General features: G+C 39.9%; 1 protein-coding gene and 2 pseudogenes across 6 annotated transcripts; 2 read left to right on the plus strand and 1 right to left on the minus strand.

Moving 5' to 3' along the window:
- The first annotated feature begins 16,523 nt into the window (after window positions 1–16,523).
- Window positions 16,524–18,618, plus strand: LOC118660791 (annotated as a pseudogene).
- A 7,939-nt stretch (window positions 18,619–26,557) lies between these two features.
- On the plus strand, window positions 26,558–128,425 carry AKAP7 (A-kinase anchoring protein 7). 6 transcript variants are annotated; one of them, XM_036317857.1, is made up of 9 exons: window positions 26,558–26,678; window positions 32,958–33,089; window positions 41,752–41,885; window positions 50,217–50,350; window positions 53,397–53,557; window positions 64,802–64,914; window positions 83,015–83,162; window positions 101,032–101,088; window positions 117,100–117,962. In XM_036317857.1, exons 1-9 carry the CDS (start codon window positions 26,660–26,662, stop codon window positions 117,291–117,293), a joined length of 1,092 nt encoding a protein of 363 aa, XP_036173750.1. In that variant the 5' UTR covers window positions 26,558–26,659; the 3' UTR covers window positions 117,294–117,962. The 6 variants fall into 6 exon arrangements, with proteins under 6 accessions (XP_036173750.1, XP_036173753.1, XP_036173751.1 ...); XM_036317860.1 differs by lacking the exons at window positions 26,558–26,678; window positions 101,032–101,088; window positions 117,100–117,962 and adding exons at window positions 30,578–30,645; window positions 128,322–128,425; XM_036317858.1 differs by lacking the exons at window positions 26,558–26,678; window positions 101,032–101,088; window positions 117,100–117,962 and adding exons at window positions 30,578–30,645; window positions 117,969–119,109.
- LOC118660897 lies at window positions 109,144–109,243 on the minus strand (annotated as a pseudogene).
- Window positions 128,426–258,551: the final 130,126 nt, after the last annotated feature.

The raw sequence follows: 258,551 nt of genomic DNA on the forward strand, positions 1-258,551 counted from the left end.
AATATTTACAAGATATGCCTCCTTTAAAGTTCTTTAAGCTACACTCTAAGAGCCAGTTTAGTATAAGAGGATTGAAGTCTCAGTTCTCAACTGTTCTTACTGGCTTAGTGTTATTTTGTAAGCCCTTCTGTGTGGAAAAAAAAATATGTGTGTTGATCAATAGATTGGAGACAAGCTGTGCCATAGAGCTTCATCCACAAGTGTGATAATAGTCCAAGTTCACCACATGCCCAATGACAATGGCTACATGTGACACTCTCTGCTGTATTATTACTTGTTTAATTTTCAGCTTTTCTTGTTGCTGTTATTTGCTGCAGCCTTAAGATATTGTCTATCTTTAAAACAAAGAAATCAAACTTCAAAAAATTTCTCTCCCACCTTCAGTCACAACCCTTTTTTATTTATTTATATTTTGTTTGTTTAATTTTATATCAAATCCCTTTATCTAATCCTCAGACTCTTCAGGATTTGGAGTATAACCATTGTATCTGAGCACCTCACTAATATTTCTCCACCCTTTTCTCCATTGGGTCCTTGTCTTTTACTATTTGCCATTCATGTCTCCAACCTACAGATCTAGACTGTTTACTTCCCACTGCACAAATTGACATGATCTCAAGTCCATTTAAATTGTTTAACTCTGTTGCCAGTGGTCTGTCAGTTGACAAGGCACCACACTTGACCCTTTGCACTAGAGAAAGTATTCTTTGATGTCAATAGGACTTTTTAGCATATCAAGTTTGTTGACCAACTGGTAAACATTCAAAGGAAGAGATCCGAACATGAGAAGTCATTTTGTCATTATTTCTGTTTCATTTCCTTTATAATCTTACAGAAAAGTCTATAATCCTGTATTTGTTATGAGACTATAACCATGTAAATTACCGTACTTTGAAGTTATGACTTCAAAAAGGTTTTCAACATCATGAGGTCTAACAGGGCAGAGAAGACTTACTTTATTATAAGTCCTATTTAATCAGCAAAGAACTTTGATAATTTACAAAGTTTCTAAACAAAGTTATCTACACATCTGGAAGCTATTAAAGTACTGAGGAAGTTATGCCACAGTTACACTTAGAAAGGTATTTTTATTATAAATTCTTTAAAAGTAAGTCTGTGAAAAACAAAACTAAATTACCAAACCATTTTCATTCAGATTCCTCATATTATTTAGGCTCCAATTTTTTAAATGTTGTGATTGAAATATAAGATTACTCTTTGGGAGAACAATGACTTAGTACTTACCATATGATAGATATACAAAGGCAGATTTTAATAATAATGTAAGATACTATTTATATATATTTTGTTATGTGTTAAACATATTAAAATATTACAGACAAGAAGTCAGAGTTAGCTTTAAATACCAGTTCCACCACTTACGAATTGCATGAACTTAGGCAAGATTCATCAACTCAGAGCCATGATGTTCTCTGTCTACAACAGAGATGCCCTTACAACAGACGATTAACTGGTGTTATACTTAGAAGTACCTGGCACAGCTCCTGGCATTGAGTATGTGCTCAATAAATGTTTCCTTCCTGCCTGGCAGGTGTGGGTCAGTGGTTGAGCATCGACGTATGAATGAGGAGGTCACGATTCAATTCCCAGTCAGGACTCAGGTTGTGGACTCGATCCCCAGTGGGAAATGTGCAAGAGGCAGCGGGTCAGTGATTCTCTCTCATCATTGATGTTTCTATCTCTCTCTCCCTCTCCCTTCTTCTCTGAAATAAATAAAAATATATTTTTAAAAAATAAAATAAGTTTTTTAAAAAACAAATGTTTCCTTCCTTCTTTTTCTTCTCTTTCATTTTGCCTCCTCTTCCCTTTCACCATTGGTGTCAATATGTTACACTGGCTTTCCACTTCAGGGTCTAAGAGGATGGTGAATAAAATTTTTTAAAAACGTCCCACATACTTTCTGTTTTTCCATTGATGCCAACTGTTTAAAACTAGAAATCCTCAAGAGGGCTATGTGTTTATTTCATGGTCGGGACTGTAGGGGAAAAGCTGTGAGAGTATATTTCCTTTGGCAGTAGGCCATAGATAAACAAAACTCATCTATTGAGCCTTATTCTGAGCCATACAATACTTTAAGATTTATAACATTTGCTCATTTTTATCCTAAAACTAGTCAGGTCTGCTTGACTCTACAGTTCATGTTGTTGCTCAAAATGTTGTCGTATGCCTTTATAGACGTGCTTGAGAAACAAATGATTTTGTATAGTGTTTGGAGGAAAATGCATGTTGAGTGTTAAACCACTGACTTACAAATAGAGGCAGAGGGCTAGAACAGATCTGGGTGGGGGGCTATTTAAAAGCAAAAACTAAAAGGGGGGGAGCCAAGGCATGACAATTGTCTGCTTGCTTAACAATTATCTGTCCGTAGTTTTCCATGTCACTTGGAGAAGAACCAAAGTTTTGCAGTGTTCTACAAAGAATCACAGGATTTGGCCCACCTGTACTTCTCTGTCCTCATCCCCTGATGCTCTGTCATTTTCTTATTCCACTTCAGCCTCACTGGTCCTCTTACTCTTCCTGGAACATACATTCACAACTACTTCAGGTAGATCCTTCCACACTTGCTGAACCCTCAGATATATACAAGACTTGCTCTTTCTCTTCCTTCAGATCTTTATTCAGATGCTACCTCCTCAGACAGGTCTTCTCTCACTATTTTAATATTACTGGTGTACCATCTCTCTCTTTCTCTCACCCATCTATTCCTTCTCTCCTTTATTTTTTCTTTCTTGGCTCTTATCACCATTATAAATTTTACTTGTTTATCTTTATTTTTAATTGTCCTGACTAGACTATGAGTTCCATAAACAGCAACTCTTACTGGTTTTAAACACCTGTAAGATGGTGCTTGCATATAGCAGTCACCTGATGAATAAATAAATATACGTTGAACCAACAAATGGATAATTGGGAAGCCATGGTGTGGCTCAGCCATACACCTATACTCATTATGACTATCAGACACACCTCTTTGGATGGCACTGCTTCTGAGTGAAAACTCATTCTGATGTTTAACTCTAGCCAGTGGGAAAACACCTCCTCATATATTTGGGTGAAGATTCTTCAAGGCCCAAACCAAGTAGGGAAAGAAAGGGAAGCTTCTAGAAGTCCTCAGTTAAGTCAGAAGATAAGGATGAAATACAGGGTGCAAATTAAAAATGCAGGGTGCAGGCCCCACCCCCATATACAAACAGTGGTGCCACGATTGGTAGGCAAAGGGTCAAAAATTAGGGAAAAGAGGCCCCTGATTTGGACAAAGCAAGTATTTTAGGATCAGGAAATTTCTTTCTGAATAGATAGACTGTCGCCCTGGCCAGTTTGGCTCAGTGGATAGAGCGTCAGCCTGCAGACTGAAGGGTCCCAGGTTCGATTCTGGTCAAGGGCATGTACCTTGGTTGCGGGCACATCCCCAGGATGGGGTGTGCAAGAGGCAGCCGATCGATGTTTCTCTCTCGTCGATGTTTCAAATTCTCTATCGCTCTCCCTTCCTCTCTGTAAAAAATCAATAAAATATTTTTTTTTTAAAAAAAAAAAAGACTGTCAATCACACAAACCACTTAACTGAGGCAAACTACCTTGATGTGGGAGAGAAATGTGGAAGGAAATTCCATCACCGGAGGACAGCAACTCCAAGATATTCTGTAAAAGTCATTATAAACCTGAATGTTTTAGACCATTTCTGTCTCTTCTCTTTATTCATTCATTTAACTCTAAAATTTTTACATAGCATAAAATCTGGTCTTCAGGGAGAGTTTAGTAAACAGCCTGGGGAAGAATGTTCCAATGTCCCAATTGTTTACATATACTCCACTGCCTTATACCACTGATCTGTAACTGAAGAGCTGTCTGCAAAGAAAACGTTGAAATCATGAGCTATTTTTTTTCTCATGCACATTCAAAATAATTTTTGAGAAAGTGTTATCATGGAAAAAGATTTTTTGAGAGAGTGGCAGAAAGGTAGAGAGGGGGTGGGGAAAGAGAGAGATGGAGGCATGAGCAAGTGATTAATGAGGTTAATAGCAAGCACAGAAAGAGAGGCATTATCCAAATTTGAAAGGAGTAAGATTTTGGATAAGTTGACAGGAGGAAAAAGGAAGCTGATGACAGTTAATCTACAGGAAATTCTTTTGCCTTAGAATTATCTTACTACATGTACCGCTTACTGCTACTAAAAGAACTAATTATGTGATTTTCTTCAGTTTGAACAAATCCTTTTTTATACTCCGTATGGCAGATGATAGCCTGAGTCAGAAATCCCCAGAGCATAATAATCTCCATCCTTTAAAGCACATACTCCAACATTATGCTAACCATAGGTTGATAATCTTTAAAGCTGAGAACTACTTTTTACATCTAAAAAATCTATAGTTATGATACCAAAGTAAGTTTATGATATCATCATTATTTTATTGTCAAGAATAAATTTTTATTCCAAATTTTCCAGAGAAATAAATTTTAATCAGAGAAAGCCTTAGTTTTCCTTTAAAAGGCTTGAACATGCTTACTGACATTGAAAAAAACTTAAAAATGTCCATTATAGACATCACCTTATAGTGACTTCAGGCTGCTGATACATTCTAAAAACCTTTGTTAAATGGGAGTTTTCTTTCATCATTGCCAATCTACCTATCTACTACTGGTGGTAGGGTTACCCTCACAACTACAGAGCAGCTTAAATCTTCATTCAGAAGCATCACACGGATAAAGAGGAGATTTTGTTTTGTTTTATTGTGGTAAATATACATCACATAAAGTTGACCATTGTCACCATTTTTAAGGGCACAATTCAGTGGCATTACATATATTCGCAATGTTGTGCAACCATCACCACCATCCATTTCCAGAATTTTTCCATCATCCCTAACATAAACATTGTACCCATTAAGTACCAACTCCCCCACTCCACCCTCCCACCCAGTACCTGGTAATCTCTAATCTGCTTTCTGTCTTTATGAATTTGTCTATCCTAGGTACTTCGTAAAAGTGGAACCATACAATATATGATCTTTTGTAATTGGTGCCTTTCACTTAGCATGTTTTTGTGGTTCATCCATATTGTGGATGTATCAGTCTTTTATTCTTTGGTAAGGCTGAATAATATTCTATTGTGTGTATATAGACACCAGAGTCTGTTTAGCTATTCATCTGCTGATAGACTTGTGTCTACCTTTTGGCTATTGTGAAAAATGCTCTGAACACTGGTGTGCATGTTTTGTTTTAAAATATGATGGTGTTTGTTACCTCCTGAGTAAGCTTTTCAAATTAACTCCTGCTTGGCCTGTTGGGAAATACAGCCCCACATTAAACCTTTAGTTAAGATTATTTAGTAAGTCCCTTTTGTAGGTCTCTGTTTATCAAGATAAAAAACTCACAGTGAACTGCAGGCAATTTTGCAGAGGCTCATGTAGGGCTGTAACCGGTACCTCTGAGGCTGCATATTAGAATTTAAAAAATACTGAAGCTTCAATGCCTGCCCCAGAACCAGCAAATGAAGCTCTGGAAGTAGGTTAAGGCATTGGTATTTTTCAATCACCCCCACCACCCCTCCTTTACCACCTCCGCTGTTTCTGTGATTCTGTTGTGCATCCAAGGTTGAGAATCTCTGATCTAGGGCAATCTGGTATCAATTGTCAGAGCTACAAGTCTAAATTAGTTCCCATTGGAGACCTCAGAGAACTAAGAGGGAATCTTGCTTTTTAAATTAAGAAATATATATATTTTTATTGACTTTAGAGAGGAAGGGAGTGAGAGGTAGAAATACCAATGATGAGAGAGAATCACTGATTGGCTGCCTCCTGCACGGCCCACACTGGGGATAGAGCTGCAACCTGGGCACGTGCCCTGACTAGGAATTGAAACCTGACCAGGAATCAAACCCTGACCTCCTGGGTCCATAGATCGACGCTCAACCACCAAGCCACACCAGCCGGACGGGAATCTTATTTTATAGCCCATGTCCTCTACAACAGTATCACTCAGATCCTAAAAAATTGTCAATAAAGGGGATTTTTTCACTAATTATGACTGCCAATCCCAGGCTTGGACCAGAGCACTAGAGGATGAGTGTGGCCTCTGAGGCCAGGATAGTTGTGCCAACAAAAATGAGGCAGTGATTCCCAAGGGGAATGTGAATGTCTTGTCCTGTGTTATAAACTGAATATTTGTGTCCTCCTTAAATTCATATATTGAAGCCCTAACCCCCAGAGTACTGGTATCTGCTGATGGGGCCTTTGGGAGATAATTAGGGTTACATGAGGTTATGAGGATGGGTCCCTAGTGGGAAAGGATCAATGCCCTTGTAAAAAAAAAAAAACCCCGAGTAATCTCCAGTCCCACTCTGCACACACATTTGGGAAAGGCCATGTGAGGACACAGCAAGAAGGTGACCATCTTAAGCCAGGAAGAGAGCTCACACCAGGAATTGATCCTACTAGACTTTGATCTGGGACTTCAGAACTATAAGAAAATAAATTATGCTGTTTAAATCACTCAGCCTATTATATTTTCTTATGGTAGCCCAAGCCGAATAAGACACTCTGAGTATCCTACCCATGCTCAAAGCAGACCCTGAATAAAAGAATAAAGGAGAGAAAGCCAATAAAAGCATATTACCTTGCCAAGACCTTACAAGGAGCCTCAGAGTTGCCCATTAAAGGAAGGAAGAGGGGAGCATTTTAACTCATTGGCTCCTGTCCCACATTAGCTAAAGCTGTCCCATGGGGCATTAATTTCTTCACACTTCCAGTATGTAGTTCCTTGAATGCCAGGTAGGTCCAGACAGAGGTCCCACCCCTATCTTGGAAGCCTCAGGGTAAAAATGGAAGTTAATGCAAGTGAAGCAAGATCCTGTCAGGCAATAACCGGGGAAACTATTTGCTACAGCAGATGGGAGTAAAAAATGAGCAAAAGAATGTGAGGCAGAAAACAAGAGATGTTCAGTGCAGGGAATTTCTGGAAACTCTAGCCAGGCCTGTGAGTTACAGCTCCCACCCCAAGGACCAGCCATAGCTTGAACTTGAAGATCTTCCCTCCATTCCAAGCCCTGGATGGCTAGAATTTGACTTTACTAAGAGACCTGATAGCTTTTCTTACAATACATCATTTATTTATTTCCTATCATACTATCCACAAGTGACACATACTTTTGGAAATACTGATGTGATGGTTAATTTGATGTGTCAACTTGACAGGGCCACAAGATGCCCAGATATTTGATCAAACATTTCTGGGCATGCCCATGGTGGTGTTTCTGGATGAGATGAGCATTTGAATCAGGAGATTGAATAAAGCAGATTGAGCCAGGACATCAGTCTTCTCTTACTCTCAGACTAAGACTTCTATCACTGGCACTCAGGTCTTCAAACATGGACTAAAACTGCACCATGAGCTTTCTCCAGCTTGACAACTTTAGATCAAGGGACTTCTCTGCTTCCATAATTGCATCAGCCAATTCCTTATTAAAAAATAGCATACACACATTATATATGTTTATATACATATAAATCTCATATACTTATCCTATATAATAAAAGGGTAATATGCAAATCAACCAAACAGTGGAATGGCCGGTCGCTATGACACACACTGACCACCAGGGGGCAGATACTCAACGTAGGATCTGTCCCCTGGTGGTCAGTGCACTCCCACAGGGGGAGTGCCGCTCAGCCACAAGCCGGCAGCGCTAAGGATGTCTGACTGACAACTTAGGCCCGGCAGGGAGTGGGCCTAAGCCATCAGTTGGACATCCCCTGAGGCTCCTGGACTGTGCAGGCCAGGCTGAGGGGAACACCCCCACCCAGTGCATGAATGTCATGCACTGGGCCTCTAGTTTTATATATAAATCCATCCTATTTGTTCTGGTTTTCCAAAAACCCTGACTAATACACAAGGCCAATTATTTAAGACACAGAAAACAAAAATAGGAGCCAAGTACACAGAGTTGTATGGGAAGCAATTCAACCTCTAGACAACATAAGGCAAAGAACTGTGACAATACAAAGGTATTAAATCTTTGTTTTAACTCTTTTAGTATGCAGTCATTCATATTCCTTTTCTACCAATTGCTGAAATTACCCATCCAAGAAGAGCTAGTTCTGATCCATCCATATAACACTGTATCATCTTCCCAACTCTTGGTATGAAAATATTTTAAGTATTTATCATTTTGTTTTATATTTATTTTAATATTGTAATATCTTGCCTGAATCCATCATGGCCATCTATAATATATTTTCTTTCATAGATGATAATTTCATTAATCAAGGATTGACAAGTTATAGTCTACCACCTATTTTTGTATGGCCTATAAGCTAAGAGTGGTTTTTGCATTTTAAATGACTTTTAGCAAATCAATAATATTTTGTGACACATTTATGCATTATCTATGGCGGTTTTTGCCAAATGATACAAAGTTAAGTAGCTGCAACAAAGAGCACATGACCCTACAAAGCCTAAAATATTCGCAACAAAAACCATGTGGCCCTGCAAAGCCTAAAATATTTACAATCTGGCTGTTTACAGAAAATGTTTGCTGACCTCTGTAGTAGACGGCAAAAAGATGCTTGCTTAGTTTCCTATGTATATTATCTAGCCTTGCTGATGAAAATAATAATTCATTGCTTTTTAACCAGGCCACTCAAAATCTATTAGATAGATCCCTGGCCAGTGTTGCTTAGTTGGTTGAGCATCATCCCATGTATCAAGAGGTCACCAGTTTGATTCCTGGTCAGGGCACATGCCTGGGGCCTGCAAGAGGCAGCCTGACCTGCAGGAAGCAGCCGATCTATGTTTCTCTCTCTCACCTGATACTTCTCTATCTCTCTCCCCCTCCCTTCCTCTCTCTCTAAAAAAATCAATTAAAAAACATATTTAAAAAAATCTATTAGATAGCAAAAGGTTTTACTAATTTTTTATATTCTTCACAAATCTCATACATGAGGTGTATATAATAAATGTTTATCAGATAAATTATTAAGTGAATAACACTGGTGAATCTGATAGCATGTAGCCTTAGTAAGAAGCAAAAACATATCTATTACTGCTTCTTATTTGCAGAGAGCTTGATCACACATACTTCAGGAAGCATATCCATATCTGATATTATCAACTCTTTCCCTTCAGATTTATAGGATGTTAAAGTGTGTTGGTGTAGAAGACCCTGTAACTAGAGATAGTATCATAGAAAAATAGAACTAGAAGGGAAACATTTCCTACAGCTACTGACTTTAAGCAGTACTGTATTTGAATCATTCCCAAAAGATAAGTTTGCTCTTTAATAATAATTATCCATAGATACTTTATAAATTCCTGTGGTTAGATATTTCAGAATGTCACAACTAAATTCTTAAAAAGTACTTCCTGTTCATCTTAATTCTTTAAGCAGTAATATAAGCATATCTTAATGCCATTCATTCAATAACTATAAACAGCATTGACATTAAAGTTTTATAGTTGTGTTTCCTATCTCCTCCTGTCATCTTATTCTCAGTTTGGGGTCAGTGCTTGTTATATTTTTATGTGTTTAAGAGTTACCAATACCAGTACCAACCCCAGTACTCTCTATGAAGGGGATTAATAAATTGTGATAGTAAGAATATTGGACTTGGAGTCTACAAGGTGTGAGTTCTGGTCCTGGCTTATGATGGTGCCTACAGTATAGTGGATGCTTGGTGAATGTTCTCTTTGGTCCTTATCTCTGTGAAGCTGTATGTTTACTGACTTCTTCTGTGCCTCAGTCTCCTTATCTATGAAATGTGGGAAGAAAATACTTTCTGGATTGATATGGTGATCAAATGAGTTGTTTTTGAAAACACTCACTAATCCTATGAAGCATTATATAATTGCAAATTATTACGGGGAAATGAGAATTCAAAAATACAAGAAAAACTTTTGCAAGTGGCAGTATAAATTAAAAGGTCAGAGAATCAATATTTGCCATTGTGTTCTCCCCACTCACCATGAGATTTTGGAGCAAGAGAGAGAGAGTATATACTTAATAAACACAGACCTCTGGGTCTATACCAGTGATGGCGAACCTTCTGAGCTCGGCGTGTCAGCATTTTGAAAAACCCTAACTTAACTCTGGTGCCGTGTCACATATAGAAATGTTTTGATATTTGCAACCATAGTAAAACCAAGACTTATATTTTTGATATTTATTTTATATATTTAAATGCCATTTAACAAAGAAAAATCAACCAAAAAAAAAAATGAGTTCGCGTGTCACCTCTGACACGCATGTCATAGGTTCGCCATCCCTGGTCTATACTATACGCCAATCTCTTCATTCAGTGGCACTTGAGCCAGTGACTCCCAATGAACTCCAAATGACTTGGGCTAGATTTCTTTTTAGGAACAGGCAAGCCAAGAGTTTATTTTTTTAAGGTGCTTCATTAGATGTAATAATGGATTGCCAATCAAATATTGTAAATTACTTTGCTCGATAGTATAAAGAGTACACATAGATTTTTCTAAACAGGCTTTTTTTTTTTTAAATCAGAAGTTGAGCGACATAAATAGCTCTGGTTATTTTATACTAGACTAAGAAGGTTGAAAGGGAAAATTTCACTTAAATAGGTATTGATTCTTTCAATTCTCAGAGAAAAATATTTGTTTTTAACTGGTATAAATGCATTTTAGTGTTCACTTTCATAAAGGGGCTATAGTTTTATTTTAGAAATAAGTGTAAAACTTTTAATTTCTATTTATCTTTAGTTTGAGAGCAATATTTTGGCTGGTCAGTAAGGTCTTTGTTCCAAATACTCAATTTGTGGTTATTATGTGAAAGCAGCCATAGACAATAAGTAAATGAATGGCCATGGCTGTGATTCAAAAAAAAACCACTATATTTCCAAAACAAATGGCCATGCTACAAGCTCTAGTTTTCTGACTCCTGTTCTATAGTAATAAGTAAAGACCACCAGACACAGCTTACTTTTACCCAGAAAAGTACGTAGTTCACAGTAGTCCTGTCCCATGGCTATATCCAATCCCCAGTTCTCTGTCATAATTTAGTCCACGTGAATTTTATAGTCTTGCCATTCCACGGGACTTCACATTGGTCCGTTAGGTCACAAACTCTTGACATAATGACTGGACCAAGTGCAAAGAATTCACAAGTGTGTTTTTTAAGACATGTGTCAGAGGGTGGAAGATACACTTCTAACAAACTTCAGGGCTTGCCAACTTGGTAAAGTGCCTAGGAGTCCAATATTCAAGACATGTCAAGTTATCTGAGGGAAAGATTAAATTTCTGGGACTTGCATCCCCTGTCATTAAGAAACAATCCCTAACTCATACTATATAAGTCTCAGAAATTACTTTACTACCCTTGAGAGTAATGAGTCATATATTATTTGTTGGTACTTAGAGCTATTTCCATTACCTTTCATATTCTTCCTTTCATTGCAGGGGTTGTATGAATGAAAACTACATTTTCCATAGTCTCTTGCCAGAGGGTTCCAAATACAGTTTAGAGGCTGTCAGTGAGATGTATATTGTGTGAAGTAGAAGGCAGAAGAGAGAAGTCATTTGGCTTTCTCCAGCAGTGGTGGTGGACACGTGAACTTAAGATACAACTTTGTGCAGCAATTTCTATTTCCTCTGCCAGCCTTTCACCCCAGGGATGCAGAGCAACGTGATTATTGATTTCAGTATGTTACAGCTTCCTGACTTCTGCATGACAGCAAGAAGTTTCATATTCAGTTTTAGTGAATCTGAAAGCTGTTGGCAGCTCCCCTGACTTTTACTTCTCAAGCTCTTTTAAAAGTTTTTAAGTACCTACTTCTGTGTATTAAATGCCTTTAGCTTTAAATATTTAAATTGGTTGCTATTTTATATATATATTGATTTCAGAGAGGAAAGGAGAGGGAGAGAGAGATAGAAACATCAATGATGAGAGAAAATCATTGACTGGCTGCAACACAGGCATGTGCCCTCCACCGGAATTGAACCAGGACCTTTCAGTCCACAGGCCAACGCTCTATCCACTGAGCCAAACTGGATAGGGTGGTTTCTATTTTCTTGATTGAGTCTTGACTACAGGCAGAAACAGGATATAATTCTTTTCTTTTTTTATATATATATCAAATTCCAAGTTTTTATGTTGTTTCCCCTCTAATTTTCTTTTTTTTTAAAAAAGATTTTTTTACAGGATCTAATTCATTTTTGCATTTTCTATAATACTCAACAAATGTTTATTGATGGGATATAGCAGAATGCTGTCTAGATCTTTGTATACCGTATTCTAATCATTTTATTTGTCATGAAGCTCTTTTTGCGTTGTTATATTTCTTATAATGGGGCAGATAATTATTGTCTATGTCTAAACCGCAAGCAAACTGGTCCTCCTAAGGGATTAGTACAGAGTATTATCACTCACTGCCATCTGGCTAACTGATGTAAAGAAATAAACAAGGTATTACTTGAGATAAAGAGTCCTTGCTGTTTTAACATTGTCCACAATTTGATCCTATGTTTGGGGGCCACTTGGGTACCATCTCTCAGTAAATAACCTCCAGAGATAGAATGTAGTAGAAGGTTGTAAAAGAATGAGAGTGATGTGTTTTGAATATTTGTCTTATATTTTATTAACAGCTTATGAGATAGAATTCACATGCCATACAATTTACCTACTTAAACTGTACAATTCAATGGTGTTCAGTTTATTTGTAGATCTGTGCAACCATAAACCACAATCTAATTTTAGAACATTTTCATAATTCAAAAAAGAAACCCTGTAACAGCGGTCAATCCACCCTCATGACTTCCACCCCTCCCACCAACCCCAGGTTGCCCAGCTGTAGGCCACCACTAATCAACTTTCTCTTTCTGTGTATATGCCTATTCTGGACATTTCTAATTTCTTCATAGCTTCACCAACATTTTTTTATAGTCTGTTTTTTTTTATTACAGCCATCCTAGTAGGTGTGAAGTGGTATCTCATTGTAGTTTTGATTTGCATTTCTTTAATGTTAATGGTGTTGAGGATATTTTCATGAGGTATCTTTGGTGAAATATCTATTCAAATCATTTATCTTTTAATTGGGTTATTATTTATATTATTGAGTTATGGGAGGTTTTTTTTTATGTATTCTGGATATAAGCTCCTAATCAAATATATGGCCTGCAAATATTTTGTCCCAATGTATGGGTTATATTTTCACTTTCTTTGTAATATCATTTGAAGCTTAAAACTTTGAAATTTTGATGCAGTTTAATTTATTTACCTTTTTTCTTTTGTTACTTGTGCTTTTGGTATCATATTTAAGAAACCCTTGAAAGAAAGAAAGAAAGAAAGAAAGAAAGAAAGAAAGAAAGAAAGAAAGAAAGAAAGAAAGGAAGAAAGAAAGAAGCCATTGCTGCTGCCCTGGGAGAATGGGGGGAAATATCCCCCGAGGCCTCATAACCTCGAGCAAGTGCTTATGTGGGTTTGAAGCCCAATTTAAGCTACGTGTAGGGTTGCCAGATTTAGCAAGTAAAAATAAGGATGCTCTGTTAAACTTGAGTAATTTTTTAGTATATGCCCTAAATATTGCACTAAAATCATTCATTTTTTAAATCTAAAATTTAACTGGGTGTCCTGTATTTTATTTTGAAAACCCTACCTATGACGTATAAAACATTAAGTAGGGAATTTAATTTGTTGTTCCATGTTAATAGTGCCCCCTAGTGACATAGAAACAAGCTTACATCTTTTTTTTTTTTCTTTTTGGAGTAATGTAACCAAATCAGTCTTCAAAGAATTTTCAATACAAGCTTACAATAAAAAAAATTTTTTTTAAATCACAAAATATGTAAGAAATAAAGGAAATGTAAACATGAACCTGGAACAAAATCCAGAACGTATAATCAAATCTACAAGGACTTTAGCTATTAGGATGATCAGATATGCAATATATAGTAATATAGTTAATATGTTTAAAGAAATAAAAAAAGAGAGACTTCAAAACATGAGCAATAGACTAGAAGAAAATATAAGCAGATTTGAAAAAGAACCAAATAGAGGCTCATGAATTAATAAAAAATATACCTGAAATTCAAAACTCAATGGCTGGGTAAACAGCATATTAGACAAAGCTGAAGGAAGGATTAGTGAACTGGATGAAACATTTGAAGAACTTATCCAAAATGAAACTCAGAGAGACCAAGAAATGAAGACTATAGAGTGATTGAAAGAAATTGAGGACAAAGTAAGGATTTATATAGGCAATAACAAACAAACAATGGTTGAGTATTTTCCTGAATTCTTGAGAGATACCAATTCTCAAATTCAGGAAGCCAAATGTTTCTTAGCAGGTAAGTAATATAAATTCATGCCTAGATTCATAAAAGTAAAACTATAGTGCTCCAAAGTATTCCTGCCGACTATCTAGGAGAACCCCTTAAACAATCAACACAGAGACTGTCACTTCCATACCACTAGAGGGAGGCGGGGAGGAATGGAGTGGTTACAGGTTGTAGTGGTGGTGGTGGTGGTGGTGGTGATGGGTTCTCAGTAAATCCAATGTAAGGCTGTGCCACACCAGCAAGTCCAAGGGTAAACCTGAGGGAGGGTGGTGAAGGATTTAGAAAAGACAGACAAAGAGAATACAGCTGGGGCTGGGAGGATCTTCCATGCCTGGATGAGGACACAGAAAGACCCAGCCAGCAAGCTGAAGCTTTATTTTATAGGCAGAGAAAAACAAGGTAGTGGTCACCATAGTTACAACGTTCTGGTGAGTTTCACTTGTTTTGGCAGCACTTGCAGCACCTCCCTCAGCCCATTAGCTACCCAGATAAGATCTAGGGAGCTTCATAAGGTCAAGGTTAATTATGCTAAGAGGGCTGTGCCCTCTAAGCTGGGACTTGTTTGTGGCTTTGCCAACAGGTCAGTCTGAGGCTTAACCCTATAGCTGCACCCTACATAAGGCAAGTAAATTGGAGAGGGTTAACAAACAACTGAGGAGCCCAGTCATTGTAGAGGGTATATGAGAGATGAGGACTGAAGAATATGAAACTCTAAGCGGTTCTCAACTTGTGGGTCGCGAACAATGAAAATACATCCTGCATATCAGATATTTACATTACGATTCATAACAGTAGCAAAATTACAGTTATGAAGCAGCAATGAAAATAAATTTATGGTTAGGGGTCACCACAACATGAGGAACTGTATTAAAGGGTTGTGGCCTTAAGAAGGTTGAGAACCACTGCATGAAGCTGCTGATAAATTTCTTCTGTCAGGATTAGCTCCAGGTCTTTGGGTCAAATAAATTGAGATATAACCTTGGAAATTATGGAAGTCAAATGTGTACCAAAAAAAAAAACACAAAAAAAAAAAAACACAAAGATTGATTTTTTAAAAAGTATAGTAGCCCTAGCCGGTTTTGCTCAGTGGATAGAGTGTCATCCTGCAGACTGAAGGGTCCCAGGTTTGATTCTGGTCAAAGACATGCACCTTGGTTGCAGGCTTCTCCCTGGCCTGGACCCTGGTCAGGGCGCATGCAGGAGGCAACCAATCGATGTGGCAACCAATAGATGTGTTTCTCTCACCTTGATATTTCTCTCTGTCTTTCCCTCTGTCTTCCACTCTCTCTAAAAAATCAATGAAAAAATATTCTTGGATGAGGATTAAAAAAAAAAGTGTAGCGACTCAGAGGCTATGATAAGGAAATTGCTATATCATCAATTTAAAAATATTATTTATAATTATTTGAAAGTTCCCTAGATTTTCCACCTTACTTATATAGCCTAGATGAGATGAGACCTTGGTTTTTCAGTCATTTCATCATTTATTTCAGAAAAAAAAAAATCAAGTCTGTCCTAAGTACTAAGCAGGATGCTAGGTTCCCTTAATACACCAACTAGCCAACAAAAGTATTACCTATAATAAAAGATAGAATATTTTAAATGCCCTAACAGAGGTAAAAGTAAAGCACAGGAGAATTTCAGAATAGAGAAGACTCCCATTTGGTTGGGGAAATCAGATAAAAAAGACATGTGAGATGAATAAAAAAAAAAAAAAGAACTGGATTTTTTTTCTACTGCTAATTAAGAAGACTTTAGGTAAAGTAAAACATCATACCTTAGAATATATCGGTTGGAAGTCTTCCAGGATGTTTAGGGAATAGCAAATTATTAGTTTGCTTCATGTATTTGAAAAGTGTTAGGAAATAATAACAATCCACTCCCTCTCACAAAAGAGTGTGTAGAATTGAATTTGGGGGGGCCTTAAATTCATAGCTGAAGAACTCATACTTAATTTGGTAAGCAATTTTAATTATCTGGGAGGCCTGTCTCTAAAGCTCATTACAGATGGCATTCTGGTTTTCAGAGTCCATGTTCTTAAGCACTCCACTATGCTGCCTATGGACAATGATGCCTATTTGTAAGACCAGTGAATTTTTGGCAATATTTTAAGCACTTGATGGATATTTGACCAATAGAAAAATTTCAGCATTGCTGAGGATTTGAGAAGGACAACCATAGAGCTCTCAGTCAGACAGGCCTGGACTAACATCACAATGGCTGCTCAAGGAGAGCCTCAAGTTCAGTTCAAACCTGTATTGCTTGGTGACAGTGGGACAGGAAAAACTACATTCATGAAACATCTGATTGGTGAATTTGAGAAGTATGTATCTACGTTGGCTGTTGAGGTCCATCCCCTGTGTTCCACACCAACAGAGGACCTATTAAGTTCAATACACGGGATACAGCTGGTCAGGAGAAATTTGGTGGACTGAGAGATGGCTATGACAGGCAAGCTATATGCTATTATAATGAACTAGAGGCCCAGTGCACAAAAATTTGTGCACTTGGGGGGAAAGGGGAGTCCCTCAGCACGGCCTGTGCCCTCTCACAGTCTGGGACCCCTCGGGAGATAACGACCTGCTGGCTTAGGCCTGCTCCCGGGTGGCAGAGGGCAGGCACAATCCCTAGGTGCAGCCCCTGGTCAGGCTCAGAGCAGGGCCGATTGGGGAGTTGGGGCACTGCCCCTGTCATGCACAGAGCAGGGCGGATTGGGAGGTTGCGATGCCACCCTCAGTCACGCTCAGGGTAGGGCCGATTGGGGGGTTGGGGCACCACCCCCTGTCACACTCAAGGCAGGGTCGATGGGCAGGTTGTGGCGCCACCCCTGTCACGCAGGGCCAATCGGGGTTGGGGTGCTGCCCCCTGTCACACACAGAGCAGGGCGGATCAGGGGGTTGGGGCGCCGCACCCTGTCACACTCAGGGCAGGGCCGATGGAGAGGTTATGGCTCTACCCCATCACATACAGAGCAGGGCCCGTGGGGGGGTTGGGGGGGGTTGGGGCGCCGCACCCTGTCACACACAGAGCTGCAGGACAATCAGGAGGTTGGGGAGCTCCCCGCTATGAGGCACAGAGCAGGGCTGATCAGGGGGTTGGGGCGCCTTCCCCTGTCACGAACAGAACAGGGCAGATAGGGAGGTTGTGGCCCTGCCCCCTGTCACACACAGAGCCGAAGGGCGATCAGGGGGTTTGGGCGCTGCCCCCTGTCACGCTGATCCCGGTGCCGGGAGGCCTCGTGGTTCCGCTGATCCCAGTGCTGGGAGGCATATTACCCTTTTACTATATAGGATAGAGGCCTGGTGCATGGGTGGTGGCTGGCTGGTTTGCCCTGAAGGGTGTCCTTGATCAGGGTGGGAGTCCCCACTGGGGTGCCTGGCCTGTCTGGGTGAGGGGATGATGGTTGTTTGCATCTGGTCACACACCCTTCAGGGTGGGGGTCCCCGCTGGGGTGCCTGGCCAGTCTGGGTGAGGGGCTGAGGGCTGTTTTCAGGCTGGCGGGTGACGGAAGCTTCCAACCGCTCCTTTTTTTTTTTTTAATTCTGGGCCAGCTTTAGCTCTGAGGCTCCAGCTCTTAGGCCTCTGCTGCTGAAAGCAGGTTTCTGGCGTTTGTTTACCTTCTGTATTTGAAACAATGTTGCAATCCTGCTGGCTGAAGCCCGGGGACTAAAGCAGGTTTTTGGGGTTTTGTTTAGCTTCTATATTTGTAACATAGTTGCTTAGAGTTGCAGCTCAGAGGCCGGCAGCAGGAGGCGGGGAACGTTGGAGTCCTCCGTCACTGAAGCAAGCAAGCCTCATGTTAGTTTCAAGCTGCCTGGCTGCCGGCCGCCATCTTGGCTGGCAGTTAATATGCATATCGCCCTGATTAGCCAATGGGAAGGGTAGCGGTCATACCCTAATTACCACGTTTCTCTTTTATTAGATAGGATGATGTAACTTCTAGAGTTACTTACGAGAATGTGCCTAACTGGCATAGAGATCTGGTACGAGTGTGTGAAAACATCCCCATCATGTTGTGTGGCAACAAAGTGGATATTAAGAACAACAGGAAAGTTAAGGCAAAATCATTGTTTTCCATTGAAAGAAGAATCTTCAGCACTACAGCATCTCTGCCAAAATTAACTACACCTTTGGAAAGCCCTTCCTCTGGCTTGCTAGAAAACTAATTGGAGACCCTAACTGGGAGTTTGTTGCCATGCCTGCTCTTGCCCCATCTGAGCTTGCCATGGACCCAGCTTTGGCGGCAGAATATGAGCATGACTTGGAGGTTGCTCAGACCACTATTCTCCGGATGAGCATGATGACCTGTGAGAAAGGAAAGCTGGAGCCCAGCGTCAGAAGTCTAGTTTTATAGGTAATTGTCATATGATGTCAATGGTGCAGCTTTTTGGGCACTTTATTATATAGCTAAGCAGTACTTGTGCTTGATCTTTGGGATGCTGAAGGAGATGAATGGGTTTTGGAGTAAATATAGCAGTTAAAAAATATCTTCATTTTTTGGACCTCCATATTTAGCTGTTTCGGAATGCAGTTGTTTCCTTATTGAGGTTCAAATATAAAAATTCTGCAGTCACGTCACAATATTCAGTGCTGAAAACTTGTTTGTTACAGTCATGTCTATTCCTTTTCAATTAGAGTGAGAATAAAGTTTATTTCAAATGTCTAAATTAAATAAATAAATAAGTGCAGCCATAAACAATTAGGAAGTACCAGGTGAATAATAAATCCAGTGTAGTGAGGGCTTTTTGGGAGCAGGTGCCTTTTACACTGTACATTTATTTTTCCTGTAGATCAATCTGGTATACTACTAAAAAAAGCCGTATTATAAAACAAGTTTCTCTTACCCTGGTAAATTTACTTTTGATGTTTGTGTCAAGAAAATAGTATAAAAGAAAGAATGAAAATCCAAAGATATTTGTAAGTATATTCAACTAAAAAGCCAAACATAACCAAAAGTATGAGGATTTAGGAACTGCTTAAATAATGGTGGTATAATAAAACAAAACATATTAACATAGTATAAATGATATCATATAGATAAATACCTATTTTCAATAGCTACTTGAAAAATATTAAATAAGAAGTAGCATAAACTATTATATATTGTTTATTTCTTGTAGAAATTATGTCTATAAAATGTGCTTGCTTTCTGTAGTGATAAAGATTGAAAGACTCAGAGGATCTTGGACAGTTGATACCTTATGGTGATGGAACTTTTGCAGTTTTTTAAAATTATAATTATTTTTTATTTTTTTCATTGTATAACTAGACCAATAGACAATGAAAGATATTTTTTGAATGGATACTACACACTGTTAGGCAGTGAATGTATTCATAGATGACTATCTGAAAAGAAATCCTTTACTGTGTAAGGGAGGATAGACTCAGGTTTCCTTCAATTCTGATTCTATTTCTTTCCAGAAGTTTTAAAATTGTTCTATTTTTTTCATGCCTTATATTGTCAAATAAAACCTCATAATATAGTAATATAAACTCTCAATTATACTCTGATTGGCATGCTAAATAAGGTTAGTCTTGCCTGTGAAGTCTCATGTGATATTGTTTGAAATAGAAATAAAAACAAGGAACCCTTAAGCCAAATACATAATAAAATTACTAAATTTGAAAAGATGTGAAATCTACTAACGCAGATATTAATACTTTATCAATATAAACTATGTGAATATCTCCCTGAAAGAATTATCACACACATTTAAAATGTACAATGAGAAATTTAAAGATAACCTGCACCAATACTTTCTAGCACATCAAAAGGACAATGAAACTGCCTGGCTGGCATGGCTCAATGGTTGAGAGTGGACCTATGAACCAGGAGGTCACGGTTCTATTCCCGTTCAGGGCACATGCCCGGGTTGCAGGCTCCATCCCCAGTGTGAGGTGTGCAGGAGGCAGCCAATCAAATGATTCTCTCTCATCATTGATGTTTCTATGTCTCTCTCCATTCCTCTCTGAAATCAATAAAAATATATTTTTTTAAAAAGGACAATGAAACCAACAAATAACAATATACAGTCCTGATGACATAGTAAGTGGAATTTGACATAGCTCTTAAAACTTTCTTTTCAGTATTCAGAAAATCTTACTAGAGAGTAACAACAACACAACAAATCATTAATGTATAATGGTCTATTTGAAAATATAATGATGGTTTACATGATGTATAGGATACAGAAAATAACCAAGAAAACATATGGTTTTGAGCTTACAAATCTTGTCAGATAAACTCTCAAATGCAAAATTAATCCCCAGTACTAATCAAATTCAGGAAGCCTAATTAGAGCTGTGAAGCCTAATCTTCCAATTTGGCTTTCACCCAAAATGTGGTCAGCAGCACTAACTACATTAGTGTATAAAAACAGAGATTATCCAAAAACAATATAAGAACTTCATGATCTTCTGAGTAATGATACAAACTAGCATATACCTCATAAAAAGTTAATGGTCCCTTTTTCTTTGAAGAAAAAGAATCACATTTCTGATGAAAATGTTGCTATAGTAATTATTTTTCAGTCTTACCCAGAATGGAAGAAATATAGTAAGTATGTATTAGTTCAGGCAGCTATGAAATGTATAAAAATAAAATTCAGATTGCTATCACAAAGATGGTAAAAGTGTTCCATTCACAGTTGTCCTATTTTCTATCTCATTACACACTCCATAGGTGACCTCATCCAAATGCTTAATTTCAATGACTGCTTGTTCATCTATTAAACTTCAAAATTACCAAGTCTATGACTTCACTACCTATTTTCATCAAGAAAACTGCCACCTTTAGAAAGTAGCTCCCTTAATGAAGACCCCATGCAAATGCTTATCAGGCTCCATCTATTCTAACGTGCTTCCTTCCTGTCTCTCCTAAGATTAATGCCTTCTTCTTGTTCTGACCCCCAATATTATTCAATCCATTTTTCTCTTTCACTGTGCCTCTCTCTTTACTAATTCCTTTCCCTGGGCATTTAAATGGAATCCAGTTAAATGCTGCTCCTGCCCCTCAATATCTAGCAAAACTGGCTCAAATTCTGATGGCATGTGAAAGTATAGCCCTCTCTCTAAGATTTCTGTGAATCCTTAGGTGCTTACAATCATAGGCCCCTCCTAGTCCTTTCTGTTCTACAGCCCTGTCTTTGGTTTCCACAACAAAGTCACTCACACTTAAGATTGTTGAATTTAACTATTGACTTGTCTGAGAGATCAAGGAAAGGTCCTATTACCCAGCACACAATTTCTGCCGTCTTCCTCTCTCAACCTGTGTCTGTTTCTCTATCCTCTCACTTCGCATTCTCTTCATTCTGAATGGCTCTAGGAACAGCCAATTCACTTCACTTCTGATGTCTTGGTGCAGCCAACCCATTTTCTTTTTCTACACATTATCAATTGCTAAGTTCCACCAACAGCTGTCTTGAAATCTCTTAAATCTATCACTTTTATTTTATTTCTAGGCCAACACATTAGTTCAGCTTTCTGCCCCTCACACTTGGATCACTACAGTACAGTGAACTAACTAAACTCGGGCCTTCGACTCTGCCCTCTCCAACGAATCCTGTACAGACCTGAAAGATGTGTCTTTCTAAAGCCGTCCTTCACCATGTCAGTTCTAAGGTCAGAATTCTTTAACAAATCCCAATTCTGATGTGATAAAGTCCAATTGCTCTGCCTGGCATTTAAGACCTTCTATAACCTGGTCCCAACCTAATTTTCCAGCCTTATCTTCCAGGCCTCTGCCACCTGAACCAGTCAGACAGTTTTTTGCATCTACTTGCATGGTCCTGCCTCCCCAAACCTGGAATGTGTTACCCCTATGCTCCTGCTCTCTTAATCCGCTCATTTTCACATCTAGTCTCAAATATTATCTAATCTATCAAGGCTTTCCACAGAAACCTTTACCCTTTGGATACAATCTCATTTCTCTCGATCCCTATTAGGATAATAATTATCTCAGCTTGCCAGGGACTGAGGGGGTTTCCCGGGTCATGGGACTTTCAGTGCTAAAACTTAACGGTTCCAGGCAAACTAGGCCAGTTGGTCACCTTATCTATAATATATGTGGTGACAGTCCTAGGGAAGGAAAAGAACGCAATACATTTTGTGGATGCCTACTGTGGAAATTCAGATGGCCACAAAAACTCCACGGAGGGGAAAGAAAGGTGAGGGGGTACACTTGTTGGTCCCAAGGATAAGCTTGGGGCTGGGACCTTCAGATGAATGTGAACACACAGCTAAAGGCAGCCCACTTCTGCAGTTCCCTGCATTTTCCTCCCACCGCCAGCACCAAGGAATTAAGAAAAGCAAGGGCAATAAAAAAAAAAAGTACATTTCAGGTAAGGGACTTTTCTTTTCTTTATTGATTAAGGTATTACATATGTGTCCTTAGCCCCCCATTTCCCCCCTCCAGTCTCCCCCCCCCCGCTCGTGCCCTCCCCCCCTCCCCCTAATGTCTGTGTCCATTGGTTATGCTTATATGCATGCATACAAGTCCTTTGGTTGATCTCTCCCCCTTCCCTCACACCCTCCTCTGTCTTCCTTCTGAGGTTTGATGGTCTGATCAATGCTTCTCTGTCTCTGGGTCTGTTTTTGTTCATCAGTTTATGTTGTTCATTATATTCCCCAAATGAGTGAGATCATGTGATATTTATCTTTCTCTAACTGACTTATTTCGCTTAGCATAATGCTCTCCAGGTCCATCCATGCTGTTGCAAATCAAGTAAAGGACTTTTAATAAGGAGCTAAGTGGGTGGGTAAAGTACAAATCTTAGAACCAAGAGGAAAATCTAGACAGGTAAACAACCGTTTCCTTTTATTGTTACATGGGAAACAATCAGAATCAAAGTTATTTGCCACTGGGAGAATTAAATGAAACCCACAAGTTTATGTCAAACTCTCTGGAGGTTTTCTAATGCCAAGTTGAAATCCAAGGTGAATTATAAAGGTTTGGTAAAATGGAAGCAGACAAACCAGTAAGAGATTGTGTTAGAAATTTATAACATCTTGAGTCACCAAGGGTCCCACTTGGCTTTCTACTGATATTTGACCGTGTCATATAGAACTGTATGACTGCATCTTCCTTAATAAACATTTACATCTGTAGTTCATTTGGAGGACCAAAGAACCTCTGATAAAGTTAATTCGCATATCAAAGTGGAGGCCACTCCAGTGGCCCAACCCAAGTCACAAATCTAAAGCTAAGACAGCTTGCACGTATGGGAAATGCCTCAAGGAAACCCAACACCAATCACAATCCACCAACTCAGTTTTAGAGAATTTACCTTACCCTAGAAAATAGGTCCTTATAAGGAAATACTTGACCTCCAGCAAATCATGCCCTGTTACTGTTGTCTCTTCTATAAAGTTCTATAAAACTCCCTCTTGCCCCAAACTCCTCAGGAAGCATTCTCCACTGCTTCTGAAACTCTGTACTTCCTCAATCCATGGACTGTTTTTCCTTGAACAAAGGACATAAACTGTGGAGAGCAGTTACAGCGTTTGGACAGTTTCAAGCCTCAGACTAATGAGAGGGCACAGTCCTCTTGTGGCAAAGCCACGTGCAGGTCCCAGCTTGGAGGGCAAAGCCCTCCCAACACAATTATAGCCAAAGGCTATGGTTGTAAGGTTGACCTTATGGTCCGAATCTGTGGTCCCAGGTGGCTGAGTGATGTAGGCTGAGGGAGGTGCAGCAAGTGCTGCCAAAACAAAGCTTGATAGAGTTCTCAGGTGCTTGTAATTAAATAGATTTGAAATTCATGAGAACATTGTAAACATCTTGACCACGTCCTTGCTTTGCCTCCTGGGCTCTGACTATAAAATAAAGACTTGGCTTACAGGCTGTGGCACTGTCTCTCCATCTGACAACAGTGTCCCACCTAGCCCAAGCTATATTCTCTTGTCTATTTTCTTTAATCCTTCACCACCTCCTCAGGTTAGCCAGTGACCATGCTGGACGCGGTTCAATAAACTCGTTGCTAAATTGTTTTAGCTTTGTCACTGACACTTCCTAGAACAAGCATCAGCTGTTTGGTAGGAATGCATGGGGACAGAACCCATCACAAGCGAGAAATGAGGGACTTGAGAGAACTCACCATAGAAAATGAAGCGTGGCAGAATGAAAGAGCCAATTTAGCAACAGGCCCTGAAGGTCAAGTAAGGGGTATTGGATATGAAGCAATGTGGTAGTTTGAACTTGAGCCCTTCTGCTAAAAACAAGACAACAGGTCCACAATGAAGTTGCTTCCAGACATGGAATCTTAAACCAATCAATCTACCTGGTAGACCCTTACCATCTCTTAGAGAAAAATGACCTTGCCATACCAATCTGCTTTTTTGCCTAGCATAACTTCTTCTTCTTCTTTTTATACTTCTTTAAAAATATATTTTATTGATTTTTTACAGAGAGGAAGGAAGAGGGAAAGAGAGTTAGAAACATAGATGAGAGAGAAACATCGATCAGCTGCCTCCTGCACATCTCTCACTGGGGATGTGCCTGCAACCAAGGTACATGCCCTTGACCGGAATCAAACCTGGGACCTTTCAGTCTGCAGGCCGACGCTCTATCCACTGAGCCAAACCGGTTAGGGCCTAGCATAACTTCTTTGTTCCTGCTTCCTTCTACCTATGAAACTCTTTCATTTTGTTCAGTTCCTTGGAGCTCCTTTCAATAAGATCTTTAAAATGTCCTCAGTTGAATTTCGTTTTTTAAAACTTTCAATCCAGTTACCTTGGCAGTGTACATTGTCTTTTGGGGAGAAAAAGTGCTGTTGTGTGTAAAGGAACATGCTATCCCAATGAATTCTATTGCTCTCCGAAGTCCGAATAATCTGTGACATCACCTACCCTGCCCTATCCCTTAAGCACAGTATAATTTATAGGGGAGCAAGAGACTGTCACTGGGGACTAAGAGGATCCACCATGGCTGGGTAGACCATCAGTCAGCTGATGTCTGAAGAGGACAGAGGGCTTCCTGGAAAGGAGACTGGACCAGGAGAGCCCAGTGAGGCAAGGACTGGGGCTAAGGGCAGCCTGGAATGATTGAGTAGTGATGTCAGGCATCGTTTGGAACCCCAGAAGCAGCATATTTTGGGGTGGCATATTCTGATCCCCTTCGATATTAGCATGGATTACTTTTTACTTTATTACTTATTGCAGTTACTTGTGTTTCTTCCTCTAGTAGGTAGGTGACCAACGTAAGAAAAAGACCTGTCTTATTCACCTGCTCAACCTCAGGAGGGAGCTCAGGCATTAACTATCGGGGGAACCTGTTGTATGTACCTTTCTAATCAGCCCACAATTTCTTTAGGTGTGCAAACCAAATACTCAACTTGCTAGAATTATTTTAATATGAGAGTAACAAGCTTTATGACTTAATTTGTATGATCTGTTGTTGTACTGAGGTCTTTGCTTCCATCCCCATTTTAGGATACATTCAAAATAAGCCAAGTGTTACGCGAAAAAGGCTAGATTAATTTGTTGAGAGATGTACCTAATTTTCTCAGTGCATGGTTTCATTGTACTTAAAAGAAAAACTCATAATTCTGTACCAAGGCCAAAATAATTTTTAAATAATTAAATTGCTCTTTCTTCCATTTTACTCACACCAGTGCTTTAACCTGCAATAACCCATAGCCAGTTCCCATTTAATTTGTAGGCATAAACCATTGTTAAAAAATTTGATACTTTGCCACAATTTGGTTTTTAAAAAGCAAAATAAAATATCCGACACTACAGATGGTCAAGGCATCGTTCCTATACAGCTTGCTCTTTCCAAATATTTTGTAATCAGAGATCTGTGTTTTGAAAGCTCTTTGCAAAACTAAACACAGGGATCCTCAGGAGACCCTACGCCAGGAAATGCTTTCAGCCGGGTCCCAATGTCACCCCTCAAAGCGTGGGACGGGAAAGGCCGGGCCACGGGAAATGGCTGAGGGCAGCCCAAGGCTGCAGGGGTCCGTTCCGCTCCGGGGGCGAAGGCGGGGACCGAGCCTCGTGGGGCCGAGAGAAGGCCCCGCTCCCCAGCCCCTCCCAACCCGCGCAGCCCGAATCCGGATACCACGGGCGCGTCGGGGCGGCCCCTTCCGCTCCTTCCGGGCGCCCGGCCTGGGCCATGCATCTCCTGCGGGGACTGCGGCTCGCGGGGCTCGGTGCCCACGCAGGCCAGCTCGCCGCGGCCCGAGCTCAGGCCGCCCACGGCGGCCCCCGCCCCGGCGCCCCGCCCCCTGGGTCCCCGCCCCGCCCCGGCCTCGGCCTCGGCCTCCGCCTCCGCTGCGCGCCCAGCCCGGGGCCGCCGAGCCCGGCCACTAAGGCTGCCGCCTGCAGGGACGCTAGACCCGCTCGCGCCGGCACCATGGAGCGCCCCGAAGCGGGTGAGCCGGGGCTGCCCAGCGGCTGAGGGGGGCGATCGGAGCCTGGGGGCGTGGGCCCCGCTCAGCTCGGCCTTGGGGAGGGCCCGCTTCGCCCCGCGACCCCACGCCCGCCCCGCGCGGATGCTCCTCTCCCTCCGCTTAGCTCGGAGGAGCCCAGAGCCGGCGGGATCGGTGCTGTTCGTCGCGAAGCGCTTTAGTGCATGCACTGTGGGTGCGACGGGGGCGATGGGACCACCCCAAGTTTCAATTGCGTTTCCCGTCTGATCTTGTCACCCTAGTACCGACTTCACGGCAACACACACCCTCCGGTGTTTGAGCAGCACTACACTCAGAGACGCTCCTCTTTTATCCTATCTCACACACGTGAAAGACCTGACCACAGAGTGTCGTTGAGGATTTTATCCTAAGTGTTTGAAAAGCACCTTTTTAAACTGGCGCCAAGTCAGTGGTAGGACTCAGAATCTATTTCCAGCTGAAGTGTGCATCCTCTGTGACTAGAACTTGGCGTATAGAGCTCCCAATTAGAGAAAAGGTGCTCTTCTGTGAGCTCTTTGTAAAGGCGTACAGAGAGCTAAAAAGCATTGCAATGTTAATTGTATTATATAATAGCTGTTAACGGGTGTAAGTACTTATGTTTACAATTGTCCTGGGAATGAAATGATTAAGGCCTTGTGGGTGGGTTTAGAGAGTTTGAGTTTTTGAGATAGCTTATCTGGGCTTTTCCATACTCATTTTAAAGTTTAAGATGTTTGGGGAGGTTACTGTTCCCTTACATTTCTCTTCAAATATTATTGTCTTATTTTGTCCATTTCTCTCTAGACACTGGACTGTACTTTTACTTTTATGATGAAGAAACCAAAGCATGGAGGACAAGTCACTTGTTGATTGTTGCATAGTTCTCAGCCTTTATCCAGATGAAAGATGTTACTATTTTTACTAGCTAAGCCAGGACTAGCATGGATGGCTTGGACCCTTTCCATTGGTTCTTGGGGGATATACCCAATGTGTATATCTAGCAGAAAAAATAGAAGTCTGGCTTAATAAAGTCAGGCTTTATTATTTAAACTAGAGGCCTGGTGCATGAAATTCGTGCACAGGGGGTGGTGTCCCTCAGCCCGGCCTGCACCCTCTCCAATCTGGGACCCCTTGGGGGATGTCCTTGCCAGCCTGGTGGCCCCCAACTGCCCTCCCCTGCCGGCCTGATGGCCCCTAACCGCTTCCGCCTCCGTTCCCCACCACTGTGGCTTTGTCCAGAAGAAAAGTCGGATGTCCGGAAGATGGCCAGTCACCCGGTCTAATTAGCATAGTATCCGCATATTACCCTTTTATTAGTATAGATAGGAAGCTTGCATTTGTGTGACAAAGAGCAAACTGTGTGTCCTCCCTACCCCCCATCCCCAATTGGCCTGTCTATGATGAACTCATTTGCTGAAGTGCACATGTATTTGAATATTAGTCTATAGTTAATGTATGGTTTTATAATGTATTTTATGTGTATACATTATTTTCTTACAAAATTAATATTAATTATATTTAAAAACATTTGAATAGCAGAAAGTGGGAAAATACAAATACATTGAAGACAACTATGTCAGCATTTAGATATTTATATCCTTTAGTCCTTTCTTACATAATTGTAATCATAGTATTATATTTGCTTTTTAAAAAGTCAGTATTTGGTATCAACTTTTTTTTTTTTTTTTTTTTTGGTTGTTGCAGTCTTCGTAGCCATTACTCTTAGTTGTCATTAGCGTGAGTATGCTTGGTGTGACCATATTCATATTAGGCATTTAAGCGGTTCCACTTTTTCTTTTTTGTTTAAACAAAGCTGTGGGGAATCTATGGCAGCATACTGTATATGATAGATACCCAGATGTAGCAGTAAGAAGAACATTTTCATGGCTCCTGGTCTGTTGCCAGACTGCTTTCTGAAAGGATTACTTCAATTTACAGCGCTATAAACTGTGTCTGTTAAGAGGCGGCGGTACATGTTGCTGGAAGGAGCAGGTTTGGCAGCAGAATGACTGGACTTAAATTCCAACCCCAGACCTGGCTGTAACCTTGGGCAAGTTACTTAATTGGCTAGTCTGTAAAAATCAGTAAAATAATAGCACCTCCCTGATAGCATGGTTCTGTGGATGAAAGGAGTTACTGTCTGTAAAGTGCTTCTGGCTGTGCTTGGCATATAGTACAGGCTCCATGTTAGCTGTTGTTAGTGGTAGTAGTTTGCCAGTTTGACCTCATCTTTGTGTTATTAGTGCCCTTAGAAGCATTGCTTTTATTTGGACTTGCACAAAAGATGGAATTTTATTTTAAATATGGCTAGAACAAATTTTAAGTACTCAGAGCAATCAATTTATGGTTTAAGTGCTTTACTTAAGGGTCAGTTATTTTAAGGCAGTTTTCCAAAAGCAAAATATTTACACCTTCTGTAAAAGAAAGTGTAGTTATGATGGATGTGTTTAAGTCATGTCTGCTAGCTTTTGCCTAACACTAAAGCTTAGAGAATTGGAGGAAGGCTTCTAGGTTGAGAAAAATTGCTCTATAAATGACCAGCAGTTCTTTCAAGAGTTACTTGGAAGTGGAATGGACTTTTTCCTGAGTTAATAATACATATCTACAAAATGGTTTCAAGTATTCTTTAATTTAATGGAATAAAGTTTATATTTCACATTCTAGACTTGTGTATTTTGACATAACATTGCATTCAAGAGTATGCATTGTTAATATGCTTTATTTAAAAAGATGGAGAATGGCCCTAGCTGGTTTGGCTCAACTCAGTGGATAGAGCATCGGCCTGTGGACTAAAGGGTCCTGTGTTCGATTCTGGTCAAGAGCACATATCTCGGTTGCAGGCTTGATCCCTGGCCCTGGTTAGGCCCCTTCCGGAGGCCACCAATTGATGTGGCTCTCCCACATTGATGTTTCTCTATCTGTCTCTCCTCCTCCCTTCCACTCTCTCTAAAAATCAGTGGAAAAAAGATGGAGAATGATGTTGAGCAAGTCATATTATGCTTCAATATTTTTATGTTGTATAGAATAGTAGTACCTTTCCTTCTCACCCTGTGAAAATGAGAATCTGATGTGCTGGAGCTGCCTTTAAACACCAGGAGTTATTTCCTCATGGGCATTGAGATATCTATATTGCAGGGTATCTTGAGTAATTTATCATCCACTCCCAAATGTGTGCTTACCTTTATTTAGTCATTCAGTACAAATGTATTGATCACCTCCTGTGAACTGAACACTGTTGTAGGCATTGAGGAATCATAGGAGAATAAGACAGGGCACTTAAGGAGCTTAGACTAAGGCGACCATATTGATAGGGGTGTAATTATGAAAAGCTCCCCCTTTCACTTCCAAAAGTGTCTGGGTTTGGGTGGTAAACTATATAGTCCCTTTAGCTTAGAGTCTAAGACAGACCTGTGGACATCTAAAACAGGATGTTTGTGCTGTGACAGGAGGAAGCACTAAGTACCTGGCAGGAGACTGAATTACCTGACTTGGTGCTGAGTTGGGGATCAGGAAAGTTTTCACTGATAGTAAATATCTGATTTGAGTTTTTACCTTTAAATGGATTGTTCTCAACTGTTAACACAGTCTCTTTAGTCTGAGGTGAAACAAAGAATTGAAGAGGTGAAGGGATTTTCTGGGGCAGTGTTTTTCAAACTTTCATTGCACATTAGACTCACCCTGCGAGGCTTTAAAAAAAAAAAAACCACTGGAAGCCAGCCTGATCCCCAGAGATTGTGAGTTAGCTGGCCTGGTGTGGGACCAGACGCTGGTAATTTAAAAAACTTCCTCAGGCAATTCTAATGGGCAGCCAGGATTTAGAGTTTTTCAACTAGGACAACCTTGTGCATATTCAGTTGCACAACTACTACTCTTTGTTGCTTGCTTTGCAGCTGTATGCTACATGGTCAGTGATGATCCGTTATGTGTAGTTGTATGTGCCCAAAGGTAAAAGGTATTCATTTATCTATTAAAACTTTTGTATTGCTCTATTAAAACTTTTATGTTAAGTATAAACTGTAGTGTTCAATGCAAGCATAAAAATAGAAAGGAAACTGTGACTGGTTTTTACAAATTTCAAATAGTTGTGAGCTTATGATTAGACACATAGTAAATTATAAGATCTTTTGCCTTAAAAAAAAAAAAAATTTAGCCCAGCCAGCATGGCTCAGCAGTTGAGCATTGACCTATGAACCAGGAGGTCATGGTTCGATTCCCCGTCAGGGCACATGCCTGGGTTGAGGGCTCAATCCCCAGTGGAGGTGTGTAGGAGGTAGCCAATCAATGATTATCTCTCATCACTGATGTTTCTATCCTCTCTTCCTCTCTGCAATCAATAAAAATATATTAAAACTAGAGGCCCGGTGCACGAAATTCATGGGGGGGGGGGAGTGGGGAGGGTGGCGTCTCCTCACCCCAGCCTGCACCCTTTCCAATCTGGGACTGCTGGCTCCTAACTGCTCACCTGCCTGCCTGCCTGATCATCCCTAACTGCACCCCCTGCTGGCCTGGTCGCCCCCAATTGCCCCCCCACACCCACTGGCCTGGTTGCCCCCAACTGCCCCCCACCCCCTGGCTGGCCTGGTCTCCCCACGCAGCCTGCTGTTCAGTCGTTTGGTTGTCCCTTACCCCCCTGCCGGGCTGATTGCCCCACACAGCCTGCTGTTCAGTCGTTTGGTCGTCCCTCACTAACCCCCCTGCTGGCCTGGTCACCCCACGCAGTCTGCTGCTTGGTCATTACTATTACTGTGATGGTGTCTGGGACAATTTGCATATTCTTCTATTATTAGTATAGATTATTTACTTATTTATTGAATTTAGAGAGAGGAAGGGAGAGAGAGAGTGTGAGAAAGACTGAGAGAGAAACATTGATGTGTTATTCCACTTATTTATGCAGTCACTGGTTGATTATTGTATGTGCTCTGAAAGGGGATGGAACCTGCAATCTTGGGGTATTTGGATGACACTCTAACTGAGCTACCAGGCCAGAGCAAGATCTTTCGCTTTTTAATCATTGAATTTCCAGGAAAGCATATTTAGAGTCAAATATTTTTTACTGAATTTCCAGTGTTAATATAATAATGGAGAGGAAAGATTTAAAAGTCTTTATTAAAGAAAAAAAATAAAGGTCAGAACTTATACAAATGAGAATACATAGTGATAGTTGTTAAAAAGTAAACATGAAAAAGACTGACAAAACCTTGTTGGTTTGTTTTCAAAAGGTATGTGAAAAAGTATAGGTTTAGAATTAAGAAAATATAGCTATAAATGATCTCGAGGATTATTGATTAACTAAGTCTTCATCTTACCCTTATTTGAATACAGTTCTATAGAAAATTATTAACGTTATTTAACATAAAAATGCATTTATAAAAAAATAGACTCTGGGACACATTATATAAGTAGTTTTACAATATATTTGGATACAAGTGGTATCATTTCTTTTTTTATTATTGCTTAAAGTATTACAAAGAGTATTACATATGTCTCCTTTTTTTCCACCCCCCGCCCTTGACATTCGGGGGAATGTCAAGGGTATCATTTCTTAACATGTTAATTTTTTTTTTCAGTTCCAGTGGGCTTTATTGAGATAAATTAACAAAAGTCAAGATTTTATCAACCATCTTTTCTGAGTTTTATAACCTCAGCAGAGACTCTGGTCCACATGTGCACCTACAATGTAATACTCCCCAACAAAAAACGAAGCCCCATTGGAACATTTGCCAATTAACAGAAAGCCAATTGCCCCTTGCCCCAAATGTTTGCAAAATTTTGAGTCCCCACTGTTCATTTCTCAGTGGAACTGGCCCCTTGTGGCTAGGGACAATCAAATTATACCCATTTTCGCTGAACAAAAATTTTCAGGTTTTAGTTTTGTTTCAAAAAGGGAACAGTGACTTGGTTTCCTCCAGGCACCCCTGCCCGACAACCACTGGTTAAAACACAGTAGCCTGTATCATCATAACCCACCCTCCCCTCCCTGCCCAGCATTGTCTACAGAGAATTTAAATACACTTCCTGTTGGAATCTGTCAGCTGTGGACGGGCAGAGTCCAGTGCCAGGCTGGCTCCCTCTGCCCTCATGAACTGTTACAGCCTTTGGACCCTTAATTCTTTACCCCAAAAATGAATTTTTAGATCAGGAGTAGACTTTCTCTGGGAGTTTAACATGTTAACTTTTATTGAATTTAGTTAGTTGAGTTGTTTTAGCTTAGCATATAAGTTTAAAATTAAATAACATGTTTTTCTTTTTTGTGGTATGCTAAAGAAGAAGTGAATTTCATTGAGTGTGAAAATATGGCGGGGAGAAAGAAAATGTCAGAAGATTTTGAAGCCAATACTATGGATTCTCTGGTAGATATGCCACTTGCTACTATAGATATTAAAGATGATTGTGGAAGTAAGTACTTTATTAAATAAATATTCAACTTAGTGATATATATTTTTTCCTTAATAAATTCACCTTATATACCTGTCATGTTTTTGAGTTTGGACTGTTAATTAATGATTATCTAGATTTAAAAGCTTCAGTGGAGAGCCAAAAGGTTAAGAGCTCTGATTTCCTAAGGTGTTTGACATCCAGGATGCTGTGGGAATACATGGGTGAGGATGTGTGTGGGGAGGCGTATAACCTGGATGTGGGCGTAAAGGGTGTCCTGGAAGGCTTCCCAGAGGTTTGGGAACAGTACAGGTCGCCTGGCTGCTGAGTATGAACTATCCAGGGTTCTTTCCTCTATGCTGTCTCGATCTTAACTGATCATCAGAATTTTCTGTGGAGTGATATGAAATTACAGATTCCTCTTTCCCACCTCTGTGTCAGGTGGAACCTCTTTGTTTTATTTTTAAACATCCCATGTGTTTCTGATGCTCAGCCAGTCTCAGAAGCCACACTGTCACAGTCTCTTCCCATACTGGAAACCTGGTTTATATTTTGGGGAGATATAAGGAGTAAGGGATGCTTAGAATGTATGAAATCTCTGGTACCTTATTAGTCAGTGTTTCCTATTCCATAATCCAAAGAAAGGGAAGGAGAAAGAGTTGTTTGCTCAGTCAGGACATGGGATTCCCATCTGTTCCTTTACAGCCGGCCCGTAGGGAACAGTTTTTGTGTTTTCATGGCTGCCGGCCTGTAGGGAACAGCTTTTGTGGTTTTCATGGCTGTCAGAGAAACCTTCGTTTGAAGAATTAGTATGTGTGCCTGGTAAGTAGGAGAAGATACCTTTTGGAAATGAGAGGCAAGAATTGCAATGACTTAATCATGTTTTCCTCTTAATTCCCTACTTTTTGAACAATAAAATGAATATATCTAAAAATTACAATCACTTCTTTCTGATTTCATTATTCTAAGTTAGATACACAATAAAGAAGAAAGCTCCTGAATAATCATGCCTAAGTGCTGTGCCCGTCCACTCTTCTCCCCTCTGATCCCTGTTGCAGTCTCTGAATCACACCCATCAAGTGCTCATAAGTTAGACTGGAACAAGAAGTGAAACTTGTTCACCGTTTCAGCTATCAGTACTTCTTATACAGATCTAATCTATGTGAAACAAACGGCTTCTACTAGAGATTGAGAGTGATAGCTCCAGAATCCCAGAGAGCATCTAGTGTTTCTATAGCTCCACTATATTCTTTTTAAAAAAAATATATATATTTTTATTAATTTTAGAGAGGAAGGAAGAGGGAGAGAGAGATAGAAACATCAATGATGAGAGAGAATCATTGATTGGCTGCCTCCTGCATGCTCCCCACTAGGGATTGAGCCCTCAACCCAGGCATGTGCCCTTGACTGGAATCGAACCTGGGACCCTTTAGTCCGCAGGTCAACACTCTATCCATTGAGCCAAACCGGCAAGAGCTCCACTGTATTCTTATATCTTCACCGGTGAGGAGAAACTGGCCACTGGGGGCAGAAAGAAGGAAATAGATGTGTCAGCGATTCTGCAGTGCATTCCTGCTCTGAGGTACAGCTGCTTCCTCAGAGGATGGGCATTGGGAAGATTGGCCAATGCTTCATCCGAATAGGGGTCTTTTCTATATGGTGTATTTATTACCAAGGAAATGATCTCATCCATGTAAGTTAGGGTCACCCCATGGACGTCCATTTTTAGGCATAGAGTATTATAGCCACTTTTTGATAGCTCAGACTTTGTGAGTTAAAAGTCTTTGTAGGTTAGTCTAGACCCGTGTCGGCAAACTGCGGCTCGCGAGCCACATGCGGCTCTTTGGCCCCTTGAGTGTGGCTCTTCCTAAGCCTTAGGAGTACCCTAATTAAGTTAATAACAATGTACCTACCTATATAGTTTAAGTTTAAAAAATTTGGCTCTCAAAAGAAATTTCAATTGTTGTACTGTTGATATTTGGCTCTGTTGACTAATGAGTTTGCCGACCACTGGGACCAGCAGTCGGCAAACTGCGGCTTGCGAGCCATATGCGGCTCTTTGGCCCCTTGACTGTGGCTCTTCCATAAAATACCATGTGCGGGCGCGCACGTACAGTACGAGTGAAACTTCGTGGCCCATGCGCAGAAGTCGGTTTTCGGCCTGGGCAAGTCTATTTTGAAGAAGTGGCGTTAGAAGAAGTGGGGGTACGTTCGCTGAGGTCGACCCCTCAGATTGAGGATGTTTTTAGCAAAGGCCAGCTTAGGTGTCCCCTAATTAAGTTAATAACAATGTACCCACCTATATAGTTGAAGTTTAAAAAACAATGTACCTACCTATATAGTTTAAGTTCAAAAGAAATTTCAATCGTTGATATTTGGCTCTGTTGACTAATGAGTTTGCCGACCACTGGTCTAGACTCTAGACCACCATGAATAATATTACTTTTGTGGGAAGATTGAGTTCAAACTCCCAACTTACACACAGTCAGTGTGGTATAATGAGAGAGACAGAAAACTTGTGTTTTAGGTTTTGGTTATTTTATTTTCTACTTGCATGACATTGGGTACAATGTCCAGTTTGTGAGCTGGACTTCTTCAACTGTGAGATATAATTTTCGCTTGTTTACCTCACATGGTGTTGCTGTACAGATCAAAAGAGGTAATGTGTGGGAAAAGGCAATTAAAAATATAAAATATGTGTAAATGCTACGTATCAAACCTTTGAGACATATCCTTTATTTGTTTGCTCATTTTTATAATAGCATTTACTAAAACACTAAGGAACAAATAGTAAAATTCTTTGCAAACCAGAAACTAACTCGTTTTTGTGAAGAGAGATTTGTATAGAAATACATAAAAATTGGGATTTTTATTGTCAACCCTTAAACCTTAAGATAGATATAGTTACAGTGTTTGTGTCCAGACACAGAATAATTAGTTGGTAGCTTGAAATGATTTGGGGCTTTCTCTTACATTTAGTAACGTGGACATTGAATCAGTGGAATGGCTCCGTGGTAGACAACAACCTTAAAATTCTCAAGTAGCTGGTTGCTGCCTTTGGTTCATTCCTTTTCCTTTGGTGGGTGGAAATTGTGAATTAACTGCCAAGAAATTCTTGCTGGTTGAAACCTTGGCAGAGCAGTGGGGAAAATAGTGCTACCAAGAACACCGTGGGAAGGCGAATCCTTGCCAGTAAGAAAACTCCTCCCCAAATGTTTGATCTGAGTGTCTCAGTTGTCAACTGCGTTACCTTCAGTGTGGGTGCAGTGTCACTAGGTGAAATGCAGCCTAGTTGGCTGAAATGAGTCTTCACTTCTTTTTTAGTTTTGTTTTGGAGAAGAGACTATTTTACTAGGATTATATGTTAGAATATGAAATGTATTAGAATATTACATTAGAATTAAATGTAAATATATTTGTTATACTTATTAGGATATAAGTATCTATTACAAATAAAATATTCAAATGTATATAGAAAAGAAAATTGTAGAAATATGTAGGAAGCCTTACAACCTGAGCCACACCTCTGGCCTTACCGGGTGGACATGTCCTGGGAGAAAGTGCAGCATTAGTGAGTTGTTGGCCTGGGCCTGGAAGGGTCTGTTTGCTTTACTGGAGGGGTGTCATTGATCAATAGGTTATACCCCCCAGTAAACCACCCAGAAAATGGGGTTGCTGCTGCCCTGCTTCTGAAAGCTGAATGGGAGTATGCAAGGGAGAGTCATTCTGTTGCTGACAAGAATGGCTTAATGTGCTTCCCATAAAGTATAAATTTGTAGAGGCCTTTAGTTTATTGGACTCTATTCCCTTAAGAGAACCGCAGCCTTTAACTCTCAAGCCATATTTAATCAAGATTCAAGATAAAAAATTTGAGTGAGTTTTTTTTGTTTTTGTTTTTTTGCAACATGTCTTTCCTCATTGTGGAATTTAGTTCTCACATTGAAATGATTACAGTCCTTATTTTACCTCACACAGAATTCAAACCTTGTAGTTATTAGAGATTTCAGAGATGTGAGAAATTATCATTGCATTACTTATTATCTAATACTGTTAAGTTGTATTTTTAAAAATACTTCAACTATTAAGTATTTTAATATATCAGTTGAAACTTACTGTACCTGAAAATATTTTTTATAGAAAAATGATGCATCAAATAAAGTTGAATTGCTATCCCGGTATTATCCTGAATCAGTTTTTTAAAAAGGTAAATTATGTTCTGTTTCCTTTCTGTAACTGATTGGGGAAGAAAAGTCCAAATTTTATTTTGAAAGGCTTAAAGTAAATATTTGGCCCAAATGATACTAAGGATTGATATCTTACTCTCCCCCCCTTAAAAAACACACACACACAAGAAAACAAAAATTAAAAAAGCATAATAGGTACACTAATTCATTGAACACATAATTATTGAATGCCTGCTATGTACCAGATACTATTATTGGTGCTGGGCAAAGGTTGTAGAAGATAAAGTTCAGTTAGTAGGCAAATGTATGGAGAGTTATTCAACTTCATAAGTATCAAAGGGTGCACATTAAAATATGATTATAACCTACCAGATTGGCAATTTCTTTTTTTATTTTATTTATTTTATTTTATTTTATTTTATTTTTTTATTTATTGCTTAAAGTATTACAAAGGGTATTACATATGTGTCCATTTTATCCCCCCGCCCTAGACAGTCCCCTAACCTCCCCTATCCCCCAGTGTCTTATGTCCATTGGTTATGCTTATATGCATGCATACAAGTCCTTTAGTTGATCTCTTGGCAATTTCTTTTAAAAATAGTACTCAGTAATTTTAGTGTTGTATCTGCATTGTTTGTGACAATGCATTCTTATAGTTGTTTTATGAGTGTTCTTATCCTATGCATGAACATTGCTAGATATTATATGAGTACTTTGTTCATTGTATTTTCATATGGACTAAATAAAAAGAGTAGTAGCAAATTATATGTTGGAACTTAGATTATGATTTCAAAGTTAGAAATAAAATGAAGTTCAGTAAGGAAAAAGGGGATTTATATTCTGGCCATACAAATAAGCTTTACAGCAAAAAGACAAAGATGGATAAAGAGGAAAAAAAAATAGATACTGGGTTCAGTAGGTAAATCAGCAGGACTCTCTGAATTAAAAATAAAACAGATATATTACAAGGTTAAATAAAGCCACTATAGCAAAAACACTCATAGGATTTATCTCCTTTTTTATCCAGCTGTCATCAGATAATTTCAAATTTTGCCCTGGCTGTGATGCCTACCAAAAGAAAATTTTAGCTAATCCAGTTCAAATGAAAGTTAATTATTGGTAAGATTATAGAAAACTAAGGGAATTTAGAGAAACATTGTACTTATTTTTACCGAGGATTGGGGTTTTTATGCTATGTCATTCTCATGATGCCAGAATTGTTAGAGTTGTGATACATTACAACTAAGAGTATTAACTTCAGATAAAAAAAAGAGTATTATCTTCAGAGATTATGGTTTTTCTTCTCTGTATGTCTGCAAACTGGTCTTATGGAGTGCTTGAAATGCAAAGATTGTTGCTATAGAGAGCAGGACAGTTTAGTTTTAAATAGATAAGGTATAAAACAATTTAAAATGCTGAAAGCTTCAGTGCCCTTTCAAATACCATGTTATTAGGTCTATTTCCCTTCTTAGTATTGTTCATATTGAGTAAAATATAGCAAAAATGTTTCTGTGTCTTATGTTCATAATAAGAAATAAATATATTTTACATTTCTACCCAATACACATGTGCATGCAAAAAGCTCAAATTTCATGAAGTAATACTTAAACTTACCATAAGCAATGCACTATCCTATAGTAATTCTATTCCATTACTTTTCATTCCATTTCAGTTTTTAAAAAGTGCCTTTTTATTATTTCCTAAGATGATTTCATAACCCATGAGTAGGTTTATACTTGGAATTTAAAAAAATAAAAACTAGACTATAGGTTTAGGATCCTCTTTCTACTATGTTAATTTTAGTTTGGACACCAGTCTTTTTTAACTTCACCACCAAATGTGCTAATTGGTACAGCTGTTAACAGTTAGTACCTTTATCACAGATCACAGAATTCTATAACTAACCCTAGATGGAGATTATCTGTCCCTCCCCTGCCTCTGGAGTGTCTGTGTGTGTGTGTGACTTTTAAGTATAGTCAAAAGTAGAATATTATAATAAGTCTCATGTTCATTACTTCTTTCTCACTGGGTTATTTTGAAATAAATTGCAGATATATAATTTTTATCTGTCAAAACTGTAGTGTGCATCTTTATAGATATTCCTTTTTAAAAACTACCCAAAGCATCCTTTCCATACTAACAAATAACAGTAATTCCTTAAGTCATCAAATGTCAGCATTCACATTACTTTGACATAATTTTTTAAAAACTGGTTTGAATTAGGAACCAAAGTCTATGATTATATTTAACTGACACATCTCTTTTATCTCTTTTCATCGATAGGTCTTTGTGTGTGAGTGTGTGTGTGTTTGAGTGTGTGTGTTTATTGGCGAAGAAGTCAGGTTGTGTAGAAGTACCCTATTATGGTCATTTAACATCTTTCTCTGTCCTTTATATTTACAGTTAACTAGTAGTTATATTAGGAGGCTTTTTCAAGTTTTGGAATAAAAATGCTGCAAAAATGTTTTGATTTTACTATTGTGTGACATAAGGAGACACATAATGCTTGGTTGTCTTGCCTTTTTGTGATGCTAGAAGTGATCAGTGGCTTTCTATCTTGTCATCTGATGTATCCATTATGAAAGTTTCCATCAGCTTTCTATCTAATGGATTGTTCATTGATGAACTTTGGGTTGATCCCATTGCTCTATTATGTATTTCAAAATGGTGATATTTTAACTCTATTGTTTTGCATTTATGAGCTGAAAATTTCTATAAAGAAGGACTTTACCTTAATTAACTTACTTCTTTTATAACTCTTTGGTCATAAAGAGTGACTGGATAAATGTGTGATTTATTTTTCCCCTTTATCATCAGATTTTTAGAATAATAGTTCTTTAGACTCCTGCAAAGGTGACCTGTAAGTTTTTGGTTTTAATTTTTCTTTTGTTTATTATCTTGAACTGATGGTTCTAAATTTATTTGATGTTTAAATAACATCATTGAAGTTATTCTATTTGATGCTCAATTTGTTTAATCTTTGGCCAATGTCGGCAACTTTCAAATATGCTCCAGAGACTTCTGACATGGTCCAGGAGTCTTTGATTTGCAGGCTGCTCTGATCCATTTTGTGCCCCAGACTTAGAATCAGCTATATCTCCAAGGACAGGCCAGACTTTCTGGTTCTCAGATAAAGAATTGAAGTGACTTGATAGGAAAATGCTTGTTGGAAGACGAGTTTTGTGTGTAATAGTAACTACTTAGGCAGAACTGCAACGGAGAAGTAGTTTGATCCAATAGAAAGTATTCTAGGAGACTTGAGGTCTAGATTCCAGAATCAACTCTGTGATACTGAGCAGTGTTTGAAGGATTTTCTGCTATTGTTTCATCATATGTGAAATGAGAGGCTTAGTAAGATCCGGGTTGTGTAGACACATGGGGATTATGCTATTGGGTCAGCTCAGACTTTTGCCAGTCTTTCTCAAGGCATTGGGTGCAGGTGGTCACTGTGGTCTATTAGAATTGATCCAAAGATGAAACCAACCCGTGAGATTAAATGTAATTAGGTGGGTCTTCCCTCCCACTCCTTTCCAAAAGCATACCTTAGGAAATAAATTAGTATTTTTTACAAAGTCTCTATGAGACACTCCAGTTTGAACAGTAAGCTACTGTTCAGGAAGACACAGCCTGAAAACTCAATTAATGGTAGTTTTGCATACATATAGAAGCCCCAGGCAGAATCTGTAAAAAAAAAAAAAAAAAAAAAAGAAGACAATTTCACACTGATTTGGTGATTATTTCTGGAGGCATAGCTTCATAATTAGAATTGTTGAATGTTATAAATGAGTCTTTCGAATATGACTTTAAAAAGAAGTGCGTTAAGTGCTTCTGAAATTATGTACAGTCAAGGACCAGTTTTGTTTTGTTTGTAATTCCTATTTGTTGCCCACTGATACTTTTGTAAAAGGCAATAAAAATGAATTATTAGAAAAATGTTTTAAAAATGACCAACAGAATAGAAACCAAAATTCAATAGACAAAATTCTTTCGCCTAAGTGCTATGAGTGTTTCTAAGTAGTCTCTTAATTTTTACAACAAATAGCTTGTAGTGTGACATTGGCTGCAAACCAAACTTTGAGTGGCACTGCTACAAGTAGTCATACATATTGAGTCACACAGGATTGATGAAAAAATAATGTTTTCTGGGGTCATGAATTTTGTGGCACAGAGGTGAGAATGGTGGTTGGCCATGTTTTAGATCAGAGGTTAGTACACTGTGACCCAGTGGCTGGCTGGTTTGTGAAAGTTTTACTGGAACACAGCTATACCTATTCATCTGTGTTCTGTCTACAACAGACGTGGGTAGTTTTGACTGAGACCATATGATATGCAAAGTCTAAAATACTTACTCTGAGGTCCTTTGTGAGAGAGTTTGCCAGCTCCTGCTTTAGATTTGAAAATGACAGTTGTGAACGATTGATACTTATATAGTTTTTGTTTCCTATATTAACTTTGTTTTAATACATTAGGTATATTATTGTTTGATTTTTATCTTCTAGTCACTGATGTACCTCAAGTAAATTTGGAAAGAAGTGAAGAAAATGAATATAAAGATCAAATAAGGAAGAAGAAAAAAAAGTACAAAGACTATCAACCAAACTATTTCCTATCCATTCCAATCACCAACAAAGAGGTGCTATATTTTTACAAACTATTTTTACTATAAAGTTATAAATCATACTTAAAGTACACTAAATAATTACTTGTAAGTCCATTTTCTCTCAGTTTGTAGGAGTCTTTGGTGGCATGTTAGCTGGGCCTTATAGGGAATATTTGTATTTAAATGGAATATATTTAAAAAATAATTTTGAAAAATATTATTTCAACCATCGTATTTAAACAATTTTTCAAAAGCCACTTGAGAAAGTATTGCCAGATGGCATGTCATGGTCCTTTCTAAGCATTTGTTCACCACAACAGAGGAAACTTTCAGGAGCTGAGAGCAGTGACCAGGTAGAAAGAGAGGAATTCTGAAATCTTTGCTGGGAAAGTAAACTGGGCTTTCTTGCTGCTTAGTCCTGTATATGGTAATGATGATTGCAGCATAATTTCTTTTTTAAAAAAAAATATGTTTTATTGATTTTTTACAGAGAGGAAGGGAGAGGGATAGAGAAACAGAAACATCGATGAAAGAGAAGCATTGATCAGCCGCCTCCCGCACACCCCCTATTGGGGATGTGCCCGCAACCAAGGCACACACCCCTGACTGGAATCGAACCTGGGACTCCTCAGTCCCCAGGACGACACTCTATCCACTGAGCCAAACCAGCCAGGGCTGCAGCATAATTTCTTTAAAAATTACTCACTGTCATATCAACTTAATATTACATGACAGACTTGGTAGAAATCTATTAAAAATCTGAAAAATTAATGTGGTATGAATAATAGGAAATCAGATCAGCTAATTAGCCCACATTAAGAAACCCTTCTATATGTGGCTGAGAAAGCAAACTACAGTATCTAATTAAAACTGCTAGAGTAGTGGGCTAGAAGAGATTGTGGGGGCAAAAGAGGACCTATGTAATACTTTCAACAATAAATATTTTAAGTTAAAAAAAATACAACTGCTAGAGCAGTGATGTAGGAATTGAAATGCCGTACAAAACAATGCCTGACTTGGAAGACTGACTGCATTTACATATTGACCCAATTTAAGAGCCAGAACTGAATTTCTCTTTGTGGGTTTTAATCTCTTTTTACTGGGCACTTTTAGGTTGCTTCTCCCCTTACTTAACTAAAATGTTTCTAGGGAATGCTAATGAATCTTTAAAAATAAACAAAATTGAGATCAAAGAAATAAATATCATAAGAAAAAAATTCTCTTGAGACATTCTAGGAAATATCTAGTCTTTTAGATAAGCTTTAGCCGGGGAAAGAAGACAAATGAAAAGATAAATTGTATTCCTAACAGTACAAGATCGTAGAATCATATTCTGATTTCACTGGTACATACTGGGGGATTAATAGTAAAATAGTTCTTAAAAGTATTTAGTTTAATGTAACCAACAGTTATATATTACTAGAGGCCTGATCCATGAAATCCGTGCAAGAGTAGGCCTTCCTTCCCCTGTCTGCAGGCACCGGCTTCCCTCTGGCACCCGGGACCCAGGCTTCCTTGCAGCCCCGGCTTCATCCAGAAGGTTGTCTGGAAGGACATCTGGTCTAATTAGCATATTATGCTTTTATTATTATAGATTTTAAAATACTGCCTGGCTGGTGTGGCTGGGTGGTTGAGCATTGACTTATGAACACGGGAGTCGGGGCACTGCCTGTGTTGTGGGTTTGATACTGAGTGGGGGCATGTAGGAGGAGCCCATCCATGATTCTCTCTCATCACTGATGTTTCTGTATCTCTCTCCCTCTTCCTTCCTCTCTGAAATCAATAAAAAAAATTTTTTAAAATAAAATACTTATGAGTTATTTGGAAAAGTTTTCTTTGAAATAAAGGATCATGTGTACATATGGGAATTAGAGGAGAGTAGGATGTCAAAGGTGTTGCTGCTAACGGAGCAGTCAGACCCAAGCCAGGTCCTCAAGAAACTGATTGTGAAATAGAAGGGTCTTCCCAAGGACCTGTGATTTATGATTGGGAGAGACTTCAGTTTCCTTATTTTGATTTGTTGGTTAGAGAGTGTTCCACTGCAGAGTCAATTAGTATAAAAATTGTTGAAAACTTCATACATTACTTTCATTAGGCCCTTCATTTTATCTTTCTCCACCCCTCTACTCTTGGCTTTCATGGTAGTCTGAATAGCAGTTCTGTATCATCCTTCACTCATGCCTTCCCCCTAACCCTAATCCTAACCCTGATCCTGACCCTAACCCTACTAATTCTGGTTTCTCACCTCTTCCAGGCAAGATTGGTGGGGTGATGTGGTGGGGAAAGGTGGATGGGGAAGGGAACTGAGAGGAAAGCTGGTAGAGAAAGTCTTTCCTTCACCTCTTAGTTCAGGTGATGGGAGGAAAGGGGATGAGAGAACTGTCTGCAAACCTTAGTTTTCACTGAGCAGCCTTTGTTTCTGCTTCTCAACCTCTGGGATGTTGTATAGAAAATGACAGAAGTCCAAGCTTTGGAGTCTGACAGACCTTGTTCAAATACCAGCTGGGTCACAAACTACTGTGGATGTGGGTCAGGTTACTGAATTTCTGTAGTTTCAGTTTCTTCAGGGGTAAAATGGAATTGATTATGATTATTTTTTAAACCCAAATCTGGACATATTACCTCCCTGTCTATACATTTCAGTATTTTCCCAGTGACCTTAGGATAAAGACAAAGTCTTTACCACAGTCTATACGATTCTGCATAGTCTGACCTCCACTTCAGCCCTCCTTCCTTCTGCTGGAGCCCCCTCTGGCCTTCTGTGAACTTGCCGGGGTCCCTCTGCCCTTCTCTGGTGGGGAGTTTTCTTTCCTCTCTGGGTTTGTTAAAGCCAAAAATCTCAGCTCAAGCCTCTCCACTGTGACCGCCCCCCTGACGAGGTCAATCTTCCCCTTCCCCCAAAAGACTTGAAAGTCTTTCCTTTTGTCATTTGTCATCCTTGCAATTTGACACTTGTTAGTCTTCTTACAGAGTTTTTCAGCCCATTCCCAGTACCTACAACAGTGCTTGGCCAAGAGCAAACACAAAATAATGTCATTTCAGGGGCAAAAGATGTGTTTCTGGCATACTAAGTTACAACTAGAACATTACAAATAATAAATACAGTGTTATAAATGTCGATTTTATAATATAGGCTCAACAGTAGTTGTTTGTCTTTGAGGGGCTAAGGAAACTTTTAATAGTGGGGAATACAGACTTCAAGTGACCTCAAAACCAAATATTTTAATAATGTAATAAGTCTCTCAAGAGACTTATTTGTAGGCAACAGAAAGCTTACATATTAAATATGGGGTTTAGAGGTAAGAATGGGACTTTAGGAGGTACATTTTCTATCTTTTTTATGAGCACCTTTTTTGTTTGTTTGTTTTCAAGTATCTAATGTTAATTTTCTTTTTAAACTACTTATGAGCTTTTGTGGGAAGGCCTGGGAAAAGGAGCAGCATTTATAACATTGTTTAAATGGGAGACTGTACTCCAAATTTCAATGAAGTGACCTGCAAACAAGCTTTGGGAAGCTAGCACATTCACAATGAGTTGCTCTACTTTTGGCCTCTACTTGTTGGCATCTAGTTTTAGAGAAAAAAGTTTTCAGACTTACATGGACCTTTGATTTTTAAACATGTTCTTAGATGTTTTTAATTCTTTATTAGTGGAAAATAATGTTTTCATATTTTTAAATAATGGAATTGGAAAATGAATTAGAATGACTGCATCAAAATATCCTAATTTTAAGTATATGAAAGTATGTATTTCTCCATTACCGGCAATTACTTGGCTCAAATATAAAAAGAAAAAAGAAAAAAATTTAATGGAGCTATAATAAATCTTCAATGTTTCTTAACTGACTAGATTTTATATGCTCTCTTATCAGAAGTAGTAATTTAAGGAAAATCAGCATTGAAAATGTAAGGAAACAATCAGAAGTTGATTGAAATTAGGAGTGTATTAATTTCTTTGTAAGACAGTTTTTCTATACTAGTAGAAAAGTATGATTTTTTAGAGGCTTAAAAAGGCATTTGTTACATTTAATTCTGTATTTCATCATTTTGGTCAGGAGAATATGCAAGTAGATTTGCACATTCAGTTTCTGGGAAATGTAATTGCGAAAGTATTTGATATGATCATGTATGTGAAGCACTTGATAGATATTAAAAATTCTCCTATTTGAGGATAATTTCTTAGTTTTACTTCAGTTATTACTAAATCATCAACTTTTGAGTTGTTTTTCATGGTTGTAGACAAGCAAGAAAAATTAGAGTATTTAGCTTTGAAGAAAAGCTATGTAGCAATGTAACATGCGCACACGCCCTCGTGCACACTAACTTTAAGGCCTTTTCTTTGAACTCATAATAGACTTTGATTCAATTAGAAAGCTTAAAAGATATAAAAATTAATTTCCTCATTGTGTTGTTTTCAATGCAATATAGCTTAGCGGTGAGGTTTAGCAGATGGGTGTCTGATTTATTCTCTAAGCAACCAGAAATTACTCAGTGAGTGAAATATTTAAGAATTTAGCCCTGGCTGGTTTGGCTCAGTGGATAGAGCGTCAGCCTGCAGACTGAAGGGTCCCAGGTTTGATTCCAGTCAAGGGCTCGATCCCCAGTAGGGGGCGTGCAGAAGGCAGCCAGTCAATGCTTCTCTCTCATCATTGATGTTTCTATCTCTCTCTCCCTCTCCCTTTCTCCCTGAAATCAATAAAAATATATTAAAAGAAAAAAGAATTTAATAAAGCTGTTTATTTTAAAAGGTTTCTTTCAATGTCACATTTAAATATGACTCTGTAGTACTACATCATTAATATGTGCATTGTGCAGTATTGCCAATGGCTGCAGGTTATGGTAAAAGATAAGCTTTAATGAATTTATGAATTTTAAACAGTAAGTATAAAAATTAATTTCCTTTGGTCTTTAATGACATTAGAACTTGTTTTAATAGCATATAGACAAGACTTCAGAGTCTTGAAGTATTTTTCCTTTTTATCTTTCAAGAATGTAATTAGGAATAGAATGTATTTTAAAAACTGTTAAGATGATATCAAGGAATATATAAATTAATCTGTCCCATCAAAGAGTAATCAGACATATGTAACTTGATTAGATTAACTTTAGAATTTTCATAGGTTTGATGTTAATCCTGCATTGTAAGTACTGTGTGACTTTGGAGAAATAGTCTTCAAAGTGTTTTACAGTTTTTAATTAGTGACTTTACAACCTACTTTATTATTCAAAGATATGAATGGTTTAAAACTATTTTACCATGTACAGTATTGCACTACAATGTAGAATATACAAATGAATGGAATTTGAGTATTGTCCTGAATTTATATATAATTGGTATTTGAGCTTAGAATGAAAACTAAGTTTTTACGACTAAGAAAATACAAATAATGTACTCACTGGATGCAAGTAGCAAACCTTCAGTTGTGACAATCAAAGTGTGGCCAGGCATTGCCAAATGTCCCCTGGGAGGCAAAATTGCATAAGGAAGAGAACCACTGATTTTAATAACATTGCAATGTTGCAAACCTTAGGTTAGGCAAGTGATATAGAGTTTACAAAGTAGTTCATCTACTATGTAGTTTATCTACTGTGATCTTTAACATACTTTGTAAGTTTGGCAATACACATTTTATTATTCCCATTTTGCCAGGGGAGAAACCAAGACTTAGTGAAACTAGGTGACTTGTATGGGGTTACAGCTGTGGCAGGCCTGGGGTTAAAATCCAGGACTTTTGAGCCATGTCCAGCACCCCTCACTTACATCTCTCTGTATTACATAGCAAAGTTCTCATCCTAAATCACCTTTTCGTTATCAGTTAAGCCAGAATTACCTATTGTATCAGCTAAGATTAGAAGATGTAACGATATTGTTTTGAGATCTGACATTGTTGAGCACCTATTTAGGCCCCTTCCATATGAACCTGGACCTTCTTGAGCTGCTTCATTATTCCCAAAAGCCAATTTCAGCACTTCATTGCACCGGGGAAGAACTCTCAAAATTCAAATTTAATATAAACGTACACTAAAGGCTTTGTTTTGAGAGGGATAGTGTGTTGTTCCATTACACAGTATCCAATAAGATTTCCCAAAACCTTCCTTTAAAAGTCTTTTTCCCCTCAGGGTTTCATTTCTTAAGTCAGTACCCACATCTCTGACCCTCTCCTTGCCTTCTTGAAAACTCTTACTCCATTGCTCTCAGCTACATCTCCTCCTCCACACCCTTTCTGGTCTTTCCTGCCAGTGCCTCCCTCATCTTTTCCCACGCACTGCAATTTACCATTTTCTCAAGTTCTTGTGCTGTCTTGGGTATATGATTGTAAAAGGATTAAAAAAAAAAAACTTCTGTGGTTCAAATTCTTTTAGTAGAAATGATACCAGTGTGTGCCTCATAGGATTGTAGAGAGTCTTCAGTGAACTAGTATGTGTAAAGAGCTTACTATACTGTCTAGATACAGGGGTCCTCAAACTTTCTAAACAGGGGGCCAGTTCACTGTCCCTCAGACCATTGGAGGGCCGGACTATAGTTTAAAAAAAAACTATGAACAAATTCCTATGCACACTGCACATATCTTATTTTGAAGTAAAAAAACAAAACGGGAACAAATACAATATTTGTATTTGCATGTGGCCCGCGGGCCGTAGTTTGAGGACCCCTGGTAGAACCTAGTGGCCACACAATACAGGTTAGTGACTGGTGTCATTGGTTAAATGTTTTTGTTATTATTACCAGGCACTGTGGTAAGGTAGTGGGGTAGAAGAAATAGGTATTGCCCTGGAGGAATTTATAACTTAGTTTTATCCGTGTCGTGTAGAGGAAACTGTGGCTCTATAAGATCTTTGTGTACGGTTACATTATGTTATTAACAGGCCATCAATATTCTCTTACTGGGTGTCACACAAGTGACATCTTGCGTAGAAAAATATCATGTTAGGTGTTACTGTGTAAATTCCTACCAGGGAAGCGCTGATTCCTGTGTTTCGGTCCTCCAGATTGCAAGGAATAGAGAAATGCTGAGGTTCTTTTGGGTGGCGTGCATTTATTGTAAAGATACCCGGGCAGTCACATCCCAGGACATATCCCAGGATTTGCCCAGTCACATTCCTCAGATAATGGGAGCATTGTTCAGGATAAAACAGCTCCTCTGGTATCAAGGACAGTCTGCTGTGCTCCTGATTCAGTGTTTTCTTATCTCTGCTGCCTTTTTCCTGACTCTGCTCTTGTTGCCAGCCCGTCTCTCCCCTTCGCCTTTTCTCTCTGACTAATTCTGCTGCCTCAGGGCTTCTGTGTGCTCTCTTTTCTCGTTTGCCGTTTTCTATGTGAACTGTTTTCTAGTACACTCACATTTAGAAGTTGACTAGAGTTGGATCTAACTGGAAAGGAGAGGGTAGGTAGTGAGAGGAAAAGGCTGGTAAAGGACCTGGGGTTTTGTCTGGATGCAAATTGTAAGTAAGGGCTTTTCTAATATACGTGTTTGGACTTCTTTGCCACTCTCCCTCCTCACATGTCTGGAAAAATGACACTAGTCATCCCTATTGAAATTGTTGCTGTTTTAAAAATCTTAAAGCCATGAAGAATGGGTTCTTAGACACATTCACTAGGGCAGTGGCCGGCAAACTGCGGCTCGGCAAACCGCGGCTTGCTAGCCACATGAGGCTCTTTGGCCCCTTCAGTGTGGCTCTTCCACAAAATACCGGCTCTTCCACAAAATACCAACTTTTGCGCATGGGCCACGAAGTTTCAATCACACTGTATGTGCACGCCCGCATGTGGTATTTTGTGGAAGAGCCACACTCAAGGGGCCAAAGAGCCGCATGTGGCTTGTGAGCCATGGTTTGCTGACCATGGCACTAGGGGATTAATAAATATGACTTCCAACAGAAATGGACTGTTGTATGAAGGCTTGATCATTCTGTGCAAAAATAAAACTTTTTAAAGGAAAGATCCTAATTATAGTAAACCATACTGTATATTCAAGGACAAGTTTCTGAAGAGATGCATGGCCATTGAAAGATTTTCTGCTCAACTTAGTGACCCGATTTGTAAAATAACAGTGTTAGGCTTGATGTTCTTAAGATGGATAAGCATTGTATGATTTGACAAACTTATGCATCCTATTAAGCTATCCAAATCACCTATTAGAATATTTGAGAGTTCAAATTCAGTAGACAACTCAGTTTTGTTTGGTTGAAGAATCTTGACGTTTCTAATTTTGGTGGTTGCTTATGTTTCTTCTTCAGTCTATAGGCCGTCGCTCTATCCACTGAGCCAAACCAGCTAGGGAATTTATGTTTCTTCTTGATTTACACTTTGCCATAAGGAAATTTTGCTTACCTAATCTCTATTCTATGTCTGTATGTGGATTAGGTTACAAAAGGAATTAAGATCCTGCAGAATGCAGTAATACAACAAGATAAGCGCCTGGCCAAGGCAATGACCGGTGATGGTTCCTTTCATATTACCCTGTTGGTGATGAAGTTAAATGACGATGAAGTAAACATGTGAGTAATATGTCTTTCTTGAAGATTGTTTATCAAATTATTACTTTAATATGAATAAACATAGCAGAACCCAAAAGGCATTTAAATTCTAAAGAAGTATTCTTTAATTTATTCCAACCAGTAGTCAATGTACTGAATTAGCTGTGTAAATATTCTTTAAAGTCTAATGTAGACTTTAAAACTCTGTTTTTGTTATCTAGTGGTAGCCCTTGACAATGCGGTTTTTTGCCCATGTTAATTATATAAGCCCTCTGGAGTCTGACCATTTAGGTTAGGATTCTAGATAAAAACTCTAGAACACACTATGGCACAAACACCTCTTAAAAGATGTCTGATTTTGGAAAAAGAAATTTACTTTTTAAGTAAATGGAGAAAATAATAGTTCCAATACATGTAAGAGTTCTTAGTATAGGGCCTGTACCTAGTAGGCACTCAATATTATTATCTGTTAGAGCTGTCATTCTGCTTGGTCAGTGTACAAGCACTTCCCCCACCCCCATTCCAGAGTTGTGCCATGAGGCTGAGAATAAGCCACTGACTGTTGCTTTCCACTCTGGAGTGGAGCAGCCTTGCTCTTCCCTTTCCTATTACCTCCTGTATGCCCTCTGGAATAAGCTCAGGCTTAAGCTCGGTGGAAAACCAGTGCCAGGATGGGTGAAGGGTTACTTCTTTTTTCTACCCTGACATAGAGTCTCCTGAGGGACAAAGCTTGAATGGGAAGGGAGTGGAGTAAAGGGAAAGTAAAGGGAGAAAACAATAAATTAGTAACTGAAAATATACAGCTACACTATGATTCTTATAGTTACATCTTTTAGACCAGGGGTGGGCAAACTTTTTGACTCGAGGGCCACAATGGGTTCTTAAACTGGACCGGAAGGCCGGAACAAAAGCATGGATGGAGTGTTTGTGTGAACTAATATAAATTCAAAGTAAACATCATTACATAAAAGGGTACGGTCTTTTTTTTTTTTTTTTTAGTTTTATTCATTTCAAACAGGCCGGATCCTGCCCGCGGGCTGTAGTTTGCCCACGGCTGTTTTAGACAGTAGAACCTCATGTCTTTAGAGATCAGTCTTCTTATTTACCCCAACCTGATCTATCCAAGAGCAAATATTGAGCACCCTGCAATGGCAGAGAGGACTTGAAGATTTTACTTTACTCACTTTAGCTGTTCACTTTGCCAGTCAGAAGGAAAAAAACAAAATCTGATACTCTTATAAGAAAAGAAGCAAAAGATGTGGCACAACAAGACAAAGCCCTGTGTGTGTTAGAGTGGTGTATAAGTCAGCATTCGCTAGAGAAACAGAACCAATAGGATGTATATCTATATGGATATCTAGATATATTGATATACCTCTATCTCTATCTCTAATCTGTATACCTATATCTAGATTTATTTTTAAAATTTAGCTCACATAATTAGCTCCCTGGCAAGTCCAAAATCTGTAGGACAGGCTAGCAGGCTGGAGACCCAGGGAAGAGTTGATGTTGCAGTCTTGAGTTCAATGGCAGGATTCCTTCTTCCTTGGACAATAGCTGTCCTGTTTTAACTTCAAATACAATCTTTGGGTCTGAACTCCCGGTCCAGAATTCTGTTTCCTATATGTGTATACTTTTTACTAATTTTACCATGTAGAAGTCTTTTCATAAACTGCTCTTGAAAAGTTGTTATTTAAAAAAATTTGAAAGTTAGTGATACCATAGATACTATGACTCCTTCTCACTCTGTGATTGATGACATCTCATTAGAACACATTTATTGATTTATGCAACTAGGGACTGAAAATTTGAACTGAGTTTAAATCATCTATATTTATTTAAAGAAAAATGGGATATGTAATTCAGTGTCTCTGAAAAAGCCCTAACGTTCAGCATGATTTGCTTTCATATATAGTTATATTTAAAATGTTTATCTTGAATTCCCTCCATGTATGATAGATGAGCCAGAAGTGGCTGTTCTGTTTTTGAATAGCACACTCTGTCTTTTTGGATGAACATAAATACAGTTGGGAAAGATTGGATTTAGGATGTAGATTTGGAGGTATAATGAGAAAATGTTGACATTTCCAGAGCTATTTTAAGTGTATATTATGTTATGACAGAAATGAGTCTCAGTATGGAAACTACAGATGACACTTAAAAAGTTTATATGAAAACTAATTTAGAGATATGAAAGACCTAGAAAAATACCTAAATTTTGTTAGTATTCACCAAAAGGATGTTTTAAAGCCCTCTTCAACAATGTAAGAATGTACTTATTTCTTTTTTGAGTAATTGCTGCCCTCTAGTGAGATTTTAATTTTTTTCTCATAATAAAGTACCTATACCAAAATCCTCTTCAAAGTGGAAATAATTGATCCTAATTTATAAAATATTCTAAGCCTAATAATGTCTAATTCACTAATATAGTAAATATTTATTTTTATTAGGAAAAATCAAGGACTTGAAATAAAATAACCCTATAATGACATAGGCGAAACAGATGTAACAAACTTGTATAGTTGCATTTGGTGAATATAAACTTACATTTTTGTTAAATGCAAGTACAGTAAATTGTTTTATTATGGAGACTTATATTTTAAGAGATAATGTATATTAAGTTTCAGTAGAGTGCCTTGCAAAGAATATTAGTACTTTAAAAAAGAATCTAGAACTTTCCACACAATCTAATGTAAGCTCTCAAAGGTATTAAGTTTCTTGCAATATATTATCAGCAATTCTTTTCTGAAATTTGCATGCAGTATTTCCTATGTTAAAAAATTTCTGGTGAGCTATAAAATAATATTTTCTTTCATGTCTTTAATATAATACAAATTATAATTAGGTAAAGACTTAATTCACTTCTTCCATAGTTTTTGTTTAAAAATCAACCTTAGTTTTATTTTAATCAGATAGATTAGATTTTGAAGGTATTTTGTGCTTTAAAACAACTAGTACAAGCATCAAAATTAATTTATCTTTCTAAATCTGATTACTTTGTTTCTTGTTTAGTTTTGTATATTTGATCACTTAGTATGTTACTGAAAAATATATTATCTCTTGCCAGTGGTATTGATGCTCTTTTGGAATTAAAACCATTCATAGAAGAAATCCTTCAAGGAAAGCACTTGATTTTGCCCTTTGAAGGGGTTGACACGTTTGGAAATCAGGTTGGATTTGTGAAGCTGGCAGAAGGAGATCACATGAACCCACTTTTGGAAATTGCAGGTAAAACAAGCAGCAACAAACTCATATGAAATGTCATCTGTTGAAGAAGCAATTTTCCCCCCTCAATTCTGGTAATAGAGCTTTGACATCTTTTAACTTTGGGAGGCCAATTTAACCTTACTTGATAAGTGAGCTTCTTCACCATTTTCTTGTGTGGGCAAGAAGCTAACTAAAAGGCCTGAAGAGTTATCTTGATTCTTTGACCTGAGGAATATGTTGATTCTGGAGCTGGATTCAAGTATTTGTTAAGCGTGTCCTATCTTAAATCTGAAGGAACTCAGCATGACACCTGACATGTAGCCGGCATTTAATAAGTATTGAATGAATGAATAAGAATCACCAGTTGCCTATTCAGAGGCTTTTGGTGACTGCCAGACCTAATCCAGAGAGTCACTAGATGACTCAACAGCATTTTCCTCTGTGCTACTTTTTTCTCTCCTGTGTAGATACCACTCCTTGCGCAGAAGGTCTATTGGTGATGGTACAAGGTCTCACATCCATTGGAGAACATGTTACTTTGTGCAGCACAATTGAAAATTGTTAGGGAAATAGAAGCAGAAAATTACACAACCTGGATGAGTGACTTTTGAGTTGATTCAGAGATCGTAGGTTGTGTGTTAGTATACAAACGGTAAACCATTTTTATTTTCATTTTCATTTCCTTTCATATGATGTCAAGTCATTTTATGTCATCTCATTTCAGGTTCAATAATCCTTGGCTCACAACACACTCTCACCATTGGTCTATGCTTAGTCTACTTTCACCTATCTATCTATGTATCTATCTATCTATGTATCTATCTATCTATCTTAAATTAATATCATAATCACCTGGGAATCCCCAACCCAAAATGAAAGCTATATAGTAATCTATGATGTTGTTATTGGTAGAAATCTAACCTTATTGTTTTTTTCATTAATCTGTCTCTTAGCCTTCTCTCATTTAAGCTCACTGTTGTCCTGAAATTGGGGTTTATTTCCTTGTATTCTTCCAAAGTACATGTATTTTTAGTTGATCTTAATCTTATAAAAAAGGTGTCATGTTGTATGTGATCTTTTGAGACATACTTTTTTTTACTTAACATTATATTATCTTTAAGCAGTTTTATAGTTATCCATTCAAAGGTGCATCTCTTTTTGGGGTGAGGTGAGCATGAAGATCAGGTTTCATTTCATTGTTGGTTAAGTTCCTTTTTTATGGAGCAATATCTATCTATCTATCTATCTATCTATCTATCTATCTATCTATCTATCTATCATCTATCTATCTATCATCTACCTACCTACCTACCTACCTACCTACCTACCTACCTACCTACTAGAGGCCCAATGCACGAAATTCATGCAAGAATAGGCCTTTGCAGCCCTGGTACCTGTGGCTGCCTTGATCCCTCACAGCCCCTGCTTCATCCAGATGGTCGTCTGCTATTTGGCCGTTTGGTCGATTTGCATATTACACTTTTATTATTATGGATATACAAACAAACATGCAAACAATTAAATTTATTAGTCAAATAGGACTTAACATCATTAGTTGGACAAGGAGAAAGCAACTCCAACAGTTCCCCCCCCTCTTACTGGGGTGACACTGGTTAGCAAAATTATACGGGTTTCAGATGCATAATTCTACAACACATCATCTGCACACTGTATAGTGTGTTCAGCACCTCGACTCTCACAGTTTTGATGGTAAAGCATTTGGACCCATGCCCACAGTTAACAAACTCAATCTATCCTTCCTGACTGCTCTGGAGAAAATGCTAGATGTAGGTCTTTTCTTTTGTAATTTAAGTATCTCTGAACTCAAGAAACATTTTAAATTAGTCTTTCATTTATTGACCTTTTAAATAATTAAATGGGTGCTTGCAACATTGAGAATGCCATCCATTCTTAACAAATATTCTCACAAAGGCAGTTTCCATTATTGATAAAAGATTGATTGTGTGCTAAGGAATGTGAAATCTTTTCGGCTTAGTATGACTATGAACCCAACAGTTTTGGTTTGTCATTTTAGGACAGGCCACTGCCCCTGTAATTCCTTTTTTGATGCCAGAAACTGCTGCTTAAAAATATATATACTTTTCCATAAATTTAAACAAAATATTACCCCAAATTGGGAAATAGAGGGAGGACAACACTTATATAATCACTGTTTGTTATACTTGTTTTAAATCTTCTATGTATATATTGTACTGTTTCTTTTAATTATTGCTTTGTACTGTTGATTTTATGGAGTTTTATAAGAAATAAAAGTATTTGAGTATGTATATATAAATTTTTCATTGAAGTCTATTTGGAGCCTCCATTTGTACAGTATTCAGGTAGTCAGAATGTTCAATACACAGACTTTTTGTTAGTATTTTACTTCATTAGATTTATTTTTCAAAGACTACCTCAGATTTAGTATTGCTTTAGTTCAGCAGTATTAGTAAAATAATGTCATTTTGTTTTTTTGTGTCATACTTTATAAACTATTCAAATGATATAGTCCAAATTTTGACCATGGTACAAAAATTTGCAATAAACTATGTATATGTATATGCCTATACAGGGATATTAAAATCTTATTTGTTCAAAATAATTGTGGCGGAGCTAGTTTGACTTAATGAAAAAGCAAGATAATTTCTAAATAAAATAAATTTAATTATTAAAGTATTGATAAATAACTTAAGTTTAAATACATATTAAGAAGTAAAACTAACTTGAATAGTTGAAAATTATAATTCATGAGTAGTCTCATTTGTCTGATTTTCTTAGAGTTTTAAAATTTACAAGTTAGAAGAAGCAAATTCTTAAAATATGACCTAGTTGTTTTGAAAAAAGGACTGAATTTCAGGCACTAGTATTTAAACTCATTACTGAAAATTTGCGTGATAATGAGTAACAGAATTTTGTGTGTGTGTGTGTTTGGGAAATGAACTTTATATAAAAATTAAGACATTCATTTTCATATAATAAGTACATGTTTATGCAAAATGTAATATATGGCGGTACTTCTCAATCTTGACTGCATATCAGAATTAGCTGTAAACCTTCCAAAATAGAGATCCGTGAGGTTTTAATTAAGTAGACTTGAGATAGAGCCCAGGCAATTTATTTTAACATCTTCAGACGTGGTTCAAATACATGGCCAAATGAAAAACCACTGATATAGCCCGGCTAGTGTGGCTCAATTGGTTGAGTGTTGTCCCATGCACCAGGAGGCGGCTGGTTCCATTCCCAGTCAGGGCACATGCCCAGGTTGTGGGCTCAACCCCCAGTAGGGGGCGTGCAGGAGGCAGCCCATAGATGATTCTCATCATTCATGTTTCTCTCCCTCCCTCCCTCTCTCTCCCTCCCTGAAATCCTTAAAAATATTTTTTTTAAAAAGAGAGAGAGAGATCAGGAAGCATTCTAAAGTGACATTTCCAGTGTGCCACAGCTTAGTTTGAAAGAGTTTAAAAGGCAATATGATATTGTGGCAAAAGTAAAGGACTACATTTAGATTTCTTAAAATGTAGTTTTAAATCAATATTTAGTCATTTGCTAATAATGTGTCTTTGAGCAAGCCAAGACTGCTATGATCCGCAGACTCCTAACTCTTGTAAAATGGAAACACCTCTCTCACAGGACTGTTGTAAAGACTGAACCAACACAGCAGGGCAAGATGTTAGCCTTTTCCCGATGCTGTGGTAAATCCTACAGGCTGCTGAGGGCTCCAGGGAGAAGTTGGCATTGCCTGAGAGGAGTTTGGGAGTGGATGCTAGCAAAGACTTCAGAGTGGGAGAAGGGGGTATTCTTCGGTAGAGTCCTGAAAGCTGAGTCAGTGCTTGGTACCTGTCTGTGTTGAGGGCGTAAAAACAAACTCCTGGAACTTGAAGGCTGGCAGTAACCCGCTCAAGGTCACAGGAAGGAGGTGAAGTCACAAGGGAAGATCAATGAGGCATCGGTGTACTGTTGGCTCCTGCTTTCTCCTGACAAAGCTGAGAGTCCAAACACACAGAAGGCAAAAGTAAAGACTTTTCTCAGGCCCTAACTGGCTTGGCTCAGTGGATAGAGCGTTGGTCTGTGGACTGAAGGGTCCCAGGTTCGATTCTGGTCAAGGGCATGTTCGATTCTGGTTGCGGGCACATCCCCATAGAGGGTGTGCAGGAAGTAGCTGATCCATGTTTCTAACTCTCTATCCCTCTCTTCCTCTCTTCCACGCTTGCTCAGCTGGACTCGGCTCTTCCTCCTCCTCCTCCTCCTCCTCCTCCTCCTCCTCCTCCTCCTCCTCCTCCTCCAGCCGGGGAGTAACAGAAATTTTAATGTATGAGATAGAAGAAATTATCATACATTTTGAACTAATAGAATCTGAATTCATGAACTTTTACATCAATACTTGAATTATGCATCCAGATATGCTGCTAATAACTTATTTTTGGTAGATGCTGGTGGGAGGAGACCAAGCTCATCTTTGATCCTGTTTTTCCATGGAAGGGGGGCAGGGGCTGGGTGAAGGTGGGCAAAGTGGGAGGTGGGGAAAGGGAGATATCTGTAATAGTGTCAACAATAAAAATAAAGTTAAAAGAAACAAAGCATCATCTTCTCTTTTCTTAGCATTACACAGTAGCTCATAGAGTTAATGACATATTGAAAATTATGCATTTATATGGCATTTCTCCACATTTTACAATGATGAAGTTGCTCTGAAAAGCATTTGGCATAGAAATGAATATGTGATTTCATTCATTGTTTTTAGTGAACTGTAATTTTATTAAGAAGTATATTACATTAAGGAATTGCTAAAAATTTACCCTATTGTATATAGTAGTCATTGCAATTTTTTTTTTAATGAGAAAAGTGTGCTTGGTTTAGCATGATAAAAGATTCCAAGTGCACTTATCTCCTAAAAGGAAAAATAAAAGGTTTTAGGATATTCATTTGAACATTATACTTTGTCTTATTTTGACTGTCATTTTCCTTCAAAAGATGGAGAGAATTTGCCCTGTGTTTCTGCCCTTTATGAAGAATCTGTTTGGTTACTGGTATCTTTGGGCATTTCTAGGCTGCTCTATCAATTAAATTATATTTAAAAATATTTGAGTGTAGTTTATTAGCTTAATATTTATAAATCTTATGGTAAGTTGTATATTTGAAAGCATTCAGAGCTTCTAATATCACTTATTTAAATGTAACGTATTTCTTTTTTCCCCACCTTTAATTTTTTACTTTTTAATTTTTTTAAACATTTTCCAGAAGTTTTAAAATTTAGTCCAATTTATCTGTTTTAACTTTTGTTACCTGTGGTTTTGGTGTCATATATAAAAACTTGTTGTTAAATCCAGTACAATGAAGTTTTCTTCTATGAGTTTTATAGTGTAGCTCTCATGTTTAATTTAGTCTTTGATCAATTTTGATTTAATTTTTGTATATGGTAAAAGGTAAGGGTCTAACTTCATTATTTTGCATGTGAATATCCAGTTTCTCCAACACTGTTTTTTTTTTAAAAGACTGTAACTTTCCCTATTTGGTAGTCTGGCACCCCTTTCTTCCACTGGCCTATATGTTTGTCTTCATGCCAGTACCATACCATTATGATTATTTAGCTTTGTAGTAAATTTTGAAATCGGGAAACGTTAGATATTCAACTTTTTCTTGTTTATAAAGAATTTTTGGCTATTCATGGTCCCTTGAGATTCCAAATGAGTTTTAGGATGATTTTTTTATTTCTGCTAAACACCATTGGAATTTTGATAGAGATTTGCATTAAATCTATAGATTGCTTTGGGTAGTAATGTTGACATCTTAACAGTATTAAGTCTTCCAGTCCTCAAGCGTGAGGTATCTTTCCATTTATTTGTGTTTTCTTTTTTATTTCTTTCAGTACCATTTTTAGTTTTTAGTGTATAAATATTTTGCCTCCTTGTTAAAGTTTAGTTCTAAGTATTTTATTATTTTTGGTAACATTTTATTTATTTGGTAATATTTTAAAGTAATTGTTTTCTTAATTTTTTATGTATTGTATCATTGATCTTTTATAAGACTCATGTCAAGTTTTACTTCTAAAATAAAGGCTTGTTTTGGTTCTTCAAAATAGAAATGACCATCTTCTCCTCTAATCCCCCCATACCCTATAGATGGATATCTACTGTAGAAACTGTAACACCACATGGCATTTGGTTATTTAGAAATTTAACTTTCTCAATTAGAGTGAAAACTCTTTAAGAGAATTTTCCAATTTTGTGCCCCTAGAGACTACTACAAAATAGAGGTTTAATTAATATGTATTTTAACAGATATATAAGCCAAGGAAAATTTTAGATATAAACATAAAAGTCTAATTGAAAGAACACTTAACCTTGGATAGTCTCTCTTCCCTCAATGACATTCCTGTATAAATCTTTGCATCAGAATCAAACCCAGTCCTGGTGTCTAGAAACCCTTCCAAATGTTGTACCAGAGCTCTCTGACAGTTCACTTAGATTAGCTGGTTGTTAGGATAAGAAGGGACCGGACAGAAGGGACCTCATCACTTTTACTCTTAAGGTTAAATGACCTGTCCAAGAACAGAGCTGAATAATAGGAAAACTGGGCCAATGTTATTGGATGCTCAAGCTGGGTTTTTTTTTTGTTTGTTTTTTTTTTTGTCAATTGCAATGGAATGAATGTGATTCCTCTGGCATCAAGGTATAATTTTTAAGAGTTGCTTGTAATGTTTTAAAGTTCTATTTGACATTTTTACACAGCAATCAATTGGACATATCTATTTTAAATGATGAATATAAAATATTTAAATTGAAGTTGGTTTCAACATTATGTCAGCCTTTATGTTGAAGCATATAGTTCAAATGACTCACTAAAACCATTTAAAATGAAACAGTTTAAGCAGCATATGGAAATAAAAATCCTTTAAATAGTAATAAAATAGGAATGACAAGAACAGTTATATGGTTTTTATTTCTTTAAAATTTTAGATGGCTAAAAAATTATTCTAAAATATTATTGAGGTTTTAAATATTATATGTGACATAACTTTACTGTATCTTACAGTGATATTAGAAAGCATCTCCCAATTGGAAAGCATGGAAAGAACTTACCATCTTTAATGTATGGTGTATTGTTTAATCACAAATCAGTCTTTTTAAAACTAAAATCTAACATATTACTTCTCTTGTATCCACATACGGACACACAGTATATATAGTTAAGAATGTATTAGGACCATCCTGGCCAGTGTGGCTCTGTTGGTTGGAGCAGCATCCCGTGCATGGGAAGGTTGTGGGTTCCAGCCCTGGTCGGGGTGTGTGCTAGAGGCAACCAATGGATGTATTTTTCTCACATTGATGTCTCTCTCTCTCTCTCTCTCTCTCTCTCTCTCTTTCTCTCTTTCTCTCCCTCTCTCTCTCTCTCTCCCCCCTTTCCCCTTCCTTCCTCTCTAAAAAAATTTTAAAAATAAAGAAAAAAAGAACTAGGACCACCTAATTTACATTAGTATTTTAGACTATTCTTATTAATAAATCTCTTTGTATACCTCAATAAAAATAAACCTCTTTGTGATTATTCTCAAGTTATTCATCATGCTATCATATAAACACCCTCAAAATTTTTAAAAAGGGGAGATAATGACAAAAGGGGGAAAAAGGAGAAAAAATATTTACTTTGCAAGAAAGTGTATATAATTAAAAATACATTATTGTATTAAAATTGATATGTTATAGTTTACTTTGAGACAATATCTAGCAATTTATTTGCATGTAAGGTATAAATTTATAGTTGCTACGTATTTAAAAGAGTTTACCTGAATAAATTTCCTATCTATCTATCTACCTACCTACCTATCTTAAAAAACAGATAAACTTCCCAGTATCGGGCATGCTCAATAAATATTTGTTGAATAGATGAAAAAACAAACAAAAAAACAACAAAAAACACACACTCAAAAAACCACCTAGATAAAATGAAACTGTTAGGATAACAAAAGTATTGTTTCTTTATAAATTATTTATTGCAGTGTTCATTTATATAGTGAAGTCTATTACTATTAAAATATATTTTTAAATATATTTTATTGATTTTTTACAGAGAGGAAGGGAGAGGGATAGAGAGTTAGAAACACTGATGAGAGAGAAACATCGATCAGCTGCCTCCTGTACACTTCCTACTGGGGATGTGCCTGCAACCAAGGTACATGCCCTTGACCGGAATCGAACCTAGGACCTTTCAGTCTGCAGGCTGACGCTCTATCCACTGAGCCAAACTGGTTAGGGCTTAAAATATATTTTAAGAAATTGTTCTTCAGACAATTTTTATCTTTAGCTATCAGGTAAATTGTATTATTTAGGAAGTATTCTTAGCTGACTTGTGAAGGATATCTAGGATATCTGATGTGTTTGCACTGTGATTTTCTATTTAGTGCTTGAAGGAATGTCTGTGGTACTAGAAGGAATTGAACAATCTCTTAAATTATTCATAAGCTTCTCTTCCAGAATATGCTAACATAGATGAAGAATGACATGTGGTGTTCACACTAGCAAAAACTCTTCCTATCTCAAGAATAGAATTTCTATAACTATTACCCAGTGCTCTGGCTAAGCAATAGATTATACTGTTATTAGGAATATAAAATCAATACTAAGGTGTACTTTTCCAAAAGCAGGCATCCTTTTTTTTCCTCTTTCCCTATTCCTATGTACCTAGAGCATATGCTGTACAGGGAAAAACACATTAATAAAAATTAAATGTGCTTTGTGACAATATTTTTTAAAACAGCATTATTAATAGATATCCATCATCCATGATTTCAGTCAATAATGAAAACTCTTGAGTCAACATTTGACCAATAGATTGAAAAATGCTGTTTCTTTGGAATCAAATAATATGTAAAACTAATGTAGATAGTAATAAATGATACAGATGCCTACTGTTTTACTTTCATGATATCTCTTGTATGTTTTTGTTGTTGTTAATCCTCATCAGAGTATATATTTTTTTCACTGATTTTTTTTAGTGAGAGTGGAAGGGAGGGCAGGATGAGGGAGAAAGAGAGAGAGAAACATTGGTGTGATACACATCAATTGGTTGCCTCCCAAATGTGCCCCAGCTGGGGCCAGGGATCAAACCTCCAACCCAGGTACATGCCCTTGACCAGGAATCTAACCTTCGACCCTTTGGTGTATGTAGGCCAATCCTTTAATCACTGAACATCAGCCAGAGCTCTTGCATGTTTTGACAATTCTGAATATTGTTAAGTCCTCCTCTTCATTGGGCTGAAATCTGTCCTGTGAGACTACAAGCTCCATGAAAGCAGGGATGTGCTTGCTGACTTTAACAGATAATGTGCCGGGCATATATAGGAACTGCTCAGAACATAATTGAATAAATGAATTTTTGCTTTTATATCTTCATGCTTTTTCTGGGTTGCTATGAACATATTGGTAAATTCTATCAGTAACTCATCTATGTTATAATTCCTTAAATACTTGAAGCTTGGAAAATGTTCCCTAATTCCTTCACTCAGATGTTAGGAACTTAATAAGTTGGTTTACCATGGTATATGTTAAGCCATCAGACATTGCCAATGTTTGACTGTTTTTTGACTCATAAAGAAGACAATTTTTGTATGAATCAGCCTAATATTTTGACTCTGTGTCTATTTAAAACAGTTGAGAATATGCCAAATTGAGGAAAGATATACCTGCTTGTAATTTATATGAGCTAAAAGTTGATAAGTTAATTATAATAGTACTTGTCCTGAATATACTTCTTATTGTTTTAAAACACATGTATGCCTAGACTGTTGACTTTTTTTTTGGCTGTTCAATATCTAAACTCTTTCCCAGCATCTCCATGTCAGGCACATTCTTTCATAGATTCTTTTGGTGCCAGGAAGATGATCTTGCTTTGGCTCAGACTTTGAATCAGAAGCTAGTAACTTGACAAAAAAGAACCGTGCAGAATCCATTCTCGAGATGGGCTGTGTCATCAGTGCTAGCTACCATCAGTCTGAGGCTGATGGCAGCATTTCTAGCCCTTGGCTGTGCCTGGTTTCAGTGGTGCCCGATGGAAGACCTTGTGGTGTCTCTGGACCTGTTCTCCTTTGTACTTTGGGCATCTTGACGTCATAGCCTTCCAGTCTGGTACTCTAGTCCTCCATGTTCCATGAGGTCTGTTGCTGCTTAACTCGGCAAAACTGTCTACAACTGAGAACCAGTGTTTTCTTGGCATTTAAACAGTCTCTTGCTTAACCTTCTCTATTGCCATAGAAGAGAGAAGAAAAATCATTTGGCGGCAGTGATTTGCAATGAAGGGTGTTTTAGGACATGCCCCCCATAGTTTGCTCACATGTATGTGCTGGTATCGATGCTCAGCTAAATACTCAAGGGGGACCCTTTGCAGATCTCTGGAGTTTTCACTTTGTGTAAGTCTCACTTCTCCAGTTCTCTGCTCTGGGAGCTCCAGATGCCTACTCTCAGCTCTTTTTCCTGAACCAATGAGGTGACTGGGCTCTATTCTCCTTGCATGAAGACCTAGACACTCAAGGATGTAAGCTGGGCAGTCGGGCTCATCTTGTTTGCTTCTCATCTCTCAGAGGCCACTGCCCTTTATTTCTTGATGGATATAGTGTCTTGCAAACCTTTGTTTCATATACGTTGTCCTTTTATTGGTTGTTTCAGATGGGAGAGCAAATCTAATTCCTGTTTTTCCATCTTGGTCAAAGCAGAAATTTTAGATGAAGGGCACAGATCAGCTAGTCCTTTTTTATACCTTTGGACACTACTGGTATAATCAGTGAGTTAGCATCTTATCAGTCAGTTACTTTATTAAATGTTTCTCTTTCGAATTATTGCTTTTGTGTGTTTTACCCAATGTTTGAAATTATTGCAGATTTAACTGTCATAGATATGTTTATCATGTACATTGTTTTTCTCTCTTTTTTTTTTAAAAAAATATCATAGCCCTGGCTGGTTTGGCTCAGTGGATAGAGCATTGGCTTATGGACTGAAGGGTCCTGGGTTTAATTTTGGTCAAGGGCATATGCCTCGGTTGGAATCCCCAGTAGGAGGCGTGCAGGGAGCAGCCAATCAATGATTCTCATCATTGATGTTTCTATCTCTCTCTCTCCCTCTCTCTTCCTTTCTGAAATCAATAAAAAATATTTTAAAAATCATAGATATATAAAATAATCTTTATTATAAAATATTTTGCTATTTTTTTACTTGCCATTTTTATAAAGAAAGCCATGTGTTATAGTAACATTTTTGTGTTTCTTTTTATTTCCTTCAGAGGCTGCAAAAAGGACATTTCAAGAAAAAGGCATCTTGGCAGGAGAAAGCAGAAGTTTTAAGCCTCATTTGACCTTCATGAAATTGTCCCAAGTACCATGGCTCCGGAAGGCGGTGAGTGGCCATTTGTATTGCAAACCTTGTTTTACTGGCTACACCAGCATTAAGCATGGTCAGCAGCATGAATGACATCTGTGGTGGGTTTTGACACCCTGCTTACTATTATTGCTCCTGGGTCTACTTCCCAGGGATGCTAAGTTGGCTCATGAGCCTCCATGGAGGCTGTTCTACATGTTCCCTCCCTTGACAGCGTGGCTCTTGGCTGTATACTGTGACCAACACTCACTGCTTCTTTGTCTATTGCCACGCCTGCTTCATCCCTCAAAGGGCCTTGAGGTAGTGCCAAGGTTTTATTTTTTGCTTTCTTTGCTAATTGTTGTTTTCAGCCTGCTGCTATCAAAGCTTCCTTCACTGACCTGCATACACTGGTGCTACTCACTGCAACTGGGTTTTTCAAGAGGACAAGCTTTTTAACCCAGTCTACAGAGCTCTTCTAAAGTTTCCAATAGCTGTCTCCATTGAGGGCTTGGAGCAAGTGCTCCTGGGATGGGGCAAGAGAGTAATTGTGGGAAACCTTGTACTTAAAAGTACTTCTCCCTGAAGATGGTCAACAGTGACGCAAGCCAAGGGACATGTGTCTTGACATCCCGTGTCACAGGGTGACTTTCTGCCTTCGCATGCCACTCCCTCTCCTTCAGAGGTCAGGATAATTGTTGACTTTCTTCTGGATTCACGAGCATTTCTCCTGGAATCTGAAGGGCACCCTTCATTGTTTTCCCCATTGTAGCCTAGGGAGTTGCTCATGCACATTAAGACATCTGCTCACCTGCTCTGATATACCAGAGTTGTGGAGGTGGCCATGCAGGTTAGTATTCACTCCTGCTTTCCATGACCCTTGGCTGCAGTTAAGACTGATTTGCAGCTCTATAAATGAAGGGCATGTTTATTAGTAAGTGGATCTTTTTTTCTAAATTTGGCACATTTTGTATTTATTGTCTGTGCTCAGAAAGTCTCTTTGGTCCTTTAAAACATGTGTTTAAGTGATTGACCATTCTGTGGTTATGAGTTTTCTATAAACTATTGTAAAATTCTTCTCAAAAAGAAATCTTGCATGTTTGTTTTGTTGGGTTTTTTTTTTTCTAACTATGCCCCACATTTAATATTAACTATATTAGGTGCCATTCTAGACTATTTTGGTAAAAAATTGTTGTGTAAATAATAGATTTTGAAATTTGGAATGATAACAACTGACACAACTTATAGACTGACAGTTTACTTTTTTACTTGTTATCTTTCCTTTTTTTGCTTTCAAATGGATTACCCTCTTCCCAGTGGTTTCAAACTTAATCACAGAATGACAAATCAGTGGTGAAGGTAATAATCCACATTTCAAAGTGTTTCTGTCTTTACAATATTAACTTTGAAATGATAGCACCCAAGCACATTTATCAGAGGAATATTTAGACTCCTCTAGAATCTCAATTTCAATATTTCAGACTGAATTGAAATGATTCTTTGGCAGTTAATTTCACGGGATCTGCTCCTTTCCTTTACAGAAAGGAAATGGGACTTAGAAAGGTTAAGTGGCAGAAATGAGATCATATTCTCCTTAGTTGCAGAGCCCTGTGTAGAATCCATCTTATCTCATTCTCAGTCTCATTTTCTTCCCTCCCACTGGCCATACCCATTTTATCCAAATTAATTTATATATGTGAGGAGCAATCTGGTCCAAATCATATTAATTTAACAGATCTTTATTGAGGGCTTACTATCTGCCAGATACTGGGTGCTGGGCTGAGTTATGATCAAAATAGAAGCAGTCCTTGCTTATGTGGTATATAAACTCTAAATTAGGTTGGATTTTGTTTCGGTTAGAATGCTTCATCTTTAGAAAATAAAGTATGTATGACCTTACTGTTTTTTTCAGAAAGCCAAATAAGAATATTGTCTTCTAATCTATGAAATGATTGCTTTCCGGTTACTACTATGATGTTCAGTGTTTCTGAATGCTTAAGAAAGTTCTATCTTAAACGTTGGGATTCATGAGTCACCTGGGATGCTTGGTGAAGCTGCAGATTTCCACCCTCTTACTTCAGATCGGGAGTTAGATGGACCGGGTGGGAAAAGATCAGCCAAAGAAGTTGTTTGAATATATGCATAACCCATGGACATAGGCCATAGTGTGGTGAAGGCCTGGGGCGGGGTGTGTGTGTGTGTGTGTGTGTGTGTGTGTGTGTGTGTGTGCAGGCTAGAAGGGGTCAGTGGGAATGAAAAGGGGGCATCTGCAATACTTTCAACAATAAAGATAAATAAAATTAAAAAAAGACCTTGACTTTTGATGTTTAGTAAGTGCCATGGGTGATTCTGATCCAGAGGATCTGTGTGTAATACAATAAGTCCTCACTGAACGTCAGCAATAGGTTCTTGGAACTTCGGCGAAACGAGGTGTAATGAAACCAGTTTTACCCTAACTGATATAAACAAGAGTTAAGTTCCTGTGGCATCTCATGGACATTATTCCAAAATGATATTATTTGAGGACATCCTGTATACTCTTGAGACTTGCAGTCTTAAATAAATGTCAAGCATTTTCTCTATGTAGCAAATCATTGGTTCCACTGTAAAAGTGAAAAGCAATATGAAAAGGTGGCATACACATAAAAGTGGATTTTTATTATGCTCTGTCATTTGCAATGCAGATTATTTGAAAATGTGACTGTTTGGTCTTTCTTCTTAACTTTTGTGCATTTCCCACTGTCTGTTCCCATCTCTCAGCACTAATGGTCTTCTGGGATTTTATCCTGGTCTACTCATTTACAAGGGAGTGGCCATTGATAAAGTCAGTGATGGGATGTATCGCTAGTATTCAGTGTTGTTTAGGTTTAGAATGAAATAAAAGGAGAGAGAAAGTGTGTGAAAAAATAGGTTTATTTTCACTCAAATATTAGGAAGTTTGTCTCATTTCAAGTACTCTTTTCACATTGCAAGCTATTTTAGTTTTAAAAATATTAGGTGAATATATGCTCACTGTAAACAATCAAATGCAACAAACCTATAGAGTGAAAGATATAATTTTTTCCTCCTCAGTGCCCTGCCTTCCCCTTTCTCCCAATATAATTTTTCTCTGTAGGTTACCACTACTAGTCCATCCTCCTGACCTCTTCCTATTCACTGCAAATCTATACAGGTGCATATACATGCGTATTGGTCCTTTAAAACAGAAATAAATGTACCATTGACCCCTGAACAATATAGACTTGTACTATGCGGATCCATTTATACACAGGTTTTTTTTTTTCAATTAATACTGTAAGTATATTTCTCTTCCTTATGATATTCTTAACACTTTCTTTTCTTTAGCTTACTTTATTGTCAAAATACTGTATATAGTAAATATAACATGCAAAATATGTGTTAATCAACTGTTTACGTTATTGATAAAACTTCTGGTCAAGAGTAGGCTAAGAGAAGTTAAAAGTTTTGGGGATTTCAAAGTTATATGTGGATTTTGACTGTGCAAGGTGTGTGTGTGTGGGGGTAGTAAGATAGATGATCCATTCATTATTATATACAGGAGGTATAATGATGTTGTAGTAGTACTTCATTTGATTTTTTTCACCATCTAATGTGCCATTTTTTAATGACCTAAAAAGCCGGTATCCATGCTGATATACAAAAAAGGATTCCAAGTTGGAGCCATAATTGGTTTGTTCCTGAAGGTCAAACATCTCATTGACTTAAAAGATGTGGACAGTGTCTGGTGCAGGGATGAGTGTTCACCACCCCTGGGCTGGTCATAAAGATTAGTGTGAGAATTTCCTGGTGGTGGTCAGTGTTGGCTGCAGAAGTCCCTGGGCTTCTGGGATACTGTTCACTTGTAGGCACCTATCATCAGACCATTCAGTAGAAGCAAGCAAAAGCCCAGTGGGTTAATCAAAAGTTCTATAGATTGTGTTCAGAATTTTGAAAATATAGAAACTCTACTTTAGTTCTCCTGATAAGGAACCACTGTTACACATGGTATTTTGGTTACCAAGCTAGAGCATTGAGTTCTAACCCAGATCCTGGGAAACATAAGACTTTTCTTGGCAATTATGTATTTTTCTAACACCAGGAGGCATTTACTTAATGTGTTGTGTTTGCATATTATTAGTTTCATAAAATGTCAGTGGGTATATCACATAAGAGTATTGAAAGTTGTGTATTTTAAAGCGGTTTTGATTATCACTGTGCTTTCAAAGTTACAGGGTTTTTTTCATCAAATGAATGAAGCCTCAAAAATCTTATTAAATTATGTTGTCTCTGACATAGTAACAGTTATTTGTCTACTGTCCTTAGAGTATATATATTTTTCACATGGTTAGTTTACTACTTGTTCAGCCCCATGCTGAACAAGTGCATTCTTTTGGGCTTATTTTTCTCATTGAGTGACCCTGTCTTTCTGTGATTTAAACGTTGCAGAAACTGGTTGCTAACACTTGGTGGCAGAAGAAGACCAGTTTCAAATGAAACAAGCGTCTTAATGTAGATCTAGATTCCTTAAGAAATAAATGGGATCTTTTCAAGGAGAGATTAGGATTATTTTTTAAAGCATAAATTATTTTCTGTGCTTCTTAGATGTCTTTTCTGATTTATGATTCTTTCAAGTTACTAACCTTGCACTTAAATGATCACAGTTGAAGTTTATGAATTGGCACTTCCTTGTAGCAGCTTTTCAGAGTCAGACAATTAGAGAACTTTAGACTGAAAGAAATGCTTTTTTTGTTTTGAAATTACTACTGTTGGCTACTATTGTCACGTAGAGTGGTTTGTTTTGAGTACACAATTTGTTACACACAAAGCAAGAGCAGAAGGGTGGTTATTGGACCATCTGATGATGAGGTTGAGAGGAAGTAGGGAAGAGATTATAGGGCAGTTATCAGTAGAAATAGCAATGGGGAGTGGGAAAGGAGAGTGTCTGGATGAATCTGGATGAAAATTTTGTTCTGAAGGTACAATTAAGGGGAAAACTCAGTCCCTGAATAGTTTGGTGACTGAGTATACAGGACCAAGAGAGTAATGAAATTCTACAGTAGGGTTGGCCGAATCCCAGCTTTTTACATCCTTCACCAGCCAGGACCCTCTACTGTCTCTTCCCTTTCCTACTACCGTTATTTACTCCATATCTCTATCAGGTAGCACATTTTCTCAGGAACTTGTTAACTGGCCTGGAATAATTTGGCTGCTCCTCACTTTCCTAGGGCTGCATGATAATGGGCCTTTTTAAACCATTTCAAAATTCAGGAGTGCTAAACTGTTCTTTCTTGAAGGAGTCTGTAATAAATTTGAAGGAGCATGAGTCTTCTTGTTTTAGCTCCATTGTTTAGCCCTGGGCAAATCTCATAACCTGTCTTAACCTATGTTTACTCATAGTGCATGTGATCTTACTGACTCTTGACTCCTGTGCTATTCTGAAATGTCTATAAGGTAAGCATTTTAACTAAATAGGCTAATTTGGCTTCACATTGAGAATTTAAAAAATTTTTTTTTATTGTTTAAAGTATTACAAATAGTAGTACATATGTCTCCTTTTTTTCCCAATTGACCTTCCCCCAGCCTCTCCTACCCCCTGGCACATGCCCTCACCCCCATCCCAGTGTCTTGTGTTCATTGGAGAATTTTTTTAGAATGCAGACTGGCTTTCTTATATGCATGGAAAGAGAATGACAAAAGGAGAAAGGTCTTTGCGTACTGGTAAGATGATGGTGGCTATTTGAATCTTCTATCTCTTCTTCTGAAAACCCTACAAAGCAATACAGACATTGGGGAAAACATCACAAAACTCTAGTGAAACTAGGAGATAGAGAAATCTGTAAATAGCAAATGATCAATAAGTGTGTCCAGAAGCAACTGCAACCAGCAAAACTTGCATGTACATTTGTTTCACTCCCCGAGGGTGAGGGCTCCTCTGTAAGAGGCACAGAAAGTGTGGCAGGAGGCCTGGAGGAGAAGAATCTCAGGAAGCACCACCTTTGGAAGGGGAGGGAATAGCTCAGGTGCAGTGAAGGAGCTCAGGGCTGCTGATAGAGAGGCAGAGCAGGTAGGCTTTCACAGGGACCCATATTGTTAAGAAGAGTCAGTCCAGCCCTGGCTGGTGAGGCTCACTTGGTTGAGTGTCGTCCTGTGCACCAAAAGGTCACTGGTTCGCTTCCAGGTCAGGTTTTAGGTTAAGGGGCCTGGTCAGAGTGCATACAGGAGGCAATGAATCCATGTTTCTCTCTCACATTGATGTTTCTCTTTACCTCTCCCCCTCCTCCCCCTCTCCTCCCCTCCCCCTCTCTAAAACCAATTATCCTATCTAATAATAGACAAACATGGTAATTAACCATACCTCTGCTACGCTTCCCATTGGCTAATCAGCAGGATATGTAAATTAACTGCCAACAATGATGGCGGCCAGCAGCTACGCAGCTGAAGTGAACATGAGGCTTGCTTGCTCCAGTGATGGAGGAAGCCAAGGTTCCCCGCTTGTGGCCCAGCTCTGAGATCCGGATGCAACAATGTTGCAATTATAGAAGCTAAACAAACCCAGATACCTGCTTTCAGCCAGTCACAGCCTCAGAGCTGGAGCTGGGCCTTAGAGCTGGAGCTGGCTCTCAGCTCCAGTGACAGCTATAGAAGGTAAATAATTCCCAGAATAAAAAAAAAAAAAAAAAAAGAAAGAGGCTGGGAGCTTCAGTTGCCCGCCAGCCTGAAAACAGCCCTCAGCCCCTCACCCAGACTGGCCAGGCACCCCAGTGGGGACCCCCACCCTGAAGGGGGTGTGACCAGCTGGAAATAGCCATCAGCCTGTCATCCAGGCTGGTCAGGCACCCAAGCGGGACCCCCACCCTGATCTGGGACACCCTTCAGGGCAAACCAGCCGGCCCCCACCCATGCACCAGGCCTCTATCCTATATAGTAAAAGGGTAATATGCAAATTGACCCTAACAGCAGAACAACTGGGAATGACTGGTCACTATGACACACACTGACCACCAGGAGGCAGACGCTCAATGCAGGAGCTGCCCTCTGGTGGTCAGTGAGCTCTCACAGGGGGGAGCTCTGCTCAGCCACAAGCCAGGCTGATGGCTGCCAGTACAGCAGTGGTAGTGGGACCCCCTCCTGCCTCCTCAGCAGCGCTAAGGATGTCTGACTACAGCTTAGGTCTGCTCCCCGCTGGCAAGTGGACATCCTCTGAGGGCTGCCGGGCTGCCAGAGGGATGTCTGATTGCCATCTTAGGCCCAATCCCCCGGGGAGCGGGCCTAAGCCATCAAGTGGTCACCACCGAGGGGTCCCAGACTGCGAAAGGGCACAGGCCGGGCTGAGGGACCCCCTACCCCCGAGTGCACAAATTTTTGTGCACCAGGCCTCTAATATATATATATATGAATTAGTGATGCCAGTCCATCACAGTAGCAAAAGAGGAGCAAGCCTTGAGTAGAGAAGTCTGGAAGACTGCTCTGCCACTTTCTTAAGCCCATCCTTGAAGGAATTAAGTGAGGGGAGTAGTCACCTGGGAATAAGCTGAATGGATAGGGAAATCATATGAAACACACTTTTCAACAGGTTATAACTTTCTATCACACATATCCCCACTGGCATGTGTCTAAATTGTCCAAAGTGTGGATGGGGTGGATATGAGAGGATGGTGTCAGGTTTGGCTGGTCTCGCTTTCCTGTGGCCTTGCCCACTATGATAGCACATACCAGGTACAGCAAAAGAGAAATACACCAGTGTATATAGTATTTTTGTATACTATCATCCTAAAGTACAGATTCCTTGTTTCTTAAATTTTTTATAAAAAAAAATTTTTTTGCCTACCAAACCCACTGCTTATTTTATTAGCCTACAGGTGCTTCTTTAAATTTTGCAAAGATCTTTTGTGTTTAAAATCTCTAAAAGAGAACGCTGTATGAAAGTCACTGGTTGATCTGATAAATTTTTTACTGTACTTTTTAAAAGGAAATATGTAATCAAATATTCATATATTATACTGAGTCTAAATCTGTTAGAAAAACTTTGTAATCCTTACAATTCTGTATTTTAAGAATATACCAGGGGAGATTTCACAATTAAATGTTTAAGTTTGAAATGCAGACAAAAGAAAGATTCCAATTGCTTGTTATACATAAAGTTATATTACATAGCCATGTGTATCATATTAAAAAAGAAAATCTTTGGATACTTTTTTCTCTCTACTTGGAGAAAAACATTTATTTTGAAACTGGTTTGAGTGGTACACCTGATTCTTTAGTCATATGTGTAATGACTGTTCCATATTCAACTATTGTTTTTTTTTCTACAAAACCCTCTTTTATCTAATATGTTACCCAGGGAATGTTTCTAACCAAATCGAATGAAAAGGCTTGTATCATTGAGCACCTTTCCTCCTTGTACCATTTCCTAACCTATAGCACACTTAATGTAAATCTTAGTGTTATTTCTCTCCTACTCCCTCACTCAGTTATGGTGACATTTCCTTGTTGGGACACCTTCCTTTGTTAGGTACGGGCTTCTATCCAAAGTGGTGTGTAGGGAAAATGCCTGGGGAGTTGAAAGAGGGTGAATTAGGTGAGGTGAGGTGTTCTGTTAAGATGGGGGTTGGGAGGGAGAGGAGGGAAGAATGTTGGGAGGAGAGTCAAGGAATTTGTTAATGAGAGTGGGAAATGAAGCAAGTACTAGATGCATAGGAGCAGTATGAGCTATAAAAACTCTCTAGGAGTCTAAGTCTTTCTTGCTTAACATTACAAGACTGCAATTAGTGATGTTTATGAATGAATTTAAAATATTTTGCCAATGTACAGTCCCTTCCACACTGTCTAGGTGTTCAACTCTTTTTTTGGGATTATTTATGAAACTGTAGTTTTGTCTGTAAATAATCTGACCAATTTAGGTACATGGTTCCACATTTTTTACCTTGAGGATATAAAAGCTTGGTGGCGCGGTTGGCCCGAGGAAGCCCTATTCTTGCAGGAATCCTCCTGCAACGGGCTTCTAGTATATATATGAAGTTGTAAGTGTATAGATCATATTTGGTGAGGAATTTTGAGGTGGGGGATATTTTGTGTTTATAGAACACATATTCTTTAGTTTACACAATTAAATGTTAAGTTGGTGAGTTTAGGAGAATATGTCATTATTTGTTCCAAAGAACAAAATATTAGAAAAACAGATGTGATAGGGAGGAGTAGGCTGCAGCTTGTTTACGTTTGAGTGACCACAAGACTGAGGTGAGCCAAGAATACAGCTGGAGTTTGATCCAGGGGAGTTGAGAGCCCAGTTGAGATTGAGCTCTATGAAAGCATTCTTGGATGCCTTGTTAGGAGACTCCTCTTTCATCTCATTGTGATGAGAAAAGCCACATGCAAACATAATAACTTACCTGGCCAAACAGCATGTGATCTGCCATGCTGCACCTGAGAAGGCTTGATGGGACTGAGAAGAGTTTTGCTAGGTAGACAATGAGCGTCTATGGGAACAGCTTGTGCTGTAAATAAAGGTGTAGTGTTCAGTGAGCTTGCAGCCTTGAGGACTTCTTGGGTACCATCGACCTCTTATCTCTCTGGTTCACATGTTGTTAGTCAGTATAAATGAGCTAAATGTTTTTGAACCGAAGCCATGTTCTTCCTCTGTTCTGTTTGATGGAAAAAAGCTCCAGGTCCAGGAAGCAAGACAGCGCCTTTGGTTGGTGGCTTTTGTGAAGTGGTCTGGCTAGTAGAAGTTGCATTTCACCTGCCCTTTGCTTTCCTTTCCACTTGATGCCACCAAGGAGCACCAGCTCCTCTCAGCCTGTGAGTATAGGTAGAAGGAGGTGTCAACAGTAGGTTTAAAACATGCTTCTGAAACCAGACACAAAACAGGTCCGGGCTGCCCATCACTACTTGAGCCAAATGAAGCAGAGACAAGGCTGAATCATATATGAGTGTTTATTCCAATAATGCTGGCAGTATGGGAGAGCAGCAGGTCACCCTGTAAATTCTGCTTTAACCTCTCCTGCTATACAGCTGATTATGGTATATATGGATGAGGGAGAAAGGATACATGCAAAGGGAGGTGGGCAGGATAAGCACTGCCGGGTCCAGGGTCTGTGTGTCTCCTTCTAAGATCTTGAAGTCTGATAACAAGGTAGTTAATTTTCTATGATGTTAAAAACAGTTCCACCCCTTCTGGAGGGGATCAGGGTCCAGGCACAGCAACCAAATCAAAGCGTCTCCTGTCCTCTGTCTGTTCTCACAATGCATTTTCTTTTCTGAGTAACGGACCCATCTGGGCTCTGAGGCATCTATTATCTGTTTATAGCCCTAATTTCTCTTTGCAATACATCCTCCGGTTTCCCAGGGTCTGTAAGAAAACCTTTTATCTATAGTTAGTAAGGTGAATAATCATTAACAAGACTGGTCCTATTCTTATAGTGTGCCCTTCCTCCTTACATTTCTACCTATTATTTTCTGAAAGATGTAATATTGTAAATGTTAGATATGATGCTAGGATAAAGAGTTTCCACTTTTTCTTTCCCCAAAACTTCAAGCACAAACAAGGCAGTAGGGCTGAAAGCAAGTTGAAAATAGAGGGACTAAGAAGATGGAAACAGCTGATTTAGAAAGCATGGAGAGTCTCTGCCAGTATTTTACTTCATTATTTGTGTACTAGAGGCCCGGTGCACGAATTTGTGCAACAATGGGGTACCTCGGCCTGGCCTGTGGGATCGGCCTGAAACCAACTCTTCGACATCCCCCGAGGGGTCCCAGATTGCGAGAGGGCGCAGGCCAGACCAAGGGACCCCACTGGTGCACGATCGGGGTCAGGGAGGGACACGGGAGGTTGGCCAGCCGGGGAGGGTCTTCAGGAGGGCTTCAGGGCATGCCTGGGCCATTTCTCAGTCCTGATCAGCTGGACCCCAGCAGCAAGCTAATCTACTGGTCGGAATGTCTGCCCCCTGGTGGTCAGTGCATATCATAGTGAGTGGTTGAGTGGCCTTAGCATATCATTAGCATATTATACTTTGATTGGTTGAATGGACGACCGGTTGACTGGACACTTAGCATATTAGGCTTTTATTATATAGGATTAGAAGTATAAGAAGAGATCTTTTTACAGGATGGATTATTTGGATAATTTTTTTTATGTTTAAGTAGCATCTATGAATTAATTCTCATCTTCCTCTATTAAATTCATTTACCATGGACATGTAATTATCACTTGATTTATTAATATTAATGACAGCTCCCAAAGTAATTTTTACATTAGTTTTAGAAATATGATAATGTATGTGATTATATCTTAAATATGATTAATTTTCTTAGAATTTTAATATTTTAAAGTAAATAATGAAAAGCTTGAGTACTGTCATTTTAATCTTGTCAATTTATCTGTGTTCTCTACTTATTCTGAATCGGAATCCAAACTCTACCTCTTACTCATTGTGTGTCCTTTGGTAAGTGACCTAATTTCTCTCTCCTTCAATTTCTGGGGGACATAATGGTACCAGTCTCATAGGATTATTGTGATTAAAGTATGTAGTTAATAAAAGTCCTTAGAGTAGTGTCTGTTCATTGTAAATGTTACATATTTTCTATTATTGTTGTTAGACAGGTGACTGAAAGCCTTATTTATTTTTTCCAGATTGGGTCAAAGCCAAAGTACTATTGTCTTGTCAATTTTCATCACTCCTTACTTTTTTTTTTTTTAATCTCTAAACTTACTGACAAGCACTAGATAGAGTGTCAGGGCCAGATGGAAATGGGCATGGTAGACCAGGGGCCAGGCAGACCCCAGCCCCATAAGCTGGCCCAGAATGGCGAGAAGGAGAGATGGGAAAACTGCAAGGCAGTCTTCATGGGTGGTGCCGGACACTGATCTGAAATCATCCCGCTATGTGGGCCCATTGGCTAGTGTGGTGAAGACGCCTCTTTCCATCCCTGTCAGGAGCAGGTGTGGGTGGAACTGAGCCTCGGTGGTAAGGGCCTCTGTTATCCCTACTGGGAGGCTGAGGGGACTGCAGCTGACAGGGAGGCAGTCAGGGGGTCTGAATCAGGAGGAAGATGGAAATGAAGCAGTGCAGGTAATAGCAAAAATGTAGTTATGCCAAAAGATGAAGGGTCATTAAGACATGTAAAGGAGCAGCTTCTTGGTTGGTGAACCCAGAGAGCGTGTGTGTGTGTGTGTGTGTGTGTGTGTGGCAGGGGAGCCGTGTGCCTGAAGAGGAAGTGGAAGCTGTCCCTGAATATCCTTTTATAATAAACCAGTAATCTAGCCCTTGCTTTGTTCCCCAGAGCCAGGAGGGAATTGGCAAACACCTGCAAGTGAGCGAGAGGAAATTCTCTCATTGTCTCTGAGACAAAGTATATGTCCCTATTCAAGAGACAAAGGGGATGACTTAGAGGAATGTTACAGACAATGTTTGTTACAGAAACATCCTCGGGTGGTAGGCACATTGAGAATGGCTGCCTAGTTCACAACAACCCTTTTAACTGCTCCCCTCCCTAACGAGGGTATGCTGATAGGAGCTACTTCTGAAGTACACGGTCATGTCATCCAGGATAGATATTCAGCTGCTACCAGGACAGTTGTGTTAGTGGTTAAAATAATTGAAAATCTGTACCTGATGGTTAGCAGCCACTGCACTGAGCCCCTGAGTGCCCCTGTCCTAGTCCTCTTAGGGCCCAGCAGGTGAAGGAGGTTAACTCCAGGCCCTGCAAGGGGCTGTAGGGTCCCTCCCACTACAGCTGATTGCTGGGCTCTTGCCCACAGTGGATAAAAAGTGTCTCTATTACCCTGGTCCCAATCCCTTTCCTATCGTTCGTTAAATCATGGATGGACATCAGAGTAGAGCTAGACCTTTAGGTGTTCTCTCCTAGGAGCTGGAATCAGAGAAACAGTCATTCTCTCTGAACAAATCTGGAGCAAGTAAATCAAAAGCCTGTAGAAGAGCCTCTTAACTAACAGTGGACCAGGGAGAGAAATCCCAGGATCCCAGGCAGGAGAGGGAGAGAGAGAGAATGGGAATAGAGCATTGTGAATGTGTTACAATCACCCATTCCTGAAGGGTATATGACTGCATGTTATGGACTGAATTGTGTGCCTCCCCCAACCAAATTCATAGGTTAAAACCTCCAATGTTACTTTTTTGGAGTCAGGGTCTTTACAGTGGTAATTAAGGTTAAATGAGGTCATAAGGGCAGTGTCCTAATCCAACATGTCTGGTATCAATGAGAAGTGGAAAAGACATGAGGGAAAGGCCATGTGAGCACTCAGCAAGAAGGTGGCAAAGAGAGAGGCCTCTGGAGAAAGCAAACTGGCTGGCACCTTGGTTGCAGACGTCCAGCCTCCTGAACTGTGAGAAAATAAATTTCAGTTGTTAAAAAAAAAAGAATTGTAAAGTAAGATTTGCTTCAGAGAAGCCCCATGCCAATATATAATCTTATCATAACTTTGAATCACTAAAACATAAATTTTCATTAGGAGCAGTGATCATTTAAAATGATTTTAGTTTTTAACCAATATAGGTAACCTTTTTCCACTCATGAAAACAAGTGTAAAAAAAAAAAATGACCATTCCTCTTTAACCAGCTGATGCCCAAAATGACAAGGCAGTTTGGTTTGGCTCTTAATTTACCTTCTGAATTTTGGTTTCAAGACATCATCACAGAAAATGCACACATTTCTTTTTTAGTCCCTGCATGACAGGGACAACCTACTGGAAAACACAATGGAGCTTTAGGTATGCCAAGCTTACCATCAGTGGGACTCATAATTTCTTTGTCTGATATGCAGCCTGATTTTATTTTCATCATGGAAGCTGTGATTATTATAAAGTCACTATAAGGAATTACCTTCTATTATATAAAAAGTCTTAACCTTCTTAATAACACTGACATGTCATCATTCCTGTGATCACAATAACTTGCTCATCGAAATTAAAGATGAATAGTAGTAGTTTATCTTTAAGAACCTTAAATGAATTATTTTTACACTCAGATTGTTAACTAATGTGAATTTTCATATTTCATGGTGCTTTACTTCCTATATTGAAAATAGAGTTGGTTGCAGAGTAATACAAGTCTGAGCCCTCTTTTGTACATATTAAATTATACACATCATTGAGCTAAGCATAAATGATATGGTGAGTGCTTTCTGAGCGAATGATTTCCATTACTTGTCAGATGCAGCCATTAGATGATTCTAAAAATACTCATCATGCTCTCAATGGCATTTTTCCTGTATTGGTTGTTCGGGTGCCAAGTTATCATCAACAGTGAGGTTTCTTGGGGCTTCATGGTACATTGTATCAAAGGTTATCAACTGCTTTGAATATCACTGATAATTTTCCCTAAACTGTGACTAAAACTAGGCTAAAGAGAAATAAAACTTCAGTCATTTCTAATGATTAATTAAGAAAGTCTTGAAAAGCATTTTTGTTGGATGTTTCTTACCACTAGTTTATTGTTTCAAAGTCTAATATCCTGTATTTAACTTCCAATTTTTCTCTTTTAATGTTATGTTGTATAATTGATATGTCAGTTACATTGGGTACAATTATAAGTGTGAAAAACATATCTTGTCCATGTTAGGTCCAAGGCAAAATAATTTTCAAACAGACTACCAGGCATTCATTCAATCAAGCATCTTCAGAATTCTAGGATTGAAGCACTCTTAGTATGGTTTCATTGAAAATACCCTACATATTGTTTCTCTACATTCGAAATAACCCTGACTCTCTTAGCCTTTGTGTAAGTCAAATTTTCCTACCTTTAACCATTTTTTGTGATTTTCTTTGAGGTCTCCTAACATGCACCTCAATCGATCTTTAAATGACAAGGTGCCTTGAAAAGGGTCTGGCCTATGAAGAGGGAAGCAGAGGATATTCTGGGGGCTGAAAACCTTCCATCACCCACCTTTTGAGTTTTAAAATATAACCTTGCAGGGTGATGTTTTGGGGACTATTTTGGCAACACAATGATCTATTCAGAAAATAGGAGACTTCTTACCCTTATTCTAAATGACATCCAATTTTGATGTACTCATTTATATTCTTAAAATGCTAGTCCTTTCTTTTATTATGAAAGAGAAATACCACCTGCTGCAGCTGGATGGCGAGACTAATTCAGATAGATTTTACTAGAAAAGAAATATATTGACATGGGACAAAGAGCCTGAAAATAAAACTTAATATATTGCCAAACAAAAAACTCCCTGGAGAATAAAGAGCATATTAATATTATACATGAGATAAAGCAGGTTATCTGTTTCTATATACTTTATTATTGAAGATGTTTTCTGATAAGTGCTTGTAATTCAGTGTCTCCTAGGACTCATGCCTCTTTGAACCACAGCTCTCTCTGTAAATTGAGTTAAATAATTAATTCCATTGTACTCGCTAGTAAAAATTAACACCTTAAGGTTCATGTTGGGAGTTATCTGTGAACAATTCTTGCAAAATAGTTGCTACTTCCTTTTTGCTAAAATTAAATTAATTCACCCAGTAGGTTAGAAGAGGAATGTTTTCCTTATTTCTTACCTTAAAAAATGATACAAAACTCAAATGGAGATTACAGTGGCTAGTCAATGCTGTGGCATCGGTATCTGAAGGTTCTTCTTTTTCTGCTAAGTTGTCACTTGTCTTCTGTCTGGTCTAAGGGTCTGAACCCCCTGCCTCTCACATTTCCCACTGTCCCGCAACACACACGCACTGACATTTACTATATTTCACTGGTATAAGCACATTCATAAATTCACTTATTTAGTCCATGTAACACTTTAAGGTAGGTACTGATGTTAACCTCATTTTACAGTTGAGAAAACTGAAGGGAAGCCACAGGGCTGAAAAATGGCAGAGCCTGGAGTTGAACTCATGTATTCTGACTGCTCCTCAGCATAATGGTCTGCTGTGGCATTCTATTCACCAAAGCAAAAGGAATCCATTTCCTTTCATTCTTATTGAACCCGAAATGAATAGAATTTGATATTGTCAACAATCCTTCTTTGCGTTTGTGACAATTGTTTATTGAGCACATCTCCAGATCAAGCCCTGTTCTAGGCACTGGGGATATTTTAGTGACTGAAACTCAGACAAAAATTCTTTTCTATATGGAGCTTACATTCTAATGGGGAGGGATACAGAATGACAGAAAATGAAAAATAAGCATAATAAAGTCTTTTAAATAGTTTTTATGGTACAATCATAGTATGTTATATAATGGTAACATAGACGGTAAATGCTGTGGGAAAATATACATAAATCTATATAAAGAGAGACGGGTAGAGAGGATTTGGAAGTAAAAATTAAATGGATGGTCAGGCGAGGCTCTTCTAAGCAAGGAATTAAAGGAGTTGGGAGATGGTCCCTGAGGATATCTGGGAGAAGAACATTCCAGGAAGAGGGAACAGGCAGTACATAGGCTTTGAGGTGGGCTTGTGCCTGGCATGTTCGTGGAAGAGCAAGGAGGCCAGGGAGGCTGGGGAGACACAGGGGAGAGCAGTCGGAGACCAGGCCTGAGAGGTTCAGAGATGGCACAGCAGGACCTCGTAGGCTGTTCTGGGAATTTGTCTCTTTGAGAGAACGAGGGACTCTTTGGAGAATTATCAAAATAGCTGGTTATTAAATAGTTTTCATGGTACAATCATATTCCTATAAAAATAATAAATACTTTATTTTGCAGAGAAAAATAAAATACATGATATAATTATAGTAGCCATTTTGGGTAATTTAATCATAAAATTTTTGTTTTTATATCTATTATATTTTTTAAAATTAATTTTTATGACTAAAAAGAGCAAATATGTATTCTAAGTATGTTTTGTAGTAAGATTTGTATAAATATATTCTGAAAACAATATATGTATGTATAGAAAAGGCTTGAAGGATATGCACTCCAGTGTTAATAATGTATCTGCATATATAAAAGCCTAAGCGACCAGCTGACTGGCTGATCGGCCAGTAGCTATGATGCGCAATGACCACCAGGGGGCAGATGCTCAACGCAGGAGCTGCTGAGCGACAGCAACTTTGCAGAGTGCCCTCTCGCACTCTGGGACCCCTCAGGGGATGACGGACTGCCAATTTTGACCCAATCCCCGTAGGCCAGGCCGAGGGACCCCACCTGCCAGAGGGACCCCCCACACACACTGCTCATTCCACAGACACCCTTCTGTGCAGCCTGCCAGTGAGGGATCCCGGGAGGTGGCTCCAAGGTGTGTCCAGCCCATCTCACCTAGTCCTGCCCCGTCGGCCACCTTCTAATTAATTTCCTTTCAATGTGCATGAATTGGTGCACCAGGCCTCTAGTTTTATATAAATATGATTGTGAATGATTTTTCCTTCTTTCTTTCTAGTTTCTTCATATTTTCTAATTTTTAACCCTTGACAAATATTGCCAAGGTAATATTTTAAAAATTATAAATGAAAAGGAAAAGTTCATACGTGATCAGCCAGTAAACGTGCCCTGTATAGTATTGTACCTTCATCTTACAGACTGTGTTTTGGACTGAGACTGGGTGCAGGACCATTTGTATAGTAAGGGGAAGAGTATCTGTCTGGGGAAACTACAGAGGTATCAAGGGCACCGCACTATAATTTTTCACCAGCCCTCTTTCTGCTATGAAAGCCACTAAGAATAAGGAGGGTCAGGTAGAGAAGAACTTGGAAGTGCTTCAAACTGATGCCCTCCCCCAACTCAAATAAACTTAAACGATCTTTGATATGATCCTTACATAAGGAGTTTAAAAAGTGCATCCATCTTATTAAAACTGTTGTACACTATAAAATGTTATGGTCCATATCACTTTTCAAAATTCATTTCTTCATTGTTGTTGGAGATAATTACTCTTTTCTTCATCTCAAATTTCAACTTGATATACTTTATTATTTCTGAAGCTTAACATATATGAAGTTTTGAATGTTGCCAGATTTAAACATAACACTCTTTAATGATTTTTTTTTTATATAGCTCATACTAGACAGGAGACTTTAAAAACAGCTTTCCAACAATTTTGTGATATCCATTTTCAAATTCTTGAAGCTAGTACTGTGTACCAGAATGTAATGTCAGATTCTAAGAAAGTGATATAAATATGTTCACACTGGCTACCTGACTGAAATGATCGACTGATGTGATTTTGTTTTGTCATTTCAAGGGAGTGAAAAAAATAGACCCCAAATTCTATGAAAAATTTATCAGTCACAGATTTGGAGAAGAAATGCTACACCGCATTGATCTTTGTTCCATGCTGAAGAAAAAGCAAAGTAATGGTTATTATCACTGTGAGTCTTCAATTGTGATTGGTGAGTGCCTTTTGAAAAGTATTTACTTAATTTCCACTTCTTTAGCATTTTTACTTTTGATTTCTTTAGCCTTATTTTGGCAAATATTTAGGACCAATTTGTATATGTTTTTCTCAAGGACATATTTTTCTAACTATGTGGTTTGGAAATACTACATTGAAAATTTTGTTGAACATATTTGGTATTTGTATGTATCAGTCCAGATTTTAGTATACATAGTTTTTCTCCTTTTGTGCCTTAAATATAATTATAACGCAGTCTTAAAATGTTGATTTAAAATGTACTTCAGTTTAATTTTATTTCATGAATAAGAAGAAAGTATTTTCTCCAGTGAAGGCTTATATGACCACACCATTCTACACTAGGCATTTTCATGTTTGCTGCCTTTAATTAGGAATAGAATGTTCCAGCACATAAAGGTTCACTTTAGAAAGCCTTTGTAGGCGCCCTGCAAAGACTGAAAACTCATCCTTTGATTTCTTCCCTAAAGGAAACATGTTTTGAGGGGAAACAAATACTCATACATAAATGCTCTCGCATCTCTCAGGGAGAAGGCATGTGATGAGATAGGCTCATACACACTCATGTTTCCGCGTGGAAAATGTGCACACTAAAGGGAGATTCTTAGAAAACTGGAACAAGACTTCCCCCATTGTCTGCAACATGAGTGTATTTCAAGGGAGGCTGATCTGTTGCGATCCAAATTTACTACTTCAAACCAGGCACGATTCTTATAAAATCGTGGACGTCAAGATAACCTCACATGAGAATACTCAAAGAAGATAAATACATGATTCTAAATATTTCAAGGTCTTCAACCAAGATAATTTCTCTACACTTCAGCTTGAAAAAACAACAACAAAAAACTATGGAAAGATATGCCCTGAAAGGATCTTAATACTGCAGCTTATTAAAGCACTTTAAAAAATGTTCAAGAGACACAATTGTATTTCCTAATTCTCACTAGAAATCTTCAAAGAAGTCATCATTTTACTTCCAAAGATTTTAACTACCTTAGAAGATACCTAGCATGTCATTTGAATTTAATGCTCTAAAATATTTCAAATCGATTGTAAGGAATATTTTTTGTTTGTTTGTTTCAGAATTTCTTTCATGTTTTCAGAGTTGTCTTCCACTGACGTTCTGATGAGGACCAAACTTTTCTGTTTAGGTTCATTGTAAAAGGAAAATTCGAATCCTTCTTGTGGAATACAGATTTTGGCTAGTTTTCCACGTCTTCTCTGTAATTACTTTAGGCCAGCCTTTAAATAGAACTATGTACTTCATGGCCCCTTCTATTCCCACTCTCGTTTTAAAAAACAAACTAAAAAAAGCAATATGTGGATTTTACAGAAGATATCATGGGACTGCCTTATACAGTTGATCGCATGCTTCACCTGTGTTGCCATTAGGCAGCTCTGCTCAGTTCACCCCAAATCACTACGTTTAGCCACTGAATTTTTCTTTGCTTGCTCTTATCCAGCTCAGTTTCTAAAATCCCCCCTATTATAGGCAATTTCTATAGATTATTTTTCCCTTAGGCTTCTTTATATCTCACCCTTTTCTAATTCAGAGCAATTTATCTTCTTTCAAACTCCACCAATTTGATATCCCAATACCGATTATTTAACATTATTTTTTTAAATGTTTTTTTCCCAATGCAAAGATTCTTTTTTTAGTCATATTTAAAAATAATATCTATATCGCCCTAGCTGGTTTGGCTCAGTGGATAGAGCGTCAGCCTGTGAATTGAAGGTCCCGGGTTTGATTCTATTCAAGGGCACATGCCCAGGTTGTGGCCTACATCCCCAGTGGGGGGCCGTGCAGGAGGCAGCCAATCAATGATTCTCTCTCATCACTGGTGTTTCAATCTCTTACTTCCTCTCTGAAATCAGTAAAAATATATATATTTTTAAAAGACAATTAACCCCTTGCCGTATTGGCTTCAGATGTTTTCAGATTTTATTGCATTTAGTTTTGGTCACAGGTTTTTCCCCCATATATTTTTAAAAATTTCATGTGATTTTTAAAATTATAGTGTGCCTAGAGTCATCTCTTAACCAAAAATTTGATATGTTGATGTAAGAAATTTTTGAAGGCATTTTTATAAGTTTATTTGAGCCAAACTTATGACACTTTTTGGGAAGCAGAATCTCAATGGATTAAGAAAATGCAGTGGAGAATGGCAGTTTTGCAGCGTATTTTGTACATCAGAATCAAAGGAAGAGACCTAAGGAGGGTTATTTGAAATCCATCGGTGATAGATTAAGGAGGTGGGAGAAAGCAAAGCGGGAAATCTCTGAGATAGAAAGTAAAACAGCTACACATACTTTTTTTACGTTGGGAGTACAGGATAGTTACTGCTTAACATTTACAGCATTTAGATGGTATGTGGGAAACAATGAGGGGTTCTGTGGTCTTCACTCAGTGTGGCTGTGCCCTGAGGGGTCTGGAAAAAGATTACTCTGACGGTTCAAAGGTATGTTATCTTAGATGCAAAAAGACAATAGACAGGCTCACTTAAGGTAAAGTTTGACCTTTGTCCAGGAAGCTGCAGGCTTAAGACGTGACTATCCACCATGACTATCCAACATGACTCGCTTTTAGTTTGGAATTTTATGTTCAGACTATCCTATATGGTTACTTTAGGTGTCTGAGTCTGTAGGGCCTGCCATACTGGCCTCCCCTGTGTGTATCAGGTTTAGTATGTGGCCCCTTTTTTTGTCCACAGATATCTATCTATCTATCTATCTATCTATCTATCTATCTATCTATCTAGATATCTAGATATCTAGATATCTATATTCTAATTTTTTCATTTGCGCTTTTAATCTGCGTTATGATTATTAATGTAAGTATTCAGCACAGATGATCAACACAGAAATCCAGTTACTAAAAGTGGGTGTGAAATAGGGATTTAGTTTTAGGAATATATTTTTATAATTTTTTTATACCACTCCAACCTTAGTCTGTCTTCCAAAGATGACAAATTAGCAGCCTTTCATGTTGTACTTGATTGGAACAGGGTTGTTTTTGTTTGCTTGTTTGTTTTTCTTTACTTCTCTCTAATTTGAATAACTTGCCAATATTCGGTGACTTCACGTAAAAAATCTGGGTTTCTGCCACTTTCTGAACAATTTAGTCCCACCATTCTTGCATGGCAGGGATTTCCTGGATGCAGTAGTGGGCACATTGACCTTGAAAGTAGCTGCCTTTTATCATTCCCCATAACTCTACTGATTTTCTTATAAAGTTTGCTTAACTGTTCATACTACCTGCTTGGCTCCTGAAGGCACTGGAGTTTGGACCCCCTGCCATTTGTTGCTGGTCCCTGTGTCTACTTTACATTTACAAGCTGGCCATTATCTCCATCTTCTGCCATCTATACCTGTATGTGGAGAGTTAGGGGAGTTTGCTAGGATGTGGAAGTAATATTTATATTTTCAGATACAAGGAATTGTACTACATTTTTATTCTCTCATAATTAAAACTGGGTGACATCATGCCTATTTAGCATTGGGCTACAAATCTTTAAAAACCTAACTGCACTAGCCAGTTATAATTCAAATCCTCCATCTACCCACTCCCCAAAAAGGGAAGAAAACCAAGAATGAAATATGGTTCAGATCTCCTAGGATGATGAAAGCTGTTCTCTGTGAGCTACTTACTGGAGTTGAGTGAATTAATTTTTCTCAGGCAACTATGTTCCACTTATATTTCCTTAGGGAAGGTCATTGACTAAATGACATCCTTTGCAAGAATGATGAGCAATTTAGTGCTTGCAAAGACTAGTTTACTTTCAGCTATCAGACATATCTTATAGGGGGCAGTAGGGAATTTGAAAAGGTCTAGAAGGTATTTCTTTTGCAGGCTAGTGCGTTTCTTGATAATTTCTGCAAGCAGAGGTGGGAACAATGATTTTCTGGGAATGCCAACCTTTTTTGTTTAATAATCCATCACTAATTTAATATTATTGAACATATACAATGTGTGTACCCCTCTCTTGGGTATCATGAAATACAGAGGACTGTAAGACATTCTCCTTAAGAGTGATATGAGTCAGTGGGCAGCTAGGATTACACCTGAGAAATGGAGAAGGAAGAGGAGTAGATGGATAGGGCTTTGTCAATAATGGGCTTTGGTAAAGCACACAGTGGAAGACGCTTATAATTTTACCTTCTGGAAGAATGTGGTGTTAGTGAATGCCAGAGTTTGGGTAAATAAGATGAGATCGAGGAGTAGCCAGATGGAATGTAGAGAAAGGGTTTTATTCTAGGAGCATTAGGTGTGGCTTACAGGGGTGGAGAACAATGGACTGGAGGCAGGGTAGGGGCAGTATTAGTGGTAGGGAGCATACTACAAAGACTGTAGTGATGGAGTCTACTGTCTAGTTAGCAGAGGAAGCCACACAGGAGGAGGTTGCTTGGTTTGTGTGTTTGAGGAGTTGGTGAGGGAGGTCGGAAAGGAGGTGGGCACAGTCACACCTACGGAGGCAGTGAATATGCAATAAAGGAGACTGAGTAGATAGATGTGGCTAAAAAGATGGTGAAGTTCACTACTCAACATAATGACACAGGATTGGACTTTAAAGATAAGACCGTCAAGACTGTAGCACAGATGCAGTCTTGAACAGGGTAGGGTGTGCCAACTGTAGGCTCAAATAGAAGCAAACAGGCCTGCACAGATATGTTGATAGCAGAGGAAAAGGATCATACATAGCCAGGTAAGTTAGAATCATCACAGCTATAGTCCATTCAGTCTGTATCCAAAGCCAAACAGATCAGACCAAGATGCCAGACTTTATGGGCTGAAACTCTTTGGAGAATTCTGAGTTGAGTCAATGAATTTATTCTATCCAGATGTCCCTGCTTTTGGAGAATCTCCCTTAAGAGACCTGAACAGCTTATACCAATCCAGTGACTACCAGTAGCTACATCCAGGTGGTGGTTCAGCCAAAAGAAAAGGACTTTTGGGGTTGCATCTGGGGAGATCCTCAGCTCTGACTTTGGTGTCCTAATCTTCAGTCCCCCTTTACCCTTAGGGTCCAGGGCATAAACATCAGCTCTTATTGAAGAGGGAGATTGTCAGTAATTTTTAAGAGTATAAAGAGTCCTAAGATCAAAACATTTAAGAATTGCTGCTTTAGTTCATGGTTCAGTAAACCATGAAATAATTTAGTCCTCAGACAACTCTCCAAAATTAATTTTGATCAATATATCCAATCATTTCTTCCAACAAATTAATTTGATGGCTACTCAGCTATCTCTCTATAAAATGTAAACTGGTTTGATAATTTCCATTCAAACATTCATTCTTTCTGTGGTAAAAATGTAACAAGTGCAAAAATACCCCAGACTGACAGTGCATATATGTATGAAATGTCTTATTTAAAAAACATTATTACATGAAATTGACATTTTATACAAATATCTCTTTCTGGTGGGCAGTACCAAAATTTTGTCTTTTTTTTTTTTTTTTTGCATAAGCTGTCAGGGAGATGATTAAGAAAATGTTATCTCTACTTAGACCAGTGATTTCCAACCTTTTTCATCTCATGGCACACTAAACTACTTACTAAAATTCTGTGGCACACCAAAAAATATATTTTGGGCTGATCTGACCAAAATAGATGTAATTTTGATTTATTTATACTAGATGGCTATTGTGTTGGCTGTTGTCATTTTATTTGACAATCTAAGGGAAAAGAAATCAGTGCTTCTGACTAAATAATCCGGTATTGCATGTTTTAAAAATTCTTGCGGCACACCAGTTGAAAATCTCTGACTTAGAATACTATTAAGATGAATCTATTTCAGGCATGTTAGAAGAGTGAACTAGTTTATCATCTGAGGAAACTAGACATTTCTTTTCACTTGAAAACTTTAGCAGTTGAAAATGTTCTCTGTTCAAAATTATCAAGTAATTTAAGAAGAACTCCATAGAGGATGTTTTATTATTTACTTTATGACACAGAAATTGAGTGGCCATATAATTTATCATTCAAATGGTATAGGTGTGCTATGCTGGGATAAAAGAAGCAAACCAAACTATCCTAGTTTAACTGGGACTGATGTCATCCTTCCTAGAAAGCATAATGCTCTTTAAAAAACAGAGCTTTTGACATGTTAAAATGCACTATTTCAGATGCCAATCTGGCTCCTTTTTGTAATCTACTTATCCTCTTCTGAAATGTTTGCTTTTGATGAAACATGTCTTGTAAGAAGAAAGTGTTTGGAATTTCACTGTTATATGCCCCTATATAAATGGAAGGCAATTCATAATCGGAACCCTCATCTTATTTCTTATATCTGTCTGAGTTAGAGGAAGCTTCAGATTAAGTAACTGAGAAAATTAATCTTAGGGATGGCTCACTGTGTTTTAACTGGTGTATCAGCTATTAATCTGGATGTGAACACAAAGTGGCAGCTGTGGCTCAGGCTATTTTGAAAATTCAACCATCTGTTGGCCTGGTTTCAAACCTTGTGATTTATATTAGCTGCCTTAGGAACCCTACGTATTAAAGGGGGAGTGCTATGTGGTAATTTTAACTATCAGGCAAATTAGAATAATGCAGTAATAATTTGTTATTTTATGATTTATTTGTAGAGCCTTCAATTTTAAGTGTACTTTGGAAAACATGAAAATAGATTTTTCCCATGTGTATGCTTATTTTATTTTTTAAATTATTTTTCAATTACAGTTGACATACAATATTGCATTAGTTTTAGGTGAACAACATAGTGGTTAGACATTTATCTACCTTACAAAGTGATTACTCCGGTAAGTCTAGTACCCATCTGACACCATCCAGTTATTACAATATTATTGACTATATAGTCAATATTGAATTCCAGATTTTAAAAAATGAACTACATGAATGAAATGATTGGAGTGCAGAGTCTGTGGTCAAACAAAGACACCAAGATACAGCTAGTAAGTGTTAGGAGACCCTTCCAGTTGCCCAAGTTATGGCTAACTAGCCCATCATATTGCCTAATTGCCTCTGAATACATTTTCACCACACTAAAAATGCTTATTAATTTTTTAAAAGTTCCAAGCACAGTGCCTGACAAATAATGTTATAAAATGTTAGTTATTAATATTAATAGCAGTACAAGTTGTATTAGAATAATTATTACAGCAGTATTCTTACTTTTCTAACACCAAAATACCCATGTCAGGTTATATAGATTTACATTATTCTTAATGTTTTCCTTAAATTGGCATGTGATTAACATTGGTGCATTTTCAAAATAAAAAAAAAAAATTTCTGTGTCTATATACTACTACATATGGGCAAAAAAAGGTTTATAGTTGTGAGTACATGAAACACTTTATTCTTGTATTATTAATTAGTTATTGTATTATTTTCCATACAAACAATTGTAAACCTACTTTTGCCCCACCATATATATGATTTATGTATGTAAATACACTGTTGAAGATAAAAACTTGACTTTTGGGAGGAAAACAATAAATTTGGTATATCTATTTAATGTAGTGTTTAATCTAAAGAATTAATTTGCTAATGTGGTGAAATCACAAGAGACAAACATATGAAATGGATTAAATTCTTCTTCATCTTAGTGAAGCATGGAGGAGTTGGAAAGGATGCAGAATAGAGTGTAATAGAGAGAGAAAAACAGTGACCCAGAAGTTCCTAGAGTGAGACAGACCTGGTCTAATGGCCACTGCCACTTCCTAACAAGGCAGCCTTAATGACCCCAAGCCCATAAGATAGGACTAATAATGGTGGTTACCTCATCAAAATGGGAGAAAGGAATGAGATAATGCCCGAACGGCATTTGGCATCATGCCTGACACATATGCAGTATTCACTTACTAGTGCCTATTATTGTTGCTGTTCTTTTGTAAGTAGAATTCTTCAGACCAGGACAGAGAAGGCCAAAGACTGACTTAAGGAAGGGTTAGTATTTCTAAAAAGTCAATTTCTTCTTAGTCTTTACAAGTAGTACACTGTTCTAGGAATTAGGAAAAACTTTAGACTATGAAAGATTGTTAACACTGGAACAATGTGTTAAGGGATTGTGAAATGTCTTTTCTTTTAAGGGGGAAGAGAGTGTAACATTTATGAGGTCATCTAACCTGGAGGTCTGAGTGACCTCATGAAGTTTCTTCCATCATTATAATTCATGAGTTCTCTATTTTGTGTTGTTGTATTTTAGCTTTTGCCAAAGCTAGACTTTCTGATTAACTGGAAGAGAAGTAATAAAACTCTCACTGGCCAGCCCTGTCTGAAATTCCGACCCACTGTGTTCTTCTTTGTTATATATTTACTCTTAAAATAGGAATTGGAAGGGAGAGTATAACTGTAGTGAGTAAATGGCTCTTGGCTGTCGCACCCTGGCAGAGTGAGCTTGGGCTTCATCGATTTGCCTGATCTATCAGTTCATTCCTAGCTCCCTCGGGGCATTTGAAGAGCTGCTGGCTGCTCACATAAAGACTCCTCCTTCACTGTAAAACTTCTTTAGTCTCTTTATGTTGTTATAATTTATTGAACTCACCAAGTGCCAGGTATTATGCTGTCTGTATATCGAAGATCGAAGATGTAGTGAACTTAATGGGAACCAAGTGAGGGTACTTCTAGTTTGGCTGGGGTTTGAGCTGAAAATGAGAATGTGGGGAGGGAGACAGGGGAAAGGGAGGTGTTTTCCAGTTGAATAGCTACTCAGAGGAGTGTAAGTAATTCATTCTGCACATGAATTACTTGTGATTTAGGTCTTATCTTAATTCAGATCTTATTTTGTAGGGAATGGGGGCCATCAAAATTTTGGAGTTTAAAATGTCACACTCTGATTTGTGCTTTAGAAAGGTCACTCCACCAGTAGTATAAACCATGGTGGTTGAGAGGGAACAGGACCCTGAATCAGCAAGATGAGTAAGAAGGCTGCGCGCTAGTCTAGGCAGGTTCTGATAATGGCCTGCAGGTAGCATTTGCAGAGGAGGTGAGAAGGAGCAATGCATTGCAGATCTAGGTAGGCAGGAGAATCAGTGTTTTCAGGTACAGGCTGGATGGCGAAAGAGGGCAGAATTCTAGGATAGCTGCCAGGTGTGAAGTTTAGAGAGCTAGTAGATGGTAGTGCCCTACACCAGTGTAGAGGATAAAAAACAACAACAGATTTTGGTGACAAGAAGATGATGAGTTCGAGGTTAGGTATAATAAAGCACCTGTGTCCCAATCAAGGGACAGGTCCCGGAGGGAGGTCTGGGACACAGGTGCAATATCCGAGAGATGGATATGGGATTCAGTGGCGTTAAGTGAGTAGTTAAAGCTGTGGGTATGAATGAAGTAGCTGAGTACCTGGGCAACCTGGGACTTCAGACTAGTTTTGCAGCTAGTTCCCTGAGATAACTATTGTAGAGGAAGGAAGGAGACCTTAAACAAAGGGGCTAGGATAGAAATAAAAGGTTGTGGAACTTATTTAAGTCAATATGACATCCATTGTTTCTTGTTGGTCTATGCGATCTGGACAGCAATGACATGAAAATTCCCTTTTACTATTCAAGTTTACTTCATCTATTCTACAAAGAAACTTGTTCTGATAAAACCAGGGTTAATGAAACATGGAGTGTACGTTACTTCTCTTTATGGAGTTTAAATTCCATCTTTTTCCATTAACCTGTAAATATCTTTTGATATTTTGTCTGACTTTACTATGTTTGATAGAAAATGCCTCAAGCACTAATTGTAGCTAACTGAGAAAACAACATTCTGTCACTTCATGAATTGTGGTTTTATTTGATCTGCTGTTGACTAGAATATTCAGGTGAATATTTTGTTTTGATTCTGGCTGTGAGTAAAGGACTGCATTAGATCTTCACAAGGTTTATGTTTCATACCAGAGAACCATAGCTGCCAAATATACTTTCATTGCTAACAGCTAGACAAAATACTATCAACAATAAAAGTGATATATATATATATATATATATATATATATATATATAAATTTTAAAAAGCAAAAGCTTTTGCTTAAGAAGTCAGTCTTAACATAAGAAGCTTTAGAGAGGCAGTTCAGTTTTGCTGCTTGTTCTCCAGCTATGCATTTAGCAAGAAAGATGTTTATAAGTGTGGCATACATTTATTCGTGTATGATAGGTTTTTTGGGGGTTGTCTTTTTTTTTGTTATTTTTAATTAGCATGACACTCTTTTTCAATGATTTACTGTTTAGGGCTTTTTCTTTGTTGCTATACAAAATTACTTATAGACCCTTTCAATCACTTGCCTAATTTGAATTGACCAAACAGTGGATTCACATTTTTATTGAAAGAAAGGTAAATACAGAACTCTAGTGGACTCTAGTGTTTTGCCTGTTCTGAGTCCATTTTCTTCCCTTTCTTCCCTGTTGGCAGTCTCCCCCGCCCCCCCTTCCCTGTGAGGTGCTGGGCTTCAGGGCATGTGGGCCTTCACTTTAGCCAGCAGGGGAGTGGGTCCATCCTTCTTGCCAGTTATTAGGAAATGGCATGTGACCCCATTTGGATCTGTGAGAAGTCTGTGTGGGCCTCAGAGAACAGTTTTCTGGCTGATGCATAGAAATTAGAGAGAAGAGAATGTCCTTTTTTAGTTGGAAATCGTTGAGTATACATGTGTGCCTGGACTTAGCAGCCACCACGGGGGACACCAGGTGAGCACATGTGCTGAGCACAGGAAACGAAAATGGTGAATCTTGATGATCTTGTTAAACTACTGAATTAACCAACCCTGGAGCCACTCTACCCTCAGGTTACAGAGATGACATTATTTTTTAATGTCAGAAACGCTTTTCAGATGTGAAATAAGAAATGTGCTAACAGAAAATAGACTCAGTACTTTGGTTTTGTGGGTATTTAAACAACAGTCTGACAGTTGCCAGATGTTGTTAGAAGTATCCGCAACAGAATGAATACTGACATAGTGTATCAGAAGACTGTCAGCCTGGGTCATGGCGGATCATGACAGAATCGAAGACCTGCCAAAGCCAATCTTGATTTAACTGCTTTTCATTCGGTATAAATAAATTTTCTTTTTATTATCTTGGGGATTTACTTTCACTTCCTTATCCCTTTAAGAATTATTGGGGGGGGGGGGTTAAAGCTTTAATAATAACACATTGAGTTATTAAAGCACCTTTTATTTGAAGTCTTCAAATCCTTTCCATAGCAGGAAATGTAACTTGTTTTTGTACAAGGTCAAATAGCGGACCACTTTCAGAGCTAAATATATATTGAGGATATTATTCCACATAAAGAATAATTAGGATCCTTGAAAACCCCCAGTAAATTAGACCCAAATTCTATGTTGTTTATATTGTGAAACTAACAGTGAAATCTGCTCGTTGGGTCCCATTGGCTTTTCTGAAGTGTATTTTTTCTTTCTGGGAAGGATGTTGCTTTCTCTAAAAGGCTGAGCTCTGAAGGGATTAAAGGCACTTGAATAAGAAAGCAGCCATTTCAGGTAATACAAACACTGGCCAGCAGATTAGTGTATTCTTGGCAGTGTGTGTGTTTTTAAAAAGTAGTTTTTAACATCCAAATGTTTAACTTGTCCTTCAGTAAGTAACTCATGTCAGTTGTTGTGATTTTATTGTTAATGCTTGAAAAGGACAGACCGTAAAAAGCAGGGCTGAGCGGTATGTAGAAGACGACTGTTACTGGCCTTTGTTCTCGGGTTTCTGCATTGCCTTTATAAAACTGTCCCGCGGGATTTACCACAGTGCGAACGCTGAGCAAATGCGCTTGTATCTCCAGGGGCCTGCCTCCACATACCCACCTCCTCCCTCCTTCGGCCCTGTCTTTCTCACCTCCCCTGGCTGGACATCGCCACTCGAGAATTAACTTCACCCCACGAGCTGATTTAATTATCACATAGGCCCATATAAGTGTTTACTAAATTGTTCTTTGAATCATATTGGATGATAAAATGGCATCACATAAATTCGAGCTGTCAAAACACACAGTGAAACTTGTCAGCCCTTCTTCTTCCAGCCTTCTACCTCTGGAGCTCTACTGCTTTCGGTTCTCCAAGCAGGGGCATAAATTCTTCTCCCTAATTTATCTCTCATCAATTCTGGAATGTCTTCAGCTCCAACATTGGTTAAGATTGATCCACACATAGGACAGAACTGACTGGATCATAAGCATGGAGGAGGCATTTGAAAATTGGTGCCAAGCAGGAATGCATAAGCAGATTTAGGAGTGGCCACTGTGGGTGGGTAAAGGACTTCTTTTGGAGCTTGGGTTATCTGCTTGTTTCATCCCCCTTTCTAATATACATGTTTTATTTCTAAACTGAAAAATATAGGCACATAATTTTACAGTTATTTTGAGTTGAAAATTTATTTATTTATTTAAATGATGCTAATTATTTGCACAATTAAAAGCCAGGTTTTAAAAAAATCTTTATTGTTGAAAGTGTTACAAAGGTCCTCCTTACCTCCATTAACCTCTTCCAGCTTGCTCCCTTCCCCCGCCCCAGGTCTTCACCACCCCATTATATGTGTCCATGGGTTATGCATATATGCATATAAATTCATTGGTTGGTCTCTTCCCACCCACCCTCCCTTGCCTTCCCTCTGAGGTTCAACAATCTGTTCTTGCTTCTGTGTCTCTGGGTCTAGTTCAATGATGGCGAACCTTTTGAGCTCGGCATGTCAGCATTTTGAAAAACCCTAACTTAACTCTGGTGCCGTGTCACATATAGAATTTTTTTGATATTTGCAACCATAGTAAAACAAAGATTTATATTTTTGATATTTATTTTATATATTTAAATGCCATTTAATAAAGAAAAATCAACCAAAAAAAATGAGTTCGCGTGTTACCTCTGACACGTGTGTCATAGGTTCGCCATCACTGGTCTAGTTTATCTATACTAATAAAAGGGTAGTATGCTAATTAGACCAGACATCTTCCGGATGTCCTTCTGGACAATGCCACAGTGGCAGGGGCCAATGCAGAGGTGGTTAGGGGCGATCAGGCTGGCAGGGGAGGGCAGTTAGGGGCAATCAGGCTGGTAGGGGAGGGCAGTTAGGGGTGATCAGGCCAGCAGGGGAGCAGTTAGGGGGCGATCAGGCTGGCAGGCAGAGGCGGTTAGGGGCGATCAGGCAGGCAGGCAGGTGAGTGGTTAGGAGCCAGCAGTCCCAGATTGTGAGGGGGATGTCCGACTGCCAGTTTAGGCCCGATCCCTCAGTTTAAGCCCAATTCCTGTGGGATTGGGCCTAAACTGGCAGTCGGACATCCCCCGAGGAGTCCCAGATTGGAGAGGGCGCAGGCCGGGCTGAGGGACCGCCCCTCCATGCATGAATTTCGTGCACTGGGCCTCTAGTTGGTTCATAAGATTCCACATATGAGTGAGATCATGTGATAGTTATCTTTCTCTGACTGGCTTATTTCACTTAGCAAAATACTCTCCAGGTCCATCCATGCTATGCAAATGGTAAGAGTTCTTTCTTTTTATCGCCATGTAGTATTCCATTGTATACATGTACCACAGTTTTTTATCCACTCAACTGCTGATGGGCACTTAGGCTGTTGCCAAATCTTAGCTATTGTAAATTGTGCTGCTATGAACATAGGGGTGCATATATTCTAAAAGCCAGTTTTAAAAATTCTGTCTTGAATTTCTCAATTGCTTTATAATCTTTTATTATGGTTAATTCACTTTTAATAGTTATGAAAAAACTATTTAACATTAAATAGCCACCCCCTGCTTAGATTTCAGAATTTCCTGAGGTAGATACTGTTACTTAATGACACATTTTCTGTATTTTGTTCTTAATTGCACATTTTCAAAAGTAGTACCAACAAGGGCTAATTAATAAAGTTGGTAGGTTTTATCACAGAATGGTATCTCCTGGCCACTGCATTTGGGTGAGAGCCTTTCTTGCTTGGAGCTGGGTCACTTATGTAGTAGAAGCAGTAACTCAGCATGGCAGTCAGCAGGGCAGGAAATTAGAAGAGGAGGAGACAAGATTGCTAGCTGGGGCTGAAAACTCGGAGGTGCATGGGGACACAGTATTCAGACCATCTGCCCCAGTCTCTCCCCCTCCTCCCAAGCACTTCCTACTTTGCAACAACAAACTAAAACTTTATAATGAATTTACATGATTTACAGATGAAGATATCAAAACTCTGGCAAAGAGGTCACAGTTTCATAACTGACAGATTTGGGAATTAAACTTCTGGCTTTCTAATTCTAACGACTCTATACTGCACCAATGTTGGTGACTGGGGAATGCCAGGAGTTACTCATTTTCTTCAATGAAGAGTATTTACTGCAAACATTTCTTTCTTTGACACAAAAAGTAATGTTTAGGATTTTTAAAAATGACAATTTTTATTCTTTTAGACTGTGCACTCTTTTTGTTCAGGTGAGTATGAAAGTAGACATATTGCATTCAGAAGTTGGAAGTTTTCATTATCACCTATGTCCTCTCCTTCCAACTCCTTCCTGGTAAATAGGTGTGTGTGCCTAGTCAGGAAGTAGAGGAGTAAAGGAAGAATTTGGATGGCACTTCTCACACTCAGAACAGTCTTTCACCTCTATAGTCATAGAGTAAGGCTGTGCTCTATACTGATAACAGATTTTGAACAATTGCATGAGATAATGATCTCATGTCATGAAGCTCAAAATATGTCATGTCTTGAAGTTAGTTGTTTTGCTGCCCCTGAATTTGCTTAACCAACTTGTCATTTAAATTAGAAACATGCTCTTATTCCTGATCTTTTTCTCAAAGTCTCCATTTGAGGAATTTTCTGGGCTATTGACATAGTTGATGCTATCATTTCAGAATTCATAATATTGATTAATGCTGTAATAGGGGAACAAAGCAGTGAATCAGAACGCAGGCATTTAACTTTAAAAGGTATGCTGTAAAGTGCAGACAACAATCCACACTCCCCTTCCTCCCAGTTTCCCTGTCATTTCTCCTGTTTGTGAAGTAGTTAATGGTACTTCCTACAAGTTGTGTTGTCAGTGTTCTGCAATGTCAAGTTCCCTATTCATAAAACAAACAAACTCAAATCTCCTGGGGAAAAAAGAAAGCTCTTCCTCTTTAAGCGGCAGGCAGAAAATGTTTCCCTTTGACTTTCCCTGTGTGTTACTGTATTTGTCTGTGGCAGGACTCATGGTGGTCTGTTCTTCCTTACCTTTCTTACAGACCCCTCTAGAGGTCCGCAAGGCACATGTAGCCCTTGCCGGAGGCCAGAGCTCACAGCTCTGTGAGGTGTAGTCAAGCATAAGGCCACTTCTTTCCCTGAATGCCAGTCCTGGAGCAGCGGAGCAGCACGTTGGGCTGGAGGACGGGAGGTGGAGCCTTTTTGCTCACTGCAGCGAGTTCCCCTCTCCCTCCCGGCTGTGCATTGGCTCTGCACGCCCGCTCGCTCCGTGCACAGCTCCTCCGAGTGGAATAGGCAGGGTGTGCTCACAGCCCCGGTGTAAACTGCATTTTCTATTTGGGGTGCCCGGGGGGAAGAGCATCAGGAAGGAGAGACGGCACCAGTGCCATGGGCCAGCTCTGCTGCTTTCCTTTCTCCAGGAATGAGGAAAAAATCAGTAAGTGTGGTTTGTACTGTGCAGAATCCTAAGTGCTTGACGATTTTGTGTGGCTGTCTTCTAGGGAGAGTTTTGGTTATTTCTTGTGTGAAAGAGAGAATAATCAGCTGTGATCTTTCATGTGCTTTTCTTAAAAGGATCGGAGGGTGTGTAGTTAATAATTAACTGTAAAAGTACACTGACTCAAGAAATGGGCTAGGTGAAATGTAAAATACTGAAAACTCGTTTTTGATATTCATGTATTAGTAATCTTACAGCTCATTTTGATCACATTGTCTAGAGTCAGAGCTTAGTTTTGAGATTCTTTACATCACTATCTACCATATGATGTATTGTACAAGCCAGGCTTCATTTTGCCATCTGAAATTAGGATTTTTTGCAGGGCAGTGATTAATGATAACATATAGAGAAGTAAACTGGCTCTAAAGTGACATCCATTATCCACTTGCAGACGTTTTCCTGTACCCCCTGCTTTTTCACTTGTAACTGTGAGACCACTCCAAACAAGTGATGCCCTTTGCTTCCAGCAAAAACCTCAATGAGTATTTTTAAACGAATGTCAGGCAGATTTCCACATTTGCTTATGGCCCAGAAACAGAACTTAAAGTGGTAACATTTGCACTGAAATTTTTCTCCTCACTGGCTTATGTTACTCACTTACATGTTAGCTTTGTTAAATACAGTACTGGCATTTTAATTGGTGTGCCGGATAGAATTTGCCTTACACTAGTTGCCCCAAAATATTGCATTTTTGCTTCTCTTTCAATAAAATGTTTATAGCCGTACTTACTAAATCTGCAGCCACATCTCTGTCACATCAGTGCTTTATTTGAATACATTTAAATAGGTCTCCAGAACCTCGTGACATCTGGTTCAGGTGCTCCGAGTCCACATCTGGCTTAAATTTCCTGCTGCTTGTTCCTCAGGAAGCTAACCAGGGATAGGTATACCTAGTCACCTGGGAAATAAACCAGTTTTTGCCAGAAATCTTCTGGGAGTGCTCAGAATATATTTTGTAGACTTTGGAGCGTCTGGTTATTAGCAAGAGCCAATAGCTGTGCTCTGAATTTTGCTTGTGAAAATGACACTATTCAGTACATGATGACCCTGATCTTAAAACCCGAGATGACTTTATAAGAAGATGGCTCATTTCCTAACAGTGAGCATCGGCATTCGTTTGGCAGCCTGAAACTTCTCAGAGATTGGTCAGAATGATTTACTTACAGATCCTGAGGGTATGGGCTGACTGAGTCCTTCCTTAAGGGATATGTCTACCTGAAAGCCTGGGGATGGGCAGATGTAGGACAGTGAGTTCTTTCCAACCCTTCTCCACTTCCTGTTCATTGCTCCGGGTTTCCACTGGGAACTTCTGCTTTCCTCCTATTGTTCCTCTTCTCCGCTGTCAGCAGTCTTCTTGGCTCGAACTGAAATCAGGTTTCTCCTCAATGAGGCATGTGCTCTTTTCTGTCTTCTTTGGGATCACAGGAGTGCAGTCTGGAGTTTTACACACAGTGCTTCTTACTACTGGTTGACAGGAAGTGGTGTCTACTGCTTTTCGGGTTTGCTTTCTCAAGTTCCAAATTCTAAAAAGAAAATGAAGACAGGAAACTGTGTCTGAAGTGAAGTTCTAGTCCAGAAGTGCAAATTATGGTTAGAAATCAATGCATTTGGACTCCCTTTCCTGTCATTCACCCCATTGGCCCCCGATCCTCCCCGTTCTCTTTCTGTCATCTGTCACTGATTTTTGTCATTGCTTCACCATTTTCCTCCTCCTAATCTGCTCCACACCCCGTCCACACACCCCATCAGCTGTTTTCTGATGCTGTGTTTTATTTCTCTGCTATAGGATGGTCTAAAGAGAGGCTTCTCTGCCAGGCACTGCCATGTTGCTGGTCATGCAGGTCTCAATGTACTTACAAAGGGGACTTGAAAAAAAGTGGCAGAGGATTCATTAGCCAGCATGTCTCAAGAAACATGTAAATTAGCATAACGGTAGATACCCAGTCCATCAGTTGTATTGATGACAGGTACAAGAATCCGTAGACATTTGGGAGGGCCCAGCATGTTTCTGATCTTGCTGCTGGATGTACAGTAACCTCTTGGGCCTTATTCATCTTTGTGTCCCCACCTAGTAGCCTCATTAGCCTGCTCTGAGCCACACGCTCAGTCAGGACCTACTAGGGACGGAGCACAAAAATGCCAATGGCTACACCCTTCTAATTCTGCTGGAAAGGGTCATGGGCCCTCAAATTATAGAGAATTAAATGAGTTTGTGGTGAAAGTTTAAATTTGTGGATGTCATTCTTAAAACACAGGCGAGTCCTCCACAGTCCTGCAGAGCTACAAAAGGGATGTGCCCAGCTGGCCAAGTGGTAAGGATCAAGTGAACCCTCTCCCTGCCTCCCCTTCCACTGCTGTTTTATTCTGTTGTGGCCCTTGGTGGTGGTAGATAGAAATCATTTGATTGATTCATCAATCAGATCAATCATTTGATTCATTACTGCTACTATTTTAATCTATTAATAATAAACAAAATGATTTTTAATCAACTAGTTGTATAGGGGCCTAAATTCATGTGGAAAGTTAATGGTATGCACAGCCAGAAATCTTGATAATGGGGAGAGTAATCAAATACAGCAGAACTCATCATGGCTTACTTTTCAGTTCATGCAGCACAAAACAGCTAGACCCTTTTTGTTTTAATCCAGTTGAACATTTTTCTCAAACTGTACTCTTTTTGGCCATACTATGTTGACTACCCTGACAATAAATATATGTTTCTTGAAGATTAAGCTCTATATTGATATACAGAAACATACTTAACATCAAATATTACTGTACATATTGTAGGATTCACAAATGTTGTAGATCATCTGCAGGGTAAGTTTTTGCTGAGTTCTTTTATAGCACTTGTTTCTTTAAATTACCTAATTTCCCACAGTGTACTTCCTGAAGGAACTGACCCTGAGCAGGAATGTTGTTGCACAGGCTTACTGATCACTGCAGCTTATCAATCTTATTAAGTACACCTCCAAAGAGAACTTAATCACTAAAGAGACATCTCTATAACTAATTAGCAAACATTTTGCTTGCTCTTTTCCTGTTGCAAATGCTCTCATTTTGAAGTACCTTGCTTTTATGTCAGATGAAATAGGTGAATGTCTGAATGTGAACCATATTGCCTCGTGAGGCAGCTTCCAGCCACTGGACGTATCCAAGCATAGGGCGAGAAGTCACTCCTAGAGTTGTCAGGAAGAAGGTAACAACTAGTGAATGAACACATTGACAGCTCAGTTACTCCGTAGCCTGCTATTCTGTGATGCTGAAAATAAAATGGGAACAGTATGTATTTTAATGACACATTTTAATTTGATAACTGTGTTTTACCAATACATACATATTTTACGTTTACATATGAAATATATTCCAATATAGTCTTTTTATGTGGCATATATCCAGGATCATTTATAGCATCCAGCTCATAAATGAATCAAATCTCAAGGTGGTTTGTTTCTGATGATTTGAAATTTGATGGTATAACACAGATAAATTGAGATTAGCAGTGTTAATTTCGTGTCTGGTGAATACTTTAATTTTTGAACCTTAATTACCATGTTCAGTTATACTCAAGGAACTCTGTGTTTAGGTTTTCCAATTCTCCAGAAGGCTTCCTATAAGTCCACAGCCTTACACTTTGCACTTACAAACACTGACTTTGCAGCCCTGGCTGGGTAGCTCAGTTGGTTAGAGCATCCTTCCAATATGCTAAGGTTGCAGGCTCGATCTCTGGTCAGGTCATATACAAGAAGCAACCAATGAATGCATAAATAAGTGGAACAACAAATTGATTTTTTCTCTCGCCCCCTCCCCGCTTCCTCTCTCTCTAAAATCAATAAACAAAAAATTAAAAACAGTACACTGATTTTGAGGTTATCTTTCATATGTGTGCTCTGTCTCATGACATGGGTTCCAAGTCCCCCATATGTAAGACCCATGACGTCTACATCTCTTTCAGACTCTAACATAGTGTGTTACCCAGGGGAGGCATGTTCTACATGTTTGTTAATGAAGAGAATGATACCCATTTCCTGTCATGGTATGAGTATGAGAGAACTTTCAGTATAAATCAGCCTATCAGAGGCCAGAATTTTTGGAATGACTCTGCTGACTGAATATAAAGAACTTCGGTTACTGAATGCACATTTTAACAGGCTCTCACTTAGACACTACTGCACAGCCCCCAGGAAAATGTGTGATAGGGAGCCTCCCATCAGTGGACACCATTCATTTCTTCCTTGTCTGTAGAAATGTGTTTGTACACAGGGGATGCAGCATGACTCCAGCTCTGCTGCCGCCTGTCAAAACCATATGGCGCATCCCTCGACACGCAGTTTTTACTAGGGGAAGACAAACGGGGAGCTCCGAGACCTGGATGACAAACCCAGCCTGCTCCATATCCTGTCTACACTGGGCAAGTGGCTAACACCGCTCAGTTCAGTTCCTCATATTTAAGAAGTGGTGGTCAAACTACCGTGATCTTAAAAGTTTATTCATTTCCCCCCATTTTCCCCTTAGAGTTAAGAGTCTAGCACATAAATATAGGCATGATGCAAGTTTTTCTTCTTTCTATTGCTCTTTTTTTTAATTAATTTAAAAGAAGAAGGGAAGAGGGAGAGATAGAAACATCACTGATGAGAGAGAATCATTGATTGGCTGCCTCCTGCATGCCCCACACTGAGGACTGAGCCCATAACCCAGGCATATGCCCTGATGGGGAATCGAACCGTGACCTCCTGGTTCATAGATTGACGCTCAGCCACTGACCCACACCGCCCAGGCTTCTTTCTATTGCTCTTCCTTCTCCACTTCCTCCTCCAGGATGGCCCGAAGACCTCCCCCTCTTACTTTAAATTTACTGAATCCTTACTGTGTGCCAGGTACAATGCCAGAATCGTTGGGGAAAATGTTGCCCCCAATATCCCATTTAAGAGGGGAAGTGGCTGAAAGCAAGTAGTTTGGGGCAGTTGTCAGTTACAGTCCTCCAGGGGTGCAGTGGGGCCCTGAGCTGGCAGGAGGCTGGAACCAGGCCACTCACTATGTGCTGCTCCCTTTCTGAAGGCTCGAAGCCTCGGCACTGTTTAACTTGAGGCTGCATGTGCATCCGATTTCTGTGGGTAACATTGTGGTAGCAGCAGTAATGTTGTGCGATGAAACATTTAACCATAGTCACTGAAGATTAGGCTTTTCCTTTATTAAATAATGTACATAATTCTAAAATTAAGTATAGGAACATTAGAGCAAATGCTCATGGTTACTATTCTGTCTTACCTCTCTGATTCCTTTTATTTCTTCATAGGCTTCATGGTAACTGTATTTCCTTTTGTTACTGTTCTCTGATCTTAGAGTTTGCCTGGATTTGGTGATCAAATACCGAGTAATTTTCATTGGGAGCACGAAGGTCGTAGACTTTTTCCCAGCCCCTAGTGTAGTCACTGACTGCTGTGAGCTCTACCCTGACACCCTGCCAAGCAATGTTATGTGACCTGTTCTTTGTCTTATTTCTGGGGACCAAGTAAAAAAAAAAAAAGGAGTGGGAAATCATGTGTATAAAGGTTTGGGTTAATATTTAAAAATTCATATATTACCCTTTCTGAGGCATTTGGCTTTTAACAAGACTGAATTAGCCCATGTGCTCTTAGGAAGTATTTGTAGTAAAATAACAAAATAAATTTATCAATGATAATGACTTAGCCCAAAATAATCTCTGAGGGAGGAATTTCAGGCAAAGAGTAAAACTCTTACCGGGCATCTGATAAATCACTTCCTGTAGATAATTGCTTTCTGCTTAATTAAGTTGGTCCTGCCTAATATGTAGGTTTTTGAACTCTTATCCATAAACTTCTGATATTTTCAGTAAAGAAACTAAAAAGAGTCCCAAATTCTCAGTGCTAAAAGCAAGGGGTTCTGGGGTTGTTGTTTTTTTGGTTCTAATATTTACTTTGTAGCTTCTTGAAGCTTCTGTGCCTTCATCTTAAATATCTATTTATTGTGAAAGTGAAATAAGCTAATGCCTGACACTGTGGTAGTCATATGATAGGTCCAGTAAATATAAATTCTCTGTAATGAGTGTATTGTAAAGCTATAGTCGCCTTGGAAGTCAGCTAAACTATAGTTTGTTTTCCATCATGCACAGGAAGGGAAAAGGGGCACTTAGAATTTCAGACCTTGAATTGTTGAGTAGACTTTAACATTTATTGGTATAACATCCTTTCCTTTGGGGGACTCCCTCCCTTCTCCTTGGGTTTCTGTCCATCATGATGCCTTGCTTCCCGGCCCTAGAAGAGACATGTGGCCCAAGCAGAGTCAGCCAAAGTCTTCCCTAAGATTTGATAGAGGGTCTGCCTTTCTTTTGGGTTGTGAGTGGAAAGGATGTAAGCATAAGATTGATCGTTGGTAGGGAGCGAGTATGAAGCCAGCACCGAAGAAAGAGGCTAGGGGAGAGACAGTCCTGATGATAGTTTTGAGCCTCTGATTTCAGCTATGACTATTTTACCTTCTCCATTACATGAAGCATTTTTTGTGCTTAAACTTGCTTTAATTTTTTTTTTTGGTCACCTGCAACCAAAAGACTTCAGATACTATTTAAGAGGACACTCAGTGTACCTAAGAGTAGATCCATCTAGAACAATTATTTCCAAACCTAGTGAAGAAGTGAAAACTCTCTGATTTCTTCTGAACCTTCATGTGCCAATTTAGTGGCAATGAAATTTAGCCCTAAGTGAGAGCTGTTATTGTTGATCACGTCACATGTTGAAAAATCTGAGCCAGGTGCTATGGAAGATACAACGAAGATACATGGTCCCTATTGTTGGAAGACTCCTTTTCAACTTACATGACTTTTTAAAAAGAGAAGAATTAGGCCCCATGTTTATTCTGCTCCAAACAGAAAAGCCATGACAAAGGATCCTGATGCTCTTATCTAAGAAGCGAAGCCTCACCTCGTCCATTCCAGGCAAGTGACTTAGCTGAGTCAGCCAAGTCCAGTGAGAGGGAGTTATTACCACCAAGAGTGGAACTTAACTCAAGCTCCTAGCATAGGCACCAGTTACCGTTTTATGTGTGCAAACACAGTTTCTACCACACACATCTTAGCAAATAAAGTTTCCTATATCAAACATTTATAATGTCAAAGTACAAGTTAACAGACTTTGGAACTATTAAAACCAACTTTTTTATTGTATAGTAAAGTTCTTTATCCTTAGCAAATAGTCATAGACAGGAATGGAACTATGGGATGAAAATATAAAGAATAAGTATAGCTTGTTTTGTTCTTTTTCCCTCACCCAAGGATATTTCCATTCATTTTCAGAGAGGAAGGGAAGGAGAGAGAGAAACATGGATCAGTTGCCTTCCATACATGTCCCGACTGGGAAGCAAACCCTGCAACCTGGATATGTGCCCTGACCAAGAATTGAACCCACGACCCTTCGATGCACAGGATGATGCTCCAACCAATTAGCCACAGTGGCCAGGACAAGAATAAGTATAGTTTTAACTCAAAGTCTACTTTAACTAGGATATAAATGATAATTTTACTGAAGGCTAAGTCAAAAATATTTGAGAAAAATACAATTTTCTGTTTCTACAAGCTGCTGCCAAAACTTATAAATATAGTCAAGGGCATTTGGAAGAAGGAATCTGATAGAAAAGGGTGGTTCATTATTTTTTTTTATATGTCTCAGTAGCCCCTCCCCCCTCACCTCTCCTCTAACTTTGTGGTTAGATAGTTGGTGTTGGTATTTGCCATGTAAATCACATCAAATTTATTTTTTTCTAGGTATGTAGCTTCTTTTTTTAAATATATATATTTTTATTGATTTCAGAGAATAAGGGAGAGGGAGAGAGAGACAGAAACATCAATGATGAGAGAGAATCATTGATCAGCTGCCTCCCACATGCCCCCTACTGGGGAACAAGCCCGAAACCCGGCCATGTACCCTTTACTGGAATGGAACCCAGGACCTTTCAGTCCACAGGCCAACGCTCTATCCACTGAGCAAAACCAGCTAAGGCTCAAATTTCAATTTCATGTCTTGTATCTGACTGTTAGAGCAAAAATAAAATTCACACTTCCTAAGCATGTAAAATATTCAGCTAAAGTTAGCTGTGAAGCTCAGCTTTTTCAGAGTTTGGATTGATGTATTGATAGCTAATAAACTGGCAAGCAGATGATCTGTTAATTTAAGACTTTCTGTCTAGATCTATAGCAGTCAGTCCTATTTAGAATTCTGACAAGAGCATGTGTCTTGAGGAGGGAGGTCAGGATGGCGAGGAGCCTGGAAACCACATCATAGGAGGAAGGCTGAAGTACTCTGGCTGCTCAGCTGGGAGAGGAGACAGATGGGCTAGTTGTCTTAAAATACTTGGAGGATTCTTTACCGTGGAAGGGAAAGAAGAGAAACTCTGTATGGCTCCAATGTGCAGAATTAGGACAGTGGGTGTTCATTTTAACACATTTTCTTTTGGTGATTTTAGAAGCCAAGTGGTAAAGTTAAGTTAAAACCAGTAGTAATCTAATTATGTTTGCAATAACTCTTGTTTTAAATAATGAATATCCTGAAATGGAATCCTGAAACACAGAGAAGTTATCATAGTCAAATTTTGTATTAAAAATTCTCAATACATTGCCTAAAAGAAGATATTTTAAGACAGAGTTTTCAAGTTTTTTAAGTCACTAAACTCTTTCTTTAAGAAAATAAAATTTTAGGTGACCAAAATTTTTATAAAAAGAATATATACTTTTTTTCTATCACTTTCAAGATCATAGTTTATTTATTTCTTCCAATAAAAAGATAGTGTACATATTAGGGAATCCATCTAGTAGTTATGCATTGAATGTTAACCAAAAAAAATCTCTAGACGCCTAAAAACCTCACTAAGGAATATATATTTTTTGTTATTTATTTCATAATAGCTATTAAATGACTATTTTAAATTACTAACTTCAAGACCAGCAAACTTGCCCTGATCAGTTTAACAAACTTAAAAAGAACAAATTATTTTAAAACTAATTCATAGTTTATGAAAATTCTTTAAAAAGTAAGTATATGTTCTTTTCAAGTTTGTTAAGCTTATGTTCTACAATCTTATGATTTTTTTAGTAAATATTTCTATTTTTTCAGTTTTATTGAGATATAATTGACATAATGTGGGTGAATACAGGAAATCGGTATTTTTCAATGCCTCACATTTTAGTTTGGTGCATCTAGAAACCTAAAACCATCTGTATCTCACTGTTTTAGCTACAGTCTGTTCATATGTCTATTGAAAAGCCTTTTGCAAGATTAATTAGTGGTAGCTTTTCTCTACCTATGAAGGAACATTATTTAGTTGCAAGTAAATGTAAATGCAGGCTATAGAGAACAATGCATAACATTCTTGTTTGTAGTTATGTCAGCGTTGTTTCAAGGAACATATTTTCAAGTGAATAAGTTGCCCCTATCTTATTTGCTTACTGTGACTTATAGCAGGAAAATCATAAACAAATAGCCTTGTAACCTTATATATTGAAAAAGGTCACAGTATCCCTTGCATTTAAATCAAAACAGTAATAGCTAATTTTGAATACTTACCGTAAGCAGAGCACTGTGCTAAGTGCTCTGGAAAATTCAGAAAGTTGGTTTAGGTGGTTTGAATGGCACCTTGTTCTTTACTGTGAACCAACAAAATATATGGAGGATTAACAGGAGCCTCGGGGCAGTTGCTGAGCCTGCCTGCCCTCTGTGTCTGGAGGGTGTGTTAATTCCCTCAACCCCAAATAAAATCTCGCCATCATGTTTAAACTTCTCCATGTTCTGCCATTTGAAATTCTTTTCTCTTGACAATGCAAAAGAACTTGTTTTCACCAGTAACATTAGATCATTAAGAAAATAAATGTATTTGCTAAATTATTTTCTTTAGTTATTTCACTCGGAAGTTAAAGCAATACTGGTACATTTATGGGTTCACCATGGTTCAGTTTTTTAAAAGTGCTCAGTTTTGCCCTAACTGGTTTGGCTCAGTGGATAGAGCATTGGCCTGCGGACTGAAGGGTCCTGGGTTCGATTCCAGTCGGGGGCATGTACCTTGGTTGTGGGCACATCCCCAGTAGGGGCTGTGCAAAGGGCAGCTGATCGATGTTTCTCTCTCGTCGATGTTTCTAACTCTATCCTTCTCCCTTCCTCTCTGTAAAAAATCAGTAAAATATATAAAAAATAAAAATAAAAGTGCTCAGGTTCTTTATTCATTTTTATTAGATGCCTGGAAGAATGGCCATGGATGACTTTATTTTTTAAATTTTATTTTTCTTTTTTCTTTTCTTTTATTTTTATTTTTTCGAGGAGCTTTTACCCCTCGGGCTCGGGCCACCACCAGCCCAGAGAGCGCCGAGTGTCAGGCCGTCAACCATCCAGGTGCCCACGGCCAGGATGCTGGGCGTAGGCGAGCCTCTCTGCTCTCTGCCGCCTAATGACGCAGGCGCGAGACAAAATTTTATTTTTCAATTGCAGTTTATAGTCATGGCCATGGATGATTTTATATTTTCAGTTTTCCCTTGATTTCATTTTAATGATTAGTTGTCTTCAAGTTTTCTTTAGCTTTACACACTATTTGTTTGAGCCATTAGCATGGCTTTTAGAATACCCTGTAGATTGGCCCACAGATTGCTCAGTATTCGCAAGGAAAATACACTGACCAAATAGTTCTGTGCACCTGGATTTTCAGGGTCAGACTTTAAAAATTAGGTTTTGGAAGCCATCAAAGAAAATGAACTGTGGCAGTTTAACCAATTTTAGGTGTTGGCTAGTTGAATAAATAGAGTGAAGTTTATGTGGTATAAAATACCCTCTGCATGCATGTCCAAAAATGTTTGGTTTAGGATTAGGCAGCTGAGTTAAAGAGAGCTACATTTTGAATAATTTTTGAAAATACAGTTTCTTCCATCCCGCGATATTTAAAGTATTTGTGATGCTCTTGATTACACTGTAGTTATGCTTGTATTTTTGTGTCTTCTCACTAAGCTTAATGACTGGTTATTTGTATCAAACCTAAAATGAAGCAAAATCATTGGTTAGTGGCGTGTCTGATGTTTTCCTAAAAAACAATAGCAATGTTCTGAGACTCAAGCTTACATTTTAAAATATTCGCTGTGTTCTGAAAATATAATTTTCTTTAACATTATATGAAATGGGTTGAAATAAGTCGTTCCTTGAAGACAAGCCTTAATAATTTGTGTATCTCTCAGAATCTAGAAGTGCGCTTTGATCATAGTAGGTGCGCTAAGTAAATAAATAAATGATGTGCAGACTCCTCAGTATGTTCCGCAGTGGAACCTTCATAGTCTCTCCCCTGCGTACAATTCCAGCCTCATCATTTTCCTTCCCTCTCACCTTATCAGTCACTTCATACTACACTGAATTCTGCAGTCACCCAGACAAGCCCTGCCTAAAATTGCAGGCTTCCTGAAGGCTGGGCCCATGTGGGGTTCATTTCTGTATTCATTGCAAGAATACCACAAGTAGAGGGCACTCAGTGGATGTGTGTAGAAGGAGAGATGGACGGAAGATGGAAGAAAAGGATTGTACTACATTAATCAATATCCATTTAGTATAAAAATTTCAACCTGAGAATGAAACCTTCTGAATTTTTCTGTTTTCCAATTAACCAATCATTAAATTATGTGGTGTTTCTCACATGGATACCTCATTTCCCCAGGGTGAGGGTGCAGCAGAGAGTTGTGGAGTATCCGCTTGGGGGTGGGTGTCCTGGATGAACTGATTTCCCTGATTTTGAGTGAGAGCTACCGATTCCCATCACTTTACTCTGTGATCTTAGACAATTTATTAACCTCTTGTGTTTCATTGTTCTGACTTGTTATATGGGAAGAAGAGCACTTATTTTGCTTCATAAGGTTTCTTTGAGGATCAAATGAGAGAATGTTTCTGGAAGCACTTTGAAAAGTGTGAAGTGTTGTCTAAAAGAATGGAAGGAAGTATTTCTCTTCCTGCTATTAGTGGCCTAGAACCATGGGGATTTCCTGAGCCCGTGGAACCTTCTGATCTGGGTGTGTGTGTCCTTATGCTTATGAAAGCGGTAGAGTGATATCTACAATTATGATTGATTTAACCAGGTTAGATTGCTGACAACATTTATGCTACTGTTCTGTCTTGGTGAACATTGCCTTCAGAACAGGCAAGCGACCTTTATTTCTGCTTGAATCAGCTCTTACCGTGGAATATCAGCCTAAAAAAAAGTATGTTATCATGAGTAAGAGTGTTGGCCAAACAAGTGAATACTAATTCCAGCTAGTAATACTTTTTTAAGATTTATGTAAAAATATCTCAATAGATTATAATAAATTACATGAACAAATAATTTTAAAATTCAAAACAATGCTCATTTTTCAGCCTTGCTTTTCTGCCAAAGAACACAATCGTTCAAAAATTTATGCTTTTGACATCTTTGTCTTAAAAATGCTTTTCCAATGATAGCTATACTTCTGTTGATACTCCTTTGTACCAGACTTGTGTTTGGAATGTTAGCTTCTTTTGTCACTGTTCAAATTGCACCTCTGAATCCATTTTGCACAAAATGATGTATAGTGGTCCTGAGCAAATAGTCAGGGAAATAGATTTCATCAACAGAGTGGCACTTAATAAAGTGAGTAAATGAATGATTGGCCTTTAGTAGGTATTGAGCACATTCTTCTTAATCATAACAAATATAAAATCGAATAAAATAACTACCAAAGCCTACTGTGTTCCAGACACAATGTGAGGCACTTTTTATAACTTATCTCTAATGCCTACAACAGTAGTGCAGGGTATATTATCATCTTTTGTGGCCCATTGAAGGAATATTTAGTTTGGAGAGATTGTGAACAAGGTTGTGCAGATAGAAAATAGCCCTAGCCAGTTTTGCTCAGTGGGTAGAGCGTTGGCCTGTGGACCAAAGGGTCCTGAGCTCGATTCTGGTCAAGGGAACGTATCTTGGTTGCAGGCTCTTCCCCGGCTTGGGCCCTGGTCAGAGCTTGTGCAGGAGGCAACCAATTGATATATTTCTCTCACATTGATATTTCTCTCTGTCTTTCCCTCTCTCTTCCACTCTCTCTAAAAATCAATGGAAAATTATCCTCAGGTAAGGATTAAAAAAAAAGAAGAAAGAAAATAGCAGAATTGGATTTTAAGCTCATATGTGTATCATACATTTCTTTCCTTACACACATATTAGTTCTGTCATATCACCATCAGTAATTCTATTACATAACCAAGGTTTCCAATAAGAAATGACAGCATTATGGTAGAAATTGTGTAGGGAACAAAGTGGATCATTGTTCAGACTAAGAGAAATTATATTACAGACGGAAAAAGAGAAGATAATTGATAAGCCAACATCAACACTTCGTAATGATTCAAAGTCCATAGTTTACATTATTATTCACTCTTGGTATTTTATCTTCTGTGGGTTTGAAAAAATGTATAATGCCATGTATCCATCATTATGGGACCATACAGAATATTTTCACTGTCCTAAAAATTCTCTGTGCTCTGCTTATTCCTCTACCACCTCCCCTCAACCCGTGCCAACCACTTATCTTTTTACTGTCTCTATAGTTTTGCCTTTCTAGAATGTCGTACAGTTGGAATAATATAGTATGTAGCCTTTTCAGATTAGTTTCTTTCACTTAGCATAATACCCTCTAGGTCAGTGTTTCTCAACCTTCTGGCTCTTTAAATACAGTTCCTCATGTTGTGACCCAACCATAAAATTATTTTCGTTGCTACTTCATAACTGTAATGTTGCTATTGTTATGAATCGTAATGTAAATATCTGATATGCAGGATGGTCGTAGGCGACCCTTGTGAAAGTGTCGTTTGACCACCAAAGGGGTCGCGACCCACAGGTTGAGAATCGCTGTTCTAGGTCTATCCATGCAAAAGCTAATATTTCACTTTTTGGTTTTTTACGGCTCAGCAGTATTCCATTGTGTAAATATAACACAGCTTTTTTTTATCTACTCATTGGGCACTTGGGTTGCTTCCATGTCTTGGCTATTGTAAATAATGCTGCAGTGAACATGTGGGTGCATATATTCTTTCAAATTCGTGTTTTTTGTTTCTTCAGATACATACCCAGAAGTTGAATTGCTGGGTCATAGACAGTTTTATTTTTAATTTATTTTTAATTTACTTCATACTGTTTTCCATAGTGGCTGTACCAATTTGTAATCCTATCAATAGTGCACTAGGATTCCTTTTCCTCCACATCTTCACCAACACTTCTTGTTTGTTGACTTATTGATGATAGTCATTCTGACAGATGTGAGGTGGTATCTCAGTGGTTTTTATTTCATTTTTTTGGTAATTAATGATGTTGAACAACTTTTCATATGTCTATTGGCCAACTGCATATCCTCTTTGGAGAAGTATCTATTCAGGTCTTCTGCCCACCTTTTAATTGGGTTGTTTGATTTTTCTGGTGTTGAGTTGTCTGAGTTTTTTATGAACATTGGATATTAACCCCTTTTCAGATGTATCATGGGCAAATATCTTCTTCTCCATTTAATAGGCTGTCTTTTTGTTTTGTTGATGGTTTCCCTTGGTGCGCAAAAACTTTTTAGTTTGATGTAAGCACATTTGTTTATTTTTTGTTGTTGTTTCCCTTGCCCGAGGAGATATTTGAGAAAAAAAAAAAAAAAACATTGCTAAGAGAAGTGTCTGAGATTTTACTGCCTATGTTTTCTTTTTTTCTTTTTTCTTTTTTTATTTTTTTAATTAAATCTTTATTGTTCAGATTATTACATTTGTTCCTCTTCCCCCCCCCCCCCATAATTCCCCTCCTCCCAGTTCCCGCCCCACCCTCCGCCCTCACTCCCCACCCACTGTCCTCATCCATAGGTGCACGATTTTTGTCCAGTCTCTTCCCGCATCTCCCACACCCCTTTCCCCCCCAAGAATAGTCAGTCCATTCCCTTTCTATGTCCCTGATTCTATTATAATCACCAGTTCATTCTGTTCATCAGATTATTTATTCACTTGATTCTTAGATTCACTTGTTGATAGACGCAAATTTGTTGTTCATAATTTGTATCTTTACCTTTTTCTTCCTCTTCCTCTTCTTAAAGGGTACCTTTCAGCATTTCATATAATCCTGGTTTGGTGGTGATGAACTCCTTTAGCTTTTCCTTATCTGTGAAGCTCTTTATCTGACCTTCAATTCTGAATGATAGCTTTGCTGGATAAAGTAATCTTGGTTGTAGGTTCTTGGTATTCATCACTTTGAATATTTCTTGCCACTCCCTTCTGGCCTGCAAAGTTTCTGTTGAGAAATCAGCTGACAGTCGTATGGGTATTCCCTTGTAGGTAACTGAGTTTCTTTCTCTTGCTGTTTTTAAGATTCTCTCTTTATCTTTTGCTCTTGGCATTTTAATTATGATGTGTCTTGGTGTGGTCCTCTTTGGATTCCTTTTGTTTGGGGTTCTCCGCGCTTCTTGGACCTGTAAGTCCATTTCTTTCACCAGGTGGGGGAAGTTTTCTGTCATTATTTCTTCAAATAGGTTTTCAATATCTTGCTCTCTCTCACCTTCTGGCACCCCTATAATTCTGATGTTGGTACGCTTGAAGCTGTCCCAGAGGCTCCTTACACTATCCTCGCATTTTTGGATTCTTTTTTCATTTTGCTTTTCCGGTTGGGTGTTTTTTGCTTCCTCGCATTTCAAATCATTGACTTGATTCTTGCGCTCCTCTGGTCTGCTGTCGGGAGTCTGTATAATATTCATGATTTCAGTCCGTGTATGCTTAATTTCTAGTTGGTTCCCCAATATAACATCGAGGGTCTCATTAGTTTTCTTATAGATCTCATTAAGTTTATCGGCGGCTTCTAAACAGTTCTTGAGAGGCCTTAAAAGTGTGGTTCTGAACTCTATATCTTCCATTGACAATTTTGTCCTGTTTCTTTGTCTCCGCATTTTGTTATGCTTCCTTGGTGCACCCCCTAGTGGTCTTTGTGCGCAGTCTTATAGTTAAACCTTGATTGTTGTAGCTAATACCAGGGAGGGTTTGACCTCCAGGCCAAGTGGCTATGAGAATCAGCTGTGTCTGCAGTGAGAGAACTTCTGTCCTCTAGGGAGGTGCTAATCTAGCCTTTGCCTGAGGCTATCCGGCAAATGCCTGTGTGCAGGGCTTGGGCTGGGCGGGTCGCACAGGATCAACAGGGTGGGCCAGAGAGAGCAGTTATGGCGGCTCTCAGTCCTGTCCCCAGGGGCTCTGCCTCTCTGAGTCCCAGCACCCGCTGCAAACCTCGGAGAGAAAGCTGCACTTGCTCTGACTGAAGCCAGACAGTCCCGCTTCTCCCGTTTGAGTCTGGGTCCCTAAAGACTCGCCCGTATCTGGAGCTCAGAGTCTGCGACTCCCTCCCGATTGAAAACGCCAACCGCGCCCTCCGCTGCCAGCCCGCTCCGCGCACTCCGCACCTCAGAATTTGACTTCAGCACTGTGCCTCCTCTGAGTGTCCGTATGCGTTTCTCTTTCCTCCTAGTTGTAGGACTTCCACTCAGCCAGCGTTCCTGTGGTTCTGGGTGATGTCCGTTCCGTCTTTTAGTTTCACTTTTGAAGTAGTTGTTCAAGGCAGCAAACTCCGGCGTTAACCTATGCCGCCATCTTGGTTCTCCCTATGTTTTCTTTTAAGAGCTATATGGTTTCAGGTCTAATCCATTTTGAGTTTATATGTGTTATAAGAAGGTGGTTTAGTTTCATTTATTTGCATGTATCTGTCCAATGGTCTCAACATCATTTATTGAATAGACTGTCTTTATCCCATTCTATGTTCTTGCCTCCTTTGTCATAAATTAATTACCCTAGAGATGTGGGTTTATTTCTGGGCTCTCTATTCTGGTTCATTGAAGATCTTGGCCTATTTTTTAACCATTTTTTTTGTTTTGTTTTCTCATCATTGAATTTTAAGAGTTCTCTGCATATTTTGAATAATAGTTCTTTATCACATATGTCTTTTGCCAATATTCCGTCTGCACTTGAGAAGAATGTATTTTGGTGCTGTTGGATGGAACGTTCGTATATGTCTGTTAGGTCCATTTGGTCTAAAGTATTGTTCAAGTCCAATGTTGGTTTTCTGTCTGGATGATCTAGCCATTGTTGAAAGTGGAGTATCAAAGTTCCCTACTATTATTGTATTGCTTTCTATAACTTCCCTGAGATCTGTTAGTATTTGCTCAATATATTTAGGAGCTTAAATATCTTTGCCTCCAGTCATCAGCCTTCCTGAGTCCACAGCTCAATGGAAGGTGATGAGGTACTGAATGAACATGAGTGACTGAGCTCCCTTGTGCTTTACCTTTTACAGTAAAATGAAAGAAAGAATAATTAAACCTTGATCATCACGAGCGGGGAAGGAAAATGGCCATAAAAGATTAACATCTAGTAGTTTACCATCATAAGCCTAACTCTTCCCTGAAGAGTTTTCTCCTTTTTTTTTTTTTTTTTTTTTTTAATCTTCACCCAAGGGTATTTTTTCATTGATTTTTACAGAGAGTGGAAGAGAGAGGGAAAGACAGAGAGAAATATCAATGTGAGAGAAACATATCGATTGGTTGCCTCTTGCATGAGCCCCACCAGGACCCCGGGCCAGAGAGGAGCCTGCAACCAAGGTATATGCCCTTGACCAAAATCGAGCTCGGGACCCTTTGGTCCACAGGCTGACGCTCTATCCACTGAGCAAAACTGGCTAGGGCGAGAGTTTTCTACTTTTTAAATTCCAGTGATAACAGTGAGATTAAAAAGAATATTAGCTTTATAAGCTTATTTTATAGCAGTAGTAACTGTCTTTGTCTTCCTAGGAGTGCTAAGAGTTTATTAACAACCAACCTGTAGGACAAACATTTTAAAATTACTGATCTTAAGTAGTTAGCTGATAGGCAAATTTTGATTACTTGGCATTTGGCAGTAGAGAAGGAGAAACAGAAATAGGTCTAGTTGGTGAATTCATGTCTGAGGTTCCAGGTGGGCACATGAACTTCAGTAATAACAACTGGCCTTGAATAAGAGAAAAACAAAAATTCCATGCAGAAATGAGGAAATTTCAGCATTATAGGTAGAGTATTTTCAGATCGGGGCTTATGAACTACTTTATGTCCTGAAGGCTTTAAGAATAGGCAGTCTGTTTCTGCAAATACCAAATGAAAAGCCAACTCAGTATTCTTGGATTTATAGATTGAGTTGACCAGATTGAAGGACACTTGCTCTTTTTCACTGTCTGCACTAGCCGGCCCCTGCATGCTGAGTTTCTATGGAAATATGATCTCAGTGACCTCTCTTCTCTGTTGTGGAATGTAGGTGATAAGAATGGAGGTGAGCCTGATGATGCTGAACTGGTAAAGCTCAGTAAGAGGCTGGTGGAGAACGCAGTGCTCAAGGCTGTCCAGCAGTATCTGGAAGAAACACAGAACAAACACAAGCCAGGGGATGGGAGCACTGTGAAAACTGAAGAGGCTGATAGGAATGGCACTGACAATGACAACAGGAAATGAGACTCAAATGCAGGCAGGCACCTCTGCTCCGTGAGAAGCATCCCTGCTCCCCTCTGCTGAGTCAGTGGACTGATTTGCAATGTGCTGTTTGAGTGTCTCTTGTCCAATCTGTGGAGGTTGCCTAATGCTTTCATGATCAGTGTGTTTGCACTTCTGAAACACAACAAAAGAAATATGGAGCGCTGGGACTAGCAGAGGAAATTAATTTATGAACGAAGAATGGCCCAAGTTTCACTTGCCCTGGGCCATGGCCAAGGGAGAGGGGACTTTGGGTTATGCCTCATGGACTCAAAGGCCGTGGAAGGGGCCTTGCCATAACTGGAATACTGCCATTTATATTGTGTAGCAGGGCATTTGACTACCTTATCTGAGGCCAAAATATACACACAGCTAACAAGTGCTAAGTTTCAAATAATCACTGTTGAAATGATTATTCACAATCCATAATGTTTTATTTGTCCTATGTATGCGGTCGCTATGGAGTGAACTTTATTTACAGTCAATTTGTTTCAGGTAAATAATATATTTTTGGCAAAATGCAACCTTTTCTATAAGATGTGGGCCACATTTTAAAGGTTTCTTGTTAACCCTTTTTTGATCAGTTGGTGTGCCACATTTAATGTTTTTCATTGGCATTTGTATGTAAAATGTATTGTAAATTTTTTTTTTCTGTAGGCAAGAGACCTATTGGAATCCGAGACTTAATTAATGAAGCTTTGCAGAGAGAAAGGATGGTTCTGAAGTCCAAAGTGAAACAGATAAAAGAACTTTTATTCCAGCCTGAGACTCAGGCCAAAATTAGAAGGGAGCTTTTTGAAGGAAGATCCATTAACAACAATAATCAAGAAAACGATGTTGATTTCAGTGCAACTTTAACATGAGTTCTACATTACTATCATGGTACCATAGTTTATGAAGCCCTTTCAGCTGACTAAATGGCTCTTTGGTAAATACCAAAGAAGTGTTCTGATAGTGTCTTTACTATGCACACCAACATTTGGTAAGGAATTAACAACTTCTTGCCAAAGAAAACCGATTCTGCCCTGTTTTTATTTTTAAAGCTACACTTGTGTTTGGTATTGTTTGTTTCTATAATATCAAGTTATTTTATTAAAAGGACTTTCTTAATTAGCTGTTGTAAAATGTCTTGGGGTCTTCACAGATAAAATATGCAGACTGTGAAAAATCATTTATAGAAAAAAAAGACAATATTTTAAGGGTCACTTGCTTCCTGTTGACATAAATTTTGTTGTAGTAGCAGATCAAAAGAAGTACTGTCCACATGTGACTATATCTAGTGTTACTTTTAGTGAGAATTTGAATGTTTATTGAATACTGCCACTAGTACTTGAATGAACATTTACAAATGTAATTATTGCAATCACTGGTTAAGAACGTGTTATAATATCCATATGCATTATTTTTCAATGATCAAAATGTAGTATGCCTTTTCATTTCTTAATGAATAAATGTTTGGGATTTTTATTTTCTACTTTTCTGAAGATAAGCCCAGGTCTTACATATCCGTTAGAATTTGAATTTGTTTGCACTGATTTATTTTTAAAGAAAATTCTTGAAAAATTTCCCCTTGTATGATAATCATTGGTAACAGCTTTTTCTATGGTCATTGTAAAATTGCTGCAACTAAGAGAGCATGATGGAGGGGGAAATCATTGGAGATCAAATATGTAATCATTTCAAATATAAAATCCAGTTGACTCCTGGATTTTAGCTATTTTTTCACTGGGTAAATTATACTACATTTATTTATAAATGAGTTTTTGCATTTTCATGCTTCTTAATAAATGTATTGTTTTCCCTTGTTGCCTTTCCTCATTTTCTCTCTCTTGGAACTTGTTGGGTCTGGGTTGGTGTAATGAAGTCACAGACAGGAGCTCTGATAGTCTCAGTGCATCTTCACCTGGATGTTCTTATCCCTCATGCCAAGACTGCACTGTTGTCAGAGCGCCTCCAACTTTTGACTTTTAATCACTTCAAATCAGTCAGCTTCACATAGAATCAACCACACAACATTCAGTGCAAAGAAAATCTGAATAGCATCTCATAAACTGCTAAGAACGTGTCACTGAAGTGACATTAGCAAAGATGAAAGCAGGTCCATCCAGATGCAAGGACCTGGGAGTTGCTTATCATGACCCCTCTTTCAATGAAAGAGGGCTTTACTGTCTGTAAGCAGAGATATTTGGGGAGTTGCCTTGATTTTCAAATGAGGAAACAAACTCAAGGAGATTGAGTGCCTTATCCAAGCCACCTGCTATGGAGGAACTGGACCTGAATACAACCCAGGACTCCATCTCAGAGTTCCAGAGCTATGTTCACCGTCCCATAATCTAAGATCTAAGTTAACAGCATTTCAGAGAGAGCACTTCTCAGTATACATACATATATATATATATATATATATATATATATAGAGAGAGAGAGAGAGAGAGAGAGAGAGAGAGAGAGAGAGATGCTAATTAACCGGGACCCCGTAATGGGTCTACCGGACAGGAGGAGGTTGCGCACAGCATCGGGGACGGGGCGTCTGGGGTTTCCGTGTGCCTACGCTGGGGGAGAGCCTGATCAGCAGCGGCCACGGCTGCTTCAAGGTACAGAGAGGGAGGCAGGGCCAGACCGGCAATGGCCGTGGCTGCTGCAGGGCCCAGGGAGCGAGGCAGGGCCAGACCTGCGACTCGAAGGTGGGCCGTGCCTCGCAATTTCGAATCGTGCGCTGGGCTCCTAGTATATCTATAAGTATATTTATCCTCAAGGAGCTATTCCAACATTTCAAACAATTTGAAAGGCTAAGGAAGTGTTTTTTTCCAATCTAGGTTTACATGTCTTACTGTTACCTTAGTTAAGAATCATAGCTTCCAGGTGTGCCAGGTGAGTTAGGCATATTACTACCTTCCTTCCCTTGAGTGACCATGTTAGCAAGTTACTGTACTGTTTTCCAGATAGGAAACTAAGAAACGTAGACTCTAAATAGTTAAGTGGCTATAAAGCTAAATGGCTATTTATAAAGCTAATAAAAGGTAGGTCTAAATTTAAACTTGGATCTGTTCTACTTCAAAGTCATACTCTTCCCACAATGCACTTCCTTTCTCTACCAGGTACAATACATCTCACAACTTTAGGATGTGTAACAAAGGGAAAGTCATTTTCTTTGGACTAAGCCAGCTCCCTGGTAACTCTGCAGCTCTATGAACATATTTGAGAGCAGTCAGTTGATAAGATAGAATTGAAAAAACAAAAACCCAGATATCTAATTTAGGGATTAAAGATTCTAATCCTTATCAATCAAATCTTCATTTAAGCAGGCTTACACAGATAATGGAAAATACACAATAAAACAAATTTTGTTCATGGTTCCGTTTAAAAAAATGAATAAGACATTAACTTCTCAAAATCTAAGTTTGGGATCTGAAATAGTCAAAATGGCCTTTCCCCATTAATCAGAGTCTTAGAATAATTCCTTGTGGAGTCACATAGTTAGAATATATTGCCCTGAATTGGCACTGTATGCTAAAGCCTTGTTTTCTTACAGGGAGACTTCATGGTTGAGGAAAGAACATTGGTTTGGTCCAGGAGGCAGACTGGCTTCTAGGCCCGGGTCTACCTCTGACAAGTGATATTGAACAAACCAATTTACTTTTTAAAAAATATATATATATTTTATTGATTTCAGAGAGGAAGGGAGAAGGAGAGGGAGAGAAAGATAGAAACATCAATGATGAGAGAGAATCATTGATCAGCTGCCTCCTGCATGCCCTCACTGGGCATGTGCCCTGACCGGGAATCCAACCATGACCTCCTGGTTCATAGGTTGATATTCAACCTCTGATCTTCACCGGCTGGGCCCAATTTACTTTTTTGAGCTTCAGTTCCCAATCTAATATTTGAAACAGTAGGGCCGGGTGATTTCCAAGGATCCTGGACTCTTTGTGACTATGCCAGGGTGCTACTTGTGCTGATGCCACCGTCTCAGCTAGCTAGCCAGGTGTGAGGCCTTCTTGACTGGACCACTCCAAGGGATCTGTTGTCAATGACAGGGTAGGAATTCTAGAAGACTTTACATTGTTTCACTTGTGTTGGTTGTCACCTTCATGTAAGGAAACCCCAGTGGCATGTATTCACATTTATAACCAGATCCCAACATTTTTAGTCACTAGAAAAATAGTAGATCTTAGATGAATATTTTAAGAGATATCAAAAAATATTTTCAACAGAACAAGATTCTGTCAGTCAGCTTTTAACTTAGTCCTACTTTATTGAGTTTTAGGTTATTATTGTATGAATCTATTTCTCAGTCTAAACAACTATAGGCCTTTGAGATATACTGGATTTATATCTAGAGCATTCTTAAGATTCAAACTATTCGCTCCAAACAGCAATGTGCCAGTCATCCCAGCAGCAAGATGTTCCCATAAGGAGGTAATTAAAGCAGTTTGACTTCATATTTTAAATGTCATTTCAGACATATGACCAATAAGATATGTTTGCTTCTCTGCACTCCATCCCAGATGTATAAACCAGCTATGGCATTATGTAACAAATGAATTTATTTCATTTTATAATTAAAGACAACAACTTATAGTATCTACAAACATAAATTGATGAATGGGTAATCTAACAGCATGCATGGTTTTCATCCCTTTCAGATCTCATCTCTAATAAATTTATCTTGAACAAATTATAGATGCATTCCTGAATTCCAATTTTTTTTGCAGGTAGAGAGAATTCATATATATAAAAAAATAAATCCAGTGTACTTAAAAATAGTTTCTAAGTCCCTATGTGAATTTGATAGCAGTGCACATTGCTAACAAGAGAAACTCTTGGATTATTTCATTCATAGTAAAAATTAATATTAGAGCAGTTCATTCTAAGTCAGTGATTTAAAATTCTGACACTATCTACAGCACTTCTTTCCTGGATCACTGTCTCAGGGATAATAAGGAACTCTGAGAGCTGAAAGAAGGTGCTAATATCATCTCTAGTGTAATATGCTCAAAACTACCTGTATCATTAAATTTAACTAATAAGTTCAGGAAATTTAGGATCATTTTAAGATGTAAACTGTGACATTTATTCCCCTGCATATCCCATCATTAAGCACTTGTTGGAAGGCCATGGAACTTGGTTATAGCATCAAAGATAGGAATAATAACACTGAGAAATTGATTCATTGTCTTCAGTACACTAATGCTCCTCTCCCTTTAGTGGTTCAAATTATGTTTGAAAAGCCACTATCCTATGACACTGTCCCCGTATACATCTGTTATATTGTTTGACCCATCTGCTTGTAGTCCTGTCAGCTTAAGCAGCTATATTGTACATGGAGCTCTTGTTCTTAAGTGACGGCAGAACAAATTGATACTACACTTCAGATTACACTTCCTTCCCCAAACCACGTGGCACAATATCATCATGATTATGTCTTTGAACCAAAGTGCACTGTAGTTTCTTTGCATATTTAAAAAAAATTATGGGTAAGATATATGTTATCTATAAGATAATTTTTAAGTCTTTTTTTTTTTGGTAAATGCTCATGTAAGATATTAAAAGTTGTAGGAGGTGAGAGAATGAAGAAATGAGTCTCATAGCTAGACAGGCATTACAATGCTGAGGAAAGAAACAGAAGTTATATGTATGCACCAGTCCAAAAAATATCTGATATGGTAATTGAGGTAAAGAAAATAGCATGGATATGCAAAGTGGGGAGAGACTACATATTTTTAAGATTCTGGAAGACAAATTTGGAAGCTATTTTTATCAGGTCCACACTTGGAAAGTATCTTTATGGAGGGGGATGTGATGAGGGCTTTTAAAGATTTCCTGGACATTTGTCACACTAGTGACTGCCCAGCTTCTTTTGAACATGCTTCCTACATTGTAAACCTCCTTCCCCAGGGTAGAGGTCCCGAGGTAGAGATAGGAACTCACCTTTTCAAGCTTCTGTGTCACAAGTTCAGTTATGTGACCTGAGCTCCACCAAGCAAGAGGGAGACCCTGCAGGGAATAAATCCATCTGGCAAAGGTGCTCTCTGGGGATCCCATACCCTCTGTAGGTCATGCACACTGGCAGAGGGTAGTGCCAACAAGGTTCCCCTGGAACAGCTGGCAGTGTAATGGGCATTCTTCTTGCTGCCTGGCCTCCCAGGCTGATTCTCTGGACCTTCTGGGGATTCTGTGAGCTATTGACTATTTTTTACTCTAAAGTTCCCTTTTCACTTAAACTAGCTAAAGTTGGTTCTGTTTGCAACTAAAAACCCTGACTAATACAGGCTACACTTCTCTAAAGCACTATTTCCACAAAGGGCACAATTGGCATTTTGAATAGAACACTTCTCTGTAGTGTGGGACGGTTCTGCTCGTTGTGGGATGTAACCATCTCTGATTGCCAAGCACTAAATTCCAGCAGCAGATTCCAGTTATTGTGACAACTAAATATGCCCCCCCCCCCAAATTTTCCAAATCTCCTCCAGATGGAGGCAACATAACCCCAGGGTGGGGAGCACACTATTAAATAGTGCTCTCATAGCACATAAAAGAGTTAAAAAGGCTCCTTCTTGTGCCCATTGTATCAAGAGATAATTGAGGTCTTAAAGAGGACATGCTACCCAGCCAGAGTGGCTCAGCGGTTGAATGTCAACCTATGAACCAGGAGGTCACGGTTCTATTCCCAGTCAGGGCACATGCTCAGGTTGCGGGCTCAATCCCCAGTAGGGGGGGTGTGCATGCGGCAGTCGATCAATGACTCTCTCTCATCATTGATGTTTCTATCTCTCTCTCCCTCTTCCTTCCTCTCTGATGTTAATAAAAAAATATTTTTAAAGAGGACATGCTCACTGGGGCTCTTGACACACTTTATCAGGTGCCTGTATAAAAACAGGAAAATGGAGCCACCTGCATATTTATGTGATGTGGGTCAAAACACCGAGTTAGTGCACCTGGAAAATGGCTGAAAGGATCAGTTGTATTGGTAGTGATGTCATTGTTGAAAATTTTTTCTTTGTTTATAGGATTCTTTGGGCAGACTTAGAGATTGAAAAAAAAAGATGACCTCCAAATTCTAAAATAATGACATTTAACATATGATTATTGGGTAATATAATAATAGGATTATTTCTTGTTCATTTCATAAAAACATAAGTTAAATATTTTACATCATATGTTTAAGAGAAAAGGTTTATAATAAACAGATGTAGGGATTTTATATTTTAATATAAGAAATATTAGAGATATGTTAGAAATATAGAAATGTGTTAATATACAAACAATATTAATTTTCCCAAAGAGGCATGATAGAAGGAGCTAAGCTATAGAAATGGGAAAGAGCTGTTCCTTCAGGGCTCAACTGGAACCTGGAGAAAGGTGGCTGCCTGAGTTAAGTGACTCATGAAAATGCAGAGAAATGTAATAAATCGACAGAAGAAAATGAATACATCACATTAATTATAGGTTGTGGAGGATTTACACAAGAATAGTTCAGAATCTGATGTGGGGGATAAGTGGAGTCACTGTGATGGACAAGGACAAGACAGCAGGGGTTAGAGGTCAAACTGGGGAGAGGTAGAAATACTCCCTTCTCAAGGGCAGAGATGTAAATATCAAACACTAAGAGCCAGTTATGGAAGGTGTCTATAATCCTAGAGAGAGACCCTAAAATTATCTGGGTGAAGGAGATCACCCTCACGGAATAGTGTTTACAGAGATGGGGAAACAGAAACAAAGCTGTATTGGGGTAATGCCACCAGTCCCCTTTGTCCTGTTTGTCCAACAAACTGGTTGCAGCAAGGTGACTGACTGAATTAGGCTTCCATCACCTCTGTCCAGGCCAGATAAGAGCCCCAAACCTGGGCATGGGGAGGGGAAAAAGGAGACTTGGATACCGAGGAGGGGTGTGGGCAATACCATGTCCTCCATGTCTCCCCTGCCTCGCTCTGGTTGGGGTAATGCTAGGACTCCTCCCCGCTTTAAGTTTGGGGAATCTGAGAGTAGGGCAATTCTTTGCCCCATTTCTGGAGGAAGTGTCAGAGAGGTGGCCAGCCTAGGTTAGAAGTGACCCTTTACTGCTGTCCTGGAGGCCATCTGAAAGAGTGGACATGGTGGTGGGGCTTGTTTGGGCTTGAGGGGAGCAGAGAGCCCATACCCCACTGAAGAGTTTTCTGAGCACTCCGAGTGCCATGAGAAAAGATCTTCATCCCAGATTGGCCCAAATCATATATCATACACAAAGATACAAACCTCACTAATAATTAAACAAGTTAAAACAATAATGAGATACATTTTTTTTTTTTTTTTACCTATCAGAGAATATTGGTTTAAGAAGTTTGGTAACATATGAACTTTCTGGTTATTGTTTTAAGGAAGGAAGAGTGGAGGAACAATGAAGAGAATTTGTGGTGAAACCTACCTTTTTGGTATATGATAACAAAAAAATTCTATTATTTATGTGTTTTGCTAGTTATGTATCTTGCTAGTTGTGTATTTAAAAATAGTGGCCCCAAAGCTAGAGAAACAAATTGAAAGTCAGGAAAATGGGAAAAGTGGATGGTTCACACCAACCATCAATTACTTTAGTTTGTGTCATATTACTTAAGAGACTTAGATGACGTTGACGTAACAATGTTGTAATGATGCTGGAAATAATAATGCCATAACAAGTGCTAAAAATGCTGGAGTAATAATGGCATACTGATGCTGATTAAGTCTAGAGTTGAGAGGCTGACAATCCAGCAAGGAGAATCTCATTGTCATATTGGTACAAAATAGGCACTCAATTTCTAAACCGATTGAAACATTTCTATACAACAAAATTTACTTTTCTGGTGTATGGCTTTATAAGTGTTTACTGTGCATGGATTCTCATAACCACCATAGACAAGATGCAGAATAATTTTAATATCCCGAAGAATATCTTCAAGCCGCCCTTTCTATTCAGACCTTTCCTCCATCCGGAACCCCCAGGCAACCACTTATCTGTCCTCTGCTTCTATATTCTTATCTTTTTCAAAATGCACATAAATGGAATCTTACAGTATGTGCCCATTCAATTCTGAGTTCTTTCACTTATAATTTTTGAAAGAATGTTTATCTTTGCTGAATCCCGAATCCCAGATGAAGAAAGAAGAGAGGAGAGACTGAGCTACTGCAGAACGTAGGTTGGTAGCATATTGTGGTGCTGAAAGAAGTGGAGAAGTAACGCGACACTGCTGAAATGCTGTTTTCCTTTATGTACAACAAGAGCTGCATCTATTTAAAGCTTTTGGATTCTGATTTGCCATTTCTATTTTGGGAATATTCAAATATATGTCCTCTAGAGGCATGATGGGAGAAAACTCACCTCACTACTGAATTCCCTTAGTCTCTGCATAGGGAAACATAATGATTCTGTTTTTAATTAAATTTTTTTTTGTTACTTGGGCACTTGAGTGCATTCTAGTGCTGGTGAGATCATCAAATGCCTTAGCAGCATATTTCCTTGTTCCCTGGAAAACTGCTGACCTTTCAAACGATCACAGGTTTATTCAGCGCAGGCTGTGCGCACAGCACAATTATGTGCAACACAAAATTGAGTTGGAGCTATAAGAAGTGAGACGAGCCATGGCTTGTATTTTACTGCCTGAGGGGACTCTCCAGCTTCCATCAATGTGCTCCCACTTCCATTATAAGCAGTGTTTCTCTTTGCTGCTGAGTTCTGCTCTTTCAGATGCTGGAAACAATTATTTAGGGAGGGAATTAATACTGTGCTTTGGAGTTCCCACTGAGATGAACATATTTAGCAGATAGAGAGTTCAATACCCGCTGAGTAAATAAAAGCAGCAACCTCCAGGTCTAGCTATGCTTCACACACATAGACACACACACACACACACACACACACACACACACACACACACACACACACACACCTTCACACTGTAAGTTGTGGAGGCGGGGAGAGGTGGCTTTCAGGGAAGAGTCTACATTGCAAACTGGTTTGCTGTTGCATTTTTAATGGTATGCTCCCTTAAAGAAGCAGATCTGTTGTGGAGTAGGTAAGAAGGACTAGATCCTAGAGAATGGCTATATGAAAACTTGCTTGGTTTATTCAAATTGTTAAGGTCAGGCCATTTGAATGAATCAACTTTGCCAATGGGCTCAATTCTGTACTTCTTAAGGTTTTCTTTAAAATCTCTTACAATTACAAATGAATTTGCTTCAGTTTTAATTTTCTGTTGCATTTCCTTTGAGGCTGACCATTTTCTTTATTTGTTCATTAAGAACTCCATGTTTGAAATTATGAATAGTTTGTGTCCAAGAAGCAGACTAATCAGTAACCAAGCAGAGCGTAGAATATGATTCCATTTCTCTCACCATCATTGTGCTGAGCAGACTGGGAAACATGTCACTGGTTTGTCTGTTACACCGGAGAAAGATAAAGTGCTGGGCTAAAGACTACAAATCAAGTAGACCATGGTCTGTACCTCGTTGGGCAAATCAAATGGCGCATATATCTCTAGCTGGGCTACCCTCTTTTGAATTCAGGAATTTTATAAGGCAGACCTGCTTAGAATTGTATAGGATTGGCTGTCATCCAAGCAGCAGTGAATGCTTCCCCTTTATGCTGTCATTATGCCTTGAGCGCACTCTTCGAATCATTGGCTTCATGCAGTTGTCTCTCCCTCCGGTGTCTTGGAGGCCTTCAATGACAGAAACCCTTTCTTTTAACACATAGGATACCAATAAATTTTGTTTTGTTTTGTTTTTAAATATTTCTTATTGGTTTTTAGAGAGAAAAAGGACATCGATGGGATGCCTCCTGCACGCCCCCTATCAGGCATTGAGCCCACAACCTGGGCATGTGCCCTTACTGGGAATCAAACCAGTGACATTCTGTGCATGGGATGACACCCAACTAACTGAGCCACACCAGCCAGGGCCCAATAAGTACTTTCGAATAAATGTTTACCTATTGAGAATCATGGTTTTACTGAGACTCAGTCTTAGTCTTATCCTGCTCTTTTTGTTACACCACAGTTAAAAATACCTCATTGACCACTCTCAGGCCCACACATGACCCAGACCTTGGGAATAACGAGTCATCCAGGATGAATACATTTCAGTGAGTAGTTTTTCTTTCTTTCTTAAGATTTTCTCTCTTCTAGGACTCACTCTTTCCCTGCAGATCTTTGGGTTTCATGCTTATTTACATCTGGAAGTATGCAATTCCTTTTCCTTTCTCATTTGTTTTTCAAGTTTGTTGAGGACTAGACAGCATCTCACACATCATCGTATCCTCCGTAAGCACCAACACAATGTTCTGCAAATACAAAGTGCTCAAAAGAGGGCTGATTCCATATTTGGAGCTCCATTTCCATGCAGAATTGAAGTGTGATCAAGTTTTAAATCAAAGCAGTCAAGGGAAAAAGGCACAGTGACTGCAAATGCAGTGTTTGTGCCAGTATCCAGCCCCAGTGGTCAGTTATCAAAATATCATCATTACATTGGAACCAACCCTGGATGGGCAGCTGGATTCTAGCTTCAACTCTGCCACCCAATATCTATTAAGCCTTAAGTAATCATTTTCAGACTTCAATATTCTCTACAGCAGACCAGCAATGTTTGCGTGGAGTGTGGGTGGTATTAGATGACCTCCAGAGATTTTTTAGCTCTAGGGTTTTTTTTTTTTTTACCTTATTTCGTCATGTATAATCACCATTCTTTTTTCAATTGCTCTAAGGCCATTTTTCTTCAGAATTTGTGAGCAATTAACGTGGTGGGTTTGCAGAAATTGAAGAGTTGTGAACAAAAAGTGTGCTTAAAGAAATACTGCTAGAATAACGACTCCTACTAAAAGTGCTAGAACTTAAAATATTTGTTCAAAAGATAGATTTTGAATGCCTCTGTGTGGTAGGCCCTGGGGTTTGGGGATGAACAAAACAGTTATGCATGAAAACTTAACATAAGTTAGTGCTAAGTACCCTTCATAGGGGCTTAATTCAAGGAAAGACAGCAAGTATGAAACCTAGACATTGAAAACCTGAAAATAGACAGTGTGTTGGAATATGAAGAGGAGTCATGTAGGATGTGGCTGAGAGACTAATCACCGCCGAATGAGTAAGGTGCAGTCTGAAGCTGTCCTTTGGGATCAGCAATGTTGTTGAGCTTCAGTGAGGCCTTTTTGAAGGAGTGGTGGGGTGGCAGCATCAGCGGAGGGGGTTGGAGGGTCATCCAGGGGACGGGACATAGAGGCGGTGAACGTGGTACCATTTTGAGAAATTTGGTTATGAAAGGAAGGAGAGAGGGAAATTGATGGTGAGGAAATTGGTTGATTTTCTTTCGTTTTTTATGAGAAAAGACAGAATGGAGAGGGAGCAGTGGAAGACATCAGAAGGGATGGGCTTCACTCTGGTTGAGGTACAAGTTGAGGTGTGGGATATGGATGACGTTCACGTGGAAGAATTGGCATTAGGTGAAGGGACATGCTCTTCTATTGCAAACCCTGGCCAGACTATGGGGAGCGGGATTCTGAGGCTTCCCTAGTGGATCCCTGAAGAAATGTGTTTCCTAGTTGTCAAAGTGATGGACTACATGACTCAACAAACCGAAGACAGTGAGATTATGCCGGAGACCCTCTGAGTCTGTAGTACTGCAAAGAATGTAGGGAAATACCCATGTGACACTCTGGAAAGCTGGAATCTTTGTTAACATGGTTCTTCTGAAGAACATATAATATTTGGTTAGTTAGTAGTCTTCACTAGTTTAGAGACTAATACACTGTGGGCAGAGTTTGCAGTAGGCTCTATAGCAGTGGTTCTCAACCTTCTGGCCCTTTAAATACAGTTCCTCATGTTGTGACCCAACCATAAAATTATTTTCGTTGCTACTTCATAACTGTAATGTTGCTACTGTTATGAATCGTAATGTAAATATATGATATGCAGGATGGTCTTAGGCGACCCCTGTGAAAGGGTCATTCAACCACCAAAGGGGTCACGACCCACAGGTTGAGAACCACTGTTCTATAATAAGATGCAGATATAGTCGCAAGCCAACAGGCCTGTCAAAACTCAGGTAATTTTAAAGGAGACCTGCAGCCCAGGGATTATAGATTTGTATCTTGTGATGAGTTGGAGAAGCTAGACAATTTCCCCCATTTCTACCAGATGTTCCCTTTCTACCCACTCCCTAATTTTCCTTTTCCAGAGCTGCTCTTTCCTGCTACCTTTGGATGCACATCTCCGGTGGGCTCTACTTGCTCACATCCTTGGGCCAGTAAATTTGATCCTAATTAAGCTTTTTCTCAAACCTAGCCAAGTCTGTGCTTGGCATAAAAAAGACCCTTCGTTGAACTGGTAATCTTGTTTTCTAGTACTGTTAGTTATAAAGTCTTAGGGAGGCAGAATTTTTTTGTTAACAGAGAACCTTTCAAAAGATATCAAGAGGCTTTTACAACCTCTACGTCTGTTATAAAGTATACTAGGAGCCTGGTGCACGAAGATTCGTGCACAGAGGGGGGCAGGGGGGAGGAAGGGAGGTGGGTCCCTCAGCCTAACCTGCACCCTCTCCAATCGGGGAGTTTCTGTCTTTGCAATCATATGAGCGAATTGTCTGAGACCCCTAACCCAGTTTGGTTTGTTGCTCACAGAATAATAGAGGCATTTTTTTTCTCTTTGCTTTATTGGTGGAGATTTCCTGGAAGTTTTAGGATATCTTCCCTTTAATTTTTCCTAGACACTCTGATTTTACTTATGTCTCTCACCTTTGCTTTCCCTCCATCCCCCACTGCAACAGTAACTTGCTCCAGGCTCACTTTGCTCTAGTGTCTAGGAGATCCATCTGCCACCAGAACTACAATTCCCAGCATTCCTGGTGCTCCCTGGGCTCTGGGCTTCTGCTTCAGGCCCTGGAGCTGCCACCAGAACTACTATTCCCAGAATTCCTGGTGCTCCTCACAATCTTGGTTTTCCCTTCCTGCTCTGTCTCCGTCCCATGGCCTCCCACTCTGCCAAGTCCTCCAAGCCACCAGCTCTCCCTCTCTGTTCTCTGTCTGGCAGCTTGGGGAGCCAAGTTCCCCAAGTCACTCCACTCTCTGCCGGCTCTCCCACTCTTCTCTCTGCCCGGCACCTGTGTCTGTAAATTAACCCACCATCTTTGTTGGGTCAATTTGAATGCTCACTCCTGATTGGCTGATGAGCTTAGCAGAGGGACGGTCAATTTACATGTTTCTCTTTTATTATATAGGATGTTTTCTATTATGATTCCATTACCAAGACTGACTTAGCAGCAGGATTTCCTCAGTGACTGGGTGAGGCTCAAAATGATCTCCAACCAGTCCTCGAAAGGCTTCAAAGGTCTTCTAAATATTTTCTTAAGACTCTCCACTGGCCCTGACCAGTTTGGCTTAGTGGATAGAGCATCGGCCTGCAGACTGAAGGGTCCCAGGTTCAATTCCAGCCAAGGGAATGTACCTTGGTTGTGGGCACATTACCAGTAGGGGATGTGCAGGAGGCAGCTGATCGATGTTGCTCTCTCATTGATGTTTCTAGCTCTCTATTCCTCTCCCTTCCTCTCTGTAAAAAAATCAATAAAATATATATTTTTAAAGAATACTCTCCACTGGCTCCTTAAGTCATGTTTGAGGCCAGGGTTATATTATATTAAGCAGGAACTGGATAGAAAATCCTGTACCAGGCACACAGTTAACATAATTTCTTTCATTTAGAATTCTGCTCCCTGTCCAATCTGGTTATCAATCTTCTTTTTCAAAATTTGGCCTGGGCACTGGAAAGAATAAGTTAGGATGTCCCTTTTCTCTGAGTGATTCATAATGTGCTTACCAAGGAAAACAATTCGTTTTTTCCTTTGACAACTTCTAAATATTTTGACAATAGGTTCCTCAATGAGACATCAAAACTATGTGAATAAATGAATAGAATGCACCATCACTGAGTACATACCGTGTACCATAGATTTTGGTGTAATATGTTAGCACAGAGTCAAAAGCATTAGCACTAGGACGTGGCACCAAATTGAGGATTTCCTCCATGCTACAGGAATTAACAAGGTTTGCCCACCCATATATCCCAGTCTCTATGCTGCTTCCATTCTCATAGCACAAGACAGCATTGGATTTTTAGGGCAGAATTCATTATGACTACTTTAAATAACAATCATCCTTCCCAGCTGTTTCTTTTTATAATCATAGGAAAAAATGAAAATATCTGTGAACACATTAAAATACATTTAAATGTAAAAGCTTAAAATTATTTTAAACATTAGGAAATCCGAGAGTTGTGATGTTTCCTTCTAGGCTCCTTGTTCCTTGCAGTTCACCTTGTAAATTTAGATACTATAAAATTCATCCATTTTTAGGACATAGTTTAGATCTTCAAATTTTAACAAAAATGAAAATAAGTTAGAAAGTAAAACCATTTATTAAGATTTTTTAAAATTTGCACAAAACACAAATATGAACTAAATTGAGAAATTTATCCATGTTCCCCCAAAGACTCTAAACTTGGATTAATTTTAAAATGTATTGCTTCCTACTTTTAAGGATCAGAGAATTCCCAGACTATAGAAAGGAATTTGGAATAGAGAAAATGATTAATTATTGCTTACTTCATTTTATAAAATAAACCCTGATGTCAAATAGATACACATAAGGTGCTGTGGATCAATCTCAGTTATTGATATATATGTGAAAAATTATAAACAAAAGGTCAAATAGAATTTAGTGGTATGTACAACAATAACTTACCAGGTACAATGGGGTTTATTCTAGGAATATAACAGTAGTTAAATCTAATATTAGGAAACTTACTGAAATAACATAACATTAATGAATAATTTAAGAGTGGACTATATTCATCTCTAAGTAGGTCACATAGTATTTGAGAGAATGCCCTCATTTTTTATTTAAATAAAATGAAAAATTCTCTTAGTGAGGTAAAATGGAAGGAACATTTCTTAATGTGACAAAACATATCAATTTGAAATCAAAACTGAGTCGCCCGGCTGGGGTGGCTCAGTGGTTGAGTGTCGACCTATGAACCAGGAGTTCAATTCCCAGTCAGGGCACATGCCCACATTGTGGGCTTGATCCCCATTGGGGGCATGCAGGAGATGGCTGATCAATGATGCTCTCTCATTATTGATGTTTTTCTCCCTCTCCCTCTCCCTTCCTCTCTGAAATCAATAAAGATATATTAAAAAACAAAACAAAACAAAAAACCCTAAGAATCTACTTAATGGTAAAACTCAAAAGCATTCCCTTTAAAATCAGAAACATATAGATGATCCTTTATCAATGTTATTATTTAATAACACTGGCATTTCAGGTCAGCCATGAGATATGAAACTGGATTAATAGAAAACTATATTAGAAAGGAAGTCTCATTATTATGTTTGGATGACATTATCACACATATCATACATTATCACACACAGACAACTCAAGACGAGACAGAAAAATTCTAGGATTTAATTTTAAAATTCAATAAAATGGCAAAATACATGAAAATCACACCAAAAATTAATGTTTATGCCAGAAATAAGTTTTAATATAATGGGAAAAAAAGTGGCACTCACAATTTCAGGCAATATTCAGTTTAATGAAATTTCAATAAAACAGTTTAATGAAAAATGATCAGTTACAGGATTCAGAGTATTCATAAAATAATCCCCAAGAAGTAGTTTAGGAGAAGTGCAGAGGTCTCAGGAATGAACTCTGGAAGGGGTGGAACGGTATGACATGGAAGACTTCCTCAACAAGAATTTATAAGGGATACAAAAGTGAATTTTTTCTAGGGGTCACTTCAACTATTCATCATGGCATTCCAAAGTCATAAACATGTCTAAGGGTAATTTGTGGAAAGCAGTTCAGGAGCTAGTAATATAGCTTAGATGTATGTTTACCTGATGTCAGGACAAATTAAGATAGAAGCAGCACAGAACTAGCCTGGGAAGAATGGCTGTTGGGATTGGGTGATGTGTCCAAAGAGGTTGATTATAGTACTCTGTCTATTCTTGTCTACTCTTGGGTGTGTTTGAAATTCTCTTTGATAAAATATTAAACAAAGTAACAAGCCTGAAACAGCAGTTCTTAATATATAGGCTCAACTGACCTATACAGATCAATAACCCTCCTGAAATTATGTACAAAATGCCATATGTATGAGCATATGTTCATTTTTTTTCCCTGTGGAGGAGATCCAAAACTCTGATCAGATGCTTGGGAGTCAATTTTATTTAAGTAAGAGCAATTAGAGTAAATGGCTTTCCTAACTTTTAGCCATCCTTTCATGAGAATTATTTCTTGCAACTGATGTTTATAATTGAAATTGGGAAATAGAGATTTTAAGGCTATGATCTGTTGCACAGACCCTGAAGTACAAATGAGACTTGCCAAACCACAAGGATTCTTGAAATCATTGTGATAGAAGAATTCGTGATTGAGGAACCTAAGTCTTATGATGGGAAAATAGTGTTGGGGAAATTGGAGATATAAATTAAACATTGAAAGCTGTCATAATATGCTGTACACTGATTAAAACAACCTAATTGAGGCAAAACATTCAATAAAGCAAGTGAAAGTGACACTTTATGAATCTTAAAAGAGCAAGTATGGGCATTATAAAATTTATTTCCATTTGCCATTTCTAACTGGAAAAACTTATTCATCATCCCCCATTGAGATGCTTTCAATTCCATTTACTTTGCTACTGATAATCTGTATTCTAAAAAGCTCTCTCCCCCTCTGCCTCCCACTGCCTCATTTGTCTCATTCTTTGTCCAAATGTTCAAGACCTTTTAAATGTTGTCAGTAGACGTTGTTGATTCCCACCTCCCAAGCCCACAGTACAGTGGGGCCTTGACTTACGAGTGTCCCGACTTACGAGTTTTTCGAGATACGAGCCGTCTCTCAGCCGATTTTTTGCTTTGAGTTGAGAGCTAAAATTCGGGTTACGAGCCAGCTTCAGATACCCCACCACTAGTTGGTGCAGCGAACGTCACAGTGAACGCCACAACATCAGCCCAGCATCACGTGTCTCACTCGTTCACTTTAAGATTTGACATATGAGTAATTTGAGTTACGAGCTCCATCACGGAATGAATTAAACTCGTAAGTCAAGGCCCCACTGTATTCTGGAGACAAAAAGAGTGAAATAGCACTTCTTAAGAATGTTTTAATATGCTCTCTTAGAAAAGACTCAGTCTTGTGGTAATTTTTTTCTCAACCTGAAGTATGCAATATAGAACATATAGTTTCATTAGAAAACTTCTATTTCCACTTTGTCTCCTTTCCTTTCATAAGCAAATGATTTTTAATTAATAAAGAAAAGTCTGAAAGTACAGTTGTGATGATGATGATAAGAATGATGAGGATGATTGCTAATGATTATTCCATGCCAGACACTTTTCTATGTGCTTTACGTGTATTAACACACAATTCGCACACCAAACCTAGGAAGTGGTATCAAAAAAATTATCTGAAACTTAGAAATAGGTCAAAGAAATCAGTGGGTGTCTTTCAAGGGCATTCCTGGGCTTGCAACTTTGATTGATTTTCTATTACTTGTCAGACTACTTTACACCTCCATGGAGGCTGAGGCTAACTTGCATATTTGTGTTGAGATACAAATAATTTCTATTTGGTTGGTGGGCTGGGGGTAGGGTGGGGGTAGTGATAATCCCAAAGATTATCATTCATTGTCGCCTTGGACATTAACCAATTTTATTTCTAACTCAGCAATCTTATCTAAACATTCATTTATTAAATTGACCATAAATGCCTACCTTCTCAAATGCCCTTTGGACCTGTTTTAACATCTTAAGGTTTCCTCATTAACTAATGAGTTAAACAAAAGCTTTGATACATTCATTTTTTTAACCTATTGAAAATCATACTCTAACACTAGCTGTATTGCATTATAACTTTTAATGGTTGTGTATAATTCTATTGTGTAACTAAAATCAATTTACTCAACTGATTCTCCTGTTGTAGGATATTGAGGTTGCTTCCAATATTTTTCCTTTTAGGAAAGAAGTTCTATATTAAATATTTTGTAGTTAAACATTTGCATTGTGTTCAGTTACAACAGTACAAATAAAATTTCTGGATCAAAACTACTTACATTTTAAAGATTTTAGGTGGACATTGCTCAGTTGCCCTTCAGAAAGTTAATCTAGTTTATACTCTAACAGAATATAAAAATACATACTTACATTCCTCAGATCCATTTTTTCCCCAAATGATTCCCAGTGGGAGTGACTCATACATGTAACACAAAAGCAGGAATTGATAAAAATGTAGAACAAAAATTTTGAGAAAAGAGAACTTATAGTTGGAGATAATTTGCTGCATTTACATATTAAGAGCAGATTATATGATTTGAGAATCAGTTGAGTAGGGTTGACAATATTTAAGTGATTTCCTAACTAAATAACATACCTGGATTGCTGCCTAATTCTGCTTTCTGTAAATATAGGGCAAATGGAATATTTGCAGACAGAACCAAAATTCTTTCCTCCCGTCCTTCCTATTTTTCCAGAGAACATATCTGAATGCTCTATAAAACATAAATGGTTAATTAAAGCCAAACATTTCTATGTTATAAAGTGCAACAATACTAGTTTCAGTATGGAAAATATAATATTTATTATGAACACCTAACCATGGCCTTGCCCAAATAACCCAGAGAACACCTAATTTTAAGCAATATTGTTTCTCTCATGTAACCATAATCTATTTTTATAATGAAAGTTAAAACTTATTTCCTGAAGTTAAATAAAAGAAAAGCTAGATAAATTTTATTTATTGATTGATGAGAGAGAGAGAGAGAGAGAGAGAGAGAGAGAGAGAGAGAGAGAGAGAGAGAAAGAGAGAGGTCAATGAAATCCACCTTTGGTATATTGGGATGACACTCTAACCAACTGAACTACCTGGTCAGGACCAAAGTGAAATGAATTTTAAAACATTTTAGTATAGGAGCTCCAGTGGCGCAATCGGTTAGTGCGCGGTACTTATAAAACATTTTAGTACAGCCAAAACCGGTTTGGCTCAGTGGATAGAGCGTCAGCCTGCGGACTGAAAGGTCCCAGGTTCGATTCCGGTTAAGGGCATGTACCTGGGTTGCGGGCACATCCCCAGTAGGAGATGTGCAGGAGGCAGCTGATCGATGTTTCTCTCTCATCGATGTTTCTAACTATCTCTCTCCCTTCTTCTCTGTAAAAAATCAATAAAATGTATTTTTAAAAAAATATTTTAGTACATTCATGTTTTGAAATAGATATATGGCAATTCCTTTATCTTGTCCATTGAGAACATTTCAAGGCATCAAAAATGTAAATTATTTAAAACTTGTGATTTCTTAAAGTTAACTGCGAGAATAAGTTTCATGACATTGCTGTTACTACTAATAGTTTTACAAACTTTTAATTCTGTATGAATGTTTATTTTAATATTTAAAGAGATGCCACTAAGTCCAGACAAAGAGTGGTTTGCTGGAAATCTATTTAGGGCTCAAAGAATCAACAGGTTTCTTAGTTCTGTGTTTTCTTCTTGCCACCAAGGAATTTCTAATGAAGTGAAAACATTGACAATTTGTCAGGTAGGAAAACATTGACAGCTTCCCATTTAGGTATGGAGTGATCTCAACTTAGAAAGGGGAAAAAATATTTATGTATATAAATACTAGAATAAACGCATTAATATACTTAAGCTTGAACATGGACAGACCCAAGAACCTGTTGGTAAATTAGCTTTCGCCCAGTCTCGGGACTCCCCACAGAGGTGAGAAGCAGGCAGAGAGAGAAGCTATGCAGGTAATCCATAGCTGAAGAATCCCAGAACTGTCACAGTCTGTTTGTCACAGCAGATAGATCGTTGGACTGCGGATTGAAGGGTCCAGGGTTTGATTCCAGTCAAGAGCACATCACGGGGTTGCAGGCTCGATCCCCAATAGGGGGCATGCAGGAGGCAAACGATCAATGATTTTCTCTCATCATTGATGTTTCTATCTCTCTCTCCCTCTCCCTTCCTCTCTGAAATCAATAAAAGTATATTAATAATGATAATAATAATAAAGAATCCCAGGACCCTGGGAAAAGTACTCCATCTCACCAAGTCTCCAACCTGGTAATCAGACCTGGTTTTGAAAGAAACAGTTATGCTATTCCAGGAACTGCATGTTATTCTTCTTTTGTGTTTACTGAATTTCCGTTTAAAGCACTTAGCTCTTCCTAGTCCTTAAAAGTGTTCCAGGTTTTCAGACCCATTAAGGTGAACAGCAAAGTCGTTGACCTCAGTGCTCAAATATCCAGATGTTGGGGGATGTTTACCAGAAATTTTCCCTAATGAGCCACACCGTTTTGGCACAAGTTATGGTTGTTAGAAAGGCTTTCTTGGAAATTAGTTCAAGAATATCCTTTTAAAAAAAAAAGAAAAAAAGAATATCCTTCTTGGCCAAATGACCAGACTTCAGGTCCAAGATATTAAAGATTTATTTCTAATTGAGACATTTTCAAGACAAAAGACAAGTCTGGTAAAAAATTAATTGAGTGCAGAAACAAGACTTAAATGGCAAAGAGTTTGAAGGGTTGAGTTCTCCGCCTACTTTAGAGTTTTAGGACACGTGAGCATAACTTCAATACAACAGATAAAGTAAGTGAGTAGATATGTATTGAGATTTAGAATTTATACTTTCCCAACAACTAAACTTACAAGTACTCTGCATACCTAAAATCCCAAGGGAAAACATTTTAACTGAAGAAAGGGGGGCACAGTATAATGATTTCCCAAGTTTCTCTGTCTAATTTCCTCCAGGAAATTAATTTTCCTTGAAATTCAATGTACACAGGAATCTGCCTGAGGTGGCTGCCTCCCTTCTCTACACCCGAAGACCAGCCTGGTGTTCCAGCACGTGGGTAACGATAGTGTATCAGGTAGGACAGGCCTCGGGAGACCCAGAGAAATCCTGGAGCTGCCCCAATTTGAGGTCTCCTAAGTGTGCTATTGTAGTACCAGGCTGAGGCAGAATTGTAGGATAGCCACAAGAAGAGAGACTTTAGCGGAGACACTGGGCCAATGCAGACTCCTGAAGGCTTTCTCTGAATGGGGTTATATATAAGTGTGTACCCTTGGGATACTGGAAATACAGTTATTCATCCTAGGGTTAGATCAGAGCAAAATTTTCCTCTGTGAGAGAGGTGGTAAAAATCGAGACAGCCTGTCTCAAAACAAGTTTCTGAGTATGTTTTCTCCTAGGCAGACATCAGATTCAACTTGACACCTAGAGAGCTGGGCAATTACTTAATTTCATGATTGCCTTACCCTCTACCATCTTTCTGGTAATAAACGAGTGGGAAGGATGCAAAATGGAAGTTAATGGCACTTTTCAGATTGGAGTGGTGGAGAAAAAGGACTGTAGCTGAGAGGGTGTAGTTAAGAGTCCTTGGGAGTCACAGAAAAGTGCTCCAGGTCAGTGACAGCAGGGGAGGGAGTGTCCCGAGATGAAGACCTGCAGAGGCAGCAAAGCATCTTGGGTAACATGACTGGAAGCAGACCATCATTTCTAGGCCCTTCTCCAAATGTCTTCTTTTCAACCTTTTAAGATCTGATGTGACAATCAGCAGAAAATGCCAAAGATGTTTTCTTATGAGTGGAGGGTTTGATCCAGAGGACGTTCAGGGGGCTCTTAGAAAACTGTAATATTAAAAAGGTCTGAGACCCATTGTTTGCAAATCAGTTTGCTCTGACGCTTCAAGTTGTGGTTCCAAAAAAATAAGACTCCTATGAGTGGCTTTCTGAATAGATGTGTCCTGCCTTTTGAAAAGCCCTTCATCAAACCTAATTTGGTTTTTCTACATGTTCCCTGTGTTCTTTTCATTTCTCAGAAACCAATTTCAGAGACAAACAGTTATCTGTCAACGTCACTGGATTAAACAAATATAATTGTATAATTCTTCACTATTTCCCAATTACTCTTCTTCTGATGCCTCAGATTGTTGAGGGAGCACATTTAACCACGACATTAACTTGTTGATCTAAATCTTAGGCAAATCATTTTCAAATAAATTGACATTATATTCTTTTAATGAGAGCCTGCAGATGCAAGGCTGATATTTATCACAGAAAATAAGTATTTTAAGCACATGGGATTATTTCCAATTTTCTTTGTTCTCATTACTTCTTAAGCTATTTGCTCTGATATCTCTCAGATTATTGTAGACTCTCTAAGGAAGCTCTATTTAGATTTATATATTTTTTAATGATAATTTCTAATCCTGGTCTGAAATACCAGGTGATGAAATATATAGATTTCAAGCTTTATGTCAATGTGAATGTGAAGACCAGTGGATATATCTTTCATACCAGTTCAAAACAAACACTAATTAAGTTAGTTTTAAAATATATATTAATAGCTATAAATTCCTAAGGTCTGAAAGAAGCTGTTAAAATTGTTAGGTGGGTTGCACAGATGGATGTCAACAATAGAAGTAATAACCTGTGCCCCAGGAGTTGAAATATGCTCTGTGTGCATGTTCTCATTAAATTCTCACATTGTGAGTTGGAGATTACAGATAAGGAGACTGAAGTTTAGAGGTTAAAGAATTCATCTAAATTACACAGCTAGTACAGAACAGGTTCAAGGTTTAAAACTAGGTTTCTGATGTTAATGCCTTATATTCCCAGAAAGTCTCTTTAGCCAGATTTGGAATAATAAACATATAAATATAGTCTAACCTTTGCTTAAGATGCATTAGATTTCATTATTTGACTTTCAAAATTTTCTGATCTCCTAATTAAAATTTTGATTCATCATATAGGATGATCAGGAAGGTAGACTGGTAAATGGGGCAGGTACTCAACTTGATATTCTTAACTTGTTTTTCTTTGATATCCATAACTTTTTAAAGAAGTTTATAAACTTGTCTTTGCAACATACCTAAATTCGAATTTGTGGTTGTACCAACATAATTAGAAACTGAAACTACACTTCTGTCCACTTAGCACCTGATTCTTTTAATTTCTAGGGTTTCCAGATGATGTAAACATCTTTGTCTTATGCCTGAATCCTTCCTGGGTAATTTCATGGAAACGATCAGGAATTTTTATATGTCTTTGAAATGAAATCAAGGTCAAAGTCTCTCTGACTTGGACGGCTTAGTCTATGAATGCCACATCCCAAACACTTGCAGGACCATGGTCTCTCGGGAACAGGACTCCTGAATTCACTGTCAGCACAACAGGTGATGATAAGTGACTCCTTTTTTTCACCCCATTGTATTATTTCATCCTGGATATCTATACATCTTCTTGTGGTGAAAAGGTTGATTGTACCATTATTTAGTTTATCAGAAGCCATTTGGATTCTGAATAGTCTCATTTGCGATGAATCAGGACTCTAATTAGTTAACAGGAGGGCATCCTATTCCAAATATGTGTTTTTATTCCTAATTCTGGTCCAGAAATAGAATTTAATGTTCGGAAAATAAAGTTAGCTCAGCCAGTGTTCAGTGCACAACACAGTCACCATTAGGGTTTCTTTGGCTGCTTTGAAGTTCTGTGGGTTTGTACATATTTGATTTTGTTTTCAAGTCTCCTGGCAAGATCTGTTCTCATAATATTGAATTAAGTAGTCATTGAAGAAATTCAAAAGATGACCCTTTGACTTTTTGTTTTATATTATTGTCTTTCAATAAAGTATATTTTAAAGAAAAGCTAATGTAGGAAAGAAAACCCACGGGGATGGGGGGGTGGGGTATATCAGAATTGAATCTCATGTTCTTTGCAACTTCCCCAAGGCCAGATTTCAACTTATATTGTTTTCACAATAAAGTAGCTGATTTTACATAACATCTGTCGCTATGGTGACAATAGGACAATGATAGCTGGAAAAGCTAATAGTGTTTTTCTAACTTGCCTTCTGGAATGGGTAGCAGATGCGGAAGCAGCAGCAAAGCGATTACTGAAGGGAGAGGTCAGCAAGCCATCGGGTGAGGCATTGTCTCTGCCAAATCCAGAGGACAAGGGCCTGGGCCAACCACCCCTGTCCAGTTCCTGCTCAAGGTCGGGCCTTTCACTTGTTTTCATTCCTTGAGAAGAAATCCAAAGAATAACAATAAAAACTGTTAGGAAGAGCATGATGGAAGGGAAGAAAGAGAGAGAGAGATGAAAACATGAGTAGAATGTTATGGTTTCCAATGATCTGAATTGAGGTAAGCCCTGTGAGAAGGGGGAGAGAAATGTAGTGGGGATTGCATCAAAGTGTAGATGGGGAGAAAGAGAAGAAGGCTTGCTATCAGCTGGGTAGTTAACACAGCTTATATGATTAACAAGTTTAAAAGTACTAGCTTTTGCCCTAGCCGGTTTGGCTCAGTGGATAGAACGTCAGCCTGTGGACTGAAGTGTCCTGGGTTTGATTCCGGCCTGTTGTAGGCTCGATCCCTAGTAGATCGCATGCAGGAGGGAGCCAATCAATGATTCTCTCTCATCATTGATGTTTCTATCTCTCTCCGTCTCCCTCTCCTTTCCTCTCTGAAATCAAAAGAATATATTTAAAAGCACTAGCTTTCTTATATGGTCATGTACGCGGGCCCCTGACTGTACAGCACAAATACAAATATGCAGGGAAACATGGATACATGTACATGGCTCACATGGATTACCTTGGACCTGAGGCAAGGAGGGGATAGAAGGCAAATGGAATCTAATTTAAAAAAAAAAAGAAGCAAGTATATGAAAGGGTCTTACTTAGCACAAGCAATCCCTTGCCACTTGTTGAAAGGGCTTTGTGTGGGTCCATCAAGTGAGGGGCTGATGTGGAACAGAAGACAGTAAGTAAACTGTTTCATGTGACCCCAATACTCAGTTCTAGATTCTTCACCACAGTTTCTTATGCTTTTGGGGGGAGGGGAATGGTGGGGAATAATTTTCTGGAAAGGTAGCAGAGCCAGCACTATACATAAGGGTAAAAAAAAGAAGTAAGCGATTTCAGGAACCTGGAAAAGCACTCTGTTGAAGTATCTTACTTATAGATGCCTAAAATTTCACCTAGAGTTAGGCAAGGGATGATATATAAGTTTCAAATCATGGACAACTCCTTTCCATTGGTTTTCACTATCCAGTGTGCCATTCTAATGATGTACTGCTCTCTATCAAACCATCACAGAACATAGGGGCTTAAAACAACAATGAACATTTTATTATGACTCTTGGTTTCTGTAAGTCAGGAATTCAGGAAAGACTCAGCTTGGTGATTCAGGCTCAGGGTTTCCCATGTGGAACAATCAAGCAGCGATTGGGGCAGTGGGGTCTGGAGCAGCGGGGGACAGACAGGGCATCTCTCTCTCTCTCTCTCTCTCCTATCTAATAATAGACAAACATGGTAATTGACCATACCTTCGCTATGCCTCCCATTGGCTAATCAGTGTGACATGCAAATTAACCGCCAACAAAAGATGGCGGATAATTTGCATACTGCAGGAGGGGCCAGCAGCACTCGACGCTACCCGTGGGCCCCGGGCCCTGGATCCCTGACCCGGCGAGGCGGGGCTGGTAGCGCCCGACGCTGCCTAGGGGATCTGGGCCTTGGATCAGTGACCTGGCGAGGGAGCAAAGCATCAGAGATGGGAGAGAGCACAGGTGGCAGAGAAGGGAGGGAGCCGAGGGCTAAGCGGCAAAGGGAGGGAGTGAGGCAGCGGAGAAGGGAGCGAAGCCCGCCTCAGTGGGCTTCGCTCCCTTCTCTGCTTTGCTCTGGTCTCAGGAAGCCCTATTCTTGCAGGAATCTTCCTGCAACGGGCCTCTAGTATATATATATATATATATATATATATATGGATGATGATATAGATATATAGATGTGACAAATGTTTCTACACAGAACTTAAAAGCTTCAGTCTGACAAAAGGAAACATTTTTTAAAGTTTTAAACAAACAAAAGACAAACAACCAAATAAGCTGGGAAAAAATGTTTGCAATACACATAATAAAGGATTGTATTTCAAAGAGCTTCTAGCAAATGTACCATTGAATTTGTAAATAACCCAGTTGAAAATGGCCCAAGGACATCAACAGGCAGTCTACAGAAAAGAAAGGAAATCGTTCAAGAAATATGAACATTTGTCACCTGGGAAATAGAAATTAAAACAAAAGAGAGCTACCATTTTTAACCATTAGATCCCTAAAATAAAACTAATGATAATGTCCGGTGCTGGCTAGGGTATGAGGAACTCACATGCATTGTTGATGTGATTGTAAATTGCCATAATTTATACAAAAGTAATGTGGCATTTTTATTAAAATTGAAAATGCATATATCTTTAACACAACAATGCATGCCTTTGAATATATATTCAACAGAGTAAAATGGCATATGAATAAATATTATATGTATATATTTGCATATAAATGTATATATTAAGAATATTTATTATGGCAATTTTTTATATGTCAAAACTAGGAAAAAATTGAAGGTAGGTCTATCTATAAGGTAGTGATTGAATTTTTTAAGTTATAGAATTTTAGTATATAGAATACTATGTAGTCAAGTAAAATAATGAGGTGAAATTCTACAGATGGTCTTAGACATGTATCAACACATAATAAATAATAACATGTATACATATAAAATAATATGTTAATGTGCATATTATCAGTTGATAATGTAAAGTATAAAGAAAATGATAACTATATGCACATATAATTTTTAAATAAAGGAAGTATAGTCGGATGAATTTAGAATTGTTAGCAAGATTAACAGAGGGTCCTTAATGCCCATTTGAAGCATGATGGGAAGCAAACAATTTTACTTTATAAACATCTTTACCTTTGGAAATATATTTGCAAGCATATATTGCTGTTTGACTCACAAACTAGAGAAAAAGGAAAGGCCATTCCATGTGTTGGCTAGCCGAGCTCCTGGTATAAATAAATATCTGTTGAATGAATAAACAAATGTCTTGGATCTCTCCTCACACTTCTGCATGTCTGTTTTCTGCCTAGAGGGGTCCTGGGATTTCTACATTTAAATCCTTTATTTTTTTTTAATCACAGGGATAATACTTTCTGTTCTTCCCACAAGGAAGGTTATTCCAGTAAATCAAGTTTCTATTTTGATAATTCAGGTCTACATAGTATCATCAAAATAATTCTAGTAAAGAAAAACCAACAAATATAACTGTCTTTAGTGGGAGCATCAAAGATTTGCAGCACAGATATTCTCTCTTATTTAGTTCTCTGCCCAAATTGACTAGAAAATTCTCATTTGATACAATTATAGATCTTTATTGCTTTTCATTATAGAATGTTTTCCTTAAGGAATAGAACTTTTTAAGAAAGACTAATTTTCTGGAGTGATTAAAAACATCACAGCATCTCATCCTTTTGAAAATTGAATTTTAACAAAATTCAAGCATTTTAAGATTTAATTTTCTGCTTTGGAGGACTTCATGATAGGTCCATCAATATCTACAATGCACCGAGTAAGATTCTATGTTCTTTTTATTATTTGGTACAATAATAGCTTTTTGATGAAATAAAATTGACATGATTATCTCTATTTGAATCTGGGTGGTCACAGAGTACATATATTCTCAAGGGAGAAGGAGGGCAGTGTCTTCTTCAACACTGTAGCCTCTCCCCTCTTTATCCAAAGCTCCTATCACTAATATCTCCAGATTATCACTCACACAGCAAGCAGGGGCAGGAGAGCCCTGATCGGTTTGGCTCAGTGGATAGAGTGTTGGCCTGCAGCCTGAAGGGTCCCAGGTTCGATTCCGGTCAAGGGCACGTACCTTGGTTGCAGGCTCCATCCCCCCCACCCCACCCCACCTCCGTCAGGGGGCATGCAGGAAGCAACCAATCTCTCTCTCTCTCTCTCTCTCTCTCTCTCTCTCTCTCTCTCTCTCTCTCTCCCCCACAACCCTGCCCCTGCCCAGTCTCTGCTCCTTTCTTCTACTCTTTTTAAAAGCCAATGGGAAAAATATCCTTGGGTGAGGATTAACAAAAACAAAATGAAAGCAGGATCTCTGTAGACAACATGTGAACTGGGGCCTCACCTCCCAGGCTGCTCTGTGAGACCACGAAACATCCCATGAACTGCTTTCCCAACTGCTATGCACCTGGCCTGGTATGCCTGCGATGCAGGAAGGCCAGGCCCCTTCAGCAGGAGAGCATTCAGTCTATTCTCCCACCTGCAGGCAAGTGATGCCTACACAGTAGGAGCAGGAACAGGGTGTTTGGTAACAGGAAATATGATAAAATGAGAGGGTTGTTGTGTAGGTAGGAAATTTTCCCAGGGGGTGGGGGTGCAATTTAGAAAGTCTTGTCACCTGTCAGAATGAGAGCACATGACAGTGACAAGCAGGCTCAGAGCCAAGGGAGGGATAGACTGCAGAGTCACACTTTTCTCTGGGGACAGACTTTTTTTTGTAGACACTGGGACTCAGAGGGAACTGCTTCAATTCTGGGTAATCAGGGAGTGAGAGCAAGCGCAGAGATGCAACTGATGCAGTTTCCTTGTATAAGACCCAGACTTTGAACAATCACAGGAAGCCTGGAAGCGCTGGGATCCTGGCATTCAGTGTCATATAATGAGGAAATGACCATTCCAACGAGACCTGCCCAAAATAGAAGAGGCGCAGGGCACAAACAGGTGCCAGACCAGGGGGAAAAGCAAAAAACAGACCTAATGAGGTAAAAGATAATTACTTTAACCACATCTGACTAATGATTTTACTAATTCCTAATGAGGAGGGATTGGAAGTTAATAGAAAAACCACGAGATATTTAATTTGTAGTTTCAATATATTAGCAAATGTATTCATGCTCTGGTTACTTTGTAATTCTCATTTTTGTCTGTGGAATTATGCATTTGTATCTCCCTCCTCAGGTGTAGATTGAATGGAGGATGTCTCAGGTGAGGGGATCCTGCAGGTACAGACCCCAGGAGAGAGAAAGCACAGAGTTATGCACATGGTGCTGGGACAGGATGCGGCCTCATCCAACATGGCCCTCAGCACCGACCCGTGATCCTCTCAGATGCAGTCATTACGTGGCTCCCTCGGCCATTCTCAGCCAGAGAAGGTCGGGAAGTGGTGAAGTCACTGGTGTTAGCTAGACCATACTAACTGACAACTGAGGATGAGGACATGTTATCAAGTCCAATTCAAATCACATTGATATGTCCTCTAAAGCAAAATTTTTAAAAACTTGGTATTATGAATAAAAATAGATACAGAGGCAGAGCAACATCAAACAGACTGTCAAACTACAACGGGAAGGCCGGGGAGGGTTGGGGTAGCGGGTGGTAAGAGATCAACTGAAGGACTTGTATTCATGCATATAAGCATAACCAATGGACACAAGACACTGGGGGTAGGGGAGGCCAGGGGAAGGTCTAGGGGAGAAAAAGAAAGGAGACATATGTAATACTCTTTGTAATACTTTAAGCAATAAAACAAACAAAAATAAATAAATAAAAATACTATTTCCATTAAATATGATTTAAATATGTTAACTAATATACATACATGTGAATATAAAATTTAAAAAACAAACAAAAACTTGTTATTAATGATAGATCCTGACTCATTGGCAGGTCTGCATCAGGACCCAGATAGTGGTCTTTTCTGTAAAAACTTCAGGTGAACCTGATGCACGCAGTCCATAGCCCACAATTTGGGAAACACTGCTTTAAGGAAACTCTAATCCCCCAGCTAAAGAATTTGCATATTTATTGGAGAATAAGCCATTGAAATTTCAGGCAGACATCTCTACTCTGTGTAGAAATGAGCTGAGATGCAGGTGTTGTCAATAAGCAGCTTTTTGGGCCCGGGAGGCCTGTCACTCTTTGGGCTGCCGTAAGCATTTTCCACACCTGGCAGAGATTTCCTTCTTGGAGATGTCAGATCAGATTGCTATAAATATGGAAAGGGAAAAAGGGGGACTTTTTCATGCAAGTTAAAAATAATACCCCAAGTTCAGCTTCTCCACCAAACTAAGAAAATCAATGAAAGTAAAAGCTAAAATAGGCAAAAAAGGGTACCACCGCACAGTAAAAAGAGGCTACAGAAATAGTGAAAAAGTCAGCAAAATGCACTGTAGAAAAAAGGGGTCAGCCTTCAGACACAGTGGTATCTGAATGTCCACAGGAGTCTGTTCTCTGAATGGTGAGTATGGGCCTTGAGAGTTTGTTTAGGGGTCCCAGCAGGGGAGTACAGCTACTGGTATACCCTTGACCGAAGAATGGTCCTCTCCTCTATTGGGGAAGGTCATCCTCTTAGACCGAGTGTGAAGCTTGGGGAGGGACACTGGTCTAGCCAGCCAGACCAGCCGGATCAACCCTGGCTATAAATAGGGTGGCAGATATCCAGCCAACTCACCCTCACTTCATTATTGTAGCCACTTGAGTTAACACCATAGATAAGTACTAGCCTAGAGTGTTAATTTTTTTCTGAGTATATACTTACAATAGAAAAAAAATTTCCAGGAGGGGCAGGTGTGGGGTAGAGGGGGCCAATGGGGAAAAAACAAACGAAAGGGACATCTGTAATACTTTCAATAATAAAGATAAATTAAAAGCAAAAAAAATTCCTTGGTGTTGTTGCAGAAATAAGAAATCAGAGTTCTGAAGAGAACATAGAAGGACTCAAGACAGGATACTTTATGGAGATCACACTCCCCTGGGAGCTTCCCTACAATGAGAATCTACATTTATCCTTCTTGACTTTTAGATCTATGATGGTTGTTTTAAAATAAGGGTGTCTTCAGAAGAAGGTAATTCTAAGCTGATTTTAAAGTTCTTCTCCCACCTTCTAATATTATTAATGGTAAGGCCAACTCTTGATGGTTAGTGTAACTCTGACCTTGCTAAGTGAAATCTCACCGACAACCTAAACCTCAGTAGTAATGATTTGTTAACAGTCAACACTTAGTTTGAATTTATCTCCTCTATTCACTCTTTGATGAAGGTGCTGGTAAGCAATGAGGAACAAGACACAGCTAATGTGATGTAGGTGGAGATAGGTGGAAAAGACATTAAACACCAGAAAATGTTCTGATTCCTGATCTCGAGGATCTTAGTGGTCTACTGAAGGTACCTCCCTGTACCCCCACCTCACAGCTACACTGAGCCAGCTTGTTGCTGGGTACACACAGTAGACCCTTCCTAAATATTGCCTGGAAGTCAATGTGTACTCTATCAGCAGTAAGTAGTAATAGAATTAATATCCATCTTTCTTTTTAACCCATCTCATCACAATCCATGTGTTTACTGACAGTTCTCCTGCTTGGAGTGAGAGAGGATCCATGTATACTTCAGCTTAGCACAGCAATTCCATGCTACCCCTTACTCTTGGTTTATGTCAACAGTCTGTGCACAGAGCACCTATATTTAGGTGACTGTGGAAGCACTTTGGAGGTGAGATGGGGGTAAAGAGAAAGGAAAGAAATGGAGAATAACAAGATTCTCTTTGAGGGGGGAGATATCTGTGTTAAAAACAAAACAGTTTCTACCACTTAATGTGTTTTGATCATTTCACATTGCTTACTTTCTTGAAACAATATGTGATAATAGCAGCACATTTGTGGAGTGCCTTTCATGTGTTAGGCACCGCTAGGTACTACAATTACGTTGGTTGTCATTCTAACAGAGGCTGAAGGCACTAAACTCATTTTGCATCTAGTTTGTGGAAGTTTTCCAATATGAAATAGCCAGGAAATAGCAGTCAAGATTAAAATCCACTATATCATGCTATTCTTTAGTTGATTAAAGCACTTTGAGTTTGGAAAGTACCCAAGTGTTTATTATAACAAATGGTCTCTCTGTTTATTACAGCAAAATGGACTGTAGGCAGAGAATGGGAATATGGAGATTAAAAGGTACCATCAAGTGTAGGAAAAAGCCTGCAATAAACAAACAAATGAATAAATGTTCTAATTAATTTGTTAACAATATGCACACACAACAACATGCACACACAACACGCACACACAACAACATGCACACACGAGATGGTTGATGATAATGTGCTATGAACCGAGTATGAATAATTCAACAACCTGCCCATGACATGACATCCAAGAGTACATCAGTAATTTCCGATCATGTTTCTCTAACCCAAAGTGCCGTTTGCTTCCCAGACCTCTGTGTTCTCAGCGGTAAGTCATCGTATGAGGAGGGAGACTGCAGGAGAGGGCAGCAGAGGCCAGCTCCGAGGGAAAGGGAGGGAATTCTCACAGGGACTGAGGTCAAGTTAAGGGGGAGTGGTTGCCTAGACATCCCTACCTGAGGGCTAGAGAGGGAGCCATGCTAAGCCTAAACCCAGCCAGAGGGCAGATGGGGGTAAGGCCAAGCCCAGGAGAGAGTCAGGACGGAGAAGCAGGCCCTGCCAGGCCCTGTCAGAGGGCAAGATGTGGGTGCCTGTTTGTGTAGCGTAGTGCTGAGGCAGGCAGGTGGCTGGTACCTTGAATGCAACTTTACACGATTTTATCTGTCCCTGGGAGAGAATGGGAAAGATGTTTCCCTCCTAATGCAACTGTTAGATGCCTTTAAATGTCTATGAAATGCTAAATGCAATTTGAAAGTGCTTATACTAAAAATGGTTCAGAATTTTATTTTAACATAGTCTGTATGCAAACAATGGGTTTAAGTTCCAAATGAGGAATAATTCTTTTTTCCCTATTTGGTATCTTTAAATTTTTCTTAATTTTTTTCTCTTTAAAAAATGTATGTGTACTAGTCAAGAACAACAGTTTTGCCTTTTGTGATTTCCAGCAAACAGTGCAAAGATTTAACAAATATTATGGAGTAGATTCTTTTGAACAGCATGCATGAAAAAATTCGTGGCTTTAAACTTAATTTGAAACCATAATGAATTCTAGGTACCATTCCCAAGACAGTTGTGTAGATGAAAATAAAAAAAAGTCTTGTCTATTTATTTGATATGTCTTAAGGGCATATTATGCAGCCAGAGAGTGTCCTAGAAAGAGACTAACAACATTTCCAGTAAATAAGTTGGCTATTTTTTATTTCACATTTCCAGAAGAAATTTAGAAGTAGAACTTTTGCTCTAAGTACCTAGGAAAAAAGTATTTGACTAAAGGCTCAGAAAAATTAACAGTGTTTTCATTTGGTACACATATCTTATCTTCTATCACAGCCTGCTTAGCTCTCTTGCATTGTATTTATAGTGTTCTGCCTGATCTTCTTAGATGGGTAGTTAGATTATTTCTGTCTTCTTACCCTTGTGATGATGGACTCTGATCAATTGAAATGGCTCACTGTGGCAGAATGCCTTCTCATTGCCAATGCAAAGAATCCTATTTAATGGCAAATTATAAAATCTCTGGGGAGCTCCTAGCTGAAATTGTTTGATTTCTCTGTATAAACACTTTTTTTTGAAGCAGCCTGTTATTTCAGAGGAGATCCTAGGCATTTAAAAAAATCTGGGTCACTCCTCAGGCATCACAGAAAAAAATCTGTGATAGACTAAGGCCTCAGGACCCATCTGTAGCTATGTGAGAACCCTGTGAGGTTGTAAATAAAGCTGGTGGGGGGCCCCCAGCAGTTTCCAAACCCTGACCCTCAGCTCCAAGACAGCCAAATATTGAAAACTGTGGACGGGGTAAAAATAGGGCCTTTATGTAAATATATTATTGGAATGCTAATCATATTCAAATTAGGAATGAAGATTTTAATATTGAGGAATGGATGACAATGGAACTGGGTTACATGGGAGAATCATTGAATTTCAGCAAATAGCATTTTTTTTTCGTATTGACTATTCTTACAGGAACAATCACATTAACCTCTTTTTGGTTAAAAAATGCCACATTGATATTTATTAGGGCAAGAGGTTGTTAAGAATAGTTACCTCTGATTGGCCAAGGATTCAAATGGCAAAAGGTAGAAGGTTCACTTCCCAGTATATCAAGGTCACACACAAACTTGGAGACTGTTGGCATTTTTATTTTCTGTATGTGCTTTCAAAATTTTCTAGATATTTTGAAATAAACACGTTTATAGTGAGGTAGTATAGAATGATGGGCAGGAGTGCAGACACTAGCGCTACAGTTATAGTTTTAAATCTTTACTGGTCAAATGAGTGGTCTAGGAAATCATAATCAATCCCCCCGCCCAAACCTTAGACCTTTCAGTGAAGCTTGGAAACTTCCATTTGCCGGTATCTGCAGCTCTGGGCCGGATAACATGGAGTCTGTCCTGCTCATGCCTGCAGCAGGCCTGGAAGACATCCTTGACTAATGACTTTTGAAAGTTAGCCTTCAATATCCTTCAAGTGGTGACAAGGGAACTCTGGGGGAAAGTACTTTGTCACCACCCATTTCGGTAATTGGCTTAATAGTGTCTCTTTAAGTGGCTGCCTTCCCTTTCCTGAACCACTTTCCACTTTCCCTCTAGCGCTTCCTGCACTTCCCAAATAGTCTATTTGTGTCCAAATGTTTGTTTCAGGGTCTGTTTCTGGGAGAACTTACACTAAGCCAAATAGCAACTATACCTCCAGGTCGCTAATCGATGTCTCCAGCCCAGACTTCTTCCCAGAGCTCCTGATTCACACGTCTAATTTCCATCCAAATGTTTACAAATGGTTCCAACTTAAGGACACTAGATGCTTGCAATCTCTTTACCCTGTTTCTCTCCATGTTCTTCCCAGTGAATCCCCATGGTATGGAGTAGGAAATCCAAAGTCCTCACTGCGCTTTGAAGAGTCACAGTGATCTCACTTGCTTGCCTCTCTGGACAACTTCCTTTCATGCCCACCTTGCTCCCTGGACTCTAAGGCACTGGGCGTCTTTCAGATTCCCAACCATGTCATGCTTGTTCCCTTCAAAAGCCCTGCACTTATTGTCACAACCTTCCGGCCTCAGCTTAGCCACCTCCTCCAAGAGACCTTTCCTGGCCACCCTCTCAGGAGGGAGACCCTTCTTATAGTTGTACTCCAAACCATCATCTCTTCATTTTCTTCATAGCACTTAGCACCCCCTGAAATGGCCTTGTCTATTTGTTTACATGTGTATTTTCAGTCTTTCCCACTATAATATAAAGCAGAAGTTGTCTGTCTTTTTTTTATATATATATTTTATCGATTTTTGGCAGAGAGTCAGAAACATTGATGAGAGAGAAACATTGATCAGCTGCCTCCAGCACCCCCCTCCCCCCACTGGGAATGTGCCCACAACCAAGGTATATGCCCTTGACTGGAATCGAACCCGGGACCCTTCAGTCCATAGGCTGATGCTCTATCCACTGAGCCAAACCGGTCATGGCAGAAGTTGTCTGTCTTGTTACCAGTCACTCCCAGCAGTAAGATGGGGCTGGCACGGAGTAGACTGTCCAGAAATGCTTGTTCGCATTCCTTGGAATGAGATTTTAAACATAGTATATAGCATTCGCAATTTCTGCAAGTATATTCCAATTACTATTACATGTCCCTCTCTTTCAAAATTGACCTATCTTTATGGAAAATTTCATTGGAATTTTTTATATTTTGACCTCTACTGTTTTATTTTATTATTTATATATTTATTTTTAAATATATTTTTATTGATTTCAGAGAGGAAGGGAGAGGGAGAGAGAGAGACAGAAACATCAATGATGAGAGAAAATCATTGATCGGCTGCCTCTTGCATGCCCCACTCTGGGAATCGAGCCTGCAACCTGGGCATGTGCCCTGACTGGGAATCGAACCGTGACCTCCTGGTTCATATGTGGACATTCAATCATTGAGTCACGCTGGTCAGGCAACCTCTTCTGTTTTAAAGAATATTTCATAACCTATTTGTGTTTGGTTTTTTTACAATCCTCATATGTTTCTTCCTGAAAGCATTCTAAAATGTTTTCTTTACTAAAATGCCCTAAATGTGAATACTTGAGTATAGATTTTTTAATTTCACCAAACACATTTTTCTAGATTTGCTACTCTTAAAATAATATAACCTTCATGGTACATAGGAAATGACTCAGAGTTATTATGTAATTAACAATTATGTAATTTACATAGAGTGTTTAGAAGATTAGGTGATGGATGTACTCACTTGTATGCTAGGTTTTCTACTTATATTAAATGTGTTCCAACAAAATGAAAAAGTACTAATGGCCATTATTTTCATTTTACTCCATTAGTTCAATTATGTCACTTAAGCAAAGAAGGCAGTGAGCACAAATCTGAAGCCCTTTATCTCATTCTGTTGCAACTTCTCTAAAGATGACTTTGACTGGCTGATCTTTTAGAACATTCAGGGGCTTCTTCTGAAATGGAAATATTTTAGAAGATAATGTGAAATGAATGTGAAATAACTGTGACAGTTTGGAAATTAGTCAGGGTCACTTAATAAACAGCAGGATAAAAATGTTCCAGCAGATTTCTCTTTGCTCAGGGTGAAGGAAGATTTTAGCTGGACACATTCTGCGGAGCTGGACACACGGCACACACTCAACAAACTCCTCTGAGATTCTGGAGAAGGGTGGGCAGGACAGTTTGTTGGGTTTGCTCTAATTGGGAACGACTAGTGGGGAAAACAGGGAAGGAAGAGACATTCAAAAAGATGGTAGTAGATTAGGTGAAAATGCCCACCAATGGGTTGAAAAACTTAAAAAAAAAAAAAAAAAAAAGCTTTTTTATTGATTTTGGGAGAGAGAAGGGAGAGAGAGAGAGAGAGAGAGAGAGAGAGAGAGAGAGAGAGAGAGAATATCTATGTGAGAGCAAAACATCCATAGGCTGCGTCACAACCCGGGCATGTGCCCTGACAGGGAATCAAACCAACAGCCTTTTGGTGCATGGGACAATGCCCAACCAACTGAGCCACACTAGCCAGGGCGGGTTGAAAACATTTTTAAGACTTGTGATGACTACTCTTCCACTTAAAGTTATTTGTAAAATGGTTTGACTAATTGGCTTTTTGGATGCTCAAAAATAGATCAAGCTTTTTGCTTCCAGGAAGATGGAGCAAATATATTTTCCCAATTTCTCCTGTTAAGTACAACTAAAAGCCCTGGGCATTAGTATATAAAACCAAGCAGACTCTGAATGGTGGTGAGAAGAAGGCAGACTGCCTAGGCACTTTAGGACACAAGGAATGACAGATACATTTGTGAGTTCTTTGAGGTTTTTTCTTTTAGCTTCATATATCCCAAATTAGGAGCTGAAGAAGCCATCACCCCAGAACACACATGAGTGTAGACCAAAAATAAAAACAACCTTGACAAAAGCCTGCCAAAGGACCAGGAGGGAAGTAGCCTAGCAAAACAGGAGACTTTTAGACCATAATCACTCTACTATAGCCTCACCCCCACCCATCAAGCAGGTTAAATGGGGAGTCCAGACTCTTCCCTGCTTGGGCACAACGTGCAGATACCCCTGTCAAGATGCTGTCAGAGAATGCTGGTTAGGGAACCAGGACTTCCAGCTCCTCTTAGTAACAAACTCCCCCAACCCAACCCCCTTAGTATCAGTGAAGACTGTGTGGAGAGTCTAGACTTCTACCCAACCCAGGATTGAAGAGGTGCTCTACCCCCTCCTGGGTATAGTAGTAGCAGAGGAGACTTAGTGGAGAGGCAGGCCTTTCATCACTGCCCAGTGGTAACAAGGCTACCCCTGCCCTGTGGTGTCACTGGAACCCACATGTATAGCAGTAACCATGTAATAATAGCAGGTACTCAGTAAATGTTACTCTATGTTACAGTTTGGAGGCTAAATTCCTTCTTCATGACATCTCAGTCTTTGCTCTAAAGTCTTTCAACTAACTGGATGAGGCCCACCCCCATTGTGGAGAGTAATCTGCTTTACTCAGAGTCTACCAATTTAAATGTTAATCACCTCTGAAAGATACCTTCACGGGCCAAACAACTGAGCAGTTGAGCCCAGCCGAATGACACATAAAAGTAACTATCACATGTGTAGAAACTAACTTTACACTTATTGAAGTTATATGGCTTTTTTTGTATGTTCGAGGCAAATTTATTTCCTGCAATTCTTTCAAACTAGGCAACTATTTGAGGGGGCATAATAAATTGTCCAAAATTAGAATCTATAATAATAAAAGCATAATATGCTAATTAGACCAGAAGTCCTTCCAGACGACCTTCCGGATGAAGCCAGGGCTGCGAGGGAAGCCTGGGTCCAAGGTGTCTGCCGGCGGCCAGAGGGAAGCTGGGTCCTGGGTGCCAGAGGGAAGCCAGTGCTGGCAACAAGGGGAAAGAAGGCCTATTTTCGTGCATCGGGCCTCTAGTGTTAATATAAGTGATTCAGTTCTGTAAACAGTGTAATATCTTTCAGAATGTCAGCTGTCTGACTCTGCTGACCTCAGGTCAGGTCTACGGGCTGACTTAATATGGTGGTGAATCCTGAAGATGGTGAGGTCTACAGTGCAGCCTCTTGGATGCACTGCAAAAACACTTGCTGGGAGATTACCTTTTTCCTCACATAAATGCTTTGTCTACTTCCTTTCCAATGGAGCTCAATCTCAGTTCTTCAGATAAGCTACATATTTCAATTTATTCAGTGATGTCATTTATGGATCAGCATCCTGGGCAGCTCCCCAGGCCCACTTGGCCTGTAACTGGTTCTGTGGTTCTGCTGGTTCAATACACCATGTTGGCAAGTCTGACTAAAACACTGTGAAAGGCAACTGTTGTCTAAGGGTTTATTTGTCCTTTTTCTTAGGAGAAGCACCTCTGAATCTGAGCCATACCTGAGCGAATTCACACACATCTAAGCCGAAAACCTTAGGCTCCTAGCCTGGACAGAGAGAGCCTTAGACTCCTGGTCTTGGCAGAAGGAAATGCTTTAGACAATTCAAAAGGAGACACTGAGAAATAATACTTTATTTTCCCCCTCAGATATAGAAAGAAAGCTTTAATAAATATGAATTGGGTAATTTTAGTGGACATTTATAATGATAAATTATTATTAAAAAACCAAATAAAAAATAATATATAAAGTGATCAGTTTTATGTGGAACACATCCTAGTGTTTTCATAGTTAATTAATGGAGTTGGAAAGGGTTAGAGTTACCTACTCCAGATCCTTTGTCCTTAGATAATGAAGCCAGGCCTAGAAAGATGCTGTGTTTGCCAGTTAATTCATTAACTGCTAGACGTTAATTTGCCAGCTAATTCAATAATTGCCAAACAAGTACAAAAACCAACCACCATGGCTTTCAGCCCAGGACTCTTTCTACCACATTCCATCTGAAATTATTCTTCAATATTTTTAGCCTCTTTTTTTACTCCTTTAAGAAATAACTTTATCAAAATGTAGATTTGCTTCACACTCTAAAACTTTTGATGGAGGACAGGAACACACAAACAGAAGAACTCGGATGTTTGTATTTGCACATCACTGCTCTTCTCCAAACATGCGTATTCTCACTTTGGGAGCTTCCGCTGGATCCCTCCACTACAACAGTGAACACTGAGGATCTGAGGTCCTGTCCCCAAACTCATTCATTCAGCAGATCAGAGACACGATGAAATAGGAAGATGGAGCCAGACCCTGACAACAGCCAGGGCTCCTAGAACCTGCCAGTCTTCAAGTCTGATTGTTGTCGGGGCTGTGGCTCTATCTTTCTATCTCACTGTCTCTGCTTGGCTTCATTCTTCGAACAGGTGTTCACCGGGTACTTGGCAATATGGCTGCCAGAAGTCAAGGATTATACCCCACTGTTTAGGAACCCCCTGGAGATGTTTCTTTAGAAAGCTCTAGCAGAAAAGTCCCTAGGAAAACCTTTATTCTCCAGGGTCTACCATGTGCCTGTCCCCACGCCAGTCACTGAATCTTAAGAGATTCAGCCCCATCCTAACCCCTTGTAAGGTTTTCCTCTTGGTGGAGAGGTGTCCTATTCACAGAAGAAGAGTTGGCAGAAGGGGAGCGGCTGCTCATCATGTCTCCACTATGAGAGGTAGTTATCAGTGACCTAAATATTAGTATTAATGGTATAATACAGAGATACATACAAAAGGAGAGAAAGGAATAATAAATAATAAGACTCCTGACACAGTTTTCTCAGAGAAGATAGGTGATGATACACACAAGGGTTATATAAAATTCTGTTAATAATAGACTAAAAGCCTAATTGGAAAGTAAATCTCTTTATAAGAAAACTCACACTATACTCACAGTGAAAAACAATTTTTATGACATGTGTTTTCAGGGATAATTTCAGTGACCAGACCAGTCCAACTTGCAGCTATTAGGAATGAGATAAGTGCTTTTTTGAAGAAGCACTTAGGCTGGAGTCTAAAAAGCAGAGTTGTCTCAGAAATATCTCTTTAGATAATGAATTCAGAGACTAATCACTCATACAGTTATGGAGATTTGAATTAAGCAGCATAATTTCTGAAAACAGTGGAGAAAAAGAACCCCAGCAAAACTTGCATCTGAGAGTGACTTCTCTTATCACCAGTGTGGTAGGGTGCAGATTTATCACAACAATAATTCCTCCTGACATTTGCAGCCTGCTTTGCCCGGTCATATATTAACTCAGTTAATCTTTATAACATTCCCAGGAAGCAGACATTATTATAATCTACATTTTATAGATAAGAACACTGAGGCATAGAGTGGCCACACAGCTAATGAGAATTCAAGAGGTTGACTTGAATTCTCCCGTTGGTGGTTTTCCAAATATATAACAGGAAGAATACATGTTTGGTGAGAAAGAACTGAGTTTGAATTCTGTCTCTACCACATACTAACTATGTAACTATGCCTTTTGATCCTCCTTTTCTCGGATATCAAAAAGGGATAGCCATACCTCATGTAATGTGTGTAACACTAAAAAATGTCTCTCATTTTAGGTCTTCTTATGGAGTCTCTCTTCTGAATTCTATGCCATTAAACTTAGCCTTGAGGCTGGAGTGGGGAAGCAGAAAGGGCCACATCCCGTTCTTCTGGTGTGAGCCTAGGAGAGGAAGAATCTACTGATAGGTGAGGGAAGTAAAAGCACAGCCCCCCTTCAGGCCTGACGGGTAAAAACAGGAAGTGGAAGTGGAGGAAAAGGGCAGAAGAAGCAAAGTTTTAGTTTTTTCCTTCCACTTTCTCAGGCATAAATTCAAGGGCAGGAATGTGGGTGAACCCAATAATAGAAGGCCTTCTGCCTCCATTTGTGTTCAGACTGAAAGGACCTGCCTCCCTAACCCCAGAGGCTGGAGAGCCTGGTCTTGAACAGTCTTATCAAAAAAGCTTGGTAGCCCTAGCTGGTGTGGCTCAGTGGATAGAGTGTCAGCCAGTAACTGAAGGGTCCTGGCTTCGAATCTGATGAAGGGCACATGCCTGGGTTGCAGGCTCAATCCCCAGTAGGGAGTGTACAGGAAGCAGCCAATCAATGATTCTCATCATTGATGTTTCTATCTCTCTCTCCCTCTCCCTTCCTCTCTGAAATCAATAAAATATATATATATATGTGTATATATATTTTAAATAAAAAAATATTTTAAATAAAATATATATATTTTTAAAATATATTTTATTGATTTTTTACAGAGAGGAAGGGAGAGGGATAGAGAGTTAGAAACATCGATGAGAGAGAAACATCGATCAGCTGTCTCCTGCACACCCCTTACTAGGATGTGCCCGCAACCAAGGCACATGCCCTTGACAGGAATCGAACCTGGGACCCTTCAGTCCGCAGCTCAACACTCTATCCACTCAGCCAAACCAGTTAGGGCTATTATTAAAACCTTGGTACACAGTATGATCAAGGCAGAGGGAGATACCCAATTTAGCAACAATGAGTGCATTGGTTCCTATAGTGGGGTGAGGCCTGGCTGAGAATTTGCTAGGGCCCCTAAAACTGCAGGCTCCAGGTGGACAGAAGTACTCAGAAGATACACAGGGGTCAGAGCTGGGGATTTTAGACTTTGGAAACTGTAAGCCTAGTTGAATTCTTTTGCTTTTCCCTCTGAAAATACATTTCTGTTTTTATTAATGAATTTTAAAACTGGGGTTTTCTTTGACAAATTCATTTTGTAGCCACTCTTTTTACTCTAACAGTGAGGAATCCATAAATGTCCTTCAGAAGTATTAACTAGCATGGAATAAATACTAGGCTGTAAGCCAGGATAAAGAATGCACATTCTTAGGATATACACTTTATGATTGTACTTATATGTGGAATATAAAAAATCAAATCACAGAGAACAGAATGGTGGTTTCCAGAGGTGGGGAGGAGTGGGGGAAATAGGTAAAGGTTTTAAAAGGTACAAACTTCCAGTTATAAGATAAGTCAGTCCTGGGAATGTAATGTACAGACAGCATGGTGACTAACAATACTGTATTGTATATTTGAAAGGTTGCTAAGAGAATAGATCTTAACAGTTCTCACCACAAGAAAAAAATGTGTAACTATGTGTGGTGATTGACGCTAGCTAATTATATTGTGATGATCATTTTGATATATAGACATATATATCACATGATTATGTAGGTTTCTGAGTTCCTCAACCCTCTTTTCTCAGAGAAGTTTGAAGTATTATTTCTTCACATAAAGAGCTTACAATTCATGTGCGAGGATGAGACAAATTCAGGAAGCATCCAGGACATAGGAATCATGAACTACACCATAAACTTATGCGATGTTCTATACCATAAACTAATCCAATGTTATATGTCGAGTATATCTCAATAAAACCAGGGGTTCGGGGGGAGAATATATGCTTTTTACAACCAGCTTTAGTGCTTATTTCCTGTGAAAGTCGTTACAATACTACTGCGTGCTCTTATGGCTCTGCATTTTGCTTCTACGACTCTGTATTTTGCTGTAAGGGCTGGTGTGCCCAGGGCCTTGTGGGATCTGCATTGTACTGTCAGAGTCATCAATTCAAAGGTTTGATTAGTAGCAGCATTAACTCGATATACTACGTAAACGCAGGCTCACAGATAATATGTTAAATCAGTATTTGTTTCCAGAACAGTCTCTTTCGCCAGATACTCTCATTCACAAAAATAAAAAATTCTCCTTTTGGGCCTACTCCTTCCTCTCACTACGAGCTCAAGGAAGGCAGCGTTTCTCAACCTTTCATGATGGCCATTTGGACTGGATGATTCTTCCTTGTGGGAAGCTAGTCTGTACATCCTAGCTAGGTTGTTCCGCAGCAACTCTGAGCTTTATTCATTAACGCCTGCTGGCTGCTGGCAGCAGCCAGAATCTCCCCAGACATCGCCAAATGTCCCCTGGCTTGGGGGAGGTGGGGACAAAATCACTTCCAGTTCAGAATCACTGTATAGTGACACCTAGGCACTCTGATTACATTCAGCTCATTGGCTCTCCTCTCTGTGGGGCGGGGGAAGGAGGGGGGGGGCAGCCTCAGCCCACCTTTGGCCCAGGCTCAGCCCTGGTGCAGATTCAGTTGGTAATTCAGGAGAGCTTGGCTAATGGTGGTTGTGGATGTAGATGCCTGTGAAGAAGTATATGGAAAACAGGCTGGAGTCCTAACCTCTGGCAAAGTCCATATTTGCTTCATTCTTTGCTTCTTTCAGTTAATTATCGGCACTATTACCATGATAATCAGAAACTATTACTCTTTTTACTTAGTTACCCTTAAAAAAGTACACCATCTATTTATTCCGGTGTGCTGTGCAAAGACTTCTTTTTAAAAATTGATTTGAAAAAAGAAAGGAAGGGAGAGAGGGAGAAACATTGATTTGTTGTTCCACTTATGTATACATTCATTGGTTGACACTTGCATGTGCCCTGAGTGGGGATGGAAACCACAACATTGGCGCATTGGGATGTCACCCTAACCAACAGAACTACCCAGCCAGGGCAAGACTATTATTGTTAACGTGTGCCATGATGTAAACAAGTTTTAGGAAGTGATCTGAGAGCTGTTTAGAAGGATGGCTACAGAAACAGGGGGGTTCCCTCAGGGATTTCCCTACATCCAGTTTCTAATGGGCCACTTGCTCACGAGAAGGAAAATCATTGCTATTCCCTCCTCAGTCAGCTGGAGGCTTCATTATCTCTCAATTAAAATCCGAAAAGGTAGGGATTCTTATCCAGAAATGACATTTTTGTTATTTGACTGAATTTCACCCCAAAATCAATATCCTAGGCTCTATACATTTGCAGTTGTTTTGTGGGGTGTTTTTCTTTTCCCTCTCTCTCTGAAAAATCAATGTGCTTGGCTCAACTAGTTAAAAATAAGAACTGAAACAAACAGCTGGATTCATTTAAGATGTTTCCTGTTCATTTCAACTTGAAATAAACGTTTCAGCAGATTGCCTTTGTGGTAGTTGAAGGCCAACATAAATTTAAACAGCGGGTTTCTTGCCTTTCAGAAACCAAGACTTCCTGGTGCTCGAGCCAACAAAGGCTTCGTGGGGATTTGGCAGGCAGCTGCAAAGCCCGGGACTCTGTCAGCTTCACGCACAGAGTGGGGACGCCTGCTCTCTGGGAAGATGTGACCAATTCAAATACAACCTGGCAGGGGGACTCAGGATGGGCTCACAAGTTGTCACCTAATATAATATTCTGCTACTCGTCATGGTCCCCTGTCCAGCCCCTGGTCCCTTCTCTCCATTACATACCTCCTACATGAACCATAACAGATTGCTAATTTTCCAAAAGGGAATAAAAGTGATAGCATGCTGTGAAATCTCTGTTGATTGTGCACAGGCAGTGTTTGTCCCCATTTCTTAAGCCCCGGCTTTCTGTTCATGTTTATCATTTTCTCAGTGGGAACAAAGCTGCCTAGATTACCAAAAGATTGTCGCCCTGAATCCAATTCAGGTATGCCAGGGATTGTATCTATGGATACCACCCAACACAGTGAGATGAGAAGGCACAGATGGGCTAGGTGATCATTGCATTTAACTTACGCAACAAATATGTTTGTTAAATATTGATTATGAGCCATACTCTGTGTTGGATGCTGGAAACAATGGAAAACAGATTGGGTCTCTGCCTTCATTGTCTCGTTGACATTGTTTAGATAATCATTCAAATAGATGAAAAAGCACATGTGTGAGAGGGGCCAGGAAAGAGGGGTGAATGGATCTGTGGGAGACCTTGTCAAGGATTTGGCTAGACCCAGAGGCCAGATCACACAAATTCACGTTTAGTGTTAGGCCTTTGCCTATGGGCAATGAGCGTATTATGGATGGGTTTATGAGAGGTGTGATACAACCAAACTTATTTTAACTCACTGTGTGCTTATGAACTGAAAGACCTGGTAGACTCCATGGCATGCTATTTGACACATGCTTGAATGCAGAAGTTATATTTGTTAGTGCCATAATTTATTAGTGGGCTAGACTTGGAGAAACTGGGATAAAAATGTCCTTTTAAAAATAAGTATTAGGAATACTGATAGCCATTGTGTTGAGTCCTCTTAGTGACCTCAGCAAATGAAATAAAATTAACTCAGATTCAAGAAATAACTTGATTCTTGGTTTAAGTAATCCATGGATTCTACATGCCAGTGTCCACATAAAATGAATGTTCACCCAGAACCTCAGAAGGTGGCTCTCTTGGAAATAGGATCTTTGAAGATGTAATTAGTGAAGGATCTCCAGATGAAATTATCCTGGATTGAGGGTGGTTCATAGATCCAAAGATGGGTGTCTGTTAAGGGAAAGGAGAGGGAGATTTAGACACTGAGAGACAGAGAGAGAAGGAAGGCCATGTGGAACAGAGGCAGAGAGTTGTCACCACAAGCCAAGGAATGCAAGAAGGAACCAGAAACTGGAAGAAACAGGGAGAAATTCTGCCCTACAGCCTTTAAAGGGAGCCTGCCAATACCTTGATTTCAATCTTCTGGCCTCTAGGACTGTGAGAGAATAAATTTCTGTTGTTGTAAGCCATCAAGTTTGTGGTGATGTTAAGACAGCCCTATGGAACTAAGACATGGGTGTAAAGAAGGTTCCCACTTCCAAGATTACACAGTAATTATTTTTTAAAATTTCACTGATTTTTTTTTTGCACTGAAATATTACAAAATTGTTTTGTCAGATTGCGGAATCTCAGAGGGAAGGTGGGGTAGAGTGGGTGGGTGGGAGGTAATCAACCAAAGACCTTGTATGCAAAAATGCATAACCCAGCTACACTGACAATAGGGTGGTGAAGGCCTAGGCCTGGGGTGTGGGGGAGAAGGGGGAAAGGGGAGGCAAAGTCTCTGACTCTCATATATGTGGGTTCCTGAGTGCATTAAATTAAATCTGATTTTCTCTTGTAAGTCTGTTTCATATTGACTCTTTCATTCAACCAATCAAAAAACCAGAGGAAGGAAGCGGGACATTTTTCCTTTTCCCACAGAGCTATGGCAAGAGCTTCACTAATATTAGTACCTTCGCCTGTGCAGAGGTGGGAAGAGTCAATAATACTTACTAAATGTATCACACATTATAGATTTCTCAACTTGCTTTGCTATAGCTTTTTTTTTTTTTAAATATATTTTATTGATTTTTTACAGAGAGGAAGAGAGAGGGATAGAGAGTTGGAAACACCTATGAGAGAGAAACATTGATAAGCTGCCTCCTGCACACCTCCCACTGGGGATGTGCCCGCAACCCAGGTACATGCCCTTGGCTGGAATCAAACCTGGGACCTCTCAGTCCGCAGGCTGACGCTCTATCCACTGAGCCAAACCGGTTAGGGCGCTATAGCTTTTTAAAGGGACTTACTCTGAGTACAAAAACAACATAAAGCATAACTAAGTTTAAGAATTAAAGTTATAAATAGTGTTCTCTGCCAGGAAGCTTTGGTGTGTTGAGTAGTGTGGAAAGGATAATTAGCGTAACCCCCAACTGAATTGTATCCCTAACATCATCTTTCAGTTGAAAGTGTAGCTATAATCTGCTAAGTAGCAGATTGAGGGTCAGGTCAAGAGAAAACCTATTATCAAGTGTGAAATGCATTTCTGCTTAATAACTTTTTATGAACACAAAGCAATCTGCTCCTGAAAAGACACATTTTATAATAAAATGTAAAAGCAATTAAAAGATGAATTGTTTTGAATGCCATGTAGTTTAGCTTTTGTCTTGTTGAAGAATTTAACATCAAAGAAACTTTAAAGTTGAAGAAATTTAAATATATCATTCGTCAGATTTGTGTAGCCAAAGGAAGAGAAAAAAGTGTAAAACTGAATTTCGATATTTTTCCTACATAGCAATTTCTCAAAGTTGCTATTAAATATGTCTCTCTCAAATTTTGGCTGCATCCTTATTACTAACCTAGAGATCATTCCAGCTAAGTTTCTGCTTCTGTTCTGTTTTTCGACTCCTTCCAATCCAACTTCCATTCCTGTTGCCTGAGTAATTTTTATATCCTATTATCACACTTAAAATCCTTTGGAAGTTCCCTATCAACTACAGAAATGGCATGAACTCCTATTATGATCTACTGTATAAGGCTTTCCACATGAGGCCCTGACTTCCTACCCAGCTCCCTCCCTCTGAAACTCCTGCCCCATCCTGCCTGCATGACCTACAGCTCCCCCAGGCTCCAGCAGATTGCTCTCTGCAGCCCTGAATGCATACCCCTCCCCTCCCCCCCCCCCCCCCTGCTCTCTTTGCTAGTGGCTTAACCAGAAAATGTGCTATAGGGTGTGGTCCTTGTGGCAGGGTCCAACTCATCTCACTCCGGGGAGTGTGGCCAATCTGTATCTATGTCTTGGGACCCAGTTCTCCTCAGGCTCTACTGGACTATGTTTTGTTTCCCTAGATTTTACTTCTGGTTCTACAAGAAACCACTTCCTAAGGTGACTGACAGTAAGAATGTCCAATCCCTTCAGTTGAATCCCCATCCTTTACCCGTAGCAACATTTTCTTGCTCAACAGAAAAATTACATCAGAATACAGCACTCTAACATCAGTACATTTTGGTCAAGAATAACACCATAATGTATAGGATGGGAATATCAATTTTCTTTCTGGTTGTCTAGATTAAGTTGCCATGAACCTAATCCAATTCATTTGGTGTTTCTTCCTACTTATATCAGGTGATGTTAGGGGCTGAATTTCCACCTGAAATTCATGTCTTGAAGTCCTAGCCACCAGTACCTTAGAATGTGACTATACTTGGAAATAGAGTTTTTAAAGAAGTAATTTAATATGAAGGCATGAGAGTGAGCTTTAATTCCAATGTGACTGGTTTCTTCATAGAAGAGGAAATTAGGAGACAGACACACACAGAGGGAGGACCATATGAAAACACAGAAAGAAAACAGCCATCTGGGAGCCAAGAAAAGAGGCCTCAGGAAAAAAACCAACACTGTGTTGACCTTGATCTCAGATGTTTAGCCTCCAGAATTATGAGAAAACAAGTCTCTTTTGTTTAAACAGCCCGGTCTGTGATATTATGTTATGACAGCCCTAGCAAGCTAATAGAGACAAACATTTGAATCTCCCCAGGCATGAACAACAATCCCACACAGAGGAAACAAATATTTTCCTGAAGAAGCCAAAACCCAAATCTGCTGAGAACTAGCTCTGGCCACACATACACAAATTTACTTTACCAAATAAATACTTCCTTCTAGGCCACAGCATCTATTCTTCTGGTTGTTTAGCAATTTTCTTAAAGATCCCTGTGCACTTACTTTAAAGTTGTGTCATTAAAGGGGGGGTGTATGTTGGAGCTGGAAGGAAACTGAAGGACACTGAGGAGAGGGGCTTCCCCCGCCATTCCAGCTGAAGCCTTTTGGGCCTTGGCCTTGGCAGTGGCTTCTCAGCCTGTAGACATGGTGTTTCAAGGATTACTCAGCCAGCTCTCAACTTGATTCATCACCATCCTTTTTTCTCCCATCTATTTCATACTGCCTCCCACTCCCACTCCCTAAGTTAGTTTGTGTGTGTGTGTGCGTGTGTGTGGGGGCTTACATCACTATTGAAGTTGTGCAAAGGGAGAGGCTGCATGCTTATGGCTGCAAAACACACCTGCTCCAGAAACAAGTGGAGAGAAATGGTGATGGTATACCTCCCGGGAACAGCAAGATTGTCCTGGGGGAAACACAAAGCACCAAAGTGAGTTCATGTTTAAGACCCCCTTTAACTTTAAAATATTATGTTTCTGCAAATAACTGTGGGAAGAATATTCACTCTGCGATATTCCTGTCCTCGCCTGGTCTGCAGGGAGAATGAATTAAGAGGGTGGAGGTTAGGAAACCAGGAGACATTCTGGTTTGTGTTGTTGGAACGGGAGGGGGTTACTAATTCCCCAAACAGGTTTGCAGGCTACCAGTACTGAGCTACAAGGATGCTCGAGGCACTGAGGATAACTCCTGAATGGAAATGCACACTTGGCTGCCCTTTTTTAACTTGAGGACCCGTGGAAGAGGCTTTCCTTGGTGAATAGGGGAGTGGCTGCAGCAGACTGGCCTTGTTAGGATTCTCTGTTGTATGTCCACTCATGCTGCTGGGGCAATTTGCGTGGTGAAAAAGCAGGCTGTTCCAATAGTTTCTTTATAAACACATTTAGACCAGATAAAATGCTGAACACTAAACAGGGTATTAAATGGTCCATTTTCTTTCCAGCCCAGAGGCTTTTTGCTGTAGTTTCATTGGTTGAACAGAAAGGGAGCATGAGGCTTGAGGGCTTATTGCTAAATACCCCCCCGACACACACTGCTTTAATCCTATATAATAAAAGCCTAATATGCTAAGTGTCTGGTCATCCAGTCAGCCATTCAACCAATCAAACTGTAATATGCTAATGATATGCTAAGGCTGCTGAACTGCTCGCTATGACGTGCACTGACCACCAGGGGGCAGACAGTCAACTGGTCAACCAGTCACTATGACATGCACTGGCCACCATGGGGCAGACGCTCTGACCAGTAGATTAGCTTACTGGTGGGTTCTGGCCAATCAGGACTGAGCAAGATGGGCTGGACAAACCCTGGAGCCCTCCTGCAGTTCCTCATCAGCTGGCCAACCTCTTGCATCCCTCCCTGGCCCTGATTGTGCACTGGTGGGGTCCCTCAGCCTGGCCTGCGCTCTCTTGCAATTCAGGACCCCTCAGGGGATGTCAGAGAGCCAGTTTTGGCCAGACGGCAGAACAACCGCTCACTATGATGTGTACTGACCACCAGGGGGCAGACGCTCAATGCAGGAGCTGCCCCCTGGGGGTCAATGCACTCTCACAGGAGGAGCGTCACTTAGTCAGAAGCCGGGCTCACGGCTGGTGAGCGCAGCAGTGGTGGTGGGAGCCTCTCCCACCTCTGCAACAGCACTAAGGATGTCCAACTGCTGGCTTAGGCCCGCTCCCTAAGCCAGCAGTTGGACATCCCCTGAAGGCTCCCAGACTGCGAGAGGGCGCAGGCCAGGCTGAGGGACCTCAGTACATGAATTTCGTGTACAGGACCTCTAGTTTATTTATAAACATACAAACATTATGACATATCTCTGAAAAAAAACAAAACTTGTCCTTTTCTCATGATTAAACTGAAAGATAAGTCTGTTCTTTTTTAAAACTTTAAAAAAAATATTTTTATTGATTTCATAGAGGGAGAGAGAGGTAGCAATATCAATGATGAGAGAGAATCACTGATTGGACAAGCCTGTTATTTTGAACGTAAATGCTTTGGTTCTTTTATAGAATGAGAACCTTTCAATTTGACTTCATTGATCAAAAAAGCCAAACCGTTATTAAAGGGGGAAAGTATCTATAATTTTTTTAAACCTGATTTTTTTCCACAAAAAATCACTGATAGAAACAGAGACCTGGAATCATCCACATCATTGAGATCTGTTGGAACAGAGAATTACCATGAATTTGAACAAGTGAGATTCTACAAATCAGGCCTCTGAAGGGTGCGTTTCCAGCCCCAGTAAAAACAAACAGTCACTTGTTTAGTCAACTTGGGTCTGGGTCAGATTTGCCTATTTATACAGATGCAGCGGGAGGTCTGAAGCTCACATTTCAAACACTGTCTCCTTAACCATGTCAAGTCACCACGGGGCTGGAATGGGCAGACAGCCTTCACTACTGCCCAGAGCCATACAATCCAGTGGTGGGCATGCCATACGTTGTCAGTGTGGATGTAGGATGGCACTGCCTCTAGGATGCAACACATCATTTCAGAGCTGGGGTTGCCTGCCACTCAGGGAATTAGCAGACCAGAGTTAAATTCCTGGGGCCTCAAGTTCCCATGTGGTAAATGAGGAAATTAGACCACATGGGCATTTCCTACACTAGGAGCAGTAAAAATAGGATTCTGTGGGTACACTTAGGAAAGTCTGAGTATAGTTGAAAGGAGTTTTTAGGGGTAAAATAGGCAGGTTTAGGGAGTTTTAGGAATTAGGGGTTCCATGGAGGAGGGGGCCACAGATGGCTGGGGACTTGGAGCTGGCCAAAGGCATACATTCACAAAGAACTAAAGGCGCTATGCCTAAGGGGAAAGGAAGACGCCCACTCACAGGAGATAAGGGGAGAGCCACAGGGAGTAGAAAAACAGGGAGAAAGAGGAAAAGAGATTGTCACAGGGAATAGAGAATTCTACCACAGGAGGGGGAGAAAAAGAAGGGGCCCCACGTGGGGTTTGAGCTTTGAAGCTGCTATAGTGACCAATCAGAGGAGACTATCAGGACACAAAGAACTGCAGCCTTTATAAACCTTAGGAAAAATGGGTTTAGTGGGTCACTCCCTCGAAACCCCCTCCCCACGTGGAAGTCTGTGCTTGCTTCCCAATAAATTTCCACCTTTTCCTATACCACCTTTTGTCTGTGGCTTCATCCTTCGAATCCACCTGGACAAGGACTGGGAAAGAAACCACCTTTGCATCCTACTCAGAGAAAAACCCGGCGTTTCAGTTTGGTTTCCACGTTTCATAGTAAGCAAATAGGATTCTTTCCTTCTATATTTCTTAGGTTTAATATATTAATGATATTGTCACTCCCTCCGAAATGGGAATGAGATAAATGACGCTTTCCAAAGGTGCCTGAACACTTCTAGGACCCCGTGGGAAATGCTGAAGGCCTCATTCTCCGTGATTCCCGGGAGAGAATGGTGCTTTGAGATACAGGAGTGGGGTCTGAGAGACACTTGTCTCCTGCTTCTGGAACCCCCTTCCCAAGAACAGAGGAAGCTGGAAGGGCCCCTGGGAGTATTTGCGGCAACGTTGCAAAACAAACAACATCAGTACTTGCTAATTCAGGTGAAGCTTGTGTTTAGGTAGAGTATATACTGATCTAAATGTATTAGTTTAGGTTCTGGAAAGTTAACTTCCCCTTCCCCCAAATTCTTTAGCCACTAACAATAAATCCCTTCATTACAGTCATGTTCTTTGTGTCATGTTAAAATGCACCAGGAGATAGGAAGCATTTAACCTAATATGTTATAAATGTGTATGAAGAGAAGATGTCAGGTCCCCTGAGGAAAGTCTTTGATTAAAAAAGAAAAGAAGAAAATGTAAAAAAATGTGATTATCAGTTGGCATAGAGGGGAGGGGATTGAAGCAATGGCACAAGAGAGCTCAGATTTTACTGTGTTGTGTTAGGTTGGCTTCCTTTGAAGCAGAGCTGGAGGCAGGGATTCTGAGGAGTCTGTGGAAGAAATGGGTGGGAAGAGCAAGATCAAACAGGTGAGGAGAACTCAGCAGGGATGAGCTCCACTGAAACTTGGTTTTAGCTGGCCCTTCGGGGAAGCTCTGGGCCACAGCTGTCCCACAGTCAGTCTCACCCTGAGCCAGAGGGTAGCCATCTGTTCCTCTATGTCAGGCAGTCATTGGGTGCTCGCTGTCCCACCCTCCATCCCTGGGGTGGGGCAAACCTGGAGGCAGAGACTCATTTAGCTAAAGGCTCTGTGCTATGGAAGGAGGCAGGTATGAGCCCTCAGGGGTCTACTGGGTCATGGGTGCTGTAGCCACACAGGGATCCTGGTGACACCAGCTCTGTACCTACAACACATATACTCAGAATTGGCTTGGTTTTCCTAACAAAATTTCAAGTAACTGGAATATCTTACGAAATTTATCATGTTCTTTCTTCTCTTAGAATCCTAGCTGTAAATTAAAAGCCTTCTCTGGTTTGAGTTTGACGTTAACAATATTCTAAGCTTTTTTCTCACTTCCATAATTATTAAGGGTTAAAGGAATTGTGATGTTTTTCCACCAGTCTAGATTATTTTTCTTTCTGCCAAAAGGATTTTTTTAAAGGTCACTCAATATGCCTATGACCTTTTGAGTACTACCAAAGTTCCATATTGCCAAAAATGGGGGAGGATTCATATTTTGAAAAGCTAGTTTCATGGCATTCATTTTTCTCACTAATCTGACAATAAAAAAGTAAAGATTAAAAAAAAAAGAAAGAAAACCTCTACCTTTCAGATATTCTTTACCTAAGGCAATTCTAGATCTATTTCAAGGAGATTTCAAGGTAATCCTTGATAGTTCCTAGTGCAAAGAGTAGTGTGCTTCTTATTGTAAAAGTAACATAATCAATTTGCCTAATTATTATTTTCCTGTAAAGTCTTATAGAATGTGCCTTAGAGAACTATTAAGGGCTTAAGTTTTCTTGTAAAAGCCTCCAGTTCCCTTTTCTAAGTATTTATCAAACGATGGAGGGGGATTCTGCTTAATCAATTCCCCTGTTTCTGCTGGTGTTTAGCAAGCCTATTTAGATGAACCGATCCCTGCATCCTGTGTATTTCATACTTACACTAGAGGCCTGGTGCACAGAATTCCTGCATGGGTAGAGTCCCCAGGCCTGGCCAAAGATCAGGGCCAATCAGGTTCCCCGCCTCTCCGCCTCCCCACCTCCCCACCTCCACACCTCCTCCTTCCCTCGCTTCCTCAGTGCCGTGCCACCCTTTGGTGGTCAGCACACATCATAGTGAGCGACTGAACTCTGGTTGTCCCAGTCAAACTCCCAAGGGGACACTTTGCATATTAGCCTTTTATATATATAGAAGATTTCTAGTGCTCCTGGAGATTCATCAGGGAAAGGCCTGTGCACATTTCCAGATGACCTTGTCTGAGGCTGTGTGCTGCCTGGAAGCCCAGGCACAGACTGTGTGCAGGCAGTGGCTCAGGAATGATGCCATGTGGCAAAAACTGCTATTTTTTAATCTTCCCCTTGTCTGTGGCTTATTTACAAAATTTATACTTTAAATTTTCCAGGCTTTGACTTTATATTCAAATTTAACCCCTTAGAATTCCAGAACTAATACCCTCCCCCCAAAAAACAACAACAATACCCCTCCTATTTGCTCTTTTTCAACAAAAGAAATACCTGGCTTATGTAAATAACTAGAGGCCCAGTGCATGCGAAATTGAGCAAGGAGCCCCGCCTCCATGCACCTCCTGGTGACTGGTTGTTTGGTCTTTTTTGATTGTGACACCTCTAGCTTTTTATTATTATGACTAGAGGCCCGGTGCACAAAAATTTGTGCACTCGGGAGGGAGGGGAGGTCCCTCAGCCCGGCCTGTGCCCTCTCGCAGTCTGGGACCCCTCGGGAGATAACGACCTGCTGGCTTAGGCCTGCTCCCGGGTGACAGAGGGCAGGCCCAATCCCTAGGTGCAGCCCCTGGCCGGGCTCAGAGCAGGGCCGATTGGGGACTTGGGGTGCCGCCCCCTGTCATGCACAGAACAGGGTGGATTGGGAGGTTGCGATGCCACCCTCAGTCACGCTCAGGGTAGGGCCGATTGGGGGGTTGGGGCACAGCCCCCTGTCACACTCAAGGCAGGGTCGATGGGGAGGTTGCGGCGCCACCCCCTGTCACGCACAGAGCAAGGTCAATCAGGGGGTTGGGGCGCTGCCCACTGTCTCGCACAGAGCAGGGCCCATCGGGGGGTTGGGGAGCTCCCCCCTGTCACGCACAGAGCAGGGCCAATCAGGGTGTTGAGGAGCTCCCCCCTGTCACTCACAGAGTAGGGCCGATAGGGGAGTTGGGGCACCACCCCCTGTCACACACAGAGCAAGGTGGATCAGGGGGTTGGGGCGCCACCCTCTATCACCCACAGAGCAGGGCTGATCAGGGGGTTGGGGCGCTGCCACTGTCACACTCAGGGCAGGGCCGATCAGGGGGTTGGGGCGCCTTCCCCTGTCAGGAACAGAGCAGGGCAGATAGGGAGGTTGTGGCCCCGCCCCCAGTCACACACAGAACTGCAGGGCGATCAGGGGGTTTGGGCGCTGCCCCCTGTCATGCTAATCCCGGTGCCAGGAGGCCTCTCAGCTCCGCTGATCCCGGTGCTAGGAGGCATATTACCCTTTTACTATATAGAATAGAGGCCTGGTGCATGGGTGGGGGCTGGCTGGTTTTCTCTGAAGGGTGTCCTGGATCAGGGTGGGGGTCCCCACTGGGGTGCCTGGCCAGTCTGGGTGAGGGGCTGAGGGCTGTTTTTAGGCTGGGACTGAAGCTCCCAACTGCTCCTTTTTTTCTTTTCTTTTTTTTTTAAATTCTGGGCCAGCTTTAGCTCCGAGGCTCCAGCTCTTAGGCCTCCGCTCCTGAAAGCAAGTATCTGGTTTGTTTCGGTTCTATAATCAAAAGTCTGTATCAACTCCAGCTTTGAGATCCCAGCTCCCTGAAAGCTGGTTTCTGGGGTTTTGTTTAGCTTCTATATGTTACAATGTTTCTTAAACTGCAAGCTCAGAGGTAGGCAAGGCAGGCAGGGAACGTTGCAGTCCTCTGTCACTGAAGCAAGCAAGCCTCATGTTCAGTTTAAGCTGCCTGGCTGCCGGCCACCATCTTGGCTGGCAGTTAATTTGCATATCGCCCTGATTAGCCAATGGGAAGGGTAGCGGTCATACGCTAATTACCATGTTTCTCTTTTATTAGATAGGATAAGTGCTAAGGCTTGTAAGAAATTGGGGCTGGTAGGAATTTATGAACTTGTGCCGCAATTTATTTGACTTCAGACTGCCTTCCCTGCAAAGCAGGCTATATCTAAGTAGTCTCATGAAAATCAAATTGCAGCTTGGTGGAAATGTGCAAGGGAGAACAGGGAATAGCAGCTTCCTAAAAGTAACCAAACACCACCCCCACCACATTAGTACCTGTTTGTTGAATTAAATGGAATGCCATGGACATAGCTAAAGGTTTCCAGCAGGTACAAGGAACCAGAAGTCTCCTCAAAGGTAGCAGCACATACAGGCTGCACTGGGAGACTACACAGCATAGTGACTCCTCCTTCACCCTTCCCACACTCCAGAGAGAAAACAGGGATCCTCAGGCCACTACCAATTTTTCCCACCCCCACTTCTAAACTAACCTCAGTTAGTGTCCTATCTTTTAATTTTTCCTCCTGACTCAAAAGTTGAATAGTTTCTATTTCCATCTCATGCATATCCTGGAAAATGTTTAAATTCTCTGTGAGGACATGGGGTACCTATTCCCTCTTCTGTGACTATGGAAGGGATTGAGGTCAGAAAAGAATCTAGATTTGATAGCTATTGTCAAACCCTAATAGTTTTCATTCATTCAATGAGTATATAGGTTGTCCCCCCAAAATATATACACACTTTAACAGCTGATAGCTGTTAAATGAAAATGAAATGTATTTTTAATAACCACTGCCTTTATAATTATTCAGAGTGTGTGTATATATTTTTTGAGGACATGCTGTATAGAGTGCCCCTTCTTTATTTTTAAATCCTTACCTGAGGATATTTTCCCATTAATTTTTAGAAAGAGTGGGAGAGGGAAAGACAGAGAAAAATATTGATGTGAGATAAATACATCGATTGGTTGCCTCCCGCATGAACCTCAAACCCAGAATTAAACCTGGGATCCTTTCCACAAGCGGGCACTCTATCCACTGAGCCAACCCAGCTAGGGCTATCGTGCCCCTTCTTATGCCAGACACTATTCTAGGGGCTGGGGGTACAGAAATAAACAAAGGAAACAAACAAACAATAAGAATGTAAGCAGTAGAAGAATCAGAGTTAAGGGAGAATGAAAGGAACACATTTAATTATTTTTAGCTTGTCAAGTTTGACAGATAATGGGCAGTTGGAAATCTAGCACTGGAACTTTGATGAATTCAGATATTTAGATGAATATTTGGGAGTTACTATGCAAAGGAAATAGTTCCTTTAGAATTCCCAAGAATAGGAATATAGGAAGAGTTAATGAGAAGATGTAGTTTCATGAGATTTTTGAAATATTAATTTTGAAACATTGCCTGGCTGATATGGCTCAGTGGTTGAGCGTTGACCTATGAACCATTAGATCATGGTTCCATTCCTGATCAAGATACATGCCCAGGTTTCAGGCTCAATCCCTAGGGGGCATGCAGGAGTCAGCCAATCAATGATTCTTTCTTAACAGTGACTAGAGACCGGGTGCATGAATTTGTGCATGGCTGGGGTCCCTCGGGCTAGCCGGCCAGGGAGAGGGACTGCGAGAGGTTGGCTGGCCACGGGAGGTTGGCTGTGGGAGTGCACTGACCATCAGGGGGCAACTCCTGCATTGAGCGTCTGCCCCCTGGTGGTCAGTGAGAGTCATAGCGACCAGTCAACCAGACACTATGACGGCACTGACCACCAGGGGGCCCGGTCGTAACGGTCGCTTAGGCTTTTATATATATAGATGTTTCTATCTCTCCCTCTCCCTTCCTCTCTGAAATCAACTACAAAAATATAAAAAGAAATGTTTAAATTGTGAAACAAAGAAAAAATCCTATGCCCATTTAAGCAAGAAAAACAGAGGTTACCTCATTTGGGGAGCACAGGTTAAGACATAGTAAGGCAGAAGCTGAGATAGTCATCAGGACTGGTTAGAAATATTCTGGTTTTCTGTTTCTTCTGGAAACATGGTAGGATTACTCATTCTTAATCCTCTTTAAATTAGGTGATACTGTGTGATTTGCAGTTAGTGGAGTGATGTGGCTGACTTATAGCTGGAAGCTTTAAGAGAGAGAACAATTTGCCAAGTCCCTTCTCTTCTGTGCGCTCATTAAAGAACATATTTAGATGAAGCCCTCCATTTGGCTGGATCTACTGATCTGTGTTGGACGTGCAGCATGAGTGAAAAATAAACATTCGTTGTGGTAAACCATTAAACTTTGAGGGCTGTTTGTTACTGTTGCATAATCCAAACTATCCTGACTGATTCACAGGCTAAGCTGTTATAATTAAGAACTTGAATATCTGTATGCCACATGGTCATTCATGGTCACAGGTTCCTTCCATTTTATAACCATCCCATCCCCCTAGTGTATGTCTCACCCACATGGTTAAAGATTGTTCATTAGTTCCATATCCGCATTCCAGCCCTAAGGAAGAAATAAAGGGCAATTAATGTACTTGTAAGGAAGTGCAGCTATCATTGTGGACATCACTCATATTCCATTTGTGGATACCTAGTGAAAGGTCATACCTAACAGCATGGGAGACTGGTAAAAGTAGTAACTAGCTGGGCAGTCATGTACCCTGATGCATAATCTGGATGAGAGTTGGGGGGGAGGGGGTTCTATTACTAAACAGAGAAAAAATGGATGCCAGGGACAATTTACCATACCTGCCACAGGGTACTTAACATGTCTAAAGAACTGAAGTAAAAGTGATATATTTATAGCTGGAGAATATAATGAAGCATGGAGAGCAGCTCAAGAAGAAGTAGAGGTAAGTGGGGCCAAGATAAAGGGAGGCCTTCCAGGATTTATGTAAATGTAATGGAAAGCCACTGAAGACTTGTAGGTGGGGGAGAAACACAAACCAATTTGAATTTTAAAAGCTTCTTCTGGTTGCTGGAGGGAGGACAGATTGAAGAAGATAAACAAAGCAGCTTTTGCAGGATCCAGGTAAGAGCTGGCAGTCACTTAGACCAGGGAAGCACTATGGAGAGAGAGATAAAGATAAATCTCACAGTTATGTAGAATTAAAAGCTGCTCTGTGAAAGACACTGCTAAAAGAATTAAAAAAAAAAAAAGTGCAGACTGAGAGGAAATCTTTGCAAAATGCGTATCTGATAAAGGACTTGTATTGAAAATATACAAAGGATTCTTAAAATTCAACAATGAGAAAACAACCCAATTAAGAAATGGTCAAAAGAGCTAAACAGACACCTTATCAAAGAAGATATACAAGATGGCAAATCAACATAGGAAGAAATGTTATGCATGTTATGAAAAGATGCTATGGAAATAAGCTGAATATCATATGCCAACATGAAATTGCAAATTTAAAAAAAATAATGAGGTACTACTACATGTCTATTAGAATGGGTAAAATCCCAAAACACTAGTGACAGTGTCCCAGAAAAAAGTCTTGCATTGTTAAAGAATGCTCATCACAACATTTTAATAGCAAAACTAAAACCCAAACCTGGAAATCGCCAAAATGGCTGTCAGCAAAAGACTAGCTCAATATATTAAAGTATATTCTCACAATGCAATCTTATTAATAAAATAAATTATGGTCATAAGAAACTACAGGAATGAGTCATTGAAAGTTGAGTCATAAAAGCAAGCTGTTGACAATTACAAAGCGTATGAGACAATTTTTACAAAGCAAATGTGAACAATATGTTGTTCAGGCACAGATTCATATGCGATAAAACAATTTTTGGAAACCTCGAGGAAAAACTAAATTCAGAATTGGCTAGTGCAAGGGGAAGGGGAGATGGAAGAGGTGGAGGAGGGTATAAGGGCAAGAAATGGTGATGGACGGAGGCTTGACTTGTGGTGATGAACACACAATACAGTGTACAGATGATTGTTGTAGAATTGTGCACCTGAAACCTGTATAATTTTGTTAACCAGTGTCACCTCAATAAATGCAATAAAAAGGGGGGGGGCGGGAAGTTCAATGAAAGAAAAAAACTGAAAAAAAGCTGGTTAGTGGATTCTTCAGGGGCTTTGGGGTGGAAGGTGGCCGTGTCCTAGTTTTTAAGATAGGTGGTGGTGTCATTTTTTTAAAATGTATTTCAGACCTTATAAATTTTATATATTAAATTGTATGTATCAAAAATAACATAACTTAAACTTTTAAAAAAGGTTCTACACTTAACCCAAGTTTGAGAAACACTGTCTCAGAGAATGACTATGATTTTTATCTTTATTTTTTTTTATTTTTTATTTTTTTAAATATATTTTATTGATTTTTTACAGAGAGGAAGGGAGAGAGATAGAGAGTTAGAAACATCGATGAGAGAGAAACATCGATCAACTGCCTCCTGCACATCTCCTACTGGGGATATGCCCGCAACCCAGGTACATGCCCTTGACCGGAATCGAACCTGGGACCTTTCAGTCCGCAAGCCGACGCTCTATCCACTGAGCCAAACCGGTTTCGGCGATTTTTATCTTTAAAAGAGTTAAAAATCACTATTAACATGTCTCGCTCATGCCATTAAAAAAACCAACAAAACAAGACTCAAAAACCTTCCCTGGCATGTGGCTCAGATGTTTGGAGCATTGTCCCATGCACCAAAAGGTTGAGGGTTTGATTTCCAGTCAGAGCAAAGCCTAGGTTTTGGGTTTGATCCCTGATCAGGGTGGGTATGAGAGGCAACTGATCCTTCTCTCTCTCTCTCTCTCTCAACAAATATATCCTGGGGTGGAGGTAGCCGTGTCCTAGTTCTTAAAGTAGGTGGGGACTCCAAGTCAAATCCCCATCCATCACCATTTATCCCCCCATACCCTGGGGTAAGGATTAAGAAATGAAAACAACAAAGTACTCTCAGAAAGCAAAAATTTAATAGAATTTTTTATTAGATAATTTTGGAACTTATAAAATGTAGTCTTAGTTAAGTGAATGAGTTGTATTCTCAAAACGTTAAAAGTCATTTTCCAAAAATTATAACTTCTGCTTTGGAAACATTGAGCTTTAGCTGCTACTTTTAACAGTGTTATAAATAGCAGGACTAGGCTCTGTTAAGATAATTGCTGTTGTGTGACAATGAATCATGTTGCCTGCACACACGGAGGGGTGCTTATTGTTTTCTTCTTTATGCATTCAGCTCATTGGAAAGTGATCTCAAATCCTTTGAGTCCAGGGGGCCAGGGCACCTTCCTTGTAATCCCTGTAAACATTGTTATCAGACTCACCTGAAGAATGTTCCCACAGGTCCTGACACTTGTCCTGATAAGAAGCTAGCTCTCTATTAAAATCAATAGCTGGGCTTCTATTTTGAATTCAAAGAGCTTAGTTCATACCGGATACCAGCCCATGGACTCAAAGGCTGCCTAAAGATGAGCAAAACTGAACAAATTTACTTCTTAGCAGATTTTTCCCATGAGGTCCTACTAAGACAAGAATAGCCACAGATTTACAATTTATTAAGAAGAAAATTAATATAGACTTTATCTGGAATGAGCAATATGTTATTGGTTAAAATACAGCAGCAGTAGAGATTCACCTTTAATTTTTATAAAAGGATAGATTATACTATATATCCAAGCAAATAGCCAGATGGGGAGTAGATTCATCTTCTTGAAAAGTCTGGAGGCAAGAAATACTTTCTGGGTAATTTATTTTTCTAGAGGTTTTCGTGCAACCTGGGGAAAATTTCTGAATCTAGTCAGAAAGAAATCTTAGATTTTCAAAAACACATTTCAGCATTTCATGAATTTAAGACAATAAATATATTTATCAAATGCCCATTTCCATTTTAATCAACCTCCCTCAGTCAGCATGGGATTTTGGCCTTTAAAAAGCATGAAAATATTTTACAAACTTCGAATGTGTGAAAAGTCGCAGAGCAAGAGCCATCTTCATTCTTGACATCGTTAAGGCTGGCACTCACTGGTGGCTCTCCTTGGGCCTGGCACTAGGCTGAATACTTCTCTCAATCAACCCTCAGATCACTCTGAGGTCTGTACTAGTATTATCCCCATTTGACAGATGCAGTTTGGAGATTTAGAGGTTAAAGTTTGCACTGCTTAGTCCGGAGATTAACCCCTTCACAACTCCTATAAATGATCCAACACGATGCATATCTGTATAAGACAACACATGCAGGAGCCATGGAGAAATTTATCTTCTAACAGGCCTATTAGTAGCATAGTTGACTCCTTGCAAGTAGATCAAAGGTCAAGGAATGGTCCAGAAGAATTGATGCTCTTCTTTTTCTCTGCAAGGTTTCCTGTCTCCATCTCACCATGAGCAGTCACTTGCCACCCTGTTCCTTATGGAAAACTACTCGGGTTCTCATCAATCACTGCAATCCCTTTATTGCTGGGGCCATTGGTTTATCAAACAATTCAACAAACACTAACTGAATTCCCACTGTAGATGAAGAATAAGTAGATACACAAGGCAGAATGCCTGTCTAGTTGGCAAAGAAGATGCTGGTAAGTGATGCATTCAAATACAGCCTACTGGTGCTGCAGTGTTCTCTGCCTCTGCACATGCTGAGTGCTCATTTGGGGCTCATCTACGTCTTGTGATGGATCCTGAAGTGTGTACGTTTTCACGTGTGGGCATCTTTTAGTCTCAAATATGCTGTCAACTCCTTCATGTGTAAACAAGGCGATGCTTCTGCAAAGCTAAGCACGCTTACAGGCCTGACTAATGTGGCCTTGTGTTTTAGATATTTATAGCAAAGTCTATAAGTGAAAAGAATTCAATTAAAGGTTTAAAAAAGTATCAGCTGTTGACACTTGCAGTACTTAAAAGAACTCTGTGATCGAAAGACAAGCACAAATCTAAAACATTACATTTAAAACAGAAAGCTACATCAATTTGCACTAAATTACAGATCCCTGCTAATCTAATGATTTTGCTGCATGTGTGAGACAGTGAATATTTTGGACATTTTTGTATTAAGAATTACTTATGTGAGCCCTAGACGGTTTGGCTCAGTGGATAGAGCGCCGGCCTGCAGACTGAAAGGTCCCAGGTTCAATTCTGGTCAAGGGCACTTGTTTTATCCCCAGTAGGGGGCATTCAGGAGGCAGCTGATCAATGATTCTCTCTCATCATTGATGTTTCTATCTCTCTCTCTCCCTCTCCCTCTCTGAAAAAAAAATACTTATGTGATATTTTATAAATAGGATGAGTTGAAGAATTTTTACTATTAAACACAGTTAGTTATAAGCATCTTCCACATAGTATAATTTATATAATACTAAAATGATTAGGATAAAAATGAAATAATCAAAAGGAAAATGGCCTATTATGCAGATATATAAAATGTTTTCATGAAATAGTTAATAATAAGTTCAAAAGAAAAGATAAAGATGAACAGCAATTATGATAATGATCTCAATTGTGTAATAGCCATGACCCACCCACATGGGATGTCATCCAGCAGCCATAGTTATTTTCTGTGACTGTGACCCCTACCCACTGAATTTGGGATTAGGATTGAGATAGAAAGGTATTCTTTTCTGGCTGCACAAGGAGCTGGTGGGGGTGGGGGGAGGGAAGGGAGAGAGAGAGAGAGAGAGAGAGAGAGAGAGAGCATAGATGTAATAGACGCCTGGATCCCTGATACTTCAAGTGCTGTATTCAGGCCCCTACCGGTACCTCTTCAATTCTTTCCCTTTCTACTTAAACTGATGTAATTGCATTGAAAAATTAAATTGCAATTAGATAAGCGAAGAAAACATAGATACTATTTATCTTGAAAATATAACTGATGTTCCTTACAAGCTCCCCTGGGTAGCGGGATAACTTTGTTCTGGACATCCTATATGATAAAAGGGAAATATGCAAATTGACCCTAACAGCAGAACCACTGGGAATGACTGGTCACTATGACACACACTGACCACCAGGGGGCAGACGATCAATGCAGGGGCTGACCCCTGGTAGTCAGTGAGCTCCCACAGGGGGAGCTCTGCTCAGCCATAAGCCAGGCTGATGGCTGCCAGCACAGCAGTGGTGGCGGGAGCCTCTCCCACCTCCTCAGCAGCGCTAAGGATGTCCGACTGCAGCTTAGGCCTGCTCCTTGCTGGCAAGTGGACATCCCCTGAGGGCTGCCGGGCTGCCAGCGGGATGTCTGACTGCCAGCTTGGGCCCGATCCCCCGGGGAGGTCCCAGACTTTGAAGAGGGCACAGGCTGGGCTGAGGGACCCCCCGAGCGCACAAATTTTTGTGCACCGAGCCTGTAGTATACAATAAATGCAGTACAATCCAATGACTTAAAGATACTCTGCAGATAACTCATTTACTATGGATGACTTAGTATTTTATATTTTTTATTAGCTCCCTTCTAACTGCTCTTCTCCAAAATGGTGTCTGGAAATTTAGAGGGCTTGCTTCAGTTCAGTGTTCTCTAGCATCCATTCATGAAACAAGCAGCCAGAATAGCTGGAGGTCTGTTCTCTCATCGTTTAGGTAGCCTGTTGAGCCCTGCCTACTGACCCATCTATTCCTCAGCCTTGCTCTTGCTATGGACCCCTCAAATTTGGCCATGTCTTCTATACTAGTGCTGTCCTCAGCTTCAGGGTCTTGTCCTAGAGATGGTGATCCCCTCCAGCAAACATCTAGTCAAATACTGACTCATTTCTGAATACCTTTAGTGGCTGGCATTCAGGAGTTTGTGGGATCACATCCATGACATATAGAAACTGAAGTTGTCTGGGGAGAGCCAAACTCAGGCCACTAAAAGTCCATTCAGTAGGTTGTGGGGACCACCTGTAGGAGAGATGGTTCTCTACACTTCCAAATAGAAAGTGAGCAGTGGTCCCTGCCTTTCATGTCCCCTCTCCTGCCTCCGCCTGGACTTTGGCCAGAGAGGAGGCATGGCATTGTGTCTCCCTGTAAACTTGCTTCCCCTTTCCTTTCTTCCTTCTCCTAAGCCACAAGAATCAGAAAGGGCGGGTGGGCTCTGCCCCTTTGTCCTTCTTAACATCCTTCTACATCACATACTTCACTTTCCAGTGGCCATATTCAACCTGTCCCATCCCTGGGGCTATGGCAGCTGATGAAGTGGGGGCAGTGAGGGTGGGGGCAGAAATCAGTCTTTGGAAAAGGAGGTTTCAGGGTTGGAAGGTAGATAGCAAAATGAAAAAAACGTATTCTTTTTGCTGTGAAACCACAAGACTAAGATACGAGGATACGCACCTGCATGTAGATTATTAGTCTAGGTTCATGAACACACACACACACACACACACACACACACACACACACTCAGAAGCTCTTTAGACCATTTCTCTCCTTTATTTAGATTTGAAGTGTGGCTATGTGCTCTTTGTTAATTCAGAGTCTTTGCTACAGGAAGTTCAACTAAAAAGACCATAAGGTGAAGCTTTTTTATGCTTTGAAACGTGCATTTATTCTTCGGAGACCTTTACACATAACCCTTAGCTAGGGTTTCTGCTGGTGTTCCTGTAATTCATTGGCCCCAATAGATTAGATAGTGACCTCAACTATTTTCATGGAAAAGAAACAAAGGATTTGAAAAGACAGTCTGAAAGATTTTTACAGTTGTCGCTCTGTGATCCTACAAAGGCTAAATCTGGAGGAAAGTGGGAGGAAGGAGGAAACTGTTTCTCCACACTCGCTTTCATCTCTCCATAAAGTTTTTCCTGAACAAATCTGATCAAACTTCCTCTAACTCAGAAGAACTTTAAATGTTTTTCTTGGCTTCTTTACCTGGTCCTGTCACCCTAGGCAAGTTATTTAGCCCTCATGTGTAAGACGGTCATTATAATAGTGCATACTTCAAAGGCTTGTTGTGCAGTTTTGGCCAGAAATAGTATATATAGGCTTCAAAACCCTGAGGGGCTGCGGGTAACACTGGACAACTGTTCCAGGCAGGGCTTCTTGCCAGACCCTCAAACTGAACCTTGTAGGAGTTCTCCACTTCCCTTTCTTCATGAGTGTCTTAGGTAAGCTTACCAGACCAGGAGGTCAAGCAGGGAGATGCGAAGGGTTAAGATGGATTCATCAGTGTCCTGAGAAGCATGTGTTGAGAAAAAAGAAGTGGTTTGAATTGGGATGGCAAGGTTGAAGTCCTTCATGGGATTCTCACTAATTCGATGAGCTTTGGTAGGTCATTCACTTGGCCTTTCTAAGCTTCAGTTTCCTAAGTGCAAACAGTAACCCTACTCTTAGGAGAATCATTGGAAGTGGAATAGACAATTTCAGGAAAACGAAACAAAACAACACAAAACACTTGAATGGTGGGTAACTACATGAGACAATAAGTAGGAAAATGCACATTAAAACAACAAGGTCTGCCTCAGAGTAGCAAAGATTTTGAAGTAGGACAATATTAAATATTGGTCAAATATGAGAGATAAAAATTTACAATCACTGTTAAAGAGAATTTCATTGACATAATTCCTATGGAGGTAAATTTGTTTATATGTGTTGAATAAATTTGACTATGTATTCATTTTACAATCTAGTAATTCCACTTTATGTGTATTCTAGAAATAGCTTTTGCATATGAGCACAAGGAAACATGCACAAGAATATTTATTTAGGTAATTATCATAATAACAAAAATATGAAACCAAAAGTATATGTCAGAGGAAAGATAAATTAAATATTCATACAACTGAATACTTCATAGCAGTTAGAAGGCATGAGTGAGATTTTATATATATATTATATCTATAAAATAATGCATTTTGATAAGGATGTATTTTTAAAGCCTGTTATTGTCCAATTATAAGCATCAATCATTATATTTATATATATGTAAATGTACATATATATGTACTGTATATGTATATCTAAAATAGACTGTTAATATACATTCAAATGAAGCAATAACAGTAATGGTTGCCTCTGGGGAGAAGGAGGGAAATGAGGCTGGGGCTAGAATGGGGGTTCAGGAGCTTTCAACTATATTGTTATGTTTTATTCCTTTGATAATAAAGAAAAGCAAATATAAGCAAATGCTGACATTCCTTATTCTGTACTTGACTGTATTTTTAACTTTCTTAAAGATTATCATTATTCCTGACTCATACTTAGCAGTCATCATTACTGTGACTTCAGATTTAGGAAATTAAAGAAAAATACTGAAATTGAACCCAGCATTTACATAATTAATCTGTAGAAGCAACTTAAATTTAATTTTCAAGGCTCCCTACTCTTTGATTGTCAGGAAGGAGATATGAGAAGAAAGGCATAGACGAAGGTGGGAGCACTGGAGTGTCCCACATGTCAACAAAGAGGAGAGGACAAAATTTCCCCCACACATCTGTTACAGACTTAAAACAGCTTTTCTTGTTTCTTTGTGATGACTTTCCCCCCTTCTTTCTCTTTCAAGACCCCTTTGGTTGCTCATGTTCAGCTGGTCCCACTTGTAGAGAGATGTTGACGTTAGGAGGGATAGCCCAGGACCAGCCTTGGCATCCCACCCATCCCTGGATATGGACCAGGAAGCCCTGCCACCCGCCCTGCCTGCCTCAGCTAAACAAGCCTCATATATATTTTCTTACCATGTTGTGTGATCCCTAGTTTGCAAGGTTATCATCCATCCTATAAACAATATCAGCAGTGTTTGAACATTGACATTAAATAAAAGAAATACTGAGGCTAAGCACAAAAGGAAAACCACTCTTTCAACAGGTCAGTCACCACCCTTCATAGGCCATGCGGTTTTCCAAAGTGAATTATCAACCAAGGTCTTTTACCCCATCACTTATTAAATGAATCAAGGAAAGGGTATTAACAGAGGAAGATAAGATGTTTTAAAACATTTTAAGTGTCTGAATGTTCTATTTTCAGTTAGCAGTGATAGGAATAAAGAGACTGGAGGAATCTGGGAAAAGAACAAACTAAAATCACTGTGATAACTACAGTGACCCAGGCTTCTAGACATCACAGAAATTACTGAGATAACTATCTCAATTAACCATGGTCCAAAGGCAATATGAGAAAGAAATTATCCCAGAGTTAAAAGAAAGCAGATAGGAGACAAAAAAAAAAAGGACCAGACTGGATACTGTATTTACAATTGTAGTCATGTGTCTGCGTTTAAGCCTTCCTCCCTTGAGTTACTTATTGATCCAGTCTTGGGAGACATTATGATTTAATTCAGCATTTCCCCCCTAATTCGTTGAGGATACAGGCAAAACATGAAACTCATATGGAAAAGTGCTACAGTATTTCACAGTTGCCTCGCCCATTGGTATTGATGGCTTGGATTATACTGGCTGCGTCCTGAGCAAGCTAGCTGTCACTACGCTCATGACTCTTAAGAATGAACTCTGGGATGTGTGTGATATTACCCAAAGCTGGCATTTTAGCATCTGTAACACATTATTGGTGGGAGGCATCAGAACTGATCACGACAAACCAGTTTCCATGTATAGTAGTTGAAAGAAACTTGATGATTTAGATTTCTGGTTGCCGACTTCAGGTTTGAAGTTATTAAGAAGAGTTTCAAAAGAGTAAAAGAAGAACCTCACAAAGACTTGTTCTAAACTACATCCTTAAAAACATACTGCTGTTAAAATTACAAATATCAGTACTTTAATACAGAATATTTTCACAACATAAAGAGCTAAGATGGTTTGATGAGAAATACCCTAAGCTTTTTGATACACAGTTGAGGAAAATTCTTTGAGAAGATATAGAATGTACTGGAATTAGTAAACAATATGGAAAAACTTTCACCTTGCTAATAGTACAAAACTGCAAATTAAACTAACAAGAAGCTACCACTTTATAGCCTTGGAATTAACAATTTTAAAAAGTTAAATGATAATTCCCTGTGCTAAGGCAAGCACCACAAAATTACCATTTTCATAGATTACTTGAGCCTTTCGGATAGCAATTTGGCAAATAAATATTAAAATACAATTTTAAGTCTAGTAATTAGTTTGCATAAGGCTAGATTCATACAGTCATTTATCATATACTAGGGACCCAGTGCACATATCTGTGCACCTTGAAAAGGAACTGTGGGCTGTGAGGCTGCGGTAGGCACAGGGGTAGGTCTCAGCCCATCCTCTATGTCCCTGCCCAGCCCCTCCCACCACGGCCCCCTCCACTGCCCCTCCATCCCCTGTCTGCCAGCAACTCTGCTCCTCCTGCTGCTCCCACACACTGATGGCACTGGCCCTGCTCACACAGCTGAAGGCGTGGAGCGATTGGGGCCGGTGCCAACAGCAGGTGCGAGCAGGGTCATTGCTGGCAGCAGGTGCAAGTACCGGTGGGACCATGGTGTGGGGGAGCAAAGAATTTTCAGTAACCGCCAGAGGCTCGTCCCCAATAATGGCAACCGGCACCCCACCTTGGTCTGGCGCCCCTGCTCACCTGCTCCACTATCCAGCTGAGGCCAACACCTGCCATGTTCTGCACACGTCATAGCGACCAGTTGTTCGGTTGTTCCAGTTGTTCTGCCATTCGGTCTATTTGCATATTAGCCTTTTATTATATAGGATAACTTGATATAGTAGAAATTAGGAATTTATGATAAATAGAAATTGGTAATAACCAATTTAGATCTGTTAAGTGATCTTTGATACACTTATAAGATGGTCTACTATTTAGCCACTAAAATGATATTAAAGACTAGGTAAGAAAATAATATTAAGTACAAAAAAATCAGATCCACATTTGGATATACAAAAGTGCAACAACTTAGATAAAAAAGAAATTAAAAAACCAAAACCAAAAACTTAGGCATAAAAATAACAGAATGAAACATTAGAAAAAGGTAAAATCTGACTGAAAAGGTAAAATCTCTGTCCTGTGTTCATCAGGTGGGGCTCGCAGGCACAGATGAAGATCAAGCCAGCCGCTAAGCTAATGGGAACCACTTCCTGCCAAGGCCATGCTGCGGTTATAACATTTCATAATGGTTCCCTTCTCACTGGAAAATCTTGTTTTCTATTATCTAGACTGTCCCAAAGATTGCTCTTTGAAATCGTAAGATTAAGACTACAGCACCTCACTTTTCTTGCAGGTAGGATTTCAGTCCTTTGACACTGAGAAACAGGCTTGATTTCCAACCCAAATGCAGAGCCCAGATAAGGGATTTCTAGCGGCCTCATTTCACATCTCTCTTCACTTTGTGGATTCCAAGGAAAAAGGACTCTGGTTCTACTTTGTAGTCCCGACTTCATGTTGGCTCTTTCATCCACAGCCCTGCTTTGCTCTGAGCCCATCAAAGCAATGCTTCTCTTAAGTCCTATAACCCTGTTTCTTTCTTTCTTCCCAGAGACACCCCATGGTTCCTCTGGTTTGTGGTCCCCCTTATTGTAAGAATCAATAAACGTGGTTTTTCAGACTACAGCATTCCTTGCTAGTGGCTTTCCGCAGATTGGGCTAGAACGCATCAAAATAATAATGGGGGCCATTTCCATGCGATAGGATTGTGCTATGTATATACATTATACTTTCCCAATTTTCAGTGAAAAACGATTTCTTTCATAATGTTAGGCACTAGATCAGGCACTATAATTTTTGACTGAAATTAATCAAATACGCCTCACATTACACAAACACAGCACAATACTAAACATAATTACATCTGGATGGTAAAATTACGGGTGATTTATTCCTGCTTATTTCCTCCCTAAAATCATTACACTAAAAACATGTTACTTTTTAAATTAGAAATGTCCCCTAGTTACTATTTAAATGCCTCTGACAAAAATTCTGCTTATTAAAAAAAATGAAAGCTATGTTTCTTGACAATTGTACTGCAGCATGGGAGACAGACAAATCCGGGGCCTGGCCAGAGGAAGAAGAAAGAAGTGCTTCTCCCAGTCAGAGGGAGGCAGCGATCTCCATTACCTCTGACAAGCAAGCCCACCCTCCGGCCTCATCTCCCTTTGCGCTCTGTGATCCAGAAGTTACAGTTTTGTTTATGCTTTTTGGAAGCAGTTTATTTTAGGGCCTTAGCAAGAAAAAGCTAAAAGTCTTTGATTTAGGATAATAAAATAGGATTTGATCTTCTACTTGCTTCAATGCTCTAATGATTTAATAACATCCCAGTTTGATAACTAGGGCCTGAGAGAGGTCATTCTAGTGCTTTGAGCTCAAAGGAGAAATTATCTTTTTGTTATTGTTGTTAATCCTCACCAGAGGATATTTTTCCATTGATTTTTAGAGAGAGTGGAAGAGAGTAAGAGAGAGAAAAACATCGATGTGAGAGAGACACATCTATTGGTTGCCTCCCACCCAGGCCCCAACCAGGGCTGGAGATGGAGCCTGCAACCGAGGTATGTGCCCTTGACTGGAATCAAACCTGAGACCCTTCAGTCCCCCGACTGACGCTGTATCCACTGAGCCAAACCGGCCTGGGTGAGAAATGATCATTTCGTAAGTTTTTTGTCTCACTCATGGTGTAGCTTTATTCAAGCTCATCTTATGGTACTGTGCAGTTTCTGAGGCTCATATGACATCCTCAGTTAAAATGAAATACTACAGGGAGGAAGAAGATCAGAGAAAAATTTGTTTAAATTGTGATAAGATATATAATATAAAATTTTCCATTTTAATCACCTTCAGTGTACAATTCAGTGGCATTTATTACATTCACAATGTTGTATAACCATGATGACTATGTATTTCCAAAATCCTTTTAGCATACCAAACAGCTATGCTTAGGGATTACTCTTGAGTAATTACTTTGGTATTTCAATAGCTAAAATCTTTAGGCTGGATTTCAAGATGAATTTTTTAATGCCCAATTCCAAATTTACAAGGATGATTATAAGGATATAATATATATAATATTTTATTTAATTATATATTATTATAAATTATATTATATTATTATAAAATAAAGTATAAATTATTTATTATATAATTATATATTAAATACATTATGTAACTACATTACATACAGTATAATTATACTTTGATTATATTCCATTATAATAAAAATTGCCTAGAAATAAAGGTGACTTTTGTACTACATATAATGAAATAGTTATTCTATTTTTGGAAAAAAAACTAGAAAAGAAATTCCCACTTTTATCATATATATATATATATATATATATATATATATATTAAGGAGAGAGTTATGCTTTAAGATTCACTAACTGATTTCAAATGTAAGTAGAGGTCACACCCACTTTCCTAAAAAGCACACTAATCCTTCCATATGGTAGCTTTCTGTTTTGCTCCTAATTGTTCTTGGCATTTGACAGTGGAGTATCTCAAGTGTTAAAATTACTAAACTCAAATGTCATACAATCTAATTGGTAGCAAGACGTCTAAGGATCATGCCATCTCTAAGTATTGAGATACCTGCTCTTGCGTCTCTTAGTTATTACTATCTGCTCATCCAGGGGACACTGGTGAAGCTGTATGTTTCTCATGCACTGGCCTCCCTGGAGAGTTGTCACATTCCAAACATGGAATTGCCTGGGAAAATCAACATCCACGCCTTCTCAAACTGCCATTCCAAAAGCAAAGAGCTAGAACTCTCCCATTCCCCTCCAGGTTTGCCTTCCTCCTGTCCTCTCCGCCCAATGTGCACACACTACATCTACAGGTCCCCCAGCCCTCTGGCTTCTGGCTAGGTTGGGTCACTGGGGAGCCAGCAAGGAAATCAGAGGAAGAAGAGTAAAGACACAAATTTATGTCTCTTGCTCTCTCGCTGAGCAGTTGCCTGAGGCTGGCTGGAAACTTTACCAAAAGGTCACGCTCATCCTAGCCAGTTTGGCTCAGTGGATAGAGTGTTGGCTTGAGGACTCAAAGGTCCTGGGTTCAATTCCTGTCAGGGCACATGCCCAGGTTGCAAGCTCGATCCCCAGTAGAGGACATGCAGGAGGCAGCCAATCAATGATTCTCTCATCATTAATGTTTCTATCTCTCTCTCCCTCTCCTATCCTCTCTGAAATCAATTAAAAAAATTTTCTTTTAAAAAGTCACTCTCAAGTTCTATTCTAAACCATTCTCTTTCTTTATAGTGTCTACTCCCTCCCTCTCAACCATTCTCTTTCTTTCTGGTGTCTACTCCCTCCCTCTCTTTCTCCCTCCCTTCCTCCCTCCTCCTACTAGACCCAGGTTTCTGCATGATTCTTCATGGTTCTCCTATTCTTGTAATGAGTTTCTTTGAAAATAAATTCTTCTTCAATTAGTTTAACTTGACTGTCCATCTGTTTTCTGTAGGGGACCCTGAATGATACAGGCAAGAAAAGGATTTTGGTATTGCTGCCTCTTTAAATAAAACTCACCTTGGCTAAACTAGCAATTTTCTATATTGGGTTGTGACAGTTCTGGGTGACACCATTTCAAATAGGTGTCATGAAATTCTCAAAATGGTTTCAACTGTAATTTAAACCTAAAAACTTGACATTTAGTCCTTGTAACAGGTGAGAGTGAAAGGGTATGATGGTTAGAATCATTGGCTTAGTCAGCCTTGAGTTGATAATTGGCCATTATAAAATGGCCCATTCCAGGAAGCTGGGCATGAGGCCAAGAATTGTCAAACACACGTGCCCAAGGATGAGACAGGGGAAGACAATAGGAAATCCTGGATATTGTGAATTACAGAGTGGATGCTTCGCCTAAAGGCATTCAAATTCAAATTAATAAAAACCAAGCTGTAATTGTTTGGATGCAAGCACAGGTGTAATTATTTGGATACAAGCACAACTGCAGTGAAGAGTGACAGCATGTTTACCAATAATTGTAAGTCAAGCCAGCGACTATGTCTAAGGTGGGAGAGGGAGGGCATTGTCATCAGGAGGGACACAGGGTCCTTGTTGGGGTGCCGTATTAGTTTGCTAGGGCTGCCATAACAAAATGCCACGGGCTGGGTGGTTTCAACAACAGAAATTTATTTTCTCACAGTTCTGGAGGCTATAAGTCCAAGATCCAGGTTGATTTCTTTTGAGGCCTCTCTCCGTGGCTGCAGATGGCTGCCTTCTCACTGGGTCCTCACATGGTCTTGCCTCTGTGCTTCACACGTCTGGCATCTCCTTCTGTGTATCCAAGTTTTCTTATAAGGGCACCAGTCACATTGATTAGGGGCCTCCCTCATAACATCTTTCAACCTTTAAAGGCCCTATCTCCAAAAGCAGTCACATTCTGAGATACTGGTTAGGGCTTCAGTGTAAGAATTTGGGGGAACACAGTTCACCTCCTAATAGGTGCTGATGTTCTATCTCCTAAGCTGGAAGGATGGTTTCATAGGTATTGAACTTATAATTATTTATTAAACTAAATATTTATGTATTAAGCATTTTTTATGATTTTTATGTTGTATTTCATAACTTTGAAAAGTTAAACAAATGGGCACAACACGCTGGCCAAAAGCACAGTTCTTGGTCACCCTTTCAGACTCCTGAATAGGCTAATAACATTCATTTCAAGGAAGACATAAAATATAAGATATATATAGGAAGACAAAGCAATTCATCTTAGTACTATTTTCTCTTCTCAATAATGTGACAGCATAGAATTTTAGGATATTTATTCATAATACCTTAAATACTTTGTTTGATTTTATTTTTTGCATATTCGGAATATTAAAACGGTGTGTGTGTGTGTGTATGTGTGTGTGTGTGTGTTCAACACAAAGTCAGGTGTGTGCACACCCCTCACTCACCCAGATCTGCAGGCATGACAAAGCCTGCCCTCCTGTGAATTTATGCTTTAAATCCGTCCACCGGCTTGCAGATGACCTTGTGAAACTGATGGCTCTGGTAACGAAGCGGTTCTATTGAAAGAGAACAGCACTTCCAAAAGGAGCAGTGTATTACAACTCAGAAGGGGAGAGGTGTTTTGTTTTCTGTGCTCGCCGAGGAAAAGGGATGTTCATGATAAAGCAGACGTTTATTATGCTGTGTTCACTTGCACACACTGCCATCGCGATCACTGCCATCTAGATAACCTAAAATGTAATTGGATTTTGCATTATCTGCTCTTAGTAGGAAGGATAAAAAACTAGGTTATGTAGTATTATTTGAAAGGTACCAAAAAGCTTCCCCCGCCCCGCCCCCGCCTCCTAGAGTTTATTCACCAGCCTGCTGGAGATAAGAGATCCCCAACACTGCAGTTACTTATCTATCCAGTCTCCAGCAGCTTGCCAGGTAATGGATGGAATGCAAAGATGAAATGGATGCAGTTCCTGTCCTAAGGAGTTCCCCCTCTAGTGAGGGAATCAAGAAGCAAACTGATAATTTTAACAAAGCAAGAGAAACAATAATAGACGCCTGTCTATACAAGAGAATACAGAAATAAAAGGGGTACCCAAGGCAGCTTGGAGGTTCAGGGAATTCTTCCCAGAAGTGATTCTGTGCTTAAATGTAAAGGAGGATTAAAAGTTAATTGTGATAACATCTGGAGGAGATGGAACCACGTGAAAAGGTCACAGAGGCATTAGCCATTTCAAGCTGTATAACTATGGTCATGTTTATATTCCTAAGGCAAAAACATGGAAAATGTGGTTGGAAAGGTGGGAGGAAAAAAAACACTTGTATTTTATGTTGAAAGGGATGATGTCATATTCCTTTAGAGGTATAAATCTGGCTGCTGTTTGTAGGACGAACTTGAAAGGAGAAGCATATAAAGCAGAATGACTAGTTAAGAGAAATGAGGAGAGTCTGAACTAAGGGAGGAGCAGTGGGGACACATAGGAAGGGACAGATTTGCAGAATCGACAGGGCTTGTGAGTGATGTAAAGGTAAGCTGAGTCTCTAGTTTCAGCTTTGATGACTATGAATGAAAGTGGCACTACGAGATAGAGAATATAGGAAGGCTTGGGAGCAAGGCTGACCATTTAGTTTGGAACTGAATGAGTTTTCATAGTAAGAGTGTGACCATAATAAGTAGTTAGATATATGTCCAGAGGAAGTTTAAGAGAAGACTCCGTCTACACTACAGGTAAGGATTCCAAAGTCATTAGCACACTGGTACTTTGGAATTATGAAAGTCGAAAAGATCACCCTCTTTATTTATTTTTATTAAACCTTTATTGTTGAAAATATTGTCCCCTCCCCCGCCCATTGACCCCTTCTAGCTCCCCCTCCCACCCCAGGCCTTCACCACCCTATTGTCTGCGTCCATGGGTTATGTATATATGCATACAAATTCTTTGGTTAATCTCTTCCCTCCCACCCCTACCTCTGCCTTCCCTCTTAGAAGATCACCTTCTTTAAATTGTAGGTAGAATGAAAGCAGTGAACAAGAATGGAATCCTGGGAAATGCACAATTTGAAGGATAGGCAGAGGATGATAAGCATAAAGAGGAGGCTGGGAGAAACTAAACATAAGAGAGAGAAAGGAACCAAGGAAAGTAAACTATAGTGAAAGCCAAAATGTAGAGAGCTTCAAAAAAGAGGTAGCAAGCAATACTGCTAATAGTGTGCTAATTCAATACAAAATAACTGAAAATATCCACTGGATCTGATCATCAGGAGATTACCTATGACTGTAACTAAAGTCTTCCAGCAGACTGCTAGCGGACGAAGACCAACTAAGCTGGAGTTTTTATGACTCTTTTGAAACGTTCAGGTAAGAAGGAGAAAGTGAAGGTTGGTGGTAACTCAAGCAGCACACTGGGTCAGAAGAGCATATTTTTATGATGGGCAATACTTGACATATTTACAGGCTGAGAGGAAGGAGCCAGTAGACAGAGAGAAGAGGGGATGACTGAGTAAGGGTCATGAAATGGCTGGAGGTAATGGGAATAAAAGCAGAGGGGGGGGGATATATTGATTTCCTAGGGTTACTGTAATAAAGTAGGTGTCATGAAACAACAGAAATGTATTCTCTCAATGGAAGCTTTCTTAAGAATCCAAGATAAGCTGTTCCCTATTCAAAGGCTATTAATATGGCAAAACCTCCATTCTTTGGTCTCACCGCCTTAAAAACTACCAGAAGTCTTTCAGTACGGTAAACAATAATGTACCATTTTTACCAGTAGAATGCAGTATCACTAAGAGTTTCAAAGCCAGACTGGCATGTGTGAAACTCTCCATCTGTTGGCTGGATAAACTTGTGTCAGGTGTTCCTCTTAAAGGGACAACTTTCCATTCATGGTCTGTGAAATGGGAGCAGTCTACCCCTCCCTTCCTCCTAGGAGGCATGGCAGCAAGGTCAGGAGTTGGGTCCCCTACCTCAGTGGGTGACTCTTGATTAGTTGACTGGTGAAAGTGCTGGTCCCTTTGCCAGCATTTGCCAATGTGTTCTATGAAACACTAGTTCCATGGTTGGCAAATTGCAGCTCGCGAGCCACATGTGGCTCTTTGGCCCCTTGAGTGTGGCTCTTCCTAAGCCTTAGGAGTACCCTAATTAAGTTAACAACAATGTACCTACCTATATAGTTTAAGTTTAAAAAACTTGGCTCTCAAAAGAAATTTCAATAGTTGTACTGTTGATATTTGGCTCTGTTGACTAATGAACTAATGAGTTTGCCGACCACTGCACTAGTTCAATGTGGTGTTCTCCCTCTTTCTTTCTTTCTTTCTTTCTTTCTTTCTTTCTTTCTTTCTTTCTTTCTTTCTTTCTTTCTTTCTTTCTTTCTCCTTTCTTCCTTTCTTTCTCTCTCTCTCTCTCTCTCTCTCCCTCCCTCCCTCCCTCCCTCCCTCCCTCCCTCCCTTTCTCTCTTTCTTTCTTTCTTTCTTTCTTTCTTTCTTTCTTTCTTTCTTTCTTTCTTTCTTTCTTTCTTCCTTTCTTCTTTCCTTCTTTTTATTGATTTCAGAGATGAAGGGAGAGGGAAAGAGAGATAGAAACATCAAAGATGAGAGAATCACTGATCTATTGCCTCCTACATACCCCACACTGGGATTGAGGCCACAATCCAGGCATGTGCCCTGATTGGGAATCAAACCATGACCTCCTGATTCATAGGTTGACACTCAACCACTGAGCCACGCCCGATGGGTATGATGTTCATTCTTAGATAATTTTGGGAAATACCACATTCTCTTCTATCACCTTCTAGGAGACTCAAAACATACATTTTTATATTAATGCCACAGTTGAGGTCCTCACTAAGAAAGTTGCTTAATTTAGTGCTTTCCATTTGTACTTGATTACTCCGTTTTCATATTCTACTTGTTAGCAACCGTAGAAGTAGTTTTTTAAGAAACACACTTTGGGAAATGTTGCATGAGTATTTAATTATTGCTTTCAAAGATTTATGTTGAGCTTTAAAGCACTGAAAGACTGTTTTATAGTCTATTTTCATCTAAATTGTTTACATCTAAAGTATGTCCCCTTAGGCTAATATCAAAATTATCCTTAGCATCTTTATTTTGGAGGAGATGGTTTGGTGAGTCCTGTGCCAAAGGAAATTGGCTGAGTTTTAAAAACTCTCTCAAAGTAAATATTCAATACACAAAGTAATTATTCAATACACAAAGTAAATATTCACTAGTGACTGTACACAGACACTTACAGGACACTTTAGAAGTCCTTATATAACTTTGAACTATAGTAACTTTGTATAAACACTGGTAATGCCTAACATTTTTCCAGGATAGACTTAAACATAACTGCAGCATTATATTATCCATCTGTCAACATTATTTCTCAACCCATTATAAATACACAGCATACCATTTGGGCTGCTGAAAGGTTTTATAAATTGAATCCCTCATTTAATGAACACGGAACGAAAGTTTTATAAACAAATGCTCCATCACACACATGCAAATAGATAATATATGTATTCCTGCTTATTTTATATTTGATCTGATAATGGAATCCCACAATTATCACTAAAAAGAGCAGTGTGTGACCTGGAATCCACATTCCCTTGACAGGTGTTATAGCAATGTGGTGCCACAGCAATTACAGAGCTTCTTCTTGAGATGACCTGGAACTTCACATTTGGCAAAATGTCTCTAGGGCCACTACATGGAGGCCAGAGGCCAGAGACAAATCTGGGTCTCTGAAGGAGTCAGCTGCCTTGCAGGACCTATAGGACATACCTCACAGGTACACAGTATTCCTCAACTATGCTGACATGTCCCTGCCTCACATATTTCAGATTCACGTGCCTTTTCAGCTGTTTCAAGTCTTACTGACACTTCAACTACTGGGTGCTGATTTTTCAAAACATTTCATGCAGATAAGGAAAAAAAAACCCCACTCTGGATGGTTTATTAGGTTGCATGGAACTTATAAATAATACTTATTTAAAGAAAAGGTCTTATCTACTTAAATTACAAATGTGATTAAAATAAGGAGAATATCTTGGATTATCCAGTGGGGTCCTAGTTGCCTTTATGAGCATCCTTATAAGACAGCCTTTATGAGTGTCTTTATAAGAGAGAGGCTAAGAGGTACACACAGAGGAGAGAGAAGGGCACGTGAAGACGGAGAAGCCACTAGAAAATGCCTGGGCTTTGGTTCCATCCCCTGTGGGGGGCATGCTGGAGGTGGCCAGAGTGATGATTTTCTCTCATCGTTGATGTTTCTATCTCTCTCTCCCTCTTTCTTCCTCTCTGCAATCATTAAAAATAAAATAAAATAAAATAAAATAAAATAAAATAAAATAAAATAAAATAAAATAAAATAAAGGAGTATGACTTTTGATTGATATTTTTATGTTTCACACTTTGAAAAAGGAGATAAAGGTAATGCATCTATCACTCTACACCCTCCACCAACACCCTCCAAATTGTTGGATCTAAAAATCACCCTCACGTGAAGTAGATAATAGTACTTTTGGGGACATTTCCAAATGGAAGCATATGCACCAAAATGCTTCACACATTAATGAAATATCTGTCATCACACTATTTTCATCTAAAGGTTTCAAAACACTTGGAGCACAGATTATGAAATGACATGTAGGCTGAAAAAAATGTCATTTTTAAGGACATTTTACATTTCTGAGGACACCCTACTGATTAAAACTAAAGGAAGAAATGCTTTATACAAGCCTAAGATGCAGCTGCAGGGTTTCAGCAATCTGTCTTTTTCTCATCGTGTTGCTCTGATTTTTTTTTTCTTCTTGCCATCTGAAGCATGCATGAAATGACAATATGAAAATTGAATTCTTTTATCCTTGAATCTGACAAGAAGCCAAAGTCACACAGTTGCTCACACAATCATGCAAAACTCATAAGACATTTTAACAACTTTGAAAAACATTGACAAGAAATCAGAAAACTTAAATTTGCACATAATACATGCTCAATAAATACTTGTTGATTTATATTCTAAAAACAAAAATGCTCTTGCTGGTTGGTGTGGCTCAGTGGTTGAGTGTCAACCTATGAACCAGCAGGTCATGGTTTGATTCCTGGTCAGGGCACATGCCCAGGTTGCGGGCTCAATCCCCAGTGTGGGGTGTGCAGGAAGCAGCAGGTCAATGGTTCTCTCTCATCATTGATGTTTCTATCTCTCTCTCCCACTTTCTCTCTGAAAACAATAAAAATAAAATGAAAAAGAACTGCACTTGAGGAATGCACTTTCACTGTATTTTTTGAAGTGAGATTACATAGAGAAACAAGTATGAAGGAAACATATTTTTTGGCTACTTTGGAATTAACAATATCTCAAAATGTATCTTGATTTAGCAATATTTAGTAGTATGGAAATTGATTCATTCTATCTCCATTATAAGATTGAAACCTACCAGGGTTAAAATTTTTAAGAGACTGAAATTTTAAGATTATTAGTCCATAATTGACTCTAATTTACCACTTTGTCATCACTACATTTTTAAATAGACATTGAATCAATATCTGATAGCCCACACTAAAGTATCTATATATATAAAAGGCTAGGTGACCAGCTGACCGACTGACTGGTACATATGATGTGCACTGACCACCAGGGGGCAGATGTTCAACGCAGGAGCTGTGGAGCTGAGGTGACTTGGCAGTGGCGGGTCTTGGGTGACACACCCTGGAACCAGAGAGGAGGGAGCCTGATGCCTCGTGGGGCCACATGATTCCACCTTAAGCCATGGGTTATGTTGTTGCTGGGGCACTGTTGGCCCTGAATCTGGTTTATTGCAGAGCTGCGGTAATTAATTTCCTTTCAATGTGCATGAATCTGTGCACCGGGCCACTAGTAAAATAAATAAATTGATATAAAGACTATTTAAAAATTATGTCCAGGAACACTGAACAGGGGGAAAAAAACAAACTGCTACTGTTAAATGGAACTTGGTTAGTAAAAGAGGTAAAATAAGATCTGAAAAAAAAAGTTGTGGGTTTTTTTTTTGGTTTATTTTTGTTTTGTTTTTCAGAATGGGGGACTGTCTTTATAGTAGTGGCTATTTTCCTTTTGGTTACAATGTCTTTCTTGAGTCTCTGCATTTTTAGTCAATGGCATTTGTGACATATACACTCAAATCACACCCTTTTACTTACTTTAGTGAAATAATTCCTCTACTAGAAATCATTGTGAAAATCATAAAAAAATCACCAAAATTTCCTGGAATTGGGGACTCCTACTTTAAGTTTTTTACTTTCAATGTTAATTTAATAGGCATGCTTGGCTAAGTTATTTAATTGTTCAAAATCCAGCTTTCCCATCTGTGAAATTAATAATAAAGTGATGGTGATGCTGCTGCTGCTGCTGCTGCTGCTGATGATGATGATGATAAACTTCAGAATAAAATCCAACTCTGTACATCAGGTAACACTGCTCTCCCACCCCCGCCCCCACCCCCTTACCTCACCTGGTCTTTTTATCTGTCACTCCTGTATTATCTCAGACATAAAAATGGGCTCTGGCCAGACAAAGAAATTCATCAATCCTTGAGTTTACCCTGAAGTTTGTTGACTCTGGTGCTCTAATCTCATGTATTCATGATGGTCTAGACCAGAGAGCCTCAATCCCGGCACACGTTAGGATCACCCAAGGGGCCTAAATCCCACCCCCAAACCATTTCTCTAGACATCAGCATTTTGTAAAAATCTCTTCAATTTGCTCCAAAATCCTAACATAATATAGAGAGTGTGGGGTTGTGTAAAGGTATAGGTGAGACCAGGTTAGCTCTGCCTAAATAATTGTTGAAATTGGATGATGAGTACAATGGGGTTCCACATTGTACTGCGTAAATGTTTGAAAATTTTCCATAATGAAATGTATTTTTACAAAAGCTTAAAGGTAAATGAGTAAACAGAAGCTGTCTCCTGGTGATCTCAACCTTGTAATAGGAACTATGAAACTAGAATCTTTACTCTGCCTTCTTTTTAACCTCCCTATTAATTAACTATTTCAACAAGTGTTTATACATGTTCGTTCTGGGCTGGAATAGTCCCAGCTCCGGGTCAGGTTCTAGAGACTCTTTAAGAGGCTCAGAGGATAGCTAGGTGAGACATATCTGTAAACATCTAGGCTATCAGTCCTGGGATAGGTGTGTTCAAGGGCATAAAGGGTGTGTGTGTGTGTGTGTGTGTGTGTGTGCGTGTGTGTGTGTACAGGCCAATTGTACCTCGGGAAAGAATAAAGAACTGCTTCATGGAAAAGTGATTCTGAAGATGAGTTTGGTGAAATCCTATCCATCCTTTAAGATCCAGCTTAAATTCCACTTCCTACATTTTTCATTTCTGTTATTAAACAAAAATAAACTCTGTTTCCACTCTATGTTGTAATCCTTTGCTTCTACACATTATTTCAGTTATATCAGGCCTCGTGTTCCTATATTTTCTGAGATTAAGAATTGTTTTACTTTGCATCCTTCAAAATCTTGTAGGAAAGTGACCTGAACAATGTAAGAACTCAATAAAATTATGCAAGTTCAATAGATTATCCTTGTACTTCATTGCTATCATTTGACATTTGAGTTTACCCAGGTACCTTAATTGGCAATCAATATTTATTTAGGAAAGAGAACTGGTTTAAAAGAAAAATATGTCAAGTTGGAAAGAGAACCCTTTCTTGTTGGTCCAAAATGGACACTGCTCTTTTCAAAGAGCTATAAATACACTCCCTAATTTTTCTGCTCACTGAAAGAGGCACACTGGCTAGCCAAGTGCAGCCTTGAATGTTAATTTTGTTCTATTGAGAGCACCTGGGACTCAAAGGCTTTTCCTGCTCTGGCTTGTACAAGAGCCATTTTATCTGCTGCACAGAATTTAGAATGACCCAATTCTGCCACTTTGGTGGGAACAAATAATTAAAAGAAAGTTGGTTGACAGAGATAAAAGGCACAGAAAGAGAAAAAAGCAAACCACAGGAAAAAATATCGGTGAGGTGCTCTCTTGGCACTTTTGTTTTGAATGAAGTCCTATTCTTGCTTTGGACTTGATAATACAAGACCATTTCTAACGCTTGGCTTAAATTTCTGGCACGGCGAGTCAAGTGCCTGCAGGCTCCCACCAGAGCATGTTAGTAAACCTACAAATCAAGGACGGAACCAGGAATGGCAGTGGCACAAGGAAGGACGCCTCCGCCTTCATGTTGGGAGACTGACAGATCCTTAACCCTGCTGTTCCTTTAACACGTAAGCCTCATCATTTGCAGCCATCGCACGGGAGCAAGCAATTTAGAGGTGAATTCTATGAGACATAAACAGAAATTCCTAAATAAGTGTTTCTGCTATCAATTACATCATTTGTGCTTTTTATTTTCCCAACTGCAATGAGGCATAATGGGTCAGGATTCAATATAAGTACATTTACTGCAGAAAAACTTTTAAACATTAGAAAACCATATTGTTAGAAAAATCATGAGATATCACAAACAGCCACAAGCATTTTATAAACATACTTTTGTCCGCTTTTTGCTGACTTATGCTCCTGCCAAGAGCATTAGAAACACTGAATAAAATATTGCAAAACATCTCCTTGAAAACGTCAGAGACCTACCAACGTGGTTATTGTTTAGAGGGCCAAAATCCCAGAGAGGAAGAAAGTACAATGCTATGAGCCCAACATTCGGCCAGCTTTACCTCTACATGCTTGCCAGTTCAAGAGCAGCGTTGAGAAGCTATGAAACAGAACTCCTACCAGCCTGAGGAGACTGCAATTTAAAAAATGGATTCAGAATCTACTAAGGCGGTCAGACCCAAGTTTCCAGTTGGGATCTAAAACACGCGAACACTGGGGGCAGGAGAAACTGGAGGTGGAGAAGCCTGAATGATGCTCAGCTTTGAAATAGCTCAGTCCGTGATTGGACTAAGCAGTGGTCGGCAAACTGCAGCTGGCGAGCCACATGCGGCTCTTTGGCCCCTTGAGTGTGGCTCTTCCACAAAATACCATGTGCGGGCGCGCACGTACAGTGCGATTGAAACTTTGTGGCCCATGCACAGAAGTCGGTATTTCGTGGAAGAGCCACACTCAAGGGGCCAAAGAGCCGCATGTGGCTCGCGAGCCGCAGTTTGCCAACCACTGGAAGGCAATTTGTCCTTACTCTGGTTTCCAGAAGGAAAAGCACCATGGAGAACCTTACATTTCATTTAGATTTTTAAAAAGTATCCAATATCTGACATTCAGTAACAGGAAATAAGATGAAATGACTAAATTCCAAGAGAAAAACAAAACAAAATACAAACTGATTTGGAGTCAGACACAGAATTTAAAACATCTATGATGAATGAGTTAAAAAATTTCAGGAGAGGATCAGAATCCTATATTTAAAAAGTCAAAAGGAAATTGTGAAACCGAAAATTTTCAAAACTGAAATTAAGGACTGAATATATAGATCAATAATAAGCAAGCTGAATGGGATAGTGCCTGCGTCTGGGGAATAGGGATGGGGTGGTCACATGGGGTACAGGGAGTCTCCCAGTGATATTCTCTTTCTTTTATCTGGTTACATGATGTGCTTACTTCATAATAACCTCTCAAACTATAGATACATGATTTGTGTTCTGCTATGTATGTGTGTTAACTGGTGAGACCTATATAGAAATAGAAATAGATGCATTTCATGAGGATTCTTTCTTTAAATTCTATTATTAAATAATTTTCTGACTTAGGTGAAAACTTGTGCTCTCCCCAAAATGGCCATGCTCTGGCTGTATTGAAATCAAGTGGACCCCTAGTAATCATTTGAAATGTATGCAAATTATATGGATTCATAATACTTAAGCTAAGTTTCTGTGGAGGACAGGAATAGAAAATTAAAAGGGATTGTTCTAGTTGACCACTGATTTAACCATAAACTGAGTAAGTAAAATAATTCTTGCCCTTCAAGAAATATTTGTATAACTGGAATGGCAACAAAAGTCTACCTATATGATTTATTTGTGTCTGAGTTACACTCAGAAGTGCTTACTAAACATTTATTGAATGCTGACTAAATGTGCTAACACAAGTTTCCTATTTGTAGACACAATTTGATTAAAGGGTTATGGTGAAGGATGGGAATTTGTTCCTCTGAGGCCTTTTGGATTGGGTTAAATTGTCATGTTAGAAGGGGTTTGGGCTACCTCCCACGTGAGGTCAGTAGTAGGGACTAGTACTGCCTGCTCCAACCTTTTCCACACTTTTGCCTCTAGAACTAATGGTGTTAAACTTGTGAAAAACATCAGAGCTTCGTGTTCCAGAAGAAATCGTTTTTATCTTACTCTCTTGGAATCCATAATCCATTCAATTAGGGCATTTTAGGTTCTGAGAACATGGATTCAAAGCCTGACTCACTATTTTTGTTCTGGCTCCCAGCTGCTAAATAACCCTCCAATCAGTAGGTAAAAGGAAGTTTCACTTAGTAATTAGGCTTCCTCAGATTCCTGCTGAAAAGAAATCAGGTTCTTGGAAGGGTTCCAAGGCTAGGATCCAAGGATACCATGCCTGGCCCAAGTGCGGGAGACACAGTTTTGGGAACTTGTAACTAACCTCTCTCTCCACAGTTGGGAGGAGGTGAGCTGCTGGGCAAGAAGGAATAATTACCTGCAAATGACTCTCCTGCTGCAGAGAAAGAGGCTGACTCCACCCCATTGCACCAAGAATAGGTCCAAAGCTCTTATTATGCCTAAAAGTCCATATTGCCACCACCTCCAAATCCTCTCTGGCAGCCGTGGGCAAACTACGGCCCGCGGGCCAGATCCGGCCCGTTTGAAATGAATAAAACTAAAAAAAAAAAGACCGTACCCTTTTATGTAATGATGTTTACTTTGAATTTATATTAGTTCACACAAACACTCCATCCATGCTTTTGTTCTGGCCCTCTGGTCCAGTTTAAGAACCCGTTGTGGCCCTCGAGTCAAAAAGTTTGCCCACCCCTGGGTTAGGGCCACTCTAGCCACACTGGCCTTGGTGCTATTCAAATGAGCAACTCATCCCTGCCTCTGCCTTATCATTTGCTGTTCTCTTTACCTGGCAATGACTTCCTCCAGAGCTGTGCATGGCTCCTGCCCTCGCTTTTATCAAGTCTCCTCTCTGATACCATTTCTTCAAAGACGCCTTCCCTGACCATCCTACTTAAAGTAGCTCACAGCACCCTACCCTCATCACTCTATTTCCTTATGCTGCTCTATTCCAATGTACCTATCCTGCCTGATGTATCAATTCTTACCTGTCTATTTGCTTATTTTCTGGGTCTCCCACTTGAGAGTAAGGTTCATGAGGACAGAACTTGATACACGCTGTTCCCCAGCACCTCAAACAATTAGTAGGTACACCATAACTATTTATAGAATTAATGAGTATTATCTTATTAGCTCTTAATTTTTGTTTGCATCAGGTAGGTATTTCATATGCACAGCAGTCTGATAGGGTGAATTTAAAAAGCTGAATTGTGGAAAAGTCTTAAAACCCAACCTTGGGTCATCAGAACCGATACTACAAAATCTGAGCCTCTGTGTTTCTGAAACTACACAAGGAAATGACTATGTATTAGTTTCCTATGGCTGCCACAACACATGACCACAAACTAGGTGGCCCATACAACAGAAATTCATTCCCTCACTGCTTTGGAGGCCAGAAGTCCAAATCCAAGGGCTTGGAAAGGCTACTCTCCCTCTGGGGCTCCAGGGAAGGGTCCTTTCTCTGCCTTTCCAGCTTCTGGTGTCTGTTGACATTCCTGACTCCAACCTCTGCCTCCATCTTCATGTCACCTTCTCCTACATGTCTGTCTCTCTCCTATTCGGACACTTATCTTTGGATTTAGGGCCCACCGGGATAAATGAGGATGATCACCCCATCTCAAAACCCAAATTTAATGACATCTGAAAAGGCTCTTTTTCCAATGAGGTAACATTCACAGGTTCTGGGGCACAAGACCTGGGCATCTTGGGCCCACTACAGATAATAAAGCTAAAATCGGAGCTCAGTGTTTCTGCTTTATAGTGAGACTTACTAACTCTGTGATTTCCATTTAGATGTCAGTATTTCAAAAGGAAACATAAAGTGCCTTAATCTAAAAGGCATGACACAAATATAATTTGACCAATTGGGGATAAACTTAAACTGACTTTTCACTGTGCATACTGAACAATCATTTGAAACCAAACCAGGGTTTCTGGCAACCACCGTAAACTGGGAAGAAGCAAGGAAGGATCCTACTCTACAGGTTTCCAGGGAAGAATGGCCCTGCTGATGCCTTGATTTCAGACTTCTAGCCTCCGGAACTGTGAGACAACAGATGTCTGCTGTTTTAAGCCCCCAGTTTATGGTACTGTGTTGTGGTAACCCTAGCAAACAAATGCAAGTCCTAACCTACTATATACTATCTCCTTTCCTTTAGCACACAGAATTCAGTCTCATCCTGCCACTGACCCTAGTTGCTGCCTGGGCTTCAGTACAGTTTCAGTACTGATGAGGCTTAGAACAATGCGACAAAAGGCTAATTATTTGTTTGAAGCTCCAAAGAAACCTTTAGGAGCATTGCTCCAAAATTTGAGTAATAGCTCAAGATAAGGGATTATTTGTATAATCTCAAATTAGCTAGTAAATATATTAGTTCATATCAAGAAGCTGCATAATTATTTATTTAAACATTAAGATTTAAAATTATTTCCCAAGAAACTAGAAACACCAATCAGAAAAGATATATGCACCCCTATGTTCATAGCAGCACAATTTACAATAGCTAAGATTTGAAAACAGCCTAAGTGCCCATCAGCAGATGAGTGGATTATAAAACTGTGGTACATCTACACAATGGAATACTACACTGCTGTAAAAAAAGAAGCAACTCCTACCATTTGCAACAGCATGGATGGACCTGGAGAGCATTATGCTAAGTGAAATAAGTCAGTTGGAGAAAGATAAATATCACATGATCTCACTCATTTGTGGAATATAAAGAACAACATAAACTGATGAACAAAAACAGATCCAGAGACAGATCAGACCGTCAAACCTTAGAGAGAAGGCAGGGGAGGATGGGAGTAAGGGGGAGAGATCAACCAAAGGACTTGTATGCATGCCTATAAGCCTAACCAATGGACACAGACACCAGGGGGTGAGGGCATGAGTGGGGGTGGGGGTGGGGGCAATGGGAGGATAAGGACACATATGTAATACCTTAATCAATAAAGAAAATTTAAAAAAAGAGAAAAACTGATAGATACAGAAAAAAAAATTAAGATGATTTAAGACAGGACTCCTGTTGTGAGAATAATTGGATATTGGGCTAAGTCTGAAGTAACAGACATATATGAATTTTCCCATCTTCCTCCTTCTCCATTGGTGTGCACCCAGTTTCCCCAAAAGGCCCCATTTTTGCTCCTTCAGGCATGGCATGTCCCATCCCCAGGGGCAGAGAGTAGAAAGAGCCATTGTAATCCCCAGGATGCTGCGGCAGGCTGGGCCCTATGGTGGGAGGTTCGAAGACTGCCTGTGTCTCTCACTGAGAAAGGTACTTTTTAGTGGGTGGTACTATTTTTTAAAATATATTTTTATTGATTTTAGAAAGGAAGGAAGAGGGAGAGAGAGATAGAAACATCAGTGATGAGAGAGAAGCATTGATCGGTTGCTTTCAGCAGGTCCCCTACTGGGGATCAAGCCAGCAACCCGGGCATGTGCCCTTGACTGGAATTGAACCTGGGACCCTTCAGTCCATAGGCCAACGCTCTATCCACTGATCCAAACTGGCTAGGACAACTGGTGGTACTATTATGGAATCTCCTCACCACTTTAATCTTATCTAGATGGGAAAAGATGTGTGCACGAAGTGTAATTGGTAATTTTATACGATTTTTAACTACTGGGAAGAAAATTCTCCCACTATAACACATTCATCATTGGTATATGGTTATCAAACATATGCATGTTTTCTGATTTCCATCCTATGTGAAAGTAAGATAATAATTCATATTCTTAGGAAAGGAATTGCTTTCCCAGAAATTATATGCATTTTGCCACGGGCCTTGATCCAAAGACATTAATACTTGTATCTCTTATACTCTGTGGAGATGGTGAGGGTGGATTTTTTTTTTGCAGGGGACTTGCCTGGTATCTAGAAGCACACAACAGGATGGCTGCCCACTCTGTCTTTGCAGGAAACTTATCCTGAAAGCTGAACAAGATGGAAGTTCAGCACTGCGTGCAAACTCTGTTGGTCAAACCGTGTGCGGCATCCCAGCTCATGTGAGGAAAGAAGGTCATGCAAAGTTCCCAAGAGAAGCACACGCCAAATCTTTCTGCAGGACGCCAGATGATCACGCCTCCTGCCTCTGAGACCAGTGCTCCACCATACACCCCACAGACGTATGACAAGCAAGTGTCATCTTTATTTACAGTGTTCAAATGTTACTCAGCCATAACTAAGACCATCTTTTGCCAAGTGGTTAAATAAAGGAAGGTACATAAAAAAGTTGTATACTTCTTTTCACAACAGACTATATACTTTCACTGCTCCAGCACTGGGTCAATGTCACCATCTGATGACGAGTGCTGCAAACCATCTCACCTGAAGCTATCCACTGCTTTCCTGACAAATTAGACTAACAAACCCAACTCCTAATTATCTACTTTCCCTCAAGTGCCAGCATTCTCAATGAAGAAAAAGAAAAAATTGGCTCCAAATTTTCCCTTTTTTATTTAGCATATTGTAATAATATTTTCCATTGTTGATATACAACATTTTAGGTTAAATAGTTTTAATTTTAGGTTAAATCAAATCTTTGAAGGCCATTCTGATTATATACTTTTCGTGCATAATATTGTTTCTATGGGTAAATACGTTTATAGTTTCAAGCTATTGAATTACTAGAATTGGACTTTTAGTTTATAATCTCCATATAATTTGGAAGAAAATACACACACACACCACCACCACCACCACCACATAAGTATTTTACTTCAGGATGCAAAATGCATTATTTTCTTTCACTCTTTAAATAAAACATAATACTTCCCAATTTTCCATCTTGTTGGAATTGTGAGAAATTCAGTCTTACTCTTTACTAGATTCCCTTTCCCCAGTTCAAACGGGTTATTCAAGGGTCCAAGCAGTCTTCCTCAGGCCTGGCCATAAATGAGAGCCCCTGGTCTTTGGTCTCCGTGGTCACTGCTGATTGTAGTGGCAGCACATAGAAGACAAATGGTTCTGCCGGTCTTATCAACAAAGGGGCAGAGAGGTTTCTGCCAAGTCCTGAGGTTCCCTCCCCAGGGCCTAGCGGGTCTGGGTGCACCAGACAGCTATTCCCTCTCCAGGAGTCCTGCCACTTCTCCAGAGTGTTCTTTCCTGGTTCTCCCACCACACAATGCCACCTGCCCAGGTGGGGAGGGTCCCTGTTCCTCCATCAGACCCCCATCTGCTTTCCTGGTCAGAGTGAGCTCAGTTCAGGGCACCCTACACCCCGCAAACCCAACCGCAACCCCACAGACCTCCATTCCTCATCCACCACCTCCATAAACCTGACATTTAACAAGTTTTAAATTCTGTGCTGGGAGTAAAGGAAGCCACAGGTCTTCTGGGCCTAAATCCTTGTTTGTCACCAAGGTCGGATATGTGGGGGAAAGACAGATATTCATTCGTCCTTCTTTCTGCTTCTTCCATAGGCAAACAAAATGGGAAGCAAGCAAAAGTAGCAGCGAAAACAAACAAAAAGCCCCACAAAATTATTATCTTAATAAACTGCCCATCAACATATGTGTACTTGCGATTGAACTTGGATTTTCCTAATCTTGTAAGGTGTTGTCCACACTCTGGGCGGTTAAATGTCACACTTTATGAAACTGTCATTGAGTCTTTGAAACGGCTAATGGTAGATACTGTCTGGATTGTTTTTTGGCTCTAAAGAAATATGCCATTCTAATTTTTAAAATTGAGATTATTTTAGATTTGTGTAATATGTACACTCAACTCCAAAATATTTGAAAATAATTTTTGAGGTGAAAGGCCAGGTTTACTGGCACAGTGGCAGGTACTCTTACGCGATGCTTCCCAGGGAAAGGGAGTGAGCCAGTACTAACTTTTCTTGCTTCCCTCTCGATGTGTGCCTCTCTCTGGAGTCATTAGCATAGTCAGAAAGATTTAAACAGCCATGAGGAATGAATATATTATTTATTTTCCTTCAAAGAAAATTATTTCAGGATAAAGATATGAATGCTGAATAATACATCTCAGATTTGAATAAATTTTCGCAATGCCTTTTATCTGATACTTTACTGGCTATGACTGGTAGAACAGTGAGTCTGCGTCTGAACAGTGTGGGGATGAGGTGACTCTGCTCCTGAATCACCCCATCTGCCCACAGGGACCACCTTAATCCTCCAGCAGCTCTGAGTGACCAGAGCCAATCACATGTGATAAAGGAGGAGGCTGAGGCCCTTCACACATCCACCACCCTTGTCCAGGACCCACACCTGAGCCATCCTGTGGAGCCGGGGAAAGTCCACATCTCCTCCTCAGCCTCTGGGGGCTGAAGAGGCACTGAAAGAGTGTGACACACTGGGACCCAAAACACTAGTGGGAGTGGGAATCAATGAGCAAGGTTAAGTGCATCTCAGCGTTGTTTAAAATAACTAAAGTAGAACAGAGAAGAGATAGAGCTAAAGCTGTGTCCATCTGGTGTAGTAGCCTAGGAATTATTTTAAGAAACTTCTGTGTCATGCATTCACACAGAAACAAAAGCATTCAAAAGCCTTTGTGAAGTCTTAAAAGGCAAATGCCTTTCTCTTAGTCATTGTCCTAGCTTTGACAAATAATAAAATTCATAATGAAAAATGTAGCCTTTAAGAATGTATTTTTTCAGTTATTTGATTTCAATTTGGACCCTGAGTCTTTTAAGAAAAAGATATTAGGACAAATTCAGAATATGATGGCAGAGGTAGAGAAAATGAGAAACCTGTAATGTGCTTTGTCCTTACCCATCAAATGTCAGGACAATGGACATCATGAGAGAACTTTAGGTACATACTTCCTATACACATGATGTCTTCAGGCTACAATGCTATATAAGCAACGATTATGCTGCAATTGTTGCTACTGATGCAACTACTTCAGTAGCTGAAACAAAAAAAATATTTGAAATCTACTCAAATCATAAATCTTGGGTAAAAGTTCCTTCTTGAGAATATGTTACCCAAAAGTATGTCCTGGATTTCATTGCCCTGGATCCAGAGTAACCCCCTTCAATGAGTCTACCGAGAGGAGCCATGTTCATCATGCCACTATTCACAAGAGTCAAGATCTGGAAACAATCAAAATGTCCATGAAAAGATGAATGGATGCCAACAATATACATACAAATGGAATGTATAGAGAGGGACATAAATAGAGGGACATAAATAGAGAGGGACATAAATAGAGAGTCCCTTCTGTGGGAAAACCCAGAGAAAAGCTTGGCCTCCCGAAGAGGAACAGGCAGTGATGGATGTCATCAGAGAGGCCAAGCAGGGAGAGGGCAGGACACAGACAGAGGGGCAGGGAAGATCAAGGGAGGGCAACCGAGGGTTTGAAGTTGTGCGAGCTCACAGGATTATGGGTAGTGTGAAGGGAGAAATAGGGACAAAATAAGCGCCTTGTCCTGTGAGTGGTAGGCAATCAAGAGGATCAGTCCGCAGTGGCAGGGCACAAACCCTGCGCTGAGATCCCACCAAACTTCAGCCTTCAGCGTGAGCTCTAGCGCATAAGACTGTCTAGGATGCTCCCCACTCCCGCCATCGCCCCCCCCCATCCCGGCCACAGGCCCATTAGAAAGCTCAGTGCTGCCAGGGTAATTTATGGTTTGTTCTAGCTGACACCTGCTGACAGGCCCCTGACTTCCCTTTCTTAAAGAAAAATGCTTTTTTCTTTGAAAACTAACTTCCTTCAGTTGTTTTTGTTTGGTTGGGTTGGTTTTTTTTTAAGCCTGCAGAGCTGGTGATGATAAATCCAGCCTTTGACCAGCTTTGCCTGTGTTGGAGGTGCTGATGTAGTTTCCTTTTTTTTAGTTCTTTCAGGGAATCGAGCTCATTTAAATTTCACTATTTTAAAAACACACACAAACCAGTGCTGTTTCATGTTGGTTGAATAATTCACGAACAGGCAGATGGATGTGCGCATATAGTTACAAACTGAGTGTCCCCATATAACCATCCTTCTGTTAACTGTTCCCTGCTCCGTTCCATCATGGCTAAAGCACTCCATGGGAGAATTCAGCAAAATCAACTTCTCCACATTTACGTGGATGTATTAGAAACTTCCTAGCAAAGCACTATGTCTCCAATATCTTACAAAACAAGGACAGAGTAATTAGAATCCAGGCATTATACTACCAAATAAACATCCTGTCAAAGAATTGTGCTCCTGGTTCTGCGTTTCTTTATTTTAAAAAACTTTTTAAAAATACAATAACTGCTTTACCTGTCCAAAAGCATAAGCAGAAAAGTAGTACTCAAGCAATGGCCATGGGGCCATGTTCTACTGAGGCTCTCAGCCCCGGCCTCCTGCAGAGCAGCAGCGGGGGCGCCTCATGACTCAGAGAATTAAGCATGAGCTCAGCTTCCAGTCTTTCTCTAATCTTCAGTGACCTTGTGAAAATTACTTCAAGTGTCTGTGTCTCCACCTGCTTTTAAGGTGAGGAAAATATCAGCCTCCTACTAAGAAAGTATGGGGCTAAATAGCAAATGAGCATAATTCAAAATGCATTGCTAATACTATGTGGAGAGCCATGTGGAATGTCAAATGATAACCCTACTCAGTCAGGGTGAGCGGAAGGTGTGATGACAAATAGCCTGCTGTATTTTAGCCACCCTGTAGCTTGGAAGCTGTTTGAAGACTTGGTCATGGTTTTAAAGGGGCATGAATAACTCATCTTACTCCTAAACAAACGAAACTAGCAGTTGCATAATTGGGAGTTTCAACAAGAATTTGGGAGAAATATGTCTACTTCTAGTTTAGTGTAAGATTCTAGAGACCTAAGAAGTCATTCAGCCCAACTTTACCTGGCCCAGTGGTCTAAGAGCCACATCTCTAAGGAGGACCTTTTCCCATGGGAAGACACTCACCCCCTGCTGGTGATTGTGTGAGGCAGCAATTCTCCCTGGGACTGGCTTGGATTCTGATTCCTTATTGTATTTTTATGTCGGCTCTAGTTCTACTCTCTGAAGAAACAAAATCAGTCCATCCCTTCTTCCATGTGACAGACTGTCACATTTTTGAAGTCTGAACTCCCATTTTTCTTGAGTTTTTATTTTCAGCTAAAATACCTGCCATTTCATTCCTGATATGACATGGTGCTGATAGTGTCTCATCAGCAATGCCATCTTCCTGTAGTCCAGTCTAGCCTGTCATTGTTTTTCTTAAATTGTATTCTTCAAAATGGGTCACTACTTAAGAGGAAGGTCTAATAGTTTAAAGCTCAGTGAGGATTCTTTCATTTAAATTTTAATCTAACAAACATTTATTGTTTGACACTATGGATATAATGATGAACAAAATTAACATAATTTTTATTTTTGTTAAGCTTCAATTTGGGAATGGTAGAGATGTGGGAAGGAGATGCCCTCCCAAGAGAAAGTTGCAAAGAAATTAATGAAAATAATTCTAAGACTTTTAAAAAAATTTTATTGTTGACATTATTACAGATGTCCCTCGTTGTGGGCAAGCACGGAACTTGGTTGGAAAGTCTGTAAGGAGGATTCTCTGAAAGGTTGGGGGCCTTTAGGGAGAGCTTGTCAAAGGTGGAAGCCCCTGCCTTGACTTTTCCAAACAAGCCTGAGCCCCCAGGTATTTTACTGGAATCTCTATGCTTAGTCTTTAGACACAACCTTGTAGAAGCATGTGTTTTCTCAAGAATACTCACCCTGCTGATTGTATCTAGAGGTTAATTTTAGTTCAAGCTGTTGTTACAATAAAAGCCTAAAGAGGTAGGTGAACGGGGCAGTCTGGTGCCTCTTCCAGGCAGCCCCTTAGTCCTCTCTTTCGCAGACATGTGTGTCAGAGTAATCATTCATCCATTGCTCAGGGTCTGCTGGTCAGTCCTGGCACCTCATTTCTCCCCATCCATTTTTGCTCTCCTCCATCCAGACCCTGTTCTCCCCTCCCTCTGGCCCTCACCACATTGCTGTCTGTGTCCATTGGCTATGCATACATGTTCTTTGTGTTGTGGTAGATATTGATAATTGGTACTCAGCATCATTCTTCTTTCCTTCCAGTTTGTCTTTCTTTTCTGCATAGCTTCAAAAGCCAATGCTACACTTTTCAGACTCCCTTTTAGGTAGGATTTTGGATGAGAATTAGGTTGTACCAAATAAATGCAACTCAGGTAGGTCGTTGTTAAAAAGTTTTGTTCTAAATGCATTGAAAAGCCATTGAAGAATTTTAAGCAGTATTCAAACATTTATAGCTTTAACACTTTTAAATATTTGATAAGGCTAATATCCTTTTATTTCTTTTTATTATTGAAATGTTTAAGTTAATTTTTCGTTCAGTTACTCTTCTAAATGAATTTTAGAATAATTTTATCAATTTAAAAATACCACTGTGGATGATTGCATTGAGTCAATCTTAAAAATTTATTTTAGAGGAAATGATTTAGTTTTTCATCCTTGACATATTATCGCATTTACATACATTTTCTCTCTATACATAAGTTGAATAGTAAACTAAGTATAATAAATATTGCTATAATATGGAATTACTAGAGTTCTTATAATACTGGAACCTCAGCTATATTCAGAATTACAAGCAAGTCTTTCTAAAATTGACAGCTCAGTTGTGTCTTAGAAAATGAATAGGAGTTTGTTGGACAGAGAAAGATGTGAGAGAAGATAATTCTCTCTTGTTCAACTTATAGGAAGGTCCAGAAACAAAGAAGAGTATGGGATGGTGCTTCAAAGCACTGAAAAAGTTTAAGATGAGCAGCACAAAAAATCCAAAAGGAGAGGGTGACAAAAATGAAACAATGTAAGTAAGCAATGGCCAAATTATGAAAAGTGTTATAAGCTATATTTGGTTTAGCTATATATAGTTAGAATTTAGATGGCAGAATCAACTTGATGTGGTGATAGAGAATAGGGATTGTAATGGAAAGGTAGGTAGCAAGGAGAATGCCCAGGCTACTAGCTTGGGAATTGGGAGAACTGCAGTACCTTTCACAGAGAATAAGGAAAAAAAGAAATTAATCGTATCTGAAAAGAAAATATCATTAATGCACTTTTGTGTGTATTCAATTTGAAGTGCCTGGGTTACCCAAGTGGAAAAGTCCAGGAGACATCTAAATCACAAGCAAAGAATCAAAACCACAAAAGAGCGATGTAGGTGGAGAGATTGATTTTTGAATTATCAAGGTAATTGAAGTCGTGCAAGTGGACAATGCCAGCTAAGGAAAAGTTGAGGATCAAGAAATACAAGCAAACCACATGTAGGTCAGAGATAGAGGAATTAAGAGACTAGTCCTGCATTCTTGGATGAAAGCAAACAGTCATGTGGTAACTGCCATGTGGACATGTGGTAAGGAACTGAGAATGGTCCCTGGCCACTAGCTAGCAAACAAAACAAAACAAAACAACAAAACAAAACTTCAGTCACCTTCATACAGCCACAAGGAAATTAATCCTGCCAATGAGTAGTGAACTTGAAAGAAGACTAAGCCTCAGATGAGAATTGCAGCCACAGCTGACATATTGATTTCAGCCTGGTGAGATGTGACCTGAGCTCCTGGTTACAAAAAGTACGCAGAGTTCTGACCTATAGAAACGGTAAGATAATGAAGAGATGTTGTTTAAGCTGCTAAAGAAAGAAAGACAGAAAGACAACCTATAACTTAGACCCTCTGCTCTGAAGCCCAAGGATAACCTCAGGGAAATTAGAAGTCCCATTACCCTGGTGACTCATACTGCATTAATGTAAACTTCTGCTTCACATAAACTCTAGCTAGGCCACCTAGTTGCAAGTGGCAGATACCCAACTCCAACTAGTTTATAAAAAAAAAAGAAAAAAGAGCATGGGCTCAAAAAACAAGGAGATTCAAGGAAGATTTCAGACATAAGTGCATTCAAGGGCTCAAGAGCTTATTTCTTACTTGCAGCCTTCTTTAGGGAAGCTCCTTCTACATGGTGGACAAGATGAACCCAATCAACCCAGCTCACAACCTCAAAGCTCAGCACTATCCATGCCAAGAATTTTGTGTTCTTCAAGTGTACATATATTAACCCTAGAGAAGACACCTATTAGCCCTGTCTAGGTCTTTTCTCAACCATAATTCAATTGAGTGGCCAGGATAATGGAGCACCGTCATTGGCCAACCTGGATCAAGAGTTACGAGAAAAATTAAAATTCTTGAAATCCACTCCACATCTTCTGAATAAGATTACATACAAAAGAGTCCCAGAAGTTAATAGTTTTTTACAAGGTGCTGGAGTGATTCTTATTGAAGGGACTCACAGATCATGTTTTGAGAAACACTGCAAGCTCTAGAACTGGCTTGGACAGGATGCTGCCTGCGAAGAACTTAGTTCTGTACCCTGTCAGTCTTGGTGAAGTTGGAAGATGTTCGGGCTCTTGAGTACACACGCATGGACTTGGATCATGTCGGGTCTAAGTCACTATCTTAAATGCATGATCAGGCAATTCACTTAACTTTCCTGACATTAGTTTCCCCCCTCTCAACACACAGGGAAAAGATTTACCTGGAGTGGTTGTGCCAGGTTAAATAAAACATTGGTGAGATCCGGTTGACCAGTAGTTCTCACCATCGCTCAGGCCCCTCAACCTCATGACTAATATCTAGGACTTCCATTCTCAGGGTGTAGGTCTTGACTTCTGTATCATCTACCGTTTATTGCTTATGGCCTCATTTCGCTGTGTTCAGTCATTCTATATCCTCCAGGCCCCTAACATTGTACTTCCAGGATGCTAAACTCTGTCTACCCACCTAGACCCTCACTGCCCCACCTTTCACCTGTCATACTGTCTAAGTGCTCCAATCTCCACACCTTCTAAGTGCTCCATTCCATACTTCTGAACCCAGGCTACAGGCCTGAAATATATTCTTATGTACAACTTAGTACAAGCAGCATTGTCTTAACATGAAAGCTAATCCGGGCTTTTAGAGAGTGCTAGATTGCAGGAGAAATAGCAATTATTACTCTTTTTCAGGAGAAAACATCTCATATAAAGGACTTGAAAATAGACGGACTCCAGACACACCACCTTGCAGAGCCACACTTAGATAAACATGGACAAAACTCACAAATACCAGATTACATTCTTCATATATTTAGTCCCTCATCATTTTTTATATTCTTTTTTTCCAGCTGCCATATTGGGAGAAAGAAAAAAGCAGAGAGGACATAGAAAATCAACCTGTAATGTAAAAAGAAAGTGACTCTACTTATGAGAGCCCTGAGGGGTCGACACAGCCCATATCAGAACTGGAACAATGAATAAAATGGTGTTAGCACTCTCTGACCTCACATCACCAGAACGTGTTTCACCAGGCAAATGGGCAGGCTCCCAGAAGGCCACCACATATGTGCTGAGAAGAGTTTGTATAATTGCCCTTATGTAAGGATGCTGTAAAAGCACAAATTTTTTTAGCTTCTAACTTTCTTGGCTATTAAATGCACTGTGCTGGATTATGCATATTCTGCCCTTCTGTGTGGTTGTTGGGTTGGTGCCAGAAGATAAGTTAGTGGAATTCTAACCCAAATCATCCAAAGACTTTTGTTCTATACTTTGTTTTTTATAGTTAAGTGGCATTTTTCTTCTAAGGAAATCAAAGTGGCAAGGTATTATTTTGGTATCATCTTCTATTATCCTATTTTCCCCTCTCTATATTTTCTTTGTTGAAATGCCTCATAAGTCTGGCCTTCTTTACCTCCAAAAGGAAGGAGCAGCCCTAGCTGATTTGGCTCAGTGGATAGGGCATCAGCCTTCTGAAATGTATGTAACTGAAGGGTCCTGGGTTAATTCCAATCAAGTTGTGGTTGCGTTTGCAGGCTTGATCCCCGACCCTGGTTGGGGCACGTGCAGGAGGTAACCAATCCATATGTCTCTCTCACATCAATGTTTCTCTCTCTGTGTCTCTCCCCCTCCCTTCCACTCTCTCTAAAAATCAATGAAAAAATATCCTCAGGTGAGGATTAACAAAAATAAAAATGAGAGAGAGAGGGAGAGAGGAGAGGAAGAAGAAGAAGAAGAAGAAGAAGAAGAAGAAGAAGGAGGAGGAGGAGGAGGAGGAGGAGGAGGAGGAGGAGGAGGAGGAGGAGGAGGAGGAGGAGGGAAGGAGAAGGAGAAGGAGAAGGAGAAGGAGAAGGAGAAGGAGAAGGAGAAGGAGAAGGAGAAGGAGAAGGAGAAGGAGAAGGAGAAGGAGAAGGAGAAGGAGAAGGAGAAGGAGAATACATTTGGAAATCCTGTTTTTATTTTCTGAGTCCTAAGCCCTGGAGGGAGGAGAAAATTTGTGAGCCCGGGAAAAGTGACCTTAATAAGCATGGTGGGTAACGATTTCGCCCAGAGCCGAAGCTCTGGAGAAAGCGCTGGCACAGCTCACGCCCTGCTTCCTGGTGGTGCCACTGGAATATATGCTCGTTGCCTATACACAGAAACTGCTCCTTCTTCACAAATCCAAAGGCAAGTTTGGGGTCCTCACCTCCATCCAGTGGTGTCTTTGACATGACTGCCCTTTGGGGGTCCTCTCACCTGTCCAGGAGCTTCTTCTACATCTTCTGTGAGTGCTTCTCTCTGTTTTCCCGCCTTTATCCATCTATGTTTTAAAAGGATCTTTTCTGGGCCTCTTCTCTCACTCTTTATTCTCTTCCAAAGTGAAACATCGAATCCTGTGCCTTCAATTATCACTTTAAAAAATCTCATACTGTAATTGGAATCATTCTTATCTTCTTACCTCCTCAACTCACATAACCTGTCTCCAAATCTTTCAAGTCGTCACCCTAGTATTTTAAATCTGTGCACTTGTCTCTCATCTCCATTGCCCAAAACTAACTTTAGACTCATCTCTCACTAAGACTTGTGAGGGCGCCTCCTGGTTGGGCCTAGTGCCTCTTCTCTTAGTTCCTTCTAATCAACATCACAGCCAGAGAGGTCTTTCTAAAAGAGTTGTTGGCCAGCTTTTTCTGTAAAGAGCCAGGTAGTAATTATTTTAGGCTTTGCAAGCCGTATGGTTTCTGTTGTAGCTATTCAGATTTAACTCAGCCGTGGACAACATGTAAATAAATGGGTGCAGATGTAATTCAATAAAGTTACAAAATAGGCAGTGGACCAGATTTGGCCTATGAGCCATGGTTTGTTGATTCCCATTTTAACAAAGGACTTGTATGCATGCATATAAGCATAACCAATGGACATAAGACACTGGGGGATAGGGGAGGCTAGGGGACTGTCAAGGGCGGGGGAAAAAAAGGACACATATGTAATACCCTTTGTAATACTTTAAGCAATAAAAAAAATAAAATTAAATTAAAAAAATAAAGTTTCTGCAATGTCTATTCTAAATGACTCTCAAAAAAAAAAAACACAAAAAAAAAACCCACATAAACTTGAACATGTTCTTCCCATTCTCTTAAGGATTAATTAAAATTTCTTGGGAACAGCTCGGCTGGTGTTGTTCAGTGGTTGAGCATTGACCCATGAACCAGGAGATCACAGTTTGATTTCTGCTCAGGGCACATGCCTGGGTTGTGGGCTCAATCCCCAGAAGTCAGCCAATCGATGATTCTTTCTCATTGATGTTTCTATCTCTCCTTCTCCTCTCCTCTCTCTGAACTCATTAAAAACATATTAAACTTTTTTTTTCTTGAAAACAAGCTTAAAAGCCGAGCCAGACCTCTCACCACCCACTTCCATCACAATCTCAGCTCCAGACAGATTGGAAGACTTGCATTGCTGCACTGTGTTTCCATCCACAGCTGACTGGGTAGATTTATTTGGTGCTAATCTTCTAAATGATACAGGCTTAAGAGGCACAGAGCGATGTAGGTTTGAGTTATAGCTCTAGCCTTAGCACTATTGTGATCTTATGAAAGCCTCAATTTCTTCATTTATGAAAATAAATGGGGATAATTATGTTATCTGGGAATAATATCTGCCTCCTAGATAATTCATCTGCTTATGGTAATCACGAATGCTGTAGTGAAGACAAAAATAATTCATAAATTGTAAAGTGTTATGTAAATGTCCATGTTGCCTGCACAGGCTTGGCCGGTCCCCCCTCTCCCCTTCCCCATCAGACTGTCTCAGCTGGTGCTCTCCACATCTATCTTCTTTTTGGCAGTGCCACAGCTCAGAGAACCCTGGAGGATTCAAGCCACCTGCATCCCACTCTGATCAACCTACTTGTTCCTTGGCCAGACTGGCTCACTCATATTCCCTGTCCAGCCTCAAGTCTGGTAATGAAAGTCCCAATCCACCCCTCCCCTCGAAGCCCCATTTCTGGAGCAATTACTCACTGCCACAAGGGCCAATTGGAAATGGTGTGTGTGTGTGTGTGTGTGTGTGTGTGTGCGCGCGCGCGTGCGCGTGTGTGTTGGGAAAGATGGTAATAGACAAGGAAGAATTAGGCTACTTACTATACCTGGCCTCATTCCCTCACTATTCCATGGAGAGAGGGAACAATACATTTTCAAATAGAAGAATTATGGACTGAGCAGGTGTTGTAGGTAAGAGCAAGTCAAACCAATGCAAATGTCTGAATCATTTGTGAACCTGGGGATTATTTCCACCTACTTGTAGCACCAGACTATAGTCCATACTTAAACATTAAACAGGACCTTTTATTTTAATTTTTTAGAATTGATTTCAGAGATGAAGGGAGAGGGAGAGATAGAAACATCAATGATAAGAGGGAATCATTGGTTGGTTGCCTCCTGCACGCCCCCTACTGGGGATTGAGGCCACAACCTGGGCATGTGCCCTTGACCGGAATTGAACCCAGGACCTTTCAGTCTGCAGGCTGATGCTCTATTCATCGAGCCAAATCAGCTAAGGCAGGATCTTTTATTTTTATATTTGTTTTTTAAAGCTGCTTTATACCTTTTAACTTTGGTTGTCTTATTATGTAAAGATTCTCTGACTCATTCAAAGTTCTGTACTTGCCTACTGAAATTTTCTGACAGGCATCAGAAGCACAGGGAATTAATCCTCCACATTCCTTAAAGTTTTGAAGAAACAGCAGCTCTCACATCTGGGCACTGGGATCCATTACACAGGGGTCAGTATAAGGAAGCAGCAAAGGAAGAAAGCACAGCTGCTTTTCATTTGCTGCCTAGAACTAGTTCAAATTACTTTTTCATGATAGAGAAGTAGAAAATATACATTAAAATGCTTTATAGAGCATTCACCTTTTGGATTACAAAATTACTAAGAGTGTCATGAGAGGCATTTACATAAATAAAATTCATTTGCTGCAAGTGGAGCCTCTTACAAAGAATCCTTTGTATACGCATTGCACATTGTTACATTTTCACAAAGGAAAAACTTCTGAAGGATTTCTAGAATTGATTTTCATTTCAGATTTGATTAGAAGTCTATTTCATTCTTACTCATTCTCTTTTTTTCCTGTTTTTTTTTTAATTCTACATTCCTTTATGTAAATAAATTAACTATACAAAAGCTTCTAGACTCTATAGCAACTACTGTATATATCACAAATATTGTGTTAACTTAAACTGGAAAACATAAGGCTACCCAATCTGTTATTAGATTACTTGGGCATCTTGGAAAAAGCTATGGTCCTTTTAAGTTTCTGAATGGATATAGAGAGGCTTCTTTATCAAGCAGGGTGCCAGTTGAATTTTTAAGAGTGGAGGATTTCTGCTGAAACACTGATTGAATTCTTGTTGATGACATTGATGGGACATGTTTTGACCTATATTATGATCCTCCCAATAGGGTGGTCTGATGGCTTTCATGGCCCATGTTCCTGTGTTTGGGTTACACATTACCCAAGGCCTATACCTACTCACAGAGTATGAGACCCCCACTCAGCAGCTACATAAAGTATCCTCATATATATTTTTTTCTTCTTTCAGGGCGTGCTGACAGAGGAGTCTTGTTCCAGCTACACATTGCTACATAATAAACTACTCCAAAACTCAGTGTCTTACAAATTTTTTTAAATTATATCTCACAATTTTTTGGGTTATGAATTTGGGCAGGAATCATCAGCTGGTTCATTCTTCTGTTCTACCACCTGACCTCCACTAACCCTACATGGAACAGAAGGATCATCCAACCAAACTCTGCAGCATTCCTGGCCCACGATATTGAGCCATAATAACATGGTCTGAAGGTGGTTTCCCTCTCATGTTTTGGATTTTGGGGGAATGACTGGAAGGCTGGGCTTAGAGCAGGAACTATCAACTGGAGTGCCTACATGTTGCCTCCCTGGCTGTGTGACTCAAGGGTAGTCAGATTTACATAACCTCTCAGGGTTATGTAAGAGCCAAGTGTTCCCGTAAACAAGGTGGAAGCTGTGTGGCCTTTTGTAACCTAAGCTTGGAAGTCACATAGGGTTCACAGCCACTCGTTTGGTTGAAGAGTCTCCAGTTCCATCCATATTGAAGAGAAGGGGATATAGACCCCTCCTTTCTATGGCAGGGGTGTCAACAACTATGTGACTCTGTTTTAAAACTGCCTTAAGTTCTTAAGATACTTAGAGATCTTTTCCATTGAACTCAAAAGCTCTTTGACTTTGATGTGTAGTTGTCTCATATACTTGTTGTATTTTATAAATACATAACTCTTAGAGATATTAAAACAATTGATTAAATTCTAGATATATTGCATGTCATTGTCTGATGATCTGGCTATGACTTTGAAATATCATTCTAATTGATCAAATGAGCTTTAAAGGTCATTCTAGCTGATGTAATCTCTTATAAGAAAATCTCTGTAATTTATTCACTGAGCCACAGATTCTATCTCTTGAAATGTAAGACTGAAAAGTCCTGGTTTTACATTGATGATTTCTTAAATTTATTAACTGAAAAATGTGCTATGAAAAATATTTCATGTTCTCATGTACTCAATTCAACAAATATAAAATGGGTATCTTCTATAGTAAAGTGCATGTTAAAGGAAGATTGGGGTTTTATTGGGGTTTTATTATGTTGATGGTTAGGGAATCATTCATAATGAATGGAATAAGATGAGCAATTGAAGTTGGAAATCACTCAACATCTTTGAGGATGATTATGCTCAGAAAAAAATGCAAGCAGGTCTGCAACCTACTTCAGTCAGGCTCATGGTCAAGTTCTTTTTGTGTCTTCTATCTGCTTAGCTCCTATAAGGATCTTGATCTTAAGTCTACTTTTTAAATAATTTTGTCCATTGCCCCTCAATAAAATAAGAATAAATATTTGTTGACTAAGTGAACAAATGACCAATTTTCAAATAATTTGAAAATATTAAATCAGCTCTTCACACTAAAATTCAATGCTTGCAACTTATTTTTTTAGGGATAAGAGGAATTTTAGGTCCTCTGGTTATGCTCCTTGGTCATCATTCCAAATAATGTTGTCATTGTTTATCCCAGTCAATTTGATCTGCTTTTCTGAGTACTTTGATTCTAGATGAAGAGGCACGCACTATATCTCTCTCCAACTGGCTTTTCTATGTAAATAAGATGATAGAAAATCAGGACTTCGAGAATTCAGAGTGAGCTCACGGATGCACAAATCACCACCGCTCCTCTCAGTGGCTACTGTCCTCAAGTAGAAATAGTCTCAGGAGTAGAGCCTTGCTTGGTTCCAGTGAAATGCACTGAAGGGAGCACAATGTTTGATGTGAGCCGAAGGCAAGATCAGATTACAAAACCTCCATCCCCTAAACTCAGCTGGTTCTGTTCTCTCTAAATTCTGTCCTATCGTGTGGGTCTGGAAAGAGATTTGCCTGATCTAACACTGATTTCTATAAAGGTGAAGCATTGTCCTACTTGTCTATTTCATCGATTGGTTCTACCTTCACATGAATCTCCTCTTTACCCTCTAAATACCACGTTCTCTCTGCTTTGTCTTACATTCCTGTGCAGCTCTTGAAAATGACCTATTATAGTTAAAGGGGCCCAAGAGGAAAAGCTATACTGGTGATTTAGTGTGATGATTTCAAATCTCAAATGCCCTCTAAATATGGAGTCTACTTGTTTTTTTTTAAGGGCTAGAATGGGATCAGCTTGGCAGGTTTCTTGCTTTTAAGAATCTGAAGGGAATTCTGAACAGAGGGGAGGAATGAAATGTGAAATGAGTTTCATATTTCTGTACCTTGGCAGGCTGAGCTGTGCTATGGTGGGAAGCAATTCAGGGGGAGCAACATGGGCAATTCAGGGGGTGATGTGTTATGTTATTACAGCTAAGTGACTGGAATGTCAATGTTTCACTGTCATTTAAAAACAAAAAAGGATTTCTGGTAGGAGGGCCTCTAGCCATTTTGATTTATTACCTAGTTTTTAGACACTTGGAATTAAAAACAACAAGAGGATACAAAAATGGACAGAGAATAACAGAAGTTCCGCAATTATGAGTCATTCATATAAATAAATAAATAGCATTCTTTTCAGCATTAAGACAAACAAAGTGTGGCCATTTGAGAAACAGCAAGGTTTCTGCTGTCATATTTCCTAGAATTTCATCATTGCACATTGTATATTGTACACTGATAAGATTATACAAACTCCTGGTTATGAATCTTAGCTTTTTTTCCAAACTGATCAATTAGATTTTATTTTTATTTATTTGTTTTTTTAATTAAATCTTTATTGTTCAGATTATTACAGTTGTTCCTCTTTTTTCCCCCCATAACTCCCCTCCACCCGGTTCCCACCCCACCCTCTGTACTTACCACCCCCACTGTCCTCATCCATAGGTGTACAATTTTTGTCCAGTCTCTTCCCACACCCCCCACACCCCTCCCCCACACCCCCCTGAGAATAGTCCACTCCCTTTCTATTCTATTATATTTACCAGTTTATTCTGTTCATCAGATTATTTATTCACTTGATTTTTAGATTCACTTGTTGATAGATGTGTATCTGTTGTTCATAATTTGTATCTTTACCTTTTTCTTCTTCTTCCTCTTCTTAAAGGATAACTTTCAGCATTTCATATAGTACTGGTTTGGTGGTGATGAACTCCTTTAGCTTTTTCTTATCTGTGAAGCTCTTTATCTGACCTTCAATTCTGAATGATAGCTTTGCTGGGTAAAGTAATCTTGGTTGTAGGTTCTTGGCATTCATCACTTTGAATATTTCTTGCCACTCCCTTCTGGCCTGCATAGTTTCTGTTGAGAAATCAGCTGACAGTCGTATGGGTACTCCCTTGTAGGTAACTGACTGTTTTTCTCTTGCTGCTTTTAAGATTCTCTCTTTGTCTTTTGCTCTTGGCATTTTAATTATGATGTGTCTTGGTGTGGTCGTCCTTGGATTCCTTTGGTTTGGGGTTCTCTGCGCTTCCTGGACTTGTAAGTCTATTTCTTTCACCAGGTAGGGGAAGTTTTCTGTCATTATTTCTTCAAATAGGTTTTCAATATCTTGCTCTCTCTCTTCTTCTGGCACCCCTATAATTCTGATGTTGGTACGCTTGAAGCTGTCCCAGAGGCTCCTTACACTATCTTCATATTTTGGATTCTTTTTTTCTTTTTGTTTTTCCAGTTGGGTGTTTTTTGCTTCTTCGTATTTCAAATCTTTGACTTGATCCTTGCGATCCTCTAGTCTGCTGTTGGACTTCTGTATAATATTCTTTATTTCAGTCAGTGTATGCTTAATTTCTAGTTGGTCCTTTTTCATAACCTCAAGGGTCTCACTAGATTTCTTGAGGGTCTCACTTAATTTATGGGCGGTTTCTAGAAAATTCTTGAAAAACCTTATAAGTTTGGTTTTGAACTCTATATCCAGTAGTTTGCTTTCCTCCATTTCTGTCATTTGTGACCTGTTTCTTTGTCTATGCATTTTGGCTGCTTCCCTGTGTTGATAGAGTGGCTTTCTGTGCTAGGTGTCCTATAGGGTCCAGTGGCTCAGCCTCTCCAATTACCTGAGGTGGATACTCTTGGTGCACCCCTTTGTGGGCTTTGTGCACAGTCTTGTTGTAGTTAAGCCTTGATTGTTGTAGTTATCACTGGGAGGAATTGACCTCCAGACCACTTAGCTGTGAGAATCAGCTGTGTCTGCAGTGGGAGAACTTCTGTGCTGGAGACACCCTTCTGGGGCAAGACTTGCTTCAGTGGGGCTTTGGTGCTCACTGAGTCTGCCCCCTGAATGTGTCCCTTATGGATCCTAGGAGTTGTAATCTGGATGATCCCACTCTGACCACTGGGTACACTGGCTCTTGGATCTCTAAGGAGGTGCTAATTTAGCCTCTGCCTGAGGCAACCCAGCAGGAGCTATGGAGATATCTGCAGATTCCTCTTCTTTGTTTGGGGTTTGGAGGTGCCCAGATGAGGCCCAGCTGTGAAGCAATGCAAGCAGCTGTGGGGCCTTGGGCCTTCTTTTGGATGTTCTTAGTCTCTCTGACCCAGCTGCAGTTTGTTAGGTAATTTTAGATTGCAAAGGGCCAGGCCTTTTATATGCAAAAGCCTCTGTGCACAGCTTGGGTGTGGTGTGGTCTCAGGGGATCAACAGGGCAGAGCAAGCAGCTATGGCTGCTCCTCAGTCCTACCCTAAGAGGCCCCACATCTCAGTGTCCCAGTAATCGCTGCAAGCACCTCTGAGAGAAAGCTGCCCTCGAGTTCTGACCGATGCCAGACAGTCCAGTTTCTCCCCATATGAGTCTGGGTTCCCAGAGACTCACCTGGAACTGGAGTTCAAATCAGTCAGGAGCTTAAGACTCCCTCCCGATTGAAAAAGACAGCCGAGTCCTCAGTTGCCAGGCCTTTCCACGTGCGCCTCTGTATCTCTGCACTTCCGCACCTCCTCTGAGTCTCAGTGTGCTTTTCTATTTCCTTCTAGTTGTAGAATTTCCACTCAGCCAGCCTTCCTGTGGTTCTGGATGATGTCTGTTTTGTCTTTTAGTTGTATTTTTGAAGTGGTTGTGCGAGGCAGCAATTTCCGGTGTTTACCTATGCTATCTTGGTTTCTCCTCTGATCCACTAGATTTTAGTAAATAGTCTTGTGGGGGGTGGGGAATAACACAAAAAACTAAGTTTGAGAAAGGAAGATAGCTGATCTAGTGTGCCTAAACTTGTTTTAAAATTTTAGTAAAATAACGTTTTATGTACAAAGATTTTAATGCTGATTTGGCATCATTTTCCATGGAATATGAATTTATATAATTCACCTAATTTTGTCACTTTTTTTTAAAACCCAGGTAATACAGTAATGCAAAAAGATATTTCAAGTAGAATTTTGATAGCATGAGAAGGTTGTTGTAAGGAAAAATATGACCTAAGGGGGCAAAATCTGGCCAATTTACAAGCAGAATTGAGCAAATAGAGTACAAACAATGTTGATGGGATAATAAAATTGTTTCTCACTGAATCATAGCAATGGCTATGGAGACACAGAACAAAGACAAATCAAAGATGGGACCTATAGCATCATTTGTTAAGACCTGAAAAAAATTAAAGTAGTGCTTGGTCCTTTAGCTCTTATATCATAGGTTCATGGCAAGAACTGTGAAGGGTCTGAGACCTTACCCTACTTTCAAGTTAACAGGTTACCATGGGCAATGACAGAAGACATGAGACTCCTGGAGCAGAGATAAAGAATATTGTCACCCACAGTAAAAACAGTAGGCAGACCTTAAGGTTCACTTGTGTCAGTTTCCCATGCCCCTCAAGTCCCTCAGGGGCAATGCAAAGAGCCCAGGATAGATGCCTGCAGACACACTGAGTTTCATTACAGAAAAAAAACACTGGTCATGCAGAATCTACCACTTAATCTTTTTTTAAAGCCAGTTGACATTTTTTTTTTTTCAGAGAGGAAGGGAGAGGGGGAGAGAGAGAGAAAGAAACATCAATGATGAGAGAGAATCATTGATTGGATGCCTCCTGAATATTCCCCACTGGGGGTTGGGCTGCAACCTCGTCATGTGCCCTAAGTGGGAATCAAACCACAGCCTCCTAGTTCATAGGTCAGTACTCAACCACTGAGCCATGCCAGCAGGGCAGAATCTACCACTTTTATAGGATACTAGGGGCCCAGTGCACGAATTTGTGCACCTTGAAAGGGCTGTGGTGGGCACAAGGGCAAGTCTCAGCCCATCCTCTGCACCCTCGCCTGGCCCCTCCTGCTGCAGCCCCAGGTCCCCTGTCTGCTGGCAGCCACTGCTCTTGCTGCCACCGCTCCCACAAGCTGACGGCACAGAGTGATTGGGGCCGGTGCCGGCAGCGGTTGTGAGCGAGACTGGTGTTGTCAGTGGCTGTGAGTGGTGGCTGCTGCCCCAATCGCCCCTCAGGAGCAGGGGGAGATGGAGAAGCCCTCAGGGGAGGTTGGGGCCCCAGCCATTGCTCGCACCTACTGATGGTGCCAAGCGATTGGCAGCGGGTGCAAGCGGAGCCAGCACCAGCAGCAGGTGTGAGCACCTGGTAGCAAAGAATTTTTGGTAACCACCAGAGGCTCGCCCTAATGACAGCAACCAGGGCCCTGCCTTGGTCTGGCACCCACGCTTACCTGCTCCACCATCCCGCTGCAGCCAACGCCCACCATGGTCTGTGCATGCCCCCTGGTGGTCAGCTCAAGTCATAGCAACCAGTTGTTCAGTTGTTCTGCCATTCGGTCTACTTGCATATTAGGATTTTGTATATATAGATACTCTTTGTCTGGGGAAGAGGTACCTCATCCCTTAAGGTTGCTCCTGCAAACACAGTCCTGAGAATGGTCCAGGTAAAGACAGTCAAGCCTTGCATTGTGGCCATTCTAACAAGGATGTGCAGGAAAGTTCAGGGCCCACAGCAAATCTGCCTCTCCCAACGAGTTTTTGTATCATCATGAGCTGAGAATGGTATTTGCATTTGAACCCCAATTTTCCTTAATTGGGGTTCAAATGCAAGTACCATATGCCCTACAAAAAAGAATTCTACTCATCTCATTAGTAGACCTCTATTAAAAAATGTATACTCAATTATTGTTATTAAAATACTTTGAATTTCATCAATAAAAATATCTCTCTTGTTATATAAGTTTCTATAGAATAGCCTCGATTTTGCCTGTTGGCCTGCAAATCCTTTAAACTCTCTGGCTCTTGACAGTAAAAAGTTTGCTGGCTTCTAATCTAGCTAATTGAGAAAAAGTTCACAAAGGATCATGTTTATTTGCCATTTGATCTCATCGCTAAGCTTAGAGGAATGTGGGACTGTTTTGTGCTGGCCTCGGCCTATCAGTACCAATGTTGTGGTTAGACAGGCCCTTGTGGTTCTTATTATAATTGCAAGATGTCCTTCAGCAATAACCACCAGGAAACTTGGAAAAGATACAGGCTTAATACTCACAGGCCCTGGAAATTGCACACACCTTGGGGCCACATAGGGAGGTCATGGAGGGGGAGGGAGGGGGAAGAAAGGGAGGGGGAGGGGAGGGAGAGAGAAGGGAAGGAGAATGGGCTTGGGGTTCTGCTTTGATTGGAGTAGAGGGTGGGGACCTAAGATTTGGAAGGCTCACACTTTATTGGTGAATATAAAAACATAACAGTGGGAATCTGAAGCATGAGAAGCAAAAAAACAGGTGGCCCAAATTGTCAGTTATTGAAATCAACCAAGATCTCTAAAACAAGGAGCCTCAGGCAGGGCAGCTGGCCTGGCTCCTGTGTGTTTACGGAGATAGCCATCCTTGAAGTGGACGCCTGGGCAATCAAAGCTTAAGTCGGGCCCTTGCATTACAAAAAAAGATACACTCTTTCAGGACTTATACTATACTTACCAAAGTAGTTCAGTTGTCAGCAGATTCTTTTAAAAATATTTTTGAAGAGGCAAGCATGTGCATTCATTTAATTCAAATTGGAATTTCAAAGGCTTCTTTTCAGCCCTTTTCTGCTAGTCAGATTGATCTTTGAAGTCCCCATTACAAAAGCTGAGGTTTATCACTTAAAAACACCTTTGCTTTATATATAGTCTGATAATAAAAGAGACTAGCATTCTTAAATTAGAGGGATCGAATGCTGCTTATCTCAACTTCTTTTTGTATCCTTTCCCCTTCTTTCTTGTCTGGATCAGTTTTATTTTGTGCACAGTGCAAGTGTCAAACTAGTTAGAGTTGGTATTTCAGTTCTGTATTGGTGTATAGCAAACTACCTCAAAACTTAGTGGCTTAAAGCAATAATAATGTATTATCATTTCTCACAATTCTATGGGTTGACCAGGTGGTTGCCCTGCATTGTGTCAGCTGGGGTGCTGGGATGGCTGAAAGGGCTAAAATAGCCTTACTGGCATTGCTGGCCATTGGTGCTAGCTGCAGGGGGAAGCTCAGTTGTGATTGTCAGCTGGGGGCTTGGCTCTTCACTAATGGGTCTCTGATGTGGTTGCCATGGCTTTTAACTTTGTGGAAGTTGGACTCTAAGGGAGAGCATTCCAAACCCAGTCTAGGAAATTACATACTACCATTGAATTCTATTGGTCAAAATAGATCAGAGAAATGTATCCTGGTTATGTAAGATGTTAGCATTATGAAAAGCTAGGTGAAGGGTAGACAGCAACCCACTGTATTATGTTTGCAACTCTTCTATAAGTTAATATTTAAAGTAAAAGTTTATCAACTAATAAGCCACAGGGTCAGCCCAGATTTAAGAAGAGGGAAAATAGACTCCAGTTATTGATGGGGGAGTGACAAGGTTGTGTTGCAAGAGAGCACGTAGGGTGGGAGAGGTTGTTGCGGCAACCTAGTGGGCTTCTAGAATCTGTTCAGGACATCCTAGCCATGGCATGGCTTGGTATGTGTGTGTTGTGGGGAGGGGAGGTGTGTCTGATTTCTAATGCTTTTCCACTTCAATTTGACAATCTTCCTCTTGCACTTTGGAATCAGCTATTAGGAAGTACTATTGTGTTTATATTGCTACCCACTCCCCCTGGGATCATATTTTCTGAGCATGATCCAGAAAAAATGAGTTGTGCTAGATAAAACTAAGAGGCAGTCACTGACTTGACCACTGTGATGTGCTGACCTCAAGACTGAGAATCAGACATTTAATTCTACTGTATGGAAACTAGAGTTAAAGTAGAGAGTATTCCTCCCCCCAAAGACCTGGGTCTCTACATTGCAATCTCTAGAATCTAAATGAACATCCAATCATCAGTATTTGTTTTATGAGCTAATAAATCACAAAACACCCTCCCCCCCCCCTTTTTTTAAGCCTGGTGGTGATCATTTCCAAGTCACTGGTAAACCCCTCAGAATTTATCTACAGCTACATTTTAGGTTCTGCCTTGGCCTCCTTTCCTAAAGTTCCAAATTCGACTTGCTGCTTAACCTTCCCTCATACCCCAACATGGGAATTTACAAAAAAAGAGAAAGGAAACTGGTATTGTTTTGGAATAGAAGTTGGACCAAAATTTTATTGTTTAAGAAAGCACCATATTCGTAAATGAAATTGATCTACACTTTATTTTTTGTGTGACCTATACCAGATTTGGTATAAGAGCATGCTAGTTTTCTAGAATAAATGGGAAAGGTTTTCATCTTTGTATATTCAGTAATAATTTAAATAACACCAGAGTCATCTGTTCTTTGGAGAGGACACATCTTTTTAAGGTGGATGTTTGATAAGTTTTTCAAATTTTTCACTGATAATTGGTCTACTCATGTTTTCTATTTATTCTTGAGTCAATTTTTAAAATGTATATTTGTATAAAATCAGCAATTTCATTTAGATCTTCCAATTTGTTGGCCAAAAGCTATATATGATACTTTGTTATGATCTCCCTACTGTATGCCTATCTGTAGTTTTACTCATTTTTAAATTGCCAACTTTCAAAAAGTTGTACTTTTTATTTTATGTCTTTTCCTTTGTTAATCTTAGCTATTTTTTTCTTTATTGTCTTTTTGGAAGAAAAAGGTCTGATTTTATTTTTTTAGTTCTACGTTTCTGTTTGCTTTCTAATGCATTAATTTTGTTAATTTATTTGGCTTTGTGAGGACTCTCAATTTACGGATAAGATCCAGGAACTGAGATGTCTGCATGATAAATTTCCTACATAGATATAAAAGTTGCCCAGCCCTAGCCGGTCTGGCTCAGTGGATAGAGCATCGGCCTACCGACCGAAGGGTCCTGGATTCGATTCCAGTCAAGGACATGTATCTTGGTTGCAGGCTCCTCCCTGGACCGGGCCCTGGTCAGGGCTTGTGCAGGAGGCAACCAATATATGTGTTTCTCTCACATCAATATTTCTCTCTGTCTCTTCCTCTGTTCCAGTCTCTCTAAAAAAATCAATGGAAAAATATCCTCAGCTGAGAATTTAAAAAATAATAATAATAATTAAAAAATAAAAGTTGCCCAAATTAGTGGCAGGGTATGTGGTAGAGAGGAAGGCTGTCAGATGTGGGGGTCGGGGGGGCTTCTGCAGGGTTACTAGATAAAGCTGGGAATTGTGGGGACTGCCTTTGCTTTTACGAGTGATATGCAAAGATACTTCTTTTGAATAGTTTCTCTGAAGTATAATGAATAATTTAAAAATGTTTAGAGTAAGTGGAGCATAAATGACAGAAAGAAAATAAGATGAGCACATTTAATGATCTTAGGTAGGTCTACCCTGTTCTGGCTGCTGTCAAACTGTTTTAAAGCAATGAAGAGCTTCATGACTTCTAGCAGGTTATATTTCTAAATTCAAATTTGTGAAATATCTTGTTACTCAGTGATACTTTTTCTTCCATCAGTGTTATAAATTTCCCACATCATGATGTGGAATCTCTCCCTTCTTGAAACAAAGGCAGATTCCCAGTGAGCAGAATGAACTTCTTTTGATACTTGAAAAGTGAACTATCCTCCTGCCATTTTCAGAACTTAGGGAGACTAACTGAAGTTGAATGAGGAATGTAGGGTTCTGTGAATTTGTTGTTTTTGTAAAATGCCTGCAATACATAAATACTATTCTGCTAGGGATTCTTACTCTCCAAGAGTTCCCAAGGAATTAAAAACTCAAAGATCAACAATAGTTAGTGAATTGAAGCAACTCTTTATTCACACATGAACAGGTGTCTACTGTCCCAAGCCAGTAAGTACTCCGATGAAGTCTAAGGTTAAAGCACACAGACTAGGCTTGAAATATGATCAGATTGTCTGAATTTGTCTAGAAGGACATTTATAGAGACAGGAATGATTTTGTATGGTAACAACTTGGAGGGAAGAGCTAGAGTTTAGTTACAAATGTTCAAAGTTTGAGATATCAGTTACTTAAGTGAAGATGTTACTAAGCTCTTTAATAAGACTTGGGTGTCAGGAAAGGTAATTGCTAGAGATAAAAATTTAAGCATCATTAATTAATAGTTCATATATCTATCACTGGATTGGATGAGATCACCAAAAAAGTATAGATAGATGAGAGATCCCATGATCTCTTATGTTGTTAAATTACTATAGTTTCAGGTGTGCCTGGGGTGGAAAAATGTTGAGGTCACTATAATAGAACCTTTTTTAAGCTCTTACTGTGTCACAGATGTAGTTGGTTAAGATCTTTATTTCAATGTTGAAAAGAGTTGAGGGCCTAGCCAATAAAATGAAATAAAATAGAAATGAGTGAAGAATAACCTAAAGATTAAAATAAAATCCCAAATCCACTATATGTATTGGACATTGTTTCTTACTCACCAACATCCATTCCACCTCAACCAATTAACCTAAACTGACCATAATAATCCCCACCACACCCCAGTAAATAAAGTTTCGATAGTCACCAGGCCCAGAACAATTTCAGTCAATGACAAGCAAGGAGACGCTTACCAAGGTCATCTGAAAATGAAGTTATGTAGACTCTTTTTTGTTGTTGTTATTTTGTTAATCCTTACCTGAGGATATTTTTCCCATTGGTTTTTACAGAAAGTGGAAGGGAGGGAGCAAGGGAGGAGAGAGAGAGAGGGAGAGAAACATCAATGTGAGAGAGACACATTGACTGGTTGCCTCTGGGATCCAGGTATATGCTCTTGACGAGGAATTGAACCTGGGCCCTTTGGTCTGTGGGCCAATGCTCTAATCACTGAGCCAAACCAGGTAGGGCTGAAGTTAGACTCTTAAGAGAAAACTATGGGAAGGGAAACTAAGTTTTTTTGTCTTTCCCACTGAAGGTAACAGAAAATTCATACTGACACTGTAGATGGCATAGGGGAGACCTGGGTACTTGTTTATATCATTGAACTGTGAAATTAAGCAACACAGAAATCTTTCCTACTATGTGAGCTAATAGATATCCTTATTTTTCAAGTCAATTTCAGTTGTTTTTCCTGTTACTAGCTGCTGAAAGTATCCTAATGAATTCATCATGAATGCAAAATGAATTGTCTCTAGCTACTTTAAGACTACACATGATATGCATAACCCATGGACACAGACTATGGGGTGGTGAGGGCTTGAGGAGTGGTGAGAGCGGGCTGGAAGAGGTTAATGGGTAGAAAAGGAGGACCTATGTAATGCTTTCAACAATAAAGTTTTTTTTAAGAAAGAAAGAAAGAAAGAAAGAAAGAAAGAAAGAAAGAAAGAAAGAAAGAAAGAGAGAAAGAAAGAAGATTACACATGAATGTTACAGAAAAATTTGGACTAATTGCATTATTCATAAAAGGCTATGATGGTCTGCCTAAGAGAACAGGTTTTTTTGTTTGACTTCAGATTACATTTCAAATATCAGTGAATTAGGTTGATTTCAAGAGAAAAACTCCATAAAAATTTTCTATTCTCTAGTCCAACAGTACAGTATAATGACAAGGGCAAGAAGTGAAGGACAATGCTTCCAAATGAAATAGGTAATAAAGACTCAAGAGTGGACAAAATTCAAAGACAATGATTGTCTGATTAGTTCAGGGCCCTATCAGACTCACTTTGTTCCTGGACTCCAAATATCTTCACAGTCTATGCCATTCATTTGACGTGTATGAGATTTCTCAGGATGACCAGTTAGTAAGTTACATAATGTCTAATCACTGGGGTGTACACGCGAAACTAATATAATATTGTACGTCAACTATAATTGAAAAATAAAAAAATTTAAGAAAAAGAAATACTTTATAAATAGAATGTTCAGTTTTATTCTACCCAATTTTGCCTTACTCTTTTTGGTAATAAAATCAAAGATAATAAACAATATATTAAGTTTTTTTTAGACTTGGAACATGGTGCATTCATGAAGCTTTTATTTAATAGTCGGGTGAGAACTGTCATGAGTACTTAACATTTAGAAACTATTTTGTTCCCTTAACAAGTAGCAGATAACTTTCTAACTGGTAGATGTAAAATTAGGTGCCAGAAACTCAAAAATAAGTGAAAACACTTTTCCTTCCCCCAGGACACTAACAACACAACATCTAATATATTCATGTGTATGATGCATGGACCTGTAAATTTAAAATTAGAGATAATATGATCAGGCAGTGTTACCTTCATCTCTTCTAACACAGACGCACCCAATTATCAATGTCCTCTTATATTTGCAGTTTTAGATTTTACTGTGAGAGTCTCAGCTTGTCATAACACTGAACGGTTTAGAACTTGTCAGATGACAAGATAGCTAACTTAGGGGAAAAAGAGACAGCACATTAATTCCAATCGGTGGGTTGTCTTCCTAGTACATTTCAAAGTGCATTTGGTAAAGGGCATTTTCTTTTACTCAGGCAATAAAATGTGCTTTGGGCAAGTTTTCAGAAAAAAATTTTTAAATCTACTTTATTCAATTATATTTTATATTTAGTGTTAAAAGTTGTTCAGATTTTTCTAAGGATAGAAAGGGTATACAGAACTCACTGGGATTGATGATGATGATGATATTACTGAGCACTTAGTATGTGTTAGGCATGTGATCTGCCTATTTACATTCATAACCTCACTTAATCTTTACAAAAATCTACTAAGGCATGTACTATCATCAGCCTCATTTTAAAGATGAGGAATTGTACTATAAAGAGCTTAAGCAACTTGTTCAGTTCCTAAATGATGGAGGCGAAGTGGAGAACATTCTGTATCTCATTGGTTCCCATCTTTGTCAGTAAAGGGTCCATTTTCATTTGTTCTCAAGGTAACCATCACATGGACCATTTATAGCAGAATTTTTACTATGAGTGAATGTTTTATTAAGGGAAGACATTGCTAGTCCTTTGCCATATACCTTGGATTATTTACTTCTCTCTTCTTACTTCCTGTCACTCTATAATACCAAAGTATCTCCAGCAGGACTCTGGAACCCAGCTACTACCTCTGGGGTCACTGTGGTGTTGCTCTTTTTATGCAAAACATCCTCCTCTGGAGCCCTGTTCTGCATCCCTGACTCATAGCACATGCTAATGGCTTCAGGTGGCAATGTTGCAACCTGCCTAGTTAATTAGCCCATGGCAGTGAACGTTGCTGTGGGCGGGAGAGAAAATAACTCTCAGGTGGGAGTGAAATCAAAATGCACACTGTACACTAAAGCAACAGGAAGAACTCAGAGTAATGGAAGGCACCATTATTATTCCCGTAGAGACCTACGTAGTGTAAAAAGCCTATTAAAATATCTTACTCTCATCATCTCATGACTGAGAGGTATTATGTCTTAATGTTAAAAACAAAAGAAAAAAAAAAAACGGAAAAAACCCTTCTATAATTTGTCAGCTATACATAGTGCAAAAATCTCTTTCCCAGTTTATAGCTTACTAAAGGCCTGGTGCATGAATTTGTGGGGTCCCTCGGCCTGGCCTGTGGGATCGGGCTGAAACTGGCTCTCCAACATCCCTGAGGGGTCCTGGATTTTGAGAGGATGCAGGCCAGGCCGAGGGACCCCACTGGTGCACGACTGGGGCCTGGGAGAGATGCGGGAGGTTGGCCAGTCGGGAAGGAACCGCTGGAGGGCTCCAGGGCGTGTCTGGCCCATCTCGCTCAATCCCGATTGGCCAGACCCTAGCAGCAAGCTAAACCTACCAGTCGGAATGTCTGCCCCCTGGTGGTCAATGCATGTCATAGAGAGCGGTTGAGCAACTTTAGCATGTAATTAGCATATTATGCTTTGGTTGAACGGACAAATGGATGAACAGACATGTAGCATATTAGGCTTTCATTATATATCTTATCTTTTCACTTTGTTTATGTAGTCCTTTATTAAGCAAAAGTTACTAATTTTGATGCTAAGCATATCATCCTTTACTTTATGAAGTGTATATTTTGCATCTCATTTAAGAAAATCCCTCTGACCTAAAGCCACAAAGATATATACTTTTTACTAAATGCTTAAAGTTTTATTTTTAATTGTAGGTCTTTAACACACGTAGAGATTTTTTTGTTTATGGTCTGAAGTAGGAATCCAATTTCACATTTTTCTGTATGAATAACCAGTTGTCCTAATACTCCTGACCCTAATACTCCAAAACTGCTCAGTATTGACACCTCTGTCAATGTCAATAACCAAATATGTATGAATCTGCTCCTGGGGTATCTCTTCTCTTCCATTTTGTTTTTTTCTTGTCACATTGTCTTAATTATTACAGTTTTGAAGTAAGTCTTTATATAGGTATATCTTGATATAATACAATACTGTTCTCTATAAAGTTTCTTGGGTTTTCTGTGTAGACAACCATAATATCTCATACTGCTAATACGCATTTATCAGGCGAGGGTCTGTGATGCTGTCACTTCGCCAAGATCACGCGATTTGAGAGTGGCGCAGCTCAGTTCAGGACAGGATCTGTAGTGCGTTAGGGGCTGTGTTCTTCAACCATTCAATTATGCTGCCTCTTCATTTCCCCAGTTTCAGTTTTTTTGGTTTGATTTTTTTTTTTTTTGTTCTTTTTCAATCCTTACATTTTTTTTATTCATTTTGTAGGTTTTTTTTTCTTTTTTAATTCCTATATGTTTCTTCCTGCAATAGCTAAGCAGCAGCTTTGACTTGCATTAAAATATTAAATAAAAACAATACAGTAGACTTTTTTTTATTTGTTCTTGGTTTAAAAGCAATGTCTCTACATTTCTACCACCAGATATACTAATTGCTGTAGATTAATATATATACTCTTTGCTAGTTTAAGAAATTCCCTTCAATGTAAAAATTGCTAAAACAGTTTGTCATTAATGGAAACTAATTTTTTCTAGTGCTTTCTTTTCTGCATATACTTAGATTTTCCCCCTCTCCAAACTATTATTATGATGGACGTGGTGGATAATAGTAAAAGATTTAAGCCTCAGTTTTTCTCATTTATACACTGCAGAAAATAATCTTTACTTAGTAAGTTTTGGTAAGGATTAAATTAGATCTATGAAGAATTGCCAGGCAGGCACAAATAAAGGCCATGCTCATCAAATCTTTTTGCTGTACCAGATTTCACTCTTCACTCTGGCTTTGTGCCCTAGGACTACATTTTTATTTGATGGCATCCTTGCTTCAGTCTGTAGTTAAGTTAAGCCAATAGTAGATGGAAGCAAGCTTTTGAAGAACCGGGGGGGGGGGGGGGGGAGGGGCGGGGGGGGAGGTTGGAGTATTGATTTTCCCAGCCATCTCCTTGGCAGGTAGCACCAGATTGTTTGCATCCCTGCACTGAAGAGCTCAGTTCCTATTATGTGGCCCTGCCAGGTCCAGATGCTGCTAGGATATGGATAGGTTTTAAATATATTTTTATTGATTTTATAGAGGAAGAGGGAAAGGGAGGGAGATAGAAACATCAATGATGAGAGAGAATTATTGATCAGCTACCTTCTGCACGCCCCCTACTGGGGATTGAGCCTGCAACTAGGCATGTGTCCTGGCCAGGAATCAACAGCGATCTTCTGGTTCATAGGTGGACACTCAATCACTAAGCCACACCAGCCAGGCTGGATATGGATGGGTTTTATTTATTTATTTATTCATAATTATTATTTTTTAATACTTTTATTGATTTTAGAGAAGAAGGGAGAGGGATAGAGAGGTAGAAATGATGAGAGAATCATTGATTGGCTGTGTCCTGCACGCCCCTGACGGGGGAGGGGGGATCGAGCCCACAACAGGGCATGTGCCCTTGGCCAGAATAGAACCTGAGACCCTTTAGTCCACAGGCCGATGCTCTATTCACTGAGCCAAACCAGCTAGGGTTGGATGGGTTTTAAATCAAGTATTTCTGTTCAGGGGAACATGTATTCATTGTTCTGCGTTATTTAAATGATTGGATTAATCATTATGCTCTCAGATGGTATCCAAACTGTTTTTTCTATTGTCATCTATTTGGACTATTTGCAGCTTTCAAGTAGAGCCTAGCACAGTGCTTTGAAGCATTATAAAGGCTCTTTTCTGAGAGGAAAAATGAAGGGGGGTGAGGAAAGGGTTTCAGGAGTAGAAATTTAAACCATTTAAATAATTTCCAAGTTCACTGTGCTCTGCAAACTCAATATTACCTCCAATCTGTGATATTCTAATGGAAATTATAGAGAGCATAAATCAGATATAAAAAGAAGACGTGGGAAGTGTTTAGCATATCAAAACAACCACATTTACTCTAAATTTTCTGTTGGGTGTGCTGACAGTCTTTCTCATTTTGGCATGTCTTCCATAATTTTGTGAAAGGTCATAGACTGACATAATGGGACCAGTAGAGGTTAAGTAAAACCTGAAAAATTGTTCAATAATCATCCTACTCTGTAGCAAACTGTAGCAATCCTTCCTTTGATAATATTCCTGCTTATAGTATATTTTGAATTATCCCGGGATAGAAAGGAATTTCAGGTGCCTTTTAAAATCCAAGGTGCTAGAGGCGACAGTATTCTAGCTCTTTTCTGAGCTTAAACAAATACCTATGAAAAAGGATAATTGAAAACAATAATTCGATGACCCATCTCTTCTTCAGTGTTTAACATTCTGTATTTCATCCATACCAGTATGACATAGAGTCCCATCTAAAGAACAAGGTAATATGATATTGCTGAATTTAGTTACTTGTAAAAATATTCAAGTTATATAATTTCAAAATAGACCTAAATGTATTTCACATTATTGAACCTCTGAATAGACCATTTTCCTCACCAGTAATGTTAAAGGACATTGATTGTATTTAGTAAAGTTTATAGGAGCTTTAATAATTACGGTATCCTACCTAATAAAAGACAAAAAGGGTAATTGACCATACCTTCGCTATGCTTCCCATTGGCTAATCAGGCTGATATGCAAATTAACTGCCAACAAAGATGGCGGTTAATTTGCATACTAGGTTCTAAGTGGTGGAGCGAAGCCAACCGTACCCGAAGCCTGCCGAGCAGCGAGGCCTCACAGCCCCAGGATCAGCGGAGCCTCGAGGCCTCATGGCCCCGGGATCAGCGGACGAGGCCTCATGGCCCTGGGATCAGCGGAGCAGCAAAGCCTGATGGCTGGGGTGGGGGGCTCTGGCCAGAGCCCAGCCAGAGCAAAGGCCTGGGTCCCGGGTGCCAGAGGAAAACTGGTGCCAGCAGCCAAGGGAAGGGAAGGCCTATTGCACGAATCTCTTTGTGCAACAGGCCTCTAGTATGAAAATAAACCAAATAGAAAAAGAATGTAGAGATTCTCTGAATCGGCTCATTTCAATAATAAATCCTCCCCAATACTATTCTGCTGTGCCTTCCTGTGCTGCAAAACCAGCCATTGCATTTATCAATTCCCCAGTCTCTCTGAAGGCAAAGTTCCAGTTGTAACTCAAGCTCCACCATTCAGAGAGGCTCTACCACTGTGTATGTGACGGCAAAGACAGGCTCTGGGTGCCCGTTTTGCCCACGGAGATCATGGCAGCAGCTGTGTCAGCAGCTGGGACAGCGACTTGCTGATTTGGCAGCTTCCTGTTGTGGAAGAAGCAGCCGCCCCGGAAGCTCACCCCATTCTGCAGCCGTCTCCACAATTCCCTGCGCTGCCTCTGTCCCTTGGAATGCCTTACAGTACTGGAGTGGGCTCTGCTGTCCACTTAAAAACCCTACCTAAGGCAGTTCGATGTAAGATATCATTGCGTTCTCAGTAGAGCTGAGTTTGATAATAACAGGAAAAGAACGTGACCTTTGAAATACACATTTAAATACAGTTGATTTACTTCCTTTGCACCAGACAGTGTGCAAAGTGCTTGGGGTACAGCCTCCTGAGAACTCCCCTGTGTTTGTAAACATGCATGTAGGGAGCATGATGACCAGGGAGGGGCAAGGAGAGGCTGACAGGTAAAGACAACCAAATACTAAACATATGAAGCTTGCCATCCTTAAAAGCCTGACACTATTTGAAATCAGAGAATTTAGGAAGGGAGAAGAGAGGAGACAAAAAAGAAGAAAGGAAAGAATAATGATTTCTGACGCTTCATATTATTTGACCTGCATGATGTACAAACATTATCTTATTTAAAATGTCATTACAATATACCAAATATGTTGCCAATATTGATCCCATTTAGAGGTGAGAAAATAAACGATCAATGCCTGGGATTTAAAACCACGTCCATCATGCAGCTGATGTGGCTCCGTGGTTGAGTGTCAACCTATGAACCAGGAGTGAACCTGTCAGAGCACATGCCCAGGTTGAGGGCACAGTCTCCAGTAGGGGGCATGCAGGAAGCAGCCCATCAATGTTTCTCTCTTATCATTGATGTTTCTATCTATGCCTCTCCTTTCCTCTCTTTGAAACCAATAAAAATATATTTAAAAACAACAAAAGCACATCCATCTATCCCCAGACCCTGCACTGTTTTTAACTTAGTCTAGTGCGATGGGAGTGGGGAGAGATTTAGTAATATTTCTGGCTACCTTTGAAAAGTTGAGTTGAATACCCAATCTCTAGTATGAGACTTAAAACTGTGAGCACATTTTCCCCTTGGACTTTAATTAGAGCTTTACTGGTTTTTTTTCTGCTACATAAATTCAAAATTTTATATTTTGGACACTTACTGGATATATTCCAAATGAGGACTTGAATGTTTCCAGATATTTTTTTCCTCACTCCTGAACATTTTGCTGATTTGGCCTGCTAGTTTCTATAAATAACTCTGTGGATGGGGAAGTGTAAAGTCAGGAGCAGCAAGGCTGCTCGAATGAACTGTGCATTCACAACAATACGTAATTCCCTTGGAGATTTTAAGCCAAACAACCATGTAAAAGAATAATCTTTTTAAAGACATGCTGCATCGCCAATAGAGTTTATTTATTTTGACAACTGCTTCTAATTACTATTAAACACATTACATGGGTACGAAAAATGATTAATACTCTGAGACTTCATTGCTATTTCAGATCGAGTGAGAGGTATGTGTATGTATTTACCAGGCATTTGTGTGTGTGTGTGTGTGTGTGTGTGTCTGCGTGTGTGAGCGAGCATGTGTGTGTCTGTGTGTATGTGTATTGCAAGGATTCATTCAAACAAGGTTGAACTTTAGCTGTAAAGAGAGATTAAATCCCATGTGTAATGTGAAAAGATTCTTCAGTTAGTGAATATTGTCATTCTCAGCTCTGAAACAAACAATGGCTCATTTTATTTTAGGTTAAATTATGTACTCATGCTACATTAAAGCTAACCAATGTCAATCGTTTGGTGGGGGGACCTATTCTATGTTAATCTAGTGCCCCCTTGTGTAATAGTTTTTAATAACAAAGTTTGGGAGTCAGTATTTACACACTATGTTTTGGCTTCTAATTCTAAAGGAATATAGTCAGTGGACAGTGGCACTATTTTATCTTCTTTGTAGCTTTTTTATGGCATTTCCAAAGTCAAACATAATAAAAATTATAAAAATGGAGGGTACAGGACCTTTTTAAAAAGAAAATCAAATTCACGATCAGGAGGCAAAGGAAAAAATTTTGTAAAACAGGACAATTAGTTCTCATAGATTCTTGCAATTGTATGGCATGAAGAACACGTGGCCCTCTAATGAGAGTGGAATGTGGTTGGCACGTGTTTCTCCTGTGTGAATGCTGCTGTCACCTCGCGGGGCTGGCACAGGCTAAAGGCATTGTTAGTGCTTCATACAAAGCATCATTTGACAATTTTTTTTAAAATGTGGTAAAAAAGCACATCACATAAAATCCACATTCTTAGCCATTTTTAAGTGTGCAATACAGTAGTGCTAACTACCTGCGCATGTATGAAACAGATCTCTAGAACTTTCTCACCTTGCAAAACTGAAACCCTATAACCACTGCACTACTCTCCTTTTCCCCTTCCTGGCCAATTTTCCTTTTTCAGGAAATCTCATTTGAGAAGGTAAAAGCAGCACTGCTCTACTGAAAGGCAGGGGACGTGGTGGCCTGTCCACGGGGCCCTGCTGTGGATAGACACTCAGCCTTGTGTCATCTGTGAACACAGAGGCTTCCCAGGACCAGGGTTGGATAGTACAGTCAGAAACTTTGTTCTTCCCCACTGTTAAGGGTTAAATTCTGTCCTCCCTCCCAACCCTCAAATTCCTATGCTGAGGTCCTACCCCCAGGACCTCAGAATGTGACCTTCTTTGGAGATAGGATCCTTACAGAGCAATCAGGTTAAATGAGGCCATTAGGAAATTTGTGAAGACAAAGGCAGAGATGGGAGTAATGCTTCTGTATGCTAGGGATCCTCAAAGAATGCCGGTCAACAACCAGAAGCCAGGAGAGAGGCCTGGAACACGCCCTCTCACAGTTCTCAGAAAGAACCAACCCTGATGATTCATCTTGGACTTCTAGCCTCCAGAACTGTGAGAAGATAAAAGTCTGTTGTTTAAACTCCCCAGCAAACGAATACCCTCCACATTTGCCATCAGTGGCACTGTGGGTTGTTATTGCACAGCCAACACAGACGCAATGTTTAGGCTGAGTAATTAAAAATCCAGCGAGCCTAATATATGGTGATGGAAGATGATTGGACTTTGGGTGGTGGGCACACAGTGCAATCAATATACAGATCTTGTATCATAGAAATATACATTTGTGCCGAAACTGGTTTGGCTCAGTGGATAGAGCGTCGGCCTGCGGACTGAAAGGTCCCGGGTTCGATTCCAGTCAAGGGCATGTACCTGGGTTGCGGGCACATCCCCTGTAGGAGATGTGCAGGAGGCAGCTGATGGATGTTTCTCTCTCATCAATGTTTCTAATTCTCTATCTCTCTCCCTTCCTCTCTGTAAAAAATCAATAAAATATATTTTAAAAAAAAAAGAAATATACATTTGTAATCTATATGATCCAATTAACCAATGTCACCCCAATAAATTTTTTTATAAAAAATCCGGAGATAGGACAACTTTGTAATATAATGCAATTAAGTATTCTATTATAGGACATAATTAACTCAGTGAAAATGTGTTTTCTAATTTCCCATGAAGGGGTTCAGAATATGCCCCTCCAAAATATGCCTTTTTGATGTAAGGATTATCTTGAGCTGCTTATTTTAAAAAAAGAGTAAACTCAGGAGAAGCTCTGAAAACTGAGTAGAAGTTACCCTTTTGTAAGGGACACTTACATTTACAGTAGCCCCCCCTTATCCATAGGGGTACATTCCATGACCCCCAGTGGGTGCCTAAAACCACAGATAGTAGCAAACCCTTATATATATATTGTTTTTTTCCTATATAAACACTTAATATAAAGTTTAATTTGTAAGTTGTGCACAATAAGAGATTAATAACAACAATAATAAAATAGAATAGTTATAACAATATACTTTGATAAAAGTTTTGTGAATGGCTTTGGGACCATTATTAAGTAAAATAAGGGTTCCATATATCCAGAAGGGGAATTGCTGGGTCATAAGGTGGTTCTGTTTTTAATTTATTGAGGAATCTTCATACTGTTTCCATAGTGGCAGCACAAATTTGCAATCCCACCACCAGTGCACTAGGGTTCCCTTTTCTCCACATCCTCACCAACACTTGTTGTTTGTTGATTTATTGAGAATAGCCATTCTTGCAGATGTGAGATGATATCTCATTGTGGTTTTAATTTAAGTTTTATTTTTAGTGACATGGAGCATCTTTTCATGTCTATTAGCTATCTGTATGTTCTCTTTGGAGAAGTGTCTTTTGAGGTCCTTCGCCCAGTTTTAAATTGGATTGTTTGTTTGTTTTTGGTGTTTGTTTTTGGTCTGACTCTTTTATAATTTTGGATATAAACCTCTTATTGGATGGGTCATTGGCGAATATGTTCTGTCATTCAATAGGTTGTTTTTTCACCCTTGCCAGTATTCTCAGTGGTGAGAGCATTAGCCTAAGCACCGAACACTGAAGGGTCGCTGGTTTGATTACTGGTCAAGGGCAGGTATCTGGGCTACAGGTTCAAGCCTAGGCCACGGGCATGTGTGGGAATTGATGTGTCTCTCATTGATGTTTTTTTTTTTCTCTCTCTCTCCCCCTCCCTCTTTCATTTCCACTCTCTCTAAAAAAATCAATGGGGCCCTACCCATTTGGCTCAGTGAAGGGTCCTGGGTTCGATTCCAGTCAAGGGCACATGCTTAGGTTGTGGGCTTGATTCCCAGTAGGGGGTGGGCAGAAGGCAGCTGATCAATGATTCTTTCTCATCACTGATGTTTCTATCTCTCTCTCTCTCCCTCTTCCTCTCTGAAATCAATAAAAATTGATTCATCAGGGTGGAGCTGGTGGAGTTCGCCAAGCTAATGCAGATTCAGATTTGCTGTGTGGGGGAGCGTTCAACACAAGGATAATGGCATCCATTCCTTCAACTCTCACTCTGAAGCCACACAACTCAGTTTCTCTCTATCTGATTCTGGCACCACCCCCAACCCAGCTTGACTGGAATTCCTTGAAAGTTTTTAAAGAAAGATTGTGACACCAGCCCAGGCAGGTAGAGGCGGAAAGAGCCTCCGGCTGAGCAGAAGTTGGGTAGGGTGGGGTCTCAGGGAGTCATTCGGGTGGAGCTGGTGGAGTTCACCAGGCTAATGCAGAGTCAGATTTGATCGTTTGAGGGGAGGGCTCAACGCAGGGACAATAACAGTCTGCCTCCAGCCCTTGCCCCAAAGCCTCACAGCTCACTTTCTCCCTGTATGTCTCTGGTGCTTCTGCGCCCCCACTTTCGCTCTGCTGGAGCCAAGGTGAGTGTGAGTGAATTTGTGCACCGGCACTTTAAGAGGATGCTTGGGTTTCCAAAAGCCTTTGGACCACCCTGATAGATGAAATTTACGCTGATTTTTCACAGCCAGATGTTATATGGGCTCCTCTCCCCTGCCCTGGTGTTCCAGACTGGAGAGTTTAGCATGGGGCTGAGTGCTCAGGGAGGGCATTGTTAATGTGCATAGCCCTCAAGCACCACAAGTGGCCACAGCGCAGCCCATTATGCATCTCTGTTCCTCCTATCAGCCTCAACGTGGTTTTTTCTTTATATTCTTAACTAGGGGCCCAGTGCACGAATTCATGAACCTTGAAAGGAACTGTGGGCGGTGAGGCTGCAGTGGGCATGGGGGCAGATCTCAGCCCATCCTCCATGCCCCTGCCCAGCCCCTCCTGCCTCAGCCCCCAGTTCCCTCTCTGCCAGCAGTCCCACTCCCACACACTGATAGTGCCGAGTGATTGGGCTGGCGCCATCACCGGGTGCGAGTGGTGGCTGCTGCCCCGATAGCCCCTCAGGAGCAGGGGGAGGTGGAGAAGCCCTTAGGGGTGATTGTGCTGAGCAATCAGGACTGGTGCTGGGTGCCAGCTGCGGGTGTGAGCAGTGGCTTTGGCGCCAGCTGTGGGTGTGAGCCGGGCCAGCGCCGGCAGTGGTGGCTCCGGTGCTGGCAGTGGGTGCGAGCGGGGCCATCGCCAGCAGCAGGTGCAAGCACTGGGCAGGAACGCAGCGCTCGGGAGCAAAGAATTTTCAATAACCACCAGAGGCTCATCTTGATGACACCTACTGGCGCCCACCTTGGTCTGACACCCCCGCTCACCTGCTCCACCATCCCGCTGTGGCTGATGCCCGCCACACCATGTTCCGTGCCTGCTGCCTACTGCCGTTGCTCGCCATGTTCCGCATGTGCCCTGTGGTGGTCAGCTCATGTTACAGCGACCGGTTGTCGGTTGTTCCGCATATTAGGGTTTTATGTATATACTAGAGGCCTGGTGCACAAAAATTTGTGCACTCGGGGGGGAGGGGGGTCCCTCAGCCTGGCCTGTGCCCTCTCGCAGTCTGGGACCCCTCGGGAGATAACGACATGCTGGCTTAGGCCTGCTCCTGGGTGGCAGAGGGCAGGCCCAATCCCTAGGTGCAGCCCCTGGTCGGGCTCAGAGCAGGGCCGATTGGGGACTTGGGGCGCCTTCCCCTGTCATGCACAGAGCAGGGCAGATTGGAAAGTTGCGATGCCACCCTCAGTCATGCTCAGGGTAGGGCTGATTGGGGGTTTGGGGCACCACCCCCTGTCACACTCAAGGCAGGGTCGATGGAGAGGTTGCGGCGCCACCCCCTGTCACGCACAGAGCAGGGCCCATCAGGGGGGTTGGGGCTCCGTACCCTGTCATGCACAGAGCAGGGCCAATCAGGGGGTTGGGGCGCTGCCCCCTGTCACGCACAGAGCAAGGTCGATCAAGGGGTTGGGGAGCTCCCCCCTGTCACTCACAGAGTAGGGCCAATAGGGGAGTTGGGGCACCACCCCCTGTCACACTCAGGGCAGGGAGGATCAGGGGGTTGGGGCACTACCCTCTATCACCCACAGAGCAGGGCTGATCAGGGGGTTGGGGTGCCACCACTATCACACTCAGGGCAGGGCTGATGGGGAGGTTATGGCTCTACCTCATCACACACAGAGCAGGGCCCGTGGGGGAGGGGTGGGGGCACCGCAACCTGTCACACACAGAGCCGCTGGGGGATCAGAGGGTTTGGGCGCTGCCCCCTGTCATGCTGATCTTGGTGCCGGGAGGCCTCGCAGCTCCGCTGATCCCGGTGCTGTGAGGCATATTACCTTTTTACTATATAGGATAGAGGCCTGGTGCATGGGTGGGACTGGCTGGTTTATCCTGAAGGGTATCCTGGATCAGGGTGGGGGTCCCCATTGGAGTGCCTGGCCAGCCTGGGTGAGGGGATGATGGCTGTTATGCAGCTGGTCACACCCCCTTCAGGGTGGGGGTCCCCACTGGGGTGCCTGGCCAGTCTGGGTGAGGAGCTCAGGGCTGTTTTCAGGTGGGTGGGTGACTGAAGCTCCCAACTGCTCCTTTTTTTCTTTTCTTTTTTATTCTGGGCCAGCTTTAGCTCTGGCTCCAGCTCTGAGGCCTCTGCTGCTGAAAGCAGGTATCTGGTTTGTTTGGGTTCTATAATCGAAACAATGTGTAACTCCAGCTCTGAGATCCTGGCTGGCTTAAAGCAGGTTTCTGGGGTTTTGTTTAGCTTCTATATTTGTAACAATGTTTCAAACTGCAAGCTCAGAGGCCGGCAAGGCAGGCAGGGAACGTTGGAGTCCTCCATCACTGAAGCAAGCAAGCCTCATGTTCGCTTCCAGCTGCCTGGCTGCCGGCCGCCATCTTGGCTGGCAGTTAATTTGCATATCTCCCTGATTAGCCAATGGAAAGGGTAGCGGATGTACGCTAATTACCATGTTTCTCTTTTATTAGATAGGATACATCATTGGACTTCTGTTCAGCTAGTCTTCATGGTTATTCATTCAGACAGTGAACTGTTCTATAATTTAGGTGTAATTTTGCTGTGGTCATGGGAGGAGATGAGTATAGTGTCCACCTACTCTGCCATTTGGACCAGATCCCTGTCTTATTCGTTTCTCTTCTCTCAGGGATCACCATTCTGTCTTGCCTGTTTTCCAATATTTGGAAATAGTTGTTTCCAGTAGTAGAGCAATCTTGAATCATTTGCTAATTCATGCTACCCCAACCTTGGCTCAGTGGATAGAGCGTCAGCCTGTGGACTGAAGGGTCCCAGGTTCGATTCCAGTCAAGGGCATGTACCTTGGTTGCGGGCACATCCCCAGTAGGGGCTGTGCAGGAGGCAGCTGATCAATGTTTCTAACTCTCTATTCCTCTCCCTTCCTCTCTGTAGAAAATCAATAAAATATATATTTAAAAAAATCCCCATTTGTAAAGTTGCCTTCAGTTGTGTACTACTTGAAAGAGAAGGATGACTAAGTTGCTAGAAAGTCTATCAATGCGGAAGGCAACTACTTAAATCTACATAGCAACTTTACCTTTGTTTCTTGTGCTTTGCACAATAACCTCCCATAACTGGAAAATTATTTTTCCCATCCCCATACTCAATTGCTTTCTGAATATATATTTTTATGTGAAATTGTTTTAAAGTAACTTCCCAGACATCAAAACATTCCACCATACGTATATAAGATGCATCTTTTAAAAATAATAGTGAGCCCTGACTGGTTTGGCTCAGTGGATAGAGCATCGGCCTGCGGACTCAAGGGTCCCAGGTTCGATTCCGATCAAAGGCATGTACCTTGGTTGCGGGCACATCCCCAGTGGGGGGTGTGCAGGAGGCAGCTGATCAATGTTTCTCTCTCGTTGATGTTCCTAACTCTCTATCCCTCTCCCTTCCTCTCTGTAAAAAAATCAATAAAATATATTTTAAAAAATAAAAATAAAAATAACCATGATAAACTGGAATTCTGAGCCAAGGGTTTTTCCCAGGGTCATGTCTTTTGACGCCAAAAAATAGCTCTGCAAGGCCTAGCTCATTTGGCTAAGTGGATAGAGCATCGGCCTGTGGACTGAAGGGTCCCAAGTTTGATTCCGGTCAAGGGCACATGCCAGGGTTTTGGGCTTGGTCCCCAGTGAGGGGCGTACTGGAGGCAGCCAATCAATGATTCTCTCTCTCAGTGATGTTTCTATCTCTCTCTCCCTCTCCCTTCCTCTCTGAAATCAATAAAAACATATTTAAAAAAAAGAAAGAATAAAATCCAAGGACCAGAAGATTTACTAGTCAGCAAAAGTGTAGAAAATTTATTACAAGCAGATTCAGACTCCCCAACAGAGCGGGGGCCCAAATAATGGGCTGCCCCCTGGAGCCTTGTAGTCCCAGGATACATATTTTCTACAAGCCTGCTCTATATCTATTCGTGTCGTCACCTGATTGATTCCCTCATTGTTCTTGCCCAGCAATGAACCTGAACTTTCCCTGTTTCTATGTGTTCTTCCTCTGTTCCTATGCTGAACTTTCTCTGTTTCTATGCTTTCATACACCTTGTTGCTGCAGGCCCTCCCTAGTTTCACATGCCTCTCACTTTGGGTCCAGAAACATTTTATTATTTCTGCTTGGTTGGTTCCTGTGGTTAGGCTGGCTCAAACTGCAGTGTCTGCCCCTGCCTATGTTCCACCTGCCTTTGTTTTCCACTGGACCCCTGCCCTATCTGCCTGCATTTCAAGTTAACCCTCTCAAAAGCGTTTCTCTATATAACTAAAATAACATTTTCTCAGTTAAAAATATTGTTTTAAATTTTTTGTATTACCTAATAACTAGTCCACATGAATATCTTTAAATGTCCCTCAAATCACATATAATTACAAAACAGGACCCAATCTGAGATCGCACATTTCAGCTGATTGCTAGTTCTTTTAGTTCCTTTCAGTCTGCGCAGTCACATTCTAATGGCACTGTCTAATCCCACCAGTGGGATGCTGAGAGAGACTATGGGGGTGGGCATAATGTCTTAATTCCTCCATTAGTGTTATTGAGGCCCATATAGGTATCCAGTTCCCCACCAATCATTCTTCTAAGGCAGGGGTCCTCAAACTACGGCCTGCGGGCCACATGCAAATACAAATATTATATTTGTTCCCGTTTTGTTTTTTTACTTCAAAATAAGATATGTGCAGTGTGCATAGGAATTTGTTCATAGTTTTTTTTAAACTGTAGTCCGGCCCTCCAACGGTCTGAGGGACAGTGAACTGGCCCCCCTGTTTAAAAAGTTTGAGGACCCCTGTTCTAAGGGGTCAATACCAGTTCCTTGCCCGAATCAATGATTGGATTGTTTCAGAATTATTACTTTTTAATTTTATCATTTACTATATGTTGGTTGGGGCATTCCTCATTAGCTGGGGCTACCTGGTTACCCTTGTAAGGGAGGAAAAATAATTTTACCTCTACGCCTTTAGATTCTTAGCAGAGACCTCCCTGTAATAAAAAGACAGAGCAGCAGGAGAAAAATCAGCAGAAGTATACATGTTAGACACCTAGGAAAATTAGTAACTCTCTAAATCTCCCAAGCCACCACCTTAAAAACTATGTCTAGCTAAAGACAGAGAAGATGTGAAGGGGTGGGGGAAGCCAGTGATGGGAGGCTATCAGGCAAAGTGCAGTAAACAGGGTAGATTTAAATAGGTGCCTTCTCCACTGGTAGAATTAGCCACCTTCCTCTTCCTGGTGCAGGAATCATTGTGATAACCATACTCCCTTGCTTTTGTACATAATATCTTGACAATCTCTCCACAACAGTGTATCCCTACCTTTTTCTAACTTCATATATTGAGTTCCAGTTCAGCATCTTTTTTGATTTCAGAGAGGAAGGGAGGGAGAGATAGAAACATCATTGATCGGCTGCTTCCTGCATGTCCCACACTGGGGATTGAGCCCACATCCTGGGCATGTGCCCTGACCAGGAATTGAACCGTGACCTCCTTCAAGCATGTCAAATTCGCGGTCAGCAGGCTGTGAGTTTTACATGCTTGTCCTAGTTCATAGGTCAATGCTCAACCACTGAACCATGCTGGCTGGGTTAATCCAGCATCTTTTGAATAGTCTCACTCTGTTAGGGACTGTGTAGTCTCACAAGGATGGATAAGGCCAAGAAAAATGGATTCTCATGTCCTGCCCCCACTTGCAAGATGGTAGCAACAGGGCAAGCAGTAGCATCTGGTGCTCTGTAGGCAGCAGTCATGGTGATGAATCCCTGGCAGGCCCCCTCGAGAGTGATGTTTGGGACTTTGTTCCCAGAGAGCCTTGAGTCTGGCTTTCCAGCCCACCCAACGTTTCTCTGGGATACTTTAAATAAATGCCTTTTTTTGTGCTACATTGGCCAGAGTGTACTTTTCTTGCTTACAACTAGAAACTCTGACCTAAACATTCTTTATGAAAAAATAATTATTAAACAACGCTAAATATAGAGAGTGAGAAAAAGGAGTGTACCATCTGTCCTTACTTCTTCTGTAATAAATTATCTTTGACCCACTCTCTCTTAACTTGTCCTCAATATTTCTTTTATCCTCATTTTCTTTTCTTTTTTTGCTTAAAAAGGTAAAAAAGGGAAGAAAAAAACAGACAAATTTTGAATTCTGTATTTTTCTTCCTCCTAGTGAACCAGAATTACAATTTGAGGTATTAAACTGAAGTTTAGCCCTCTGCCCAGCGCCAGCATTTCCTAGTATACATTATCCTTCTTTCACTCTCTTTTTCTTTTTTTGTTAATCCTCACCCAAGGATATTTTTTTTCCATTGATTTTTTTTTTCTTTTTTTTTTAGGGAGAGTGGAAGAGAGAGGAAAAGACAGAGAGAAACATCGATGTGAGAGAAACACATCAATTGGTTGCCTCCTGCACGAGCCCCAACCAGGGCCCCTGGCCAGGGAGGAGCCTGCCACCAAGGTATGTACCCTTGATCAGAATTGAACCCGTGACCTTTTGGTCTGCAGGCTGATGCTCTATCCACTGAGCAAAACCAGCTAAGGTTCCTTCTCCTCATGCTCCGGCGGCAAAGATTGCTCTGTGCATGACTGCACTCAAGCTAAGAATGGGGCAGAGAGGAGAATTAAATGGTTGTCTTTTGATTTCTACAGAGATTCTTGTAAATTGCCCTCAGTTGTGGAGATGTTAATCTTCAAAACTTTATTTTCTTCTTCTTCCTTTTTTTTTAAATATTGATTTCAGAGATAAAAGGAGAGGGAGAGAGAGACAGAAACATCAATGATGGGAGAGAGTCATTGAGCAGCTGCCTACTGGGGATCAAGCCCACCACCCCGGGCATGTACCCTTAACCAGACTCAAACCCTGGGACCCTTCAATCTGCAGGCTGATGCTCTATCCACTGAGCCAAGCCGGCTAGGGCAAAACTAGGTTTTTAATTTCAAAAGCCAGATATTCGAGGCTCCCAAGAAATTTGGTTAGTTGGTATTTAGAAGTCCAAAAATATATCTTTAATTATGTAGGGGTGGAAAAACGTCCCCTTTCTCCCTTCTAGGTTCTTTGGCCGGTCTAATAATCAAATTGACGTAGGACAGATTAAGAGGAGAAAAACTAATTTAATCACATGTATACAGCAGCCTCACAATGACATGAGATTCCAACGCAGGCAGGTAATTGAAGCTCGCGTGTCACTCTGAGCTGAGGAGAAGGGGGTAGGTCTGGGCTTCAGGGGGAGGAAGACAATGCACAGGAAGATGAGAAGAGCTAATGTTTGGTAAACAGTTATTTGCCTGCCATACAGATAAGTCTTTCTGATTTAAAAAGTTATTTCTAAAAGGGGGACATCTGTAATAGTGTCAACAATAACAATAAAGAAAATAATTTAAAAATAAAAAGTTGTTTCTGGCATAGCTCTCTTGCTAATACAGCCCCCCTCTCCCCCCCCCACCCCCCAACACACACAATCTAAATTATTTTAGGCAGTTAAGGCGGGAGGGTCTGCTGGGTCTTAATTGCCTTCAGCTCAAAGTAATCCACATGCCAAAGTGGCACATTTTGGGGTGGTGTATTCTGCTCCCCCTCAAATATCAAGAGCAAAACTAGGAGAACCCACACCCTCATGTTTATGCTAAAACATTGAGCTGAGAGGAGTGAGGGGTGTCATAAGGAGGGACTTGGGTTTGTCTCCCACTCTGGAAGGAGCTGTGGTTGGAAGGGTGAGTGGACCAGAACCTTGGGTGGTTCAGGGACTAGGAGAGAGCTTTGTGGATCTGGCTGCCCAAGAGCAGAGGGGAGGGCAGGGGCAGTCAACAAGGAAATGTAGGAACAATTAGCATCTGCAGCAAGTGTCCACAGAGAAGTGACCACATGACAGACCCTTGCCTGCCCCTGTCCTTGTTCTGTATCGCTTAGCTCACTGCCTGGAATATGGGAGCTAAGCAATAATGTTGCTCCTGTTGTTATCATCGTTGTAGGCAGGAGCACTCCTCAGACACTGCTGACATCAAGCACTTGCCCAATTACCACTGGAAAGAGGGACTGGCTAATTCCCAAGAGAACATCAGTGCACAGAAGGGCTGGGCACACTGAGATCTCCTGGGAGGGTTAGAGTTGGGGATGCAGTGGGACGTTGGATTTTGGGAAGCTGGGAGCCTTACACCTCACTGGTGACTCCAACTGTCTCTGATGTTGAAGAAGCTGCAATCAGGCGCATAGATTCAGGAAAAGGGAGTAGGGACAGGGGTGCTCGGAGCCCTGTGGCCAAGAGAGAAGACTTAGATATTCAGGCATCGTGGAACCCTCAGAGACAGGCCTGGGTAAAGCACAACGTGACCTAGACGAGGCTGGTAACCAGGGACTCAATGTCCTCCTCTTTCTCTGTGCTCTGCTCTAGCAGAGGTCTTGGATGCGTTCCATGACTCCTCCGCTTCTGCCTCCCCCTCTCCCTGAGTCTCATTACTTGTTTTTCATCTCTTGATCCTCCCCAGCTATCTGTAAGGCTCAGGCTGCTTGTTGTGGTTAACATACAAGTTTATTTTTTAAAAGTGGGTGGGGATTTGTACTCTTTTCCTCAAAATAGAGTGTAAACTCCGTTGAGACAAGGAGTCCACCATCTACAAGATGCTTTCTATTGAGTACTATGCAAACAGGGAGTATTTTCAAACATAACCGGACTGACATCAATGCTGATGACAGCGCCCCTGGCTCTGCCCTCAGCGTCACAGCTGAAAATGTCAAACAGCACTAGATGTTCCAAATGTGTTTGTTTTTCTTTCCCAAGAGGACTAGCTCGCATTTTCCTAAGCAATGTCACCTCAGTGGCTCACCGAACCACAACCTTGTCTAATACATGTCTGTACCTAAGGTCATAGAAGCTGAAGCTGATAACCTTTCGACAAACCAGGATTTCTGGCTTTCCCTGTTGACTCGAAGTATTGGGAGTGTTTGCTCATGTTTTCTTAGCTTTTTTCCACATTTCATTTTATTGAAACCTTTGCAAGGATTGGCAAATTAATGAGGCTTAAGCTGACACTATATGTAAAATACTGATCGCAGCTTTGACACCAAACAAGCTCTCCCAATGCAAGCTCTTGTCATGACTTGATCTTCAGAGAAGTCACCTTCTTCATTCTTCTCTAATGTAACCACATTATATGAGAGAGCAATGTCTGAGTTGTTGAACATGCCCCAACTATTTCCCCTGCACTTTCTATGTTCTAAAGTGGTCCCATATATTAACACAGGAAGAACTACGTGAAAAGAAACTGCATTCTCTGTTCCATATTCATGGCCTCCATTACCCAGAAAGGACTGGCCCAGGTTCCTGTTTCCTCGGGGACGTTCTGCATAGCCACATTCAGTATGACTGTTGGTGGTCATGGCCAAGGATATTTTATTCGCCAAATCTAGACATCCACACAATCTTAAAACTTGATCAGGAAGCTGAAGGCCCTCTTGGAAAATTGATTTGCAAGAAATTTACTGTCTATTTGAGTAGCATGCTCATTCCAAGATATATCTCTAAGTGCCCTATGATGAGACTTATGTCTGTAAAATGCATAGGGGACGATTTCCCATGTTGAACATGCTTCTCCTTCAGCCAAGGAGGTAGTGTTACTCTTCCTACCAGGGAGCTTTAAATGAGGCCCAGCAATGCCAGTGTGTGCCTCATCTACAGGTTCTCAAATTTTCATCGATATGAAAATCACTTGGGAAGTATGAGCAAAGTCAGAATCCAGGGCCTCTGCACTCCCAGGTCCTCCCACACACACGGATTCTAATTCACTAGGTCATGGAGGGGGCCTCCGGAATCTGCCTTTTTCCGGTAACTAGTGCACCAAGTGACGTGTTGGCAGGTGGTGCACAGACCACAATCTGAGAAATGCTGGTAAAGTCCATTCACAGCCTCTCACTCAATGAGCATTGACTGGGTGCACAGGACAGAATTGAGCATCCTGAACAAAAACTGTGCGTTAGTCTATTAGAAGAATACAAAACACAGATGAAATAGATTTCAAAGCATGTTACCATCCTCTCCATGTGAGAAAGGCAGAGTAGCAATTAGTATTTCCATTGCACACACAAAAAAGAATTTAAGTAATTGCCCCAGGTTTCTATGGCTACTAGATGACTGACATGGCTAATATCCAGAATTTTTGACATCTGGGGCTAGAAGGAGGAAAGCTATAATGATAGGTATGCCAACCCCCCTGAAAGACAAGGGCAGGAAGCTGTACTTACACGAATATGCATTGCTATGTTTATCATGGGGAAGAATTGGAAATAAGCTAAATGTTTACCAATAGGGGCCTGGCTTTGGAAAAAACAACAATCATGTATTCATATGATGGAATCTCTTGTACTCCTTCAAAAGGAAAAGGAAGATCTTTGTTAACATAGAAAAAAGATTTCCTTTTATGGAGAAAATTATGCATGAGTTGAAAACTCTGAAAGGCCATTTGCTGACTGACAGGGAGAGGAAAGGGAGAGAGAGAGAGAGAGAGAGAGAGAGAGAGAGAGAGAGAGAGAGAGAGAGAGATATTGAGCTATAAGAGGTACAGATTCCAGCTACATTTCTTGGCATCCTGGTGGAACACACCATTCAGTGGTGACTTCACTGGACCCTCTGGGGAATAGAGCATTGAGGTGATAGCCATTGGCTGGGCTTTTCTCCTTAGAATCACAACTCTGTTCTTAACTGTAAGTATAATATTTTATTTCCTATAATATAACAGTTTAATATTACTGTATGTATCCAACACAATAATAGAAAAAAGTATTAGTTTATGAGCCAAATATTATAAAAATAAAACCTAATATTTTAAAAAATAATTGTTATATACTTGTCAAAGGGGAAGGCTTTTAGGAATTCTCTTGGAGAAGGTGAATCTTTGAGTCTTGAAGGGCAGGAATTGGATCGAAGGAGGGAAAAAACCCCATATATTTGAAAAAAATAAAAGTTTACCAACTCACAACTGCGGTGCACATTAAGCTGATATTTTATTAACATTTCTTATATGCTCTTCAGAGTTGAGTAATGTATATTATTAATATCATTCTACTTTCAACCAAATACTGTGTGCCTCTCCCCAGCAGGCCCTAAGGGGACAAAGATTATAAGACAAACTCCCTGCCCTGGAGAGAACAGTCTTAATCTTTATTTTTCAAACTGCAATAAATTTTGTTCAAAGTAAAGCAAACATAGGTGCATTCCTCAAAATATGGGCCTTCATTTGCAAAAAGGCTCTTAGATGGTAGGCTAGTGTCTTTGGTGTCTGGTTTATTATTTTTAACAAGATAAAATGCTTTTTAGGCTTGCCAATACTGAAATTTATTTTTTTTGGAAAACACAAGTCTACTTTTAAACCCCCCCCCCCCCCCCCCCGACACACACACACACACACACACACACACACACACACACACACATACACACACACACACTTTATTAATGAAAACAAACGCCTAAAGGAAAATAACATTTATTCCCATAAGAGTGGCTTGTAACATTTCTAGGTCATGAATCTCTACCCCCCACCCCTGCCAACCCCACTTCTGTTAAGAATCTGATGAAAGTGAGGAGCTAAGAAAGAAGAAGAAAGGAAGGAAGGAAGGAAGGAAGGAAGGAAGGAAGGAAGGAAGGAAGGAAGGAAGGAAGGAAGGAAGGAAGGAAGAAAGAAAGGAAGGAAGAAAGAACTTGAGGAGCTGTCCCTTTCATGCACATAGGCCTATGCTCATGAAATATTGCAGACAATTTCAGGAACTCATAGACTCAAACACATCCATGGACACCCATTATTCAAGCTTGTTCTAGAAGTTTATTCTTTTCAAATGAAAACTTGGCACTATTTATTCAGCAAATATTTTTAGAGCACCTAGACTACGCAAAAGCATTGTTAGAAGTGGGGTAGCAATCTGTGTTTACCAAGCCCTCCAGGTGATTCTGATGCACATTAAAGTTTGAGACCCAATGGCCTAAACCAAAACATGCCATAATCAACCCCTGCCCCCTAGATGGTCTGATTTAGCTGTCTTGTGTAGGGGGGCAATCCTTGTGTTTAAACCCTCCCCAGGAAAATTCTCCTAGGCAGGCATAGTTGAGTCTCTGGTTTAAATACTGAAAATGTGTTCTCTGGACCCTAATAAAGATGTATAGTCCCAAAAGGAAGGAAGTCTGTTGGCCACACCGATGTACCTATGGCTCCCAGGAGGTATGGTGGCACCAGGCTGGGAGCGCTAACGGTGAGCAGTATGACCAGGCAGCCTGCTTCGTTCTCGAGGGCCCTCTGCAGACTATGTTCCAATGCTCCCCCTCCCCGCTGACTTGCTGTTCGAGAGCAGGGGCCCCCCATCCTGTTCTCCAGTTAAGGAATACATGCTAATTTCTCTTTTATAATTGTTTTCATAGAAAAGATAAGATACAACCTCTGAACGTGAAACTAGAGGGTGGGAAATCCACTCTTGGGGTGGAGGCTTTCAACTTCCAATTGCTTTCCTTAGTGACAAATAGATCAATTTTTGTTACTGATCAGCTGCTCTGCTAACAGTTTCTGTTAAGACAGCTATTTCATAAGCAATGGAGAAATCTTTGTTTTGAAGAGTATGTAGGCTTTTGACTCACATGAGAGGTAATATTTGCAAGTCACTGTCCTCTGGAATTTCTGCATGGAGTCACTAACGTCACTGCCTTGCCCAATTGAGAGGTTTTAATTTAATAATTAAATATATAACTTAAAAATAACAAAGCCCTAGCTGGTTTGGCTCAGTGGATAGAGCGTCAGCCTGCTGATTGAAGGGTCCCAGGTTCAATTCCGGTCAAGGGCACATGCCCGGTCTGCGGGCTTGATCACCAGTAGGTGTGCAGGAGGCAGCCGATCAATGATTTTCATGATTGATGTTTCTATCTCTCTCTCTCCCTCCTCTCTGAAATCAATAAAAATATATTTAAAATATATACATACCAGCTTAGCCCTGGCTAATGTGACTTGGTGGTTCGAGCATTGTTGGCCCGTGCATGGAAGGGTTTCAAGTTCAATTCCTGGTTAAGGGCACATACCTGGATAGTGGGTTCGATTCCACCCCCTCCCCTCATGCCCAGCCCAGCCCAGCCCTGGTCAGGGCACATGCAGGAGGCAACCAATTGATATGTCTGTCTCACATTGATTTTTTTTTCTCTCTCTCCTCTCTCTCTCTCTTTCTCTCTCCCCCTCCCCACTCTTCCACTCTCTCTGAA

This window comes from Myotis myotis, unplaced genomic scaffold, assembly GCF_014108235.1.
Source record: "Myotis myotis isolate mMyoMyo1 unplaced genomic scaffold, mMyoMyo1.p scaffold_m19_p_7, whole genome shotgun sequence".
NCBI lineage: Eukaryota > Metazoa > Chordata > Mammalia > Chiroptera > Vespertilionidae > Myotis > Myotis myotis.

Coding starts and splice junctions, on each gene's coding strand:
- AKAP7 (XM_036317857.1), top strand. Junction 50,351..53,396: donor AATGACGATGAAGTAAACAT/GTGAGTAATATG, acceptor ATCTCTTGCCAG/TGGTATTGATGCTCTTTTGG. Junction 101,089..117,099: donor TGTGCCCAGCTGGCCAAGTG/GTAAGGATCAAG, acceptor TGTGGAATGTAG/GTGATAAGAATGGAGGTGAG.